The sequence below is a fragment of the Lissotriton helveticus genome, chromosome 4_1, assembly GCF_964261635.1.
Source record: "Lissotriton helveticus chromosome 4_1, aLisHel1.1, whole genome shotgun sequence".
Taxonomy (NCBI): Eukaryota; Metazoa; Chordata; class Amphibia; order Caudata; family Salamandridae; genus Lissotriton; species Lissotriton helveticus.
In genome coordinates this window covers 2047807258-2048090652 of record NC_136063.1, presented here as the reverse complement: position 1 = coordinate 2048090652, position 283395 = coordinate 2047807258, and the positions used below count along the sequence as shown (strand labels likewise).

Genomic DNA, 283395 nt, shown 5'->3' with positions numbered 1-283395 from the left:
TTGGCAGATGCTTCTTTTACCTTTATGCTGCTCATCGCTTAGTTATTGTATGTTTGTGCCTTCTTACCACTGGCCTTAACTTGGTGAGAACATTATATGGGCATCGTGGTTGGTGAGTACAAAAATGAAAATTCTTTACAAATAAATTACTTTCAGTTAGCTGACAATTATAGCAACTCTCCGGCCAGAAATGGCTACAATGTACTGAATAGGAGAAATTAAGAGAGCCTGCTTGAAACACAGGAGAGATTAAAATAATAGTGCCAAACTCTGCTACTTTTGTGAATGTGTAGTTTGGTACTTTTACTCTAGTTCTTGTGTTTTTTTAATCTTTCTAGGTGTTCTCTGTGAGAAGTTGGCCTGGTATATGATGTCCACTATTCTAGTGGGCACCTTGCACCAGTCCAAACGACCCTTCTTGATGATAAGTTATAAAGTCAACCTTATAGAAAGCTATCCTAGTGGTAGCTGTGGAGAGCATCCTTCAGGTTAAGACTTGGAGACAAGTTAAGCAAGTTGTTTTACCAATCATAATCTCTTGAATGATCAAATTAAAGCACAACACACAAGGTATATATCAAATATATATGGATTTATTCTAAACACAACCCCTCTGCACTCTTTATGAGGTCAGAGGTAAAAGTACAAAGCAAGGAACTTAACTAGCATACGATAAGTTGCACAGTATACGTTATGCCCTAGGGGCCTCACAAACCACATACTAAAATAGTGGTATAAGAACCATGAGTGAGTTAAAAGGCAGGCCTAGGGCATGGGGAATCGCTGGGGCTGCCTAGAACTACCAAAGGTTAGGATGTAGGAGGTCCACGGGAGACGCGTGCAGTGTCTAAACACAGCCGCAGGTTACCATTAATTTTCTATGGAGAACGAACAAGTTACAAAGTTACAGTTTAAGGGTACTTCTAGGTGAACTATGATGGAACCCTTTTAGACTAGGACACTTCGAGAGTCGAGACCCCCGGGAGCACCGGAGTACTCGTGTTAACTCACCCAGGGAAGCCGGGTGCATAGGTGCCTTTTGGTGTCGGGTTTCGTCGTCAATTCCAATGGAGAGCTGCGAAGAAGTGCTGCCGGCGACCAGAGGAAAAGTGTCCGGGTGGATCCAAGGGTAGATCGGAGATGTGAAGAACCTGAAAGCAGAGGAGACAGTCTGGGTCACTAGCCAGTGACCAGGATGGCAATAGGAAGATGCCAGCCGATGTGGGGTGATTTCAGGTGAGAAGGTGAAGCTTGTCTCTTCAGCCACGAGGACCAGGAGGCGTCAACGATGACCAGGAGCTGGATTCGAGCTGTCCCACAAAGGATCTAGTTGACTGCGGTGTTGGTATCCAAAATGGACCCAACAAGCCTTGGCAAACGCAATCCAAGATGTCGATATGGGCTTCAGTGCAGACCAGCAAGGTCTGTGGAACTCCCCCTTTAGAGAGGAGTTGGAGCAAGCCTGGAGCAACCAGGAAAGCTGGAGAAAGTGAAGATTGGTCTTTGTGGGGGCTCACTAGCCAATGGACTTGGAACCGCAAAGACGCGTCGAGCTGAAATGCACAAAGGGGGCCACGGGACACTCGTGGAGTGTGGGCCTCTGAGCTTCGGTGCAAAAGGTGCTCGGGCTGGGGCTTCAAGCACCCCAATGCACAACTACGGGATACCTTGGGAAGTAGGTGCAGGTTGCAAAATGCAGGATGTCCAGGAGTTCCGGTCCCATGTCTCTCGTTTCCGCTACGGGTCTCAGCTTTGCTGGGAGCGCAGGTCCGTGTCAGAGAAGTCTGGAAGTCCATGTTCTATGTCGCAGATTCTTCGGGATCCGGCGGGAGCCTCATAAATGCAGCCTGGCAAAGATGCAGTTGGTGCCTGTTTGGACAGGGTGGTCACTCCTTGACCACCAGGGAGATTTCTTCCGTCTTCCAGTCGATATGGAATGTTGAAGGTCCAAGATATATGTTGCAGAGTTTCGTCCAGGGTAATCTAAAGGGACTGGCGTTCTATACTTACAGTAAGTTAGGGGTTGGACCAACTCTAAGGTCCCTCCTATGGGTGGATCTGGGGAGGGGGTGGTTACACCCCTTCCCCTTTTTCCAGTTTCGCGCCAGAGCTTGTAGTGTAGTTCCTATTATCCCAATAGGCTCTGCGCATTGGAATAATACCTTCAATAGTATAGGCCTAGACCAGACGTTAACTAGGTCTACTACTGTCGATATTAGACTTAAAGTTTTGGGTTTGCCAGCTAGCTCAGAGTTCACTAGAAACTTTCTCGAATAGCCAAGGAGGGGTTGAACCTCCCTGGATAGACAAGAAGGGATTTAGTTTCTGACAACCATAGAACATGACAACTTTGCTCTCCCCTAATCAAGAGTGTATCTCGAGAGTCGTGTGAACAAAAGGCAATTTATTTTACTCAGTCAGTACGTGCATTCTTAGTCTCATCAGATTGTAGAGAAAAGGAAGAGACGGGCGTGTTCAATAAAAGATGTTATTTATTGATCAGTCTCTTTTCTCATACAAGAGAAATGGATCGATATTATTGCAATACTTATGGTTAAGTAAAGTGCATACATTAAAAGCAGAAGTATAAAATAATACTGTAAAAACATTGATATGGTTTCTAAGCCATATGAAGGTTTAAAATGAATAAGATATATTACATACACATATACATTTGACTAATCGTACTCAACTGGTGTTTCTAACTACGCCTACCCCGTGTACCTGACCTAAGTCTAATGCGTGGGCGGGAATAGAAAGTTACAGTTTAAGTTAAGTTTGTTTTGCCAAGTGACTGACTAAAGAATTCTCTGTTAGGGGTTATTCAGTTCTGTACCTGGAATCTAGGATGGATGAGGGATGGTATCTCTCGTCTCTGGCCTCGATATTCCAGGCTGCCTGCGAGGGCTACCCGGAAGCGCCGGAGCTGGATTTCTCGGCAGGAGAATAGACAGCTTCTCGTTCTCAGCGCGTCAGGAAGGCGGGGCGGGGCTGCGCCAGCGGGGTCTGCTCTGCTCTGGGCTTCGGCAAGTCTGGCTGCTCCGATCTCGTCACCACCGCGTGTGTTTGCATAGGGCAATATCGGTAATATTTATACCTTTAAGGTGCCGAGATTGACGTAAGGATGGACATAGATATGTCAATAAGGATGTCATACGACCAGGTCGTTAGCACATTCTTTTGCTGAAGTTCTCGGTGAAATCAAAACAATGGCCGCAGGGTTTTTCCCAGGTTGTCATAGGTTTGATTTGTTTTGAGAACTCCGTATGCCTTATCAGGGGCTGGAGGAATATCGCTTGTCTAATTAGATGGCAAGCGTTATGACCTAATCAGATAACACGTTCCTGTGCCGTAGTGTGGCTTTATCAGATAACGGTTCCTGCATCATGGGGGTTTTCTGCCTCATGGGATGGCTGCTAGTTAACTTGTTAGTTTGTTAACCAGAATAGGGTCAGAAATAGGGGGATCGATACAGAACCTATAGGAATACATCACACCCACTCCACGCTAACTATGGACATATTTACTAATCTATGCCTAGTAAAACATACTGTAGAGTATCGTGTATACCTTACCACCCCAAAATACATAAATGCATATTGAAATTATCAAATATACGGAAAAAAAGCATTTACATGTATTGTATGCACTCAAGCTGTGAAATAATGCTAAAGTAATCACGCATTTGTATACAATATTGCTAAATGGTATATGAGAATTTACACATGAAACGGCTCTTAATACAGAAAAAAGGTCGAGACCATTCCATCACAGAATAAAATAATTATGAACATACCAGCGGGCAGCTAATGTCTATAAGCTATCTAAAAGTAGAAATCTTAGTTCTCTAAGAATAGTTCTTACTTTAAGCAGAAGATAGTGTCCCGAAAAGTATGCAAAAATATTTTGGGGCTGCTGAAAAAATTGCTGTCCGTGAACTGGAGGGAAAAATGTTCATGGTATTTTGCTTTTCTAGTTGACGGCCAAATTCAGGGAACGCCGTGTACGAGCTTGCTCAAAAGTCTCTATTTCTGCTCTGGTGAGAACATCATATCATTTAGACTCTCGAAAAAGTTGTCAACAGCTTCCTGGGAGAGTTCCACTAACTCGGAAATAGGTGTAACCATGCATTCGTGCGCATGATTGTCTCCATTGACATTCCGATTTGGATTGCTGACAGAAGGTCGTACCTGATCGATGCTGCTTTCATCTTGAACTTCACTACCCCTTAATCGTAGTGGTGAAGCTTCCACGAATGCCGTCATCAGGATTGGTAGCCGTTGAGGGCAGCACAAAGCATGAGCCTTTGTTGGACTCAACAATGTTTCTGCATCCATTGGCGCATCCGATTGTAGCGTCAGACAGGTGTCTAACACGCATTCTTCTCCGCATAGCAGGCACCTTAATACAGGTAAAACACATCGATGCCACATTGGTCGAAATGAAAGAAACCAAGTCATGTTCAGGTCTCTAAGCCGGGATAGTCCCAGGATTTTTGATATCCGGTCCCGGTATCCAATGGCTAGGATTGTTTCTTCCCTTGTCGCAGGTGTTTTGTCTGTGACATGGTTTGCCATAACGAAATATAAGGACTAAGAATAGGATTCCTGCAATTAGTCATAGAATGAGGGGAAGTCCGCCAAAAATCGAATGGACGAAATCTGGAAAAATACCCAGTATGGCTTTGAATGGTGTTAATGCCATCGAAAATACTGTCTTAAATACTTTTGAGACTCCACTGGTATCAGAAATATTTAAGATTTCATTCAGGATTTCTGCGAAATGTATGGGGGAATTAGTCGATAACAATGAATGTATCTCTGCAGTCGTCCTTGCGACTAGGAGATCATACGTTTCTTTTGATGACGTGAGCCTTGTCGGCGTCTGAAGAAGCACTGTTTTCTTTCTGCTTAAAGTATCTATTCGAATAGAAGTAATTTTCAAGTTGGGCCATGCCCTTGCCTCCCTGTCTGGAAAGGAGCTGGGGAACAATAAGCGTCCACAGCACTTGACCTTCGCAGTCGTAGTTACGAGATAAGGAGTCCCGGGCATAAGACTACAGCATCTGCGGTCCACAATTAGAATGTAACTCCCATTATAGAGTCTTTGAAAGAATGGTTCTATCTCTGTAGCAGGTGTGCCTAGCTGGTGACATGAAGGGTTATTTGAGTTCCCTTCACAGGCTCCATGCAAACTAATTCCGTTACACAGAAGTGTACCGCTTAGTGACATCGCACAATTATTGCCACTAAGAAACACTTTCTGTCCTTTATTACTGACACATGCATGTGAATAGGGCAGGTTCCATGTTGTTTTAATGTACCCTTTTCCCAATTTTTCGTACATGCCAGCCTGTATATATCTTTGGCAGTATTGAAACCTGAAGGTTGATATTGGAATATTAATTATCCCATGTATTATCCATTCACTGACAGGTCGTTCTGACATTGTCACTGGTAATCTTTCGAGTTTCTCAATGCTCAGGATTGTATAATCAGCACCCTTCTGGGCCATACTGATTTGTTTATCAGTAAGGTTAAAGATATTGAAAAGTGACGTTGTGTTGATTAAACGCCAAGGCACATAGCCTGAACGCAGATTTTGTAACGTCCAGCCAAGCTGTACAATAGAACGCAATTGATACTGACCGTGTTGTAACAACAGTAAGTCTTGCGATATTGTGTCGATTGCTGAAGACACAATGCTGTCCAAAGAAAAAATTCTGGAGGACAGAGTCATTAACCCATTGTCCACTACAGAAAGTGATATTTCCAAATTAATACGGTCAATTTCCCGTATTATTTCTGCTGTCTCAATTTGAGTCACCTTCCAGGCCTCGTTGTATGCTGCATATACAGAGGCTGCTATGAAACGTTTCTGACGCTGTTTGCGCGGTCCCATAATGAAATCACGCAAGTCAGCACCATCAGTAAGTAAAGTTAGGTGTTGCTTAATTTCTGCCAGTGTGGAAGTCTGTAGCCATTGAAGGCATAATTTGCCCACACTGTAGGTGGTTATTATCCCTGGGTGATGTCTTTGGGGATATCTAGGGTCTGGCCTGGTCATTTTGAACCCCTGTGTTTTGTTCAGGAATCTGTCTTGACAGTTATTAGTATCTGTGGGCCAGATCAACCACTGTTTCCAATCAGGATGTGTTCTGTTTTGGTTTAATACATAGTTTATGTCTATCTCCTCATCTGTAGAGCTATTGCTGTTCATTGTTGGTTTTGGAATAGACGGTTTATTTAAGTCTTTGATTTTGGCTAAGCCAAGACAGGTAGTTTGTTGAACAGTGTCATTTAAAAATATAATTTGTTCTGGGATCATGCAGGCTCTAAACAAAGATTCTATACCCTGTACTTGCCATTCTTTTGTGCCCCAAACACTTTTCAATTCAACATTTTTGTCCCAATAATCAAAACCAAAAGTATTCATTAGTTCAAAGAATGAGTCTGAATATATAAATTTTGTGTTGGTTATCATGGTCTTTGTCCCTGTCTTATTTGACAATTTGAAATAAAATGTTTCAGCATTACTTATGTTAAAACCTGAAAAGTATGAATATTTGTCATAAACGGTTCTTGAGCTTCCTTTTGGAGGGGTTGCACAATGTTCCCATTGATTATAATTTAAAACATTTCTAGGTTGTGCAGATCTATGTACAAAATGGTTACCATAGTGGTTGTAGCAATACATACTATCATAATTTGTAGAACCCTGCAAATAATCATGTTTGGTAAATTTAGCAGACATCACTAAGTCAGACATCATAGTGTTTATACTTTCAAAGTCCCAATCATCAGCAAATGTGCTTGGTTTTACGAAGTCACTCAATGAGATTTTAATTTGGTGTGGATATTTCAGGATTTCAACCGGACCATAGATTTCGTAGTCAGTGTTGTCCCATGCTACCCCACCCGGTATAGGATTGGCTGTGAAGTTGACTGAAGAAAGTTCTCTTTTCTCGACGTGTGAAGATGTGTGTGGTTTGAGGATCAAGTTGATTTTCTGACTTGCTGTGTCCATTTTAGCATATTTTCCCTCAATGAAGCGTCCCAAAGTTAGTATCATGATGAGCCAAAGTATGAGGATAAATGCACCAAAACCCACCCAAAATTCAATCCATGGAGAAATCAGATATGTTTCTTTCAGTTGTTTCAAAAGTTCTTTAGCTTTATCTTTAAAGGTTTTTGATGATGGCTGTGTTTTTGATTCATTGAAGCCTTCGGAGGAATCATCGATGTTTATGAAGTAGCCGGATGCAGTTCTGTCAATTGTTCCAATTGCTTCAGGATTACTGTTTCTTGCATAGTCGTTTGTTACTTCATTATAGGTTGGTGTGTCTCTGCTAAATGTTTTTATTTGGGTGTTCAGAGGTCTAAGTTCCATTGCATTGTTGCATAGTCCTTGTCGTTCTTCTGTAGGCGTTTCGAATGTGATTAGCCTCTTTGTTAGGACCTCTGTACTGGTTGCGAACCTTGGTGTTCTGCTACTTATGGGGAGTCCACTTGGCCTACTATTTGTTATCGGCCACATGATTGTGGTTTTACCAGGTCGATGGATACAACTCGGTTCTCCTTTTTACCAGCAAGCGGCGGTAGTACTTCTGATCTTGTCCCGTTGACAGACAAGACAGGAACTGCTTTTCTGTAAGAAGGCCCAAATTCCTTCTTTACCGCGATCTTTTCTCTGACTAGATCCCCGACTTTTGGAATCCAGACAGGTCTTGCTGGGACAGGTGGTGGTTCTTCAGTGGTTGTTGGCTGCTGTTTCAACTTTATGTTGCTCAGGTCTTTTCTTGTTTCGTTTAAGTCCTGTAAAATAGCCAAACGATCTTTGATATCAAAGCTTTTTTCCTTTACCACTGAAGTCTGACTGTCAAGGTCAGAGATTAACATCCTAGTTCCAAATAATAATTCGTACGGACTGAATCCCTTCAGAGAATTTCTTGGCAGGTTATTTAGACTACGTTGGACACTTATTAGATGTTTGACCCACCCAGCTCCCGAACCTAATATCCTTTCCGTTATAGATTGCTTTATGCCTTGGTTTTTTCTTTACACCATCCCGTATCCCTCAGGAAGGAAGTGAGAAGATTCCCGCTGTGCTATGCTCATTTGGCCATGTTTCCCCTCAGGCTGGAGGGCTAGAGTGAAAACAATGGTCAAACGTAGCATGCTCTTAGCGTATATGCCATTTAGACTCGCAAATCTTTGTATAACAGTCCAGACGTCAGCCGAGTGCTGGTGATCTACATTATAAGTGGAAACTAGCCTGTATATGTTAATCGCAAGCCTTGCTTTTTACTGTTGATTTTTTCTGGAGTGAAACGACACGGTATTACACCGTTTCTCTCACCACTGCGATTCCTGTTGCAGTTGGGGCACTTTTTTACAAACATGGTGTGATGCAGGCTCATGCCTGGCCACCAGTACCTTGATTGTAATTCTTCCAGAGAATCTTTTAGTTTGAGGTGTCTGAGACCCTCGCCCATATGTGCGTCTGCGATTAACAAGTTTCTCCTGTCCATGTTTGGAATCACTCTATCCCCCACTCCAGGGATTCGAGCAAAAGGGACGGAGTTTGCATCGATTATGTATGTATAATTGAGTGGATAGTTGATCGGTAGCGCTGAGCAGTCGCCTTTTGATGACGTTTTCACCGCCAGCACTGTTTCACCGTCAATATACTTCACTGTACGCTTTTTTCGAACTACGGAAGCCGATTTAGTTGCTACCGCTGTGGCTGTCTCAGCCAATGAATTCCCTGCAACGTGAACGCCATCACGCTGATGACTCAGTGAGTGTGTCACGTGAGTCTTTGGTAGTTCTTTCTGTAAAAGAACTATTTGTTCCCAAAGCAGTTTTTGCTTTATTGTTGCACCTGTGTCATCTTTGTAACCGTTTTTAATCCATGTCTGCAAATCGTTGTTATATGATTTGACGCAGTAATATGAATCGGACACTATAAGTGTCGGGAATTCGCGATCCGCATTATCTAGCGCCATTTTCAATGCTATTATTTCAGTCTGTTGTTCTGAATTAGTTTCTACTGAGTGTGTGTTTGTTAATAGAGGTCTTAGTTTACCTCCGCGCCACACTTCTTTTGTAATCTCACATGTTGGGTTGTATGCTTGTTCTCCCCAAACGGAGGGTTGAGCATGTCCGTCTGTATAGATTACACAAGCGTATTGTCGTAAGGGCAGAATGTCGATTGGCAGAGGGAATGTTCTTTCATATTCTAGATTTTTTAGTTCCTCTAGTTCTGGATCAAAGTAGTAGTATACTTTGTCCGTTGTAATGGAATTCACCCATTGTATCCATTCCGGATTCAATGTTGTTGTTGGTAAATTACCCGGGGTTGTTAATGCCTCAAAGGCTGATTCTGCTGTTCTGACTGTGATACGTCCACCGTCAGCTTGATCTTTTTCTCTAGCTATTGCGGTTTGAACTGCATGAACAATTTTTTCTTTAATGCTGAATTTCTGTTCAGCTTCTGTGTACAAGTGTTATTTGAATGCAATTGGTACCTTTTCTCCCTCATTAGAGGTCAGGTATGTGAATCCGCATCTTCCTGGGATGACTCGAATCACAAGATTGCGTGTGTTATCACGTGTTTCTAATTTTGTTTTAATTAGCATGTCTGTTTGTAAGGATCTCAGAATTTCTGTGTGTATTTGAGTCCAATTGGTTCTTTTAAAATCTGGTTTTATTAGATCATAAAGGGGTTTGACCCTTTCTGCGTAATTTGCAATGTATGTTCTTCCGAAATTTAGGAAGCCTAGAATTGACTGTAGGTTTTTTAGTGTTCTAGGTGCTTGGAGTACGGCACATTTCTCTAGAAAATTGTCAGCCAGGCTTTTGCCTTCACTTGATAATTCATATCCTAAGAACAGGACTGTCAGATGGGCAATTCTGGATTTTTTAAAGTTGAATTTGTAACCCTCTGCTGCGAACCCAAGTATTATGGTGTTCACTCTCTTCAAGTGAGTCTCCAAGTCATCATCTGTTAAGTATATGTCGTCGACATACGATAATGCTTCGTCGTCATATGTTTGTAGTAATTCTGTTACTCTCGCTGAGAATACTCCCGGGCTGTTCTTGTACCCCTGGGCTAACCGACAGAATTGTTTTTGAGTGCCATTTATTGAGAATGCAGACAAATATCTGCTCTCTGGTGCTATGTTTTGACAAAAGAATCCATTAGAGATGTCTAATGTTGTTTTGTATTTTTTGCGCACTATGTTATTCATTAGTACAGCACTATGCGAGTTTTGCACTGCAAAAGTTTTGCAACATGAGTTAAGGTGTCGGTAATCCAAAACTAGACGATATGAATTGTCTGGTTTGGAGACCGGAAACAAAGGGTTGTTCATTTGTGAGGTGCAAGTTTCAATCACCCCCTGGTATTCTAGCTGATCTAGGATTTCTTTTACCTGTTTTTTAGCTTCTTGCTTAATTGGGTTCTGCCTCTGTGCAGTAGGTTGTGATTTCAACTGGATTTTGTGAGGAGGAGAGTCCTCATCCCATCCTACGTGATTTTTATATAAAGCAGGAGCTAGGGCTACTGCCCACTTTCTAGCAAGTGTGTATTTTTTATGAATTGGGATGTGATTTGAGAAGGCAGGCATAATTATTTCTTCGCCATGAGGGCAATCCCTGACAAACTCTGGTGGCCAGTCTTTTTCAGCTAGAAGGATGTCATAGCCCTTGGAGAGATTATCCCAAAATAGTCCCCTTATTTTTCTAGTCTTATCCCCCTCTATACGTAAAGTTATTTCATATATTTTGTGAGGTTTGCTAACTCTGGTGTCTGCAGTTTCCACTTGAAGATATTCATTCGTGTCCACTGTCTCCAGATGATTCATAAGGACTTTGCGAGCTATGCTCACTTCTGCTGCGCTGTCTAGCATTTGTCTGAGCCCATTCTCCGTTTTTCAGTTGTGTCCTCAGTATTCTCGGCATTGTTAACTACCTTGATACTGGCTACCTTCTTTTTTGGAAATTGTAATTTCTTTTTTAGCTGAGCAGGTTCCTTGTCTTTGGACTTGGCGTGCTCTTCTCTTTGTTCTGATCGTCCTCTTCTTTCCGATTTCTGCGAGGAAGTCTGAAAAGATTGAGAGGGACGTGTATCAATGTCTTGATATCTATCGGGCTTCTTTATATTATCCCTATTTCTAAGGTTATATCTTTTCCCAGAGGGGTCACTCTGGGGTGACCTGTGTCTTTGGTTCGGAGATTTTTCTCTTCGCCTAGGAGACCTTCCTCTGGACTGGAATTTCTTTTCTTTAGGATTGGATTGTTTGTTTCCATCCCAGCTCTTTTTTTGTGATGTTGAGTTATTATTAAAAAATATTTTTTCAGGACTTTCAATCAGTTGTGGTTTTACTGGTATGCCACCTAAACTATCTCTACCTAGTTCCTCATAGGATTTTTCTATGATTCTGGCAATTTCAGCTGGTTGGTCTGCTATATCTGTCTCTTTTAGCCTCTGGCGGATCGCCACGTTTGCTGCTTCTCCCTTTATGTTGGCTAATAATATAGCCGAGACCTGCTTGAAGTCTTTTAGTAATTTCATACCAAGAGTTAAAGCGGGTTCTGGACCGTATTCGTCTTGAATTTGTTTTAGCACATCTGGTATTACCGAAATGGATGGAACACAGTGCGTTTTTGTGTAGATGGAAGCAAAGACTGTACCCCAAGTGTCACAGTCCTCAATGTGTGGTGCGATTCCCATTGGAAGACAGATAGTCAGAATCCTGTGTTTTTCTAACGGGGTGGTGTCTGGAAACACAGCCTCTATTTGGGTGATTTTTTGTGCTAACCAGAATGGTATTTGTTCCCGTTTAGCTGGTACTTTACCTAGGCAGGATTGTATGTTCTGTGGTGTAATTTTATTTGTTTTCCCCTGGTGAGGGGTCAGCTGTGGAATTTTAATTGCTGGCTGAATTGTTGAAGTCCGCATCACATATTGGACTAATTGTCTATGTATCTTTATTAATTGTTTTAGTTGTACTAAAAGATCTGCTGCAGGCATTCTTTCGAACTCTGGATGTGGTGTGTATCCGGCTAGGACCGGCCACGTTGCTCCTGGTCTACCTAAAGGACCGAGCCTGGTGATGTGATTATTGTGTTTTAGGGCGCCATTAAATAAGAGCAGGTGCTCTTGAAATTTAAGTGGTACTTCCACCTCCTCGAAAGGAGTATACTCTCCAGGAGGTTCCTCTGTTTTGTAATAGTGGAAGTACTTTGTTACAGCATTTGCTGCTGGAAAATGTATCCATGAGTAGTATACCTCTGTCTGCCGATATTCGTGTGCCTCAATTACGAATATGACTGTACCACCTCTAGGTGTCAGTCCATTTTCTATAAGTTTTAAGGTTATAGATTTCCTTTTGATGACCGGGATGAGTATTATATCCTGGTCTGCTTCTTGCAGTGCAGTATCAGCTGCTGCGAGTTCAGTTGCTAATCTAACTGCCTCTCTTTCATCATCACTGTCTACCATTTTACCGACAGGATGGTTACTTTGTTTGTTTGCAGATCAGGTTTCTTATGGAAACAAAGATTAGATGCACAATATTTTGGAACGGTTTATCCTTCAACGTTGACTAAACCAAGTACCATACATAGGAGTTTCCTCCTGCTAGGTTTGGCGGATATTACCTTTCACCCACTCCAGTAACTCAGTCGTGCTTTCTCACTCAGACCCCCTTTCCCATAATACTCCAGAGTGAGAAAGCACGACTGAGTTACTCTAAATGTCTTACGTTAGTTTTATCGCCCTTCCAAACGCGTTGGGCGCCATGTAGTGTAGTTCCTATTATCCCAATAGGCTCTGCGCATTGGAATAATACCTTCAATAGTATAGGCCTAGACCAGACGTTAACTAGGTCTACTACTGTCGATATTAGACTTAAAGTTTTGGGTTTGCCAGCTAGCTCAGAGTTCACTAGAAACTTTCTCGAATAGCCAAGGAGGAGTTGAACCTCCCTGGATAGACAAGAAGGGATTTAGTTTCTGACAACCATAGAACATGACAACTTTGCTCTCCCCTAATCAAGAGTGTATCTCGAGAGTCGTGTGAACAAAAGGCAATTTATTTTACTCAGTCAGTACGTGCATTCTTAGTCTCATCAGATTGTAGAGAAAAGGAAGAGACGGGCGTGTTCAATAAAAGATGTTATTTATTGATCAGTCTCTTTTCTCATACAAGAGAAATGGATCGATATTATTGCAATACTTATGGTTAAGTAAAGTGCATACATTAAAAGCAGAAGTATAAAATAATACTGTAAAAACATTGATATGGTTTCTAAGCCATATGAAGGTTTAAAATGAATAAGATATATTACATACACATATACATTTGACTAATCGTACTCAACTGGTGTTTCTAACTACGCCTACCCCGTGTACCTGACCTAAGTCTAATGCGTGGGCGGGAATAGAAAGTTACAGTTTAAGTTAAGTTTGTTTTGCCAAGTGACTGACTAAAGAATTCTCTGTGAGGGGTTATTCAGTTCTGTACCTGGAATCTAGGATGGATGAGGGATGGTATCTCTCGTCTCTGGCCTCGATATTCCAGGCTGCCTGCGAGGGCTACCCGGAAGCGCCGGAGCTGGATTTCTCGGCAGGAGAATAGACAGCTTCTCGTTCTCAGCGCGTCAGGAAGGCGGGGCTGCGCCAGCGGGGTCTGCTCTGCTCTGGGCTTCGGCAAGTCTGGCTGCTCCGATCTCGTCACCACCGCGTGTGTTTGCATAGGGCAATATCGGTAATATTGATACCTTTAAGGTGCCGAGATTGACGTAAGGATGGACATAGATACGTCAATAAGGATGTCATACGACCAGGTCGTTAGCACATTCTTTTGCTGAAGTTCTCGGTGAAATCAAAACAATGGCCGCAGGGTTTTTCCCAGGTTGTCATAGGTTTGATTTGTTTTGAGAACTCCGTATGCCTTATCAGGGGCTGGAGGAATATCGCTTGTCTAATTAGATGGCAAGCGTTATGACCTAATCAGATAACACGTTCCTGTGCCGTAGTGTGGCTTTATCAGATAACGGTTGCTGCATCATGGGGGTTTTCTGCCTCATGGGATGGCTGCTAGTTAACTTGTTAGTTTGTTAACCAGAATAGGGTCAGGAATAGGGGGATCGATACAGAACCTATAGGAATACATCACAAGCTGGGGCTAAGTGCACCAGCAACCGGTTTGAACTGGGAAATGCATGTAGCACCTTGTGTGCCCCAGGCAGTGTCTGAAAAGCATTCACTGAATTCAACCCTCCCTGCCCCAATACACTAAAGCCTGTCTGGAGAGGTGCTAGTACCTCCCTGGACAGGAAACCTATTGTCCAGGCCTCCCTTGCCAGAGTTTCGTCCAGCAGCAGGAGGGCAGACTTGTGTCTGTGGCAGCAGCATCCATTTTGTGATGCTGGGGCTCTGTTTAACTTTAACGGGGTTTAACATTAACTACATATCTTCTCCCTCTAGAAGGGTGGAATGCTACCCCCACCACCAGAATTGGCGGGGGGTTATAATGCACTTAAGAGTAAATGGTATGGCTATATCACAGAACAGCTATAAGGAGATGGTTCCAAAAGCTGCAGAGGGGCTCAGCTTATGCTAGGGCACCCTCTCACACAAACCAAGCACTCTGCCTCCAGGATTGTCAAGGCCTGCCATAGGAGTGACTTATAGGTTACTATGTGTCTATATGTAAATGTAAATGTAGGTATACTTGTAAAGCGCACTGCCGCCCCATCTCGGGGCATCCTGGCGCTGTATACCGCTGTGGAACCCTTCCTGGCTTTCCCTGTGAGATGCTCCCTACTGGGCACCCCCAAGGTGAAGCCAGGCATCACAGCGCTAATGGGGCCGTTGTGGAGATTAAGCAAGCTATTGCCCAGAGTTGCAGAGTGGGACCCATGATTAGAGTAGGCATCGAGGCGAGAATTATCGAGTCCGCGGATATTGAGCCCAAGACCCTGCCGCGTCGGGAATTGAACCCTGGTCCCGGGCCAGACCTCTGCATCAGGGACTGCTGCTTCTAACTAGTGAGCCACACTTCTCCATATATATATATATATATAAGTTAGATATAGATATACTATATCTAAGTAAGGGGTGATGACACCACCTTACCCAGGCTGTAAGTACAGACTTGTGGTGTCAGTTTGGAAGGCTAAGCAGGGGTGGCACAATACATGCTGCAGCCCCTGGTAGGACTAGGGTGCACCTATGCCCTGGGTACCTAATGTACCAAATACAGGGGCTCACAAGGGCGACCCAGTAACCAATCTGGTATGTACCTAAAGTACATGGTATCAAGTTAGAGTACAGCTAGGCTGTGGGCCTGATTAGCAGGGCCACAGCCATACTAAAGTCGAAAAACCAGTGAAACACAGCAAAAAAGTGGGGGACCCTACTCTCCTACACCCCCTCCCCCCCAACGCTGGGACATTAAACTAACCTTGACCAGTTGAGTCTTCATGTTCTAAGGGGAAATATCTGGAGAGTCCATCTGCATTGGCATGGTTACTCCCAGGTCTATGTTCCACTGTATAGTCCATCCCCTGTAGGGAAATGGACCACCTGAACAGTTTGGGATTTTCACCCTTCATCTGTTTTAGCCACAAGAGGGGCTTATGGTCTGTCTGAACTGTTAAGTGAGTACCAAACAAGTATGGCCTCAGATTCTTCAGGGCCCAAACCACAGCAAAGGCCTCTCTCTCAATAGCTGACCAACGTTTCTCTCTAGGGGTCAGTCTTCTGCTAATAAAAGCTACTGGTTGATCCTGACCTTCATTCAATTGTGATAGCACAGCCCCTACCCCCATATCAGAAGCATCTGTTTGAACAATGAATTCTTTGGAGTAAATAGGACTTTGCAGAATTGGTGCAGTGCACATGGCCTGCTTCAGGTCATCAAATGCCTTTTGACAGCTGACTGTCCACTGAACTTTTTTAGCCATTCTTTCAGAAGTTGTCATTCAGGGGTGTCACTGTGGAACAATACCCCTTCACAAATCTCCTATAGAATCCAGTCCGGCCCAAGAAAGCTCTGACCTGAGTCTGGGTGGTTGGAGCAACCCAGTCCATTATGGTCTGGATTTTGCTCTGCAATGGTTGAACCTGGCCTCCACTTACAAGGTGGCCCAGGTATACAACCTGACTCTGCCCTATCTGGCACTTAGTAGCCTTGATGGTTAGGCCTGCTTTTTGCAGGACCTTCAACACATTTTTCAGGTGGATCAGGTGATCTTCCCAAGTGGAAATAAATACAACAATATCAATAAGATAAGCTGCACAGTAGTCATCCAGGCCTGAGAGGACTTTGTTCACCAACCTTTGAAATGTGGCAGGTGAATTTTTCAGACCAAAGGGCATCACCACACACTGATGATGCCCACTAGGGGTTGAAAATGATGTCTTGGGCTTGGCATCATCAGCTAGCCTGATTTGCCAGTAGCCAGCTGTCAGATCAAATGTGCTCAGAAATTTGTGAGAGGCCAACTTATCTATGAGCTCATCTGTTTGGGTATTGGATGGGCATCTGTCTTAGTGACAGCATTGAGACCAGACCCCTGTAGTCTACACACAACCTCATCTCTCTCTTACCACCCTGGGTGTGGGGTTTTGGCACAAGGACTACTGGACTGGCACAAGGGCTCTCTGAAGGCTCAATCACTCCCAATTCCAACATTTTCTGGACTTCTGTCTTGATACAGTCCCTGACATGATCAGGTTGCCTGTAAATCTTATTTTTAACACGCAGACTGTCCCCAGTGTCCACTTCATGAGTGCACCAGGTAGTCTGGCTTGGAGTCAGTGAAAACATATGTCTGAATTGATGCAGAACTTGTCTGCAGTCACTTTGCTGCTGGTCAGTGAGGCTACCTGCCAAGGTTACACCATCAACTGACCCATCATCAGGGTTCTGAGAGAGTAGGGCTGGGAGAGGGTTACTCTCTTCCTCCTATCCTTCATCAGTAGCCACGAGCAAGCCCATGTCTGCCCTGTCAACATATGGTTTCAGTCTGTTGACATGGAGCACCCTATGGGGGCTCCTGGGAGTTCCAAGATCTACCAAATAGGTGACCTCTCCCTTCTGTTCAACAACAGTGTTGGGTCCACTCCACGTGTCTTGGAGAGCTGCTGGGGCCACAGGCTCCAACAACCACACTTTCTGTCCTGGCTGGTAAACAGTCAGCACAGCCTTTTGGTCATGCCAGGGTTTCTGTAATTCCTGACTGGCCTCTATGTTTTTGGTTGTCTTTTTCATGTACTCAGCCATCCGGAGCGGAGACCGAGTACATAGTCCACAATGTCATGTTTGGGGGGGTTTGAGAGGTAACTTTCATCCCTCCTTCACTAGACACAATGGTCCTCTGACAGGGTGCCCAAACAGAAGGTCAAATGGGCTGTAGCCAACCCCCTTCTGAGGAACCTCCCTGTATGCAAACAAAAGCAGGGTAGCAGGATATCCCATCTCTGCCTGAGCTTTTCTGGGAGACATTTAATCATACCCTTTAAAGTCTTGTTGAATCTTTCAACCAGACTATTGCACTGTGGGTGATAGGGTGTGATGAACGTATAGTTCACTCCACACTAATTCCACATTGCAGTCAAGTAACTAGACATAAAGTTTGCACCTCTGTCTGATACAACCTCCTTAGGGAAACCCACTCTTGAAAAAACTCCCATGAGGGCTCTTGCCACGCCAGGTGCTGGAGTGCTCCTAAGTGGTATAGCTTCTGGGTATCTGGTGGCATGATCCACTACCACCAGAATAAACCTGTGCCAAGAGGCTGTTTGGGGATACATTGGTCCAACAATGTCAAGCCCTACTCTTTCAAAAGGAACCCCCACCACAGGTAGTGGTATAAGGGGGGCCTTTGTAGTGCCACCTGCTTTGCCACTGGCTTGTCAGGCTACACAAGAGCGACACAACTCCTTGGTGTCTTATTCCAGAATCTAGTGCCTGTTCGGTGTTGCAATTTTTTACCTGTGACCTAGTCACTGCAAGAACATGTGCTGAGATACCTACCAGTTCTGCATGTGTCCTAAACTCCACTTCAGACCAAGCTGAAGTCTCTAGGTCATTGGAAAGGAAACATTCTACAGGGAGGTCTGAACTAACAACAACCTTCGTAAGGCCAGTTACCCCTCCCCAGGAGAAATTAACAACTGCCATACTATGTGTGGTAGTGACATTGCTAGCATTGGTCAATTGGTAGGTTTCAGCACGTATAATCTGTCCAGGGTCCACGAGTCCGATATCACCATTGTGACACTGGCACCTCTGTCCCTGTAGGCCTGAGCCTTTTTTTCATAGACTAAAGGAGTTTGTCTGTACTTGCCCAGATTACTGGGACTCAGAGGAGGACATATCCATGCCTCCATCACAGATCAAGTCTTGAGTTGGTGTTCTGACTAAGCCAGAACCCATCTCAGTTCCCAGGTTAACCCTACTACACCCTTCTGTTGAGAACCACCACTTGGAGCTGAACTAGGGGGAACAGTAGCCTTAGGGGCAATGGTGGCTGGAGGGGTTTCCTTTTTGGTGCAATCACTAGTCCAGTGACTATTACTTTTACAAACGTTGCACCAGGGTTTCTTTGGACCTTCTTTCTTTTTGGATTGTTGGGAACCCCCACCATTAGAAGCTTTTTGGGGACCTTGTGAAGACTTCTGGTCTTTAGCTTTCTCCCCACCCTTTTGGTCTTGCTTCTTCTGGTCACCACCTTGGTTCTGTACATTCGGCTTCACCCTGGTTCTGACCCCTTTGTCTGCCTTCTTACCCAATTCTTGGGGAGAGGTCAAATCAGAGTCAACCAAGTGCTGATGCAACAACTGGTTCTGACAATTATTAAGAATCTGTTCTCTCTCATGATTATATTATACAATCCTGTATAGTCACACACTTTACTGCTCAGTAACCAGCCTTCCAGAGCCTTAGTAGCACAATCTACAAAGTCAGTCCAGTCCTGAGTCTGTGCCTTCTGGGTATTTCTGAACTGCAACCTATAGTGTTCAGTGGTTAGGCCAAACCCATCTATTAGAGCACTCTTCAGGACTTTGTAATCATCAGCATCCTCTTCTCTTACAGTGAGGAGCTTATCGCTACCTTTGTCTGCAAAGGAGAGCCACAAGATTGCTGCCCATTGCTCATGGGCTACCTTCTGTACTTTGCAGACCCTTTCCAGTGCAGTGATACATTTGTGGATGTCATCTCCAGTCTGATAGGGAGGGACAATCTTGTTTAGGTTTCTATGGTCATAAGACCTATCCCTAACACTAGGCATAATGCTTCCATCAGGGGACGCTAGTCCCCTCTTTTGTCTCTCTCTTTCAACAGCCAGGGTCTCCTTCTCAAGGGCAATTTATTGCCTCTTGATCCTAAGCTGGACTTCCTTCATCCTAGCTTCATGTTCCCTCCTCTCAGGTGAACTTCTTCTCCTATGAGATGAGGCAGAGGACCCTATTGATGAACCAGAATGGTTAGATTCCACTGAAGGTGATCTTGCCCTTCTAGGTCCAACAGTAGACCTACTTGGGGGAATAGAGGGAGCCTTGGCTGGCCCTATCCATCTCCAGGTAGCCCTGTGTCTGCCAGGTTGGGTTCTTTAACCACTTCCTGTTCTGCATCCTCATCATCTTCAGAGTCCTGGTGGGGGGCCCCACTAGGCTCCTCTGATGATGGATGGCCCCCTCCCTACTACCTTGGGTATCTGGCTCTGATGCTTTGGCTAAGTCAACTGCCACTAAGGTATCTATTAGGCGTTAGGCGGTGAGACTCTGTCCTTACTTTAGTTCCTTATGGCACACAAACCTCTTAACGCTTGGAAAGAGAATGTGTCATACTTAGAAGACAGCACTGGGCTGTCTTCTTGTAGAGACACACTAGACCCTGCCTTTAAAGCCATGACTAGTGAGGTGTGGTGTGTGCACCTACCTGCACTACTTGGTTTCCTACTAGAACCTCTCTAGGAGTTGTAGTCAGGGTGTGCTAGGCCCTTACCACCTACAACTTCTAAGTTCAGTAGAACTTATGTATTATGAGCTTAATTTATATGTACCTACTGGTACCTTGATGTGTTTTTTCAAATGATATTCTCAAGATTATTTGGTAAAACAATGCAAGCTCTTATCCCATCCGCTGCCCACCAATGTGAGAAGTTGGCCTGGTATATGATGTCCACTATTCTAGTGGACATCTTGCACCAGTCCAAACGACCAGTATTGATGGTAGGTTATAAAGTCAACCTTATAGTAAGCTATCCTAGTGGTAGCTGTGGAGAGCAGCCTCCAGGCTAAGACTTGGAGACAAGTTAAGCAAGTTGTTTTAGTAATTATAATCTCTTGAATGATCGAATGAAAGCACAACACACAAGGTATATATCAAATATATATGTATTTATTCTAAACACAACCCCTCTGCACTGTTTATGAGGTCCGAGGTAAAAGTACAATACAACGAACTTAATTAGCATACGATAAGTTGCACAGTATACGTTATGCCCTAGGGGCCTCACAAACCATATACTAAAATAGTGGTATAAGAACCACGAGTGAGTTAGAAAGCAGGTCTAGGGCCTGTGGAATCGCTGGGGCTGCCTAGAACCACCAAAGGTTATGATGTAGGAGGCCCACGTGAGACGCGTGCAGTGTCTAAACACAGCCACGGGTTACCGTTGACTTTCCATGGAGTACGAACAAGTTACAAAGTTACAGTTTAAGGGTACTTCTAGGTGAATTACGATGGAACCCTTTTAGACTAGGACACTTCGAGAGTCAAGATCCACGGGAGCACCAGAGTACTCGTGTTACCTCACCCAGGGAAACTGTCTGTCAACCAGGAAAGCTGAAGAAAGTGAAGATTGGTCTTCGTGGGGGCTCACTAGCCAACGGCATAGGAACCGCAAAGACGCGTCAAGCTAAAATGCACAAAGCGGGCCCACGGGACACTGTTGGACTGTGGGCCTCTGAGCTTCGGTGCAAAAGGTGCTCGGGCTGGGGCATCAAGCACCCCAATGCACAACTTCGGAATACCTCGGGAAGTAGGTGCAGGTTGCAAAATGAAGGATGTCCAGGAGTTCAGGAGTTCCGGTCCCACGTCTCTCGTGTCCTCTACGGGTCTCAGCTTTCTCTGAGACTACGCCTGACTGGGTGAGTTGGTTCTCTCGCTTTGCTTGCTGCCCCGCTAGCTTGTTCTCATCCTCGCCCCTCTACAACCGGGTCTTCAACCTTTTATTTTTAGATCGAAGGCCCAAGGAGTACCTTTATTAAAACGATCGGCTCCTCAACTACTATTGTTCGGGTTTACCGACCAGGCACCCGACTCTCTGCGAACCTCATGTAACTGACCTACGAGATTGACTCCTCCAACTCGGCCCCACTGGGCCCTACATTCGGTGAGTCTTCCGCTCTCGTTCATGCCTTAACTCTTGCGGCCTTTGTCCTCATCCCTCCCCTTTCTCCCCCCCGCCAATCCACCCCCGCGGTCATTTACCCTGATGCTTGCCCTCTCTCCCCTTACAGCACTGCGACCAACCCCCCCAGTCCTGATGATGATCCTAATTGCCATGGATCGAAACGCCGTCGACTTATCAGTAAGACCCTAGGCGCCCTTCACACAGTGGTTCTCATCAAGAATGTCAAATGAAAAAAAATTCCTTTGAAATTATGTACAAGCCACTCTGTGTCTTTTAAAACTCACTGTATATATTTATGCACCAACACCTTGCGCCGCACACGCTGATCACTCTGTCACTTGTGTCGCCGTAGTGTTATTCACTTGTTTCACTCGTGCACCTTGTACAACTTCGGGTTGTTTATCCTTCAATTTGAAATTGCAGTGCTGATATTAACTGTAAATTATACTTGGCTATCCCTTATAAATATGTTTATTAAAATGATGCCTTGAGCACATGTGCAAATCACCTTGAGTCTCCTTGTTCTTTCCTGGATAATGTTGTATTCATGTCCCCACTAACTGTCCTTAAATTATACCAGTTGGGATACTGTTTTGTTTATATAGTTCTCTACCCCAATCCCAACAAGGTTGACGGGTTATCACTCCTGTGTAATTGTACAAGATTGTGAGCAGCTGCTGAGCTGCGAGAGTTTGCCCTCTTGGGCATTACCTCTGGATTAACTGTGTAATCCCATACTCTGTTTGATACCTTCTTGATCACTCAGAATGTCCAAGGAGTCTCTATCGTACTCAGAAGAATATATTCAGATCCTTATGGGTGGTCCCTCCCTTCTGTCAGGTCCACCCATCACCCCTGCCTCCACTAATCCACCTAGCAATTCCCGCACTCTCCTGGAGAAACTAGAAAAACTCAGCAAAAAACAAATCAGATCTGATTTACTTGCTCGAATGTTAGCAGACTACCTCCGCTCCGGTGTGATCCCAGTGGGACTCCAGATCAGGAATACTCCAGCTATCTTCACCCAGGATCCCAAGTTCCGGGCTAGCTTCAGCCATCTATCCACCACCTGCTCACGCCATTGGAAGGTGTTGGGTATCGATGCGGCAATCGAACACAGCCGGAAAGAGCTCAAAGAGATTGAGGAACTTGAACAACTAATCCTAGCCGACCCAACTATCCCTGACGCTAAGAGTCTTCTAGAGAAAGTTAATACCATCATTTCTACTTTCAGTACATTTGAACTCAATAAAAAAGCAACTAAAATCCAAAAGGATATTAAATTCTATAAAGTCGAAAACACCTATCCGTATCTGAACGAGGAGTTTTACAACACACCATACCTCCCCCCAAGAACCAAGAACTGGGGCAGATACAGGAACAATCAATGAATCACCTTTTCAGACTCCTCAAACACTTCGGCGGAAGAGTCAGACCCAGGAGAGGGTTTCAGCTCTACCAGACAGAACACTAGACCACCACCCTTACTCTCCCAGCATTTTTTAGAGCGAGGCCGCGGATGCGGCCAGACTCCGACACGACAACCCAGGAATCGCCAGTACCAACCTCAACAGCCAGGAGACAGGCAGACACGCAATCGCTACTACCAATGGGGCCCTCCACAATAATCACACCAGTAGCAGAATCCACTGTATTATTTGCTCTACAGCAAACTACTAACTCTGAAGAAATTTTACCTATCTTCAATCTATCGAATCATGTCATGACTAACGAAGAAACACGTATTCTATCCCGAGGCCTGAGCTTCGTCCCAACCGAACGAACTAATTACCTGGAACTACAGTCAAGCCTTCTCCAGTTATTTCGTAGGATACGACTAAGACAATTCTTCATTAGTGACACTGAACTTGACGAACCAATGATCCAACGCTTCCACCCTGCCTCGTCTTTCAATCCACCTTCTGCCACTATGCCCCCGAAAGTTTGGCATTTGAACGACAGGTGCTCCGGGACATTGCTGAACTAAAATCTCAACCACAATTTGTGCCCTACAATATTCCCCTCTCCAAAAAACAGGCATTACTATCCTTAAAGGAGAACAAACAAATCATCATTAAACCTGCGGACAAGGGTGGGGGTATTGTCCTGATGCAAGCCGATAACTATGACTTGGAAATTAAACGACAACTCAACAACGCGGAACACTATCGCCCTCTAACCAAAGATCCACTTCATGAGATCAGGAACAACATACGTGACGTGACTGAACAAGCCAAATTGATGGAAATAATTACACACACAGAATTTCTTTTTCTCAACAATCCTCACCCACGGACCCCCGTCCTCTATGTCCTACCCAAAATCCACAAGAACCATCATAATCCACCTGGACGCCCCATCGTCTCTGGATGCGGATCCATTCTAGAACCCATCGGAAAATAGATCAACGCCATCATCAAGGAATTTGTCCCCATAACCGACACATTTATTAGGGACACCACCGACCTTATAAACAACACCATCAAAGACCTTGATTACAACACTGAATATAATCTCATGGCGGGTCTAGATATCGAAACCCTATACACGAACATTCCCCACATAGAGGGACTACAAGTGATTGAAGCTCTCCTTGAAACCAGACCCCGACCCAACAAAATTCCCACCCACTTCATCATGGATCTACTGCGCATCGCTCTCCAGAATAACTATTTCCTTTACAGAGACACTTTTTATTTACAGATCAAGGTAGTGTCCATGGGTGCTTGTTTTGCCCCTAACTTTGCGATACTATATGTACACCAAATGGAAAAGACCATAATTTTACACACTACCAATCCTTTCAGGGACAACATAAATTTATGGCGTCGATATATAGACGATGTTCTGCTACTTTGGAATGGCACAAAGGAAGCCCTCCTTTCCTTTATTGATTGGCTGAATCAATCCCAGGAGCATCTCCGCTTCACATGCGAATGCACACATAATGACTTACCCTTCTTAGATGTCACCATCCACGCTGAGGAGGGCAAATTAGGGACCCGCTTGTTCCGTAAACCAACAGAACGAAATACGCTACTTCATTACACCAGCTACCACCCTAGAGGACTCAGGGATGGTTTGCCCTCTGGGCAATTCCTCCATATCAGGAGGAACTGCAAGTGGCGACATGACTACTTTCGAGAGGCTGATACGCTAACTAAGAAACTTATCGCTCGAGGATACCCCAAACGCCTGGTGTCAAGAGCCCGCAAAAGAGCGTGGTATTCTCACAGAGAATATTTGCTCACCAGCCAACCAAAAAAACCTCTCAAAAGAATCCCGTTTGTTTCTAAATTCAGCCCCAGCAGCAACAAAGTGGCCAAAATAACCAAGAAGAACTGGTCGATTCTCCGTCCCTTCGCCCCCTTCAAAGAGGAACCTCTTTTCTCATACCAACGCAGAGATAACCTGTCGAATAACTTGATACACGCCATTACTTGGCCTGAAAAAACCACGGACCGCCACACCATCACTGCAGCATGGGGTCTACCTCCAGTCCTGGGCCACTACAAATGCCAGAATTGTTCAGTATGTGAACTTACGGTTAATATCAAAGTGTTCAAATACAAGAACAGAAGCTATACCTTAAGAAATCACACGAACTGCAGATCTACCAATGTGATCTATGCCATTGAATGCCCGTGTGAATTAATCTACATTGGCCAGACCACCCAAAATGTCAAGAACCGCATTATTCAACATAAAATCCGGATCAACTGCAAAGTTAGCCACCTTGGTATCTCACTACCTTGAGAAAAATCACAAGGATACTAACGTCACTTGGCAAGTTATCGAACAAATGACACTCCCCACAAGGGGTGGAGATATTAGATCCCTCTTGAACAGAAGTGAATGTAAGTGGATGACACTGTGATTCTGTTAATAGTGGTTTGAACACTCTTGATGAGTGGAGTGGTACCATCCTCATCTGAAAATCGCCACCTTCACCTGCTTCTCTGCCCCAATGTTCTGCTCCCATTACCTGAGTCCTACCACCACTCCAGAATCCTTCCCACTAGATGTTGTTTAATTGATCATTATGTATAACTATTGCTAGATTCTGTCGAATTATTATGACAACTGAACGTGTAGCTGTTACCTATGATATCTCATCACCCCCTGAACCTGTCCTCTCCACATGATATGCTACTGTTGTGATTGATGATTCTGTTTAATGACTGTAAGAATCTGTCATATCAAGCCAACTGTATGTGTAGCTGCTAATCTTACTACACCTTACATTAGAGTGTACTAAGTATACTGCCATTCAGCCCGAGTTACGAGTCTCCCAATGACCGCCTTTCCAGTCTCCAGCCGTCATTCCACTACCCTGTCGTCAACTGCCCCGGAGCGTACCTTAGCAACCAAAGCACTTCCTTGTTCTGTCTCCCCTCCCACCACCCCGCCCCTTTCCCACTGCCCTACCACCAGCCAGTTCACGCTCGTCCTCTGACTGACGTCACTGAGGACGCTCAACCAACCAATAGCTAATTAGCTCTGTCTCATCCACTCGGGCGCCATAGCAACGCCCGAACAGCGATCTATTCATGATTCATTTACCTCGAGGATAGGTATGTTGCACGCCTCCCTCTGCTTCCGACTACCCTTCACCGCTCACCGAGTCCTCAGCGCCCATTACTTATTACTCTGCCCTTTTTTTCAGATTGATTCCCCTTGTCCCCCCGATCACGCTCGGATGGGCATACTTCTCCCCCGGACCACCTGCCTTCTCTGAGACTACACCTGACTGGGTGAGTTGGTTCTCTCGCCTTGCTTGCTGCACCGCTAGCTTGTTTCCATCCTCGCCTCTCTACAACTGGGTCTTCAACTTTTTATTTTTAGATCGAAGGCCCAAGGAGCACCTTTATTAAAACGATCGGCTCCTTAGCAACTACTGCTCGGGTTGACCGACCAGGCACCCGACTCTTTGTGAACCTCATGTAACAGACCTACGAGATTGACTCCTCCAACCCGGCCCCACTGGGCCCTTCATTCGGTGAGTTTTCCGCTCTCGTTCATGCCTTAACTCTTGCGGCCTTTGTCCTCATCCCTCCTCCCCATTAAGCACCCATTACCTATTACTCTGCCCTTTTTTTTCAGATTGATTCCCCTCGCAACCCCCGATCACGCTCGGATCGGCTTATTTCTCCCCCGGACTACCCGCCTTCTCTGAGACTACGCCTGACTGGGTGAGTTAGTTCTCTCGCAGTGCTTGCTGCCCCGCTAGCTTGTTCCCATCCTCGCCCCTCTACAACCGGGTCTTCAACCTTTTATTTTTAGATCAAAGGCCCAAGGAGCACCTTTATTAAAACGATTGGCTCCTTAACTACTACTGTTCGGGTTTAGCGACCAGGCACCCGACTCTCTGCGAACCTCATGTAACGGACCTACGAGATTAACTCCTCCAACTCAGCCCCACTAGGCCCTACATTCGGTGAGTCTTCCGCTCTCGTTCATGCCTTAACTCTTACGGCCTTTGTCCTCATCTCTCCCCTTTCTTTCACCCCCTCCCCCTCACCAATCCACCCCGCGGTCATTTACCCTGATGCTTGCCCTCTCTCCCCTTACAGCACTGCGACCAACCCCCCCAGTCCTGATGATGATCCTAATTGCCACGGATCGAAACGCCGTCGACTTATCAGCAAGACCCTAGGCGCCCTTCACACAGTGGTTCTCATCAAGAATGTCAAATGAAAACATTTTCCTTTGAAATTATCTACAAACCACTCTGTGTCTTTTAAGACTCACTGTATATATTTATGCACCAACACCTTGTGCCGCCCACGCTGATCACTCTGTCACTTGTGTTGCCGTAGTGTTATTCACTTGTTTCACTCGTGCACCTTGTACAACTTCGGGTTGTTTATCCTTCAATTTGAAATTGCAGTGCTGATATTAACTGTAAATTATACTTGGCTATCCCTTATAAATATGTTTAGTAAAATGATGCCTTGAGCACATGTGCAAATCACCTGGAGTCTCCTTGTTCCTTCCTGGATAATGTTGTATTCATGTCCCCACTAACTGTCCTTAAATTATACCAGTTGGGATACTGTTTTGTTTATATAGTTCTCTACCCCAATCCCAACAAGGTTGACGGGTTATCACTCCTGTGTAATTGTACGGGAGCACAGGTCATCGTCAGATATCTGGAAGTCCATGTCCTGTGTCACAGATTCTTCGGTATCCGGCGGGAGCCTCGAAAATGCAGACCGGCAAGGATGCAGTTGGTGCCTGTTTGAACAGGGTGGTCACTCCTTGACCACAAGGGAGATTTCTTCCGTCTTCCAGTCGATATGGAATGTCGAAGGTCCAAGATTTTTTTTGCAGAGTTTCATCCAGGGTAATCTAAAGTCCTAGGGACTGGGGTTCTATACTTATAGTAAGTTTAGGGGTTGGACTAACTCTAAGGTCCCTCCTATGGGTGGACCTGAGGAGGGGGTGGTTACACCCCTTTCCCTTTGTCTAGTTTCGCGCCAGAGCTGGGGCTGAGTGCCCCAGCAACCGGTTTGAACTGGGAAATGCATGGAGCACCTTGTGTGCCCCAGGAAGTGTCTGAAAAGCATTCCCTGAATGCAACCTTCCCTGCCCCAATACGCTAAAGCCTGTCTGGGGAGGTGCTAGCACCTCCCTGGACAGGAAACCTATTCTCCAGGCGTCCCCTGCCGGAGTTTCGTCCAGCAGCAGGAGGGCAGACTCGTATCTGTGGCAGCAGCATCCATTTTGTGATGCTGGGGCTCTGTTTAACTTTAACCGGGTTTAACATTAACTAGATGTCTTCTCCCTCTAGAAGTGTGGAATGCTACCCACGCCACCAGATTTGGTGGGGGAGTGGGGGGTAGTATTCCAAAGTGTTTGACACCTTACACGACATGTTTTGATAAAGCCAAACCAAAGTTCGCATTAAGCGCGAGGATTATAATGCACTTAAGAGTATATGGTATGGCTAGATCATAGAACAGCTATAAGGAGATTGTTCCAAAGGCTGCAGAGAGCCTCAGTTCATGCTAGGGCACTCTCTCACACAAAACCAAGCACTCAGCCTCCAGGATTGTCAAGGCCTGCCATAGGAGTGACTTGTAGGTTACTATGTGTCTATATATAAGGTAGATATAGATATACTATATCTAAGTAATGGGTGATTACACCACCTTACCCAGGCTGTAAGTACAGACCTGTGGTGTCAGTTTGGAAGGCTAAGCAGGGGTGGCACAATACATGCTGCAGCCCCTGGTAGGCCTAGGGTGCACCTATGCCCTGTGTACCTAAGGTACCCAGGGAATACAGGGGCTCACAAGGTTGACCCAGTAACCAATCTGATATGCACCTAAAGTACATTGTATCAAGTTAGAGAGTACAGCTAGGCTGTGGGCCAGGTTAACAGGGCCACAGCCATACTAAAGTCGAAAAACCAGTGAAACACAGCAAAAAAGGGGGGGGGGGGGTAACCATAGGAAGCAGAACCTACTCTCCTACATTCTCAAAATCAGAGAGATTAAAAAGAACGGACACTTACGTGAATGTTTGAAAGTTGTACTGCCCCTTAGATAGTTGTTTGCCCCTTCTACTTTTTCATACTCCATGGACAGCTTGTTATTCATTTACATTGTCATTTTTTAAAAAACATTTTATTGCATGTTCCTGGTTAGTAGATTACAAGGCTTACACGGAAACGTCATCAGATTCGCAGATATATCATAGTATACATGCGATCAGCAAATGCTTTTGGCAGGTACCAAACTAGATATTGGGACAAATTGAGAAGTCAAAGCATTAGCCGGAACCAGCACCACTGTTTACAACATGGCAGAAGGGTCCGAGAAGGTAAACAGATAACAAAATCAGAGGTTAAGAGGAATGCAGAAGAAAAGGAAACCATAAAAAAAATGGTGACAAGTCTGGTAAAAGTCTACATGGAGACTAACAATGAGAAGATAGATGATCATTCAAATCAGTACGCCAAGTTTCCAAACTCCCCATCACCAAGCCATTCTGCTGGCAAGGTCACTGCATATGCATGCAAGGCTGTAAATAACTGTAAGGAGAGGGAAGAGGAAGTGAACCGGGCGGAGTCATGAATGTTGTGGTTGTGGTGGTAAGGCATGAGAGGCTAAGAAATTGCAAGATGAACTCCAGCTCAACCATTTAAGGGGGTCCGACGTCGTCCTGGACGTACTTCTGGAACCAAAAGATCAGCTCGTCCCACAGCGCCACAATGGGCCACTACCGGAGTCACCTGGCCTCCACCCTGTGTGGATCCCACGACTCCGCCTCCTCCCACTGAAGTATGATTTTGCACTAGTGGAAAATCACTGGAGAAGATTATTTCTATTTCATGGTGATCAAGTGTCTGGCTAATAAGAGGGTGAGATCTATAAACCTACTAACAACATTGCCTGTTTTGGGGAAGTTAAATTAGACTAGGAGACTTTTCTTCAGAGCAGTCTATTGCAACCGGTTAGGTAGGTCAATATGGTGCACAATTTACACCACTAGGAGAATACTACAGGGCGGGTCCAAATCATGTCATTTCTGCATTAGGAGCAAGGTAGCGGGGGCCATTGGCACTGGCAGAGGCATATATTTTTGGGATGTATAGAGGCGTTGGCTATGCCCGATGTAGCAGGGTGAACTGGATGTATTGGAACCTGCCGTTCCGTGAAACGTTGTGCGACATGGAGAGAGAGGGCTTTGCCCCATTGTTTCAGCCTGAGAGTACTCCCAATGCCAGTGTCCGTTTGACAGAGGATCTGCAGTGTCTCCCAGGATAGCTTTAACAAGCCATGAGAGCAGTCTATGGATGGGTCCAATGGTGAAGGGTTTGAGGCAATGGGTGAAAGATGGCTCCGTGTCCATAATATTCTATGTGGGAGTGAATCTAGCCAGTAATTGGAGATGTGTCAAGAATTATCCCACAAGTAACCGTGTTGCTCGGTCAGTGTGTTAAATGGTATCGGAGCCCCATTATGAAAGAGGTTGCCTAAGCATCTAATCCCGGCTTTCTCCCACTGTTCAACAGGTCCAGATTCCAAGCACCCTCCAAAACAGCGACGCATTTCAGGGGAATCTCGAGTGCATATGGCACTATGTTGGATGAGCATCATCACTTACAATGTTAAATGTGATGTGGGGTGGGTTCAATGGTATGCGAAATGCGCCTGGGCTCAGAGATAGTAGAGATAAACATGGGGGGAATCAAACCCTACCTGTTCGTAAGGTAGGGAGAGAGCACTCCACTTAAGTCTAGATTGTTTCCCTCCCCTGATTAAGGTGATCATGTGCGATCTGAGAGTCCTAAAAAACTGTTGGGTCAATGTAATTGTTATGTTGATAAATAGATACAAAAATCTAGAGAGTACAATCATTGGCCAATGACAGGGGCAATCGTATCCACTTCGCCACTTGGTCCTCAAGTTTCGAGTTAGCTTTGCCATAGTTATATCTGATTACTAGCTCCGGGTCCCTGTGTACCCATACCCCTAAATATTTAACCAGATCTGTGCTTCACGCGAATGAAAATTCCAATTGGTATGGTAAGGTGATTTGAGTGAGGGTGAAAATAGTAGATTTTGCCCAATTAATACTTAAACCAGAGTAATGCTCATATCGAACGTATTCCCTTTGACCAGTGCTAGGTGGGTATACGAATCACAAACATGGAGCACCACCCTATTTGCCATGTATTACCAGACACCTGTTTAGCTATTCCCTATAACAATGTCGTATCGTATGCACTCTGTAGTATGACAATGCTGGCCGAAGTTTCACATACTGTATCCTTGTCTGTATGGCACTATATGTGGTACTGTGTTGTCAACCCGTTACCTTTGTTTAAAATTCAATAAAATAGATTCAAACAAAAAAATATAGGGGTAATGTCTTGTTTGACCAGCCAAGCCAGTAACTTCCCAGCTGTGTTTCCTTCAGCCTGCACTTTCATGTATATTGTTATAATAGCTGAGTGAACATACACTAAAACCAATGGCAGGAATCAAGTTGAGGTAAGAAGTACTCTATGCTGGTCGTATTTGGTGTACGTTCATTGAGCCCTTTTTAAGTTGTTGATGGCTTAATCTTCCTATTGAAATGTATGTGTTAAATGAGGAAAAAACTTGTTTTGTTACTATCTTCATCATTTTGCCCACCTTTGACTAATCATCATTAAGGGAGGAAAGACTAAATTTAGTCCTAAGATTTGGTGCACATTGGTCAAGGTAGGGAAACACTTTTAACAATGCAAAAAATAGGCCTCAACCTTAATACAGTTGTGCAAATGCTTTGGTTGAGCTGTCCAACTGAAGACAACATTTCTGGAAAGTCACTTGCACTACCCTTCAAAAATAAAAAAGAAATCCTTGGTTTCCTTCCCATGTGAGATGCTTCACTTTTTTTTAGTGGTCTAACAAGACTCTGCTGGTAGTAAAAGTAAACCACATGTGACGGTGAATCTACATTTCCAATTGATGCTTGCACCATCCATGCGAAGATCCCTGTGAAGGTCCTGATGCCCCTCATTGGCACCAAGATAGGTCTGGACCTTATCCTTGCCCTACTTTTGCAGTGCTTTGTTGACCTTGTACTGACTTCATTCATGAAATCTGGGGTTGCACAGTTTTTGTAGGGTTAGACCAAAGTTAATTTCCTTTGCTATAATGCCACGAATCCATCCATCTGTCCAGTGCCTTAACTTTTTGAATTCATTATTTCTGTTACCTCTTTCTCTGTCATGTAAAATTATGTTGTATATGTATACTTCATTCAATATTACTACTTGGTGTCTGTAGTCCTTTCTTAGTGTCCCTACCTTCTCTACCTCCCATACTACCTAAGAGTGTTCTATCTTGTGTGTGAAGATTCCAGCCTTGGCAGTTGATGGTCTGGTCAGCTGTGAGGTTTACTGCTCTGCTATCTTTTTCTATGTAACTTAATAAATCCATCTTAATAACCTGAAGAAGTGTCCTGCTGCTTACTTAAATTATCTACAACAAATATGTTGGAAGGCATGGAAAGGTCTGTGAATAAACAACATTATTGGTAATGGGTTTCTTCGCAGGAACTGCTGATGCGTGCAGCTTTTAGTAGCATTAGAGGACGAGTGCATGTGTGGGAATGATATCCTCCTCTTTGTCATTGCTACGATATGCTTTCTGCTTTATAATTTGTACCTATAGCCTCACAGCTTTTTTACAGTGTACATAACATTGAGCTCCGGTCAGTCTGTGGAAAGGCTGCCCACCTTGCATGAAAGGAATGCACTGGCCCTTCTGTTATGGTAACAGGGTCATGGTTACTAACTTGATCCACGGCATATAGGCGTCCTGCTGAGTCGTGGTTGCCAAAGTCAAGCTAACAATGCAGAATGCTTAAAACAGTACAGCAGTAAGAAATAGCCAGAGAGATTTGAACATTATAGAACATATGACCTAACCTATAATGAAAAATTGAAAAAATACAAAAATTGAAAGTGTCATTGAATAAAGAGACTAACCACTTTGTACTGACAAAGGGTAGTCACATATTTTTACAAATGTTTTCTAAAATTTAAGGTGTATATTTATATAGAATTCACTAAGACAAGCATACCTAAAAAGTATCTTTCACTAAGACAAGCATACCTAAAAAGTATCTTTCACTGTCGCTGTCTCCACAAGTGCGTTCAGGAGTGCGTTCTTTGGTTGTGCTGACTTTCCTGCCGATTTCGGGCTACTTTGGAGAAGCACAGGGGTCGTGTGTGAGGACCCGCTGTGCGTGGACTCATCTGCGGGCTGTTTGTTAGTGTCCCCGTGTCAGGCTCCACCTTCTTGTTCCTTCGGGATTGTGCTGAAGTGCCTATAACTTCCCCCTCACGACATCCCCAGAGTCTGGAGAAAATACACAGACTACTAGGATAGTCAAGCGAGGGAAGGAAAGGAAGGGGACGGCAGGGAGGGAGACCTGAAATGACAAGAGCATACACTTAGAACTTACGCTCTACGAAATACTAGTATAACACCATCAATTTACACTGTACTTCGGAACCCAGTACTATCCTATTCCCTACCTGTAAAGAAAAAATAATGAGGCTGTAAATCAGGGGGTGAAGAATGAGGTGAGACCAGAGACTCATCAACTGAAACAGAAGAACAGATAGCTGGTGTTGGAACTCTCATAACATCAGTACAAAAACCAGTCCTGTCAATGTATTCACAACATACCTATATCTACATGAGTTCATGGCTTGTAGTTAGATAAATCCCTCTGTATCTCCCCCAGTTCGTCACTCCTGTGCTAGGAAATAAAGATGTACATCAAGTGATGATAAAGAAAGTAACACAGCGGGCATAGGTTAATCACTTCTTAACATTGCCAGCTGTAGGTGAATAATCCTGAAATGATTCGTATTAGAACACTCCAGATCGTATTCCAAAGTTAGGCTGCATGCAGGATAAATGAGTATGACCGGAATCCCAACCGAACGGTCTACTCACTCACAATCTGCACGTGTCCCCTTCTATGTTCCCCGCAAAGAAACAGCAGGATGACTGTTTCAGCCAACGGGGAACCGTTGTACTCACACTCTCTCAGCCGAGAGAGCCCCGAATAGTACGGTATCTCACACGAGGCAGCTCTACCTCATATAACCAACAGTACGTGAACCCAATGCGATACGAGGTTCCCAGATCTCTGCACAAAGTACTCGGTTTCAATCTTACCGGCAATCCTGTTCATACTAACCGCAGCCCCAAACTTCGCAAAGAATTATCGGCCCCGCCGTGTTCTCGGGAGCTGTATTTACTTCCTGGATTGTGCGTGCATCACGTCAAGCACGCGACGCTCATCCTGAGCATGCCGGGAACTGTAGTTCATGACATTGCCGATGCCGGTCAGTGACCCCTTCGTCCAGTTCCTGACACCCCGTATGCCCTGCTCTACTAGCTGGACTCCATCACCCAGAAGGCTCTGGGGCTGGCCGCACCTGGGCCGGGGCTTGTCACTGCCCCCAGCACCCGTCTATAAACTCCTCTGACCATTCCGCTACGCAGGAGCATGCGGGAGAAGCCCAGGAGAAGCCCAGGACAAGGGCGGGACCGTCTGGGGCTGTTCAGGCTGGGCTGGGCCACCCCCCTTTGGCCCGCACTCCAATTAGGTTCAAGATACAAGACTTCGTATTTGTAAGGTTTTATTTGTTTTAAATTTCCTTGCTTATACGTGCTAAAAACAAAATACATATTATGAGTAACATGCTGAATTTAGGTCGGAGCTCGTTAACAGGAGGTTCTGTCCAAGGGACTCTGGATGCATTCATTTCAAGGGCTACCTCAGTATTAGAAAAATAAATCCTGCTAACTGAGCGGTGTATATCCCTAGAATGGCAGAGAAAACGCTCTTCCCTAGGGACTATTCAATTAGTAAAGACCCCCACGCATCCTAGCATTACCTCTGACCTAACTAGTGTGATAGGCATCCCCCTCCCCAACTACAAGATCTTCCAGCATCCTCACCGATTCAACAGGATCCCCCCAGCACCAACACTAGTCTGGGCTCCAAATCCCCTTCTTCGACTGAAGATTCATTACTAATAATCCCTAGTAACCAAGCCCAAGAAAAGCCGGGAAGCGTTAAAAAATCAGGGCGGCTATTCCTACGAAAAGAAAGAGGGGTGGGGTAAGGCAAAAAGGAAGCCGAGCCAAAGCCTGTCGGGCTGACAGAACTCCAATTAAATACAAAAGCTCAGAAATCAATGAGGCTGCTCAGGGTCCTTTAACAACATGCCCGGAGCAAGCACTAATGACCAATGTTGAGCATTTAATTAAATCACTGCTCCTGCCTTTAATTGAGAGGGTTAAACGTATGGCTGAGCAACTAGGGGCTATCTCAGACATGGGGATTGCCAACTCAAATTTACTTAAAGAGTTGGCAAATAAAAGATCCACCCCGACCGTAATCGAGCCGAGGACAGGGCCTAAGGCCCCCAATAACGCAACCAATAATAACCTACAGCGTAAAGCTCATGATAATCTCACTATGGCCAAAGATACTATCAAAACAGCCCCTGAGCTCTCTAATCCCAGGGAAATATTAGACAAAGGGCGAGCCTACACGAAAGGTCAGGAGACATTAGCCAACTCACAGAGGGCCACCCACAAAGATAAACAGATTATAGGGCCTGCCCACCACATAGACATGCCACCGGAGGCTGAACCTTTTGTCATCGTTCTAATTGGGGTCCCAGAGTTGACAGCAGGAACATTTGAAAGTCACCAGACCCTTAAAAACAAGGTCACGCACTGGCTAAAAGTAAATAGACCATTACCTCCCAACTTAAACGGCGAAATTTTGCATGTCAGAAGGCTAGATTGGGTGGGAAGAAGACCGAAGGATGTATCTGGGGACACAATCATCATAAACTTTAGGGACCGCAGGGTGACAAATCATATTCAAGACTGGTTCCCAGGGGGTTATGAGGAAGGTATATCCACCAGAGATCTAAGCTATTTTTACCCAAAAGCTCTGGTGGGTAACTCCCGGAGAACGGGAAATCAAAGTACCTGCATCGAAGTGCCACGCATGTTTAACATCGCCACCTCAAATCGCTTTTCTGCACTCATGGGGATGGAGGGGGTCGACTGACTGCCACCCGGAAGTAATATGATTGAGAGGGATCGCGATTTTCTCCCAGCCTTAGGTTGTAAGAAAATAAGCAAGACAAAAAATCACACTGACATAATTAGCACTACAGGAAAGGCAGATTCTTTGGAAATAAGCATATACAAAGGCCAACCCGTCATTTCCTGGAATATCGCAGGTCTAAGGAACAAAATGGTCGATCCCGAATGGCTAGAGATAATATTTAAATATAATATTTTATGTTTCCAAGAAACATGGCTGGCCCACGAGTTACATTTGAAGGGCTTTCGAACCTTTCATACACCAGCCATTCCAAGTAAAAATTGTAAACATGGTAGAAATAAAGGTGGGTTATCCACTTATATTTCAAACACATCTGATAACAAAGTTTTAAAATTTATTTCAACAGAGTATTATCAAGTCTTATTAGCTAGCGGGCCGGGATAAAAAAAGTTAGCCATTATAAACTTTTATAATAATGCCCATGCTTCGTCATGGGAAGGCATTATTTTTAATTTGCGAAGACATATAAAATCCCTAGAGCAATTAGGCGGTGGAGACTTGATTCTCATATAGGTAAGCGATTTTAATTGTTTTATCTGCACTGGCAACAACACGGGTATATGTCCTCTGAAGGAAAATGGGGAAGAAGTGCAGACCCACTTTATTCACTCAGGGATAGGGGATTTGTTAAACACCCTGATTTTTGAGTTTGATATGGGCTTCATTAATGAAATTTGTACCCCAATGGTAGGCTTCAAACCGACCTTTAATGGAAGAGGGTTGAACTCCATAATAGATTTCACTCTTCTGTCACGTAGGCATAGGCTATTAGTCGGGTCTAGGGAGACATTGGATCATGCTTTTAGTGATCATTATCCAATAGTGGTCTCTTTGAAATCATAAGCATTGATACAACCCAATGAGCTGATCTACCAAACGCCTATAAGTTTAGGTAGTACAAACGGTTACTAAATAAAATGGGAGAGAGTAGACCCAAAAATCTTTTTGAAGAAACTGGCAACTAAAGTTCTTGATCACTTACTAATTTGCTTGTCTGAAACTGAAAGCCATCAACAAGTCCTTGATTCCTTTGGTGAGATTACGGGTGAGATAAAGAATCTGTTGACTATTGCCCATAAAAAATACCATGGTAAATTGAAAGGCTGGTTCAACAAAGACTGCTCAAAGGCACACAAAAAATGAATATCCTCCCTACATGAATCTCCAAGATCATTGGAAATGGTTAGACAGGCACGTAAATCGTACCGAGATGCTATAGCCAACAGAAAGTTGGAATTAAAACATGAACTTTGGCAGAACCTTCATGAAGCGTGTTTACAAAATGATAACAGTATGTTCTGGAGGGTAAACAGTCAAAATATCGAGTAAAAAATATCGAATGGACATAATATCGAGTTTAAAATATAGAATGGACAAAATATCGAATGGACAGAATATAGACATCAAAAATATGGTGTCCCGATTGACATATACAAATCCGATCCAGATCTGTGGTCACCTCTTTTAACAAATGTTTTAAATAGTGTTAATGCCACAGGCTTTATTCCAACTTGGCCAGAGGCTATAGTGGTGCCTATTTTTGAAAAGGGGGACAGAAACGATCGTTCTTAACAGGCTGCAGGAATGGGCAGATGAAAATCAGATCATCGCCACCCTACAATACTATTTCCGCTCAGGTAAGGGGACGATAGAACAGGGCATCAATTTAGCATTGCTAACCGCGAAATACACCCAAGCAAAAAATTAATCCCTTTTTATAACGTTCGTGGATCTAAGCTCCGCGTTCGACTGTGTAGATCACTCCATGCTATGGGAGACATTAGCTGACATAGGCATGGAGCAGCAGATCATAATATTTATTAAAGAACTATACAGGGACGCAGGAGCAAGGGTAAGGTATGGGAGAGAGGGGGCATGTTCCGATAAATTTGTCATCAAAAGAGGAGTAAGGCAAGGGTGCATTCTGGCACCCTTTCTTTGTATCCTATATATAAATAGTGTGGGACAGCACCTTAAGTCCTTTCAATGCGATTATCCGGCGGTAGGGGGAAGTTCAATTCCCATCCTCTTATACGCGGATGACGCTGCAATCATATCACGCACGGTTAATGGTCTGCAAAGGGCGGTAGTCAACTTTTCGGATTTCATGAGTGCGCGGGGACTAGAGATCAATGTCTCGAAAACATACTCTATGAGATGTGGTTCCTCCTTAAAAACAAACAAGGCAATCTTCTTAAACAAGAAAAAAATCGAAAACACTACCAGTTTTACTTATTTGGGGGTAAACTTCGATAGCAGGGGAACTGGTCCAAGGCAGTACAAGCCAGAAACCTTGCAATTGGTAGAGCAAAGGTTGCCCTGATAAATTTTTCAAGGAAGTTAGGAGGCCGTCCAGTAAAAGAACTTTTGCAAATATATAAAGCCAAATGCATTCCCACTGGCATCTACGGTGCGGGCATCTGGGGTTTTGTTAAAACCGACCAGATACAACGCACGGAAAATGATTTTATTCGCTATTTATTGGCGACACCGAAATCCATGTCTATGTTTTTTAGCCATAGAGAACTGGGGATTGCATATATAGAGGATACGATTAAATCCTCCCCGCTTCTCTTGTGGCACAAGATCTGGGTCACCCCAGAGACATCGCTTAATAGAGATGTTATTCGGGATTGCTTACAGTCAGATGGAGTGAGAAACATTAAATGGCTGAAACATATAAAAATGAATATGAATGAAGAAGGGTTCTGCACTCTTATATTTATGCGTTTTTTATATATTTGATCGATAGGTGTGCTGTATTAGATTAGTGCCTGCCCACTAGTGAAATATGTATAAGGCCCAGTGTGGTGAGACAAAGGGACTCTAGTACGCACACAGCAAGCAGTATACCATTAAACCGTTTTAATTATTTTTTCATTTCTTGATGCCAACAAATTTTTTGAATTCGTTATGATATTCATCAAACATATCATTAATAAACTAATACAATATTTTTTCGCAATAACATAAATTCAATATTATGACAACACAGGATTATGAACATAAAAGTTTAAGGAAAAACAACCCAATGCATTTCGGGGCGTAGTCGCCCCTTCGTCAGGGGTCTAAGGAAAAAATGAAAATAAACAAGGAGAATATTATTCATGGATGTAGGAATTATATGAAAATCTAAATCGTCACAGATGTAAGTTGGTGGTTCTTACCTAAATAATAAGGGACAATGCTTATCCTGCAGTCTATTTGCTTATGTCATTTGAACAATTTGTCTAAGGGAAAAACCAAATAACAGTGTGTAAACAAGGCGGATGTTGTGCTTAGTTATAACCTAATGAATATCAAAATCAGTTTGTAGGTGTGCACGAGGCATTACCTGTAGATGCGTATTCTAATCGCAATTCTGCAAAAATGAATAAACAACCGGTCGACGGAATTAAGCCACCATTCAAAAAAACATGCTTATTTCTTAGAGTGCGAGAAACAAGGGACAAATGGCTCACCTGGTTAAAATGCGAGTCTTTGTATCATGGGAAATTAACCTGTACCGAACAGAAGTTAGATGTCAGTACTCGATAGACTATGTTTGCTTCCTGCTTAGTAATCAAAAAATGGAGGCTTGTTTACCTGCGAGTCTACCGAATTGACTTCGATCTCGCTGGCGTTTTCCCGTAGCGGTGCTAAAAAACGAAAGAAATTAAAGGCTTTTCAATTCCTTTTCGCGTTTCACCAGAAATCGAAAGAATGTATTGCATGCAAATGTCAGGCTAAGGCTTACCGTTTTAACAAAGTATGGGGTTCTAATCCACTGTTCCTTCCGTCGCCTAGCTTACAAGCTAAAAAACCTCCGGCGGGCGTCCGAGTCCTACCTCGCTTTTTCAAACACTCCAAATGATAGAGAGTGAAGATAGACAAAGGCTTGCGTTTGCTAACCGAAGCAAACCATAAACTCAAAACTTGTAATTACTAACGTAACCGAGTTATTTATTATGGCATCCAGTACTAAGATTAATATATTGGATAAATAAACGCGAGAATCACAAAAGTGATTTTTTTAGACATGCCTACTCAATCGGCGGTGTTTCCCTCGATAACGCATTGCTTTAAACAAAGCGAACAGCAACAAGAAACCCTTGTTGAATTGTAGGTTGTGCATTGTGTGACAAAAATATAATAAAACAGCCTAAACCTACATCATTATAAACATATGTATAAAAAAAATTTTTTAAACTGCAGCATAGTGCGAAAAGTAAATTTCCTGCTTATTTACAATCTATGTCTCAGTGGTCTTATGAACTTATTTATCAACCATAAATACACAGCATATCTACACATTCCCATAAATACACAGCATATCTACACATTCCCATGATGGCTGTTATTTACATGTGGTGTGTAAAAATATCTTAAATGGCTGTGAGACTTATTGTGTGCATGCGGATGTTTTACATTTAGTAATCTTTATAGGAAACACGACATCTCAATTTTGTCATTTAATCCTAGGGGGACCATTGTTTGTAGTTTCCGAATCCAAAAGGTTTCTCTTTGTAGGAGTATCTTTGCATTATCCATACCAAGTCTCTGGGGTAGTATTTCAATGATTTGGAAACGTAGTTGTGCAATGTTGTGATTGTTCTCAATCCAATGTTGTGTGAGAGGTGACGTTAGATTTTTATTGCGGATCCGGCTTTTGTGCTCACTGAGCCTCGTTTTCATTTTTCGGTCAGTTTTACCGATGTATAGCAGCCCGCATGGGCACTTGATGGAATACACAACATGTTCAGAGTCGCAACTGGATGTGTGTCTAAGTGAAATCTTTTCGCCAGTCCTGGGGTGAAGTAAGATGTTGCCCGTAATCACGTTATTGCAATTTTTGCAATTATAACATCTAGATGTTCCTTTGTATACTGATTCATGTTGTGATAAAGTCGATGTATTGAGAAGTTCTTTGAGGTTTTGCGCTCTCCTGTAAGCGAATAGTGGTCGTTCTTCAAATAACGTTCCGAAATCTTTTTCAGCCAACAAAATTTCCCATCGCTTTGAGATTGTTCTTTTAATGTCTCTAGATGCAGTGGAATATTTTGAAACAAAAACCATTTTAGTATTGGCGGTTTTCTTTTTCCTTTGTAGAAGTTCAATCCTAGGTGTAGTTTTGAGTTTTTCTAAGTGTGCTTCCAATAGTTTTTTTGGATAACCCCTGTCAAGGTATTTTTGCTTTTGTTCTTGTAGACTCTTTTCACATTGTTCTGGATTAGATGAAATCCGTTTAATCCGCATAAATTGCGACACAGGCAGGTTGTTTAATAAACAACCTGCCTGTGTCGCAATTTATGCGTTTATTTATCCAATATATTAATCTTAGTACTGGATGCCATAATAAATAACTCGGTTACGTTAGTAATTACAAGTTTTGAGTTTATGGTTTGCTTCGGTTAGCAAACGCAAGCCTTTGTCTATCTTCACTCTCTATCATTTGGAGTGTTTGAAAAAGCGAGGTAGGACTCGGACGCCCGCCGGAGGTTTTTTAGCTTGTAAGCTAGGCGACGGAAGGAACAGTGGATTAGAACCCCATACTTTGTTAAAACGGTAAGCATTTTAACCAGGTGAGCCATTTGTCCCTTGTTTCTCGCACTCTAAGAAATAAGCATGTTTTTTTGAATGGTGGCTTAATTCCGTCGACCGGTTGTTTATTCATTTTTGCAGAATTGCGATTAGAATACGCATCTACAGGTAATGCCTCGTGCACACCTACAAACTGATTTTGATATTCATTAGGTTATAACTAAGCACAACATCCGCCTTGTTTACACACTGTTATTTGGTTTTTCCCTTAGACAAATTGTTCAAATGACATAAGCAAATAGACTGCAGGATAAGCATTGTCCCTTATTATTTAGGTAAGAACCACCAACTTACATCTGTGACGATTTAGATTTTCATATAATTCCTACATCCATGAATAATATTCTCCTTGTTTATTTTCATTTTTTCCTTAGACCCCTGACGAAGGGGCGACTACGCCCCGAAATGCATTGGGTTGTTTTTCCTTAAACTTTTATGTTCATAATCCTGTGTTGTCATAATATTGAATTTATGTTATTGCGAAAAAATATTGTATTAGTTTATTAATGATATGTTTGATGAATATTATAACGAATTCAAAAAATTTGTTGGCATCAAGAAATGAAAAAATAATTAAAACGGTTTAATGGTATACTGCTTGCTGTGTGCGTACTAGAGTCCCTTTGTCTCACCACACTGGGCCTTATACATATGAAACATATAAAAACCTTGGCAATAGACATTGGCCACTTAGAATATTTTGAGAACCCAACGTGCTTGGAATCTGTTCCAAGGCGCATGCTTAAAAAGTTGATCATGGACTTTTTAGATAACAAAAGATGGCTCAAAATACAAGATACATTTACTATCAAGATGGGCCAGGCTTCCATCTTTCATACTGGCATACAGCCATATTTATTACTGGTCCCTAGCCCTTTTTCAAGAATGTTATTGTTTAGATTTCGGACGGACACTTTTTTCCGCCTGGTAACATTCCCCAACAGTAACGATTGGTCAAAATATTTGGTGAAATGCCCTTGTGACGGCTTATCAGACCAATCGAACATTCATTCGATTCTTTTTTGTACATTTTTTGAGGCACCCAGGAAATTATTTTTAAAACCAATTTTTATCAAATGGGGAATTAGAGGATGTAGGGCAGCGTACTGTAAATTAAAGCGGTTGGAAACAGTTTTGGAGGTTAATGCAGTGGCCTCTTATTTGAGAACTTTAATTGCTTTAAGGAAAACCATGTAACCTATGGGAACTACTCGTAGTACCCGCAAATTGACGCCCGGGAATTGACCCCTTTTAAACTTTTAACTTTATTCCTTACATTAAAAGGATTTTATGAATTGTAATGGATTTTCTTTGTTTATACTATGTATTTATGGAATCATTTTATTGGTGTACCACCTGATCTGTCAATTTTCTAAATATAGCCTGTTATTTATAATATAATGCCATTTTAATATTCCTTATATGCTCGCATTACACTTCATTAACTCTGCTGTTTAAATGATTTTATCAATGTATTGTATATTTGTGCTTTTATGATTTTGCTTAAAAATCGAATAAAGCTTAATAAACTGAAACTGAAACTGATCTTTCACTAAGACAAGCATACCTAAAAAGTATCTTTCACTAAGGCAAGCATACCTAAGCCGTATCTTTCAACAGGATAAGTATACCTAGAGGTATCTTTCACTAAGACAAGCTTACCTAAACCGTATCTTTGAAAAAGATAAGTATACCTAGACGTATCTTTCACTAAGACAAGCATACCTAAACCGTATCTTTCAACAAGATAAGTATACCTAGACAGTATCTTTCACTAAAACAAACATACCTAAAAAGTATCTTTCACTAAGACAAGCATACCTATACGTTATCTTGCACTAAGACAAGCATACCTATATGTTATCTTTCATTAAGACAAGCATACCTAAACCGTATCTTTCAACAAGATGAGTATTTTTATTTTAGGAGTTTTATATAGCGCTAGCTGGACCCGCGGGCATCAGAGCACTTCACAACAAGTGACTTATATGCAATCAAGCAGCGCAGAGATCATAGTAGAACATAGTGATTCGTGAAGAGTAGAGTTCAGACATAAGGAGTAAATAAATTGTACGGAAAGAAACATGAGTGCAGGTCACACAGAACGAGTAGCCGATAAGTTGTCTTATATGGGGCGGAGGGAAGGGGTAGGGTTCCGGTAGGGGTCCGGGCGGTAGCAGATGTTAATGTCACAGGACACAGAGTTAAAGTCAGGTGGAGTGCCAGCTAAGCCACTTCCGTGGATCCTATTGGTTCGCAAATGAGCGATCAAGAAAGAGGACTTTGAGCAGGCATTTGAATTTTGCAAAGTAGGGGATCGTTCTGATGTGGAGGGGAATGGAGTTCCAGATTTTGGGCGTGTTACCAGCAAACGACCTGGCCGCATTTTTTTTTGTTTGCATGTTTTCAGGGGGTTGAGTAGCAGAGTATTAGAGCTCCATAGGTTCCTGGTCTGGCCGGTCTTTTTGAGTTTGGAAGCCAAGTATTCCGGTTTGCCTGTGTGAAGGGCTTTGTGCGTGAGGCAGGCTGTTCTGAAGCTGGCCCACATTTCAATTGGGAGCCATTTTAGTTCTCTGAGTGCAGGCGAGATGTGATCGAATTTCTTAGTTCCGGTGACCAATCTGGCTGCTGCATTGAAGGTTGTTTTGAGGGGGGCGAGGTGGGATTTTGCTGTACAAGCCAGGGCTGCAATCCCGTAGTCTAGTCTGGACAGCACCAGTGCTTGAGTGGCTTGTTGAAAGTCCTTGTGCGGCAGGAGGAGTTTTAGTTTGTGCAGTAGCTTCAAGTTGAGAAAGGCGCTTTTTGCAGAACTTTTAATGTGTTTGTTTATGTCCAGTTTCGGGTCTAAGGTGATACCTAGAGATTTTACCGAGTCCGCCAGGCTGAGGTTGCCATTGAGAGCATAAATAGCTTTGAGTCATTCTGTAATTTGGGGGTCCTCTTCTTTGTTGGCGATGAGAAGTATTTCCGTTTTCTCTTGATTGAGTTGTAGATGATTACTTAAGAGCCAATGTTGTACCTCTCTGAGCGTGACATCGAGTCTCTGGATGTCAGCAATGGAGGTGGTTTCCAGATAGATCTGTGTGTCATCAGCATATAGGTGGAAAGGGATATTGGATTTTTTGAGTAAGGTAGTGAGGGGTACAATGTAGATGTTGAAAAGCTGAGGGGAGAACACTGACCCTTGTGGAACACCCCTGTTTACGGGGAGAAGGTTGGACTCGAAGTTTTTGATTTTTATTCTTTGGGAGCGTTTGTGGAGGATGGAGGAGAACCAGTGTAAGACCGCCTCTTCAAGACCTGCCCTTTCTTGTAGAACCTTGATGAGAAGTTTGAGGTCGACCGTATCGAAAGCTGCCGATAGATCCAGGATAATGAGAAGGCAACATTGTTCCGAGTCAAGTGACTTGTGTATATCATCTATGACATTAAGGACGCAGTTTCAGTGCTGCAGCCTTTTCTGAAACCAATTGGTGGGGATCTAGAAGGTTGATGTTGTCCAAGTGTTGGGTCAGTTGTGGAAGTACGCATCTGTCCAGGATTTTGGATTGAAGAGGTAGGTTCGAGACAGGTATCTAGACGTATCTTTCACTAAGGCAAACATACCTAAACCGTATCTTTTACTAAGACAAGCATACCTAAACCGTATCTTTCACTAAGACGAGCATACCTATATGTTATCTTTCACTAAGACAGGCATACCAATGTTATCTTCTACTAAGACAAGCATACCTAGACATTATCTTTCACTAAGACGGGCATACCTAGATAGTATCTTTATCCAACAAGCAGTGACGAATTCGCTCACTGAAAAATCAACTTTAGGTAGCGTGTTTGAAAATGAGGTGAAATATCTTCTAGATACTTTGTAAGTGATGTGGTTCACCTGGGGTGGCTGACACTTAGGTGCTGGCAATACCTTTGACATGAGCACTGGAATTAACTCACAATCTGAATCAAGCTTGATACACACCACGTGACACCTGATCACCCTCGGGAATCTGCGTACACAGACAGTAAAACACGAGGGGGATTTGCTAGGAAAATATTTCATTGAAATACACTTCTTGGAGTGAATCGAATATGGAGTCTCAATGTAACTGCTTAATCAGTATCAATTATTTTTATATACAACAAATTATTCATCAAGACTCGCATGGTGCAAAAATTCTTTTTAATCCGTATTTCATTCAATGAAGAGATTGCCTAGCAATCTGATTTGGAATGACAGTTCATTTGGAAAGCAAAGTGGTACAAATTGCAAGTACACAAATCGTTATTAACAGAGGAAATCAAACCAAACAGTAACTTTTACATAGATATGTTTGAAAGAGAAAGTTTCTGACACAATGGGGCATATGTGCAATAGAAGTGGTGGAGCATTGAGTTAGCATCCTTGGCTTAACGCCACACTCCTACACTTCTGAAATGCAGGGCTGTACCATATTTTCAACCATATGGTGCAGCTCTGCGTTTCCTCCTGCACCCTTGCACGATAGTGTAAGGGTGTCTGCGTTGCAAGGGAATATTGTTTAAGTGCAGGAAGGCCTCCCCTCCTGCACATAAACAATCTTTAAATGGTGTTTGGTAACTTCTATTTGTGCTGCTTAATGCAGCACACATAGAAGTTGCAAAACGTACATTTTTTTTAATGATTGTTTTTGCAGGAAGGGACACGTTTCTGCACATAAACAATCAATGGCATTTTGCTGTTTCCATGTGTGCTGCACAACGCAGCACCCATGGAAACAAAAACGAACAGCAATTAACCATTTCTCCTCATTGCGACAGGGTAAGACTACGTTTTTCCTGGTCTTAATTTTGGCTCTGCCCCAGATTTATACCGCCCCTGTAAATATGGGGTAGCGTCAAAATCAATGGGTGTTGAGGTGGAACCCCCACCACAACACCAATTGCCCTCCCTTTTCATGCTAAGTATAGCGTGAACGGGTGCCTTATTTACAAGGTAAAATTAAGCCATGTTAAGTGGCTTAACGCTGCCTTGTAAAAAAGGCATAGCCCCCATCGCCACCACAACATCAGGAAAAGTTACATTGTGGTGGCGATAGGGGCTTCTAAATATGCCTCTATAGGTGGTCTTTTGGTCATACAGCCATCACCTGGAATTTAACATATTTAACTTGAAATTTGTACATAGCTCTAGTACTCAATAGGTACAACAGATCAAGGGGACAAGTTCTAGATCTTACTTCAATGTCTACAGCTAAGCAGTTATAATCATTCACCCATGATGGAAGTATGAGTCAGTCAGAGAGCAGTCCCATATTGCCCATCAATTAAACTATGAAACTATGAAAATTAAAGAAGATAGCTGTCCAGAAAGGTTTCAACACAGTGACAAATGACGCAATACACAACACCACAAATGAGTGAAGCGATCCAACTGCAAGATACACTACGTGCCCATCGTGATCCCCACTATGTTTCCCCCCCCCCTCTGATGGCTATGGCTCGAAGTATGAAGCAAATAGCAATGGGGACGTAGGGCACCCCTGCGTATCTCCATCCATATCTGTATGGGTGTGGTAAGCGGGATATTCACATTTAGATGGACCCTTGAACACTGATACCCACTAAAGAGCCATGCGGTGAATTTGTCCCTTGTCTCCATTTCCACTAGTACCGCCTGAGGGAAGGGCCAATGACAGCAATAAAAAGCCTTTTCGCCATCTGTGGAAATGAGGATTGCCCCCCTTCCCACTCTCCCTGCTTTGCCAATGAGATGTAGTATTCTTAGTGTTATCTGCACAGGAGCGGACCGGTATAAATCCCGATTTATCCGGCTCCACAAGATATTGCCTAGGCTCCCCAGGTGCTGCGCTAGGATCCCAGCCAAGAGCCTAGTATCTACATTTAGCAAAGACTTTGGGCGGTAGGAGGAGCAGAATGCAGGGACCTTTGGCAAGAGGGTGATGACAGTTTCTTGTATCGTGGGCAACATGCTCCCTTGCTCCCTATTGCATTAAATAGTCTCACAAGCAGGGGGCCAGTTCTCTGCAAGATGTTTTGTAAAGCAGCGCTGAAAAGCCAACAGACCCTGGGACATTTGCAACCTCATTGGGAGATCGCAGCGATGACCTCTTCTACCATTATGGGCTTCCTGAGAGCCTGTGTCTGTGCATCTGGCAGCTGTGAAAGGGATATGAGGTCCAGGAAAGCTCCTAATTCTGGTCCCTCGTGCTAGTCCTCCGTGTAGAGTAGAAAGTGGTGAATGCTTTTTTGCTTGGTGCTGTTGTGGTATGTTTTCCCCCTGCCCCTCAAAATATGATTGACCTCTACAATCTCAAAGGAGTTATGCTCCTTATCGAGGTTCTTGAATAGTTACACCTTCCTCTTTAATGTTGCTTGTGTTTGTGTAGACTTTTTCACATTTCTTGATCTTGAAGTTGTAATATCTGCAATTGTTTCTTCTGAAAGGCCATGCTAGGAGTATCCACACGGTTTCCTCCTGTATAATGTTCTGAACTTTTACTTACATTTGACTCCTTAGAACCTTCTATGCAATCTATTCCGGAATAACCTTTTCTCAGCTGTAATGCTCTTTGTAGGGCCCTCTTATTCTGAAATTATAATGCCCGATATTCTTATTTGGAAATTCTTGGCTCCATATACCTCTTGTTCAAGTATACGATTCCTCAATGTGCTTATCAAAATCCCCCCTATTATTGCTTGTGAAGCAGAGTTAGAATTCTATACAAATAAGTAATTTGTTGTTTTCTCGACTAGTAGCTGACAATTAGAATACCACAGTCATTTCTTATCAAACTCCCAAATTCACCTCGCCTCCTTTAATTCCATTGAGTATAAAAAAAAGAATGAACTCTCCACCTCACCCGGCAGGGTGGATTGCCGGGTGAGGTGGAGAGTTCATTCCCCAAACAATGGGTGAGTGGGTACAGTGTTACCCTGCCTTTCTATTCATATTTGCTCTGTAGCAATTAAGTTGACCTTTTAGCAACTATTGATCAATATTCCTTGACTTAATTTTTTTACACAAATGTGTATTTTTCTTTGAAGCTATCGATATTAACTGTATATGTGTATCTGTGTGCATTTGTTTCACATGTTCACATGACCAACCGGATCATCTCCATGGGCGATCTCAGGTGATATGAATTTTATTTATATATTGTTGTTTAATATATAAGCAGTAGCATTTATTAATAAGGTCCTGAAGAAGCAGACGGGGATCATTTGACCCTATTACACTGCAGAAACATGTCGACCTCTTAACATCTAAGTAGTTATTTGTTACACTACTTTGCACTGTTTTTATTTCTTTGGGTGTGGGTAGGATCCCATTAAAAGTTTTTTTCCATTCCCACAACCCAATATTAATTTACATTACATAGTCACTTTTTCTTTGCACTGCTAGTCATTTACCACCTGTTACCATTTTCCAACCATCATACCTTAGTATCCTCAACAAGGATTGGGCTACAATCTACCTAATCTACAGTGGACAAGTTTCCACTTCCTTCGGGTGAAGGATCCCAAATGATGTAGGGCGGAACAGGATGGGTATCTGATGGGAATACACTTTTTTCACTACGAAAACCATGGATTCCTAGATTGTATCCCAATTATTGTACAGTTTACGAGTTAGCTTCCAGTAACCCTGACCCATTGTCTGTGTAAAGTTTTTGTATTACATGTAGGGATCACAGCTATGCTAGGTCATTAAATATTCCCCTAATATTACCCTCCTTTGTGTATAGAAGACAAGAATAAGACTAGCTCCCGCATTCTATACAACCAGCAGATATTAAACTTATTGGCTCAAGTGCTAATACTATTCTTTTGAATATTGTAATGTTATTTTTACAATGTGTTTCTGAGTGTAGAGCAAACTGTTGCGTAGTTTGCATATTTCAGTGGATATAGATTAACACAGTCTGAGTGTTTTGTATATTTCTACTGATGATACCCTCAAAATCATCTCTAACAACGAAATTCTGATACTTCTATTTTCTGCGCACTTCGTCAGTCATAAATTGACTTAAATATCGTGCGTCACACACTAATTTTCGAAATCAAAACCACTCGGGCATAAGCTTTTTAAATATAATTGCACTCTACGGTGAAACTAATGGGGCATTCCATAGTAAATAAAGTAGATTTAACTTTTATGACTAGTTTTTCCTGGAGGGCTGTGTATCAATTAAAATAGACTCAAGACTGTAAGGCAGGGTACAAACCCTTTTGTTTGTTCATGAGGCCCTCACCCACCAATCTGGTTGGTGGCATGGTTCATCATCGGGCCCACCCAGTGACACCAAGTGTGTCCCGGGTGTGCTTAGATGCCTGAATACAGCGGAGCAGGTATGTTTCTGAGTGTGCAGTGTAGTGACGTGAAGGTGAAAGTTTAAAAGATATACAGGGATCCCAGTACCCAAGGGTAAATTATATTTTAATAACGGGGTCACTGTTAGCATTAAAAAAAGGCTTATGGATGTTATAGGAGTGTTTAATTAGGGTCTACTACATCCAGGTGTGGTCTACATGTTTCAGCCAGGCCTTTATGATTAAAACTGGCTTTCCTCAGGACCAACAAGGGACTCTGCGCACTACCACCTACTAAAAACCCACAGCTAGGAACTCGCTGTTGCGGTTTGATAACTTCCCCCCCAGACCCTTAGGAGAGAACCTACCTTTTGGGCAATTCCTGCAGATACGCAAAAACTGCAGCCACCTAGCAGACTACAAAAGACAATCCAGCACCTTATCACACAAACTACAGGAGCGTGGATACCCCAACACCATTATTGCCAAAACCAGCAAAAGGACCCACAATATAAACAGAGAATCGCTACTGGAAACGGTGACAAAAGACCAGGAACTACCACCCATGACCTGTGTCACCACCTATAATACAGCGTCAAATCAAGTCTCTAGTATCATCCGCAAACATTGGAAGATAATCAATTCAGGCACCAGAGAATGGGAGACCCTGCACTTTGCATTTAAACGTGCTAACAACCTTAAAGATAAACTAGTGTCAACACGACCACGTTCCAGTCCTAAATCAATGTCCAATTCAGTCCTCAAGTGTTGGGGCCTCCCCAAAGTCACTGGCCATTACCCATGTAACAACTGCAGTGTGTGCCATCTCACTAAACCAACGAAAACTCTCAACCTTGAACCTGGCAAAACCTGGACACAATGCCAACACACAAACTGCAACTTCAGCAACCTTGTATACCTCATAACATGCCCTTGCGGGCTCCATTATGTGGGCATGACGACCAGCAAAATCAGGTCTAGAGTGGTTGAACACCGAAGCACAATCAGGTGTGACAAAAACATCAGCAGACTGACGGAGCACTACCTCACGGCACACCACACCCCCAATGACATGTCCTGGACTGTCATTGAACAATTTGACGTTAACCAAACAGACAATGACCGGATCCTTCATACAAAAGAACAGAGATGGATCTATCGCCTCTCCACCCAGCAACTGGGTTTGGGCTTGAATGACTCCATACCTTGGAGCTCGCTGAAGACATGACTTTTTTCTCCCCACATGAAACACACTCTTGATTCCTCTCCGTGCTAAATGTCCCTCTGTTGTATTAGCCAGTTATAATTCACCTGGCCGCACAACTTAACCCTACAGCGCTTTTTAAGTCCTTTTTCACCGTTAGCGCTCTTTATTTCTCAACTGTTCATGTTACTATACCTGCGCACTAATCTGTGTACACTGGGTACAGCTTACAGAGCCACACCCAATGCGCAGGCGTCAAAAATCGGTACTGCGCATGCTCATAGCAGAATACACTACTCTCCCGCACATGGGCATGCTCACAGCAGGATACACTACTCTCCCGCACATGCTCAGCATCGCCATGACTCGGCGTGTCCCCGCACATGGGCATGCTCACAGCAGGATACACTACTCTCCCGCACATGTGCAGCATAGCCATGACTCAGCATGTCCTCGCACAGTCTGTTTTCTCTGTCCTTCCCCGCACAGGTGTTCTGAATGATGCAGACTGCATTTAAGGCACAAACACGGCCCAGGACAGTCTTACGTAGGCCGCAGAGACAACAAGAGGTTCAACGCAGACACTGACCGAAAGTTTTGTGAGTAAACCGAGCGCTTCAGCTATGAGGCGGCTAATCTCTCTCCACAGGTCCCTAACCCCCTGAGGCCCCTCTTTTTCTTTCCAGGGTGCACTCCTCTGCCGGACTACTCCATGGGGCTAGTTTGGCAACAAGCCAACGTGAGGTTAATCTTCCTTTCATGGACCTACCACCGTTTTTTGTGTTGATGCGCTTACGATGTTTAGCCCACCACAAAACTTCATGTATATATGATAACTTTCACCTTACTCATACCACCAATATGGCTACACGATTTGCCGCTTATTTATCGTCTACACAGCACAATAGATATTGGCAATTAAACTATTTTGTGAATATGTTACCATACTAAGACTCTCCCCTGTATGTGTGTTTTGTCATACTTGTTGCATGTCCAGTACTGCTCTAAGAGGGAATCCCCCTCACACATGTAAAGCACCTTAGCGAGTGCTACACATTTTCAAAATTACACAATCACTTAAAATTAAGTAATCTGCACCTACACACTTTGGTCCTGAGGAAAGCCAGTTTTAATCATAAAGGCCTGGCTGAAACATGTAGACCACACCTGGATGTATGAGACCCTAATTAAACACTCCTATAACATCCATCAGCCTTTTTTTAATGCTAACAGTGACCCAGTTATTAAAATATAATTTACCCTCGGGTACTGGGATCCCTGTATAGCTTTTAAACTTTCACCTTCACGTCAATACACTGCACACTCAGAAACATACCTGCTCCGCTGTATTCAGGCGTCGAAGCACACCCAGGACACACTCGGTGCCACTGGGTGGGCCCGATGATGAAGCATGCCACCAACCAGGTTGGTGGCTGAGGGCTTCATGAACAAACAAAAGGGTTTGTACCCTGTCTTACAGTCTTGAGTCTGTGCAAATTCACAAAGAGGCTAGTCCTTATTGATTTCACATATAAACCCTGGGGATACGGACTAGCTACCTAGTCCTCTCTCTCTCCTTTGATAGTGATATCAATTAAAATAAACATTTTCTCAATGGGTGGCATGTTTCTGCTAAATGTTTAGCTTATTGAATAATTTGGAATTTGCAAAACGGACAAAAGCCATAATGTCATGTTCCTCTTTAAAATGCATTCGTCAAATTAGTACATCAGTGCTAATGGAAATATGAAATTGTTCAACAACACTGGCTTCTCCTACACGATGAGTCATTTAATTGGTGATGCTTGAGACTGTCTATTTATTAAATATCCCCAAATGTCCCAAGCAAGGCGATCTGTACTTTTTTCCATTTTGTCCGTTAAAAGTAATATATGCTTTCCACTAGCAAGCATTTAACCAAACTTGATTACACCAATTTTATGTTAGGATTTTAACAGTATCCAACTTGTAAATAAATGTAGAACTCTGAAAAATGTACATAACTGCTGCAACTTAAATAACGTTTTCAAAAAGCATCCCCTGTGTAAAATGAATCATAGTTGTGTTTGAAGGCAACAGCAGTCTAATGATGGATCAGTCCATTGTGCCTTAAAATTATGTAAAATACCCTTCTAAAGCTCTAAAACTGACTCGTATTTGATTTTGAGATGGCATTTTTAGATTTTTTTTAAATGTTTCCCGTTTGAGTGAGATTGTATTTTAAATTTTCTAGATATGGCCTTCCATTTTGGGAGTTGTGTTAACTTTAATCCTGAGGATTCCATTAGTAGTCTTTCTGCTATAGTCAACTTTAATTGCCATGAAAAAGTCTGAGGAATAATTCAGGCAGGGTGGAGGTCCCCTTTCCTATCTCTTCAGTTAGTTGAGAAAAATACCATATTATTCAATCTTCTCGCTGACCTAATTTTAGCAAAACATAGAGGCTTGCAAAATGGCTTTTAATGCTATATGATTCCACAAGAACTTAACAGAAAGTGATTATTTTACCTTTATTCAGTCTCTAGTGTCTTTAAAGACTGATAGAGCCTCAGAAGCCTGCCATGAATGGCTATACACCATAATGAACTGGGGTAGCAGAAGTGATATCTCCCACCACTGAACCCTGATGACATCACATGGTTGACATCTTGTTCCACCCATAACCTCCTATTCGTCTCCTCTTTCCTTCAAGAGGCTAAGGAAAAGCAAGCAATAAGGTAAAGATCCTTAGAGCCAGCTGTAGATGGCTCTACTGCCCATTAATGGTCCACATTCAGTGTTAAAGGACCAAGCCACTACCATAATCTAGCCTTGTCAATACTAGAGGTTGAGCCACCGATTTGAAGCAATGGCCGGTAGAGCCCACTGCTACGGAGGACTCTAAGGCTATTAGAACATTCCGCCCCTAGAGTTCTCATCTGTAAAACAAAATCCTCACGGAGCCCGAGGAGGTTGAAATCCCATCGGGCTCCGTGAGGCCTTTGTTCAAAGCAATAGCTGTGAACAAACATTGGAATGTTGATACTCCAGGTTTCTACCAGCCATTAGAAATCTGCAGCACTTCCTCAATGGAGTGCGCACATTCCAATGTTCTAATTGGAGTTAATGTTGTAGAATTGTTGTAGTTTGAGAGTAGAAGTAGTATATCCAAAACTATGCGGCCTAGGCACCAAAGCACAATGAGCTGGTGCTGCCCCTGACTGATATCCTTGAAGCCTGATCACCTGAAAGCAAAGTTTCATGGGCATAGGGGCAGAAAATGCCACACCTGGTGACCCTGATTTAACACTCAGGTCTTTCTTTTTTCATTCGAATAATTATTTCACTTTCTTTATCTAACATTCCCCACACCATTGTTTTTTAATTGAATAGTTTATTAGACACATGAAAGTCCATACAAGCTCATCATCATTAAAATGCAAATATTATTATGTTAATAATTTTTTTAAATGTGCCATTGCCTAAAACAAGTTACAAATCTCTAAACGATGTTAACGATGTTATTAAAAACAGTGCATCATTTCTTAACCTAATAATGTAATTCCCTAGTACTTGTAGAACATAAAATACTGGAAACTAATGTTCAGAAACTGTGGCAAGGAGCTAAACCTGGCCTTGCATCATTAATAATCTACACATATTTCTGGGATGTAAACATTACAACTAGTTAAATACAGCCAAGAACAATAAAATAACGGTAATATCACATGGTCTTTTTGATTACTCATGCCTTCAAGCTCTTTCATACATGGGTAAATCTCAGATGCATGTCTGTCCGGCACAAGTCTCTTGATGTGATGGATGATCATTGGTAATACTCTATCAGTTAAGGCGATGAACACATGCCTTTTTCTTAGAGATAGAATCACTCATTCAAAACCTCTCTCAGGCCGTATTTATAGTTTGATGGACGGAATACTCCATCACACCCGTGTCGGATGTCCTGCCCACAGTATTACAAGTGCATTATAGTTTATGGTGGATGGGATATCCATCACGTTTTGACAGAGTATCCCGTTCACCAAAGGGTAAATAAGGCCCTAAGATACTTTTCAGCAAGGCACACCCATGCCATCTGACTTGCAGCGAAGGCTACGTAAACCCAACTCAATTCAAACGCCTTCCCTGCTGGCTCTGGATGGTAAAACAAGTACAATAGCAGTCGAGGGGTTTGATCTAAAATTAAAGGAAAACTTCCCATGAGGTACAACTGGAGAAATCTTCTGTCGATAGACTTTAATCAACGACTCCAAATTGTGCCCAGCAAGTGAACAGCTAAAATGAAATAGTCTGCACTGAAGTGCCAGCTTAACTAAACCTCCCTATATGTGCCTTCCAACACATGCGACTTGTGAAGTAAATACCTACACAAATTTATTTATAAAGTTTTGTATAGCGCAAACATGACTCGGGTGGTTTTTAGAGCACTTCACAATTAGAGTAGGCAGGAAACAATAGTGGGCAAAGAACATTCGTTACAAATTAGTACGAGGTGTGAGCATGATCCCAACGCAATTCAAAACGCTTAATATTTGAGATCGGACCGATCTAGTAATGGGAGAAGAGCAATCAATATATACAATATCGATATGTGCATAGCCTGCCAACACTGTTAAACCCCAGAGTACATGCATGTAATAGACAAACACAGCATACATCCCAATCAAGTAATGGGAGAAGAACAAATCATATATAATACAAATATGAGCAATGGCCTGCTAACACTGTTATTCCCAGGTGTACAAACATGTAATCAATAATCGGAGCAACAGAAAAGAGGGCAGTAATGAAGGAGCAGAGCCAAGGCCTTTAGGGCAAGAACTTGATCATTAAGATTTTTTTCCCTTCCTTTTTGAAAGAAGCGGTGGATGGGATTCGACAGACTTCTGGTGGAAGAGAGTTCCAAATCTTCGGGGCAATGCCAGAGAAAGCTCTGTTACTCAATCTCTTTTTATGGAAAAGCTGTGGTTTCTGGAGCAGTGAGCTAGCACTTCAGGACAGACAGCCACCCCCTGATAATTCTATTTTGTGGGCCAGATAGATGGGGGTCTTGAAGCGCAGGGTCTCGTAAATCATGCACGCAATCTTTAACTGCATTCTAGCTTCGTTAGGTGGCCGGTTTAAAGACTTTAAGGCTCGCTATATGTGAGCATTTCTTTTGTACCAGTAATCAATCTGGCTGCTGCATTAATGGAAGCCCTAAGTGAGGCCAGGTTTTATTTGGGAAGACCACAGAGCGTGGAACTACAATAGTCGAGCCTTGGCAATACTAGAGCTTGAACTGCCAATTTAAAGTCTTCATGTGGAAGGAATGGTTTGAGATTCCTTAGTATCCTCATCTGGTGTTTAGCACCCTTGGTTGTCTTGCTGATATGATTCTGCATGTTCAGGTGCCTGTCTAGGTGATTCCTAGAGCTTTAGCAGACTCAATAAAGTGGGGGGAGCAGCTGAAGGCTGTAAGCTGATTCATACAGAGGTCAATCTTGGGAGAATGGTTAGGGAGAGCGATGAGAAGGAGTTCTGTTTTGGAGGTGTTGAACATGAGGTAGTTTTCAGTGAGAACAACAGACAAAGAACCAGGGGTCTAATACAGAAGAGCTAGGTACAATAGATCCTACTCTAAATAACAGACACTGTTAGTTCGGTTGTAAATACCAAATCACTATACAATCTGTGAGTGTCGAGGGTACATACTTGTGCAGCTAAATCAAGACCACAGGTGACTGTCAGTGAGACTCAGAGAATTCTTGCGATGATCTATATTCTCATTTGGTCATCCAGAAAGAATGGGGTGGTCTGTCCCTCGATCATTGGGACCATGTCCACACCCAATAGCTAGAAAAATCTCAGTGAGTCAAACCCACAAACACTGCATTAACAAATATCGACTGCAAAGGTGAATCAGAAAAAGGATTTAGTTGGACATATTAGTCCAAAAACTGCTTGCGCCGGGTCAACAACTGGAGTGGTCTCACATCCAGAAGGACCGGGGAATGTGCCTCACCTCTCCTGGACCCTGCTCAGGAAGACGGAGGCCCCGCTCTCACAGATTGTATAGTGATTTGGTATTTACAACCGAACTAACAGTGTCTGTTATTTAGAGTAGGATCTATTGTACCTAGCTCTTCTGTATTAGACCCCGGGTTCTCTGTCTGTTGCTCTACTTGACTTTGGGGGATGTGAACCATGGCAGGTCTCTAAATATTCCTCGGACCCTTTCTCTCCCTGTGGTGTTATGTAGCTTTCAGTGAGCGAGTTTTTTTATTTTTTTTTATTTAACATTTTATTGAGCTTTTCTTCAAATTACACAACACCAATTACATTGAAGTACAGTTCGTATAGGTATACATTCGTGCGTTCATGAACTTCTCATTGCATTTAACGTATCACAATCTTGTTTATCAAAGTCTTCACGGATACAGTTGGTTCCCCAATTATCTCGCAGAGGAGATGTCTGTTCCCCCGCAGATGTTCAGTGTTCAACAAGATGTAGTTGAGTGAAAAAAGGCTTCCGGGGAAGAGACTTTCAGAAAAAGTTGAGTGTCATCTGCATACATCTGAAAAAGAGTGCTCGCCACATTCAGGGTATTAGCTAATGGTTCCAAGAATAAGTTGAAGAGTATGGGTGAAAGGGTAGACCTGTGTGGAAGCCCCTATAGATACTGTAGAAGTCTGATATAGGGAGTGATTCACCTTGACTCTTTGAGATCTGTTGAGGAGGAAGGAAGTAAACCATTGCAATGCCAATGCAGTTAGTCCCATCCTGTGTTCTAGAATGGATAGTAGTTTGCTGTGGCTGACAGTGTCTAAGGCAGGAGCCAGGTCAAGGAGAATCAGGAGGCAGGATTAATTTTGGTCTAGCAACTTCAAAATGTCATCCATGATGTGAGTGAGTGCAGATTCTGTGCTGTGACCTCTCTGTAACCCAACTGATGTTGATCCAACAGTTGGAATTTCTCAATATGGGCGCAGAGTTGAGATTGCACACACTTTTCTAGACGTTTCGCCAGTGTAGGGATGTTGGAAATAGGACAGAAATTATTCAGGCCAGAACTGTCTGCATTCGTTTTTTTTAGAATGGGATACTTGTGCTTCTTTTAGGCAGACAGGTAACATGCCTTGCAATAGTGATGTATTTACAATCTCATCCCAGATGGGGTGGATGGCAGACTTAATTTCTATGAAAATGGGAGGTGGGAGAGGGTCGCTGAAGTGGTTAGATGGTTTGATCACAAGCAGAGTGTTGTTGATGTCACTTTCACTGAGGGGTGTAAAGGTGTGCCAAGAGGCATTGTTCTGTGGGCTAGAGCTAGGGGGACAAGAAACTCCTGGATGGAAGTTGGAGCAGTGCACCCAGAAATTGGAAGAAGAGCCGTCTTTGATTCTAGGTCGGTATTGATGCTTTATGTTTTCTCTGCAAAGAAGGCGGCCAATTCATCGCAGGTAGGAGAGCCTTAACCAGGGTCATTGCGTATGGGAGCCTTGACCGAACAATTTTGAAACGTTTCTTGGGGCGGTTTTTGGCTTGATTAGGTTGGGAACTGGAGAATTTGGCTTTAGCACTCTTGATTTTTTTTTGTAAGAGCTCCTGACTGCTCTGCGGTGGTTTAGGTGTTCGGTAGATGGTATGGATTTCCAGGATATTTCCGCTGCCATTAGATAACGGTGTTTCGAGTTTAGGGTGTGGTTGTCTCACGGTTTGCAGATTTTGGAGGAGCCGTTTTTTTTGTTGTAAAGGGGCTATAGTGTCCATGATACCGGAGATCGAGGAATTATAAAAGTCTGTGAGGATATGAACATCAGTCATATCTGATTGGGAAGTCCAGGCCTTTGTGCAACAGGCTGCTAGCTCTTCGTGTTGACATTTCTGAGGTTCCTTTTCCATTGCTTCATTTTCTTGAATTGGTCGCCCTCCGCGACTACCTCCGTGTTAATGAAGAAGATGCGGTAGTGGGCGGATCAGTCGCATGGGATAATGGAGTCCAGTGTGATGGTGCTATCTCTGGAAATGATGAGGTCCAGAATTTCTCCCTTGTTCTGAGTAGAGGTGTCACAGAATTGTCAGTTTATGATCCAATAGGAAGGATTTAAGACAATTCACTGCTTGATCGTTGAGGTTAGACCAGTGGAGGTTGAAGTCTCCCAAGAAGATTTGGGACACTAGAGGGTCATCATTGGATGAGATGATTTCCATTAAATGCTCAATGAAGGAAAGATTGTCTCCGGGGAGGGGGGGGGGGTTAGTTGGGAGGGGGATGTACCAGAATGAGTGTAGTTTGCAGGCAGAGAGTTTTTTTTTAACTGGAAATGTTGATGCAAAGTTATTCACTAGAGAATGGAGTAGTTATTTTTGATTGTGTAACTGAGTGTATTTAGGTTAATACAGGCTATTCCTCCACCCTGTTTCATAGATCTGTATATACGAATGTCATGGCTAGGTGGGACTAGAAGGTCAAAGAAGGGGGTAGAGGAGCAGTTTAGCCAGGTTTCAGTGAGGATAATGATGTCAAGATCGTTGGTTAGGATGGGATCATAGATGTCAGGGCATGTTTACTCGCTGATCTGCAGTTGAGAAAAAGTGTGCATTTCAATTAATCAGTCAACTGAGAAGTGGGAGTCTGAAGAATGTTGATGCGCTTGAGGTTGTCATTATTTATGCCTCTCAGGTTGCGGGAGGATTCTCTGTAAGGGTTAGCATGAATGGCTTGGATTTGCCTAGGTCAGGACTTATCAGTGCCTAAGGGTTGGGAATAGTAGAGGAGTAGATCCCGGATATCACTGATCGAAAGATCAGCCTTCGGTCTTCTAGGGCGGTAGGGGACATTTGGGAGGAGTAAAGTTTCAAAGTATGGAGAAAGGTGTGCGTGCCAGGGGCAGGAGCTGCGCCAGTAAGGACGCTGGGTCGATTCCCTATAGTACTAAGGGTTCTAAGTAGAGGGAGATGTTCGATAGTGATGGCTTTCAAATCCTGGAGTTCCATCGTGAGAAGGTGCAGGTGGCTTGAGATCTCATCCAGACGAGCGGCCCAGTCTCAGTGTTGGTTGTTGGATAAGGGTTGAGTGGGGATTTCCGGAAGGAGTTGTGGGGTCTTGATGGATAGCTGAGGGGCCGGAGTGGCCATGGGATAGTCGGCGGAGCGGGTGAGTCAGTGCAGCCTAGTGGATTACCCATTAGAGAGGAGAGGGGGGACGTGGGTATAATGCGGATGATAGGGCTTAGGTGTGGCGGATGGCATGTGGACATGGAGTGGTAGCATGGGTTGGGTGGAATAGGTTCCCAGGAGGGCAGGAGACTGGACACAAACTGGGCTGAGGGCAAGTTAGGGGGAGATCAACCAAGGAAGTTCACAAGGAGAGAGATGAAGCGGTGGAGCGAGATAGAATCCTCCAGCAAGGGTCTCATAATGTAACCATGTGGAGATCGGGGAAGTGAATGACGCTGTGGGTCGAAAATCTGATTAATTCTCTGATATTGTGGATTTCGTAGGCTCTGGAGATATGAGTGAGTGGACTGAATAGCACAGTGATCGCCTAAGGTGTGAGGAGGGATATGTGTGGTTGGTGTCACAATGCTTATTCAGTCGCAAAGATTTGGTGAGTTACATTAACAGACTGTATCATCATGCCTTAATAAAGATGAGCTGACCATGTCAATCTCCGCACCAGAATAGACATCTGATATTTCTTTATCAAGTCATTTATTCCTAGGTCTATGGCAAATGCAGAAGCAATGTGTATGCAAATTATCTCTTGGTAAAGCAAATCATATGCATTTAAATTGCAATCAATTTTCAATTTAGGTGAGACTACTTGAAGTTGTGACTGCTGAGGCGCTAACCTTGCAGCAGGCCTTTGTTTCAGAAGAAAACACTGCGAATTGCCCAGAACAGTCGATCCATCATAGTGTCTGACCCGGAAGTGCATGCGAGTACATCTGGGTCAGGCAGAGATGGGACATCTTAGCAGCTGGTGACCTCTGCTGCAGCTTGTTCACACAGAAGGACACAACACAAAATCATGACACTAAATATATCCCGGTAATCAATAATATACTATAATTACCATTTTGAACACTCTGACATTGAGAATACAACTGTCATTAGACAGTGTAACGTGACTGGTTAGTGAGTGGAGAGGTGGACAGCTTACCCCGTAAGTCTCTACTCTTCACAGAATGTCTCCTGATGCATACATTTTACATAGAGAAATGGGTTAGTACTTTTATCTGCGAAATTGTTAAGGTTACATTATTCAAACATTTCTAATGTTTATTTATTTTTGTTACTAAACATAACCATGAGGAAAAAAATCTTGTGAATAAACATACTGACAGGCCTGGGGAGTAGGCCTGTGCTCACAAACATATACATTTGTGGGTATTCACAGCTCCTTGCAACCTCTTACCTCATGAAAACGGTTGGAAATCTACTCCTAACAAGGGCAGCAGTAAATGTTTTCCATCTTTTGAAGGTAAATCAGAAGACCTCATAAATTTGTTAGGATGTAAAATGAGGGTCTTCCAAACATGAAAAAGTTTCCATGTAGAGATTTTTACCGTTTACCCTTTACTTAAAAATGTGATGCCAACCACTCTTTATATTGTGCACAATGTTCAAGGGTGCAGCGAAGGGAAACCAGTCTTTGTGCAGCAAAAGATGGCCTGCATTGTCGAAACTGAAAAGCCACAAGGATTTTTTGTGGAGAATGTCTGGATATCTGCGACTTCTGCCATCTGGAAACTTGCGACTGCTGGAGGTTTCCAAGCACAACATGGGGATTGTTGGTGAATTCAAAAAGGAGTAATTCTACATCAAGCAAAGTCTTAACGAAACAGATTTACTCATTTGAGAATTCATCTCCATATATTTTTACCTTCTTCAAATATCCCTTTTACTGCAGTAGTGTCATAGAGATAATATCTTCAGTTTCATCCTTCAGATCACCTTCACGCATATGGGGTTTCTGTTTAAACTCACTGATAGGTTTCATACACTGAATATATTTTCCAGGCAGGTTGGCCATGCAGACTTCCGGCCATCTAAAAAAGTCTGACATTTAACACAACAAGAACAGGCAGTATATTTTCTGGTAAAAGTTCATGTCTCCTAAATTCCTATTTCCAATGTGAAGATGATTCTGCCAAGGAAACGGTCGTTGTTGTTGTCGTTTATAATGTCCTTGCCGTTTAGCTTACACTGGACTGTTATTTGACGATTGTTCCTCACTTCCGTAAAGTGCAGCGCCACCAAAGGAGATGTGTAATTAACCTTAAAGGAAAGGAAAGAAGAAAATACATCTGATCAACTAATAGCACATTATACAATGGCCTCCGTTCATACTTTAATTTTAATATTATTCTCATACTTTAATTGTAATATTATTCTTAGTAATAAGATTTCCCTACACAGTGCTTCTCGTTAACTCTGCAGAGGGACATCTTGGTCGGAATTAATGGTTCCGGCAGGTAGCTCACAGTGACTTAATCTGGATTACGTCATTATCCGTTGTTCTCATAGGATGGAAAGCAACTTGAACCCAGGGGTGGTGGGCCAGAGGAGGAAGAAAAATAAATAAAATACACTTACCTTTGGCCGCCACCACCTCTCCTTTGTCCTCACTCAGGCATGCAGCAGGAACGGAAGCACCTAGGCTCCCGGACTCTCCCAGCCAATTACAACGCTGCATGGGCAGTGTCGAGATTGGTTTGAGTGGCCTGTTTGACTGCTCAGTCAGTGCCTGGGAATGTTCTCCACCTGGCTGTGCAACACATCCTGCTGGAGAACATGCTAAGTGCGCATGACTCAGCCAAACAGTCATGCGCACTTAGGGAGCACAAACCACTCCTCACTCTGACGAGGTCAGCCCTGCCCTATCCGACCTGACTCCGAATACCGCAAGGACAAATCGAAATGATAATAGCATCTTGCTATTATCATTATTTTTTTTTGCATTGCTCGAGGAGCAGTGGGCCAACGATCCTCCGCATTAGCGGAGGAGCCGCCACTGCGATGACGAACCTGGCAATACTGGGTCCAATAACAATAATGCATGTTTTTCCCTCTTCCCGGGGCATTAGCGGGCCTAAATCTGCAAGCATTTACCATCTGCTTGAAATAGGTGTTAAATGGTACAGGGGCCTTTTTGTTGTTGTGCCTTGGGTTGAAAGCGGGGCAGGGAGCGTTGGAAGGAAAGGATTCTTTCGTTCTTGTTCCGCTGGGGGAGTTTCTTCTGCTCGCCTCATTCTGTAGGATGAAGGTGGCCAGTCGCCTGCCGCTCCTCGGGTAGCTCCAGATTCGTTGTCTCGGGGCCCATGGTTATTTGTACCGGAGTTTGAGGACCTTTGTACAGAAACACAGGTTAAATACTCTGCCCGGAGCTGTTTGCCCAGTATGTTTGTTTAAGCTAATAATGCATTTGATTATTTGCGCTGCTGTCATTTAAATCTGTTATTGAATTGAACATTTTATATTGCTCACTAGAACCCTGCGCAGCGGCTGCCTGAGCCGGCTACCGGCGCAGGTGTTTTCATGACGCAGCATTTTATTTATTTACTGCTTCCGTTTTTTGTCTCTCACAGCTCCTCTTGCTCCCAGTGCCTTCCTTTACCCCGCTGGGGCCGACCTCGCTCAATGTTATTCTGCTCTCAGGGCCGGCCTAAGGCATGTGCAAGCTGTGCACCTGCACAGGAGGGATTTGGCGGTCTCGGGCCCCCTACCTACACTCCCTGCTCAGGGCCTCCGTGAGCCTAGAGCCGGCCCTGCCTGGGTTTTCTTAGTAGTGCCGTCACACCATTAAAAGACTGTATCGCCAGGAGCATGTGACCTATTTCATTATTAACACAGGCTTTTACTTGTTCTCTTAACAATTAATAGGTAGCCAGTGCATTACTTTTGCATCCACAGGCCTTGCCTTCCCTGGGGCTCTGGCAGACTTGTAATATTTTTTGTCGCATTACATGCCCGAAGCTCCACTTAAAAGGCCGCGGCTGGTGCAATTTAATGTCGCGCACAGAATGCCAAGGCTGTGTAGATACACCTAAATCAACCTCTGGCCTCTTTAATCCCCTCACCCTTCCAGGCACCTCCTCACCCTTCACCTCACTCTGGCACAACATAAGATCCACCGACAACCACCTTATCTTCAGAAAACTACTCAAGATCTGGCTCTTCCCCACATAAGCACCATACAGAAATAGAAATTTACAGCATATGCCTCTGTATATAAGCATTTGTTTTCACTATAGATATGTACCTATCCTTGTGTATTACTTTATAAAACATGTAAAACAAATATGTTGTTAAGAGAAGAAAAAAAAAAATAATCATCAATAAATAAAAATCATTTTTGGTCTACATGTACATACTTTCATTGTACATCTATGTACCTTCCATGTACTTGGATCTGTGTGTCTGTTACTATTCTCCTGCAATAGCATATCCAATGCACTACCCTATCTCTCATCCTGTGCCTCTATCAATATATTTAATCTAAATATACTTACTTTTTATGTATCTATATACTTTTAATGTACTTATGGATCTATATACTTATCTCTTTCTTCTAATTTAGCATTTCCAATGCACTAGCCTATTTCTCAGCCTATACTTCACTCAATATATCTTCTAGCCCAACCTTCTGACTCCTCTCAAACTTCATTCTACTACTCCTTCTAATGCACTACCCTATCTCTCATTCTATAGATCTATCAATATATCCTCTACATCCACTCTCTCATTTATCCCAAACCCCATACCACTACTATGATTGCCAAAATAACCTTTTCTACACTCTCTCCTGCTCTACCCCTCCTTGCATCATCTGACACCTCTTTACTACACCGATCCCCTTAAACAAACATTTCTAAACTCTCCCCTCTGACTCCTTCCCTCCAAAACTCCTTTTTACTCATCCAAAAGCCTCTTCCTACTGCTAAGACTTTAAAAAATAAAAATAAAAAAATCCTTCAATCTTCTATGCCTCCACTATCCTTTTTCAATAAAAATTAACAGACTAACATGTTTCACTTCTCAAATTCCATATTCCATATTCAACTATACTAATATACTGCCCAAATAACCGAATAACATATCTACTACTCAAATGACTTCATATTTATACTATACTAATTTTCAACACTAATCCTTTATGGGTTCCGGAGTGGCGTGCTACTCGCCAGAAAAGCGCTTCAACACCCATCAGGGGTAACAAGTGCTATATGAAAGCAAATCTTTCTTCCCCTTTTATCCATCCGCTATCCTTCTCACTCCAAGTAACAGACTAATATCCACCACTGAAATTACCTCATATTTCACCATATTAATTCACCACTAATCCTCTATAGGCTCCCTGAATAGCATGCGTCAACAAGCGAGCGATAAATAAATACAAACCTTTGTCCTACTCTATTCTTCTGCTATCATTCCAAATCCAAATAACTGATTAACCTATCCACCACTTAAAATGTACTTGCATGTTTAACTATACTAATTCAACACTAATCCTCTGTGGGTCCCGGAGTAGCGTGCTACTTGCTGAAACAGCGCTTCGATGCCTCGTCAGGGGTAGTAAGCGCTATATAAATGCAATTACAATACAATACAATACAATGTTCCTACTTTCTTGCTTTGTGATGGTTTTTTCAATCAGTCTCTTCCCCCGTCATTCTAATTTTGTGTGTTTTTCCCTTTCTTGCTCTCCTAAGTACCAGAAGGACCGTCATTTGTAAATTGTATTTTGCACTTTGTCACTGAAAAACCTGCACGTTGCACATTCTTGGGCTTATTGGGGAAATAGAACTTTATATCTGTTTATCTGCTCTTTTTCAAAATTGCTCTACTTGTGATGTGTTCAATGCTCTTTTCCAGATATCATTCATTCCTTTTGTCCCGCCTGCAATACGACGGTTACTCTCGGGATGCTGAAAGGGTTGGACCATCATCAGTAACTGTAGCATCTAGTAAAAGATTTTCTCGGACTCGAGGGCTAGCTGTGTGCTGATAAACGCTAGGTCATTGGTCAAGCAACATTTAGAATTTTCTGAATTACTAGATGTATACCAAAATGATTTGGTTCTTGTCACTGAAACCTGGGTGGATTAGTCATCAGGCCCAGAGATGACAATTGTGGTACCCTCTGATTATGTAATTTTCAGATTGGACAGACCTCACAAGAAGGGTGGATGAATAGTGGTTATTTATCACAACTCCTTCCCTGCTGTCTTCTCTCCAGCCTGGTTCGAGCTCGAAGCCCTCCTGTTCAATGTCGAACTAACCAATACGCAGTGATTTAAATGAAGTCATTTAATACCGTCTGCCGGGATGAAGAACCCCCTTTATTCATGCAATTGAGTTACTTTTGGAATCCTCTCCGACCAAGTCAGATTTTACCATGTTAGGTGACTACAACTTCCATTTATAGAATCAATCGGAGCCGGATACTGACCTTTTGGTCAACACTCTGTCCTCATTTGGATTCACCCAGTTGATTGGTGGTTCCACGTACGAGGCGGGCCATACACTTGATGGCATTTTTACCAACTATCATACCCTCACTACCCCTACTACACATCCCCTAACTTGTTCTGACCATGAGGCAATATCTTGAAATATCAATCTGGCCGGTAAATTTCCCGCTGCCACAACTACTGGAAAATCCTTTGTTTCTCATACATGGCATTAAGATTCAAGCCTCGGAGCCCAGCACTTTTCTGGCTGATTCTCATCCGGAAAAGACCAGGGACATTGATCGAATGTCAGCACATTTTTCGGTTGGGCTGAAAGTTGCAGCTAATGAATTAGCCCCTTCAAACATCAAATTATCCAGGAGAAGCAAGCCCTTAGCATTATGGTTTAATAATACTTTAAAGGCTGCTAAACAAGAGTGGCGTAGGCAGGAGTGAAATTGGAGGAGAGCTTAAGACCCGATAGAAAAAGAAAAATACAAGCAAAGTATATCACAATATAAAAAACCTCTGATCAGCGGGAAAATCTGCATTTTTCTCTAAGCAGATTAAATCTGCTAGTAATTCAAGTAAGGCACTGTTCGAAACGGTTTCTAAACTTTCTACGCTAGCCACTAGGAAATCAACATGTAGTAGCCAGACTTTCAGTAATGAGCTAGCGTTTTTTTTTTTAAACAGAAAGTGGAGGTAATCTTTAATACATTTTCTACCAGTTTTATTAAAGAACAGGGCAGTAGCGATATCAGACCAATGGTCCTTGGTAGGATCTTCTTTAGGGATTTTGCCCATCTGACTCAGGATCAAGCCAAGTTGGCCATCCCTAGTATAAAATCTGGGTCTCCCTCCGACCCATGTCTGCCCGAGATCATGCACCTAGTACCTGACTCAGTGGCCCCCTACCTGGCCATGATCTTTAATGCCATGTTTAGTTCTAGAGTATTCGGGAGGTTCTTCCACTGCTGAAAAACCCAACTTAAACATGCTGGACCCAAATAGTTATAGGCCCATCTATAGGCTCCCCTTCCCAGCTAAGCTGGTAGAGAAGGCCACGAATGCACAGTTGCCCATGATCTTGGAAGCTAATCATTTGCTAGATGATGCACAGTTTGGCTTCCGAAGTGGTCACAGCACGGAGTGGATGATGATTGTGGCCACAGAGGAAATCAAGGCCACAGTGGATAGGGGTGGCAATACCTCCCTTAGCCTACTTGATTTGAATGCAGCATTTGATACGGTCAATCATGATCTCCTGATTGACCGGTTACGGAGCTTACGGAGTGAGGGCATAACCTTGGCCCAGCTGCGTTCTGTTTTTTACAGAGCATTATCAACCTGTTTCCTTGGAAGAGTGTACATCTAAACCCTTTTTGTTACAACGCCGGGTCCCACAGGGGTCCTCGCTGAGTCCGACTCTGTTCAACTTGTTTGTTACACCGCTGGCAACCTTGATCAAGGCCTTTGGGTGGGTTGTCGTTAGTTTCTTACGCTGATGACAGGCAGATATAGGTATCGCTGTCCAAAAAGGACCCAGATATTAGTAATACCTTTCGGTATTATATGAGCGCAGTCTGCTCATGGATGGGCAAAACTGTCATATATTGAATTCTTCTAAGACAGAAGTCCTCCTATTTGGCAACAACATCTCTTTCTGACCACTTTGTGGTGGCCAGAGGAGTGCAGCTGTCTTCCGACATCAGCCTAGAAGGTCCGAAACCCCTGTGTTTTGATCAATGATAGATTAACATTCAAAGAACAGTTGTTACCGCAAAACAAGCCCAATTTCATGCAGAAAGAGAACTAATGAATGGGAAAAAGCTCTATTTCCTGCAGAAAAAGAACTGATTGTTGGTGTGACGTCGTCGGCGGACATCTTGAGTGTGAAATTTTCAGCTCGGGTAAACTAACAGATTAAACAATGAAAGAGAACTTATGCTTCGCGTAATGTCTGCTGGACATTTTAAAGAAGGAAGTCTCTCTGGAACCTTATAGTTTGTGAGGAGAATTCAGTCACAGTCACAGGCACAAAAACATTGGAGTCAAAGTTTTTGGAACAGCTGATGAGTGCTTGCTGTCACGGTGACAAAATAAAGATAATGTTCACTGCAAGAGTAATAAAGATGAAAATAAGACAAATAAGTTACAAGTTGAAAAGAAGAATATTGTGACATTTCAAGGTAATTGTTTTCGGTGTGGTAGGTTTGGGCATATGGCCAATGCAAAGGATTGCCCTGCTCTCAAGGTGATCTGCAGTGTATGTGGGAGAAGAGGACATTATGGGAAAAATTGTCGTTTCTGGTACAGGAGAGACAACAGGAATGAGATAAAAGAAGTTACTTTCCAAGTAAATGAGTGTGGTGTGGAACATCCCTCAGAGTGGGTTAAGGTGGGTGATGTAAAGATCAAGATGAAATTTGATTCATTTTCTCACCTCACCTTTATCTCCAAGCAAGTATTTCAAAGAAAATTTTCAATTAAAATTAAATTAATGAAATCAGATGTCAGACCCACAGGCTACGGTGGAACACCCATTAAAATGTTAGGTTATTTTATGGATTGTATTGAATGCAATGGGAGATTTATTGATGCCAAAATTTATGTGGCAGGGAAAGGAGACAACTTGTTGAGTTGGACTCATCAAGCTCGTTTAGGAATTATTCTAAATCCTAATGCCAAGCCTTCTGTACAAGTACAATCTTTAGAAAGTCTGGGAAAAAAGTTTGTGATGGAATTTGAAGAATTGTTGAGTGACACATTAGGTTGTCTAAAAGGTTATAAACACCAGATCAAACTGAAGCTTTGTGCAAAGCCAGTTGCTGCAAACGTGAGACGGATTCCCATCAGTGTTCAGGAGGCAGTACAAAATGAAATTGATAAATTACTAGCCTCTGGGGTTAATGAGCCAGTAGAAGCAACTGAATGGTTTGCTCCCATAGTTGTAGCGCATATGGCCAACAATGAAATTAGTTTATTTGTGGATCTTTGCGCTCTAAACAAAGAGGTGGTAGTCGATAAATTCCCACTTCCTAATATAGAGGAGTTGGTCTCAACGTTATATGGAGCGTTTTATTTTACTACATTAGATATGGCATCGGCATATCACCAGGAGTACCTCAGTAAAGACTCACACGAGCTGATTGCTTTTATAACACCCATGGGAGCGTTTACGTTTTTGAGGATGCCCTTCAGGTTAGTGTCTGCTGCCTCTGTATTTCAGAGAATCATGCATGATCTATTTAAGGGCATACCAGGTGTCATATGCTATCAAGATGACGTTTTGATCTGTGGTAATAACATTGAGTAGCATGATGACAGAGTAACATAAGTACTAAGGAAAATGCTTAAAGCAGGTTTATCCCTACGATGTGAAAAATGTAAGTTTGGTGTTACTGAACTTGATTATCTGGGGCATCACATCTCCAAAGATGGTGTAAGACCTAGAAAAGAGCTCGTAGTGACCATAGAGATGTTGAAGGAACCATGTTCAAAAGAAGAACTTTCTTCTTTTTTGGGCATGGCTAAATGTTATAGTAAATACAATAAGAATTTTGCTGACAAGACTGTTCATCTCAGAAGTTTAATGTGTAAGAATTTTGAATTTGTGTGGAGTGTGGAGAGGAGTTTACAGATTAAGAAAGATCTTAAAAATGCATCAAATTTACAGGCCTTTAAACCGGGTGATCCCACGTATATAGTAACTGATGCTAGTAAAAAAGGTCTAGGTGCTCTACTTTTTCAGTTGTGTAATGGTCATGAGGAGTTGATTGCATGTGCTTCAAGCACTGACAATTTTTTGGGCAATCAACAAATGTAAGAATTTTGTGTGGGGTACCCCTTTTGTAGTCAGATCAGATCATAAGGACATTTTTGGAAAAAAAGGCCTAGATTCCATCTCTTCCAGGATTAGAAGGTGGGTCATTTCTTTACAGGAGTACAACTTTAAGTTTGAATATATTCCTGGAAGTACAAATGTGTCCGCAGACTGTCTGTCACGTTTAGTGGATAATGTAGAAACAACGGATCTTTCTGGAGAGGATGGGCAGTATGAAGAAGAATTTGAAGTAAAGGTGTGTGACATAACTTTAGGTGCTATAAAAGAGGATGAATGCAAGGAAGAATTAAATAAAGACAATGAGTTGTTGGCAGTGATGAATTTGTTATCACAGAATAAGACTAACAGTCTTAGTAAACCATGGTCATTAGTGTCTCATGAATTAGCTATTGTTGATGGGGTTCTAACTAGAGGCACAAGATTAATTCCACCTGAAAGTTTAAGGAGCAACATTGTAAAAATGGGACACGAAAGACATATGGACATTTCTAAAACAAAAGAAGGCATCAGACAACATTTTTGGTGGCCTGGTCTGGATTTAATGGTGGAACGTGCTGTTCGTGATTGTGTCTCTTGTCAATTGAGTGATAAAGTACCCAAGCCAAGACATCCACCAATGGTTTGCAGGAAATTGTCAATATGTCCTTGGGATGAAGTAGCCATTGACATTGTGGGTCCTTTACATGGTGAACAACAAACTCCTTATTTAATTGTTTTGACAGATTTATACTCTCAATGGGTTGAAGTCAGTTCTGTGAGGGAGAAAACAACTCGATGTATTATTACATTTTTAGAATCTATTTTTAAACGTGAGAGTTTTCCTAATTCATTTCTCTCGCGCAATGGACCTCAATTCTGTTCTGGTGAGATGGAAGAATATCTACTTAAGTGTGGTATATTACATAAAATAATTTAATTATATCATCCTGAATCTAAAGGTGCCCTGTGAGACCCAACAAAACTTTGAAGGAGAGCATTCGATTGGCAAGAGTTAACTGTCTTGATTGGAGGAAGGAGTTACAAAATCGCATTTCAGCTTACAGATTTACTCCACATTCTACTCCTTTTGAATTATTCAGAGGAAGGTCTTCTAATACTAGTTTGGGTCCAGGTTGAATGATCTTGGATAAAGGTATAAAGAACAATGACATTGGTAAGTGGAGAGACAAAGAGTTATCTCTTCAGAGGAAAAGGAAAATCTATGTTGATGCTCGAAGGTCAAGTAAAGTTACCCATTTCAAGGTTGGTGACAGAGTCAAAATTAAGGCTCCTGTAGGGTGCCAGAATTGGTCCAAATCTTCAAGTGTGAAAACTGTTATTAAACTTTTCAAAAATGCAGTAAAAATGGATGATGGGCGTATTTGGAACCACAGTCGTGTTGTTCATGTGGGTTTGGATGAAACATTTGACCCTGAACCTAAAGTGTCTGTCGGGGTTTCATCTGATGCTTGTTCAAAATCTGAGTCTACTCGCAGGGGTAATAGGGTTCACAAAATCCCTAATTATCTGCGAGATTATGTGAGATGTTAACTTTTCTTTTAGTTTATCTAATATGTTAATTTACAATTTACAGTTTTGTATTTCAAATGTAAGAAGGAAGAAGTGTGATGTGACCTAGTTCCACGCTCTGTGTTCCAGCATGGAACTAGGTCCACTGTGGGGTTCGACAGCTTGACAGTTGGTGACTGCAGGCTGATGGATGAGGTTGTTTAATAAATACCTCTTAACAACTTTACGTTTTTTATGCTGCTTACTTTGTCACAGAAGGTCCCTAGATTCCATTTGGCCTCACAAGCCATTAGGGGGCTACATTGGCTTCCAGTAAAGAAGAGGATATTTTTCAAGGGTCTTTGCATTTCTTTCAAGGCTCTCTTTGGTGTAGGGCCACCATATTTGAAGGAAAGGTTTAATTGGTAAGGGCCTGGCAGGGCTCTTCGCTCAAGCTTTGCAAGATATCCGGTCGTCCCCCCATGAAGCTGTCCTCCTGGGGAGACAGAAGTTTTGTCATCTGTACTGCTTATAACTAAAACCGTCTCCCTCAGGACCTGAGAGTAGCCACCCTCTATCAAGTTTCAGGAAATCTCTGAAAACCTAGCTGTTTAGTCATGATTCGTTTATTAGTTGTTTTAGTTACTGGTCACTGGTAAGCGCCAAGAGGCCTCTGGGTGATAGCTGCGCTCTATACATTTTAAATCAAATCAAATATCTAAGTCGGGAAAATTGCCAGTCCGAAAAAATATGTGCTGGTGGCCCCACTGGCAACCACCTGCTCAAATTAACTATTGATCTCTGGTGCTTCAGTAATATAGGCTATCCTTTTCTTAGCAATGTGGTCCCACCTGCGGTTTTTATCGGTATTCACCATTTTATGTGTAATTTAGTTATTTTTATTTTAGTAGTAAAACATTTTCAGGACCTAGGAGTTTTGTATCTCAAAATGAGGGTGGACACGTTTTCAGGAATAATCCTTATAACTTTACTAATATACAGTCTTTAGTGGTGTATTCAGTCAAATGTGACACCTTATCCTGTACTAAAAATATTTCAAAGGAAATTGAAGATTCCTTATTACAAGCCTTCTAAAAGTCTCCCCCGCTCCCTTCTGTGGGAGAAAAAAGAAAACACTGACCATGTTCTGAATCAGCACAAAATTGAACAACAAATAAACATACTGTTGGTGTTTAGGACCCTGTTTGCTCTTAGCTAACAGATGTTGGGAGGACCGAAAAGAAATTGACGAGTTAAACATTTAACCATCAACATGGCTACCTCTTCTGCAGAGTCTTCAACGGGTGAAGGAGATTCCCTAATGACTAGTGTCCACCTAGACCCTAAGGTCAAGAAGTGCAGGCTTCAACACAACTATTCAATTTCCAATTAACATAATTCATATCACTGATACTGACGATGGTAATTGAAATGGTATCAGAAATACTTGTAATGACTTGTTGGATAATGATGATCACCCTTGGTTTTATTCTGCTGATGTTTTTAAAACAGCTTTGGCTTGTCACTTCTGTTCCTCAAATGTATTTATTTAACATAAATTTGTGGTTCCCTGATTTAGTTGCAGCGTTGCCTTACCCTCCATTTTAATAATGCAGAAAGATTGCAATATAGTGTGTAAATAGTTTGATGGAGAGAGGTGAAGGGCCCACCTACTTCCACAGCCTGGACCTGCCAGAGAAAAACATGAATTCTGTTGAATTTTGGAGATGGGGTTTTATCAATGGCAATCCTTCTCTAGCGGAGCGCGACTCCCTTCTCCACAAGGGCAAAGAGGAGTCCTGATATCTTATGTCAATAGAGGACACCGAGACCTCAACAAATGTGCATAGTGAAAATATTAGGGACACCCATTAAAGTGTTGATCTACACAGGGGCATCTGTCAACTTGATGGACATTTAACAGTACAAAGCAATATGCTCCTGTCCCAAGCTAAGGCCTTCATGTACGGAGATATAAGTCTAAAGTGGGCAAGCAGGAACTTTGAGGTCCAAGTGCCACACAAAGCCGATTAAAAAGACACTATATTCCAAGTTTTGTAGAGGGAGTGGGACACTACTGAGTTGTCACACTGCTCAGGGCCAGGGTCTAGTTTTCTTTGCCAAAGAAGTCTACACATGCCACATTGAAAACAGCTTCAAGTACCCGACCCACATATTCTGAGGCCTAGGCTGGCTTAAAGATACAATCATCAAACTGCATAAATACATAATAATACAGTTAGTAGACCTGCAGCACAAGAGAGTGCCCTTTCACCTAGATCTGCTGGTGAAGAAAGAGCTGAAGAGCCTCCAGGAAACATACATAGGTATGAGGTGCCCGAGTCAGGCCGTCAGAAGGAAGTGTCACATAACCCTCTCAATGGGTGACATCGCTGACCTCAATAGGCGCAATGGCTTTCCAAACTAGACCTGAAATCAGACACCTCCAGCTACTGTTACACCCCGAGAGTAGGTACATCACAGCATTTAATACACCTGAAACTCAGCGGGAACACAAGTTTGAACTCTGGCCTCTACTCTGCCGCAGAGGGGTTTCAGAATGCCTTGAGAGATCCTGTTGAAGCTAAAATGGGTTCTCAATATAAGTGATGATAGCCTAGCATTCTCCAAAACTGTTGAAGAACATTATCAACAAGCCTTCAAGGGATATTAAACGGTGTCTTGACCTTACAAATGCAATTGTGTACCACATCAAATTCTTTGAATATGTATTTTCAAATGAAGAAAGAATGTTTGTAGCTCTGAAAGTCTAATGGCATCAGGAATGCCCCCCTCAACAATAGAGTTGCAAAGCTTCCTTGGCATGGCCAACTATTGTGGACGAGTCTTACCCAATTTGGCAATGATGGCTCTACCAGTGAGAGCTCTTACAAATGTGAGAGCTCAATGGGAATGGGGGCCTGTGCACAAAGAGTCATTTCGCAAAGTCAAGAAAGCATTCCTGCACAGCGCCATGGTGTAGTGTATTTTGACACCTAATATTACACAGAAATAGTCATAGATGCAAGCATCATGGGACTAGAGGTGGTCACAGTCCAAGTGCAAGAAAAGGGGAAGTAGGCAGTGGTACTGTTTGCAACTCGAGCACTCATGAACACAGAGGCTCAATACAGCCAAACAAAACGTTGAATGCTGGCCATTAAGTACAAGATGTGCTCATTTCCCCTTTTATTTGTACGAAAGATTATTCAAGTTGGCCACTGATCACAAGCCTCTCATGAACTTTTTTGCAGACACATCCTAACACCCCTCCCCAGAACTGAATAGTGGGTCATCCAATTACAAAAGTATAGATTCTCTGTCTACCACCTTGACATCAACAGACCTGCTTACTATGTATCAATACACCCAAAGGAGTTGACAGCAGCGGCTCACAGCTAATTGGAAGAGACGGAGGAATACATACAGACAATATCCCAAGCTGCATGCCCCATAGCCAAGAACCTGGAAAAAATAGCCATTGACTTGTTTCAGGACGAATATCTCTAAAGTGTGAAGCAAGCCTTGCAACAACACCCCTGGAAAAAACTTTCTAGAAAACACTCCAGAGCACACCAGGCAAGCCTGTGACACCCTTTTGAGATTATAGTGAGCTGGGACCAAGAGGAGTGCTACAAAAGAAGGACTAATCCTCAAGAGGCGGAAGATAGTAGTTAATGAGCATTGCAAGCAAAATTAAAGGCTCTAGCACATCAAGGGTACCGAGGCCCACTAAGTAAAATCAAGGCTATGGGAGAAACTATGGTTCCAGTGAATGGAGGAGGCCACCGAGGAGATAGTGAAAAAGTATCAGGTCTGCCAACTCAACAAGGGCGCAGAAAGACCTGCTTTGAACATCAAAGAACTGCACATGACACCATTGACCAATGTCAGCATGGACTTTGGCTGCTTCCCTGAATGGGGACAGACAGTTGTGATGGACACTCACACAAAGTTTCAGCTGGTGGAATTGATGTCCACAGCGTTCAACCACCTCAAGCCCAAAATCAAACACTTCATTGCCATCTTCGGTTTACCACATAAAATAAGAACTGATAATTGGCCTCCTTTTCAAGGAGGTTAATCCAAGACTCCCATGATCAATTAGGCATCCACTATTGAAGCATCACCCCAATCTAATAGCTATGTAGAGCACTTCATGCACCACCTCAATAAATTCCTTTGGATTGGGGGTGGACAGGGGTAAGGACTACCCCAAACTCTCTGAGAATATGTAGAAACAGCCTTCATTACACTGCTAAATGTTTGTCTGCAAATATCATATTTGGCTCAGCAACAATGGACACTACCCCAGCAACCTTTCAGTGGTGACCCTGCCAGCCTGAACAGGCAAGAAAGGCAAGAGGAGAATAACTAAGAAGAAAGACAACGGAGACTAGTTATGCTGACGCCATTATATCACATCCTTATAATAGACCTCTATCTAGGTTGGAAATTCTAGTGCACCCTATGAAAATGGGTGCTGGACTGTCACCTTGTTAATGGCCCACTGGAGGGGATGCGGGGTTGTGGAGACAGGGCCTCAAAATATCTTGTGGTTTTAGAGACTATCAGGGGTCAGGAAAAAGACAACTCTTTAGCCCACAAACACATCTATCCGTGTGGAGGGCTCTTGCAGATGTGGAGTGTGGGACTGGCCTGATATTGCACAAGGCTTTCCGCACATGGACCCCAGCTCCTAAGGACGTGAAGAACACATGACAAACCAGGGCATTTCCAACAAGGCGGTGACCCTGTCAGGTGTAAGAAAAGAGCCTCGACAAAGGAGCCAAAATGATGACTTACAACTTAACCTAACACTCAGCTAAAGACTAAGAGACTCAAGGGTGTAGCTTCAGGGGAGTATTTGGGGTGTAACCTCCCCTCCACCCCCAAATAAAAGCATTCTTGGCTTGGGGGTTGGGTCTGGGGCACTCAAATGGGCCTGCTGTGTCTGTGTCGGTTTCTCGTATGGGTCAACAATAAAAGACAAAACTGTGACTTTAGATGTAAAACAGGAGAGAGAGAAGAGATATACATCTGGTGGCTGACTTTCAAAATGTGAAAACAGATAACATGAAATTAATACCGGCTTCAGTGATTGTCCAAATTGTGTGATCATAGGCAAACATTTTATTTCACAGAGCCTTCTTTTTCTTTATTACCACTTATGAGAGCAAAATGAATACTTGAGTTTAGGATGTACGAGGTACAAGCACCTCTTATGTTTGATTTATTAGACTATAGTGTTTTCCATCTATAATAAGAATCTAGGCTATATTTGGGGTTTACAGGACTACTGACTTGCCTCTTAGTTCTCTAATGACGTTAACAAATCTCCTCGAGCGCTCACTTATAAAAATTATTGTATATACAGGTATAATCTTCTCAAAAAGTCCAAATATCAGTTGACACAGTCACAGAAGTACAAACGTCCACCTAACAAATTTAATAGGTCAATCGAACTATGGGTATGGTAATTTATTGTTTTTATTATTATTTGGTTTGCAGCCCTGATGAAGTCAGTGTGCTACACTTAAGCACGACGAAACACGTGTTGGCTGCTGTATGAACATAATTGCTCAGGCTGCATCAATTTGGAATTTCTTTGACCAATAAATTGGTCTTGGAAACACGAAAAAGGCTGCTGTATGGATATAATTGCTCAGGCTGCATGAATTTGGAATCTCTTTGAGAAATGTACTGGTTATGGAAGACGAAGATCCGACACAGTGGACTTATATATGGACGTTTGTACTTCTGTGACTGTGTCAACTGGTATTTGGACTTTTTGAGAAGATTATACCTGTATATACAATAATTTTTAATAGTGAGTGCTCGAGGAGATTTGTTCATGTTTTAGGACCCACTTTGTGGATCTAGTGGGTGTGTATGGTAACCACACCCTCTCTTCTGGTAGCACCTTGATTATTTTTTATATTGGTATTTACTGGTTCACCTTGCTGAGCGCCCATATCGCTTGTTGGTTACCAACTTATACAATTTTCTCTAATGACGTTATTTGGCCGGGGTGAGGGACAAGCTAATAATGTTTCCAAGTTCATGTTTAAGTACAAGGGCCATCAGCCACTTGATAATATGATTTGTGAAAGGTGAGGATTGGAAACATGAAGCCCTGCTGCATGCACCGATTGGACAACTGTACCATTAAGGCTTCTCGTAGCAGAGACAAGGAAAACGTGTGTGCAGTGAAAACATATTTAAAATAAGTGAGCCCTGGGCAGGGACTCCACACCATTTTGTTGTACATGACTGTAGTCATGAGTTCCCAGGCAATAATACCAGGCCCAGCTGGGGTAGCTTGGGGGGGGGGGGTGTTCATGAATGACACCAATCTCCCTACCCCCCCTGAATGCTTTCTTAGTTGGTATCTGTGTTTTGAGGCACCAAGTCTGTCTGTGTCGGGTTTTCTCGTAGTTCTCATTTCACTAAAGGCTTTTAAATTTTTCATTTTTGGGAGCGGAAACTTTTTGAATGGGTGCAAATTTACCATTTTTTAGTATTCACAAACATTGGTAGAAGTTGGCTTGGAAAGCTGCACCAGACCCAGGATTCCAGGCTTGCTACTCGCAAACTGTCACCGAAAAGATGATAGGATGAATGCTTGCAAATAGCTCAACTAGTTGGAAACGCTCAGGGTAGTATTCCAACCCATCGTTTTTCGGCTGTGTCGCTGTAGACAGCGATCCACCTAATGCAAATCTGTACTGACCTAGGTCCTCATGGAAACAGTCCATCCCAAACCTTGGTCATCTCACCATTCCATTCTGCACTCACTGGTTTGTTATCTGAGAAGTTTGAGATTCACACCCCCTAGTCTCACTGACTAAGCTATGTACCTGAAGAGACTATGGGGCAGATTTACTAAGATTTTACGCCCTGTTTGTGTCACATAAGTGATGCAAATTGGTGCAAAATCTTTTTGTCCGATTTTCTTTCCAGCACTAAACTTGTTCAGCAATGGAAATAAAGCAAAAGTAATGCGAAAGCACCTAGGGGGCATACCAGGGGTGGTGCATGGGCGTTCCATGAAACCACCCAAGGTTTCTGACAGTAAACTCAATTTACTAAATAAAGTAGACAAGTTTAGTGTCAGAAAATGTCACACCCTTCAACCAGGTGCTATGAAGGAGAAAAGATTTTTTTCTCCTTTATTTTCCGACTTCGCATGTATGCTGCACTGTACATCACACTTACAAAGTACGAAAAGGTTTAAAATTATTCTACGCATAACAGTACAAATCAGCGGCTTAACTCATGGAGACACCCTTGCACTATGGCACAAAGGTGTCTCCGTGGTGCACGGCAACTAATTTCAGCGCTAGGGAGAGGGGAGGAGAGTGCCATATTTCAGTAAATTTGGGGCTCTCCAGCTCTCTCCTTCTAAAGCAGTGCAGCATTTGCGGCTGCTGCACTGCTCTGTGTGATAAATTGGTAAATCTGGACCGAAGTGTGTTACTTTATATGGTGGGAGCATTTATTTATGAGTTCAGTTTACATTCCAAAGAAGGGAAGGGATGTAGTGAACCACCCAGAAGCCGTGGTGGGATTGCCACTTCACCCGCACCCTACTGCTGGGGCGTGGCAAAAAGGGTCTTCTTACAGGCCTCCCCAAATCCCACCTGTCCCCCCTTAAATCTGTTCTCCATTCAGCAGCTCGTTCCATATTTGGGGCCAAAAGAAGCAACCACATCACACCCATTTTAACCACCCTCCGTTGGCTTCCCATCGAGGCAAGATCTATCTACGAGACTGCCTGTATCACCCACAAAGCCTTGCACTCCTCCTCTCCTCGCTACCTGGCGAATAAACTGAAACTCTCTGGAGGCTCTAGACCATCACGTAATGCGGAAAATCTATTGCTTGAACCTCCCACTTTCAAGAAGGAAAGGTCGATGGCCCAATCCTTTTCAGGCAATGCGGTGAGAATCTGGAACTCACTTCTGCCTCAGCTCCGGACCACCATCTCTTCCCAGGCCTTCAAAACTGACCTCAAAGCTCTCCTCCTTCAAAGACACTTCCAAATTTAATTCACACCCTCTCTATTATCTGAAGGAAGTCCTTCCATTATAGGAAATTCTGTTCTACATGACTATAGAAGTGCCTTCACAATGTGTTCTTGTGGTTTGAGAGTCTGCCATTTATTGCAGTATTATACTTCTACTTGTATTGTGTACTCCTTTGTAACATGCACACGTCACTTTCCCTCTTGTAATGTATCGTTTGCTACCTCTTGTATTTTGTTTGCTTTTGATACATGCACAGTTGACACCATTGCTTCATGTAACGTAATGTTTGTTCGTGTGTTTTGAGTATCATCCATTTAGTTCAGTAATATACCTCTATTTGTACTTTGTGCGCTTTTGTAACATACACACATGTCACTTTTTTTAGGTCGAGTTTACTCGAACCTATTGTTGTCAATCCAAAAAATTCCTTTCCTAACAGGCGGATTCGGCGGATTTTGGACAGTGCACGAGAGAGTCACGTGACTCCTCGTGGACGAGCATGCCCAGCCCAGCCTTCCCACTGCCAGCAGCATTTCTCCACGGCCGCCAGGCCACATCAAAGGCTTCCCCAGCACTGCCCCGCCCATCAATCACCCTCCCACTGCCACCCCCCTCCCTCTCCATATGGTGCGCTCTGCCTCAGGCCTCTGAGCCGTCCCTACGCTCCCCGCCCACCCCCATCCTTCACACCCTTTGTCATTACTTCGGCCCCGAGCCTGAGCCATTCCTACGCTCCCCGCCCACCCCCATCCTTCACACCCTTCGGCACCACTCCGGCCCCTATCCTGAGCCGTCCCTACGCTATTTCACTTGTTTTTCAGCCTGGCTACCTCAAAGGGTTTCATTTCCTGGTTACTTCAAAGGGTTTCATATCGCGGCCGATTTTCGTTTCTAATGCTGTCGCTAATGCTTGTTAATCCATGCTGCTTTTTCGCCACGATGTGTAATCCTGGGCAATCACTGCATGTAAAAGTCAAATACATACCAATAAACTCAAAGCGCCTAAACACGTTATTGCTATCGTGAAGCGCGCATGAAGCATACGAATTGCTGCACGCAGGCCAGATGTCAACAAACGATTCAGAAAAGGGGGTGGTGATGAACAGAGTGTCTGAATTAAGCAGACCACTCTTACCCAGTCCAAAGATCAGGGCTTGATCCATCACCGTTATTTAGCTCACTGCCCCATCCCAGCTCAGAACCTGGCTATATGCAAATTAGTCTGTCCCTGGCCCAGTGCATCATGGGAACAGGGCAGACCAAACTACCAAGCCAATTCTTCACCAGAAAGGAGACAAGCTACCGGGGACCGACCCACGTCTTCACTGTGGCAACATACTTCATTTTTAGTGCACTTTCTATCTAGTGGCTTTCCTACGGTGGCAGTAGGAGACATGCTTTTTAATCCACCCTTCTTTTTCGCCACGATGTGTAATCCTGGGCAATCACTGGATGTAAAAGTCAAATACATACCAATAAATTCGAAGCGCCTGCATGAAGCATCCAAATTGCTGCACGCAGGCCCGATGTCGACAAAGCCAGGGATTTCTCCAAAGCCCTTTTGCGTGCGACGAGTTGCATAGGCCTCGGCAGCGGCGCGCATTTAGTATCTGACTGTTATCGCTTGTTTTGTTTTGTTTTCTGGGCGATTTCATATAGCGCGAACTCCCACCCAAAACAGTGGCACCTTTTACATGAGAGCTAGTTGCATAGTACAAGAACACATTGCCTTCTCAAAGCCGCAGGAACATTAACTAATTCTCCCACAGTCACAGTATAGTGAGCTGGCATTCTACCTTGTACCTGGCTTTCTAGCTTTTCGCTTGCAGCTCTGGGCATTACGCACACATTCTTGTGCTTCGAGTACATTGCCTACTATCATGTCACTAATAGGGAGCTTTATTTATATAGCACACACAGCTCAGACGGAATCACAGGGGCTCATGCCACATCCAGCGCATTTGACATGTCCTGTTTTTACAAAATACCACTTTTTACCATTTCTTAATCTTACAGAAAAAGCTACACTCTACGCTAATATAAAGCTTACTTGGGCTCCCGCCTCCCAGGGTTGCACGCAGACATGCTCTATATTTGGCTGAAACTCCTACACTACACTATGATAGAATTGTAATTTTAAATTTGGTTTCACTTTTGTGTGCGCAGCTACCACTTTCCAGAGCACATTTTTTTCTCGTCTCCCCATTATAATACAATATTATTTAATACAATATTTCTCACATGTTATATTAAATGGTGCACGTGTTCCTTTTATATCGATTAACATGCAGGGAGTGCTCCAAAACCAAAATGCTATTTTGCTTCATTAGCAGTAACTCTATGCAGCGCCTCTAACGTTTCTTTCCTGCTCTTATAAACAGCTGAAACCAAACTTACAGCAACAGCGCACGGAGGGCTCAGAGAAATTGCCACACAGCGCTCCGGGGAAGGGGAGGTTGGGGGGGAGTATTTGGGAATAGACTTTTTTGCCCATTGTTAAATATCACAAACAAGGCTGCATTTTATGCTAATAGGGAGCGTTATTATTAGCACAGAGGGCCCTGGATGCCACATCCAGCGCACTTTACACGTTTTCTTTTTACAAAATACCGCTTTTTGACCATGTCTTAATTTAACGGAAATAGCTACACTCTACGCTAATATGAAGCTCTGTTGCGCTCCCTTCCTTCCAGGAGTGATATTATACTAAAGGGGCATGCGTCCCTTTTATTTGAATAAACATGCAGGGAGTGCTCCAAAACCAAAATGCTAATTTGCTTCCATAGCAATAACTCCATGCATCGGCGCAAACCCTTCCTTCGAGGGCCCTAGGGAAATTGCCACAAAGAGCTCCAGAGGAAGTCCCAGGGGCTTATGCCACTTCCAGCAGGTGATATTTTCGTGCAGAAACGTTACATATATTTAAATGATCACTTTTGACTTATTTCTAAATATTGCGAACAAATTTGTACCCTACCCTACTACACAGCTCCGTTATTAGCACACAATGCTCCAAATAAAGTCACAAGTGCTCACGCCACATTCAACACAGTTTACACATATTCTTTTTAGACAATACCACTTTTAACAGCTTTTTAAAATTAGGGATAAAACATCAGGGACGCTAATAAGGTGCTCAAATGCATCCAGCTGGAGTCACAAAAGATCACGTCACATCCATCGCACCAGACTTCATTGGAATGCGCTCCACTCGTTCGCTGCCCCCCCCCCCCCCAGGCTCTTGAAGTGCGACGCTTCGCCAGCGCTTCCCTCCCACTCGTTTACTACTGCCTCCCCACGACCTCAAAGCAATGCGCTTTCAGCCCTATCACTACCCCTCCCACCTCCCAAACAGCATTGAGCCGTGAAGACTTGTTTCACTTAACAGCTCTCTGCTGTCGGTATTTTACCCCCTCGAGCGTTTTCCGTGCGGCACTGAGCTGCACAGACACACGCTAATATGAGTGGCCACATTTTTAGATGATGTGAACACCGCTTTACTTTCTTATCAACCATCTCCAACCACCCCCACCCACGGACAACACCGAAGGGTTCACATGCTAACAAACACACTGAAAAAAAACGCAGCCATACTGGAATAAACACACTAATGTCTAATCGCCTTACAGATCAAAGATGACTTGAAGGTCTGGGTGTAAGAGCTGTTGGTTAACTTCTCATAATAACCTCCTGAACTCCTTTTCCCCTGTTGGCTCGATCTCAACGCCACAAGATCACTCAAGGCCACAGCACCAATTAACGCCACAGCACCACGCAACACCACAGCACCACGCAACACCACAGCACCACTCAATACCACAGCACCACTCAACCACTCAATGCCACAGCACCACTCAACGCCACAGCACCACTCAACGCCACAGCACCACTCAACGCCACAGCACCACTCAACGCCACAGCATCACTCAGCACCACAGAATCACTCAGCACCCCTCAATGCCACAACACAACTCAACGCCACAGCGTCACTGAACGCCACAGCATCACTCAATGCCACAGCATCACTCAACGCCACAGCATCACTCAACGCCACAGCATCACTCAACGCCACAGCACCACTCAACGCCACAGCACCACTCAACACCACAGCACCACTCAACACCACAACACCACTCAATACCACAGCACCACTCAACACCACAGCACCACTCAACACCACAGCACCACTCAACACCACAGCACCACTCAATGCCACAGCACCATTCAACGCCACAGCATCACTCAACGCCACAGCATCACTCAGCACAAAAGCATCATTCAGCACCACAGAATCACTCAGTGCCACAGAATGCCACAGCACCCCTCAATGCCACAACACCACTCAACGCCACAGCATCACTCAACGCCAGTGAACCAATCAACGCCACAGCACCACGCAACACCACAGCACCACTCAACACCACAGCACCACTCAACACCACAGCACCACTCAACGCCACAGCACCACTCAACGCCACAGCACCACTCAACGCCACAGCATCACTCAGCACCACAGAATCACTCAGCCCCCCTCAATGCCACAACACAACTCAACGCCACAGCGTCACTCAAAGCCACAGCATCACTCAACACCACAGCACCACTCAACGCCACAGCACCACTCAACGCCACAGCACCACTCAACGCCACAGCACCACTCAACGCCACAGCACCACTCAACGCCACAGCACCACTCAACACCACAACACCACTCAACGCCACAGCACCATTCAATGCCACAGCATCACTCAATGCCACAGCATCACTCAGCACAACAGCATCATTCAGCACCACAGAATCACTCAACGCCACAGCATCACTCAACACCACAGCACCACTCAACGCCACAGCACCACTCAACGCCACAGCACCACTCAACGCCACAGCACCACTCAACGCCACAGCACCACTCAACGCCACAGCACCACTCAACGCCACAGCGTCACTCAATGCCACAGCGTCACTCAATGCCACAGCATCACTCAACACCACAGCACCACTCAACGCCACAGCACCACTCAACGCCACAGCACCACTCAACGCCACAGCACCACTCAACGCCACAGCACCACTCAACGCCCCAGCACCACTCAACACCACAACACCACTCAACACCACAGCACCACTCAACGCCAAAGCATCACTCAGCACCACAGAATCACTCAGCCCCCCTTAATGCCACAACACAACTCAATGCCACAGCGTCACTCAACGCCACAGCATCACTCAACACCACAGCACCACTCAACGCCACAGCACCACTCAACGCCACAGCACCACTCAACACCACAGCACCACTCAACACCACAGCACCACTCAACACCACAGCACCACTCAATGCCACAGCACCATTCAACGCCACAGCATCACTCAACGCCACAGCATCACTCAGCACAAAAGCATCATTCAGCACCACAGAATCACTCAGTGCCACAGAATGCCACAGCACCCCTCAATGCCACAACACCACTCAACGCCACAGCATCACTCAACGCCAGAGCACCAATCAACGCCACAGCACCACGCAACACCACAGCACCACTCAACACCACAGCACCACTCAACACCACAGCACCACTCAACACCACAGCACCACTCAACGCCACAGCACCACTCAACGCCACAGCACCACTCAACGCCACAGCATCACTCAGCACCACAGAATCACTCAGCCCCCCTCAATGCCACAACACAACTCAACGCCAAAGCGTCACTCAACGCCACAGCATCACTCAACACCACAGCACCACTCAACGCCACAGCACCACTCAACGCCACAGCACCACTCAACGCCACAGCACCACTCAACGCCACAGCACCACTCAACACCACAACACCACTCAACGCCACAGCACCATTCAATGCCACAGCATCACTCAACGCCACAGCATCACTCAGCACAACAGCATCATTCAGCACCACAGAATCACTCAGTGCCACAGAATGCCACAGCACCCCTCAATGCCACAACACCACTCAACGCCCCACCACCACTCAACACCACAGCACCACTCAACACCACAGCACCACTCAACGCACAGCATCCCTCAACACCACAGCATCACTCAACGCCACAGCATCACTCAACGTCACATCATCACTCAACGTCACAGCATCACTCAACATCACAGCATCACTCAATACCACCGCATCACTCAATGCCACAGCATCACTCAATGCCACAGTATCACTCAACGCCACAGCATCACTCAACACCACAGCATCACTCAGCACCACTGAATGCCACAGCACCACTGAATGCCACAGCATCACTCAGCACCACTCAATGCCACAGCATCACTCAGCACCACTGAAGGCCACAGCATCACTCAGCACCACTGAAGGCCACAGCATCACTCAGCACCACTGAACGCCACAGCATCACTCAGCACCACTGAACGCCACAGCATCACTCTGTGCAATCATTCAACAACAGCTGGTTCTAATATGTTCTCTCAATGTTTCAAGCTTTATTACAAATGTCACAAAAAGATGTTAATATTTCACTTCTGTTCTTGGATTTTCATCACAATAAAATACACTGAACATAATCTTCCCAAAAGTTATTTACAAAAGTTTAAGCTATTGCCATTATAAATTACAATAACTTTTATTTAAGTATTAATTATTTCAAATTTCAAAAGTGCTTTATTCGAGTGTTACTCATAAAAGCAGACATACAAACACATAATATAAAAAACAATTAAATTACGGAAGTCAAGTATGACATAAGCACATATCACAGTAAAAAGAATCAATTATATTTCAACAGAGTTCAGATAATCACAGCTGTAAAGTTCATATAGTAAGAATTAGATTTAAAACCAGTTCTAATATCAATGCTAAAAAACAGTAAAAATTTTCATCCGAGAGACACATAACATGGGACGATACAGAGAATAGATAAACTAGCAATCTCTGATCAACTAGGCAGAGAGTAGTTACCCTACTAGCAATCTCTGCCTAATTACCCACGCCCACCCCAAGTATTTTGCAGTCGCAATTATAATCCAGGTCAAGGAGGTAGATTTAACAATACGCAAAGCTACCATACTGCTTTTAGTGCCCAGGTTTCTGCACATAGGTGCCAACCAAACACGTCTTGGGGCAGTATATACATGGCAGGCGAACAAGAAATGACCAAGCGTTTCGTTTCCTTCCCCACATACTGGGCAAGTAGCTGGTCCTCCGTCTCTCCACTTTGATGTTAAGTTGCGGAGAGGAAGAGAACCAGCCCTTAACTGGAAAAACAGTTTCCTATCCATGGGTTTCGATAAATAATCCCAATACAATTCATACATAGGGAACAGTTTAACCTCAAGGAAAGTGGTAGTCATGGACCCGTTATTAATGCTGAGCAAACTCCTATTTTCCACCCATTCCCAAAATAAATTTTTTAGGGTTGACTTAGAGGGGAATGCTGATCCAGCTGGATCGGACCATAATGCATTTAGTCCCAATTCACATAATGCTAGTTTTAGTGATTTGAACCATCTAATTTTGTTAAATCGGTCCGCTTTAATAACATCAGCAAACCCCTCTGCATAATGTGAGAGCTCAGGTGTAGTCCAAATCCTACGCCAATATAATATCGGTCGTAGTTTGCCCATATCCGAGATTTCTCTCCTGCCAAGCTCGTATCTCAGAGGCAAAAGCGGACTGCTCTGTGGGGTGCCAGTAAGTTTCCTTAGGAAATTATTCTCCGATGTTTGAAGCTCCTGCAGGTTTTCTTGCCCCCATAACTCAGCCCCATACAATGCTGACCCTATTGCCTTTGCCTCATATATGATCAGGGGTGGTTTGATCGGTTTGGTCAACGATTTCCTATGTTCCTTAATGATGGTGCCAGCTAATTGCTTATGTCTTAATACTGCAATATTTAAATGTTGGTTCTATCTATTATCATTAGAAATATGAATCCCAAGGTAAGTAAAGGAATTTACTACTTCAAGGTAGCGCCCACTCATGGTTATTTTGGATTTAAAATGTTTATGAGGATTAAAAACCATGAGTTTTGTTTTAGAAGCGTTCACCTCCAGACCGTGGTCACCACAAAACTTATCAAAAATTGCCAGTGCTTTTTGCAGACCACTTGGGGATTTAGATAAAATTAAAGTGTCGTCGGCAAACATTAAAATAGGAACTTTTACAGCTGCGAGAGAGGGAGCATCCACAGCCTGTGATTGCATTCGGGGAACAATGCCATTAATAAAAAGGGTAAACAATGTTGGTGCCATTGAGCATCCTTGTCGAACCCCGCGCTCAACAGGAAATTCGACAGTGTCATTACCATAGCCACCCCATTGGATTTTAGCGTAAGTGCCTTCGTGCAGTCTCATGATCAAAGTCAACAGGGTCCCTGGGACCCCCAGAGCTGCCAGCACATCCCACAGTTTTGCCCGTGGCACCAGGTCGAATGCAGCCCTCAGGTCAACGAATGCCGCATAAAGACTACCTCCACCTAGTACCACAGTCCTCCACTGGATTAATTGAAAACGGAAGACCTGATCCACAGTGCTGGTTGCTCTGCGGAACCCAGCCTGAAAAGGGGATAAAATGTTATGGTCCTCCGCCCAGTCAAGCAAATTGTTAATGATCACTCGCCCCACAACTTTTTGAACAGTGTCAATTAAGCTGATTGGGCGGTAATTACAAGGTTGGGCACGGTCTCCCTTTTTATATACAGGGATGATTACCGCACCCCGCCATGATACCGGGATTTCAGCACCCTTGGCAATATGGTTTAATAGTAAGCAAATGTATTTGCTCCACCTGCCGGTGTCATCTAAAAAAACATCCGCAGGTACCCCATCATTGCCTGGAGCTTGGCCACTGTGTACGGATTTTAGGGCAGACAGAACTTCACTCTGAGCAAAGATGTTGTCATCTGCAAACAAATAAGTAGGGCAAATACTATTTACGAACTGATCCCTTGTAGAATATTGTTCGCTGAAAAATTTAACCCATGCATCATGAGGGACATTGTTATTACTAGCTTCTGCAGGCCTTTCATGACCCCATTTGACAATGTGCCAAAATAGTCTAGAGTGTTTGCGATCGCTTGCACATTGCAACTTCTGCCAGTGGGCTTCGTCCCATTCTCTTTTCGCCTTAGCAATACAATTTTTATAATGCTTCCTAGCAGATCGAGTCTCAGCCAAGTTATTATTCTTAATAGCAACTCCTAGGTTGGATCTTGCCACCTTACAATCGTGATTATACCACTTTGCACCTCTATAGTGACATACCCTCTTTTTATTTACAGGTTTTAAAAAATAACTTTTAATTTCGTTGAAGAGAGTCACGCGTGCTTTGGTAATATCGTCATGACCCAGAGGGGTCCCAGCAACGCACTCCAGGGCCGCAATAGCCTTGTCAGTCGCTGCTCCTATGTTTTCTAGGACCTGCTGGTCTGTCCTGACGCCTGACCACCTTAGCCTACGCATATCATTAGTTGGTACAATCAACGGAGGCAAGAGTTGGTCATGGGGGATCGATACAATGGCTTCAGACAGCCACCAATTGTGAGAGACGCATAAAGGGTCATGGTCGCTTTCAGGCCTTACTGTTACCACCATGTCACTAACAAATGACCACATAGATATGCTACAGATGACATAATCAATGCGGCTTTTGTTTCGTCCATTATTAAAAGTCATGGCTGGAACCCGATCTGACTTGGTTCGACCATTCAAGGCTCTAAGCCCATGTTCCAGGCACATCGCATTTAGTCCCAATATATCCACCGTCCAACGAGTTACCGGAGAAGTATCTAATGTGGGAATATCCCATAGCTTATCTTCCTCTTCCCCTAGTGAGGCCTCACCAGTGATAAGAGGTTCAAACGTGCGATTTAAATCGCCTGCAATTATATTTTTCCCTGCCGAATGTGTCTCTAAGAGATTAAACAGGCTCAGGAGAACCTCCGATTTACCTATATTTCCACCTCTAGCATAGATATTATAAATGTCAATAGAGATGGGTAAATCACTAGTGAGTCTAATAAACTGAATATCTTTTTGGTCAAGCTCTACACATTTTACTACAATCTTTAAAGACTGCCTAACCCATATGGTAAGGCCCCCCATCGGACGCCCTTTAGGGCCCTTGGTGGCAGGAACATGAAAATGTAAGTACCCCAAGGCAAAAACAGGGTCACAGGCCCAAGTCTCTTGGAAGATACAAAGATCGTACTTATTTATAAATCCAAACCAGTCTGCACAATCCATCTTTGCACATAACCCAGCCACATTCCAAGACAAAAGATTCCCCGTATTAGTTCCCATGACAGAACTGGGGCTTGAAACAATCTCATTCGACAACTTGTCAACAATAACGTTGGAATTAACATACTCATTAAATGGTCCAACAGGAGCCTCTAAGGTGGACCCCTTAGTTCGATCTTCAGTTAAATAACTGGTCTCACCAGTAGTGCTTACATCACAGGCAATTTGCGGCATAGAGTTGCAGTTAAATGGTTGTCAATCACAAGCATCCAAGTTTGAAAAAGCAGAAAATCTATTTTCCAACCCCAATCCCCACTCTGTAGAGCCAACGTCCTTCCTCCCCCTCTTAGTCACAACATTCCATTTTGTTCTTAAAATACTTGAATTTGGTCCACTTCCCTTCCTAGGGTAGAAAAAATCCAAAGTCAGTGGAACAATTGAGGTTGCTCTTCGCTGTGGGGTAAGATGTTGGGCAAGATATTTGGCAAAACCCCAGGGTCTGAAAAGTGAAGGACAGCACACTCCCCCTTAAACTTTTTGACCCTATCCCCAATCCACTGAACCCTTCTCGCGTTTACAAGCTCTTCCGAGAGTTGCTGCTTCCCCCAGGGAGAAATTACCATGTTGTTGGTCAGCCATGATAAAGATTTATTTATTAAGGAGGATGTTGATTCATGTTCTCCTTGAGCCAAGGGAGGAACATTGGCAAGGACAAGAACCAATGGGGATGCTTCAACTACAAGCTCAAAAGTCCCTTTCCCAGCGTTAGAATCAGCAGCGATGGGAGCTGGTATCGTAGCACCCGAAGAACCACCTGGGAAGTTAATCTGAGCTGCTATTGGAGGATTTAGTGCAGGATTAGGGATAGATCCACTTTTTTCTGCCATGGCTGATTTGCTCAAAATTGGCTCTATCCTAGATAGAACAACTTCCGGGAGTTTGCCTACCTCCCCCATAGTTTTTTCTAATAGACCTTCTAATCGACTAACCTCAGAGGTTAGCTTGTCTATTTTACTGACCAGAGGTTTAACTATACCTTTGATGTTTGTATCCATCATGATCAATAATTAATTAAATTGAGCATTTGAAAGAGTAACGTAGGCCTCGCTAGTCAAATCGTCCTCCTCATCCTCTATTAATTTCCTTGGTGAGGTTACAACTTTATTCTTTGCTGACCTTAAACCCTCCCGTTTGCACATAGCCTTAGGGTTGTCCGCTGTAGTCCTCGGGGCTAGGACAGGTGCTGCAAAGGGGATTGGGGACTCTTTACTAGTGGATATCTCTATCACAGCTTCATTAACACTAGTATCTTCAATGCCAGCGACAATACCACTAGGCTGGATGATGATAGTATCATGAAGAGAATCATGTATTTCACCAGTTAAACTGCTGTTTTGTAGTTGCGCAAAGGGATCCTCTGACAATATATCAACAAAGGGAGATTGGTTAGGTGAATCTAGTCCCAATGAGGACCTCCTGTCACTGTTAATTCTTGCCACAACTTGTACGAGATAGTTATCAATAGTATTATTAGGAATAATTTGCTTTTTCGCAGGCATAATTCAAATAGGCAAATTACTCAAGGCACTCAAGGCAAGGTAATTTCTCACAAGGCACAACAGTTATGATGGATACGCTGGATAATGATATCCAAAATAAACAAAGTACTACAGCTGAATGTGTATAAAATCAGAGTTCCTGGCCCAACCCAACCTAGTCCGACCTCGGACGGCCTCAGACGGCCCGCCCTTTGTCCGGGCTATTTGTAATATTAATACATCTAAGTCATGTAAATACAACACATATTGCATTGCAAATGCTATAGGTGTCACGTTTGCAAAAGTTAAAACTATTGGCATTGTAAATGACAAAGCTATTAATATCGCTAGTTTCAAAACCAACACATAAATAAAATATTTGTCATTTACAATACCAATAGCTCAAACTTTCATAATGCGAGACCTATTGCATTGCAAATGCTTGTTCCCTCTTGTAACGTATCGTTTGCTACCTCTTGTATTTTGTTAGCTCGATACATGCACAGGACACTCAAGAGTAACAGTGCGCGCTACAGATTCACTATAACATAACATGCACAATTGTCACTATTGCCTCATGTAACGTAACGTTTGCTTTTGTAACATGCTCACTTGTAATTTTTCGTCATGTTTCACTACTGTTCCTATTGTTAAGCGCTCTGACACCTTCGGGTTAAGTCCGCGCTATATAAAAACGCATTAAATAAATAAAAAAATAAAGGGTTAATACGGGGAATTCGTACTTGCTGGTGGTCCAGTCCAGATAGTGACGCAATGTAGGTGCCTCTGTGTCAGCGCGGCACGAGCCGTAGTTAGGGTCTGCTCCACCGCACTTACAGGCAGTAGTGTGTTTTAAGAAGCAGGCTTACCAATGTTTGTTTCAAGGAAAAACTCAATTAGTAGCATTTAGTAGAAAAAAGAAAGATCCCTCTGTTTTATCTGTGCGTTACCTATGCCTTTCCTACCAGTAGATACGACTGTAGATATTTTGTTTGTCATGCACAGTAAGAGAACTGTGGTGTGGAGGCCGTAAATATAAGCCGCAATATTGCAGATCCTTTGGGAAGAGGAAAGAATCCAGTACAACACTGCCCTCTACTGACAAACGAACATTATTCCGCATAATTGTACAAATGCTAACTTGCCTGAAATATATATATTTCACTGCCAAGAAATAGCTGATCGCAATCCAGTTAAAACACTGTCCCCTCATTCATTATGGTATTTCATTTCTATAGACACTTTTTATGCGCTTTGTACCATTTCATATCGGTGAAATATCGTTTTGGAATTAATTTTCTAAATAATTGTACCCAATTGGATTGCTCGCAGTTGTCTTGCTTTTGTGAATCTCATCCGACTCCTAGTGACACGCATTAATATGCTTTTCCCCCTTCTTGGAAAAGGGTTTAAGAAATCTGATTACGTTTTTGCATCGACGGGCGATGACTCGATCACGCAAACCCCCCCTGACAGGAAAAGCGAAGCAGCAGCAGTACTTACGTGAGTGAGTTTCCCGTAGTAAGGATAGTACATGAGGTCAAATGTTCCATTTCCGGGATAGAGTTTAACAGAGTTTAGATCTCCTTCCTCACCACGCTAGGAAAACAAAGTATATTGTTAAAAGCAGTTCATCATTTACCCAACCCAACAAAGCTAAACCTATCCCCTAGGAACCCAGTCATTATCCATTTCTGTCTTCAAACCCTTCAATTTCATTCATTTTCTAGAATGACGTCTTGAATTCAGCATTAACATTTTTGATTTATCGAAGGCCATGTGCACGACACCCTAAGTGCGCAACAATGCCACCTGTAAAGTTTGACCCTGAGACACAGAATCGTGATCTCCCCACAGCCATTGCACAGATTATAAATACTACGGGAGAAAATTCACACAAGTATGGTGAATTTTTCACCATCATAAGTAGGAGTAAGATGAGAAACTGGGTTGTAGGGATTGAACATTTATAACGTCATGACCGTGGACATTTACAAACCTTCCTAATGGATTTTCATGCCCAGTTTGCATTTATATTCTGAGGCGTGATCCAGCGGGCTATAGAAAATATATCATAAACAACGCTACCCAACTTCATAAACTATAAACAAAATTCTAAACTAAATATGGACCCATTTATAAACCTGATATATTTTGGGCCTACTGAATCAGGTGGTCAGAATAAATCTATATACACATTATCTACAAACTATATACATATTTATACATTTGCAGAAAGAATATTGTCATTAGAATAAAACCCAACCATTTAAACGACCACCATAGGCGACGTGATCTAGCTAATAGTAACCTACACTTCTGAATAACCAAGACCAGCTTGTTTGTCAAAAGTAAGATTTTATTTACTAATTTATGGTATATAAGTTGAAAGTTTTATGAATGAAATTTATTAGCAATAATGCAAGCATGATTATAATGAAATATGAGAAAATTACTATTTAAGCAAATGAAACAATTTTAAAGAAAATATATAAAGTTTAGCATTTCTAAAACCTAATTCCCTAACTGAGCTAAATAGATAGAAGTTAAAGTAAAGTTCTTTGAGGATTCTTACGTGCTCCACGCAAAGTCCAGCAGCACATCACCCTCATCGGAAAGTCAGAAAGCAGCAGCCAGCCCAACTCTAAGGGTATGACTTTTTATACCTTTCTACGCTAACTAAACTAGCAAAGGAAAATTTTCAGAAATCCTCGACGTCCCATTGGCTGAGAGTGACAAGTGACATGTCACCCGTTTCTCAAAAAGTTCCATTAAATCATGTCTCATAAAGACCATTGTCTCTTCCACGTGAAGCCAGAAGCTTCCTGAGATTGCAACAAATGTATTAAGTCATTCTCGCAGCGTCCATAGACTTTCAATACAACTTCCGCGGATGCCAAGTTAAGGACTGACAAATGTTCACTTTCGACCTTGGCCATGTCCGACAGAATGATGTCAGCTCATCAGTTTTTGCTTTGTGAATGCAGCTTCAATAAACGTTTTAATTCAGAATGGGCGTCTCGTGACTTTCTGCAGAATTATATGTCAGCTCTTTTTCTGCGGTTCAAATGACTAGGCCCAAAAGCAGGCAACTTATGTTTTCTAGTATAAAACAAACACAAGAAAAGTATTAATGTAAGAAATAAAGTAGATTCTGTATCCACCCCATGGTTTACTAATTAATTAACCCACCCGATTAATCGAAATGTTACCTAGCCATTGCAAACAAATAAAGCAGCGTTTATATCTACCAGTCTCCGTTTTTCCAAGAGACCCATATGCACCTAGAATAGTAGAAATGACATCACACAGACAAGGAAAAGCAAAACAAGCACATGCTTCTTTTAAGTTTGCAGCAATTAGTAATGACAAAAACGAAAACAATAAATTATTTTATTATTTTGCACGAACAAAAAGATGCAACATTTATGCACGTTTATGAGCACACATGTTAGTCCCCCCACGTGTAAAGTTTAATCTAAGTTGTATTAGCATAACATATCACAAATCATTAATATTATTATTCATGTTATGGAAATGTGACTTTGCGAGTTTAAACAAAATTTTGTTTTCTATCTCGCTCCATCAACTCCCTCATCTGGTGATTAACAAATCACCACACCAGCACTCAAAATTTTGGTAAATTAAATTTTTAAGAAATCGATTCAAATTCATTTGTATCAGTAAACCTAAAAGTCTGTTTCTGCATAATCTTTGCAATTAACATGACGCTCTCTATGTAACTCCTGTAATTCGATCTCCCTTTCTTCTTCTTTTCTGAGTTTATAGATTCTTTTCTTTTCTTTCAACTGTTTCTTTCTTTTATGTAACAAACAACCTAATTTGGTCAAAATAAAAATGAATACTATTATAATCAAAGGTGCCAGAATCTTGCCAAGAATTGAACTTCCGATATTATGAAACCAGTTTTTAATTGCTTGAAACCTTTTTGAAAGTTTCCCTGTAAAATCTTCTTCTTCTAAAGGAATTATCTCTGAATGCATTTGAGTAATATTCTTAATATACATTTCAATATTCTTACTTTCATCAGGTATATATGTACAGCAATGTTGGACATGTAAAATGCCACAGACTCCTCCCTCTTTTGCTAGGAGTATGTCTAAAGCAAGTCGGTCTTGAATTACCATAGATCTAATTGCAATAACTTCAACATTCACTAATTGAAACCCATCAGCTGTGTCAGTTGATAATCTATCAACTATAGTGGACAATTTTCTAATTCTCCCAGCATTTAGGGTTATACCAACAAAAGGTATTACAGCTTGAAAAATATCTCCCAGAACTTCGGTAAAAGTTTCTCTTTTAGCTCTATTTACATAATTATGAATTTTAAACAATCCTTCTGAATCTCTGTCAACATGAAACACTTTAGGAAAAACAATTCCCACATAACAAGTTCCATACCAATGGTCTGGAAGGTTGTAGTAGGCTTTGTCACCACAAACAAAATAAATCCCAGGAAAGATAGGATCTTTTCCACCTTTAAATCCCCAACCTCCCATAATCTGATAAGTATCTTCACAGTTACTTGCACCTACAAAATAATTATCAAAAAGTGTATTATCTCTTCTAATGCAAAGCTTTCCACTAACTGGTTTGTCTATGTGAATTGCAATATTTTCAAGCATTTTGCCATTTAATTTCTCATCCTCTTTTTGCCAGAAGGCTGACTTAGTCTGCTTGACTAATTCATTTCTCTTATAAATTGCTCTTCTCTCCTCAACCATATTCAAAAATTTCTTTCCTTCAGCACTTAATTTACATGTTAGATTATTCTTGTAAGCATACTCATATGTGAGTTCGTTAGTAACAAGGAAATATTCTCTCATTTGTTTTGCTTTCTTATGCTTATTTAAAGCATTATCAATCTTAACATTAGCAAAAATTTCATCATAATTTGAATAGTAATATTCTAAACGACCAGTTTGATAAAATAAACTAGTTAATACACTACATGTTACAGCATAAGTGAGAGGAAGCATATTATATGTTACTCCCTCAGAAACAGAAGCAGGTAACTTAACACAGACATAGCAGTCTTTTGCATCCATTACCTTTACATATTCACTCAATAGCTTTGTGAATGTATTACTTGAAAAATCACCTATTGATTTATCTTGATGAATGTTAGGCTGATGATCAATAACTTTTGCAGATGTACTATGTTTAGTTTGGCTAACCAGAGCTTTGCTTGTTATGTTAACTTTGTGTAATTCTCTATTCATTTCTAAAGGGATAATCACAGCTAGTACCAACCAGAGCAGAACTAAAATGAGCAGACATACCAGAGTCATCTTACAGCATCTTTTAAAAACAGAACACTTTGAAGTGCTCTCCTTAACATAAGGCATTTTTAGGTTAGTTTTAGCCTCAAAAATAAAAATAAATTTTAAAATTTATATACACCCCCCTTTTAAAATATATTTTTCTTTTATAACCCTAAACAAGATTTCTTCGACCTTATGTCATATATAAGTTTTCTTCAACTAAACAGTTTTTCTTCGACCTTGTGTCATCTAACAAATTTTCTTCAGCCTTTTGCCAATTTAATAATTCTGTACTTCAATCATTGTCACTAATTTCTTGGATTTCGTTTTCTTCTTCACTACTATCATATATGTCAATAACAGGTGGAATTACTAAGTAAGTCCACTCAGGAGACTTGTATTTCTGGTTTGGTCTTATTATTCTCTTCCCTTTTCTCGATATCACTTCAATTTTTCTTCCAACTCCAACTTCTTTTCCTGGACTCTTTTGACTACTTATTTCCTCTACTTGTTCTATTGGCTTTTTGATCAATCTGACTCTCAATCTTCCACCTGGCCAGTAGTCTGCTTTTCTCACGTACTTCTTCTTTGGTTCAGAATTATTTGATTCTGACTTCCAAGTCCTTTTCTTTCCGTTTTCACTTCCACCTTCCACGTCACTTTCTTCAGTTTCGTAGTCTGAAATTTCAATTGACTCAGGAACTTCTCTATTCGGCAATTTCACTCCTTCAGGAACTTCACTTTGTCTTCCATCACTGGTACTCGGTAATTCCTTCTCCTCCTCTTCCTCAATTACCTCTAACTTCCCAGATTTCGGATTTTTGTTCCTTACTTCAGAGTTTGTTCTCTGCCTTTCGATACTCTCCTGGTCTGAAACTTCTTTTTGTTCAGCTTCTTTGTCTTCAAAAGAGACAACCGAATCCTCAGTTATCTTTCCTTTTAACAGATTCTCTTCACCTTCAGAATCTATTTCAATTATTTCTAAGTCTTTTCTTGTCAGATTTCCATTCACTGGTACAGTTTCCAGATGTCGACTTTCTTGTCGATCTTCAGAATCTGGAATTACTTCACCTTCTGTTCTGTCTTCTGCTTCAGAATCAGAATCATCTGTGGTATCACTTTCAACATCAGAACTCTCAGGAGTTGGTACTGGAATAGTATGACTAGGATGTATCCAACGTTTCAATCCTCTGCACTTTACAGCATTAGTAGTGATCAAGATTATCTGCCTAGGTTTCTGCCATCTAGGAGCTAGACAATTCCTTCTCCGATGTACTTTCGTTCTGACCCAATCGCCAGGTCTCAGATCATGAGTCAAAACTTTTTCATTTGATTGAGCTTCAGTTCCCACCTGATTAGACACAGAAGTTACCATATCAGATAACCTTTTACAGTAATCCAAAATTGCACTGTCATTTATGCTCAACAGTTTACCTACAGGTACAAAAGCTTGCCTCATAACTCTTCCCATTAAAATTTCATGAGGACTCAAACCTGTCTTTTTATCTGGTGTACTTCTTAATGACATCAAAACAAGTGGAAGAGCATCTGTCCACTTAATACCTGTCTCAAGACACATTTTTCCAATTCTGTTTTTGATTGTTCCATTTATTTGTTCAACTACACCTGATGCCTCTGGTCTGTATGCACAGTGTATTTTCTGCTCAATGCTCAAAGCTTCACAAATTAACTTCATCAGTTTGTTATCAAAATGGCTTCCTCCATCACTCTCAATAGTGACTGGAAAACCGTACCTTGGGATGATTTCTCTGAGCAATAGTTTTGCTACTGTAATTGAATCACAATGTCGTGTAGGGAAAGCCTCTACCCATCTTGAGAATAAGCATACAATTACAAGCACATATTTCAAACAATTGTGTAAAGGCATTTCAATGAAATCCATTTGTAACCGGGTAAAGGGACCACCCTCTCGACCAATTATTCCTGTCCCCACCACTGATTTTCTGTTTGGATTCATTTGTTGGCATGACAAACACCTTTGACAAAAAGATTCAGCAATGGTTCTAAATTTGGTATTGAACCATGTTTCTCTAAAAAGTCTGACCATAGAATCTCTTCCTAGATGTGCAGGACCATGATATAATCTGGCCATGTCAGCAATCAAACAATTTGGTAAGACTACTCTGCCATCTTTGTAAACCCACACTCCATCTTCTTCACGTGGTCTACAATCTGATCTTAACCATAGGTCTTTTTCATCATCTTCTGCTTCGTTTTGTAAATCTCTAATCTCATGCCATGTTTCTACAACAGTTGTTAGCATTAATGAATTTGAATCAGTTTCTTTACTCCTCTCCCGATTGTATGAATAATTTTTCCTTGCGCAGTACTTTGCTGTTTCGTCTGCGAAGGCATTTCCCTTGGAAATATAATCAGTTCCTCTAGTGTGCGCTGCACATTTGACAATGGCAATTTCTTTTGGCAATTGTATTGCTTCAATTAATCTTCTAATGAAAACTGCATTTTTAATTGGTGATCCTGTTGATGTCATGTATCCTCTCTGTGACCAGAGTTGTCCATAATCATGTACAACTCCGTACCCATACTGACTATCAGTAATGATGGTAACTCTTATATCCTTTGATATTTCACATGCACGAATTAAAGCAATCAATTCAGCCACTTGTGCTGAACGAACTCCTTCAAGACATGATGCTTCTTCAACATCTACAACTGTACAAACTGAGTATGAAGCTTTCAAGACACCTCCTTCGGATCTTAAGCATGAGCCATCTACAAAGTAGACAAAATCCGATTCAGACAAAGGTCTGTCTTTGATGTCTTTTCTTGGTTTAGTGCAGAATTCCATGACATCTAAACATTCATGTTCAGTTTCAATGTCATCAACAATTTCAGAATCAGGCAGTAATGTAGAAGGATTCAGATTCAAACATCTTGAAATCGAAACATTATCTGCTCCCAGTATGATTTTCTCATACTTTGTCAATCTGCTACTTGTTAAATGTTGAGTCTTACCTCTTGTCAGTAATATTTCAACTGAATGAGGCACAAAAACTTTTACATGAAATCCCATAATGATTCCTTCACTTTGTTCGAGGCTGATACTTGTAGCTGCAACTGCTTTCAAACAACCTGGTAATGCTTTTGCAATTGGATCAAGAACTGCAGAGAAGTATGCAAGAGGTTTCTTTAAATTTCCATGTCTCTGTATTAACACAGATAATGCACATCCTTCTCTCTCACTGCAATACAGTTCAAAATCTTTCTCATAATTTGGCATACCTAAAGCAGGAGCTTGACATAAGCTCTTTTTCAGGTTCTCAAAAGATTCCATCTCAGCATCATTGAGAATAATTGGATCTTTTACATCTGACTTTGTCAGTCTTTGTAGTGGTTTTGCAATTACTGAAAATCCACTTATCCATTGTCGACAGTAACCTACCATTCCCAAGAACATTCTGACCTGTCTTTGTGTTCTTGGTGGTAACATTGCCTGAATCATTTTTATTCTCTCTATTGTTACTTGTCTTTTTCCTTTTGCAATTCTGTGACCAAGATATTTTACTTCTTGTTTGCAAAACTGTAGTTTTGCTGGGGACACTTTATGTCCTTCTTCTGCAAGGCGATTTAACAGAATTATTGTGTCTGTTACACAATTTTCTCTTGTCTTTGCAGCTATTAATAAATCATCAATATACTGCACCAACGTAGACCTACCTGGTAAGTCTAAATCTTCTAATGATCTTTTTAACAATTCATTAAAGATTGAAGGACTTTCTGTATAGCCCTGAGGGATTCTTGTCCATCCAAGGGTCTTACCTTGGAATCTGAAAGCGAAGATTTCATAACTGTCTGGATGTAAGGGAACAGTAAAGAATGCATTGCAAAGGTCAATGACTGTGTACCATTCAGCATCATGTGGAATCTGAAATAGAATTACTGCTGGATTTGGAACCACAGGACAACATGGAATGACAATTTGATTAACCTTTCTCAAATCTTGTACGATCCTAAATGTTCCGTTAGACTTTTTAACTCCCATAATTGGTGAATTACAAGAGCTACTCTTCATTTCCTTTAATACACCTTGCTTGATTAATTTTTCAATTATAGGTGTAATACCTTCAATTGTTTCTGTTTTCATTTTATATTGTGGAGTGTTTGGAAATTCTATTCCCTGTTTCAATGCAATTTTTACAGGATCTACGTTTTTCATTAGACCCATCTCATTCCCAGTAAAATCCCATATTTCAGATTTCACTGCTTCTTTTAGCTCTTCAGGTAAATCCTTTTCTTCAAATGCAGGAAACAATTTTGTTTCTTCTGCTTCCATCATCATCATTGTCATCCTGTATAAACCATCTTCCTCCATTGTTTGTAACTCAACTCCATCAGGAGAACAATATATTCTGCAATTCATTTTACATAGGATGTCTCTGCCTAATAGATTTACTGGACTACTATTACAAACCACAAATCTGTGTTTGTCTCTGTAGTTTCCAATTTCAACTGGTACTGGATCAGTTAAGTCTGTTTTAATTTGCTGATTACTTACTCCGACAACTTGGATGGTATCCCCAGAGAGAGGTAGGTTTTCAATTTCCACTGATCTAACAGTAGAACGGGTAGCACCAGTGTCCACTAGAAAAGTGATGTCTACATCATTAACTTTCCCGTTTACATAAGGACCAGACTGGTCAACCTCAAGAGTGGCTCCAACAACACACTCTTCCTCCTCTCTCGGGCACCGTCAGCAATAATCATCAGAATCACTGTCTTGACTTTCTGCTAATAAAAATTGTTGTGAAACATTTTGCATTTGAACCCTTTGCTGCTTTTGCTGTTTTTGTGGTTTTATTACCTGTTCACTTCCCTGAAATCCCACGTTTGGATTATATTTTTGAACTCCCCCACAATTCGGAAAAGGTGGTTGTGGCAATTGGTCTTGACGATTATTCACCTGTTGTTGTTGCTGTTGCTGTAACTGTCGCTGAATATTAAATTCGTTTAACCCCTGTTGCATCTGTAGCTGTTGCTGCAGGTCAACACCATTCTGCATCTGTGGATTCAATAAGGGATTCTTTAAGTTTTTAGGAGGATGAGGACACTCGTCCCTCCAATGTCCAATTTCGCCACAATTAAAACAAGGTAATCTTTGTTTCAGCTCTTCTATCTTTGGGCTAAATTTCTTTGGGAAATTATTACCTTTAAACTTTCCTTGTATCTGGTTTGTATTTCCAGTTTGAACAAAATTAGTGTTCTTATTTCCCATGCTGGCAATCTGTTGCTCAGCCACCTTTACCTGAGCCCACATGGCTTTCTCCTTCAGCTTCTTCTGTTTTACTTCTATTTCATCGCTACAATATTTTGCTTTTCTTAGAATATCATCTACAGATAGTGATTGCCATCCGACAATACTAGTTCTGATCATTTCTCCAATTTCAGGTTTTAGTCCATAAACAAATCTATAGACAAAATGACTCATGTCTTTTTCATCTAATTTTTCATAACCACTGTATTGTTTAAAGATTAACAATAGTCTTTCATAAAAAGAATGAACTGATTCTTTTGTTTCCTGTTCTGTTCTTTCTATTTTAACCCAATCAACTTCTTTGGGTGGAATTTTGTTTTTCATCCAAACAATTACTTTTTCATAGAAATCCATTACAAGTGGATTTGGAGCGCCTGTTTCTTTGATTCGTTCAGGTTCTGCTTTTGGCCAACTAATAGATATTTTACACTCTGTCCAAAGATCAGATGGAACTACAATGTCAAAAAATCCATCTAAATCAATCCACAGAACTTTTGACACTTTGATAAATCTATCAACTTGCCTGTACCACTCGACTGGTCTTTCCCTCAATTTTGGAAAGTCATTTGTAAATAACAGAATGTCCTGTCTCGACCACGGGATATGAACATATCCTCCACCTGCAACTTCTCTCATTGGAAATTGTTTTGACAATTTATCCAATCTTTCATCTTCCTTCTTTTTCGTCCATTTTACTCTCCATTTATTCAGTTCTCCTAGCCTTTTGATATAGACAATCAAATCTTTAATGTGAACTATTCTTCCCATTGAGTTCAAACTTTCAATGTCACTTTCTGAAAAGTCTAATCTGTAATGCTTTGCAAAATTCTTTTGTTTACTCACATCGATTTCAAGTTCTGCTGCTAGATCCTCTAATTGATCATATTTATTTTTCGTTTTCCACTGAATGCTTTTGCAAATGAATAGTAGTTCATCATCCCGATAGTAATTTAAACTATCTGGGCCAATTGTTCCAATTATTAATTCTTCGATATTCGCTTTTAATTTGGCCACATCAAGTTTTGGTGTGGTTACCCTGATTTCAGGACTCCCTATATCTGACATAGCACCCATTGGTGTTTTTGGAGATAAATCCTCATTAAAAGTTAAATCAGGCATTCTTGATTTAGAAGTGTTTAATTCCGTTAAATCTGAATAAAATTTTTCAGCAGCCTTTTGAATTTCTGTATTTAAAGGAATAGTTAATCCATTTTTGTTTGTATTCTTTTGATCAAATACAGGTTGAACAGGACCAATTGTTACTGGAACTGTGACAGCTTCCATGCCTTTTGTCATTCTTTTAATTAATTCTTCTTTAGATCTTAAATATTCATTATAATCAACATCTTCAACATTTCTTGTCTCTCTTGCATAATCTTTTGGAGGTTCCCTTGCTCTTGGAGTCATTGTAAAATGTCTACCTTCATTTCGAGCATTCTCGAATTCTGATCTTCTAGGAGTTTCAGTGATTTCACAATTATTTGGATAAAGTTTAGGAGCTTCACTAATTGGAGGTGCACTCGGTGAAGTTTCAGTAGAAACCACCGGAGTAGACCATGATCTAGGAGGTCTCAAAGGCTGATTAGGCTGATTCTTTCTAGTAGTTGTATATATTTCTTCCATAACTGCATCCTCAGATTCACTTTCCATAGATTTCCCTGTAGGAGAACCCATTACCATTTCATGAATTAAATACAATCCTTCACTCATGTTTCCCTGTCTCCACATTCGCAATCTATCTTCATGAGTTTCTCTTTTCCAAGATGGATTTTTAGAAGGTCTTTTAATTCCACTAGCTTCTCTTTGTAACTGATACATCTCGTCTTCCCACTCAACTAAAGCTTCAAATTGAGTTGGTCTCGGTTTTGGAACAAGAGCATTCATTTTCTCTCGTAAATTTCTTAAAACTCTTACATTAAATGAACCATCATCAGGCCAAGCTAAAACACCGTCGTTTTTAGTATAGCGTTTCCAACTGTCGAACCATAAGACAGTATGATATCCGTATTCACCTTCCATATACGCTGCAGGTGTTTTATACTTATGAAGTAGTTTACCACCTCGCGTTTCGATTTTCTTGTCAGGTGAAAATAAATTTTTGAATTTCTGAAATAATGTTGTCTTTTTCTCAACATGTTTAAAATGATAACTCATTTTTAAAAGTTAAATTTAATTCACAAAATCGTTCGTAAAATATTTCCGGGATGTTCCGCAAAACAACCAATCCGTGCGCGAAACACACCAACAAACCAATGACAGTTGAGCTACGTCACTTTTCTGCTCAACCAATAAATTTAGAGTTTTTTTTCGAACGACCAATCAGCTCACAGGCCGTCAGAGACTTAAGAGCCAATCAGAATACAGCTTGTGACGTAGGTCACCCAATCCCAGCGCGGCTCTGTGACGTACACAGCAGCTGCGGTTTCTCGCTTCTCACTCCTGGCGCTTACCCCTCCTTCACAAAATCTTTTCACAGCGCCATTTTAAGGACACTTTTCAGTGTAAATTAATTCTTAACAATGACTATAAAGACAACATCTGTTCGTTTCACTATTTAGGATAGTTTACATACATTCAAGTATCCACACTTCGGAATAGGCGGCGCTATTCACACTAAGGATAATATTCAATTGTCAGTAGAGTAACCTTACCCCACCCTTCTAACACGTATAATTATGAACTCGCTTTGCTCTGAACCCACCGCGAAGTGAAAGTTCTAAGAGTTCCACTTGAACATAAAATACAATTCAAACTCGCACTTTTACACGGAAAATTCCCTAATTTCAAACACACATGAAATCCGTACAGGACTCTCACCTGTTTATAGATATCATGCACCGTTAGCAAAATAACGACGTTATCCGTACAGGACTCTCACCTGTTTATAGATATGAAACATGTACCCGTACAGGACTCTAACCTGTTTATAGATAATCATGCACCGACGTTAATTTTACCCTTCACTCAAGCTCGGATATAACTAATACTCTCATCACAGTGAGTTTTATGGAAGGCGCTTTGTCCCTATTCTCATGCTGCTCTAATTTCTTAGAAAACCCTCACTATACAAGATTCACACCTAGCCCTAAAAATGTGCTGCTCGGCGACAACACTATGGTACTCGGCGATACCTCTTGTGATACTCGGCGATATCACTACAAACAGAACAGATGGCTTGTGTGACTAATTTCTCGCCACACAATCTATACCGGTATAGCTTACAGATAGCACGAAAAACGAACTCAACAAGTGTTAAAACATCGATCCTATTTCCATACCATAACGCAACCCTTAGCAACCAACATATTACCTTGGTTACTCCTTAGCAACCATCAATTTCTGCTACCAGAGAATTGATCCAGCGGGCTATAGAAAATATATCATAAACAACGCTACCCAACTTCATAAACTATAAACAAAATTCTAAACTAAATATGGACCCATTTATAAACCTGATATATTTTGGGCCTACTGAATCAGGTGGTCAGAATAAATCTATATACACATTATCTACAAACTATATACATATTTATACATTTGCAGAAAGAATATTGTCATTAGAATAAAACCCAACCATTTAAACGACCACCATAGGCGACGTGATCTAGCTAATAGTAACCTACACTTCTGAATAACCAAGACCAGCTTGTTTGTCAAAAGTAAGATTTTATTTACTAATTTATGGTATATAAGTTGAAAGTTTTATGAATGAAATTTATTAGCAATAATGCAAGCATGATTATAATGAAATATGAGAAAATTACTATTTAAGCAAATGAAACAATTTTAAAGAAAATATATAAAGTTTAGCATTTCTAAAACCTAATTCCCTAACTGAGCTAAATAGATAGAAGTTAAAGTAAAGTTCTTTGAGGATTCTTACGTGCTCCACGCAAAGTCCAGCAGCACATCACCCTCATCGGAAAGTCAGAAAGCAGCAGCCAGCCCAACTCTAAGGGTATGACTTTTTATACCTTTCTACGCTAACTAAACTAGCAAAGGAAAATTTTCAGAAATCCTCGACGTCCCATTGGCTGAGAGTGACAAGTGACATGTCACCCGTTTCTCAAAAAGTTCCATTAAATCATGTCTCATAAAGACCATTGTCTCTTCCACGTGAAGCCAGAAGCTTCCTGAGATTGCAACAAATGTATTAAGTCATTCTCGCAGCGTCCATAGACTTTCAATACAACTTCCGCGGATGCCAAGTTAAGGACTGACAAAATGTTCACTTTCGACCTTGGCCATGTCCGACAGAATGATGTCAGCTCATCAGTTTTTGCTTTGTGAATGCAGCTTCAATAAACGTTTTAATTCAGAATGGGCGTCTCGTGACTTTCTGCAGAATTATATGTCAGCTCTTTTTCTGCGGTTCAAATGACTAGGCCCAAAAGCAGGCAACTTATGTTTTCTAGTATAAAACAAACACAAGAAAAGTATTAATGTAAGAAATAAAGTAGATTCTGTATCCACCCCATGGTTTACTAATTAATTAACCCACCCGATTAATCGAAATGTTACCTAGCCATTGCAAACAAATAAAGCAGCGTTTATATCTACCAGTCTCCGTTTTTCCAAGAGACCCATATGCACCTAGAATAGTAGAAATGACATCACACAGACAAGGAAAAGCAAAACAAGCACATGCTTCTTTTAAGTTTGCAGCAATTAGTAATGACAAAAACGAAAACAATAAATTATTTTATTATTTTGCACGAACAAAAAGATGCAACATTTATGCACGTTTATGAGCACACATGTTAGTCCCCCCACGTGTAAAGTTTAATCTAAGTTGTATTAGCATAACATATCACAAATCATTAATATTATTATTCATGTTATGGAAATGTGACTGCGAGTTTAAACAAAATTTTGTTTTCTATCTCGCTCCATCAGGCGCTCCTCAAGACCTTTATATCTGTACATCTACGCCAACCCCCCAACCCCATCCCTATCTATACTTTGTTTTGCATTGGAAAGTCACAGTTTTTTAGCACAACAATGTTGTGCTGCTTAATGCAAGCACCTATGTTTGTTGACACTCGAGCCTAACTACTTGAGGGCAGATTTTATCGTTTGTATCGCAAGAACATCACAGCAACCAACCAATGTGAGAAAGCAGTACATTAGTCTCCTCTTCTGTGTTAGTGCACAAACACGCTGCCTAGACTATACCACCATAGTGCAAAGGTATCTGCGTAATGTCTAATATTGGTTGTGTACTGGAAAGGTACCCTTCTAGTAGAAAATACTTTGCCTAGATAAACTTAAAAACTTTTCCCACATACAGTACAGCACACATGCAAAGTCGTAAAAAAAAGGAGAAATAAAAAAACGTTTCTCCTTTTTACGCCTGCTTCAAAGAGATATTCTTTTTGGTGCAAAACTGTCTGCTATTATTAGTAAGTAGGGTTTTGTGTCAAAAACCATTGGTGCCAGATACAGCTGGAACTGAAGAGGTGGAAACTGCTGTTTATTTCCTGGCTGGGGAGGATAAACGCAGGCAAAAGACCATACTGCCTAAACTGCTGTACATGTTTCAAGCGCTCCCTGTAGAATTGGAGAAGAACTTTTTACCGGGGTGTGTGCTCCATGAGCCTAAGGTATATCTGGAAGGGTGGGCGAGCTCGACTACCCTTCCAGGTGCTGAGGAAGTCAAGGTCTGAAGGGGGCGTGGTTCTACCAGACTTTGGGCTCTACTATAGTGGGAAGTACAATATGGAACGTCCTTTGGCAGCCCAAAAAAAGATAGACTCCGCAATTCTTACTTAAGTACCCCCACTCGAACCCCACTCAGGATCTGGGATGAGGTGACTCGTGGCCAGGGGTGGACCTCTTTTCCATCCCTATATACCCCATAGATTTTAACCCATAGTTCCCTCCGGCGTTGGAGACAGGCCCGTTTGATGCTTGGAGGGAGGGAGGGTGCCTGGTCCTTTCTGACCTGTTCCATAATGAGGACGTTCTCACCTTCGGAAACTGCCAATGGGATTTTGATGTTTTACTGGCTGAACACTTCCACAACCTTCAGCTTAAACACTGGGCACTACATCCATCAGAAAGAGAGGCGGCAACCCAGGAGCGAACCCCTATAGAATCCTTTCTGAGGAAGGCAAGCACCACAAGAGGGGTCATTTCATATCTATATGGCATTCGGGTCTCTACTAAGAATACACCGAGTCCGCGATACACACACTTTTGGGATAAGACCCTGGGGAGAGAGGTGATGGAAGGGGAATGGAGACATTTATGGGCCGATATCGCTAAACATAACCACTCGCTAGAGTTACGGGAAGCTCACTATAAGACATTATTTGATTGGTATCTATACCCTATCAAACTCAAAAAGCTCTTCCCCCACACCTGAGACCTTTGCTGGAGGGGATGTGGCCTGTTGGGGGACTTCCGCCACATCTGGTGGGACTGCCCTTCCATCAAACCATTTTGGGAGGAGATTTTGGCTCAGATGAAAGAGGTTCTGGGGTATCCCTTACTGGCACGATAGAGGCGAACCTTCTAGGACTCAGAGACGACACTCTAGAACACCAAACCAGGGCAGATAAGGCGATCATGTGGGCATTCATCGGGGCGGCCAAAAAGGCCATAGCAGCAAACTAGAAAAAGAAGGAGGCGCCGGTGCTGGCACAATGGCACTCTCGGCTATGGAGAATCAGTATGATGGAACAGCTGGCTGACATCGTCAGGGATGACTTTAAAAATGTTGAATATAAATGGGGTCCAGTAGTAACATACCTCACAAAGGGCCTCCCGCTCGCGGTCTGCCCTCCGACACTGAGAGGCTTGCACCTATTCCAGTTTAAGGGCGACTATGGGGGAATCCCAGTGGTACTCCTGGCAACGCTGACAAAGGAGGCGTTTTCAGGGGACACAGGGAGGGATGTCACTCCACGCATGAGGTCTCAGTAGGGAGCAAGGATAGGCTAAGATACAGCTTCTCCATCACAGGGGAGAGGGGAGGGAGGGGGGTTGTTCTTAAAGTTATGCAATGTAATTTTGGCACACCTAAGGCCTGCATAAAACAAAACACAACTTTTCTTTTTTAGGCCTGCACTTTCAGAGACTGTTTACATGTTAGTGGGGGGGGGGATAACATTCGAGGCCATTTGCTTGATGGTATGAAGATGTAAAAACATTTTTTTCAATAAACACCCTTTTGATACAAAGTAGTACTTTCAAACAACTAGCTATAAATTGGGGACACGCCTGTGGTTAATTGTTTGCCTACTTGGCTGCCTGTTGCCTTGCGTTTCTATTGAGGGGTGTTTCTGGGGATTCATATGTTTCTTTTCCTTATTACTTTCTTTCTTTGTTTTCTATCTCTGTCTCCTGTTTACTTTGTGTCAGTAGGAGAAAACAAGCAAAAGGGAACAGTAATGTATTGTATAACCATTGCTGTGAATTACAACTATGAAAACAATTATGTCTCTCTCTTATTATGGATTGTATTGTGATCTGCTGTCCTCTTAATAATAAAAAATATTTAAAAAATGCCATTATGACTTCACTTCGAGTCATGACTTCTTTAGTTCCTTTAACCAACATAGAACTGATTCTTTTAATTGCAGTTGGTTGCAGAATGTGGTGCATTTTAAAGAATATTTCTAAATCGACATTTTTTTTTCTTTTAATAGTTGCAATTATCTTTGTTTTCTTTAGGTGCAGCATGCCACATCAAGCCACACATTGCTTCTAAACATTCTTCACTACCCTTTGAATTTAAAGAGGCTTTATTTTTATTCAATGAGTCTCATTGTCCTTTGATATCTCCTGGGTCAAGCACCACACATCCAAGTAGAACACAACATTCCACATACAGGATCTTACCGGAACTTCACAGGTCACATAGATTGGAGTTCCTTCACCAGCCTCATAGCCTACAATCTGCAAACAAAAAATAACCCGGGTTACATCAGAAATGTCAATACACAGTGGTTCATACGGGGGGTGTGAAAGCGCAATGGTGAAGAACACCTTGTCTATCCGTGTAAATGTTATTTCTAGGGACAAATATGAGTCCTTTGCATACTTATGGTAACATCACCATATGTTTCAACGGTGGGGCAAGGGTCTCCTAAGTGACATTGTCCAGGACACACTTATTAAATGCAGTGACTAAAGATATGCAGTGAAATAACACATTAATGCCAATATGCTGTTCTCGTGGGAGATGTGCAGAACGTCGAAGGAATAGATACAGTGGCTTTGAATATTTTCTTTATAGGCTTGCAAATAATTTGTTTGCGCAAGCAACCACTGTCATTGCTTCATAATTTAAAATAAAAATGAATCATTTTTATGTTTGTCTTTTCTTTCGTGTGCAGCACAGAGCTACCCAAAATGGAGTAACCCAATATCCCATACATCACAATACCTGCAAGAAAAGCTCCACACTTCAGGGGTCAAAAGGTAACAAGAGGTAAAAACAGATTGAATCAGGAGATTCCCATAATGGAAAAGATATTCCATGACCCTCAACCATTGTCCAATTTTCAAAACCACATCCTTCACACCATGCCTTGCATTATCACCACCCTTGTAAAACTGCTGAGACTAAAAAATGTTCCTCCTGACTTCCTCAGGCCACCACTCCTACACCTGCCTTACATCTAGCCTAAGTTATCCTTTAATAATGGAACATTTAGCATGCTTCTTCTCATATCTGGCTGCCGTAAATTGGAATAAACTTCCTTTAGACCTTCGCCTCACTGACAACCATATGAGGTTTAGGAAGAAGCTGAAAACGTGGCTATTTAGGACTTAAATGCTGATGCCTTTGCTGATGGCTGTTTAGGACTTAATTACTGAAGCCTTTTGCAACTAAATATCTTTTTAAAAAAATGGGTTTTAGGTATTCTCGGCACCGTGATATCCACTGGGATGAATGTTGGACTCTACAAGTACAATAAAATAAAAAATAAAATAAAGGGAAGACAACCTATCACTCCACTGGGCTCAATTCTATATGACCACATCATATTCTTTACCTCAATCTCCCAAATTATTCTACTATTTCTAACTAACTGTATCACTCCCTTGAGAACTCTATTAAAGCTCTCTACCGCTCCGTTCCCTTCTGGATGATACAAAGACGTAGTTATATGTCACCCTGTTCCTTCTTAAAAACCCTTGACATAATCAGACATGAATTGTGGATCATTGTCACTAACAATAATCTCTAGTAGACTTTCGTCCAAGAAAAAAACCCAAATCAAGAACTTGGTGACTGTTTCAGCATCAGCTCCTTTTTTTTTTCTTTAGAATCTATACTTTCGGACAAATATCTTGGGTCACTATTTTCTTCTTACATGGGACTCATAATACCAATTCCCACTCTTTCTATGGTACACTGGTACAATTGGTAGGGCTTAATTAAGGGCGTTCTGAAAATGATTTGGGACTCGTCTGAATTTTCGCATTCAATACAATTTCTCACCCACACCACCACCTCTTTGTCCACACCTGGCCACCAATATTAATTGTTTTATGGTAAATATGTTTATTTTTAAACAAGATGAAGTCTCGGACAAACACAACAAATGCAGCGCTTCTTGCAACTTTCCTCCTCCATGGTCTGCCCTCCCCCTCTCACTATCATCACACGGCTATATATACTACGTTCATTAGCGTGACTCCAGTTCCTCCTCTCAGTTCAAATGTCTATGAGCAGGCTCTTGCGTCTTGTATCCTTCTGAGTTTTTGAATTTTGTCTTCGCCTCCCTCCTAGACCTTGACCGTCTTTTCTCCTCCTACTTTGTGTGTCTCTCTACATTATGTGCCATCCCCCCATATTTTCTCAAATTTAAGATAGCATGCTCTCCCTTCATACACCGTCTTCTCCCTCGTTCTACACAATTCCATTCCAAGCATCCAGTCTTGCAATTTCAGGCCTGCTTTGCTGCCATATTTTTGTGAGATTTCTTTTTTTGGCACTAAATATCCTAGATTAATCATGAATCTGTTATAGGCTGTAACATCTAACTTACTAAATATTCCCAGTAGAGTTAGGGTGGTGTTCGTCCCTATAGGCAATATGAATTTGTAACTCTCCTCTTGGCCATAACTACACAAAGCAGCCCCTCATACACAGTTCTGTAATCCTGCTTCTCACACCTAGTACATGTTCTCCGCTCATCAACAACTCACTCTGTATAGATAACTCATCCTTTATTTCCTAAAATATTACCTACTTTTATCAATGCCTCCCTTCAATGGCTGTCTTTTCGTCACAAGCTCCATTACACTTGTCAAACACAAATCTTTCTCCAAACCTTCCTTCCCCTCTTCACTTTCAAGACCGTTCACTAATTTGTCTCAAATTCCAGGCAGTTGTCACTCACTACAGTCATTCGCCTGTGCTCCCTCGTTGGCAATGGCATGTGGCCCAGTTAGTTTGCAACTTTGTTCTTCATACCTGAGATATATCTTACATTGTATTTGGAATCCACACATGCATGTAATGTGTCGAGTAGCGTGGAATAACCTCTCAGTTGTTATAACCTTGATGAGAGGTTTGTGATCACTCTGAAATACCATCAGGGAACCCCATATGAATTAATAAAAGTTCTCAGGCCCGAGACACAAGCAGTCACAGAGTACTTTTCCTTTACAGGGTTCAAGGAGTGAGGTTTGAGATGTGAATGAATGGACAACCTATTTACTTCTCCCCACTACCAAGGAGAAAACAGCCCCTAATCCCTTTCAGATTGACTGTGTGGTGACAATATTCCTTCCGGCAGGATCAAAACCATGCAGAAGTGCTGCTCTACAAATAACATTTTGATATTCTTGCATACTTTCTGTACAATTATGTTAGCCCGAAGAAGGTTGTCACCACATCCTTATTCTTCGTGCAGGTGTTTCTCTAATGGCCGCTAAATGTTCCTTCCTGGGATGTATTCCTTCACCACTGATCTAGAGCAAGAAAAACATTGGCATGGGAATTGACACTTAAAGACCTCCTCTTTCAAACCCTCTTTTCGAAAATTTTCATTGCTTACTCAGCTTTTCATGATGTACAAATGTGGTTTTCCCCGGTAGTAAGTCCTTTAAAGATACCTAGTTTTAACATTTGGAAAATGTCTGCAATCAAAGTCAGGACAAAAGGTATCCTACAGACCTGAAAGCACCCTATCGGAATAATTAAAGTTGGTAGTCCCCTACTATGCCGTGGGACTTGGTGATATGCAGTGGTCAGGTCTATAGTGGAAAGCCACTCAGTACCTCTTATCAAGGCCAACATTTCATTAATTCTTGGCATAGGAAACTTATACACCAGAATATGTGCATTCAAATCCATTAAGTCCGTACTCAAACATACCAGCAATTCACTGGTCTTGTCACCAACAGGGGAGTCTTCAATCAGGTAATTCCACAGGCTCAATAATTCCAGCAACCCGCTGTTTGTACAATTCCTGATTCACCGCTTCCATCCGGACATGGAAACAGTCCTCCCTTTGTGGATCTAAGGTACAGCATCAGCTTTTAAAACTATACTAAGCATATATCCATGAAACTGTTCAATTTTCCCAGAAAATTCTGAAGGACATTTTTTCCACAATTCTCTTATTCATATACACGCTTCTTCTCACAACTCGAACAGCTTCCGGACTATTAGGATCCAAGACTATATCGGGCTCTCCTCGATTTATGCACCCAAGCACCTAAGGTCCCATTGCTGCCCCATACAGCCTTCCACCCATCTTTCTGTCTTTAAATTCAAGCAGTAACCTTCTGTAAACCAAGACTTCTATAGGCTCTCCCAAGAACCTCCCTGGTTTCACTCTAATTTCCTTCCCACAAAGTATTTCAACCATATCTCCTTGTTAATGATAGTAAAAGGGGATCAAACATCTGCAACTTTGTTTATTCTAACACGCCCAATTGCCATCTAACACACACATTTCTTCCTCACTACATCGTCTACTACCAACAGAACAGCATATTGGAATTAATGTATTATTTCACTGCATACCTTTAGCCACTGAATTTAATAAGTTTGTCTTGGAAAATGTCACTTAGGAGACCCTTGCCCTACCGTTGAAATATATAGTGATGCTACTCCCATTCTTCACCAATTAGATTGAATACACTCCTTCCTTGTGTCTCTCTCAATGGCTTTATCCATTTTTCTCTTTAATCACCCATATATCCCTAGATTGATCACTCCTCTTTCCACGTGCCCTGACAAAATGCCTGGTAAGTCTATACTCGAGCACTTTTGCTCAATTGCAATACATCTTTTACTGTAGGCCAAAGGTTCTAAGCTTTCACACCTGTAACAACTAATGCGAAGATTCTTGGCCCTATTCTCATACTCTCATCTTTGTCTCGATTCTTATTGGCAAAATTGACTTTTGGATATAGTGACTGTGGTTTCGTCCTTCCCTGCATTTCATCTTCCCAATGCCTTCTCTATCATCCCCTTCCTTTACAACTGTTTTCGTACACCTTCCTCTTATTTCTTCTGCCTGTGCTGCGGTTATTGCATATTTCATTAATATTTCACCATTGTCCCTTAATCTGTCCTGAATACTAGAATTGTTAGCATGCATGATGCTTTGATCTCTAATCAAATCATCTCTGAGAACCCCAAAGCAACACTATAAAGCCAGCTTCTCGAGGACAGAGATGTGGTCATCAATAGTTTCGCATTTTCCTGTGGTAAAATTTGAGACAACCTATTCCCACACATACAGTAGGGAAAAAACATAAGTATCTAAGGGGCATATTATCAAGGACCGGTGTTAAAAGTATCTCCATTTTATCGGCAGGAAACTGGTGATATGGGCTTGATAATACGCCCTTGTTAATTCCCATAGAAGCCCATGTTCTGATGTTAACATGGGCTTCTATGGGAATTAACAAGGGCATATTATCAAGCCCATTATCGCCGTTTTATTGGCAGTTTCCTGCCGATAAAACGCGATAATTTTAACACTGGTCCTTGATAATATGCCCCTGCGTTTTCTAATGCATGTGAGAACACATCTCTTGACCTTAGGAGTGGCCCGTGCATGCAAGAATGGTGGGAGACGGGGTGGGACGGGAGTCAATAGATGACGATGAGGGAAAATGAAAAACAAAACTGTTACCTAGCACCCGCAGACCGCAAGTGTTTTTCTTTTTTTTAAATTTTTCCTCATTGTCTATCGACTCCCCTCCCACCCGCCTCACCATTTGTACATGCACGAGCCGCTCCTGTTTGACCTGTTGACTTTGTGGTCTTTCCTCCATAGGGTTCTAAATCTTTAAACCACCAGGAGCCAGATAATGTAACAAAATTTTTTCCTGGAGTTAAGTCTTCGTCATCAAAAGTTGATATGTAATTAATGAAAAACTATTTGCATTACTCCCACTTCATGCTGAGATCCTCACTAGTGGGAAAGAATGCGGGTGGGGCAGTATAAATCAAGGACTGAGCTTTGCACATTTTATTTATGGTTACTGGCAGAGTTAGGTCTCCAAGATAAGGAACAAATTGTACACAAGACGCGCAGTAAATATTTCCAACTTTCTTTTAGTGAGTTCAAACGCAATTGTGTGATTACTGGTTCCACAGTACGATATGGTTAAGAGTTAATAGCTCAAATGCTAAAAGTAACAAAATCAATTTAGTCACTAACCAATCTGCCTGCCTGCTGTTTCTGTGAAGCATTTCCGAAATATAAACCTCAATGCACCCATATAAACATACTCATTCTCCTCCCTGAATTCCTTGCACACTGATGTACTGAAAGACAGCGACACGCTAGGGCATGCAAGTATGAACTTATGCAATCACTGAATACCATGTGCAGCACAGCCATCTTCAGCTATGCTTGCGTTCCATGTTGCGTACCGCACAGTGCGGGCGGAGATGGTGTTGCACAGTGGGGGTGCCTAGGGTTCCAACAGGAACGTTGGAGGTAAGGCTTTAAAGAACAAAAATTGTGTTCTACTTTTCAAATTTGCAGTACCTACAATACTGTGGCAGGTTTCTGGGGAGCAGTGTTGAGAACTCTGAAGTCATAAATTTCCCCACACAAGCCTGGTAGCAAGACATATCCAAACTTTATGCATGGACTAATCTGATTATTCCTTCAGGATACAACCAACTTGTTGCCAATTTGTAAAGTGCAGGACTTGAAGGACCTGAAGTAGTTTACTTGCAACTCTGGAGTCGCGTGTATCTCCCAGACCAGCTACAGCTCCAACTGTCACAAACCACAGCCCATGAGATCTATTCCACACAACAGAACTCAGAATCCAAGTATTTATAACCACAATCACTCTGTTCCATCCTCCAGTCTCTGCCTTTCTCTTGGCGCTTGCCATACCCACTCCTCTGTTAGCGTGGTTCCCTCTACTTCTCTTCTTGCTTCAGAGCTTACAATCCAGCCATTTTTTATTGACCCACCCTTACCTTACCTAGTCCTTTCCACGCTTCCCTGCTATTTCAACCCTGATCTTTTCCAGCACAATCCCTTTTCTCCCCCTCTTTTCTATGTCTTTTAATATTCCTCATGGTTTTATTAAGCCCTTAAGTCAGAAACTCGCTCCTCCTCTACTTGTCTTTTGAAAAACCTTAGGTTTTTACTTCACCTCTCTATTGGTGCTAATGTAATCTTACTTACGCTTATTACTTCCTGACATGCCTATGATTCCTTGTATGACTTTGGATATTGGGCTAACTTTGATTCTTTTTGGTTCTTGAACTGGAACCTGGAAAACCATAGCTTTTTGAAAGAGATCTCATCCCTTTTATCTCAATAGAGTTGTCCTACATACAGCGTGCTGACACTTTACATGGGAGTACTGCTTTTGAAAATTTAGAATAAATATAAATGAAAATAATATAAATGGCTTGTATGTAATCTGCATCATTGGAATTTGCTTTGGAACTAGCATTTTAACTCAACTGCCACTTTCTGGGTGAGACCAAATTGAATTGTGTTGGCTGGTCCTTTTCTGTAATGCAACATGATAAAAAGCAGAACAGGTCGGTTCAAACAATACCCAAAGCAATGCTATTGGTTATGATGGTTGTGAGAAATTGGGTTGTTGGTTGAGGGGGGTAAAATCCTACTCAAGCAACAGTTGCAATGCTTGATAGAGTGAACCACAAAAATACACTAAATTAACCTATGCTTAACCCTCTGGTAGCTTGGTACAAAAGAAGTCATGCTTAACTTAGAGGCAATGTATAAAGTATATATGCAGCACTTAAACAGTAATGACGTGAAAACCCACCGCAAGATAAATCCCTCACCAATTTAGAACAATAGAGTAAATATAAATACATTATTTGACACCAAAACAACAAAAATTCAATCAGTAGAACTGAAGTTATGAATTCTTAAAATTTAAAGTGAAAAAAAGAGCCTAAACGATCAGGTCAAAAGTTATGGCTGACCACAATGGAGTTCGGTTCAGATACACAAAGTGGATTGGACACAGCCTCTACCTTCAGACTTAAAATCATTTTAAGGCAAAATGTCTGAGAAGGTAAAGTTTAGTGGGGCAAGGCAGCTGGTGGTGTCCGAGGTGTCACCGGGGAGCAGCTGGACGAAGTTGTGATGAAGGTTTCTACACTTGAACTGAGGGTCTGCTTTAGATTTCAGCGGATGGGTTACACCATCACAACAGTGATGCATTTCCCATCCGCCAAAATATAAATCTCATAATATTGTATTGTATTTATATTTAGGTGGACCGGATATCCGTCACCATTGAGATTGAGTAACCCATCTGCCAAAATCTGAATCAGGCCCTTAGTCTGTTTTTTGGAAGTCAAAACTCTCCAGCAAGACATGCCATTGGGACTCGTGCCGGACTTTACTGAAGAGGGCCAAAAAGGTCTGAACGAGTCCGTGGTTGCTTGTAATCTGATTCAGAGTGGAACAGACAAGACTTTATAGATAGGAAGCAAGGCTAATTTGCATATGGATGTTCTCTCTCTGTAATGGATTTGTGAGCTCAAAAATAGAACAATGTATTAAAATGATAACTAGAGCAATACCTCTAGTTACAATTAATTCATGCACTTCATCAATTTCCATCAATCAATCAACATTATGCTCTTCTGAATTCTTTTAATATTGCATTTTGACATCACGTTCATCCATATTTCTCAATTGCCCTTCAACAGCCACATGCAAGTGTGGAAGATTCACCTAGATGTAATTTTAACCCCTTCGCTGCGGGGCTTAATTTTCCGCTGTGCTGGGGTGGAGGGGGCGCGCACGGCGCTCCTGTGCTCATGACGAGCTCAGCTCGTCACAGGTGCATTACCTGCCGTGGAACGCTCAGCACAGAAGGGGAATTATCCCCGCATGCGAGCGGTCCACGGCTCATGACATGAGCACCGGAGCGCCGTGGCTCATGACGAGCTCAGCTCGTCATGAGCATGGAAGAGGTTAATAATATTGCTCAACACTAGTCACTTGTACTGAATTTGAATTAAAGATTAACTTATTCTATCTACTAATATTTGACTGTTAGTCAATATACATTGTCTTATATACCAATCCTGCACACCACACACTTTTTCCAACTCCCACCCAGTCAGCTGAAGAAGAATCTTTCAGCGAATCAATTCTTCTGTTTCAAAATATTTTGATTTCCAAACAAAATTTCACACAGCCCTCCCAAAAACTTTCTGCAAAGACACAGAACCACGGATTTCCTGTCCGCAAATCGAAAAGGGCTGCAAAAATGCATTGTTATGCACCTGCTTAAACAGAAAACACAGATGACTACAGAGGCTAAATGTGTTTGTGTTACCACTGTTCCTCCTCTGAGTCATTAAGGTACGCTCCTCATCAACAGGAATCTTCTCATTTCTATTGGTGGCAACAATGGCTAAGTCATATTTTGTTTTAAAAAATGACATCAGTCTCCATCATCATCTTTTTATTCATTAAGTGGTTTATCCCTGAGGCAACTAAATACTTAGGGGTATATTTACAAGGGGAGTGGGGGAGCGCGGCGTTAGCCTTCTTGGCTTAACGCCGTATTCCACCACTTTGGAAAAGCAAGGCTGTACCATATTCAGTCGCGGCTGGTGACATTTGAAATAGGCGGGGCGTAATTCCCGATCTCAGCACACCTTACTGCACCAGCGTGAAGGAGGCCCTCTGGAGCCGGGTTATATTTTTATTGGACTAGAAACACCTAATTTGCACTGAGTTGCATAAAACGCCTTTTTCTATTAAGATCGGAGCCCTGTTTTAATAAAAGCATTGGACAGAAACACCTAATTTGCACTGAGTTGCATAAAACGCCTTTTTCTATTAAGATCGGAGCCCTGTTTTAATAAAAGCATTGGACAGAAATAACAGTGTGGATATCTGAGGAAGAATCTACATACATCATGACGTATGTTAATAAATGGCGGGCTCGTGCTGTTTTCCACACTACCCCTGTCTTCTTAGACAGCCAGCACTGTTTGTCGCACTCATCACCGCCAGCCAGTGATGCATGCAGCAGGTTAATGAACCATCCAGGCACTAAAACAGCGTATCCCAGAACTCAGCACTGGTGGAAATAGCGCGAGCTGGCACACCGCCCATTCCACCAATATCTATGATGTAATACGCTGTTAATCATTTGAAAATCGTTTTAAACTGAAACGTCCCGGGGTATAATTCTGCCACGGGTGTCACGATTAAATATGTCTCCCACAGATTGCTTGCACACTGTACTCAAGATGTTATGACCGACTCTGATTTGACCATAATACCATGATGGATATACGGAGGGCACCGAGTGATTTAAAACGCCACATTGCATCAAGAGCGCATCCCCAAAAAGTAAACAAGGAGACGAGGAGGCTCTTGAGACCCGGAGCGATAATCCCTTGCCTCATAATAATAAAAATAAAAGTAAAAAAACTTACCTTGGCTTGGCTTCCCGCTCTGGCTCGAGTCCTGTCCCGAGGGCCGAGACTGCAGACTGCCGCGCGCCATCCTGGATATTTTTGAAATGCCTCGTCACCAGAGTCGTCAGACTCGTCACTGAAGGCTGCCCTCCCCTCCATGGCAGCCGGCGCTGATTGGTTCGGCCGGCTGCCCTAAATACGTCATACCTCTTGGTCTGCATGCTGAAGAACGGAGAGTGGGAGGAGGCTTGGGGGAGCGGCTTGCCCACTGTTGCTATTACTGTCTGTTTGGACAGCCTCTCAGGCTGTCCAAACAGTCCGTATTCACAACAGTGGGCAAGCCACTCCCCCAAGCCACTCCCCCCTGCCCTGAGGCTCGAGTGAACAGGAAGTTTGTTGCTGACTGTTTTCTCGCCGTGCGAGAAGGGCAGGCAGAAACAAATGGTAGTTATAAATAAATAACTACCATTTGTTTCTGCCTTCTTCTCGCACGGCGAGAAAACAGGGGGGCGGCGCCCAAACGCCCCCATGGTAAAACCGCCACTGACCATATTTATAACAATACGGTGCAGCACTGCGTTTCCCCCTGCACTGGCACTAATTACAGCTGCCTAGTGCCAACACAGACACCCTTGCACCATAGTGCAATGGTTCCTGCGCTGAGGAAATGATTGCTATTGTGCAGGAAGGTGTCCCTTCCTGCACATAAACAACCTTAAATGGCGATTTGTAACTTCAATGTGTGCTGCTTTGTGCAGCACACATAGAAGATGCAAATCGCAATCTTTTAATGATTGTTTATGTGCAAGAAGGGACACCTTCCGGCACATGAACAATCATACATGGCATTTTGATGTTTCTATGTGAGCTGCACAATGCAGCACACATAAAAACAGCAAAAACGAGGAGAAGTAAAGCATTTCTCCAAGTTGCACCATGTGAAGACCAAGTTTTTTTGGTCTTCATTTTGGAACTGCCCCATATTTACACTACCCTTGTAAATAGGGGGCAGTATAAAAATCAATTGGTGTTGCGGTGGAACACCCACCGCAACACCCATTGCCCAACCCCTTTCATGCTAAGTATAGCATGAAAGGGGTTCTTATTTACAAAGGAGCGTTAAGCTACGTTAAGTGTCTTAACACTGCCTTGAAAATGAGGCGAAGCCCCTATCGCCACAGGAACGTAAAAAAAATGACGTTCCTGTGCCGATAAGGGCTTGTAAATATGCCCTACGCCGTTTTACAAATATCACTTAAAATAACATAATCTCTACCTCTTGCAACACCACAGGGGCATGTAAGTATGCCCCCAGGTTTATTTGGGTCTTAATTTTGGCACTGTCCCATATTTACGGCACCCTTGTAATTAGGGGGCAGCATCAAAATCAATAAAGAGGGCATTATTTACAAGGCAGCGTTAAGCTAAGTGGCTTAACACTGCCTTCTAAATAAGGCAAAGGCCCTATCGCCACAGGAACGTCTTTATAAGTGATGTTCCTGTGGTGATAGGGGCTTGTAAATATGCCCCACGATGTTTAACAAATATCACTTAAAACAAAAGAATCTCTACCTCTTGAAACACCACTAAGAATGGCCTCAGATCAGATGGTTGGACCCTCAGGGAGCACACCATAGTCACTTGGAATGTGAACGAGCTCAATGATAAAATTAAACAGGGGACTGTCCTCTCTTATGCTTAACAACATCGCCCTGCGGTTCTTATGTTACCAGAGATACGCTTGCTAGGCACAGAATGTTCCTTCTTAGGAAGGCACGACTTCTTGAGGGTTTATCACTTGGATACACTAGGGGCTCTAGCGAAGTGGACGTGCCCCTTTGGTGTTACACGTAGTCCACACAGATCCCCTTAGAGAGTTTGTGATGATTTGTGGGACTATGGAATGGTTGGCCTTGTAACTAGGTAAAGTATACACTCACCTACACATACTATACTCGATACTGGAGGCGCTGTTACAACTGCTCACCACAGCTACACTAGGCTTTACCCTGAAGGGACGACTTTAACGTGATAATGGATCCACTGCAGGACATGAACTCTGTTCATGAGCTCCACGTGCCTTCCGCCATGGGCAGATGCGATGTGGCTTATGCATGTCTGGTAACTACACCACCAAGCAGACAGAAAAATGATATTCCCCTCTCCATAGTACCTCTTGTCGAATAGACTACTTCCTGATCCCTTCCTCAAATCTTGGACGTGCCACACAGGAGCGTATTCTCCCAAGGGGCCTTTCGGATCACTCACCAGTGTTACTGACAGTATGTAGTGGGCCGATGGGGATAGGCGACTTGGGTGGCTAAATTCCTGGTGGTTCTTAGATAGTGACTTTAGGGAACAGTTCCGAACTACAATTGCTGAGTACTTTCAGCCTAATAAGTACTTTCAGCCTAATAAGGGTACTGCCTCATCACCAACCATGCTTCAAGTGTGTTCAAAACAGTTCTTAAAGACAGCACGTTCGCATGCGTATGCAGGGCAACTAAATGCTGGGAAGGTGAACTACTCTGACTGGAGAATGAGATCACACAGCTAGACAGTGCGATGCTGGTCCCTTCCACATCGGACTTGCACTACTATCTCAATCAGGCCCCACTTCACATTACGGCAGAAGCTTTTAGATACAGTTTGACTGGGTTGGCTCCACTCCCAGGGGAAGATATATAAGATGAATGAATGAAAGACATTTGTAAAGCGCGTGGTTACCCGAGGGCATCCCAGCGCTAAAGCAGATGGGAGGTAAAGCAGGAAAACTGCTTTATTGGCTTGCAACTGCAGACCTCCTTGGTGCCTAAGCTGCGGACCACGGACGGGATGACACTTAGAGGGGCAGACCACCTGGCAAGGGAGTTTGACTCACACCCTAAAACATTGTACAATAGGCAGGAGCCTCCTCCTGCCAAGGGAGATAATTGCATCATTTGGGATCTGTCCCTGCAATTTCATTTGGTGGCAGAGAGCAAGGATTTGGATCTTCTAATTACCATGGTGGAGACCCAGCAAGTGATCTCGTCTATGCCATCCGGGAAGACTCTAGGCCCAAACGGGTTCCCCCTCAAGCTCTTCAAACATTACTCCTCCCTATTGATACCACATCTCCTGGTGTTCTATCCAGATGTGTTTGAATGGGGAAGGCTAACCCAGGACCTTCGGGGGGCAACAAATGTAGTGATCATTAAGCCGGACAATCCCCTAGAGGATTGCGTTTTTTTGCCCCATCTCCCTTATCAATTTAGAAATCAAAATCCTCAGTAGGGGTTAGGTGACCTACCTTGGCTAGGTGATGCACTCTATGATCCATGCCTACCAAAATGGCTTCATGCCCAACAGGAGCATGTTGGACCTGGCCCTTTTTGGCAGGTTCACCCCGAAACTTTTAGCTTTTTCCTAGCCTGTTTCTGGAACCTGGTGTTGGTGATTTTAGGTCTTTGCGCACTTTTTCACTGTGGTACAGTGTAAAGTGCGTGAGCTCTCTGTGTATGTGTGGTGAGTGACCTGCCCTCCCATAGGAAGGCATGGGGAATATGTGTGACCATGGTAGTTCCTGATGTGTGGGGAGTGCAGGGTCGAGTTTGGTATGTGCGAACTCGTGAGATTGAATGCTGCGTAATGATGTATGTGGCATGAATGTGTCTAGTGCGGAAGTGCCACTTCTAGACATGTGTGTGCATGTGTAGTGAGTCTGCTGGCACGTGATTGGCTGGAGCCTGGCCCCAGGAGTGCATGGGCCTGCTTGTGGATTGACTGTCTGGTTTGAGGATGACAGGGGCTGGGGAGCCCCCAGGAGGTTGTCTGAGTCAGCCCTTGGTTGAATGACTGCATCTGCAACTAGAGTGGTGGGAGGAGATAGCACCTGGGAGTGAATAGGGCTGTGCCTGCCTGCCACAATGCTGGCTCCACCTCCTGCTGTGCGGCTGTCGCCTCTGCCCCTCACACTGAAAGGAGTTCCCTATAACCAGTTGTAGCTGGTTCTCACACTGCCTGCACCCTTGAGACAAAGGATTTTGGGTATTAAAAGGGTGCTGTGACACTCTAAAAATTTTCTTGTTTCTGACTTGAATTCTGCCAGGGGTGTGCTGCTGCTTTGGCCCAGGGGAAGGCTTGCCTCCCTGGGCCCTGCCCAGCCCCTGGATACCTGATGGTCCTGGAAGCTGGATGGACTTTGTTTTAGGGACCCCTCTGCTTTGCTTGGGGGCTGAAGGACTTCCTTTTGACCCTCCTGCCCTCTGCTCCTAGGAGGGCCTTGTTGCTGGGTCCCTGGTTTCAGAAGGGGGGCCATTCCTGAGGAGCCTCGTGCTGTCTGTGCCCCTCAGTGCTTAGAAGCACTGTAATTTGTGCTTTAGCGCTGAAGAGCGCTTTATTCTTGCTTCAAGCGCTGCAATTAGCTGCTAAGCGCCTGGGAGCGCTTTTAACTTCCACAAAGCGCTGGGGAGCGCTTTCCGTTCACTGCGGCTGCCCATGCCGCCTACGTGCCCTTTGTTTATATTATTTTATTCATGGGAGCCCACCCCGTATCGTGGAGAGACTTCACCGCCGCATCCCAGGAGTGTGTGCAGCACCCGCTGGGCCGCCGCGCTGCCTGCGACGACCCGGAAGAGGTTGGCCGGCCGGCCAATCCCAACGTGGCCTGGCCGGAAGTCCCGCCCCCACCGCAGCCGCGAGACGAGGGAAGGAAGCTGCCTGCCGGGTCCCCCTGGGCTCCCGAGTGTAGGGAGAGCCCCGGAGGTTTTGCTGGAAGGAGAACGGCTGAGAGTGCAGGCGGGGCTCCGGTGTTGAAGAGGAGCCCCGCGCTGCCTGACGGAAGAGACCGGCAGTGTTTCCCGCCCCCCGCAGCACCAGCGAGGACCCGGTGAGTGCGGGCACAGTTTCTTTTTTCTTTTGAGAGCGACCCCGGTTCCCTCAGGGGCGCTCCCACGCGTGGGGCATTGGTTGCGAGCCCTGAGAGGCTCAGGGCCCAGATTGTGTGTAGAGCCCCGAGGGCTCTGGGGGCCATTATCTCTTGAGTCCCCCGAGCGGGACTCCAACGATTGGGCATGATTGTTTAAGAGCCAGAGAGGCTCAGGGGCATTATTTGTTTTGAGCCCTGCAAGGCTCCAACGGCGGGCCATTTTGTGTTTAGAGCCACGGAGGCTCTAGGGGGCACATTGTTGATTTGGAGCCCAGAGAGGCTCATGGGCGCAATTACTTAGTTTTAGAGCCCAGCGAGGCTCGTGGCCGCATGTACTATATTTGGAGCCCAGTGAGGCTCTTGAGGGCATTTTATATTTAGAGTCCAGAGGGGCTCACCGCCCACATGATGTTTGGAGCCCAGTAAGGCTCTCAGGGGACCCGAGTGTTTTGTTCAGAGCCTGGAAGGCTCCATCGTTGGCCCCATCACTGTCTTCACATCTGTCCAGCACTTCGTGGGCAGCTGCCACGTTTAGGCCCCTGACATTGGGACACAGGGCGTCCTAGCCCCATCAAGGCCAGTTGGCCTAGGGACTGCCACAGGTGGTGGCTTATGTAAGTTTTTGCGCAATTGTGTGGTTTTTCCTTGCACCTCTGAATGTTTTTAGGCATCATGTGTTTTTGCGCTATTGAGGTGTGGTCTGGCACCTCTGAATGTTTTTATGCATCATGTGTTTTCCTTGTTCTTACACCGCTGAATGTATTTTTATGCATCATGTGTTTTCTTTCCCTACACCTCTGAATGTTTTGGATGCATCATGTGTAATGTGTTCTTGCTGATACCCCTAAATGTATTTTATTCTTAGGTGGTTGTTCTTTCCAGTACAGGTGGTCCTAGTGAGGTCCTGGTTCCTGCGTGACATTCTCCTAAGGTGGTTAGGGTTGCGTAGGTGGTACTTACCTGTTACCAGTAGTTACTGGTTGTGTGCTATACTTGCTAATTTGTGCTACACTTATTCTATGATCTACAAAGTGCTATTTCGGACAGTATTTCTATTTCTAAAGTGTTGATTCTGACAGTGGCCCATGTGGCCCTGTCCTGTACATAATCCCTTGTGAATATTGCCCGTGCCAGTTGGCACAATGTATATTGTGTGATTACTATCTGGTGTGTTTTGACAATACAAAAGTTATTTTTATATAACCTTGTGTGGAGTTCCTTTTGTGGTGTGCCTAGGATGTTGTTGCTGTTGTGTGCTTGCGCAAATGCTTTACACATTGCCTCTGGGATAAGCCTGTCTGCTCGTGCCAAGCTACCAAGGGGGTGAGCAGGGGTTATCTTGGCATGTGACTCCCTTGCCCTGACTAGAATGGTGGTTTCTGCCTGGCTTTGGCGTCAGCCTTAACCTACCAGAAATAGCCAGTTCTAACAGAGCACCAGACAATTCCTCCGCTACCTGCATCTAGCTTTAGCCCACTCGGACGAACTATCAAGGGATGCTGCATTTCTCCTAGTGGACATAGAAAGGGTGTTTACCGTACACTGGCCCTTCCTACAAGCATAAGTCCACAAAATGCATTTTGAACCTCTTTTTTGGTGTTGGTCTCTCTCTCGTGCTTGAGGACCTCTGGGCCCAAGTTTGTGCAAACAGAACCTTATTGCTTATGTTCCCTGTAGAACGGAGCACTCTGCAGGGTTTGCTGCTCTCTCCATTATTATTTGCACTTGTGCTGGAAACCCTCACGGAGCTCATCTGGATGGATGCTAGACTCAGTGGATTCAGGTGGGAGGGAGGTGCTGAAGACTGTGTCTCTTGGTACGTGGACGATATGCTTCTCTTAATTCAGAGACTGCTGGGCACTATCCTGTGGATAATGGAAATCCTGGCAATTTATGGAGATGCATCAGGACTCAGAGTTACTTGGGGAAAGTTGACTATTGTACCCCTTTGGGTGGCGTCCAGCTGGTAGATGGTTGATTCCAGGTGGAGGGTGGCGGGCGACAGCTTTTGCTATCTGGGCATGTCTGTAGCTCTCACACAACAAAGATATTTGGATCTCAACATCACCCTATTACTGACTAAGGCGAGACATGTCATGAAAGAATGGGCTAAACTACCGCTATTGTTGGCTTGAAGGGGGTGGGGGTGATATTTAATATAGTATCCTGCCCTTGTTTCCTCTATGTTTTACAGCACTACACCCACCCGATTCCACCAACCTTTTTCATAGATCTCCTGACGCAAATTAGCAGTTTTCTCTGGGCTGGGAAGTGAGCCAGGGTCTGCATTGAAAAATGTTGTCGCTCTCTATAGGTGTTTATACTGGGTTGCGCGGGCGTTAAGCTGTACTATTAGGCCTGACAACTAGGGAATATTCATGAATGGAATTGGACGGACAGGTGCGACCATGCATATAGACTTGAGTTGGACTTTCCCCATTCACATGGTTTACGCACACTGCTATGTAGCAAGTCTCCCCATCATATTTACTGAACCCCAAGTAGCTCCAACAAAGGGGGACACATTTGTCCTGAGGGCCAGTGAGAGCCCATGCCGCATTTTAGCTTTCACAGCTGCCCAGCAAGTAGTGAGCAGCTGCACCGTTTAGGTTCTTCTTTATTTCAGGGGACATGTCTTTTTACTCCAGGAGTGAGATGCACTCCTTTGCCCCATCCCTACCTTGGCCTGCACAGCTGCGCAGCACTTAGTGCCAGCTGCAACGTTTAGGCCTTTCATTGATGCTTCCCAGTTGCCCAGCAAGTAGTGGGCAGCTGCCACGTTTAGGTTTGCGCCAAGTGCGCCCCCGTGAATGCCGCTGCATTGGCAGCGCGCCCTGACTTTTTGGACAGAGGGCATTTGAGCCCTTTTTAGATGGCCAGTTGGCCCAGGGGACTATTAGGTTTGTAGGGCACAAGGCTCTAGTGTACTTTTTATAGGTGCTAGGAAATGGAATGTTTGTAGTGTGATTTATGCACCTTGATTTATGCTTATAGATGTGCTTTTATGCTAACTAGGTTTTTTTACCTACTGTCTTATTTTCTACTGTGTTCTAGGTTTGATTTATTCCCTACTGCAGGTTATGTTACTACGTTTATTTCCTAATGCAAGTAAGGTTTAGGAGTTGTGGTCTACTAGATTTAGGCTTATGAGGTTGGCGCAGAATAGAGTTCTCGCCTTGTGTGCTACTGTGCCTGTTCTTTGATGGAATTATGTACGCGAGGAGCTGGTATGCTCGATGGGGCTGCAGAACGGGAGGGCTCCCTGATTATTGCAGAATTACTCTGGAGACGCCACGCCAGACCTGCCACTCACCCCCTCTGAAGACATCCGGACACTGGCCCTGTCCTCCTGCCGCTTCATGGCATAGATTACACCCCCTATGCTTTGTGAATTTTGGGGACTGACTGAACTTAACACCCAGGTCTCAACCCCCCTGCCTGACCTCAAGTTAGCAGCCTCAGTTGGTCTCTCCACGATGCTCTAAAGCTCCCGGACAATAGAACTGGTCAGCGTCCTGAGCTTAACCACATCCCTCACCTGACCTTGATCCTGCTCTCCCTCCTGGACATGTACTCTGAACCCTCCCTCGATCGTAGAGACCCTGCTATTTGACCGTTGTCCGGTGGAGCTACCTGTTAGCTGAAGAACAGATGGGTTGTGGATTCCCCCTCGGCCCTCACCTACCCAGCCGGATTTTGGGCAGACTTTCCTTCGTCTCTCTGTTGTTTCCCCCTCCTACCCTTTCACCCCACTCCCTTCCCCCTCTACGCTCCCTTCTTCTCGCCCTCTTCCCCTTTAATGTTTTTGTGTTGAGACCTAGTCATTTGACCGATGCCCGGTGGAGCTACCTGATAGCTGAAGAGGAGATGGGCCGAGGATTCCCCCTCGGCCGTCACCTACCCAGCCGGACCTTGGACAAACTTTCTCTTTGTCTCTCCGCTGTATCTACACTACCCCTTTTGCCCTCACCCCCTTTCCATTGCTCACCCCATTTTCCTTTTCTTCTATGCTCCTAAAAAGTTTTTCCTGGTATCTTTTGTAACTTTTTTCCCCTCGTCTCTACGTCCTGTCTTCCTCCTACCCCTTTACCCTATCTCCTTACCCTTCCTGCTCCATTACCTTGTCCCCTATGTTCTGTAAATGCTTTTCTTGATACTTATGTAACTTTTAACTGATGTAACTTGCAACATTATTGTCCCTCATGTAAAGCGCTCTGATTCCATCGGGTCTAGCCAGCGCTATAGAATAACTCATTAATTACATTTGTTCCCATTTAGTACTCTTTCTCCCTTTGTCTTTCTCCCTAGATCCTAGCTCCTATCCACTCTCCCCTGAATCTCTCACCTTGCCTGCTAGTCTGCCTAGCCCCCTGTCCTTTGTGCCCTTTGACTAAGCACTCCTTCTCCCCTTGTTGGGGAAAGATCCAATATTTATACTCTGGAGTCTCAGCGAACCCGCTCAGAGAGTCCACTGCGCCAAGGGAGCCACTCACATAGGAGGTATGGTATGGCACCCCTTGCCAAAGCACTCCCTCTCTCCTTTTTGGGGAAGGATCCAGTATGTAGGCCTTGGAGTCTCAGAGACCCCTCTGAGAGAGTCCACTGCGTAAAGGGTGCCTCCCGCAACAGAGATAGGGAAGTGATACCACTTCCCCTGGGATCACAGCTTACTGGACTCTGGACGTTGCTTTGACTCGTCTACCGGTTTGTATCCCCGTCGCCCTTCCCCTCCTCTTTCCATGCGATGTCCTTCACACTCACCTCCTCTTTCCCGCCTTCATTACCTGTCTACTTCCCCAGCTCCTTCCCCCTCCCCTGAATCTTCGCCCTTGCTTGCTTTTCCCCTTTCGTATTTGTGCTTATTGTTTATCTTGACCTTACAAGTAATTATGTTGCCATGCTCTAATAACTGTGTAACCTTTGTAACGATGTAACCTGTAACTATGATCTGATGCTCATGTAAAGCGCTCTGATACCTCCGGGTCTAGCCAGTGCTATATAAAACCTTTAAAATAAAATAAATAAATAAATAAATCATTCGCTTTCCCATATGATGCTGGTATGCGGCTCTCCGCAATATGAAATGGTTTGGCACCATTACCGGGGCAACCCCCCTTATGGCAAAGAGATGTGGCTATCAGAGATAGCAGGCCAGGAGAGGTTTCACAGATGGAACCTGGAAGGTATATCCACAATGGGAGATGTCCTGGTTGCAGGCCATCTGACATTGTCCTGGGAATTAGTGACTGAATTCCACCTACACTCTTAGATTTACCAGTATCTACAGTGTGCCCTGGAAGGTTACGAACAAAAACTGGGAGCGCTCTCTGAGTTCAGTCCCGCACAACTGGGGAAAAGTTGGTATCTCCAGACTATACATATCCTTACTCACCAACACCCCAGCCCCCCAGGTTACCCGAGATCCTTCGGTGTTGCCTGTCTTCAGACTCATTCTACCATGCAATTTGGGAATGCCCCGAAGTGCAAATATATTGGAAGAGGGTCAACAATATTGTGGGGTGTGTTATAGGGCGGGAATTTACCCTCCATCCCAAAATTATACTGTTGGGAATTATGGACGCATTGGGGGAGGGGCGTGCCTCATGCTCATTCATCGCTATGGTGGAAAGAGAGACAGGAACAGGCACTGGAAGGAGAGGCCCCCCTTGCATGCATGGATTAGGGGCACGAACAAATGTGCAGTAATGGAAAAACTTGTGTATAAGGCTCAAGGTGTGCCCAAGAAACATTAAAAGATATGGGCTCCCTGGAATCAATTTGCTGAGAGCCTATACTAACTACGAATCTGTTGCGAGAGGAGGGATGACCCTCATTATTCCTGTGTCACTGGAAGGGGTGGATTATGTAACCATTAATGTGATCATATTGACTGTACTGATTAACTGGCACACAAATGCTCTGGCATGGGTTATTTTTGCATCGAAAACTAATAAAATGTGTTATAAAATAAAAAAATTAAATCTTAGCTGCCCTCTGAAAATGAATGAGTTGATTGGTGACATGCACATGATGAGTTAGCAGATTCCAAAGGGTGCTTGCATGATCAGGAATGTACACAATTGATGTTAGACACCTCAATTGATTGTCTACAGCGGCACTAGAAGAACTACCCATGTTCTGTATGTAATCAGGGATTTTCCACAAATTATCTCATGAGTGATGCTAAGGATTTTACATTTCGTGCTGGACTGAATAGACAGGCGGTGCGTATCGTATCAGGCTTATGAGGAAAGATGTAGATGAGGTAGGATTTTACTGCTCCAGCAGCTGAACTTAAGACAACTTGCAGCTTAGATATGTTTTTCGGTGGTTCCTGCGAACATTACATCGGAGCAGTCTAGTGCTACTACAATAACGCATGCAGGGCTGACTCTTTCTCTCCATCCAAGAAAGACCAGATACAGCTAAGTATTTTTGCGAGGTAATGAGACACTGCGACTGTAGTGCTGATTTAGCCATCCATTGACAAGCATGAGCCAAAGATCATGAGAGGGAAGCTTCCCTAAACACGGGTCTGGAGTAGATACAGGAGAGGGGACTGCACTGTAGGATTGTTTGCTGTAGGGCAACCAGGGACTGCTGTAACAGTGGGTGAAGTAATCTGTGGGAACTTTTCCCCATTGGTCAGGAAAAGAGCCTGGAGTCACCCCCACCCACTGGCTAGTGCAACCCATAAATGTGGTACCTCAAGAAATCCTCTTCAGAACACTTGCTGGACCTGCAGAAGATCAGAAGATCAGAAGAGAACAATACCTTGCATCCTCTAAGCTAGGAGAACTCTAAAGGACTACATCTGGTTTCTCTTGTACCCAGGGCAAATAAGTTATAGGGATACAAAAAGCTGAAGAACCACCTTTTCCTGGATTCCCAGTTGCCCAGTTCCAACTGGACTTGCGCTGAACCCTGTTCAAAGCCTTTGCTAGATCCAGCCTTCCCTGAAAACTGAGAGCTGTGGGTGAAGAGCTGAGCAAAAAGTGACTTAGCCCTGCCAAGTTTTGGGACTTACAAATATTCTAAATTTCAGAAGACCGGAACTAACCACCTGACTTGATCGGGCAAAGGCGAGACTTTGTTGGACTGAACAAGGAAGTTCAACCTGCTTGGAGCTTCTCTGCACCAGCAAATTTGTTTCAACTCAGCAAGAAGGTATTCAAATCGCAAAGCGCTTGTCAGCTACAGACTGCGGCCTTGCCACACTGGAAGAAAAGGATCTCCATTTCAGAGATTAAGTCACAACGAGAAAATCCTAACTGGCCGAATGTACAAAAAGTATCCAGACGATGGATGCACCTTTGGTGGGTGGGAAAGTTAAATTGATCCCGATCTGTGCTTTTCCCACCTGAATTAGCAGCTTCAGCTGGACCTCGGATCTCTTTGTGTTCACCTGAAGAGCAGTTCAAGAACCAAAACAATACAACACAATACCATGCCTTCAACCGAGCTACTTTTCCTTCTGTTATCAGAAGTTGTGGACTTGTTCATAATCATTTTTTGTGAAAAGGAATGCATAGATCTGTTCATGTTTAAAAAACAGGATCCGTTTTGATACACCACTGAAATTTTGGAAATGTGCTTAAAGTATGAGCTTGAATAAACAATCCCCTGCAAAGTGCATAGAGGGGCCCCCTTCCGGACTTAATCAGGAGCTCTCAGGCAAGGGTACTGCGCTGAGGAGGCCCCCTGGAGCTTGGGCTCCCCACGCACTGCAGGGGCAGCGGGCCTATGTTACACCACAGCTTTTAATATGGGAAGAAGTGACGTGCAGGTGGCGCAAGCAGCTTGTAAATAAGCCCTTGATTGTTTTATAGATGGTGAATATGGAATTCACGAGAGAACTACAATGGATAATACAAAAAACCCTAATGTGTTTGGACCCTAGAAACCAACTTGTATCAGAAAGTTGTGTTATAGTCTCTTGTTATCAGGCAATGCAAGAGATTTCCCAGTTCAGACCTCGTAAATACACTACCAATATTATCTCAGCTTACACCAAATTGCATGGATGGACACTTACCGGGATTGTTCAATGGCTGGTCATTAACCCCTCCCCTGCTGGTGACGGAACCACTCCATCATCAGCTGCGGTCGCGCTGTGCTGATGACGGAGCGGTTCCGTCACGGCCCGCTCGGCACGCCTGCGCGGCGCGGATTCCGCGCCTGCGCTGAGCGTTCCATTGAGCGGGCGGGGCCGTGACGGAACCGCTCCGTCATGAGCACAGCGCAACCGCGGCTGGTGATGGAGCGGTTCCGTCACCAGCATGCGCCCGCCGCGCGGCCGCCCCGCCCCTTAGCACTGCGGCGGAATAGTGAAGGGGTTAAGATGGGGTAGGTGCCTTCTCTTAAGCCAGTGGGAATGGTGTGAGGATCATTGGTACCACAGGTTTAGTTACTACTCCCAGATTAGTGACTTCTCAGGATGAAGTACTGATGCTTCTACTCCTCATCGAGACGGAAGCCAAAACAGTGCGTAGGGGAAGGCGGGATATTTTGTCCCACACAGAAATGGTGGCCAGCTCCATCTCTTTCTGGTCTCAATACTATCCTGTACCCCCAACCCTTCTTAACCAAACCCCAGCTCTCAAACACACCAACTTAGTCCACATCTCGCTCACCTCTCCAAACCTGCTATTTTGTGGAGAGCTTAGAGACTGACCAACAATATCCTCCTTGCCAGACAAACAAAAACAAACATCTTACACCAAGATGGGGGGCACAGGATGAGACCCGTTAAGACAAGAAAGGCTATGAACTCCAGAACTCAGGGGTTATTGAGGATAACATAAACTGTGGAAAATGTGAATCCCAAGTACGCGTTCACGCACACTTCAGTGCAGGCAATGGGAACACCTTTCAGTATGCGATGGTTAATATCTTTATCATATAGCCTTATTATTGGTGCCCTCCCACAGCAAAGCAAGAACAATTACACATTTTTGTAAACAGATTTACTCTGGATTTTTTGGAGAAGTATTCTTCTCTAATTGGTCAAGAATAAGCTGCTGTGCTGGGCAGGGGCTGTTGTTACTACATCTATGTCCACAGTTGTACTACATATCTGTGGTGCAATCTGTGGAATCTCGTGAAAAATGAATCCAGCAAATGATGTATTCTTAGACATGACTTTACCAGCCAGTGCATACTGAAGCTTTAGTTCCCAAGTGAGAGGCTCTGCACAAGTTATAAAGGAAATTGGAAAAACTTGAATCTGGTTCCCTGACTAGACAGCGGGTTCTCCATGACAACCCACCTGGTGCTGACTAAGCTTTTCCCTTTCAATCTGAGCAAAAAAGGTGAACATTCTTTATGAGTAATTCTTGGAACCAGGCAGTCACTTCTCTGGCAACCCACCGCCCCTCACACATTTGACATGGCTATTTTACCCGATTCATCTTCAGAAAGAGGCAGGGTTGTCCCACAGAATAGCCAAAGGTGGGATCCTCTATCCCAGAACAATTCTGGAGCATTGAGCGCCTGAACTGACAGGCTCTCCTCGGTTCATCATCGTTTCCAGGTTGCCTGAAGTACTTTCCAGGGGTACATTCTATGTTCTTTGTTGATTGCAGGCTATCATTATAAGCTGAAGGACAATAAAATACAAAGTCACTAACAGCCTGTGTCAAACCATCACCAACTTGAAAAAAACTGAATACATAAGGGGTAATTTAAAGATTGGGGCTTGATGGATGTATATTACAATTATTAGTGCAACAGGGTGTTGTTTTGCATTACCAAAATTGTACAGGTTTGTTTGGACATGTTTTTTGATGTTACCAAACTAAAGGGCATATTATCAAACCCATTATCGCCACTTTAGCGGCAATTTTCTGCCAATAAAAGCGGTGATAGTGTATCGCCCTTTCTTGATAATATGGCCCTAAATGTGCACTATAACCAAACAGTTCATAGAATACAATAGAAAACATCCTAAAAATAGAAAGCTCTCTCAAACAAGCACCTTTTGATGAATAACTAGTCCCTTTTAAGAGTAAAGAGGTACACAGTTGCTTTTCACAGATAACTTGTGAGGCCTTTCTCATCCAAGAACGGCAATATTGGTGTCAAACTACCATTCAAAACTGGATTATCAAGTTTAGAGTAAATTGAATCCTCCTGGATGTAACTTCAGAAAAGGCTAAATGAGGTGGGGGCGAGAAAGCAGACTTGACTAACTCTGAGGGGTAGATTTAGTAATGTTGGCAGGTAGTAGCGCAGACGCGGGGTGGTCCACAGGGGCGGGTGCCCCAGGCTCCTAATTCTTATGGGGCGCACAATTTTAAAAGAAATTATTACGCCCCCTAACCCATGGACCGTTAGCACTTCCTGAGCTAACGGTCCACATGTTAGGTGGGCGATACTTTCTTTTAACATTTTGAACCGGGCACTGGTAACCCACGCTACGCTGCTGGTGGCAGGTACGGTTCCAATTTTGAATGGTGCTTGCAGACCTTATAGCAAATAGGAGCTTCGATTTGTGTCATGCGACATGAGTGCCCGTGCAAACTTTAGTAAATCTATCCCTAATAGACATCTCTTGCACTGACCTAAGATAGTGGATGGTAGTGGAAGTGTTAATGTACGAAATTGTTGCAAAATGTTTATCAGGATAGAGCTATTTTCTTCTTGTCTAAGGAAAGATAAAAGCAGGGGGGCCTTTTTATTACTATATAGTCTGTTTCACTGTCAAAGCCCTTACAGAAAGCAATTTGGGCCTCTATTGAGTCTTTCTATCACCAACCTTATTCCAAGATTAGTTTAATTATAAGCAGCCTAAAAAAGTACAAATATTTCCAGATAAATCCAGGATGAAAATTGGACGATAACTAGCAAAGTCAGGATTTAACACCACTTCTTCATGCTACATGAAGAAAAACAGTTTTAAGGATACCATTCATTATTTGGAATAAAATGGTACCCAACTTGCCTCATCCAGGACAAACATATGCTGGGATGTAGTTTAAACCAGGAGCCACGCGAGGCTTCCTTACCAATAGTGCTGCTCTAATCTCAGTTAGGGTAAATGGTGGTTAAGGACCTTGTGTGGTGTTGTCGATTTAGGCATTTAGAGAAAACCCAAAGGTTTTCCAGGTTATGCTCACACCTCTGCTCATTTTGCTGGTTTTCTGTTTCCATTGCTACCCTGGAAATTGAGTTATTTCTGTTTTTAACAGGAGTGAATCACTGACCATTACCAAAGTGGTAGTGTGTCGGAAAAGAGTTTGTGACTATGCCCAACTTCTGTTCCTGATATTTCCAAGCATCTCACCCTAGAACACTCACTCCCAACGCCTTGAGGGTGTGTTTTTTCATGCGTGTTTTGAAATGTACAGAAGGGTTCAAGGATTCACGTGTCTAAAATCACATTTTGTGTATACCTTCCACTCATAAAACGAGCCATCTGCACACTAAATTGAACTTGTACACGAAACTAGTCAAACTGTATGTCACGGGCAATACAAATCTGGAAAATGCAGCACCCAGGTATCTATTAACACTACTCCCTGGACCTTGCATCCCCAGACACTCATTTCCCAAAATGTATTTATAATTTATTCTCACGTTCAAATGTTGTGCCAATCTGCCCGTGGATGCCTACCTGGTATACAGACCTATCTACAGGCAAGGCCTGCTCTGTTGTTGTGGGAGTGGTTATGGTGTCCTCCATGCTGGAGGCTTCCATTTTGATGTCTTGTAGAATTGATGCTCACAGACCTTAAAGCAGGCCACTGGCCAGTCGGGCGCAGTGCTGGTGAGCTGACAGGAATAATTTTTCTCAGGACTTGCTTTATTATACTCATAATGGGGGACTGAACGTAGATATTGAGGAGTAAATATGCTATGCTATAAAAATGTCGTAGCCAGACTATTGATTACCAAAATATTGCGGAAGACATTTTTATGACTAAGCATAGAGTTACTATTTCTAACTGCACTTATCTGTCCCTTTTTTTTTTGCGTCCTCATCTCCCCATAGACTCAGCAGTTCTGACAAGCCGCTTTATACTAACTGTGCTCCCTCCGACTCGCTGCTTCCGTCTAGCCATCCATGGGCTTCCTCTTTATCCCGAGGACTGGGCGTAATCATTGGACTTATATGCCGCTCTCCAGACTTTAACCGTTAATCATATGCAGGCGTCCTCCCAACGATGTCAAAGGGGACCAGATATATGTAGGTGATTCTTCATACTCTAGACTCACCATACGCAGAGCGGATTTAATCCAACCTTCTCTAGTTGGAGGGGTAGAATTCTTCCATCTTATGCAGATCTCTCTTCTGGCCAAGACCACCAAATTAAGAAGTAAACCCATCTGAGGCTGTAAAGATGTTATATTTTCCTGCTTATTTAGGCCAAAAAAGACCAGAGACAGATTTGCCACTATGTGCATTTGTAGAATGTCCGCTAGGGATTCTCCCACCTCTTTCCAAAATCTTCCCAGTTCTGCACAATCAAAGAACATGTGTATATCATCTACCTTATTAATACGGCACCTCGGGCATGTTGGTACTGAAGCGGAGGGAGCTGCAAATTTGGCGATCTTAGCAGGGGTATAGTATAGCCTGTTTAAAACATAGAAATGATTTTTCTTTAGTGTTGCAGGCTTAATGTATTTATACATTAACTTTACAGAAAGGTCAAAGAGGTTTTCGGAATCTTGGAGAAGTGGAGTAGTGTTCCAGACAGCTGCCTGCTGGGGAACCTCATGGTCTACTGCATCTAAGCGGCTGTTATACCAAAATGATACCTCTTTTTTCCTCGGTGAAACACTCTGAAATAACTGCTCTAGCTCCCAATTGCCTACTGTCTCTCCTGCCTCTGCCTCGAACCATGATCTTGACTGAAAATACTTAAATCGTGAAAATGTGGACCAAATCTTGTCTAAAAGTACTTCCCAAGGGAGAACCCCATCCGAATCTACCAGATCCGACCACTTCTCTAACTCTGCTCTTCTTATCGGGATCGTCAAAGAATCTCCCAAACAGGCCGGGGTACCCGGTGAATCCCAGATTGGTGCAAATGGGGAAAAATAGCCAACACCCCAGATACATCTTAGTTTATGTTATATCTGAAGTGCCGCTTTTAACACCTTAAGGCATACCTTCTTGAAGAATCTTGGAGCCCCAAACTTATATAGAAACACCCGCCTGCCCACTGCCACCCTCCGCTAACACACGTTCTCCTAGTAATCTACCCCAGGAGGTTTCTGACGGAGTAGATAGAAGCATCCTTATCCCCTTAAATTGAAAGGCCAATAGGTATAGATTTATATCAGGGAGTGCCAAACCACCTTTCAACAATTTTCTTCGTAATTTTTTCCAAGATAACCTGGCACTTTTCTGCCCCCAGATGAAGCTGCCTATCTTTCCTTGAATTTTATTAATACTGTCCTGCGGGAAAATAAGAGAGAGTGCACTGAAAAGAAAAGTTAATTTAGGTAACACTGACATCTGTCCCTTGCCAATACATAGATATCTAAAATGTACTTAAGCTGTGGAGTTAACAAAGCAAGTCTATACTGACGTATTGCATACTTATCTTCAAGAATTGTTGGTAGTTCACATGCTGGATACAATTTGTTTGCAGAAAAGTATGTGTGCGCCGGATATTCTGACATACAACCAGTGACACACTGTTGCTCCTACCATAGATAAAGGCGAGGCCAGTGAACTCATTCATGGCTCTCAGTGTAACAATGTTTGCCCAAACTGTCTTTTTTCAGGCTAGAAACAATGCAGGAGCATATAAGGAGTAGCTCTGTTTTTGGGGGCGGCAGAGTCGTCTGTTGTCTACCACCATCCCCGCCCCCAAGAACAAGTTGCCCGACAGCCGCCACCCCCGCTCTTACCTGCACCGGTCGGCAAACTTAAGGTCCAATCCAGGTGACAAAAACTCTGTCCCCTACACCAGTTAGGACCGGAGGCTGGGAAGTGGCATACCATTCTCTTAATGGTGCCTTTTGAATGTATATAGTGACCTACTATTGAAACAGATTGTTCCTGATTCTATTGTGAGCTGCAGATCAGATCAAATTAAGAAACTACCTATTAAAACTCCGAATTCCAGACTGGTTACTAAGTACAGAAAAAGGTTCGCTACTCTCCATATTCGAAGTAGAGTTGGCATTAACACCAACAGAAAACACACAATGGTAGAATGATGTCCCAATTACTCTTTCCTACTTCCTCTCTCCCTCACAATTTGGTTCTAGAATTTGCTCTCTTGGTCCCACTACACACAACACTGATCCATGGACAACAACTGATATTGAGGTAGTACGTTCTGGAATCTGATTAAGCGCCGAAAACAAGATGGAAGCTCAGTCTTTGGGCTCCCACAAGAAAGGGCTTCAGTCCCTAAACAACCTGCTGCAAATAAGCGCCCGCCTAAAAAACACGAAGCCATGACAACATTCGGGTAACCACTGCCTGAATTATACACAATGTTTAGCGGAGGAGGGAGGGAGCTTGGCGAAGTGTGACTGCTGGAAACTCTCCGTCACCAGGGCCTGTGGTGGATGCGGCAGCCGCCTGCAGCATAGTGCACAGTAGGCTTGAAGATGAGCCTCTCGCCGCTGGTTCTGGAAGCCGAGGCAGCGCCCTATCACGAGTGGCGTGATCCTGGGGGTGAGGGACCGGGGCTGAGGTAGCCGTGCTCCGCAGGTGAGGTAGCGTCAGGGAGACTTGAGTGGTGGTCATGGTCCAGAAAAAGGCGGGTGGGAGGTGGTGGCATGCCTCATGGAAAAAGAAACCTGGGGCACGAAGAAACTAGGCCTAGAGACCTCTACATGACTGTGGAACTGTAAATTGGGCATTTGTGAATTCCAGGCAGAACTTATACTTGGCCTATCAGTGCAGAGGACATAGCGGCTTATCGACCGCCTCATGAAATGTGGAACTGTTACCAACTGAGAATATACAATTAGTGCTACCCAACCTACAAAATGTAATAAGACCTATATCATGTTGGAATCCTTGTGTAGAGGTAGGCTTGGACCAGATAGAGAGAGAATGGGGGCTGGAAAATAGGAGCGGGGAGAAGAGAACCCCAACTGGCACAAGAGTGACCAGAAAAAGCGGGTCAGAAGAAACCGACCATTGACAATACCACCCCATAGATAGACCCTGCAACAAGAAGCACGCTGATTAAGAGTCTGCCAGCAGAACCAGGCAAAAGTTAACAGGCCGCAGGAGAAAAGATGACCTGCTAACTGAAATGTCCTGTGCACGACTCCCCAGGAGGGCGGCAATGAGTGGCCTGTGAGACAGCTGAGAGCTGAATTGGGGTTGGTACTACCCCTTTAGGTCCATCTATGTGCGATGACTAAATGACGATAACAATCTGGAGCTCCTGGATTGCTCAGCCGAGGAGTGTAAGAATGTAATATAGGATGGGGTTGTAGCAGCAGAATAGCGCAAGAAGACAAAATGAACAAATACACTTTTTTGACAAATAACCCAAAACTGAAGCCATCCAAGATAAGGTGCCAGGGTGCCTGTGTTGCCGGGATGATTGTATTAGTGGAAGAATGAACACCGCCCCTGCACAAAAACAATAATTAATAGCATTTTGCTCCTTCTTTGTGTGATGCGCAATGTAGCATACAAAGAAAGCGCAAAAAACAAGCAAAAATAAAAGTATTTCTCCTCGTTGCGCCTCCTTTTCAAAGGCCTCCTTTTCAAAGGCGTTAGATTTTTGGCGCTGCCTCAGATTTACAGATCCTTGTAAATCTGGAGCAGAGTCAGAAAGTAATGGTTGTTGCATGGGTACGCCCACAGCAACACCCAATGTACGCCCCTTTGCCGCAGAAAACTGCGGCAAGAAAGTCCATATTTACAATGCGGCATTAAGACACGCAAAGTGGCTGAACACCGCCTTGTAAATATGGAGCTGGGCATTGCACTACTGGAGCATTGGGCAAAGTGAATATTTGAAGTCTGCCCACTAGGGCTTGATTGTACCGTGCTCTATTAATTTAATTTAATTGGTTCAATTTCCCTTTTCTTTATCAATTAGAAAGAGCATCATAATGTTCTGTGATTGCTTCGAGGGGTATGCCCACGTCACGCTGTGTAAACATAGTTGTAAAATGGAACCTCACTTTTGGTGAACAAGGCTGATGGAACCTCACTTTTGGTGAACAAGGCTGATGGAACCTCACTTTTGGTGAACAAGGCTGCAGGACAGTCGAAACGCGTATGATGGATTTTCGGTAGCAGGCTAATAAATGTGAAATCCACGCTTAAGTATACATATTCCTGGCTCCTTTACCACATGGAGGGGAGGATAGGCGTATAAATATATATATCTGTCTCACCGATCGCATATTCCAACTAGTCAATACATGGAAGCAACTCTCCGACCAGTCACAAGGCCTGTTCAGAGGGATTTTTGACTTAAAGCACACCTTTAACCACTTGCAACCAGGTTTTGGTTATATATCGATTTTACGAAGTTGTATACAAGAAAAAAAATGCCATGACATAAACCTTATATGCAAATGTGCAGAATGTAATATGCAATTTATTACCATTGCTGTGGGTGAGGAGTAGCATCATGATCCATTCTAGCTTTGCCTCTTGTAAGTAATGGCCCTTCCCGACACTCAACAATGGAAATAAATAGAGGATTTCAATTTGAACATGCGCATAAATAATATACATGTCTGTATTTATATATACCATAAAAACTATGTCAAAGTTCAGCTTTAAATACAATACGCTTTCCAGGATCAACCTTTTTAGCTTTAGATTGAGACTTTTTTTTTCAATGTAATGAAAAAATAAAAACATACCTTCCAGAAATCTGTGCATGTGTTCTACATATGGTGACCATGTGGAAATTTCTGACGCGTTGAAGACCACGTGAAACCCACTCGTGTGGGGACTAATCATTACTCCTTGAAGGAAAGACATTCAGAGTTAAGCATTCCGTTTACAGTCAATTCAGTCAGAACTTAGGCATTACATTTACTAATATAGCAAATGTGCATTTATGGCCGCTAGTGGAAGACAGAGAGACACTTCAATCTCAGGAGAACCAGAACTAAGCAGATCACACAACACTTCTACCTCAAATATCTAAACCAACCGCGGTGACACCACCAACATTGTGTCTACCTGAGACACATTACCTACCTCAGTCACCGCGGTCATGGGCAGAACACCAGCAACATTACCTGGGCTACCATCTCAGTATTTTACACCCTCAGGAACCAGAACTATATGCAGATCTCTATGCACAACGTGACGGCAGATATATCCTTTAACACACGTGAACTAGTCGAAGGAAAGGGGCAACAAGGACTCGGGGGGCGGAGGGCGGGTAGTAATGTTGCTGTCGCACGTTTACAGTACTTTGGCAGGGGGGAGGGAGGGCCGGGGGAAGGCTCGGAGGGGGGGACGAACAGCACGAACATTTGCAACTCCGTGGAGATACTCTTTTTCCTTTTTCCTTCTATCCTATCACCATTCCCACATACCCACTAGGGCCCTAAGGGGGGGTCAAGCCAGCATGCCAATTAGGAGACAAGGCTGCACGACGTACTCAAAACAAGGTAGAGACCACATAATAAGCGCGGACACAAGCGAGGGACTCACCACACCATGACTACACAGCCAACACCCGCGCAGCCACAACTACCATCTGACATTAAGATAGTCTCCATGAACGTCAAAGGCCTTAACCACCCCATAAAATGCCGCAAGACACTAGATCACCTAAACAAACTCAAAGGAGACATTTTTGTCCTCCAAGAGACCAGGGTAAACGAAGAGGACGCAAAGCGACTCAAGGCACGGTGGATAAGCAAAGTGGTCTGCTCTCCAGCAGTAAACAAAAAGGGAGGGGTCATCACAATCATTAGCAAAAAAGCGAAACTTAAAATACAGAACTGCCGGGCAGACACAGAAGGTAGGAGACTAATCACAAGCATTAAGAAAGGCGAGGACACCATACATGTGGCCAATATCTATGGCCTGACCTCAGCAAACAAACAGTTCTGGGAGGAGGTAGAAGACGAACTCAGGGACATACCACTTGGAGAGATGCTGATAGTTGCGGGAGACATGAACCTAGCGATGGACAACGCCACAGACAGACACCCGCACAGAGCCAGCCACACGTCACTAGAACAAACCACCCTGAAAAATCTTTGCGCCAAACTAGCGCTATCAGACCCATGGAGACTACAACATCCGAGCACAAGGGAATATACCTTCTATTCACACCCGCACAACTCATATAGCAGAATCGACTACATACTCATGTCCTCCACACACACACACCTCACACAGGAAACGGAGATTGGACCAATAACAATATCGGACCATGCACATATCACCCTCTCACTAAGCGGGAAACACAACGAGGAACCAACCCGCAATTGGCGCCTAAACAGCGACATCTTAGAGAGCCCCACAAACATAGCTGAAATAGAAGAGGCAATTAGGGAATACCTATCGTTCAACGACACCCCAGACACCGACACCACTGCCCTATGGGAGGCACTAAAAGCCACGGTAAGAGGGAAACTCCTCTACATCAAAGGCAGGATGAACCAGAAGAGGAACAAGAGAATACAGGAGCTAGAGGATCAAATCAAAGAGCTAGAAAGCAACCATGTCGCAAATTTAACAGATAGGAACACGCTCACCACACTCACAAAGAAAAAATACGAACTAAACAGGATACTCAGCGAAAGAGCAGGCAACTGGATTAGCAAATACAAGTCAATCAACCTCTGCTCGGCAAACAAAGCAGGCAAGGCACTGGCAGGGTACCTCAAAGCCAAACAGAGGCAACACTCAGTCTTAGCAATTACGGACAATAGCGGCAGGACACACACGAACAACAGGGCAATTCTAGCAACCTTCAGGGTTTTCTATAAGGAACTCTACACAGCAGACAACTCGCTAGCAGGTGACGGAGGCACCAGCATGCTAGACAAACTAGACCTGCCCAAGCTAACGGAAGAACAGAAAACAGCACTAGAACAGGACATATCAGGTGCAGAGGTGGAGATGGCAATAAAATCCTTAAAATAGAACAGGCGCCAGGGCCAGATGGCTTCACGGCGACCTTCTACAAAAAGTTCCACCCCCTCCTAAAAGACACCATGGTCAGGGTCTTCCAAGCATGCGCCACCAGAGGACGCATGACTGATTCGATGGCAGAGGCAAACATCATCGTCATCCCTAAGGAGGGGAAAGATCCACAATATGCAAAGAACTACAGGCCTATCTCCCTAATCAACGTGGACTGTAAGATATATGCCAAAGTAATGGCATCAAGGCTAAACACTTACCTCCCCCACCTAATACACAGATCACAAGTAGGATACCTTAGAAACAGACTCTCACAAGACAATACTAGACTCCTCTGTCATCTCATAAACCGCACAGCCAACAGCACGGAAAAAGCAGTAATGATTGCACTGGACGCCGAAAAGGCTTTTGACAGAGTCTCATGGCCATTCCTCAATGAATGCATGCGCAAGTTCGGCCTAGGGGACAAATATAGGGGGATGATCATGTCACTCTACCAAAACCCCCGTGCACGAGTGGTAGTCAACGCATCCACATCAGCAACGTTCACCCTAGAAAGAGGTACGAGGCAGGGATGCCCCCTCTCACCCGGACTATTCCTACTAGCCCTAGAACCACTCCTCCACATGATCAGGACTAACCCGCTAATAACTGGAGTTCGCGTAGGAGAGCAGGCGTTCAAGCTAGCAGCATACGCAGACGACATCCTTATTACCACCCACAACCCCAAACCGTCAATAGAAGCCTTAATGTCCACCATTGAGGAGTATGCCCACGTTTCGGGCTACAAACTGAACCGCGACAAATCGGAATGTAAACCGATGAACTGCCACACCACCAGGGAGGTGTTGGGCGAGTCAGGCCTGACATGGCAGATAAAACCTCTGAAATACCTAGGCCTCCTCTTCGGAAGAGACCTAAGGAGAACGCTAGACAACAACGAGGAAGCAATGCTAAAAAAATTGAAAGGCAAACTGGAGGAGTGGAGTCCGAGATACATAAGCTGGTGGGGTCGCGTCGAGACGATAAAAATGATGGTCACGCCTATGTTAAACTACCTACTGAGCATGCTGCCGCTTACACTAACTGCGGTTTTCCACTGCAAATTAGACAAAGCACTCAACACATTCCTATGGGGGGGAAAAAGAGCCAGAATCAGCCTCTCAAAACTAAGACTGAAGAAAGAACTGGAAGGGCTCAACCTAACCAATTATAAGGCATTCCAAATGGCTTGCCTTGCGAAACAAGGCATACACTGGATCTCCCCCACGCCAGACTACTCGCCAGTATGGATGGATGTGGAGAGGAGCATCCTAGGGGGGGCAAACCCACTGATGGCGCTTACAGCCAGCAGACACCCAGAAGCAAAAAACGCCATCATCAGGAACACCAAGACTGCCCTTCTCAGGGTGGACAAAGAACTGGAGGTCAGCATCAAAAACTCCAAGTGGGAGTCCTTGTGGCACAACCCCAGAATAACATACAAAGGGGCCGTACTAACGAATGAGGGGTGGTGTAGCAAAGGGATCACAACACCGGCACAACTAGAACTTAACAACAACCCACTCACTTTTGAGACGCTACAGGAGACACACAAACTGCACAACAGAGACTTCTACACCTTTCTTAGCACCAAAGCAGCTATCACCAGAGCCAACCTATCGAAACAAAAACCCTCAATACTACAGTACACACAGAACCTAAACAAAGTGGGACACCAGACAGCGCACATCTACAAACTAATCACCCCGCGCACCACAACGCTCAACAACAAGACGCTAGCATTTTGGGAGGGGGCATACAGTAACCCACTTACCGACGCAGCAAAAGCCAGGCTATGGTCATCGGCCTCAAAAAACAAAGTAACGCCCCAGCTTGCCCAAACGAAATACTGGCTGCTGCACAGGCTACATTGGACACCAGCCAAACTAGAGACAGTGGGAGCTAGGGACAACGACACCTGCTGGAACTGCCAGAAAGCAAGGGGAGACCTAGCACACATTCTATACGACTGCCCCAGGTCAAGGCATTCTGGGGCAAGGTCCATGACTTTATAGACGCACTCACAGGCAGCCAATCCACACGCGGCCTACCAGGCATTACCATGGCCTTCCTGGATACAACACTCGACTCAAAATGAAACAGTGACCTAGTAGATGTTCTGCTCACTGCCGCTGCCAAAACAGTCCTAGGCAACTGGAAGGACACGGGGAAAGCCTCCTTCAAACGCTGGTTCAACTGGGTAACCTTCCTGAGAGGGGCGGACAATATAGCAGCAAACTATCAACCAGCCAACCACACAGCAAGAAGGGAGATGTGGTCAGCCCTAGATGCTCACCTGGAACAATAACCCCCCCCCTCTCTTCTTCTTTCTTTTGTCTCCACTGTCACTAAAGCCAAGTAAATGGGTCGAACTACATTATATTGTATATGCAAATTATATTTTCAATAAAAATTCTTTGAATTAAAAGAAAATGTGCATTTCAAATATGCAAAGAGCATTGTGGTGCTGTGGGAACATTCTCCAGGCAGTAGCAGATATCGCAGAGTCTGCACTAACTTATATGGCATAAGGAAGCGTGGAGGCACTTAATTTGATTTTACAATTTTAGAGAATTTAACAGCTGTTGAGTGATTTTGGAGCTTTGATTATTTTCTACTTTTTTTGTATTGTGTTGGGGCGAGGCTAGCACACTGGGTTTGTTTTCTTATTTCTGGATGGATTTGTAAACGAGTTGAGTGTCACACTGAGATATACTGTAGACAGGTGCAGGCAGTAGTGCTGCTGTTGCACTGTTTCTGTGTACCTGGTGCAGTCAGTGGTGCTGCTGTTGTACTGTTTCTGTTTGCCTGGTGCAGTCAGTAGTGCTGCTGTTGCACTGTTTCTCTACCCCTCTGGCGGGCAGCACTGCTACTGTTGTACTGTTTCTGTACTTCAGAAGCAGGCAGTACCGCTGCTGTTGCACTGTTTCTGTACTCCAGAAGCAGGTAGTACTGCTGCTGTTACGCTTTTTCTGTACTCCTCTGGCAGGCTGCACTGCTGCTGTTGTGCTTTTTCTGGGTTCCATATCGAAATATCGCGGGACAAAATATCGACTTATCAACATATCGACGCCAAAATATCGAGGGACAGAATATAGAATGCCTATCTACAAACAGGTAAGTACTAAAATATCGATTCCAAAATATAGAATGTTAAAATATAGTTAACTAAAATATCGAATTTTTTAAATGTAATAAAAATACTAGAAATGTAATTAAATAATTAACATAATTAAATAAAACATAATGTAAAAAAGCTTAAAATGTAAAAAATAATAAATTAAATGTAAAAAAATGTTTTAATACATATTTACTCACTAATATTATAACATAATTATTAATCTTAATTATAAAATATTTAGAACATTAATAAAAATATATTGACATAAATATATAAATAAACATATTATTTAAATATAAAAATAAATAAAATATAATAATTAAAATAATAATTTGTATGTTAATTAATAATGAGTGCAACAGTAGTGAACGCGTTCGATAGCGTAGGGGTTAAAATTACTATTCCTTTTCCAGAATGTGCAACAGTAGAGAAAGGGTTGGATAGCATAGGGGTATTACTATACGCACTCCAAAGAGTGCAACAGTAGGGAAAGCGTTGGATAGCGTAGGGGTAAAAATTACTATTCCCACTCCAGAGAGTGCAACAGTAGGGAAAGCGTTGGATAGTGGAAGGGTAAAAATTACTATTACCACTCCAAAGAGTGCAACAGTAGGGAAAGCGTTGGATAGCGGAAGGGTAAAAATTACTATTCCCACTCCAGTCAGTGCAACAGTAGGGAAAGCGTTGGATAGCGTAGGGGTAAAAAATTACTATTCCCACTCCAGAGAGTGCAACAGTAGGGAAAGCGTTGGATAGCAGGGGGGGGGGTATAAATTACTATTCCCACTTCATAGAGTGCAACAGTAGGGAAAGCGTTGGATAGCGGAAGGGTAAAAATTACTATTGCCACTCCAAAGAGTGCAACAGTAGGGAAAGCGTTGGATAGCGTAGGGGTAAAAATTACTATTCCCACTCCAGAGAGTGCAACAGTAGGGAAAGCGTTGGATAGCGGGAGGGTACAAATTACTATTCCTATTACTATTAATAGTAATAGGGAATAGTAATTACTATTACTATTCCCATTACCTGACAGACCACTAACCTAGCGTAAGGTCCCTGAGGCGGAAAGCCGGGGACGCCGTCATTTTGAGTTGTATAATCGTATTTTAAAACCTTACTCGCTGTAGCGCTATTTTACTTTGAAAATTGTATTACTTGTGATTGCTGTGATTTTAAGACTTCAATCCCTTACGAGGCACTCCTTACCTCCTGCCCACGCTAACGCTCTCATTCGAGGCTTCAGCAGCCGATTAGGTGCTGCTCCTCCTACTCCCACCGCCATCTTGGGTGAGTCAGAGGGCGAGCAGAACAATTGCTCGGCCCTCCCACCCTGACCAGTGCAAAAGCGCCGTGCGCCCTGTCATTTCTCATTACCTGACAGACCACTAACCTAGCGTAAGGTCCCTGAGGCGGAAAGCCGGGGACACCGTCATTTTAATTGTATAATCGTATTTTAAAACCTTACTCGCTGTAGCGCTATTTTACTTTGAAAATTGTATTACTTGTGATTGCTGTGATTTTAAGACTTCAATCCCTTACGAGGCACTCCTTACCTCCTGCCCACGCTAACGCTCTCATTCGAGGCTTCAGCAGCCGATTAGGTGCTGCTCCTCCTACTCCCACCGCCATCTTGGGTGAGTCAGAGGGCGAGCAGAACAATTGCTCGGCCCTCCCACCCTGACCAGTACAAATGTTTCCACCTCCCCGGAAGCGCAGCGGACGAAGGTGCGCCTAAGGTAAGCCCGTCTGCGCCCGTCCGCGCCAGACCGGGCCTAGGGGCTAACCATGCTGAGCAATTTATCTCCTATTCGGACAAATTCCTCAGGGAGCTACAGCACCCCTATCCCCCACCATCCCCTGCAACCATCAGGCGCATAAATACAGCTGGTCTCGCGCGGTCAGCCCCATACTCACCCAGAAGCGGCATACTTCCACTCAAACAAGCCAAGAGCGTCACCCCCGTCACGGTGATGTATTTGAACACTCGCTCCTTGGTTAAACATCAAGACGATATTTTCATCTTGCTATCATCCAATAAACCTGATATACTCCTGCTCACAGAAACTTGGCTAAGTGCAGACTCCCTCCCTGACATACTGGCGGCCCTCCCCCCGATTACTACATTCTTCACGCCGACCGCCCTGGGGATCGGCCGGGGGTGGGGTAGCGGCCATTATATCAAAGCACCTTGATGTTATTTCCTCGTCTTCCCTCATCCTCCCCGAGGCTGACAACTTGCTCTTTAGTCTAAAAACTGATGCTGGCGCCCTCACGCTCTTACTCCTCTACCGGCCCCCATACCCTATGCCATCTTTCTCTACCATCATGAGCGAACAGTTGTTCAATCTGCTCACACTGCACTCTAGATTCGCCCTCTTTGGCGATCCTAATTATTGGTTTAATGATGCCAATGCCGGCCCACACGCTGCAGAACTCTTTGAAGTCCTTAACAGTCTGAACCTGTCCCAACAAGTCTCCTCGCCAACCCACATTAAAGGTCACATTCTTGATCAGATATGGACCTATAATCTAGCTCTATCTCAACCATCTATTTCCCCTTGTCTTTGGTCTGACCATTATCTTGTAGACACCACCATCACCGTCGCTGGCAGGATTTCTGCCCCCTTGATGGCTGGTGGCCTATCACGCAAATGGAGCTCATATGACTTCCAAGGCTTTCTTATCACTCTGGCCAATAGCCGCCTAATCACCACCATCCCTGCCAACATTGACGCAATGGAAGATGACATTAGTACCTGGCTAGAGTCGGCCAGCGACCAATTTGCCCCCCTCACTAAATTTCCTTGTACCAGACATAACAACTCTCATAGAGGGTTTTCTGACAACCTTAAGCAGCATAAGCTGAAAGTGCGTCAGCAAGAACGGTCCTGGAGACACGATTACTCTGACCCAGCCAGTCTGCTATATATTGCTGCACGCAGAGAATATAAAGCTGCTATCACCTTAGCTAAGTCGGAGCATTTCTCCCATAGACTGTCGTCAGCGGACAATAAATCTAAGGAGGTTTTTATAATTATGAATGAATTGACCACAGACGACAGAACACTTCCAGCTCAGACCCCCACTCAAGCGACCTGTGACGCTCTCAATCTCTTCTTCATTGAAAAAATTACGAAAATCAAGGACTCGATACCCCCAACCCCCCAGACTCAACCCCTGGACATCTCCCCTAACAATCCACTATCCTTTAATCAATTCCCCACTCTCAATTCCAACACGCTAGCGGAACTCGCGACCCGGGTTAAATCAGGCTCCCCGAGAGATTGTTGCCCCCCTTCGGTCTTGCGGAACATTTGTCTCAATCTACCCGATTGCATCCTACCCCTGCTGAATGGTTCCCTCAGCAGCGGTATTGTCCCTAGATCCTTTAAGGAGGCTATCCTATTGCCCCTCCTCAAGAAACCTGGCGCGGACCCCCTGGTACTTTCCAACTATCGTCCCATCTCCCTTTTACCCTACTTTTCAAAGCTAATAGAAGCCCATGTCACCCGATGTCTCTAAAACTTCATCGAGACCTCCTGCCATCTCGAGCCCAATCAGGCCGGCTTCCGGCCGGGTCATTCTACCGAGGCCGTCATCTTAGCTGTTTTAGATACACTGAGGAGGAACGCCGATGCGGGGATCCCTCAAGCCCTTGTACTGCTGGATTTGTTGGCCGCGTTCAACACGGTGGACCATAACATCTTGCTCCACCGTGTCGAACAGGTGGAGAAGAACACAAGCCGTCAGCCTTGGCCCATATACTGCAGACAAAACCCCCACGTCCTGCGGAGTCCCCAAGAGTTCCTCCCTTTCGCCCCTACTGTTCAACCTTTATCTCCGACCCTTGATCCACTCTCTTCAGCCATGGAACATCACAGTGTACAATTACGCTGACGACTTGCAGATTGTCTTTCCACTCAACTCCCCAAATGCCGTCAGCAACGTTCACACCGTCATGATTCACATCCAACAGTGGATGAACCACAACCAACTTAAATTAAATCCTGGGAAAACAGAGCTTCTTCTCCCTGCATTTAGCCCTACCCACTGGGGCCCGCAATTTTGGCCTGCGGAGCTAGGTTCTCCCCCAGTCCCGGACAAATCTGTAAAAAGCTTGGGTGTGATCATCGGTGGCGAGCTCTCCCTCAAAGCCCAAGTAAGTGCTGTGACCTCCTCTTGTATGTACCAACTTCGAAAAATTCGTAAAGTCAGCCACTTACTGCCTCACGCCGCACTGGTCCAGGTCATCCTCTCCCTGGTACTATCCAGATTGGATTTCTCCAACTCCCTGTACTATGGACTTCCGCAATCTCTGTTTTGCCGCCTTCAGGTAGTACAGAACCAGGCGGCCAGCCTCATTTACAAAATCCCCAAGTGGCAATCGGCCAAACCCATGCTCCACAGACTCCACTGGCTGCCTATGGAACAAAGGGCGGCCTTCAAACTGGGTTGTCTCACGTTCAAAGCCCTCCACTGCACCAGTCCCGTTTTCCTGAACACACTTATCACTCCACACCGACCTACGCGCAACCTTTGATCTGCCCATCTTCATCTGCTAGCCGCCCCTAAAATCAAAACCAAGAAATTCGGCGGTCGTCGCTTTGCCCATCTAGCCCCCGCTTACTGGAACTCTCTTCCTCTCACCATCAAGTCCAGCCTGACTTTTTTTCAATTCAGGAAACTGCTCAAAACTCACCTTTTCCCCTCTTTTGGCTAATTCCACCTCCTCCGACCTTACACTCACTTACTTATTCTGTCATTCAGCGCCAGGAAACCTCCGGTGTCAGCGCGCTTTATAAGTGTCACTTAATATAACATAATATAACTCCAGTGAGTGCAACAGTAGGGAAATCCCAAAGTGTGTTTCGCCCCCTCGTTGGCCAGCAGGCCAAGGGGCTTCCTCAGGGCGTGAAATAGGAGTAGCGTAAGCGAGTCCTGCTTAGTATAGCGGGTCCAAAAAGTTTTGCATGTGGGAAGTCCAGTCATTGACGTCTAATTCAGGTCAATCGGCAAGAGCCAACTGACCCGAGTACGAGGGGGCTAAACACGTGTTGGCTGTTCTTTTTCTTACCTGCCCTATGATCTATTCTTGCTGTAATTGACTCTGCCTACATGCAAGAGTCAAAGACCAAATAGATCCTCTAACGAAGAAATACATTGTAATTATTCCAGATAAAAGAGTGACGACTTCTACTTGTTCTGGTAATTCATTAAACTAATCACCCACAATGGGGAAGGGGTCTCCCATTGCAGAGAACAAGTGAACCCTGAAATTACCAGCTCTATTCTTACAGGCCGACTTCGGCCCGGGACCCATCACCCCTCTTACCATGACCAAGTACTGGTGCTGCTTGTCAGTGTCAGTACCCCCTAGTACAGGTAGTACCAGGGCCGGACTGGCCATAGCGGGCACCGGGCGTTTCCCCGGTGGGCCGCTAGGGTGGGGGCCGATTTTGGGCCCCTGGGGCCGTTTTTGTTACAGGGCCGTTTTTGCAGCTTAGCTGCAAACTCGGACCCTGTAACATAATCACCCGAAAGCGGCCCTGGCAAACTGCTTGGCCGCTCCCAGTGGGGCTGGCCGAGCTCTTTGCCAGGGCCAGTTTTGGTTCTCAGTCCGGCCCTGGGTAGTACTGGTTTTGTTGCTCAGCATCAGACCCCTGGTGCACGTAGTACTAGTTGTGTTGCTCACAGTAGCGGTCAGCAGTAGGTGTTTCTGTAGGGCGGTGATGTGGGCAGGGGGAGGGGCAGGGTGGGGGGTAGTAATGTATGGATTACAGAGTTTTACAGGTAAGTAAACATTTAAATAAATAAAACGAATTTCGTTGCGCGCACTGCATCACCAAATGTAATGCAGTGTGCGCAACGAAATTCGTTTTATTTATTTAAATGTTTACTTACCTGTAAAACTCCGTAATCCATACATTACTACCCCCCACCCTGCCCCTCCCCCTGCCCACATCACCGCCCTACAGAAACACCTACTGCCGACCACTACTGGTTGCTCAGCATCAGACCCCTGGTGCATGTAGTACTGGTGCTGTCGCTCAGTGTCTGTACCTTTGCTCCAGGCAGTACTCACAGCCCATGTGTTTTTTAATTCTCTCTCTAGCTGCCTGGTACCAGTGCTGACACAGTTTTCCTTCACATGTTTATTATTAGGTGAAAGGGGTGAACAATGCTTTTTACGCCCCACTACTTCTAGATTTCACCAGCCACCACTGAGTACGAATGAACTCACGTTACCTCTGTGCTGCTGGCGCATCGGTGGAGGGATAAAGTGTGCTCTAATATTGAGCTAATACTCCCCCTGGCCAGACCTCAGAAGACTTTTAGCCCCAGACTCAAGGTCAGGTTGAAGCTGCCTTGGAATGCATCGGCCAAGGCACACTTGATCTGGAGAGGAAACACAGCAGGGTGAGCGAGTCGTAAATTTCGAGGGAGGCGCGCGCTTTGAGCTTCTTCCGCTGAAGGACATACCATTCTAATAAAACAACATATTTTTTCTTGCCCATTACTTCCGATCGAATCCATATATTAATTTTATTTTTTCCTGAACGTAAAAAAACATAGTCTGGAAGGACGTCAAAGGAAAGGGAAGTAATTGTAAAATGTCCAGTGGCAGCTTTTGCCCTGTACAGCGGGGTAGAGGTGCGTGGGGCGCATGCACCGCTGAGGTCAAGGGGGGGCAGAGGCCTAAGCTTCACAGCAGAAGCGATCCTACGTCGGCAACACTGAGGGTTCTAATCCAAGTTTATATGTTATAATTGACTTGTGTTTTTTTTCCCTGGCTGGGATTTCCCTGTTGCTCAGATAGTGTGAATGGTAGAATGCTTGGTGACATCATGGAATGCTGGGTGCCTGGCCTGTGTGTGGAGTAGCAGTTGATGGCAGGAAGGCTGAGCGACAGGGAGGTCGCTCCTGGTGGGGTTTACATTTCCATCTGTCTTATCTTGAAGAATTTAGCTTGGAACTAACTTAAATAAACCTATCCTGCTTATGCACCTGGCTCAAGGACTTCTATTTATAACATTTTGGCGACGTTTGGAGAACTTACAGCCTACAGAAAAGAGCCTATGTACAAAAGAACCTACTGCGTGCAGAAAAGAGAAAGAATTAAGGAACCTACAAAAGAAAAGTCTCTATTTAAACAACATACTGAATAATATTGAAATTACGGAAATTACAGAAGCATCAAAGAAAGGAAAGCACCCTGGTTAGCCCCACCTTTGTCCTTTGCCATCTGGACAGCCTACACTTTTAGACAGGGCACGAGTGAGGTGAACGCTGTCCCGGTTTAATTTCCAAACACCAGGACACTTTCAGCAGTGCCTGCACGTTGTCTGCTTTACATCTGCAACAAGCAACAAGTTCAGGCGGGGAGGGGGCTTTCTTATTTAAGACTCCTGCATGGCCTACAAAGGCCGAATTTGAGGGGTCATCAGGCCTCCTTTTGTTCCAGTCTCTTGGCTTGGAGCAGTCAGGGGACTCACACCTGATGCAAATGAAGAGGAGGGGAAACAAAGGCCCACACCTTGTTAGCACTTCACACATACTTAAGCGAGGCCGCTTTTCACTTTGTTCAGTCCCTGTTTAGGAGATATGCATGCACTGTAAAAATGCAGATGTGTTGGTCTTTCCCAGTATTTACACAAAGCAAATTGCATTTATATAGTGCTTACTACACCTGAGGAGGCGTTGAAATAATTTAAGTAATACTATTTTATCTTGTATAGCTGCACTTATCCCAATGCAGGGTGTCAGAGCGCTTTACATAAACACGTGCATTTTACATGTACAATAGATTATATATATTTTTAAAGGAATGTACAGGATGTGTTACATAAAACTGGGAGACTGTAAGGTGTAGAAGTCACATATCACCTTCCATAGCTCACTGTGCTGTTATCCTCGCAATGCGCTCAAACCTACACATGATAGATCTGCTAAACATATATGTGAGGGCTTTAGATTTGATGTCACTTCTTATAATGCCACTTCCTGTAAAGTTGTGGGTTGTCATGCCACTTTCTATGATGTCATTTCTTGTGATGCCATGTGCGATGTCATGAACCGTGATGTCGTCCGCCGTGAGGTCACTAAACTAGGTTACTCTCCCCACTTCTTTTTTTTAGGGCTTGTGCCCCTGCTTCTAGATATTTTAAACGCCAGAGCCACCCTGTCTGATCACTCTAGGGATGGTATTCCATATTCTGGGTTCAAGTTAGTCCCGGAAAGGAATCTGTTAAAGTGGAGTTTTTGGCATCCGGTCTTCCTAGGATGTGCGTGGCGCGGTCCCAACTTACATAACTAGACTTATTATCTGGCAGCTTGCTGCAGCTTTCTTCATTTCTCTTAAAATCCTTGGTGTTCAATGCCAGGGGCGTAGCTTGGTCAGTGAGATGGAAGTGGTGCAAGAGGTGAGCTTTAGATTACCCAACAATCCTGCTGGGTAAGTGGTACTTCGAACTCAATATTTTGAAAAAAAAACCATTTTAAGACCTTTAACCCCTTCCCTGCTGCCATCGGCTGTTGGCCGTCGCGAGCACTACCTCGCTGGTGCTGCGAACGTCCAACGTGGCTCCGCCCACTCTGCGGAACCGCCGCACTGCCGTGAAATAACGGCCGCGGCTAAGGTGTTAAAACAGAGACAAGAGTGGGCGTTTGGGTGTGTGGGTGTTTTTGTTTGCATGTTTATGTAAAAATCCCAAGTGAAGCCCAACAAACACCTCACAATTCCCGACTTAAAGCACCTGTACCCAACTATTTACAATAGAATACATTTATTAGGGGGGTGTAATGCCCCAAACACCTCCAACCCTGAAGCTACGCCCCTGTTCAATGCTTTTAACGGTGCAGCTGCAATTGCTTCCTTGGTCCACCCTTTGTTTATCGTTCTAATGCTTGGAGGTACCAGGCTGTCATTAGCTTCATCTAACGCGTCATAGGACAGTACTATCTGGGCATTACGTAAGCAGAACCTTAATTTGCGTATCATGGGCCTTACCATCTCGGCACAACTCTTCTCTGAAATACTCGTGGTCTTATTCTAAATTTCTGCACCTGGGATAACTGACAGAGCAGGGGTCTTCCTAGTTCATTTTTCATTCTGAGAACGTCATCTTAGAATGTGGCTAGCCAGGGCCCTTTGCGGGAGACTACAGAAGCTTGCACCGCCCATTAACCGGCCAGTGCTGCCAGTGACAGTACCAAGAAAACAAATAGCCACTTCGCTCCTACAGGTGTGGCAATTTAGTCTATTTCACGCCACCCAAAACTACGAGAAAGGTGTGGGTGGCAAGAATCATTCATTTCTAATGTATATTGAATCATTAAACACTGTTGTTGTGTTCATCTTAAAATTAGACAGACAGAGCCACCATGTGGTGCACTGTCATTAATGCGGGTGTTGGGAATTAAGTGCCGGTGCTGTGCACCAGAAACCACCAGCTCAAATTAAGCACTAGAGTCAGCATGTTAATACTGCATGGTTTCCCCCATGATGCATTTAGAAACTATGAATATTTGCAGTTTTCCTCCATAAATTCAGCTATGTTTTATGTTGCGAAAACCAAGTGCAGGAAATATTTGCAGATGCAGGAGTTATTGCTGCAAAACTCGAAATCCGTATTCGGGTGCAAAGTCAAGGGAGAATTAGGAATGTTGCAGAGAAGGAATGAAGCACTTAGGACCCCATTTACCAAAGGAAGAACTGCTCCGGAATGGGCCTGTGCTCCCGCTAGATGAGTTAACTGTATTACACGTCATATATTGCATGACAAAAATATTGCATCCTCTATATCGACATTGCTATAGCTGTTTTGCTGAATTGTAATGCTTTTCAGTAATAAAAACTCATATTCTAGCTAACGGAGGCAAACTGGACCACAGACTCCATCTTTACTGTGGCGTTTTGTTGTATCATGCGAATAGATTTGTATTTTCATGTCTCAGTGGGATATAAATAAAATGTGTTCCACATAGAAGGACAAAGACTTTCAGAGACTGTTCTGAATACAGTATACACCCTCGAGGTTAAACCAAGCTGTCCCAGCGAGAATCACGTACCATGTGACTTTACTGTTCCATGTGCAGATGCTGCTTGTGAAAGTTTGATGTAGCAGAATTCTGAGACTCTTGCTGAACGTATTGAGTTGTAAATGTTTCTCTTTTGCTTTATTTTGATTGATTTAGAGCATGTGAACTGTGCCCCACTGTGATTTCTTGGTGTAGGAGAGATTGACCTTTTCCCTTCCTTTAGTAGGTGAATCTATGCAAAATTTCTTCCCCATTTTAAAATCTATATTTTCCCAATCTGAACTTAATTGAGTGCTTAATTAATTATGTACCTTAACTGAGCTTTGCACTCTAATTTAGTGACTAGGGGCCATATTCATCATACCGTTTAGCGATTCCTAAATAGCGATTTTTAAGGAATCGCTATTTAGAAATCTCAAAACGGTATGTATGTAGGAAATCGCTTCTTTTTAGCGATTCCTTAACATTCCTAAATTGCGATTAGCAAATTGCTAATCGCAATTTTCCTATTTATTTATATGGGCCAGGAGGCCCATAGGAATGAAGGGAATATTTGCGATTAGCAATTTGGTAATCGCAAATTGCGAATATTTTCAAGGGTGCAGGGGTGTCACAAGAACACCCTGCTGCACCCCTGAAAATGACATGTGTGGGCATATGGCGCACATACATGCCCTAAGGGCATGTATGAGCGTCATATGGCACCTTTGGAATTTAAATAAATTGCTTTTTTAAAAGAATTCGCAACTTACCACCAACTTGAAGTTGGTGGTAATCTGCGAATCCTTATGGGCATTTTTGCATAAATATTTCTTTGATACATTGCATTTAAGGAATCGCAGAATTTGCGATTCCTTAAGTGCAATCGCAAAATAAGGAATGGCAAAATTTGCGATTCCTTATTTTGCTGAGAAAATGTTTCATACACACCATTTAGCTAATTAGCATTCGCAAAGGCCGAAATTCTGAGAATTTCGGCCTTTACGAATGCTAATTTGCTTGATACATATCCATATCCATATCCAAGGTCCAGATGTATGACCATTTGCTTTTGAGACTCGCAAATTGCAAAAAATTGTGAGTCGCAAAAGCCAATGGTCAACAGTGTCAGAGGGGTAACATCCTTTACGATGCAACTTTTACCACGCAGTGCCTTTACAACGCAGGTTTTTCAACGCAAGTCATTACAACGAATTGCGCTGGGGGGGGCGCTCTAAGATAGGTAATATTTTAATGTACTATCCAACACCTTCCCTACTGTCCACGGGGACTGGAGTAGGAATAGTAAATTAAACTATTCACTATCCAGCACCCCCAACGCAAGTCGTTGTAACAACTTGCGTTGAAAAACCTGTGTTGTAAAAGCATGCGTGGTAAAAGCATGCGTTGTAACAACGTACATCCGTGTCAGAGACACTGTTAGCGATTCCCAATGGGGTCGCAAAATGCAAGGCTTATGAATATTTTTGAGCCACTCGCATTTTGCGACCCCATTGTGAATGGCTGGCCCTCCCAGGGATGGTGGCCTGCTTGGCCTGTCTGGGACTGCTTTTAAATTAAGCAGCTTTTTTTTTAATGGAGCCTGTTTTCCTTAAAGAAAAACAGGAGGTATTTAAAAAAAAATGAAACGATTTTGTTTAATTTTTTAAGAGCAGGCAGTGGTCCCTGAGACCACTGCCTGCCCTTAACAAATATTTTCCCATGCATTCCCAAAGGGGAAAGGGTCCCCTTGGTACCCCTTCTTGAATACTTACCACCTACTTGAAGTAGGTGGTAAATTGCGACTGTTTTGCAAACGCAATTGCGGTCGCAAATCAATCATACATAGGGCTCAGACTCAGTAGTAGGAAGGGACGCCCTTGAAACGCCCCTTCCTAATAGCAAGTCGCAGATCCTAATTAGCAAGTCACAAATAAATTGCGACTCGCTAATTAGAGTCGCAAAACAGTCATACGTAGGGCTTAGACTCGGTATTAGGAAGGGACGCCCTTGAAACGCCCTTTCCTAATAGCGAGTCACAAATCCTAATTAGCGAGTTGCAAATAAATTGCGACTCGCTAATTAGGGTTTGTAAATGGCCCCTATGTATTTTTGCATGCGCAAACGGGTTGCAAACCTATTTGCGCATGCAAAAATACTTCATACATCTGGCCCAAAATAACCTTGACTACAGTGAACTAATTCCTGTATCGCTAAGCTTCTCAAAATGAAACCTTTAAGGCTGAGACAACATTGTCTACCATTCTTGTAGGAACAAATGTGTTCTACATTCCTGCCATATGAAATTGACACCTTTGCCTTCTTAAATTGACCCAGGTCCAGTGGGGAGCACCATAGTCTGTCTAGGGACTACATCGGGTTTGTGCGCTATCAACATTATCAAAAAAAGTGGCCATTGAGCTAAGAATAGTAAAAACATAGTTACCTTGATGATTTTGAAGTAGGCAGTGTAGTGGATGTGCTAATTTTGTAGGTCAGGACTGGTGGCTAGGTGGACTAACGCATACCCTCCAGGGATCTGCATTTGATCTCCTGGTCATAGGTTCAAACCCAGGTAGGTTCACTGAGCCTTTTATCTTTTCCTGGTCAGTAAAATAAGCACCATTGAGTTGGGTAAAAACAAACACATGCTATTCAGCAGCGAAATACCCTTGTTGGTGAAGATGCACTTTACAAATACAACTTATGTTAGGATGAAATTGTTGACCTCCAAATAGTGACCTACAGCCATTTCAGCAGGGCCACATGTGACAAGGCTCAGGCTGCAATCAATGCTGCCATCAGTAAACCAAAGTAAGATGTCTTGCAGATTGTTTCACAAGAATTGACAATAAAATGCAAATGTAAATGATAAAATGTGTAAGAGCATGATTGTAGGTACGTACCTGGTGGAAACACTCTTTCACGGTAGGTCGGCACATAGGGGCTTATGGTAAGCAGCAATACATACATACACAAGGAGAACATTCCAGCAAGAAATGCATAGAAGATGAGGTAGAACAATAATATATAGGCTGTAAATAATAGAAAATCATATTGTTAGAGTTGAAACACCTCTCCAAAAATAGCATGCACAGATATAGCAGTGTACACAATTGCAATAAGATACGCTGAGGGTCCACCTTGGCCATATTATTACCTGCATGTGCTGTTGTTCTCTTTAGCTTCAACTACAAACATCCACAATGTCCACCTTTCTGCCATTGTCATGTTATGTCAAGTCATTATCCCTTTCATTGTATCATACTCACAGGTTATAGTCAGAAAAAGAAGCTTTACAGATGTGAGATATCTCCTTCAACAACAAATGTTGGACAGACTCATCTCAGTGAATTGTTGTCCTATGCCATATTTGGGCAACTCTATGTCCCATTAGTCCAAATCAAAATATCTAAGACAGTAATAGTAAACTGTTGTTAGGTTTATTTGCCATCATACTTCTTTCCATTGACGATTTATGGTACCAGAGAGTCGTGCAGAAGCAGGACAAGTGCTTTAGAGGGCCTCTTTATCGTCACTAGCATCAAAACTATTAATTTACCTGAATTTGTGGTACTATGCTTCCTTCTACTCTCTCAATTCCCATGTCCCACGTGGCATCTTTAAAAACCCTGTATTATGAGCTCTCACCCCCAAAGGTCTGGAGTTATGTTCACCCAGCAAATGTCTGGTACCATCCATCTTCACTTGTTTTCTGGTTTCTGGCCCCAAATAATGCGCTAACCTGTAATTTATTTGCTACAGTGGTCCTTGCCTATCCTAGCCAACTGCTCCAAAATCCCAGGTTTTGTAGTTTTTCACAACACCTACACCCTGAACACCTGTTTGTATTATTCTACGTTCCCAATTGACAGATACAACCTGCAGTGAGAACTTGGAATGTGTCCTGCCAACTGTTCTTTCCATATCACAGCCTAGAAAACATGTACCACTATCCCTCCAGTGGCCACTGAAATACATGCCTGCCTCTGTTTAGTATTTTGCCTGTAAGAAAATGGAGGAAGCAATTAGGACAAGCACTTTTTAACAAGGCTCTGACGTTTTCAAGGCACTTGAATGGGTGAGTATTACAAATGTTTGTGACAGTGCACTGTTTTGTGATGAATACCCACAGCAGATAGTGTAAATGTTTCACAGGAATGCAGCGCTGTTTCCCACACATCGAATGTTGATCTCTCAGGAAGATTTGGACCTGTGGAGCATCATGACAGATATGGGAGTCGAGTAGTATATTGTTAATTTTCTTAGGGAGCTTCACAACAACGTCACTGACACTGCCAGCGTGAGATATGGCCTGGGGAAAGGGGATAGAGAACAACAGCCTTTAGCGTGGCGAGGTGGGTACGCCAGGGCCCCATTCCTCTTCCCTCTGTAGGCAAATGGCCAGGACGAACAGCTATTAGAGCTTAGGGTAGACTGTCCTCATATATGTGATCACAGCATTCCCACGTTAAGCTACGCTGATGATGCTGTACTAATAGCCAAGACAGCAATCGGTCTACAACGCTTGCTGGACCGTTTCTGTCAGTTCATGACCAGCCTAGACCTAAGGGTCAACCAGGCCAAAACGCACATAATGGTCTTTGGTGCAAGGGAAAAAGATAGCACAACCTGTGTAGTCAACATCAATAAGGTCAGTACTGTCCCCTTGTTTTCATATCTAGGAATTTCTTTCGACACACGTCTAACGTAGGGTCCTCTGAAGTCCAGTAGGGCCGTTGCCATAAGAGCCTGTAGTGGCTGTCCTCATCTTTGCCTGTAGACTAGGTCAGGGGCCCATTAAGGAACTCATGGGCATTTATAAAGCCAAATGCTGTTGCCTCCTATGGGGCTGGGGTTTGGGGAATAAGCGATCAGGAAGGTTTGGAAACAATTGAGAAGGGTTTTACTAAAAGGCTAGTATCTGTCTCTAAAAGTACTAGCTCCTTTATATGCCTTCCGCAGGGCCTGGGCAACCCAAAACACTGAAGGAGCATGTCCACTGTGTGACTACAAATGTGAATCATGGCCACACCTCCTGTGCTGTTGCCAGGCCTTACCTACAGAAAGGAGGATCCTTCTCAGAGAACTATGCCTGAGAGAAAAAGTTAATCACTTGCCTTGAGGCCTCTGCAGTATGTTTTGCACAAAAAGAACCTCAGATCCTAGCCCGCTGCGGAAGATTTGTACAATCTATCAGGGGTGCTATGTACCCCGGAACTGCCCCCCACCCCAGCCCTCATAAGGTCCAAACGCTGATACTAGACTATTTAAAAAAACATTGGACTGTGAAAGAACACTCTCCAACACAGTCGAAAAGCACAAGCACTCTATAAGAGAAAGAGTATCATCGTGCAGACTGGTAACAAAATAAGTCCTGGAGACTTGAGTAGCCAGACGGCTGTTACTTTCACAGGGGACCGGACAAAGAGCAACGGCCAACAGCAAACATGTGAAGAAGCACCGAGTCAAATGTTAGGACTCAACTATGTCAACTTACCAGAGTTTTTAGCTTCTATGAATTGTGTTGTCTTTTTCCTTTAATGTTTTTATTGTAATGTAATGGTTTTAATTAACTTATGCAAATAAATTCATATGCCATTCAGATTTTGGGATTGGGTATATTAATGATTGTATAAAGATGCAACCACTCCTCCTGTGGCTTAGAATGTGGTCAACATCTTTCAATAGGGCTGTCCTTGCTGACTGCCTGAACTTGCCCAATGTCTAACTATCCCCTGGGTAAGATACATTTATAACACCTGCCTAAGACTGAGGCGGGAAGATTTGTTTACTTCCCCCGGCAGTGTAACAGCTAGCTCCCTAACTTCTTTGAAGAACACTTTTCTAGCTGGCTGCCTGGAAGAGAGAACGTCGTGGATAGTAGACAAGCCAACTGTCCAAGTGCACCTGAGGCTCTATACGAACACCGGCATTGAACCAGCACTGAACCATATTTACTATGGGTGTGTAACCAGCATCACAGATTGCTGCTCATTAGTTTAGGACTATGCCCTGTGCACATTCTGGATCATTTCCACCACCACCTACCAGTTTGTCCCTGTGATAATCACTCAGCACAAAGCACGTTACACTTAATTTCATTAATTACTGAGAAAATGCTACTTGTTACCTGTTGGAAATGGGATCCCTGGCTGGCCAGGGCTTTCGCCAAAGTCAGTCAGAGACCACCACCCCCAAGTCAGGGCAAGGGAGTTACATGCCAAGATAACCCCTACTCACCCTCTAGGTAACGTGGCGCGAGCAGCAAGGCTAAACTTGGAGGCGATGTAGGCTAAGTATTTGCGCACGCACCCCAGCAACAACAACCAAAGGCCCACCACAAAGGAAACTCCACACAAGGTTATATAAAAATAGCCTTTGTATTACACCAAAACACATTAGATAAAACACACACTTTACAATGTGCCAGAGGCACGGGCAGAATTTACAGGGGGATATTTACAAGACAGGGCCACCTGGACCACTGTCAGGAATCAGAAGTAGCACTTTCAGAAATAGCACTTAGTACATAGAATATAAATTTACTTTAGCACAAAATAGCACACAACCAGTAACTACTGGTAACAGGACCTCACTAGCACCACCTGCACTAGGGAGAAAACAACCACCTATGTATCACAATACCTGTAGGGGTGTAAGAACATACACATGATGCAATGCATGACATTCATTCAGAGGTGTAAAGGCACATGACGCATAAACAATACATTCAGAGGTGCAAGGAACAGCAACACAATAGCGCAAAATCCACATTTGCCACCACCTGTGGCAGTCCCTGTGTCCCAATGTCAGGGCCTAAACGTGGCAGCTGCCCACGAAGTGCTGGGCAGCTGTGTAACAGAGTTGGGCCACCGCTGGAGCCTCGCAGGCTCTGGCCAAAACAATGTGGGCAAGGAGGGAGCCTCTCAGGGCTCTGAAATGAAGATGTGCCCCTTGAGCCTCGCTGGGCTCTTAAACACGAACGTGGCACCTTTGAGCCTCTCTCAGGGCTCTAGAACCAACAATGCCCTTGGGTGCTGTGGAGCCTCGCAGGCTCTGTAGAACAAATGCCCCAAGAGCCCCTTGGACTCTGTAAAAATGCAGCCACTGGTGGAGCCTTCAGGGCTCAAAACAAACTATGCCCCCTTCTGGAGCCCTCGTGGCTCAAAGAAAGACTGCCCCTCTTTGTTGGAGTCCCACTCGGGGGACTCGAAGCAATTATGGCCCTCCCAGAGCCTCTCAGGGCTCTGCAGCAAGAATTGCCCCCACGACGTTGGAGCCTCTCAGGGCTCGTGACAAAAGGGGCCCATGGAGCCTCTCAGGGCTCAGGACATCCAGCAATGCCCCAGTACGTTGGAGTCCCTCCGCGAGGACTTGAAAAACAGAGGACGGCCCCCCAGCACCGGAGACACAGCGCAGCACTCACCAGGACTCTGGGTGGCAGGGGCTCCTTCTCGGCTCCTTTGCTGGATCTCCCGGGGCTCCGTCTGCTGGCGGCGTGCTGGGCGCTCTCGGCGGAGACTCCGGCTCTCCCTCCTTCGGACCGGTCACCACGGGGCTCTCCCTGGGGCGGAGGCAGTAAAGGAAGCCTCTTCTCCACACGCAGGAGCGCGGAGTAGGCTCCCGCGGCTCCTGCTTCCTGGTCTGCGTCACGTTGTCCCTCCACAGCTTGCCTGACTTCCGGGTCAGACCTCGGGGGCCGCCAATGGCAGCGCGGCCCTGGAGGTGTGGAGGCGGGACTTCCGGGTCGCACTTGGCAGCGGCCCGGCAACGTTTTCAAAACACTCCGGGCTGCGGCGGCGACCCTCTAATTTAAATATAAGGCGAGGTGGGCTCTCGCTATCGGCGGCAATGTCCCTGGCAGGGTGGGCACCTGCCAGAGGACTCGAAAATCGGCACGGAGCGGGGCAAAACGCCGGGTGGGCTCCGGCTTCCACAAGTAAAGCGCTCCTAGCGCTGAAAGGCAATTTAGAGCGCTCCCTGCGCTAAATGCAAAATAAAGCGCTCTTAAGCGCTAGAAGGGGAAAGAAAAGCGCTCCCAGCGCTATCAATCCAATGCAGCACCCCCAGGCGCTATAGGACAACAAAGTCCAGCAAAAGTCCTTGTAGGCAGGCAGGGGGGCCAGGCTGGGCCCAGAGCCAGCTCACTGGGTCTCCAGGTAGGGAGACACTCCAAGTGGCGGTCCTCTGGCCTAGCGACAGCAGCAGCAGCCCCCCTCAGGATCCTGGAAAAGAACAACATCTGTGGGGACACAGCCCCATTTTTATACACCATTTCCCTTTGTCTGAGGGTGCAGAGTGGGGGCGGAACCAGTCGCAGCTGGTTCTTGAGTACTCTGTTTACCTCAACCACCCTCTCTATTCACTGGCAGGGCCTGGGTCATTAGACTCTCCACAGGGGGGCGGAGCCAGCATTGTGTGGGGAAAACCCAGCCCATCCAGGACACAGGTACACTCCTCCCACACATTACTCATGCAGATCTCCCACTCACCACCGGGCAGACCCATACAGACTTCCTGGAGCCTGGCATGCCAGCCAGCTCCAGCCAATCACACGCCAGCACCCTCACAGCACACGTACAGCCATGTCTAGAAGTAGCACTTCCCTTCTAGACACATACATGCTGCATACACCATCTCGCAGCATTCACTCTCACGAGTTCACACATACCAGACTCAAGCCTGTACACCCCACGCATCAGGAACTACCAGGGACACATACATTCCCCATGCATTCCTATGGGCGGGCAGGCCTAGCTCAGCACATGCACTCAGAGTGCGCACGCACTTTCCACTGGGACACAGTGAAAGTGCGCAGAATCCCAAAAATCATCATTGCCAGGTCACCATTTCACGCAAAAAGTCTAGGGGTGAACCTGCCCTAAGGGCCAAAGTCCAACATAACCCCCTTCCAGCCAAAACGCAGGGGAGACCAATCACCACCGTGATGGACTTCCCTGCTTGGGGCGATAGAACACGGACGCGGGCCCACAACTGCAGGGACACCCTCCTGTTCTACGCCATGGTGAACCCAGAGGATTCCTTCTAAACACACTGTCTGGACCAACTGGGCTACCCCACTGGTACTCCCAAGTTGTCCGCGGCCAGGACCAGGCCCTGGGCCACCCAGGTGCCACTGGTCCATGCCAATTCGCAGAGCGGGGGGTAGTAACCTCTGGCCCATAGGAGCCATTCTCCACTCTTCCTGTCTGCAAGACAGGACAAGACTGCCACTGGTTCTCCAGCCTAGGGCCTACAACCTCAGGCGGACCAGGAGTCTCAGGGAAGGCTCTCCTCCCCTTACCTCTTCTCCTAGGGTTCCTCCTCCTCCGGCGAGGGGTACACCTAGAACGCCATTCCAACCCAGGGCTTATCCACTCAGGTTGTACCGGGGTCAGAGGTGGGCTCTCCCACCCTCTGCACCCCCTTCCAGAGGTCTGCCCTTTCCCACCTGGAGAAGTTCCTCTGGAAGAAGAACCGGTCAGGACACTGGTTACAGTCATCCTACCCTTCAGGTCAGGCTGATCCTGAACCTGGCCTTCCAACCTCTGGTCTAAAACCTTCGGTGGAACAATTGCCTGGCACTCCAGGACTTCTGGGGACTTACACTCCATCCCCCTGAGGCTAACAAATGAGACATATGTTGTGTGACTGTCTGTCTGGCGCAGATCTCCCGCCCTCTGTCCACCTGACAGTGCGTGACGATCCCCCAGACCAGAAGTGGCGCCACCCGGGTCCCCCCAAGAAGATCTAGCCCAACTGGCTAGTCCCTGGTCCACTGGTGCATCCACTGGGAAACTCATCCCCCAATCACTCCTCACGCTGGACTCCTGTACCCTCCCTACCGGAGCGGTACTGCCAGTCTCTAGAACCACAGGAGGTCTGGTTACAGACGCTCCAGGTCCTATACTCACTAGGAGATCTTCCTCAAATGGACTAACAGGACAGCCTAGGTCCCCAACCTGGTGTTCCATACAGAAACCATCCAAGTCCTGAGGCAGGGCTTCGGGCGTCCGGGGAACCTCGGTCTCCCCCTCACTCCTGCTCCACTGAGCCAGGCAGTGAGCCCCTACACCCTCCTCGCTATCCTGGGACCTAGCTGGGCTACACTGAGCCTCTTCCACCACGCTGGGCGGGAAGATCCCTGAACCACTACTTTTGGAATCACTCCCTAATGACCCTAGAGAACCTTTATCACTCTCCCAGCGCTCTGCTTCCTCAGCAAGCGCCCAAGGACTAAGGGATTCAGACTTCAACAGGTGCTGGCGCAACTCTGGACAAACAACACTGAGCAACTGCTCCTTGAGAAACATATTCAGTACTCCGTCTTTCTCATCATCCGAGCTAGCCGCCAGCCAATCCCACATTGCATCAGAACAGTCATCCACAAAAAAAACCCACTTCTGTTGAGGCGGTTTCCTACTGCCCCTGAACTTCAACCTTAACTCCTCCTCTTGGGAACAAGGGACCATACGTTGGGCACGGGGTAGGGGACTTTCTGCACTGAAGTCTAAATAGCTGCCACCACTGGACTCAGCCCTCCCCGGGGAATCCAGAAAATTAAAACTGCGCGCAGGGGATAGTCTATCCTCCAGAGCTACTTTGCCCCTGGTAGAGGCCCTCTCAGCCTCCTCTATCCTTTCCTGCGCTAAGGCCATCTCGGTCTCTAGCTGTTGCTTCCTAAGCTCCAGCTGCGCCATAGCCTGGGCATGCTCCAACCTGAGCTTTTCTAAAGCCAGCTGGTGCTCCCTTTCTCTCCTTCTATCTTCCAGCTCCTCTGGGGACAGGGAAAGGGACGAGGCGCTGCCTCCTATACTGGACCCAGCAAGGGACTCCCTATCTATGGGGTCCTCACTCTCTACTGGCATCCAGGTGCTGTCATCTTCTTCCTCCTCTTCTGAATCTTCAGGGCTCCCCATAGACCCACCACCCTCCTGGTGTGGGGCCCAGACCCTTTCCTCACTGCGCTCACGATCCCAGTGACCCTCCTGCCATCTGACCAGGCGGTCCCTAAGGTCGTACCAGTTTGACTCACCCCTCCCTAGGTCTCTCTCGTCACAGAACCTTACCAGCTCCCACGTACTGTAGGTATCTAGATCACTGAAATCAAAGACAAGCTCCATCTTGGCAGACGTTCTAGAGACAAGATCACACAGGGAACCTAGGGGTCTGAGCTAACACAGGAGTACACAATTCACAAAGGTATCAGCAAGCTCTCTACCCCAGAGAACTCACACTCACTTGCCTAGTGCCACACACCATTCATCCACACACAACCCTCCCCTCGGACTGGTAAGGCAGTTTCTACCACCCCTGATTCCTCAACCTGACCACAAGTGACACAGGTACCGACTCTGGGCGCAGGGTAGGGGACAAATGTACTGACACAATTGCACAATGATACCTTCAGGAGAAGAAAATATGAAACTTCCAAAAAAAACAATCCCCTAAAATGTGGTCATCTAAAATGCAGAGTTTTGTGGTATGGCCAGTTACTACTAAGGTACAAGGCAAACACAAATCCTTATCCCACCGCTTGCCGCCAATGTTGGAAATGGGATCCCTGGCTGGCCAGGGCTTTCGCCAAAGTCAGTCAGAGACCACCACCCCCAAGTCAGGGCAAGGGAGTTACACGCCAAGATAACCCCTACTCACCCTCTAGGTAACGTGGCGCGAGCAGCAAGGCTAAACTTGGAGGCGATGTAGGCTAAGTATTTGCGCACGCACCCCAGCAACAACAACCAAAGGCCCACCACAAAGGAAACTCCACACAAGGTTATATAAAAATAGCCTTTGTATTACACCAAAACACATTAGATAAAACACACACTTTACAATGTGCCAGAGGCACGGGCAGAATTTACAGGGGGATATTTACAAGACAGGGCCACCTGGACCACTGTCAGGAATCAGAAGTAGCACTTTCAGAAATAGCACTTAGTACATAGAATATAAATTTACTTTAGCACAAAATAGCACACAACCAGTAACTACTGGTAACAGGACCTCACTAGCACCACCTGCACTAGGGAGAAAACAACCACCTATGTATCACAATACCTGTAGGGGTGTAAGAACATACACATGATGCAATGCATGACATTCATTCAGAGGTGTAAAGGCACATGACGCATAAACAATACATTCAGAGGTGCAAGGAACAGCAACACAATAGCGCAAAATCCACATTTGCCACCACCTGTGGCAGTCCCTGTGTCCCAATGTCAGGGCCTAAACGTGGCAGCTGCCCACGAAGTGCTGGGCAGCTGTGTAACAGAGTTGGGCCACCGCTGGAGCCTCGCAGGCTCTGGCCAAAACAATGTGGGCAAGGAGGGAGCCTCTCAGGGCTCTGAAATGAAGATGTGCCCCTTGAGCCTCGCTGGGCTCTTAAACACGAACGTGGCACCTTTGAGCCTCTCTCAGGGCTCTAGAACCAACAATGCCCTTGGGTGCTGTGGAGCCTCGCAGGCTCTGTAGAACAAATGCCCCAAGAGCCCCTTGGACTCTGTAAAAATGCGGCCACTGGTGGAGCCTTCAGGGCTCAAAACAAACTATGCCCCCTTCTGGAGCCCTCGTGGCTCAAAGAAAGACTGCCCCTCTTTGTTGGAGTCCCACTCGGGGGACTCGAAGCAATTATGGCCCTCCCAGAGCCTCTCAGGGCTCTGCAGCAAGAATTGCCCCCACGACGTTGGAGCCTCTCAGGGCTCGTGACAAAAGGGGCCCGTGGAGCCTCTCAGGGCTCAGGACATCCAGCAATGCCCCAGTACGTTGGAGTCCCTCCGCGAGGACTTGAAAAACAGAGGACGGCCCCCCAGCACCGGAGACACAGCGCAGCACTCACCAGGACTCTGGGTGGCAGGGGCTCCTTCTCGGCTCCTTTGCTGGATCTCCCGGGGCTCCGTCTGCTGGCGGCGTGCTGGGCGCTCTCGGCGGAGACTCCGGCTCTCCCTCCTTCGGACCGGTCACCACGGGGCTCTCCCTGGGGCGGAGGCAGTAAAGGAAGCCTCTTCTCCACACGCAGGAGCGCGGAGTAGGCTCCCGTGGCTCCTGCTTCCTGGTCTGCGTCACGTTGTCCCTCCACAGCTTGCCTGACTTCCGGGTCAGACCTCGGGGCCGCCAATGGCAGCGCGGCCCTGGAGGTGTGGAGGCGGGACTTCTGGGTCGCACTTGGCAGCGGCCCGGCAACGTTTTCAAAACACTCCGGGCTGCGGCGGTGACCCTCTAATTTAAATATAAGGCGAGGTGGGCTCTCGCTATCGGCGGCAATGTCCCTGGCAGGGTGGGCACCTGCCAGAGGACTCGAAAATCGGCACGGAGCGGGGCAAAACGCCGGGTGGGCTCCGGCTTCCACAAGTAAAGCGCTCCTAGCGCTGAAAGGCAATTTAGAGCGCTCCCTGCGCTAAATGCAAAATAAAGCGCTCTTAAGCGCTAGAAGGGGAAAGAAAAGCGCTCCCAGCGCTATCAATCCAATGCAGCACCCCCAGGCGCTATAGGACAACAAAGTCCAGCAAAAGTCCTTGTAGGCAGGCAGGGGGGCCAGGCTGGGCCTAGAGCCAGCTCACTGGGTCTCCAGGCAGGGAGACACTCCAAGTGGCGGTCCTCTGGCCTAGCGACAGCAGCAGCAGCCCCCCTCAGGATCCTGGAAAAGAACAACATCTGTGGGGACACAGCCCCATTTTTATACACCATTTCCCTTTGTCTGAGGGTGCAGAGTGGGGGCGGAACCAGTCGCAGCTGGTTCTTGAGTACTCTGTTTACCTCAACCACCCTCTCTATTCACTGGCAGGGCCTGGGTCATTAGACTCTCCACAGGGGGGCGGAGCCAGCATTGTGTGGGGAAAACCCAGCCCATCCAGGACACAGGTACACTCCTCCCACACATTACTCATGCAGATCTCCCACTCACCACCGGGCAGACCCATCCAGACTTCCTGGAGCCTGGCATGCCAGCCAGCTCCAGCCAATCACACGCCAGCACCCTCACAGCACACGTACAGCCATGTCTAGAAGTAGCACTTCCCTTCTAGACACATACATGCTGCATACACCATCTCGCAGCATTCACTCTCACGAGTTCACACATACCAGACTCAAGCCTGTACACCCCACGCATCAGGAACTACCAGGGACACATACATTCCCCATGCATTCCTATGGGCGGGCAGGCCTAGCTCAGCACATGCACTCAGAGTGCGCACGCACTTTCCACTGGGACACAGTGAAAGTGCGCAGAATCCCAAAAATCACCATTGCCAGGTCACCATTTCACGCAAAAAGTCTAGGGGTGAACCTGCCCTAAGGGCCAAAGTCCAACATTACCTTTCTTAAAAGAGGCGAATATTCGATATGTGAAGAGCTGCTTTTATTTACTTACAATCTCTCCCTACTGTGAAGATCTGATTTTTAACTGCTGTTTATATCCAATGCACCTAAAGCTCTGGGCTACTGTGATCATGTATTATATGATGCACATCTATTCTTGTTTGTCTGTATGGGTTTTTATGTGTTTAACAACTATTTATCTAACTTTTTTAATGCTTTTAAGATTATGGTATGAAGAATATGGCTTGATTGATGTATTCATTATTGTTCTTTTATACTTTATGGTATAGCTAGACTGAATAAAGTTATTCTGACTGACTGACTGACTGAAGTTGTCCTGTAATTACTGTCGAGCACTTCCTGACCGACATTTGTATATGCAGCATAACATTTTAGAATTAACTGGCCTTCACCTGGAGCCAGCGAAGCTTGCAGCATGCCTCGGTCACGTGACCTTTACAGGAAGAATGATCCACTGCCAATTAGACTATTATATATATATTGTTACTGAACAGAACAAATGGTGGGAATCCACCACCCTCCAAAAATACATCGAAGTGAACAGGGTGCCTAGAGGATTGCGAATTTACACAACACGGACATTTGCAGATCCTGACCCAGACATGGTTGAAGAATGGGCTGAAAACAGCCTGATAAGAATGTTGAAAATTCTTGTTAAACATGCAAAAAAACATTGTGAAAAACTGGCGGAAGAAATGGAAACCGTGACTAATCAACTGAACGCTCTCTATGAAAATGAAAAAGACTTTGATAGCGAAATGGCCAAGTATGATGCCAAACTGGATAAATTGGAAAAAGAAATTCGAGAGAAAAAGGAAAGCAAATTCACTAGAGACCGCAATGATTACGAGCGCGGCCAAGTGTTGACATTTGCCAAGAGATATGACCATTTGCGCAACATCACTATAACATCTGGATTAGTGACACCTCAAACCATGAGCAACGCGCAAGTGACTCCATCAACTTCAAGCGATTCCAGAGAGAAAGCTGCCTCAACTGTGGGGACCAGTGCCCAGAGCATACCTAATCCGGAGCTCATGAGCCCAAAAGACAAAATTTTATTGGAATTTGCGATGGTGGCCCAAGGGAGACTAACAGGGCAAAACAAATCCAACGCAGGAGGGCCAAAAGGACGAGGTCAAGGAGGGAGAGGCGCCGGAAAATCCAGCTCACTAAACCTCAGCAGCATTTCAAGCCCAGTGGGATCCAGAACAAGGGGCCAAAAGAGAGGGAAGTAATGGATACCCGGACCATCATTAATCTATCCACAAGGGAATTGAGTGAAGCAGAGAAAGAGGTATTGTCTCTTGGATTATCTTTTTGTCCTACTTCATCTTTTGATTATACCCAAAGTCGAATTTACCTCTTTTACTTTACCAGAAAATTACGCTTAAAAAAGTGGTATGCAACCAAACTTAACACTGAAACTCGAGAAGCTGTACATGAACCCACCAGCATCACAGGGGGAGATGTCGAAACCCTACATCTACTTCATCAGCTGAGGGGTGACTTGAATACAATTGACAACCCTATGCTTAATTTAATCAATGATGATTTGCGAATTGACCTTAAATATCAGAGCGGCTTTAGGCCGAAATCTGTCTTCCTGCCACAGATTGTGAATGAACCCATTGACATTTTTGAGAGGGCCATGGTTAAAGAGTTTGACAAATTGTCTAAACACAAGAATTTTGTGAAATGTAATTTAACTGATGCACAGTTTAAAGCTATTAAGACCCTTAGTGATGTTAGGAGTATCATCATTAAGAAAGCGGATAAAGGGGGGAACATGGTGGTGTTACCGCGCAGCATGTACATTAATGAAGGATTGTCACAGCTAGGGGACAACACTAAATATGAGAAGAGCAATAGAACCAGCTATAATATGAGTATCACATTATACTCAGAACAACTTAATGAGTGGAGGGAGAAAGGTCTCATTAGCCGGGAAGAATTTAATTTTTTGCATAACAGATACCCCAAGATACCCGCCCTCTATCTATTGCCTAAAGTACACAAGAGTATGACTGAACCCCCAAGGAGACCGATTGTCTCCTCTAGAGGTAGCTGCTGGGAGAACACTTCCAGATATGTGGATTTCTCCCTGCAGCCCTTAGAACAAGAACTGCCCTCCTATCTGAGGGACTCAGGTGATTTTTTATAAAAAATCAGTGATGTCACTTGGAACCCCACCTGGCTGCTTATGACTCTTGACGTCAACAGTCTTTACACATGTATCCCGCACCAACAAGGAATTGAGGCATGCAGGCATTTACCTAAAGCACGTTCCATCTCTTACTTACTCCACACTGAAATGCTGCTTGACATGGCATTTTTGTGTCTCACTAAGAACTATTTTCTCTTTAACGGCAACATCTACCACCAATTGTTGGGGACTGCGATGGGCACTTGCTTTGCCCCCAGCTTCGCTGGCCTTTACCTGGGCAGGTGGGAGGAGCGGGTGGTCTACCAGTCCCCAATATATCAGAACAAAGTTGTCAGATGGCTCCGCTATATCGCTGATATTTTTATTATATGGTGCGGGAGTCAAGATGAGGCAGCAAACTTCGTTGAAACCCTCAATACGAATGACTTTAACCTTTCCTTCACCAGTCACATTAGCCAAGTGTCCATTGATTTTTTGGATCTGAAAGTTGAAAAATAAAAATAACGTTCTGAGCACCACCTTGTTTAGGAAGGACACGGCGGGCAATAGCATGCTACATACCCGTAGCTGTCATCCCTTTAATCTCATTAATTCCATTCCCATTGGGGAATTCCTTAGAGCTAAACGGAATTGCTCTAATGAGGTCGACTATACCAAAGAGACACTCATTATGTCAGAACGATTCAGACAGAGAGGCTACAATAACAAATGTATATCTAAAGCCTTGGACACAGTGAATAAAAGGGAGCGATCAAGCTTACTAGAACACATAGAGAAGGATTGTGAGTCAGGATCCAATATGACCAGTAGATTCATAACGGATTTTCATTCCCAATCCAGGGAAGTGAGAAAAGCTCTGGGTAAGTTTTGGAATGTGCTGAAACTGGACAAAGATCTGGCACCGGAAATCTCTGAATACCCCCAAATGACCTTCAGGAGACCCAGGTCACTTAAGGACCTCCTATGTTCCACACTGATACCACAGGACACCAGTCAAAGGAATCCGGTGCAAGGATTTTACATTTGTGGGAGATGTAAAGCCTGCCGCAACAGTAAAAACCTCAAAGAAGTCCAGTTATCAAAAGAAACTGACAAATTCAAAATCATTAAACATGTCACATGTCTAACTGACTATGCGATATATGCACTTAAATGTCCATGTCAGCTTTACTATATTGGGAGCACAAAGCACCCAGCTAAAAAGAGAGTCCTAGAACACATGCAGGCCATCACCCATGGGGACAAGCAATACCCGATAGCAAGGCATTTCGCTTTACACCACAAAGGAAATGCTAATCTACTGTCATTTTGTGTTTTCGAAAGTGTTCCTAGTAGGGAAAGAGGAGGAGACAGAATGAAGGAAATAGTTTGCGCTTTAATCGTTTAGCCCACATGGCTCACTGTATTGTTTTCCTTGAGACGGACAATGAGGATGGACACTGGTTATCCCGATGTTTGCCGTTTGGAATGAATAAACTTTTATTTTATTTTTTCACTGAGCACGGTGTTTTGACACGCAATGTTTATTACTTAGAAAAGCATCAAATATGTTCCGAACTTTAGCTAAAACAAAATGTTGTTCATTATTGAAAAGTAATCCCTGAACACAGCCCGCTTGTACATCAGCAAGTCTGTTGTTTATTGCTATTGGTATGACACGAATACCAGGTGACTTTGTATATATTGCACGGAAGTCAGTTCACTCGTTCTCGTGAGAAAGCAGGTTTCACCTGCGAAACGCGTCGAGGAAAAGCCGTTTTTGAATTAAAACACGCTTTGCATACTCTAAAAGTGGCCCGGATTTCTTTCTTGCACGAAAGGAGAGTGTTTGGCTGGAAATATTGGGATTCGCTACCCCGTCCGAGGCCCGCCACTGAAAGCGGCAGGGATCCGAAGCGACTTTGTTTGGCTTGATATATATATATATATATATATATATATATATATATATATATATATATATATTAGCTGTATGCAGTTTTCCCACTTTTCCCAGGTGCTTTGCCTATGCCAAGATTAATCTTCTTGCATTGTCAATGAGTTTACAACTAACCCAGAGAAGACTGGTCACAGATCAATATGTACTATTAACCCCTTCGATGCTGATGACGGAGCGGTTCCGTCATCAGCATCGGTTGGGCTGTGCTGATGACGGAACCGCTCCGTCATCAGTACAGCCCTGGGGGAGAGCACTGGCGCTCCCCCCCCTGTGCGGCGATCTTTTCTTTTTTTGCAGGGGTGGCATCGGAAGACTTTCCGCTGCCACCCCCTGGCCCCCCCACGCTTCCTGGTGACGTCAGCGCGCACAGCGCACACCGACGTCATCAGGAAGCGCTGGACGCGCTGGAAGCCATTTGTTTCCAGCGCGTCCAGGAACAAGGTCGGTGTTTGGTGCTCCGGTGGGGCGGGGGGGCCATTTCTCGGTGCCTTGAGGCATCGGGGGGGAGGAAACACTGTTTCCTCTCCCCTGATGTCCCAATGCAGGGCATTACTGGTTCAGGATCGCGCACAGCGTCGCGATCCTGCACCAGTAATGCCCCCACTGGACACCAGGGATGTTTTTGGTTGGAAAGGAAGCGACCCCTTGGGCAAGGGTCGCTTCCAGGGGCAATATTATTATAATTCAGACTTTTCTGCCCCCCCTGGGCCGACATCGCTCGTTTTAGCGAGCGATCTCGACCCAGGGGGGGCAGAAAAGCCCACTAGACACCAGGGATTTATGTATAAATGTAAAGGAAGCGACCCCTTGGGCAAGGGCCGCTTCCAGGGGCAATATTATTATAATTCAGACTTTTCTGCCCCCCCTGGGCCGACATCGCTCGTTTTAGCGAGTGATCTCGACCCAGGGGGGGCAGAAAAGCCCACTAGACACCAGGGATTGTTTATGTTTGAAAAGGAAGCGACCCCTTGGGCAAGGGTCGCTTCCAGGGGTAATTATTGTATAAATCAGACTTTTCTGCCCCCCCTGGGTCGACATCGCTCATTTTAGCGAGCGATCTCGACCCAGGGGGGGCAGAAAAGCCCACTAGACACCAGGGATTTATGTATAATTGTAAAGGAAGCGACCCCTTGGGGAAGGGTCGCTTCCTAGGGCCATAATTTTTCAATGCAGACTTTTCTGCCCCCCCTGGGGGCAGATCGCCCATGTTAGCGCGTGATCTGGACCCAGGGGGGGGGCAGAAAAGCCCACTAGACACCAGGGATTTATTTCTAATTGTAAAGGAAGCGGCCCCTTGGGGAAGGGTCGCTTCCTAGTGGCCCATAATTTTTTTTAGACTTGTCTGCCCCCCCTGGGGGCAGATCACCCATTTTTTGGGCCACATCTGGACCCAGGGGGGGTAGAAAAGCCCACTAGACACCAGGGATTTTAGTATATTTATAAAGGAAGCGACCCCTTGGGCAAGGGTCGCTTCCAGGGGGCATTATAAATATTGTAGACTATTCTGCCCCCCCCCCCTGGGGGCGGAGTGGCTGTTTTTTTTACAGTTTCTGGTCCCAGGGGGTGGGGGGTAGAAAAGCCCACTGTACTCCAGGTTTTTGTTTTTTATAGGGAGCGACCCCTTGGCCAAGGGTTGCTTCCTTGGGCCCATTTGTTTTCAGTATGTTCTGCCGTGTCTTTATTTGGCCTCTCTGCCCTCCGTAGGGTTGCTTCCAGGGGGCCCACGTTTATAATGATTTATAATCTTCCCCCCTTGGGGACAGACACCCCATTTGTGACATACCCTGTGACATAGCCTGTTGTAATGTGTGTTGTTTTTGTTTCTTCTAATGTGTATTGTTTCTTTTTCTCTTTAGATTGTTGCAGTGTGCGGTTCTGTTGCTGGTGGTTCTGTTGTTCTGCTGTTTCTGTAGTTGCATGTGTTTGGTAAGAGACTTTTTTTTGTTCAATTGTAATGTAATTGTTTATTTTGCAAAGTGTGTAGTAATACGAGTATGTGTTGTTGCTGTTTGTTGTGATTGTAAAACATGTTTTGCATTTGTTTTTGATGTGTCCTTCTGTAGATGTAAGTTTTTTTTTTCTTCTTTCTAGTGGGATATCGTTGCCTATTTGCTGTGTCTTTGCAGAGTAGGTGCTGGTGAGTGTAGTTGTGTCTTGTAAGTGAATTGTATATTTTTTCTAAATCTATTTTTTGGTGAAAAAGTCTTAAATTTTTATCTTACTTTGCGCAGTGTTAGGGTTGTTGAGTTGTTTGTGCAGACTCCTTTATTTGTAAGGATAATGGCTAGCCGCCGGATTACTGCTCAGCAAGTTGTTGGAATGCTTTTTGATTCTTCCTCTGACCATGGTCCAGAGTCTGACTCTGATTCTGAGCCAGAGGTGGGGGGTGAAGATTCAGGTAGTGAGTTTTCTCTACGCATGGCTTCATCTGATGATGAAGACACTTTGAGTGCTGATGAAGCTACTTTTGGTGTGGATGATGTGCCTGTGGTTGGGGAGGACATTGCTGTGTTTACGGTTTTGGAGGACATGCTTGTGCCTGTGGTTGCGGAGGACAGTGATGTGCCAATTGTGCGGCAAGAGACATCTGGGCTGCAGCCTGGGGCTGCTAGACTTCCAGTTGGTGATGTGAGACAAGGGTTAGCTGGGCGGCGGCCTGCGGCTGCAAGACTTGACGATGAAAGTTCTGACCTCTGGGTTGCACCAGGCATGGTGCAGCCGGCATTGCCTGAATTTACTGGTGTTCCAGGGTGTAGGGTGAACACTGAAAACTTTTTGCCTATTGATTTTTTCAAGTTGTTTATGGATGATGTGTTTTTGGCAGAGATTGTAGAGCAGACTAATTTGTATGCTGAAAATTTTTTGAGGGTGAACAGTGCCAGCCTTAAGCCCCACGCTAGAGCTAACCGGTGGACTCCCACAAATTTGGAGGAGATGAAAAAGTTTTTGGGTTTAACTTTTTTGATGGGCTTGCTTAGAAAACCATCAATGGCTTCATATTGGTCTACTAGTCCCTTGATGGCAACAGCTATATTTCCGGCAGTCATGAGTCGTGATAGGTATTTGCTTCTGCTGCGGATGATGCATTTTGTTGACAATAGTCTTGCTTTGCCACGAGATCACCCTGATTGTGACCGTCTTTTCAAGATTCGGCCTGTCCTTGATCATTTGGTTGATCGATTTTCTGAGATCTTTTATCCTGGGAAAGAAATTGCAGTGGATGAGTCTTTGCTGTTGTTCAAGGGCCGCTTGGTATTTCGGCAATACATTCCTAGTAAGAGGGCACGCTATGGAATCAAACTGTATATGCTGTGTGACAGTGAGACTGGATATGTCTCTAATTTCAGGGTGTACACTGGTAAGGAATCCAGGATTAACCCCCCTAGTTCTCCGTCGACTTTTGGAGTGACTGAGAAAATTGTGTGGGAACTTGGTCGTGGATTTTTTAACAAAGGCCATCATTTGTATGTCGATAACTTCTACACTGGTGTGCGGTTGTTTAGGGAATTGGCCAAAGTGGACACTGTTGCTTGTGGCACAATCCGCTCAAACCGTAAAGGTTTCCCAAAAGAACTTGTTTGTCGAAAGCTTGCTCGGGGACAGTGCAGTGCTTTGCGTTGTGAGGAGCTTCTAGCTGTGAAGTTTACAGACAGGAGAGATGTCTACATGTTGACTACAATACATGATGAAAGCACTGAACCGCGGAATGTTTGGGGTCAGGTTGCAGAAGTGCGCAAACCTGTGTGCATACTGGACTACAATAAGTACATGGGTGGTGTTGACAGAGTTGATCAGAGGTTGGAACCGTATGCTGCTCTTCGTAAGGCTTACATTTGGTACAAGAAGTTGGCTATCCATCTTTTCCACTTGGCAACCTTTAATGCTTTTATTGTGTTCCAGAAATCTTGTCCCCAGTAAAAGTTGACTTTTGTAAAGTTTCAGGAGTCTGTAATAGGCAGCCTTGTTTTAGTGGAACAGGCAAGTGTTCCTAGAGTTGGAGTGGTGGAGGATGTTGCCAGATTGAAAGATCGCCACTTTGCTGATACAATTCCTCCTACAACCTCAAAAGACTTTCCCAGTCGGAGATGTAGAGTCTGTTGGCGAAGAGGTTTGCGGAAGGAGGTTCGCATGTACTGCCCCGACTGCCCTTCAAACCCCGGGCTGTGTGTACCTGCTTGTTTTAGATTGTACCACACGCAAAAGAATTTTTGGGAGTATCAATGAGTGGTAAAGTGAACTGGTTGGTCTTTATTCTGTAATAGTTATTGTTCAGTTTCAAAGTTTATATTTGTGTAGTCTTTTTAGATTTAGTTGTCGAGTTAGTAGATTTGTATCAATTTGCAATTTGTTTTTGTTTCTCTTTTATTTTCAAAAAAAACTAATGTATGATGTTGGTTTGCGTGTAGTGTCCATTGTCTGACTGTGTGCATGGTTTGGCGCTTGACTGCCGGTGTCTGTGGACTGATGCTTGTCTGGCGGTGTCTGCGGACTGGTGCTTGACTGGCGGTGTGCGTGGTCTGGTGTTTGGTTGGCGGTGTGCGTGCTCTTGCGCTTGCCTGGTGTTGTGTTTGGATTTGTCTTTGGCTGGTGGTGTTCGTGGAGTGGTGCTTGACTGGTGGTGTGTGTGGAGGGGCGCTTGGCTGGTGGTGTGCATGGAGTGGTACTTGGCTGTCTGTGCAAAGAGTGGTGCTTGGCTGGCGGTGTGTGTGGAGTGGTGCTTGGCTGGGGGTGTGTGTGGAGTGGCGCTTGGCTGGACGGTGTGCGTGGAGTGGTACTTGGCTGTCTGTGCACGGAGTGGTGCTTGGCTGGTGTTGTGTTTGTGGAGTGGCGCTTGGCTGGTGGTGTGTGTGGAGGGGCGCTTGGCTGGTGGTGTGCATGGAGTGGTACTTGGCTGTCTGTGCACGGAGTGGTGCTTGGCTGGCGGTGTGTGTGGAGTGGTGCTTGGCTGGGGGGGTGTGTGGAGTGGCGCTTGGCTGGACGGTGTGCGTGGAGTGGTACTTGCCTGTCTGTGCACGGAGTGGTGCTTGGCTGGTGTTGTGGTTGTGGAGTGGCGCTTGGCTGGTGGTGTGTGTGGAGGGGCGCTTGGCTGGTGGTGTGCATGGAGTGGTACTTGGCTGTCTGTGCACAGAGTGGTGCTTGGCTGGCGGTGTGCATGGTCTGGTGCTTGGATGGTGGTGTGGGTGGACTGGCGCTCGGCAGGCGGTGTGTGAGTAGTTACTTTCTGTTGGTCACTACACACACTGCTAGTTGAGTGACACTCCACACAGTCCATCATTTTGTGTAGTTGCAGTGTCCGAAATGTCGGCGTGTGAAAGTGATGGGCCCTTGAATGGCGCTGTTTGCTGGTGTGAGTGTTGGAATGTGATGGGTCCGCGGCTGGCGGTGTGAATGTTTTGTATGTGTCACGCGTACGAAAGGTGTATGAATGGCCTGTAAAGAGGTTGGTGCCTTGACGTGGCTTTACAGCTCACGAGCTGTGAGTCAGTGGTTCAGTTTATCATACTTTCAATTATACACAGTGTATTTAATTTTTGTGAAATTACTTGCGTATACAATTGTATGTACTGAATCATCACTCACCCTCATGCCAAATCCAACCAGTATGTGTGTGTGCTTGCGGATTAGATGGGCGTGCAGTAATAATTGTTTTTTTTCTCTTTCTGCAGTAGGGTGTACCTTGCCCTTTATTGTGATTGTTGTTATGTGTTGCTTTTCCATTCGGATGGTGTCAATGGTCTGGTTTGTATCAGGTATGAAAGGTGCGTGAATGGCCTGTAAAACGGTTGGTGCCTTGTCGTGGCTTTACAGCTCACGAGTTGCGAGTCACTGGTTCAGTTTTTATGCATTTATTTATTGACAGAGCATTTCATTTTTTTGAAATATCTTGTTAATAAAATTTTATGTACTGAACCATCACTCGCCCTCGTGCCAAATCCAACCTGTATGTGTGTGTCTTTGAGGAATAGATAGCCGTGCTTGAATGTTTGACTTTTGAGTAACTCTGTTAAGGTGTGGTATCCTTTTACTCGGGAGAACAAGGGGAACGCAGGGTGGTAGGACTTTTTTGCCGGCACGGCGATCCCACGCCAAAATGTTTGGAAAAGTGCTATTTTTACCTATTTTTAAGGTTTGCAAGGAGTTCTGGGTAGGAAAACATTGGTGGACCCACACATGCCATACCTCCCTGGACTCTCCCGGGTGTCTAGTTTTCAGAACTGTTTGGGTTTGCTACTTTCCAAAGAATACCACCCACCCCGGGCCAAAAACTCAGGTGCCTCCCCCCAAAAAATCAAAGTTATATTGCTTCAGGGTATTTTATATTCACCACTGTTAGATTTGGACCTTTTCCTGTTGCAGCCACTATGGCTACCCACGCAAGTGAGGTACCGTTTTTATCGGGAGACCTGGGGGAACGCTGGGTGGGAGGTAATTTGTGTGAGCCCAGTGATGCCACGCTTTCCCAGACTACAACGTGTGAAAAAATTGATTTTTTTCTGCTAAAATTGAGGTTTGCAAGGGATTCTGGGTAAAGGAACGTTGGCGGATCCACGCAAGCCATACCTCCTTGGAAGCCCCCGGGTGTCTACTTTTCAGAAATGTGTGGGTTTGGTAGGTTTCCATAGATGGCTGTCTCGCACGGGGCCAGAAACCCAGGTAACCCCTCTTGCAAAAGCTGGTGAATGTAACAATGGTGAAAATCTTAAGTCCACCAGCTTTTGCAAGAGGGGTTACCTGGGTTTTTGGCCCCGTGCGAGACAGCCATCTAGGGAAACCTACCAATCCCACACATTTCTGAAAAGTAGACACCCGGGGGCTTCCAAGGAGGTATGGCTTGCGTGGATCCTCCAACGTTCCTTTACCCAGAATCCCTTGCAAACCTCATTTTTTGCATGGAAAAAAATCAGTTTTTTCACACGTTTTAGTGTGGGAAAGCGTGGCATCACTGGGCACACACAAATTACCTCCCACCCAGCGTTCCCCAAGGTCTCCCGATAAAAATGGTACCTCACTTGCGTGGGTAGGCATAGCGGCTGCTTTAGGAAAAGGCCCAATTCATACTGTGGAGACGAAAACATTACCTTTAGCCAAATAATCTTATTTTTTGAGGGGGTCACCTGAGCTTTTGGCCCGGGGCTTGGCAGGCATCTTTGGAAACTACCAAACCCAAACAGTTCTGAGAACTAGACACCCGGGGGAGTCCAGGGTGGTATGGCATGCGTGGGTCCCCCAATGTTTTCCTACCCAGAAACCCCTGCAAACCTGAAATTTTGGTCAAAAACCCCACTTTTCCATACTTTTTTGGGTGGGATCTCGCTGCCGGAACAAATGTCCTACCACCCAGTGTTTCCCTTGTTCTCCCGAGTAAAATGATACCTCACTTGTGTGGGTGGGCCAAAGGCATGTGACTTAGGCTGGGGTGCTTAATTTGTAAAACGTAAATATGAGTAAAACTACTTTTTTCAAAATTCATTTTTGGCGTGTTCTGCTTTGGGGCACCCACACAAGTGAGGTATCCTTTTACTCGGGAGAACAAGGGGAACGCAGGGTGGTATGACTTTTTTGCCGGCACGGCGATCCCACGCCAAACAGTTTGGAAAAGTGCAATTTTTACCTAATTTTAAGGTTTGCAGAGAGTTCTGGGTAGGAAAACATTGGGGGACCCATGCATGCCATACCTCCCTGGACTCCCCCGGGTGTCTAGTTTTCAGAACTGTTTGGGTTTGCTACTTTGCAAAGAATACCACCGAGCCCCGGGCCACAAACTCAGATGCCCCCTCCCAAAATCAAGGTTGTTTTGCAATAAGGTATTGTAAATTCACCACCGTACGATTTGAACCGTTTCCTGTTGCAGCCACTATGTCTACCCACGCAAGTGAGGTACCGTTTTTATCGGGAGACCTGGGGGAACGCTGGGTGGGAGGTAATTTGTGTGAGCCCAGTGATGCCACGCTTTCCCAGACTACAACGTGTGAAAAAATTGATTTTTTTCTGCTAAAATTGAGGTTTGCAAGGGATTCTGGGTAAAGGAACGTTGGCGGATCCACGCAAGCCATACCTCCTTGGAAGCCCCCGGGTGTCTACTTTTCAGAAATGTGTGGGTTTGGTAGGTTTGCATAGATGGCTGTCTCGCACGGGGCCAGAAACCCAGGTAACCCCTCTTGCAAAAGCTGGTGAATGTAACAATGGTGAAAATCTTAAGTCCACCAGCTTTTGCAAGAGGGGTTACCTGGGTTTTTGGCCCCGTGCGAGACAGCCATCTAGGGAAACCTACCAATCCCACACATTTCTGAAAAGTAGACACCCGGGGGCTTCCAAGGAGGTATGGCTTGCGTGGATCCTCCAACGTTCCTTTACCCAGAATCCCTTGCAAACCTCATTTTTTGCATGGAAAAAATCAGTTTTTTCACACGTTTTAGTGTGGGAAAGCGTGGCATCACTGGGCACACACAAATTACCTCCCACCCAGCGTTCCCCAAGGTCTCCCGATAAAAATGGTACCTCACTTGCGTGGGTAGGCATAGCGGCTGCTTTAGGAAAAGGCCCAATTCATACTGTGGAGACGAAAACATTACCTTTAGCCAAATAATCTTATTTTTTGAGGGGGTCACCTGAGCTTTTGGCCCGGGGCTTGGCAGGCATCTTTGGAAACTACCAAACCCAAACAGTTCTGAGAACTAGACACCCGGGGGAGTCCAGGGTGGTATGGCATGCGTGGGTCCCCCAATGTTTTCCTACCCAGAAACCCCTGCAAACCTGAAATTTTGGTCAAAAAACCCACTTTTCCATACTTTTTTGGGTGGGATCTCGCTGCCGGAACAAATGTCCTACCACCCAGTGTTTCCCTTGTTCTCCCGAGTAAAATGATACCTCACTTGTGTGGGTGGGCCAAAGGCATGTGACTTAGGCTGGGGTGCTTAATTTGTAAAACGTAAATATGAGTAAAAACTACTTTTTTCAAAATTCCTTTTTGGCGTGTTCTGCTTTGGGGCACCCACACAAGTGAGGTATCCTTTTACTTGGGAGAACAAGGGGAACGCAGGGTGGTATGACTTTTTTGCCGGCACGGCGATCCCACGCCAAAAAGTTTGGAAAAGTGCAATTTTTACCTAATTTTAAGGTTTGCAGAGAGTTCTGGGTAGGAAAACATTGGGGGACCCATGCATGCCATACCTCCCTGGACTCCCCCGGGTGTCTAGTTTTCAGAACTGTTTGGGTTTGCTACTTTGCAAAGAATACCACCGAGCCCCGGGCCACAAACTCAGATGCCCCCCCCCAAAATCAAGGTAGTTTTGCAATAAGGTAATGTAAATTCACCACCGTACGATTTGAACCGTTTCCTGTTGCAGCCACTATGTCTACCCACGCAAGTGAGGTACCGTTTTTATCGGGAGACCTGGGGGAACGCTGGGTGGGTGGAAATTTGTTGATCCACGCAGATTCCAGAACTTTCCACCACAGAAATGTGAGGAAAATGTGTTTTTTTGGTCAAATTTGTATGTTTTCAAGGGATTCTGGGTAACAAAACCTGGGGGTAGGCAGACGAGTCACCCCATCCTGAATTTCCCTGGGTGTCTAGGTTTCAAAAAAATATAGGTTTGCTAGGTTTCCCTAGGTGCTGGCAGAGCTACGGCGCAAAAACAAAAGGTAGTCTTTTTGTCCGAATCGTGCTAAATTTCACTGGGAAATTGAGGTGCGACCATGCTACGTTTTGCGCTGTTTCATGTCGCAGCCACTATGCCTACCCACGCAAGTGAGGTACCATTTTTTTCGGGAGACCTGGGGGCAGGCTGGGTGAGTGGAAATTTGTTGATCCACGCAGATTCCAGAACTTTCCACCACAGAAATGTGAGGAAAATGTGTTTTTTTTGGTCAAATTTTTATGTTTACAAGGGATTCTGGGTAACAAAACCTGGGGGTAGGCAGACGAGTCACCCCATCCTGAATTGCCCTGGGTGTCTAGTTTTCAAAAATGTATAGGTTTGCTAGGTTTCCCTAGGTGCTGGCAGAGCTACGGCGCAAAAACAAAAGGTAGTCTTTTTGTCCGAATCGTGCTAAATTTCACTGGGAAATTGAGGTGCGACCATGCTGCGTTTTGCGCTGTTTCATGTCGCAGCCACTATGCCTACCCACGCAAGTGAGGTACCATTTTTTTCGGGAGACCTGGGGGCAGGCTGGGTGAGTGGAAATTTGTTGATCCACGCAGATTCCAGAACTTTCCACCCCAGAAATGTGAGGAAAATGTGTTTTTTTGGTCAAATGTTTATGTTTTCAAGGGATTCTGGGTAACAAAAACTGGGGGTAGGCAGACGAGTCACCCGATCCTGAATTGCCCTGGGTGTCTAGTTTTCAAAAATGTATAGGTTTGCTAGGTTTCCCTAGGTGCTGGCAGAGCTACGGCGCAAAAACAAAAGGTAGTCTTTTTGTCCGAATCGTGCTGAATTTCACTGGGAAATTGAGGTGCGACCATGCTGCGTTTTGCGCTGTTTCATGTCGCAGCCACTATGCCTACCCACGCAAGTGAGGTACCATTTTTTTCGGGAGACCTGGGGGCACGCTGGGTGACTGGAAATTTGTTGATCCACGCAGATTCCAGAACTTTCCACCACAGAAATGTGAGAAAATGTGTTTTTTTGGTCAAATTTTTATGTCTTCAAGGGATTCTGGGTAACAAAACCTGGGGGTAGGCAGACGAGTCACCCCATCCTTAATTGCCCTGGGTGTCTAGTTTTCAAAAATGTATAGGTTTGCTAGGTTTCCCTAGGTGCTGGCTGAGTTACGGCGCAAAAACAAAAGGTAGTCTTTTTGTCCGAATCGTGCTGAATTTCACTGGGAAATTGAGGTGCGACCATGCTGCGTTTTGCGCTGTTTCATGTCGCAGCCACTATGCCTACCCACGCAAGTGAGGTACCATTTTTTTCGGGAGACCTAGGGGCACGCTGGGTGAGTGGAAATTTGTTGATCCACGCAGATTCCAGAACTTTCCACCACAGAAATGTGAGGAAAATGTGTTTTGTTGGTCAAATTTTTATGTTTTCAAGGGATTCTGGGTAACAAAACCTGGGGGTAGGCAGACGAGTCACCCCATCCTGAATTGCCCTGGGTGTCTAGTTTTCAAAAATGTATAGGTTTGCTAGGTTTCCCTAGGTGCTGGCAGAGCTACGGCGCAAAAACAAAAGGTAGTCTTTTTGTCCGAATCGTGCTGAATTTCACTGGGAAATTGAGGTGCGACCATGCTGCGTTTTGCGCTGTTTCATGTCGCAGCCACTATGCCTACCCATGCAAGTGAGGTACCATTTTTTTCGGGAGACCTGGGGGCACGCTGGGTGAGTGGAAATTTGTTGATCCACGCAGATTCCAGAACTTTCCACCACAGAAATGTGAGAAAATGTGTTTTTTTGGTCAAATTTTTATGTTTTCAAGGGATTCTGGGTAACAAAACCTGGGGGTAGGCAGACGAGTCACCCCATCCTGAATTGCCCTGGGTGTCTAGTTTTCAAAAATGTATAGGTTTGCTAGGTTTCCCTAGGTGCTGGCAGAGCTACGGCGCAAAAACAAAAGGTAGTCTTTTTGTCCGAATCGTGCTGAATTTCACTGGGAAATTGAGGTGCGACCATGCAGCGTTTTGCGCTGTTTCATGTCGCAGCCACTATGCCTACCCACGCAAGTGAGGTACCATTTTTTTCAGGAGACCTGGGGGCAGGCTGGGTGAGTGGAAATTTGTTGATCCACGCAGATTCCAGAACTTTCCACCACAGAAATGTGAGGAAAATGTGTTTTTTTGGTCAAATTTTTATGTTTTCAAGGGATTCTGGGTAACAAAACCTGGGGGTAGGCAGACGAGTCACCCCATCCTGAATTGCCCTGGGTGTCTAGTTTTCAAAAATGTATAGGTTTGCTAGGTTTCCCTAGGTGCTGGCAGAGCTACGGCGCAAAAACAAAAGGTAGTCTTTTTGTCCGAATCGTGCTGAATTTCACTGGGAAATTGAGGTGCGACCATGCTGCGTTTTGCGCTGTTTCATGTCGCAGCCACTATGCCTACCCATGCAAGTGAGGTACCATTTTTTTCGGGAGACCTGGGGGCACGCTGGGTGAGTGGAAATTTGTTGATCCACGCAGATTCCAGAACTTTCCACCACAGAAATGTGAGAAAATGTGTTTTTTTGGTCAAATTTGTATGTTTTCAAGGGATTCTGGGTAACAAAACCTGGGGGTAGGCAGACGAGTCACCCCATCCTGAATTGCCCTGGGTGTCTAGTTTTCAAAAATGTATAGGTTTGCTAGGTTTCCCTAGGTGCTGGCAGAGCTACGGCGCAAAAACAAAAGGTAGTCTTTTTGTCCGAATCGTGCTGAATTTCACTGGGAAATTGAGGTGCGACCATGCAGCGTTTTGCGCTGTTTCATGTCGCAGCCACTATGCCTACCCACGCAAGTGAGGTACCATTTTTTTCGGGAGACCTGGGGGCAGGCTGGGTGAGTGGAAATTTGTTGATCCACGCAGATTCCAGAACTTTCCACCACAGAAATGTGAGGAAAATGTGTTTTTTTGGTCAAATTTTTATGTTTTCAAGGGATTCTGGGTAACAAAACCTGGGGGTAGGCAGACGAGTCACCCCATCCTGAATTACCCTGGGTGTCTAGTTTTCAAAAATGTATAGGTTTGCTAGGTTTCCCTAGGTGCTGGCAGAGCTACGGCGCAAAAACAAAAGGTAGTCTTTTTGTCCGAATCGTGCTGAATTTCACTGGGAAATTGAGGTGCGACCATGCTGCGTTTTGCGCTGTTTCATGTCGCAGCCACTATGCCTACCCATGCAAGTGAGGTACCATTTTTTTCGGGAGACCTGGGGGCACGCTGGGTGAGTGGAAATTTGTTGATCCACGCAGATTCCAGAACTTTCCACCACAGAAATGTGAGAAAATGTGTTTTTTTGGTCAAATTTTTATGTTTTCAAGGGATTCTGGGTAACAAAACCTGGGGGTAGGCAGACGAGTCACGCCATCCTTAATTGCCCTGGGTGTCTAGTTTTCAAAAATGTATAGGTTTGCTAGGTTTCCTTAGGTGCTGGCTGAGTTACGGCGCAAAAACAAAAGGTAGTCTTTTTGTCCGAATCGTGCTGAATTTCACTGGGAAATTGAGGTGCGACCATGCTGCGTTTTGGGCTGTTTCATGTCGCAGCCACTATGCCTACCCACGCAAGTGAGGTACCATTTTTTTCGGGAGACCTGGGGGCACGCTGGGTGAGTGGAAATTTGTTGATCCACGCAGATTCCAGAACTTTCCACCACAGAAATGTGAGGAAAATGTGTTTTGTTGGTCAAATTTTTATGTTTTCAAGGGATTCTGGGTAACAAAACCTGGGGGTAGGCAGACGAGTCACCCCATCCTGAATTGCCCTGGGTGTCTAGTTTTCAAAAATGTATAGGTTTGCTACGTTTCCCTAGGTGCTGGCAGAGCTACGGCGCAAAAACAAAAGGTAGTCTTTTTGTCCGAATCGTGCTAAATTTCACTGGGAAATTGAGGTGCGACCATGCTGCGTTTTGCGCTGTTTCAGGTCGCAGCCACTATGCCTACCCACGCAAGTGAGGTACCATTTGTTTTGGGAGACCTGGGGGCACGCTGGGTGGGTGGATATTTGTTGATCCATGCAGATTCCAGAACTTTCCACCACAGAAATGTGAGGAAAATGTGTTTTTTTGGTCAAATGTTTATGTTTTCAAGGGATTCTGGGTAACAAAACCTGGGGGTAGGCAGACGAGTCACCCCATCCTGAATTGCCCTGGGTGTCTAGTTTTCAAAAATGTATAGGTTTGCTAGGTTTCCCTAGGTGCTGGCAGAGTTACGGCGCAAAAACAAAAGGTAGTCTTTTTGTCCGAATCGTGCTGAATTTCACTGGGAAATTGAGGTGCGACCATGCTGCGTTTTGCGCTGTTTCATGTCGCAGCCACTATGCCTACCCACGCAAGTGAGGTACCATTTTTTTGGGGAGACCTGGGGGCACGCTGGGTGAGTGGAAATTAGTTGATCCACGCAGATTCCAGAACTTTCCACCACAGAAATGTGAGGAAAATGTGTTTTTTTGGTCAAATGTTTATGTTTTCAAGGGATTCTGGGTAACAAAACCTGGAGGTAGGCAGACGAGTCACCCCATCCTGAATTGCCCTGGGTGTCTAGTTTTCAAAAATGTATAGGTTTGCTAGGTTTCCCTAGGTGCCGGCAGAGCTAGGGTGCAAAAACTACAGGTAGGCACTTTGCCAAAAAAGGGTCAATTTGTAACTGCTAAATTTAGGTGTGACCACGTTGCATTTTGCGCCGTTTCCTGTCGCAGGCACAAGGCCGACCCACACAAGTGAGGTACCGTTTTTATCGGGACACTTAGGGTAATTCAGATTTGTAAATCAACTGTTATTACCAATTGAGCTTTCATGCATTTCTCCCTTTCAATGAAAGACATTGTGTAAAAAAAAAATCTTTATGAAAAATGACCAATAATTCTCATGCTAGTATGAGTATTCCCAACTTTGAAAATGTGCAATTATATACTGTTTCTGAACTCTATAATTTGTACCCAATTCAGAAATACATAGGTGTCTTTCATACAGATTATTCCATGTATACATTTTCCAAGACAAAGTGCACTATACCCAGTAAATGAAAAAATACCATTGCAAGTTGCTGCTCAGTTTTTGGATCTGGGTTCGTCGGGTTCTTGGTGAAACTACAAGTCCTATATATCCCCACAACCAGGAAGGTCTATCAAATGTAACGGTATATTGCTTTCCAAGAGCTGTCAAAATTAGAAAAAGTTATAGGTGAAAACGTTGAGACAAAAGGCTGTTTTTTTCAACAAAATTTCAAATATTCCAATATCTAACTGTTAGTTTCTATAACGAAACCTTCATGGATTTAGACAAATGACCCCTTTCTGAATTCAGGATTTTGTCTACTTTTCGAAAATGTAAAGCTTTCCAGGATCCATTATTGCTTTCAAACTCATTTCTACCATTAACTGGAAGGAGGTGGAAAGCTCTAAAAATAGCAAAAATAGGCTATGTCCCAGAAAAATGCCACAACTGAGTGAAAAATTTCGGTTCTCTGACAAAAGTCTGTCATTTCCTGAAAGCTGAGAAAATGGAGATTTCAGCCCCACAAACCCTTTTGTGATACCATTTTCAGGGAAAAGCCCAGAGGCTTTCATTTGCAGCCCGTTTTTCCCATTTTTCTGAAAAAAACAAAAAAATCACTATATTTTGGTTAATTTCTGGGACCCCTCCAAGGGAATCCACAAACCCTGGGCGCCTTTAGAATCCCCATGATGTTGGAAGAAAAGGACGCAAATTTGGCACGGATCCCTTATGTGGTCAAAAAGTTACAAGGGCCTAAGCGCGCACTACTCCAAAACGCAAAAAAAAGGCTTAGCACAGGAGGGGAAAAGGCCTAGCAGCGAAGGGGTTAATAGGCACTATTAATATGTACCATCTCTATGACACACATTGGTTAAAAAGTTTTTGTGGTTATAGTTTATATTGGGGTCCTCCCTTCAAAATGTACCCCCACTGCTTTGACTTGGTCACCCGATGTTATTTCCATATAGACTAACTGAGGAAACTTGCTTTTTCGCACATTATAGATATGATGTCTTGAAAAATATGACATCGGTGAAGCAATTTTGAAGGATGTACGACATTACAACGCATGCTTTTACATCGCATGCTTTTACAACGCGAGTTTTACAACGCATACCATTACAACGCATAGTGCTTTGGGGCGCTGGATAGTGAATTATTTAATTTACTATTCCAACTCCAGTCCCCGTGGATAGTAGGGAAGGTTATTGGATAGTAAATTAACCTATTCCCTATCCTAGAGCGCCCCCCAGCGCAATGCGTTGTAAAGGTTTGCGTTGTAAAAGCTGCGATGTAAAAGCACTGCGTGGTAAAAGTTGCGTTGTAAGTGATGTTCCCCATTTTGAAACTTGTTTTCTGTTATCTGTCTAGCAACACTTCAACGACAATGCTATTGTAGAGATAGTGCATCATTTCCCACTCATTTAACCATATAAAATAATCTGTTTTTTGAATGTGAGTCAAGACTTTTAAGAGACTCCCATTGAGCATGTCTTTCTGACAGGCTGTACCTTTTTGCTTTGCTCTTAAATATTTTACGGACTTTCTCTTGACTTTAAGCGAGCAGGTAACATTTTTGTCTTTTGCTAATGCGTTATTATGCTTTGTGCTAGACCTGAGCTCTATGCTAATTCCCTTTTATTTGCATTTTGATATTTATTGTCATTCTGATTTGAACTAACTATTATTGCCTTCAGTAATAATTCTTTCATTTTAAATAAAGGTTCATGGTTTTTGACTTTGAACTCTGCCTGTTGTAAGTTTGATTTGACCTCGTTTATCTCTATTCTAGCGATCTATACACAAGTCCCCCAATCCCAACATTGAGCACTTAAAATAATGGTTTAGTAACAATAATTGTCGGTAGAGCAAATTAGTGCCACTATTTCGGGATAGAGATAACATGTATAATATTAATAGTAAGCGCACAGCGTGACATTCCCTCCTCCCCAAATTCTGTCACCTTAGCCCCACTACGCCAAAGAACTCTCAGAATCAAGGTAGGTTGTCCACGGCGTAGCCTTTTATTCACATCAAGCCAAGGAATTAACCACAGACCATTACCAAGTTAAGTATCCTTCTTGGATATATAAGAATTATTCATAGCATCACACTTTAGCTGCATCAACATGTTAATGGCAGTAAGGAAATTAAGTACCACATTACATTTTAACTTTCACTCGGCCATACACTAGAATAACATGGCCGTATATTTGAACTTTACACTTTAACTTTTTAACTTGGCCGTACACTAGAACTTGGCCGTACATTTGACTTGGCCGTCTCGGCCACCAATGTGTTTTGAGTTGAAGTATGTGAGTATCAGTAGAGAGATTTGCATTCTGCGCAGTTATCATGAGATGTGTTGCATTATGCTGTGTTGCATTGCATTGAATCAGTGTATTGTAGTACCTGAGGTCTCGGGTTCGTGTGGTGTTGAAGTGCTATAAAATATACTGTGCAGGTGATTTTTAGTGATTGGACTTGATTTACAATCTGTTGAAAGGTTTGGGTATTGTGATTTTGTTGATTTTATTTTGTTTTGAGACATAATATTGGTGTTTCGTATTGAGCACCGTGGAATGAGATGTTTTATATTATTTTGAGATCTAAAAAAGAGTTTGGCTTTTTATGTGATTTTTTCAACATTGTTATGTTCTAGGGTGATGTGGAAAAGGTTAGCAGGCTCAAAGAAATTCAAGATATCAAGATATTATTGATATTATAGCAACTGTTTGCTAAGTAGAAGTTTAAGTTGTGAGGCAACACATCACACTAAGGGGCATAAGTATGAGAAAGTGGCAGAGTGAGGCGATAGCCATCATGGCTTAACCCCGAACTCCACTTCTGAAATGCAAGGCTGCACCATATTTACGAGGATATGGTGCAGCCTTGTGTTTCCCCCTGCGCTGGCGCTACACTAGTGTAGCACCAACGCAGGCATCCTTGCATCAAAGTGCAAGGGTGTCTGCGTGCAGAGGAGGATTGTTTATACGTAGGAAGGTCCCCCTTCCTGCACATAAATAATCCTAGAATGCCATTATGTCACTTTTATGTGTGCTGCTTCATGCAGCACAGGGAGGCTTTCAAAGGATCCCCCGGTGCTTGCAGCTGAGGATTCCTTTTTTTCTCTAAGGCGGGGACACTGCAGAGTCACACCAGCTCCAACCCTCCCTCTCGCCCATCTGTGATGTCAGTGACCCTCGCTTCCCCACCAGCTTGGCCAGGAGTAGCAGTTCAGTACTCTCTCCTACTCTGGTGGGGAATATTGGTCGAAAATATCCTCTCCAGGTTTCAGGGAGGCATTTGTTGAAAGCTGAGAGTCTCCCCTTTCCAAAAATTGCTTCCCGGCTGTGGATCGTGGTCGTGCTGCAATCCAGAACTAGGTAACTAGGCCACCAGGGACTTGTGTTTGAGGGGTCAGCCTGTTACCCCAACACACGGGAATATAAAAAAAAAATGGTTAAAGAATTTTTCCCCTGGTGTACGCAATTGCGCAAATGTTTATGTTTTCAAGGGATTCTGGGTAACAAAACCTGGGGGTAGGCAGACGAGTCACCCCATCCTGAATTGCCCTGGGTGTCTAGTTTTCAAAAATGTATAGGTTTGCTAGGTTTCCCTAGGTGCTGGCAGAGCTACGGCGCAAAAACAAAAGGTAGTCTTTTTGTCCGAATCGTGCTGAATTTCACTGGGAAATTGAGGTGCGACCATGCTGCGTTTTGCGCTGTTTCATGTTGCAGCCACTATGCCTACCCACGCAAGTGAGGTACCATTTTTTTCGGGAGACCTGGGGGCACGCTGGGTGAGTGGAAATTTGTTGATCCACGCAGATTCCAGAACTTTCCACCACAGAAATGTGAGGAAAATGTGTTTTTTTGGTCACATTTTTATGTTTTCAAGGGATTCTGGGTAACAAAACCTGGGGGTAGGCAGACGAGTCACCCCATCCTGAATTGCCCTGGGTGTCTAGTTTTCAAAAATGTATAGGTTTGCTAGGTTTCCCTAGGTGCTGGCAGAGTTACGGCGCAAAAACAAAAGGTAGTCTTTTTGTCCGAATCGTGCTGAATTTCACTGGGAAATTGAGGTGCGACCATGCTGCGTTTTGCGCTGTTTCATGTCGCAGCCACTATGCCTACCCACGCAAGTGAGGTACCATTTTTTTTGGGAGACCTGGGGGCATGCTGGGTGAGTGGAAATTTGTTGATCCACGCAGATTCCAGAACTTTCCACCACAGAAATGTGAGGAAAATGTGTTTTTTTGGTCAAATATTTATGTTTTCAAGGGATTCTGGGTAACAAAACCTGGGGGTAGGCAGACGAGTCACCCCATCCTGAATTGCCCTGGTTGTCTAGTTTTTAAAAATGTATAGGTTTGCTAGGTTCCCCTAGGTGCTGGCAGAGCTACGGTGCAAAAACAAAAGGTAGTCTTTTTGTCCAAAACGTGCTAAATTTCACTGGGAAATTGAGGTGCGACCATGCTGCGTTTTGCGCTGTTTCATGTCGCAGCCACTATGCCTACCCACGCAAGTGAGGTACCATTTGTTTCGGGAGACCTGGGGGCACGCTGGGTGGGTGGAAATTTGTTGATCCACGCAGATTCCAGAACTTTCCACCACAGAAATGTGAGGAAAATGTGTTTTTGTGGTCAAATTTTTATGTTTTCAAGGGATTCTGGGTAACAAAACCTGGGGGTAGGCAGACGAGTCACCCCATCCTGAATTGCCCTGGGTGTCTAGTTTTCAAAAATGTATAGGTTTGCTAGGTTTCCCTAGGTGCTGGCAGAGCTACGGCGCAAAAACAAAAGGTAGTCTTTTTGTCCGAATCGTGCTAAATTTCACTGGGAAATTGAGGTGCGACCATGCTGCGTTTTGCGCTGTTTCATGTCGCAGCCACTATGCCTACCCACGCAAGTGAGGTACCATTTTTTTCGGGAGACCTGGGGGCATGCTGGGTGGGTGGAAATTTGTTGATCCACGCAGATTCCAGAACTTTCCACCACAGAAATGTGAGGAAAATGTGTTTTTTTGGTCAAATGTTTATGTTTGCAAGGGATTCTGGGTAACAAAACCTGGGGGTAGGCAGACGAGTCACCCCATCCTGAATTGCCCTGGGTGTCTAGTTTTCAAAAATGTATAGGTTTGCTAGGTTTCCCTAGGTGCTGGCAGAGCTACGGCTCAAAAACCAAAGGTAGTCTCTTTGTCCAAAGAACGTAAAATTTCACTGGGAAATTGAGGTGCGACCACGTTGCATTTTGTGCCGTTTCCTGTCGTAGGCACAAGGCCGACCCACACAAGTGAGGTACTGTTTTTATCGGAAGACCTGGGGGAACGCTGGGTGGGTGGAAATTTGTTGATCCACGCAGATTCCAGAACTTTCCACCACAGAAATGTGAGGAAAATGTGTTTATTTTGTCAAAATCTTAGCTTTGCAAGGGATTCTGGGTAACAAAACCTGGTGGTAGGCAGTCGAGTCACCCCATCCTGAATTCCCCTGGGTGTCTACTTTTCAAAAATGTATAGGTTTGCTAGGTTTCCCTAGGTGCCGGCAGAGCTAGGGTGCAAAACCTACAGGTAGGCACTTTGCCAAAAAAGGGTCAATTTGTAACTGCTAAATTTAGGTGTGACCACGTTGCATTTTGCGCCGTTTCCTGTCGCAGGCACAAGGCCGACCCACACAAGTGAGGTACCATTTTTATCGGGACACTTGGGGTAATTCAGATTTGTAAATCAACTGTTATTACCAATTGAGCTTTCATGCATTTCTCCCTTTCAATTAAAGACATTGTGTAAAAAAAAAATCTTTATGAAAAATGACCAATAATTCTCATGCTAGTATGAGTATTCCCAACTTTGAAAATGTGCAAATATATACTGTTTCTGAACTCTATAATTTGTACCCAATTCAGAAATACATAGGTGTCTTTCATACAGAATATTCCATGTATACATTTTCCAAGACAAAGTGCACTATACCCAGTAAATGAAAAAATACCATTGCAAGTTGCTGCTCAGTTTTTGGATCTGGGTTCGTCGGGTTCTTGGTGAAACTACAAGTCCTATATATCCCCACAACCAGGAAGGTCTAACAAATGTAACGGTATATTGCTTTCCAAGAGCTGTCAAAATTAGAAAAAGTTATAGGTGATAACGTTGAGACAAAAGGCTGTTTTTTTCAACAAAATTTCAAATATTCCAATATCTAACTGTTAGTTTCTATAATGAAACCTTCATGGATTTAGACAAATGACCCCTTTCTGAATTTAGAATTTTGTCTACTTTTCGAAAATGTAAAGCTTTCCAGGATCCATTATTGCTTTCAAACTAATTTCTACCATTAACTGGAAGAAGGTGGAAAGCTCTAAAAATAGCAAAAATAGGCTATGTCCCAGAAAAATGCCAAAACTGAGTGAAAAAGTTCGGTTCTCTGACAAAAGTCTGTCATTTCCTGAAAGCTGAGAAAATGGAGATTTCAGCCCCACAAACCCTTTTGTGATACCATTTTCAGGGAAAAACCCAGAGGCTTTCATTTGCAGCCCGTTTTTCCCATTTTTCTGAAAAAAACAAAAAAATCACTATATTTTGGTTAATTTCTGGGACCCCTCCAAGGGAATCCACAAACCCTGGGCGCCTTTAGAATCCCCATGATGTTGGAAGAAAAGGACGCAAATTTGGCGCGGATCCCTTATTTGGTCAAAAAGTTACAAGGGCCTAAGCGCGCACTACTCCAAAACGCCAAAAAAAGGCTTAGCACAGGAGGGGAAAAGGCCTAGCAGCGAAGGGGTTAATAGGCACTATTAATATGTACCATCTCTATGACACACATTGGTTAAAACGTTTTTGTGGTTATAGTTTATATTGGGGTCCTCCCTTCAAAATGTACCCCCACTGCTTTGACTTGGTCACCCGATGTTATTTCCATATAGACTAACTGAGGAAACTTGCTTTTTCGCACATTATAGATATGATGTCTTGAAAAATATGACATCGGTGAAGCAATTTTGAAGGATGTACGACATTACAACGCATGCTTTTACATCGCATGCTTTTACAACGCGAGTTTTACAACGCATACCATTACAACGCATAGTGCTTTGGGGCGCTGGATAGTGAATTATTTAATTTACTATTCCAACTCCAGTCCCCGTGGATAGTAGGGAAGGTTATTGGATAGTAAATTAACCTATTCCCTATCCTAGAGCGCCCCCCAGCGCAATGCGTTGTAAAGGTTTGCGTTGTAAAAGCTGCAATGTAAAAGCACTGCGTGGTAAAAGTTGCGTTGTAAGTGATGTTCCCCATTTTGAAACTTGTTTTCTGTTATCTGTCTAGCAACACTTCAACGACAATGCTATTGTAGAGATAGTGCATCATTTCCCACTCATTTAACCATATAAAATAATCTGTTTTTTGAATGTGAGTCAAGACTTTTAAGAGACTCCCATTGAGCATGTCTTTCTGACAGGCTGTACCTTTTTGCTTTGCTCTTAAATATTTTACGGACTTTCTCTTGACTTTAAGCGAGCAGGTAACATTTTTGTCTTTTGCTAATGCGTTATTATGCTTTGTGCTAGACCTGAGCTCTATGCTAATTCCCTTTTATTTGCATTTTGATATTTATTGTCATTCTGATTTGAACTAACTATTATTGCCTTCAGTAATAATTCTTTCATTTTAAATAAGGGTTCATGGTTTTTGACTTTGAACTCTGCCTGTTGTAAGTTTGATTTGACCTCGTTTATCTCTATTCTAGCGATCTATACACAAGTCCCCCAATCCCAACATTGAGCACTTAAAATAATGGTTTAGTAACAATAATTGTCGGTAGAGCAAATTAGTGCCACTATTTCGGGATAGAGATAACATGTATAATATTAATAGTAAGCGCACAGCGTGACATTCCCTCCTCCCCAAATTCTGTCACCTTAGCCCCACTACGCCAAAGAACTCTCAGAATCAAGGTAGGTTGTCCACGGCGTAGCCTTTTATTCACATCAAGCCAAGGAATTAACCATAGACCATTACCAAGTTAAGTATCCTTCTTGAATATATAAGAATTATTCATAGCATCACACTTTACCTGCATCAACATGTTAATGGCAGTAAGGAAATTAAGTACCACATTACATTTTAACTTTCACTTGGCCATACACTAGAATAACATGGCCGTATATTTGAACTTTACACTTTAACTTTTTAACTTGGCCGTACACTAGAACTTGGCCGTACATTTGACTTGGCCGTCTCGGCCACCAATGTGTTTTGAGTTGAAGTATGTGAGTATCAGTAGAGAGATTTGCATTCTGCGCAGTTATCATGAGATGTGTTGCATTATGCTGTGTTGCATTGCATTGAATCAGTGTATTGTAGTACCTGAGGTCTCGGGTTCGTGTGGTGTTGAAGTGCTATAAAATATACTGTGCAGGTGATTTTTAGTGATTGGACTTGATTTACGATCTGTTGAAAGGTTTGGGTATTGTGATTTTGTTGATTTTATTTTGTTTTGAGACATAATATTGGTGTTTCGTATTGAGCACCGTGGAATGAGATGTTTTATATTATTTTGAGATCTAAAAAAGAGTTTGGCTTTTTATGTGATTTTTTCAACATTGTTATGTTCTAGGGTGATGTGGAAAAGGTTAGCAGGCTCAAAGAAATTCAAGATATCAAGATATTATTGATATTATAGCAACTGTTTGCTAAGTAGAAGTTTAAGTTGTGAGGCAACACATCACACTAAGGGGCATAAGTATGAGAAAGTGGCAGAGTGAGGCGATAGCCATCATGGCTTAACCCCGAACTCCACTTCTGAAATGCAAGGCTGCACCATATTTACGAGGATATGGTGCAGCCTTGTGTTTCCCCCTGCGCTGGCGCTACACTAGTGTAGCACCAACGCAGGCATCCTTGCATCAAAGTGCAAGGGTGTCTGCGTGCAGAGGAGGATTGTTTATACGTAGGAAGGTCCCCCTTCCTGCACATAAATAATCCTAGAATGCCATTATGTCACTTTTATGTGTGCTGCTTCATGCAGCACAGGGAGGCTTTCAAAGGATCCCCCGGTGCTTGCAGCTGAGGATTCCTTTTTTTCTCTAAGGCGGGGACACTGCAGAGTCACACCAGCTCCAACCCTCCCTCTCGCCCATCTGTGATGTCAGTGACCCTCGCTTCCCCACCAGCTTGGCCAGGAGTAGCAGTTGAGTACTCTCTCCTACTCTGGTGGGGAATATTGGTCGAAAATATCCTCTCCAGGTTTCAGGGAGGCATTTGTTGAAAGCTGAGAGTCTCCCCTTTCCAAAAATTGCTTCCCGGCTGTGGATCGTGGTCGTGCTGCAATCCAGAACTAGGTAACTAGGCCACCAGGGACTTGTGTTTGAGGGGTCAGCCTGTTACCCCAACACACGGGAATATAAAAAAAAAATGGTTAAAGAATTTTTCCCCTGGTGTACGCAATTGCGCAAATTGTTATGTTTTCAATGGATTCTGGGTAACAAAACCTGGGGGTAGGCAGACGAGTCACCCCATCCTGAATTGCCCTGGGTGTCTAGTTTTCAAAAATGTATAGGTTTGCTAGGTTTCCCTAGGTGCTGGCAGAGCTACGGCGCAAAAACAAAAGGTAGTCTTTTTGTCCGAATCGTGCTGAATTTCACTGGGAAATTGAGGTGCGACCATGCTGCGTTTTGCGCTGTTTCATGTCGCAGCCACTATGCCTACCCACGCAAGTGAGGTACCATTTTTTTCGGGAGACCTGGGGGCACGCTGGGTGAGTGGAAATTTGTTGATCCACGCAGATTCCAGAACTTTCCACCACAGAAATGTGAGGAAAATGTGTTTTTTTGGTCACATTTTTATGTTTTCAAGGGATTCTGGGTAACAAAACCTGGGGGTAGGCAGACGAGTCACCCCATCCTGAATTGCCCTGGGTGTCTAGTTTTCAAAAATGTATAGGTTTGCTAGGTTTCCCTAGGTGCTGGCAGAGTTACGGCGCAAAAACAAAAGGTAGTCTTTTTGTCCGAATCGTGCTGAATTTCACTGGGAAATTGAGGTGCGACCATGCTGCGTTTTGCGCTGTTTCATGTCGCAGCCACTATGCCTACCCACGCAAGTGAGGTACCATTTTTTTTGGGAGACCTGGGGGCATGCTGGGTGAGTGGAAATTTGTTGATCCACGCAGATTCCAGAACTTTCCACCACAGAAATGTGAGGAAAATGTGTTTTTTTGGTCAAATATTTATGTTTTCAAGGGATTCTGGGTAACAAAACCTGGGGGTAGGCAGACGAGTCACCCCATCCTGAATTGCCCTGGGTGTCTAGTTTTCAAAAATGTATAGGTTTGCTAGGTTCCCCTAGGTGCTGGCAGAGCTACGGCGCAAAAACAAAAGGTAGTCTTTTTGTCCGAAACATGCTAAATTTCACTGGGAAATTGAGGTGCGACCATGCTGCGTTTTGCGCTGTTTCATGTCGCAGCCACTATGCCTACCCACGCAAGTGAGGTACCATTTGTTTCGGGAGACCTGGGGGCACGCTGGGTGGGTGGAAATTTGTTGATCCACGCAGATTCCAGAACTTTCCACCACAGAAATGTGAGGAAAATGTGTTTTTTTGGTCAAATTGTTATGTTTTCAAGGGATTCTGGGTAACAAAACCTGGGGGTAGGCAGACGAGTCACCCCATCCTGAATTGCCCTGGGTGTCTAGTTTTCAAAAATGTATAGGTTTGCTAGGTTTCCCTAGGTGCTGGCAGAGCTACGGCGCAAAAACAAAAGGTAGTCTTTTTGTCCGAATCGTGCTAAATTTCACTGGGAAATTGAGGTGCGACCATGCTGCGTTTTGCGCTGTTTCATGTCGCAGCCACTATGCCTACCCACGCAAGTGAGGTACCATTTTTTTCGGGAGACCTGGGGGCACGCTGGGTGGGTGGAAATTTGTTGATCCACGCAGGTTCCAGAACTTTCCACCACAGAAATGTGAGGAAAATGTGTTTTTTTGGTCAAATGTTTATGTTTGCAAGGGATTCTGGGTAACAAAACCTGGGGGTAGGCAGACGAGTCACCCCATCCTGAATTGCCCTGGGAGTCTAGTTTTCAAAAATGTATAGGTTTGCTAGGTTTCCCTAGGTGCTGGCAGAGCTAAGGCTCAAAAACCAAAGGTAGTCTCTTTGTCCAAAGAACGTAAAATTTCACTGGGAAATTGAGGTGCGACCACGTTGCATTTTGTGCCGTTTCCTGTCGTAGGCACAAGGCCGACCCACACAAGTGAGGTACTGTTTTTATCGGGAGACCTGGGGGAACGCTGGGTGGGTGGAAATTTGTTGATCCACGCAGGTTCCAGAACTTTCCACCACAGAAATGTGAGGAAAATGTGTTTATTTTGTCAAAATCTTAGCTTTGCAAGGGATTCTGGGTAACAAAACCTGGTGTTAGGCAGTCGAGTCACCCCATCCTGAATTCCCCTGGGTGTCTACTTTTCAAAAATGTATAGGTTTGCTAGGTTTCCCTAGGTGCCGGCAGAGCTAGGGTGCAAAACCTACAGGTAGGCACTTTGCCAAAAAAGGGTCAATTTGTAACTGCTAAATTTAGGTGTGACCACGTTGCATTTTGCGCCGTTTCCTGTCGCAGGCACAAGGCCGACCCACACAAGTGAGGTACCGTTTTTATCGGGACACTTGGGGTAATTCAGATTTGTAAATCAACTGTTATTACCAATTGAGCTTTCATGCATTTCTCCCTTTCAATGAAAGACATTGTGTAAAAAAAAAATCTTTATGAAAAATGACCAATAATTCTCATGCTAGTATGAGTATTCCCAACTTTGAAAATGTGCAAATATATTCTGTTTCTGAACTCTATAATTTGTACCCAATTCAGAAATACATAGGTGTCTTTCATACAGAATATTCCATGTATGCATTTTCCAAGACAAAGTGCACTATACCCAGTAAATGAAAAAATACCATTGCAAGTTGCTGCTCAGTTTTTGGATCTGGGTTCGTCGGGTTCTTGGTGAAACTACAAGTCCTATATATCCCCACAACCAGGAAGGTCTAACAAATGTAACGGTATATTGCTTTCCAAGAGCTGTCAAAATTAGAAAAAGTTATAGGTGAAAACGTTGAGACAAAAGGCTGTTTTTTTCAACAAAATTTCAAATATTCCAATATCTAACTGTTAGTTTCTATAATGAAACCTTCATGGATTTAGACAAATGACCCCTTTCTGAATTTAGAATTTTGTCTACTTTTCGTAAATGTAAAGCTTTCCAGGATCCATTATTGCTTTCAAACTCATTTCTACCATTAACTGGAAGGAGGTGGAAAGCTCTAAAAATAGCAAAAATAGGCTATGTCCCAGAAAAATGCCAAAACTGAGTGAAAAAGTTCGGTTCTCTGACAAAAGTCTGTCATTTCCTGAAAGCTGAGAAAATGGAGATTTCAGCCCCACAAACCCTTTTGTGATACCATTTTCAGGGAAAAACCCAGAGGCTTTTATTTTCAGCCCGTTTTTCCCATTTTTCTGAAAAAAACAAAAAAATCACTATATTTTGGTTAATTTCTGGGACCCCTCCAAGGGAATCCACAAACCCTCGCGCCTTTAGAATCCCCATGATGTTGGAAGAAAAGGACGCAAATTTGGCGCGGATCCCTTATGTGGTCAAAAAGTTACAAGGGCCTAAGCGCGCACTACTCCAAAACGCCAAAAAAAGGCTTAGCACAGGAGGGGAAAAGGCCTAGCAGCGAAGGGGTTAATAGGCACTATTAATATGTACCATCTCTATGACACACATTGGTTAAAACGTTTTTGTGGTTATAGTTTATATTGGGGTCCTCCCTTCAAAATGTACCCCCACTGCTTTGACTTGGTCACCCGATGTTATTTCCATATAGACTAACTGAGGAAACTTGCTTTTTCGCACATTATAGATATGATGTCTTGAAAAATATGACATCGGTGAAGCAATTTTGAAGGATGTACGACATTACAACGCATGCTTTTACATCGCATGCTTTTACAACGCGAGTTTTACAACGCATACCATTACAACGCATAGTGCTTTGGGGCGCTGGATAGTGAATTATTTAATTTACTATTCCAACTCCAGTCCCCGTGGATAGTAGGGAAGGTTATTGGATAGTAAATTAACCTATTCCCTATCCTAGAGCGCCCCCCAGCGCAATGCGTTGTAATGGTTTGCGTTGTAAAAGCTGCGATGTAAAAGCACTGCGTGGTAAAAGTTGCGTTGTAAGTGATGTTCGCCATTTTGAAACTTGTTTTCTGTTATCTGTCTAGCAACACTTCAACAACAATGCTATTGTAGAGATAGTGCATCATTTCCCACTCATTTAACCATATAAAATAATCTGTTTTTTGAATGTGAGTCAAGACTTTTAAGAGACTCCCATTGAGCATGTCTTTCTGACAGGCTGTACCTTTTTGCTTTGCTCTTAAATATTTTACGGACTTTCTCTTGACTTTAAGCAAGCAGGTAACATTTTTGTCTTTTGCTAATGCGTTATTATGCTTTGTGCTAGACCTGAGCTCTATGCTAATTCCCTTTTATTTGCATTTTGATATTTATTGTCATTCTGATTTGAACTAACTATTATTGCCTTCAGTAATAATTCTTTCATTTTAAATAAAGGTTCATGGTTTTTGACTTTGAACTCTGCCTGTTGTAAGTTTGATTTGACCTCGTTTATCTCTATTCTAGCGATCTATACACAAGTCCCCCAATCCCAACATTGAGCACTTAAAATAATGGTTTAGTAACAATAATTGTCGGTAGAGCAAATTAGTGCCACTATTTCGGGATAGAGATAACATGTATAATATTAATAGTAAGCGCACAGCGTGACATTCCCTCCTCCCCAAATTCTGTCACCTTAGCCCCACTACGCCAAAGAACTCTCAGAATCAAGGTAGGTTGTCCACGGCGTAGCCTTTTATTCACATCAAGCCAAGGAATTAACCACAGACCATTACCAAGTTAAGTATCCTTCTTGGATATATAAGAATTATTCATAGCATCACACTTTAGCTGCATCAACATGTTAATGGCAGTAAGGAAATTAAGTACCACATTACATTTTAACTTTCACTCGGCCATACACTAGAATAACATGGCCGTATATTTGAACTTTACACTTTAACTTTTTAACTTGGCCGTACACTAGAACTTGGCCGTACATTTGACTTGGCCGTCTCGGCCACCAATGTGTTTTGAGTTGAAGTATGTGAGTATCAATAGAGAGATTTGCATTCTGCGCAGTTATCATGAGATGTGTTGCATTATGCTGTGTTGCATTGCATTGAATCAGTATATTGTAGTACCTGAGGTCTCGGGTTCGTGTGGTGTTGAAGTGCTATAAAATATACTGTGCAGGTGATTTTTAGTGATTGGACTTGATTTACAATCTGTTGAAAGGTTTGGGTATTGTGATTTTGTTGATTTTATTTTGTTTTGAGACATAATATTGGTGTTTCGTATTGAGCACCGTGGAATGAGATGTTTTATATTATTTTGAGATCTAAAAAAGAGTTTGGCTTTTTATGTGATTTTTTCAACATTGTTATGTTCTAGGGTGATGTGGAAAAGGTTAGCAGGCTCAAAGAAATTCAAGATATCGAGATATTATTGATATTATAGCAACTGTTTGCTAAGTAGAAGTTTAAGTTGTGAAGCAACACATCACACTAAGGGGCATAAGTATGAGAAAGTGGCAGAGTGAGGCGATAGCCATCATGGCTTAACCCCGAACTCCACTTCTGAAATGCAAGGCTGCACCATATTTATGAGGATATGGTGCAGCCTTGTGTTTCCCCCTGCGCTGGCGCTACACTTAGCTGTGTAGCACCAACGCAGGCATCCTTGCATCAAAGTGCAAGGGTGTCTGCGTGCAGAGGAGGATTGTTTATACGTAGGAAGGTCCCCCTTCCTGCACATAAATAATCCTAGAATGCCATTATGTCACTTTTATGTGTGCTGCTTCATGCAGCACAGGGAGGCTTTCAAAGGATCCCCCGGTGCTTGCAGCTGAGGATTCCTTTTTTCACTAAGGCGGGGACACTGCAGAGTCACACCAGCTCCAACCCTCCCTCTCGCCCATCTGTGATGTCAGTGACCCTCGCTTCCCCACCAGCTTGGCCAGGAGTAGCAGTTGAGTACTCTCTCCTACTCTGGTGGGGAATATTGGTCGAAAATATCCTCTCCAGGTTTCAGGGAGGCATTTGTTGAAAGCTGAGAGTCTCCCCTTTCCAAAAATTGCTTCCCGGCTGTGGATCGTGGTCGTGCTGCAATCCAGAACTAGGTAACTAGGCCACCAGGGACTTGTGTTTGAGGGGTCAGCCTGTTACCCCAACACACGGGAATATTAAAAAAAAATGGTTAAAGAATTTTTCCCCTGGTGTACGCAATTGCGCACCCAGGGCAAGTTTAAACTAAAAATAAATCTTTTTTTAAATGATGATGAAATTGTCAGGGGGTCACCCCCTTCTGGTATACGGGACAATGCCCTTGTTGGCCCCAATTGTTTTCAAAATTAGTTTTTTTCGCATGGGAGAATGGATATAGTCACCAGGGGAAAGCATATATTTCCACAAAAAAAGAAATGTATGTAGGGGGTTGGCCTTTAGGACATGGGTCAACCTCCTTTAGCAACTTCAGACCATTTTGAGGTATATTTTTTATACATATCTGTAGATTATGCAAGAAAGATTGATTATGAGGTGTTTGTTTTTATTTTTAAAAGAGGGTTTTCCCCTGGGGGTGGAGGGGTGCATTGCATTTAAAGGGAAAACACACATTTATAAAAAATAAAATGCCACATACTCTATTCTGCAGATTTATATAAAAAATAGTTTGTAGATCATACGTATCTAAAGTGTCTGAAAATGTGGTGATGTGTTAGCACACAGTGGAAGGTTGACTGGTCATCTTTCAGTTGCTTATTTCTGTATTTGGTTGCTATGCTGGTGCTAACGAGCTGAACTCTTTGCCCAGGCTGTATTATCATGTCTTCATATCACAAAATAATGAAGTAATACTCTCAAAAAAGTATAGTATTGTGCCACAAAATGCCTTTGCTTGCTGCATAATTTAGTCAACCCTCTTGCATAATTCAGCGCTCTGCTGTCACATAATTCCAGTGACCTTGGTGATAGCACTGTGAGTTTTCACAAGCAGCATGCCTGCACAAAAAGTTGCAGGGGCTACTATGCGAATGTGTGCTTCTTGAGATCAAATGTAGATTTGGGCTTTAGGAACAGGAAGGCATATTTACTAGAAAAGTGCTGGAGCGTGGAGTTAGACTTCTTGGCTGCACCTACTTTACAACAATACAGTGCAGTCCTGAGTTTCTCCCTGCGCTGGTGCTAATTCCAGCTGCCAAGGGCCAACGCAGGCACGCTTACACCATAGTGCAAGCATGCCTGCATTGTGGGAAAGATTGTTTATGTGCAGGAAAGTGTCCCTTCAAGGATATAAACAATCTTAAATGGCGGTTTGTAACATATACATGTGCTGCTTTGTACAGCACACGTAGAAGTTGCAACTCATCAATTTTAAAATGATTGTTTATGTGCAGGAAGGAACACCTTCCTGCATATAAACAATCATGCTTGGCGTTTTGCTGTTTCTTTGTATGCTGTTCAATGCAGCACACATAGAAACAGCAAAAACAAGGAGAAATAAAGCATTTCTCGTTTCACCATGTTAAGAACAGGTTCTTTTTTTTGGGGGCGTGGTTTGCAGCCGGGAGGAATGGCCGCGTTCCAAGCCGGCTCCTCGGCCCTCGCCTGCAAAATTAGGCTCCTGATCCGCACAGCGCCAGACTGACCCCCTAAAATCCTCGGGGATCGGCCCCTACCCAACCTGTTCCTGAGTGTCCCTCCTCCGGCACCCTGCCTGGCTGCGGCGGTGAACCATGGCGGATTGGAGAGCGCGATCACGCTCCATAAGATGGTGTCCGCGGCTGGCAGAAACTAACGGTGCGGCCATACTCGCTGCTAGGGAAGTTTTGGGGCTCTCACCGCGACCCATCATTCGGATCGGAGCTGCGGGGGGCGCTGGTCTGCCCCGGGGGTGAGTTCCGGCCCCCAGCGGGTGGACGCCTGAGGCCCTAGACACTCAGAAGTGAGCTGCGCCCACTGCCGGCCGGAGCTGCTATGCGAGTCCCTGGCCTCGGGCCTGGTGTCGGGACTCGTGCGATCACTGCAATGGAGGCTCTGGCCCGCCCATACCTGGCGCGGCCGCCCCTTGGTGCCATCAGAAGGCTTCACGACCTCGGCGATCGCTGGGACTGAGAGGGGGCCCGCATTCACAGCCCCAAGCCGCCACACGCTCCCTGCGGGCGGGTGTGACTGGTGTGCCTGCCCAGGCGAGAGCTGCCCAGCGCCCACTGCCTCAGAACTAGGCGAGGCCCTGGGACTTCTGGACTCTCCATATACCTACGGTGGGCCTCTCCATTTCTCCCAGGGACAATACGTGGTGGAGTAGTGACCAGACACCCCGAGGCAGGCCTCCTCGCAAATTGGCTGGACCCACGCAGTCGCGTCCACCCGGGGGGCCCCACTCTGGCCACGGAGATGGGTGCTGACCACTTGCCCCGAAGGAGGTTTTTGCTGACACAGGGAGGAAGACCTCGGACAGCATAGCTACGATCTCGTCAATGCCCCCCCTCGGGTGGTGACCTGGGACCCTGACCCACAACTTTAACCGAAAACGGGAATCAGGAACTCCACGCGACTGCTGCCACAGTGTCCGCCCGCTTGTGCCTCCATTGCTGAACTGACTTCCGGCTGACTGCTGGGGTATCGGAGGTGCCACATCTTTGGACGGGCCCACCTGGCCGACCTGCTCTGAGTGATCCGTAGGTGGTCGCAGGTCTCTGTCCCGGTCACGATTGCAAATCGAGAGCTACCTGCCTAGTGACCAACTTTTCACGTTGAGACCCTCCAAATGGCGGGCAACAGGGGCAACAAACCGGCCACCCAGAAACAAATCACTAAATTCTCCTGGACGTCTAAAGGTGACGGCAAGGACCCGGCCACTGGGTCAGACCAAAAGGAGACGCCCTCCTCGCCCGTGACGAAGGCACCGACGCTGGAGGATGTGATGGAGGCGATTGCGGGAGTGAGGTCCTCACTGGAGACTCGCATCGACTCGTCAACATAGAGGTCACCCTCTTGCGGGCAGACCTCCGCAAGATGGATACTAAAGTTAAAGATGTCGAAGTTAAGACGGCTGCCCTAATTGATGACACCTCAGCCCTCCAACAACAAGTGGCGCACCTGCAAAAACAACATCTCCTCATGGGCGAACCACTGGATGACTTCGAAGGTAGATCTAGACGTAACAACGTCCGCATCCTGGGGGTTCCGGAGCGAATGGAGGGACAGGCGACAGATCTATTAGTTGAGGACCTCATTCAAAAACACCTCAAACCCGGACGCCTCTCTGCATATTTTTCCATCGAGCGGGTGCACCGAGTCCCCGGGGGTCGTCCGAAAGTGGGGCCCCCTCGTGCCCTATTATAGCAAGAGTCTTCAACTTCCATGATAGGGACTCCATCCTTCAGGCGGCCCGCGACGGAGGGCCCCTACGATTGGACGAGGCTAACATCACATTCTTCCCGAACTTTACAGTAAAGGTGCAGGCCCGCAGGCGCAGCTTCCTCGAGGTGAAAAAGGCTCTGCGAGACAAGGACATTAAATATTCCATGCTCTTCCCTGCGAGGCTCCGGGTGGAGGCGGAGGGCAAGGCCTGGTTCTTCGACTCACCGGACGCGGCGTGGGAATGGCTCGAAGGCTGGCGCAGGGTTGAGAAACCCCGAAGCAACCGCGATGGCTCTGCAGCGGGCGAACGTCGAGACCGTCATCTGGAGCGGCGCGACAATGGGACAGCGGAAGACTCGACCGAACAATGACGTCTCCGTCCAGGACTGGGGGACTTCCGCTGGGACGGACACCCCGGGGCGCCTCTGTGGCCTGTCATGGCGGCCCTACCGGAAACGAGAACTGATGACTTCATTGTTGCAAAGCATTGCCTCACCTGTTTAGCTCGGGGGAGGGACGGTAACCCAAACCGAATGTTACGATCTTTTCTTGTTATATTTGTGCATGCAGGTTGGTTGATATTTGATCCTGTTTATTTGTTATACCATGATGCTCTAAGGCGAGGGCCTCTACGGCTTACCAGGCACCCCATCCATGAAGGGGAGGGTGACAGGCACTCTGCCTACTTGGGGAGTGGATAGTTTTAAATCCGCGGGCAGGGGGGCAGGGTGGGAAGAGGGGAGGGGGTGGGAAGGGGGGATGTTCTTGTTTTCATTGACTGCCTTTTTTCTTTGTACCAGAGTCTCTTCTTGTAACATTCCATGTCATATTTTAGATTTAGGTATTCTGGTGCCACGTGGACTACGTGGTCCGTGCTTTTCCACTGTACTGCTTGTATCGGTCCTGCTGGCTGTCGCAATTCTTGTTTGCTGCGGAGTCTCTTATTGCCACATACCACACCTCTCGCAGGGTTCGGCCTTAGCATGGCATATCCATTTGGAGTTAGTGACTCCTCACAAGGTCCTAATGCCCCTTTATCCGATGCTCCTTCTTGCCATGCCCACTCAGTTGCGCGAGCTGGTTCTCCCCTTAGCAATCCTCCATAGATCCCACAACATCCACCACTATGTCACAGTCCCTTTCTAGAACCATCACGATTATGTCGTGGAATGTTAATGGCTTGGGGCACAAAATCAAACGTGGTATAGTCCTTCAATACCTACGACGCCACTCCCCCAACATTGTATTGCTGCAGGAAACACACTTGGCGGGCAACACTTGTCAGGCACTCCAAAGAGGCGGCTATTAACTGCTGGTACACGCGGGTTTCACATCTGGCTCCCGAGGTACAGGGATCTTGGTAAAAAGGAGCTTAGCACTCACATACAATAGGACATGGACTGACCCACTAGGCCGCTTTGCCCTTGTTGAGGCCACCTGGGAGGGACGTCCTTTGAATATCATATCCGCATATCTCCCACCGACTCTAGCTCGTGATTCCCTCAGAGACTTGGGCACCCGACTAGCAGACCTCCCCACTGGTACACTTCACATTGGGGGCGACTTTAACATGACGATGAATGATGACCTCGACCGGCATCCTAGATGCACCTCTCACAGACAGGACTCTGAACTGGCGGGTTTTGTCCAGGCAATGGGACTCGAAGACGTTTGGAGAACCCACTACCCAGATACGCCTTATTTTACCCACTATTCAAACGCACATAACAGCATGTCCCGAATTTACTATTTTTTCTGCCCCACCGCAGACGTGGGATACTTCGTGCGTCCGAAGGGCCTCCCCCGAGGCATCTCTGACCACTCCCCTCTCACTGTGGACTTAACTTACCACCACCAATACACCCGAGGCCCTATATTCATCAATCCCTGTTTGATGCATATCCCAGACATCAAGGACTGTCTGATAGAACACTCTGACTTCAATTTCTCTGAAAACGTCGGTTCAGTGCGCTCGGCGGTCACGATCTGGGAAGGGTACCTGACTGTCATTAAAGGCAAGGCACTGGCGCTCAAACTTGGTTATATTCGGAGGCATACCGACCAGATCCATTGGGCCGAATCTAACTTGTCACGTCTAGAATTAACCCATAATACCGCCCCCCTCGGACGAAACGGCCCGTCGCCTCCGAGCCCAGCAAATTGACTACAAAGCACTGGCGAGGGAACAGACACAGGCTTGATTACTCCACACACGCCATCGCGTCTATGAGCTCGGGGACCGCGCAAGGAGGATGCTTGCATGGTTGGAACGGCGGAAGCAGGGAGCTAGATGGGTGTCATCCATAGTGCGGCAGGATGGAACGTCAACCGTGGACCCACAGGAAATAGCAGACGCCTTCGCCGACCACCTGACACATGTCTACACAGCTAGGGCGCATTACAACTCGGAGGAGTCCAGGGAACTCCTGGAAGAGATGCATCTACCCACCCTTTCGGAGACTGAAAAAGAAACGCTGGACGCCGATATCACGGCGGACGAGCTCACAACTGCGCTCTTTGCCGTCAATTCTGGCAAAGCAATGGGCCCCAACGGAGTTCCCATTGAATTCCTGAAGGGCATGCTTCCCAGAATTGTCCCACACCTCAAAAATATGTTTGAGGACAGTCTAGACAAAGGCATCCTGCCATTGGACCAAAGATTGGCCTCCATAGTGGTCATCCTTAAACCGAATAAATCACCCACTGATTGCACCTCCTATAGACCGATATCCCTGATTAGCGCGGAGGCCAAGATCCTCGCCAAGCTCCTGGCCAATAGGCTCCTCGGAGTGCTTCCCTCCCTCATCCACGACGACCAATCAGGCTTCCTCCTGGGACGAAACACGGCCCTAAATTTGAGAAGAGTCAATAATGTCTTGAGTCGACAACCCATTTTACAGCAAGACGCCGCCATTCTGTCCCTCGACGCCACGATGGCGTTCGACTCGATTGAATGGTCCTACCTCTTTGAGGTAGGTTCGGCTTTGGGCCCAAATTCATCCAATGGGTGCGGCTCCTCTACACAGGCCTATTGGGCCAAGTGCGAGTAAACAATCATATGTCTCGCCGGTTCGAACGTCACAGGGGGACCCGGCAGGGCTGCCCCCTATCGCCATTACTCTTTGCTCTCACCCTGGAACCCCTGGCCCACTGGATCCACACAGACGCTTCCATCAGAGGCCTCCAATGGAATGCAGAGACAACTGATAACATTTCCCTTTACGCCGATGATATCCTGGTATACGTCACCTCCCTTCGCTCCTCAATTAATAGCCTATTCCATGTCCTCACCAACTTCGGGAAATATTCGGGCTACTCGATAAACTGGTCTAAATTGACACTGTATATGCTACACGGCCCCCCACCTCGTCTACCCCGAGTATTTACTATTACCATAGCCCAGGATGGCTTTAAATACCTTGGTATATTTGTCACCCCAGACTCCCCATTATTTTATGACCGGAATTTATTGAGCCCCCTGCGTCGGCTACATAGTGATGTAGCCCACTGGCGGTCCCTCCCGCTCTCTCTCCCGGTCAGGGCAGCCTTATTTAAGATGTTGGCACTCCCGCGTTTCTTGTATGCCCTGCAGAACTGTCCCTTCCCGATCCCTGACTCCTATTTCAACGCTGTGGAAAGTGACATACGACTTTTATTGTGGGATGGCGGGTCGGCCCGCATAGCCCTCCAAAAGCTTACCCAGAGTTGGTATGATTTTTTGTTTGTATATATTTTATTAGCATTTCTTAAACATTGCAATTATATTTAATACATGTAACGACAGTCATCAGAGGATGAAGGAAGAGGTAAATGATAAACGCATATCTTCCGCAATTTTCACAATATCACGACAGGTACATTTTACAATAGCGATGCAAAAGAAGACTGCGTATGCATAACAACGTTCCAACAAACAAATCGTTAATTTTGGATACACTGTAACTTATACTTCAACATGGGAGTTGAGGTCCAGCGTTGGTGACAGCTCTAGGGAACACATAATGATGCATCGCCGTTTGGGGTCGTATGTTTCCCCCGGATTTTTGTGTTTCCTGTCCATTCCTTGCAGGCAGTGTACAATGTGTCATGTACCATTGGTGCTTGTGAAAAGATCTGGGTGTCATTTATAGTGTAATAACTGATAATTTGTATGCCAATTCATCTGTATCGTATTAGCGGGGAAGTATCCTGGTTACATGTCGTAACCGTTATGGAAACTGGAAAACAAAATAGAACAGGGAATAAGAGACGGTAAAAATGTGAGGCATAGTAGGAAAGAAGGAACTACCTCATATATACAAGTAGGAAAGGGGAGGCTGTAAGAAAATGAGTGCTTGTGATGGAATTAGAGGGAGGTAAGAGCGCCAATGCGGTGTGTGAGGCGTCAATATGCGATCGTAGGGGCAGGTCCACTAGGTCTTAGCATGGTCTCTAGTTATGTCCAGTGTGCGGGGTGAGTCCCCTCTCTGAAGGGGGAGTTGGGGGGCAGCGAGTGATTGCATAGCGTCCAAGAGGTCGGTAATATCAGGGGGCAAGTGGGTTTCTGATACGTTGTGCAAAATGTTCTCGCGGTGTTGCTGCGTTGCTGTGTTATGCGACGTGTCTTGTACCCTGTCGTCAATAGGGGAGTAGGTGGCGGGCACGTGGGGTCACCGCCCCGGCCCATGCTTATGGTCAGTTCCGAGAATGGATCTCTTCTCTAGTGATTCCTTGTTCCAGACCTGCTCGCTGGAAGGAGTTCAGGGTGTCATCCCAGTGCTGTGCAATGGGGAACTTCCTTAGCCCCGCTATCTCTTCTCGGCGCAGCACCGTGCCCTCCGCCCTCACCCAATTAGTGAAAGAGGCGTGTCATTTCCGGATATGTAGGGGCTCATTGCTCTTCCAGTGCCTGGTAAGCAAACGCTTAGCCGTAACAAGGCCCAGGTCCCAGAACCTCGCCGGTACCTTATTTAGCTTGGTTCTTTTATAGAGCCCTAGGATGCAGGCTTCCCATGTGTGCGGTATGTTCTCTGCAGTGCACCGTGTCAGTAGTGTTGTGATCATTTCCCAGTATGACTGTATATTGGGGCACAGCCAAAGCATGTGCAAGAGATCTGCTCCCACCAGTGAGCATCTCTGACATGCCGTATTGGTAACTGAAAAATATCTGTTGATATTGTCTGGTGTTAGGTATGCCCTGTGCAAGATGTAAAATTGTATGGTCTTGAAGCGGGAGTTACGTGGGACGTTGACTGGGCTATTCAGCACCATCGTCCATTCTTTGTCCGTCCAGTCTCTCCCCCTATCCGCCGCCCATTTGTCTCTCAGTGGTTGAGTAGTGTGCTGTGTATGCACCAGCAGGGCCTGTGCTAGCCAGTGCACCACGTGTGTGCCGTTCCCCATGACATGTAGGTTTTGCATGAAGTGGTGCATTGGCGGCTCCTCAGACATGTCACCCCAGGCATCCGTCAGCGCATGTACTAGGGACGCATGTAAAAGAAACTGTCCGGCCGGCAGACCTGTGCCCGCAGTGAGCTCTGCAAAAGGGAGCAGAGCTCCATTCTCGTACAGGTCTCCCAGTGTTGCCACTCCTGCCTGCGTCCATCTGTCCAGTGTGGTTTCCGTGGCTACTTCGCCTTCTCTGGGGGTGCCCAGCAGGGGGAGCACTGGGGCGTACAGTCTCGCCATTCTGGTCAGCCTTAAGCTGCGCAGAAAGTACCTGCGCGCCACCGCTAGGTGTAGTTGTGTAGGGCAGGGAGTCTTAGTCAGAGGGTGGAACAATGTGCACATTTGCGCATGGGTCCAGGTAGTGGTGTCTGTGGCAGTATCCGCCAAGTTCCTGCCGTCCAGCCATCCCGACACCCACTGCATTTGTGCCGCCAAGTAGTACAGTTCCAAGTTGGGGACTGCGAGGCCCCCAGCGTCAGTGGGTGAATATAGCTTCGCCAGAGCCACACGGGGTCGCCCTGTGTTCCAAATAAGGTCGCGGAGTAAGGTTTCCAGCTCGCGAAACAGTTTGGCACGGACGTAGTTCGGGATATTGGCATAGTAATACAGTAGTCGTGGTAGGACTATCATTTTCAGCAGCGCCACGCGGCTTGGCACATTCAAGGGCAGGGTTTTCCAGAAGGATACTTGCGCTCGCAGAGAGGAGATCGCTCTCATCAGGTTTCCCTCCAGTATGTCCGTCGGGTTCCTGTATATGTGTATTCCCAGGTACCTGAAAGTAGTGGGATACCAGTTAAGCCTTTCGCCTCCTATTCGTACTTCGCACTCAGGCGTATCCGGGCCAAATGAGTATGCGCCCGATTTGGCCCAGTTGACTTGTAAGCCTGACACGTCCTCAAAGGTCTGAAATATGTCAGTTAGAGCCCTCGGAGTGCAGGTTAAATCCCTGACGTATAAAAGTAGGTAATCCGCGTAAAGCGAGACCACATGCATTCCATCTGCCATCGGGATTCCCCATTCCTCCCCTCGTGCCCGCAGTATCGTAGCTCGGGGATCCATAGCCATAGAAAACAGCAGAGGGGACAGGGGGCAGCCCTGTCTGGTGCCCCTTTGCACCCTGATGGCGTCTGAGAGGAGTCTGCCCGTGCGCACGCGGACGGTGGGGCGCTGGTATAACAAGCCTACCATATCGGTGTAACCGTCCCCAACCCAGAGTTGGTATGATTGGGGAATCGCCTTGCCTAACCTGCGCCTTTATTACTGGTCAGCACAGCTGGTGGCCACCAACCACTGGATCCATGGGTCCCCATAAATCCAGCCTTCCACTTGGATAGATGTCAAACGGGACGTGAAGGCTACCTAGGGGCGCTCTACAGTCAACCAGTCAGGAACAGGTATGTGGGACCAATGGCACAAACAGTCACAATCTGGCATAGGGCCAACAGATGCCTGGGTTGGTCGGACAAAATCACCAAGGCAACGCCACTGTGGTCATCGCAACAGTTAGGCTCCCTTTGCTTCCACCTGGGATTCGACTGCTGGGACACGATAGGTTTATCGACGGTGGGAGACCTCATACACAAAGGCAAACTACTGACATTTGAGGACTTACGCACCAAGTATTCTCTCGCACAAACAGAATTATTTCCCTACCTCCAAATCAGGCACGCTATCCTCACTGCTATACCCGATCTCTCCTCCATACCTGAGACATCCCCCTTAGAGGACAGACTGCTTTCGGAACCTCTCCACTCAAAGGCTATCTCCTACACCTACCGAAAATTATGTAACAATCTCCCTAACACTTTTCAGTCCCTACGAGACAAATGGCAGGCAGACCTAGGTCCCCTGGAGGAAGAGGACTGGCCGTCGGCTCTAATGTCCCCTAGCGAGACAGCGATCAACCATAGGTTCAGACTTATTCAATTGAAGGTGTTACATAGGGCCTACATGTCTGCTACACTCTTGGCCAGGATCGGCAGACGTCCAGATGATCTCTGTTTAAGGGGCTGCGGCTTACCTGGCACCTTTTATCATGTCTCATGGGACTGTCCGGTAATACAACAATTCTGGGGGGGGGACGATAATCAAGATGGGTGACTCCCTGGGAAAGCAGGTTCCGCTCTCACCGAAGGAATGTATCCTTAATATATGGGAGGCCACGGACCTAAATGAGCTTGAACTACGGTGGGCGGCGCTGGGTTTCCTACTTGTCAAGCGCTCAATAGCCATGAAATGGGGCTCTGCTGAAAGATCACTGGTGGTTGGTTGGATGGCGGAGATGGATCGCTGTATGCTCGCCAAAAAAACTGTATTTTGTGGAGAAGTGTGGCTCAAATGGTAGAGTGGCAGACCCTGATGCAGAGGTCTGGTCCGGGACCAGGGTTCAATACCCCGCCTCGGCGGGACTTGGGCTTAAAATTCCACGGACCTGATAATTCTCGCCTCGGTGCCTATTCCAATCATGGAGTCCCACTCTGCAACTCTGGGCAATAGCTTGCTTAATCTCCACAACGGCCCTCACAACGCTAAGGATGCCTGGCCTCCACCTTGGGGGTGCCCAGGAGTGGACGCCTCACAGGGAAAGCTAGGATGGGTTCCACAGCGGTATTCGTACAAGCGCCTTGAGACCCTTGCGGGTGAGTAGTGCGCTATACAAGTATCAATTTACTTTACTATTTAAACTTAGAGGTTGCCCGACAAAGTGGGACAATAAATGGGGACACTGGAACAAATACAGGGGTGAATTATGTGACTCTCTGACGTTGGAATTGGCCATGAATAGGGATGGGCCCGTAGCTCGAATTGTGCACTGATGTACCGATATACTTGTTTTATATCTTGCTTTTATTGTGTCATTCTAAATGAGACTGATGTATTGACTCTGTTTTCTTTTCAATAAACTTTTATGTTAAAAAAAAAAAGAACAGGTTCTTTTTGGTTCTAATTTTGGCGCTGCTCCATATTTACTCACCGCTTGTGAATACGGGTCAGCGTCAAAATCAATGGGTGTTGCTGTGGAATGCCCACCGCAACACCCATTTCCCACTCCTTCCACGCTATGCTTAGCGTGAAAGGGTTCCTTACTTACAAAGCACCGTTAAGCTACGTTAAGTGGCTTAACACTGCCTTGTAAATAAGGTGAAGCCCCTATCGCCACAGGAACATCGAAAAAAAGTGACGGTGTGATGGCGTTAGGGGTTTGTACATATGTCCCATAGTTCTATACTGGCAAATGCCCAGCAGCTCCCCCAACAATAAAGTTTTGCACAGGCCATGACAAAAGTATGCTGTGGTACTGAGTATGTGGCAGGGTGAAGTAATACTGTGTCTTTTTTTATCTTTTTTAAGAGTCTTTGGATAACCTGAAGCTTCAGCTAAAAAGATAAGCAATTTTGGGCCTCATTTCTGAGGTCCTACTGGCACTATTAAGCCACTGTAACGTCCCTTTTTTGACGTTCCAGTGGCGCAATGTGCCACTGGCATATTTAGAAGGTCACGTAAAGCCATGTTACGTGGCTTTTCATGGCCTTCTAAATATGTGCCCGTGTCACCAGAAAACTGTGTGAAAGGGGCATTCCATGGGTGTTGCGGGGGGGAGGGGCATTCCCAGCAACATTCATGGCTTTTTTACACTGCCCAGATTTACGAGTAATTGTACATCTGAGGTAGAGGCAAAAACCTATGCCTCCCCACGGGAGCCGTAAGGTAGGCACAATGAGAAGAAATATCTTTATTACTCCTTGTTTTTCTTCTTTCTGTGTGTGCTGCGCTCTGTATTCATACTAGGAAATTGATTGAGGTGAAGATGCCGTAACATATACCTCTCTATGGCTGTGCATGGATACCTAACTTCAATAGTACACTACTTCAGTAGCCAAGCAGCCCTGGGAAGTATTTTCCTCTACTTGAGGAAATCATAGACTTACTTATTGCCTGCTCGTAACCTTTATCTACCGTCAGAAAGTGGTAGGTGTTCTGTTCGCCAAATGACAAGAAAATGATTGTCTCCACACTGCAGATAACAGTGAACGGAACATAAGTCACATTGTTACAGAGTCCCTGTGTGACAAAAACGTAAAGGCTTGACTAGTTTTTGAAGTGCTCTTTTGGGAAATTAGGCAGTCTTTCCCAGGTCCTTTGCATTAGTTTCAAAGGAAGATATGCTCAGTTTGAGGACTGTCTGCCATGCACAGCAGTCTCAGGCACCACCAACTTACATCCACAAACTGAAAGGAGTTGAATTTAGCACAGTAAGTGCTATATATCTGCATAAAAGACACATTTTCTTGAGCTTCAAGTAGCCAGGAACATAAGGCATTAGTAAAGGTTCACTTGGCAAGTGTACAGGATTAGTCAGGACTCTGAAGGGGACAGAAACATGAATGGGTAGGAAAAGCTAGGTGTGCTTTCGCAGGGATATTGCGTACTAATGCAGATAGTTAAGGTAGTACAGATACTCATGCCAGCATTTCATCTTCACCAATTGACTCAACCCCATCGGCACCGCACTCACCCCGATATTGAATTACTCCCTCACTCAACTAAGCAGATGGCCTCAAAACCATACAGAACGCAACAGGGTGCCTCCTCCCTCAACTTCCCACCACAGATCACACCCTGCACCTCAAACAGCTTCATTGACTCCCCAACCACAGCTCCTTTCAAACTCCTGATACGCACATTCAAAGCCTTACACAGCACTGGCCCAACATACCTCAGAGCGCTTTATCATTGTGGATTTGTGTTAAGCATGTTTTTCCATTCCTGTGTATGAGGATAGCCAGTTTCCCTTTACATTCAGATTTTTTTTAAATCTAGAATCCCATAAGGGTATTCGGAATGTCAATCAATTTTCTCTCAAATTGTGAAGACAGTCTTAGAAACTTCCCAACTGCCCTGTAATTCATTGCTAGTGCAATAAATAGACAACCTCGTGGTTGCAGCAAAAACAAAGCCTGTAAGATATATAAAATTGCATTGCTGAACCACTTAGCTGAAAATAGTCATAAGATGTCCAGAACAAAACTGCAATATTACCAAAAAAGTGGTTATTTATTTGAGTCATAAAATTGGAAAAGGAGGAAGAAAGTGCCCAAAGAATGCATTCTGAAAATAAACCCAGTAACAACTCAGAAACGGTGAAGATATTTTTGGGATTGGTTGGCTCCTGTCGTCAGTGGAATCCAAAATTTACCCTGATTGTTAAGCCTTTACAGAGGTCTACTCACAGTAATGTGAGTGATAGGGTACTGTGGAACAGCCAATGAATGAATGCCTTTCTGGAGCTCAGACATATCCTTTATACTGCACCCACTCTTGGAATGCCTCATTGTGAGGAAGATGTGTACTTATTCTGGTATGAGAGAGGAGTGTACTTACTTTGGTACCTACTCAGCAACACAGAGGAGCTAGACGGCCAATAGCATATTTTCTAGCTACATTAAAGCAAATAGCCACAGCACTTCTGGGTTGCCTGAGGAGCATTGATGCAACCTGTCTTGCCATTCAGCAAAGTGAAGGGATTGTGATGGATTCTAAACTTATTCTACACTTATTGTTTTAGTCCCTCAATCATTTAAGATTTTGCTGACTCGTACTATAACTCACCATCTGACAAGCAGCTGCCTGACAAAGTATGAGCAAGTTATTCTTGCGGCTGAGAACATGTCAATCAAACATTGCAATATCTTCAATCCTGACACACTTTTGCCAATGCCTGATGTAGACAGGAACAATGATGACACAATAACTGTGGTCATGACTGCATTGATGTGACAGTGTACCAAACCAAGACCAGACATTCAAAATGTACTACTAAAATTGGCTGATTTCATTTAATTTCTGTATGGTTTTTGTCTGAGAGACCATCAAGAAACACTGAGAGCAGCATATGCGATTTGTACAATAGCATACATTGTTGACACATCATACTTGTGTAATGTCACCTCAGCACAATTAGCAGAATTAATAGTTCTCACAAGAGCATGCTGCCAGGACAATGGATATAGTGTTACCAACTACACTGATAGTCCAGTATGGTTTTGGAGTGGTCAATGATTATGGACAGCTGTGGTCACAAAGGGGATTCTTGACATCGTTTGGCATGAAGAATGGGCCAATAATTTTGGCTTTCTTAAATTCATTATAATTACAAAGAGACACTGTTGTTGTAAAATGTGCTACACACAAGAGTGGAAATGACATGGTTACACTTGGCAACTAATAAGTGGATGACATTGAAAAATACTGTACTCTGTGTCTGGTCCATTGGAGTCAAATGAAGATTGTAATTCTGAAAAAATAAAAGTATAAATTGTTTCTTGTCAGCGTCAATACAAACTGCAGAGGAATCAAAAAATCTCCAAAGCCTGAGGATGAAAATTAAAAACGAGTTACAACAAGTTGTAGCAAAGATGATAATGATTTGTGGAGGCCCCCCTCAAACAGACGGTGGCACAGGGCTTCCTTATAAACGCAAGGTCTATTATTAAAAACAAGATCGCCTTTAGAGATCTTGTCCAGTGACTGGTGGCCTGACACGCTTGGTGTTTGTCCCTGTCCAGTATCTCATGGGAAGAACTTAGGGGTCATTGTCAACAATGCCCTTTCTCTTGACCTTCAGAACAATAGGACTGTCTCCACCTGTTTCGGGATCATTAGGATCCTCAAAAAAATCTCTCACTACCTTCCTTTCGAAGCTAGCAAGCAGGCCGACATTGCTCTAGTAACGTCCAGATTGGACTATTGCAATGCCCTTTATCTGGGCATTAACAAAGACCTTATCCATCGGTTGCAGATGGTGCAGAATGCTGCGGCCAGGCTGGTATCGAATCTTCCTGACATCATTCAGTCATGGCCTCGATCAAGTTATTGCACTGGCTCCCGATGGACCGTAGGATTCTTTTTAAGACCCTCTGCCCAGTCCTTGGTCACGGATGCCGCCAAAGTGATGTTTCGGGAGCAACAGGGACGTCTGTATGATGTGGGTGACAAAGCGGGTAAATTGCTGGCGTGGCTGGATAAGAAGGAGAGAGCTAATCGTGTGGTACCCGTGATTCAGTCTGCATGTGGTGTGAGTGTAACGGACCCGATTGGGATAGTTGACCGGTTTGCCGAATACTTCCGTGTGGTGTATTCCCCTGTGTCTGTGAGGGATGTGGTTGACTCTCGCCTTCTGTTGCGTGATATAGCCCTGCCCATTGTTTCTGATTTAGACCGTGTGGCGTTGGACTCCCCCTTTACGGTTGATGAGATAGCTACTGCCATCCGTTCCCTCCGTTCGGGCAAAGCATTGGGCCCGAACGGGTTGCCCATCGAATTGTACAAGTTGCGTCCCGATAGGGTGGCTCCGTATCTCCGCGCCATGTTTCTGGAGTCCCGGGAACGGGGTATTCTCCCTTATGATCAGAGACTAGCCACGATAGTTGTCATCCCCAAGGAGGGTAAACCACGTGATCTTTGTTCCTCCTATAGGCCCATATCCCTACTGAATGTTGAACCCAAGGTATTGGCGAAACTCCTGGCATCCCGTCTCTTGACGGTCATTAGTGACTTGGTCCATCCGGATCAATCTGGATTTATCCCACATCGCAACACGGCTCTGAACCTACGTCGTCTTCACGGCGCGATCGCGAGGGCGGGGCTTCTGACGGAGCCGGCCATTTTGGCATCGTTGGATGCATCCATGGCCTTCGACACGGTGGAGTGGCCTTATCTCTGGGCGGCTCTAGAGAAATTTGGTTTTGGACCTGAGTTTATTGGTTGGGTCCAGTTACTGTACGCGGCACCTCTGGTGCAAGTAGTTGTGAATGGTAGGGTCTCGGCTCCTTTCACCCTTGGCAGGGGTACCCGTCAGGGATGCCCCTTGTCTCCGTTACTGTTTGCTCTCGCCTTGGAACCATTGGCTGCCTGGCTTCGGTGGGAACCGTCTCTCAAGGGGATTCGCTGGTCTCCGGACTTTGAGGACCGCGTTTCGCTTTACGCGGACGATATCCTTTTATATCTCACTTCCCCGCGTAAATCTCTGTCTGTTCTGTTTGACGTTCTTGCTTCTTTTGGAGCCAACTCGGGCCTCGTTATTAACTGGACCAAGTCCTGTGTATATGTTCTTTCGGGGGTTTTGCCCCCCTTGCCGAGCAGACTTCCTATCCAGGTGGTCCAATCGGGTTTCAAGTATTTAGGGATTTTTATTACGTTGGACCCGACGCTCCGCTTTGAGCGTAATCTCCTCCCACCGTTGCTTAGACTGCGCTTGGATGTGGCCCGTTGGCGCAAGCTTCCTTTGTCTCCTCTGGGCAGGGTGGCCCTGTTTAAAATGATGTCCTTGCCGCGATTCCTTTACGCGCTTCACAACTCCTATGACGCTATTCCTAAGACCTATTTCCAAGAGATTGAGAGTCTTCAACGGCAATTGATATGGGATGGGCGACCGCGTATCGCACTCGCAAAGCTCACCATCCCCTGGTATGACGGGGGCATGGCGCTCCCCGATATCAAGCGATATTACTGGGCTTCCCAGTTGTCTGCCATTAATCACGTGATGTTTTCCCCGGGTCGTAATCCTGCATTCGAGATGGATAGACTCCAGCTTCCGGGTGGGGACTTTAATAGAGCGCTTTATTCCCGATCGGCCGGGCGCCATCTTGTGGGCCCATCCAAGATTGCAGTAACTGTATGGCGAGCTGCGAATGTGAGTTTGGGGTGGGAGGATCGATTGACTTTGGCGACGCCGCTTTATGCCTCGGAACGTTTGGGCGGACTCTGGTCTACCAAGGGTTTCGACCGCTGGGATGTGATTGGGATTTGTAAGGTGGGTGACGTGTACTCGAACGGTTGTGTGAAGTCGTTCCAGGCCCTCCAGGCGGAATATGGTTTGAGTGGTAGGGAATTTTTTCGCTACCTGCAGGTCCGGCACGCCCTCGCCTCAGTCTTGGTTCCTGATGAGGCCCTGCCTGAATCTTCCCCCCTCGAGGACCGTCTCCTTGATGGGCATCTTCCCGATAGCACTATTTCTCTGATTTACAAGAAATTGATTAATAATCGGGCGGACTTACTGGTCCGACTTCGGGAGGCTTGGGTTGGCGATGGGTTGGAACTGGACGACGAGGATTGGCAGTCGGCACTCTCTTCTCCCAAGGAGGTGGCCATTCCTGCCCGTCTCCGTTTGGTTCAACTTAAGATTCTTCATCGAGTCTATGTCACTGGTCCGCGTCTGGTTACGATGGGCTTTTCTTTGGATGGGCTATGTAAGCGTGGATGTGGTTTGAGTGCGACCTTTTTACATATCCTTTGGGAGTGCCCGGTTGTAGCTGCTTACTGGACTGCGGTGCTTGAGGTGATGACTGCTGTCACGGATGTGGCCCTGCGGCCGGAGCCTCGACGATGTCTGTTGAATGTGTGGGAGCCCACTGACTACTCTGTGGCCCAGACCAGATGGGCTACCCTTGGTTACATGATTGCGAAGCGGGATGTCGCGCAACTCTGGGGCGCTTCCAGGCCCCCTGAGGTCTCGAAGTGGGAAGACAACATGGACTGGTCCATGTTTCGTGAAAAGACGGTTTATGTGGCCAGGGGCAGACCCAGGGCGTGGAAGAAGGTTTGGGGCCAGTGGAATGATTATCGTGGAGGTATTTGCACCCCTCCCCTTGTAGACACTGCTGAGATTGTCCTTTCTCCCTAGACTAGCGTTCCCGGAACCTTTCCAAATGGTTTTTATACTTCCGGTTCTCCCCGCTGCTCCCCTCCCCCCCTCCCGACTTGATTGGAGCCTCCGGGCTCTGGGTGTGTTCTCCTGATCGTGGACCGTCCCCTCCGTTCTTTGGGCTGACCTTAATTCTCGTACATTCGCCTTTTTAGTGTTTGTTTTTCTTTTTGTAAAAATAAAAATACGAATTGTTCTGTGATAGCTGTAGAGTAATGCTTTGTACTCGAGCTGTGCCTAACCACGGGTGTACATTTTTATTTCATGCATTGTGCCTTGTTATTAGCGGCCAGCCCGTGAGGTTGTAGGCCCATTCTTGTACTTTTCAATGCTTACTCCAATAAAGGTTTTTGAAAAAAAAAAAAAAAAAAAAGACCCTCTGCCTGACTCATGAAGCCTATTATGACTCTGGCTCAGAGGGTATCAAGTCGATTGTCCATCATTATGCTCTGAGCAGATCGCTCCGGTCCTCGGATAAAAACGTACTCACAGTTCCCAGGTTTAAGAAGGCTAAATGGGTAGGAGGTCCTTCTCTACGGCTGCGCCCAAACTGTGGCATTCCCTACCAGAAGAACATTCTAGTCAGGTGTCCCTCATGCCTTAAAGACTTGGGTTTTTCTAGATACTTCAGTCTGAGCATGTTCCCTTTCTCACCGCTTCCTTGATGCTTTGCATTCAGTGCCTTGACGCCCTTGGGCTAAGTTCGCGCTTTACAAAATCAATATTCATTCAATTGTTGAAATAGATGTTTTTGCCAAATTATATTTTGAATCAAATGGCAAGATATACATATGGACCTACACATGTTGGAAATGAAGGGGTGTTGATGCTTTTTAAGCAATTTTGGTTTAATCCTAATTTTAGTTGCAGCTTGATAGCTTGTGCCTGCGTTGGGTTACTTGTCAGCAATTAGTTATGTTGGCAAATAGACACCTGTGGCTTTATTCATATTGGGCATTCTGAATGTGCTTTTACAAGCTTACAGATCGATTTTGTGGTGATGAATCCATGTAGCGAGATACAATATATTTTTTATAACAGTTTGTCTTTTTTTACAAATGGGTAGTAGCCTATCCAACTGGAAGGTGTGATAGATAATCTGTAGATAAGCTCTTGCTGAGGGAGTTGATCCCTAGATTCAGTTTCTCTTGATAAGAGTGCTCACTTTAAAGGTGAATTAATGAAACCTTTACTAATTGAACTCAAGCTGGATCACAATTTTCACTGTAGCTATAGACCACAAGCATCATGTATAGTTGAAAGAGTCAGTGGTATTCCTAAATCAGAGTTATCCAAGGTGGGTAACTTAACATCACTGAAATAGCTAGATGCTCTACCACTGGTACTGATGAGTTTAAGAAGCATGCCTAGTAAGTGACTGGACTGTTGCCTCTTGTATTGATCATGGGCAGACCAATGCAGATACCTGGTATTCCTTCAGCTGCACTTGTGAACATTTCTGATGATCTTGTTCTGGGCTATTGCTGATGTGGTATGGTCTATCTTTCACCAGGTGAAGTTGAAAACATCTTCAGCAAGGGAAGAACTATGCAACAACTTGTAACTTAGTGATTGCATCGTGGTGAAGAAGCGCGTTTGAAATAGCTAGCTGGATCTGAATTGGAGGTAGACCCAATCAAATCGTACTTGTGATGAATACTGCTGTGAAATGTGCAGGCTTGCTAGAGCGGATCCATGTGTCTCACACAAAAAAGAGTGAAGACTGCACATTAAGTGGTGACACAAACCACTTACTCACAGAATCAAACTTAAGATTTCTACCTACATTTAGAAGAGGTGGAGCAAGGCAAATAGATCAAACTGTGCAACAAGAAGCACAAAAACAGACTCAAACTCAAGAAAATGAGAAAGTAAAAGTTAAAATTTTAAAAACCTCCAGAGCAAATCTATTCGACAACTGCGCAAATCAAGTGACAAGTGAAAATGAAGATGCAGAAGTTGTCATAAGTGAGTCTGATGATGAAAGCTGGTTCCAAAATGGAGGGAATGTGAGTGTGACAGGGAGGAAAAAATGGCAAAGCAAGATAACAGACTAGAAACAATTGGAGAAGAGACAGAAGAAGAGTCAGAACAAACAGGAATGGATCGGATTCTGAGAGAATCAGAGCAGCCAGAAGATCTACCAGAAAAAAAGTTCCAAATTAAAATTATGTAGTACGTCAATGTGCATATCTAACAAAGACTGAACCAGTACAAAGAGATGTAAACTTGAAGGATTATCAGTTTGTTTGGTTGAACCTCTTGTGGTGAAATGAAACTAGAGAAAACCAGTGAATACTTTTTGATGAAATGCTGAAATTGAACTTAGATTTTTTTAATTTTTAAAAGTGCCTACATTATGTATTTATTTAGAATCTGGTTCCTTATATTCAAAGTAGATTAATTTGTTGCCTTAGGTATGAAGTCAAAGAGAGCAGGTTTGTTATTAACTATCCTCTTGAACTGAACATGTTATTAGTGACATATTATAATTTGTAGACTTTTAAGTTTTTGATTGTTTTACCATATCTAGAAATTCGGATTTTTGTTTTTAATAAAGTTTTTATAGAAGGAATATGCCAACATTAAATAGAACCTTTGCTGAGCATCAAGAATATTTTCTACACGTTTCATAATAATATTAATTTTAATAGATATCTCAGTGAGCCTTCACATCTCAGTTCGATATGCTTCTAAATCTGAACTTGAATTGTATATTAATAATAATGCTTCTTGTGGTAACAGGTTAGATCATAGAGATTCGAAGAGTGATTTTATCTAGAACATCAATGCTAGTTTGTTAAATGACTATCTTTTCATATGAAATGTAAGACACAGTTATGTATGTACAAACTTGTCAACTTCTGTTTAGGAGGGGGTGACCTACAATAATCTTCCACTTTCCTATGGATTTCAAGAGCTGGTCTTTTGGGCAATGCTTGAAGAGTCTACTACTTCATGCAAAGATAAGGTTGTTTACTTCCAGAGGCAGTACCGGATGCCAGATGTAGGTCCCTTGCTCACTTTGCTACCTGATTCAAGCTAGCATGGCTGATGAGGGATGTTACCCTGAAACCGGTCCCAGGATCTTGTTTCCAGTTCAGGGAAGACCTGACTTGGACTGTTCCCATGAGGCACAGGGTGAAGACTGATTTGCATATAGCTGGGTCTGAACTTAGGTGACGAAGTGAGCTAAATAACAATGATGGATCAACCCAGATCTGTGACTGGGGGTGAGTGTCTGAAAAGTTTCAGCACTTCATCAATCATCTCCTTGTGTCTGCTCCAGAAAATAACCTAGCAGGAAGGAGAAAAACTGGAAATGAGAAAAACCTTCCTGCTGACCAAACCAAGCCCCAAAAAGACGAGCATGAATAATAACAGGAACTGGAGAGGCATGGAGTCCAGTGGAATCCAGAGATTGGGTAATTATACAGGAACAACTGCAATGCAACTAGACTACACTATGAAACTCCTTTTATACAGAAAACAACAGGAAGTGACCTATTCAAATGATGGTGTCGACTACCTCTGTTTGGAAAGAAAAAAGAACGAAATTAAAAATATTTAACATAAAAATAATTCCTTTTGTGAAAAATATGCATGAAAAACAACATACGTTCATGATGCTAGATTAAATATACGTTTTTCCTGCATTAGGCGTATGCGAGGAGCCAACATGCAGGAAGTCGCCCCACAATTCACGGCGCTTTCGGGAAACCCGACACATGCAGGAAAATGAAGATCGCGCTGGGAAGGACCAGATGAAAGGATCCTGTGATGTGAGACCACACTGAGAATCTGCTGCAGCATAGCCCATAAGCAAAAAAAAAGGTAAGGAAAAACTCCTTACACCCTACCTTCTCTTAAGAGTTCCAGGTTTATGGGCATCTTTAAGAATAATTGTGTGACCAATCGGGAAACATAACCATGATCTGCAGGTTTTCAGCAATGGTTGAAGGGATTATATTCTTTTCAGTCAATCATATACTGTCGTTTTCCCCAAAAATATCAGTCACAAATGTCTTGAACTTCATTCTTCCATTGATCATCAAGTACAGTAGGAGGTCTTTCAACAGTACACCATTTACTACATAGAAAAAGTTTTAATTGGGAAATATGGAAAGAAGGATGAATCTTCCAAGAGGAAGGAAGCTTTAACTGTACTGTCACCGGATTTATTATCTTAGCTATTTAAAAGCAACCATAATGACTCAAAACATTTACACCTGCTAAACCTTGCCAGTCCTCTGGTTGTAAACTATATATCGCCGCCTGACCCCCGGGTTGTGGGCCTACAGGCTGTGTACAGTGGAGACTGCAGAAGGTAGGATAGAGGATCTGGGTTGTAATGTGTAAGTGGCGATAATATTGTGCTATATGTCTTGCAATAAAAATTATATATAAAAAAAAAAATAATAATGACTCAAAACATTGTGACCAACAGTTAGACAGTGGTAAAGTTTTAGAAGATAACCAGACCTTATCACCTACTTTGTAGATTTGATCTGGTAATCTGTCGGTTGGCCTGAGATCTCTGGCTGTTTATAGCAATATGTACATTTTGAAGTAGTTTCCTTGAACCCTTTTTAGTCTTTCTAAACAATCTTGGACTACAGAAATAGAATCTTCTGTTTCGGTTAGGATGGGATAAGTTCTTAGGTGGAATCCCCTTAAAGCAAAAACAGGGGAGAATCTGGTAGAGTTATAAATCAAATTATTATATGCAAACTCCTGTGCTGACAAGTGTAACATTTTAAAAGCTCTTCAAGAATTGTATTCAGCCCTACCATTTGATCATTAGATGGAGGATGAAAACCAGAAGTTAAGGTTTTTTGAAACACTAGTTTCTTACTCAGAGACCTCCAAAACTCAGAGATATATTGAGGTCCTTGATTATATCTTCTTTAAATTAGTCTTTTAATTCCTTTCAAAAAAGGGTACAGTCAATCCAGCCAGTTTCTCAGGCCAAGCCCTTGAACTTAGAAATATATACGAATGGAGGTCCATAGAACCTTGAGAAAGGTGCAAAATTTCTTCTTGAGCAGACACTTTGTGATCTTAATGATGAAATACCTTTTTAAATTCAGCAAGGAAGGTCGAAAATGATCCAGGAGGGAATCAGCAGCCGAAACCAGAAGCATAGCACAGGCCAGTTTATTTCCCACCGTGTTACTTACAATAAACCCCACTTTGGACCTGTCTGAAGCATAAATGTGACGAATAAAGGTGAAGTGAACCAGGGAAGTATCTAGAAAGGCCTTTAATTTCTTTGGATTACCATTGAATTTCATCTCCGCTAGTCAAGCCAGGGGAAGATCAAAAGAACCATGTTGCTAGAGGCTGGTGAAGTGAAACATTCTCCAAGGTCAGGTCCTAGACCTAAAGTGTAAGGTTGTATCCAGCAACCAATAATTCTTGTACATGGGGCATTTCAAGAGCTTTCAGTGTTTGTCATCATAAGTGTTTAGGAAAATCAGTTGCCAATCTTTTTTTAAATATTAGAGACTTTGGAGGCACGTTCTGTGGCTTTGATTATCTTCTCCTTGCTCCCATCACAAAGTTAGGAGCATTAACTGCTATTTGTAGTTACCCACTCACCATTTGGTACGTCATCATCTTAATTGCAGACGATAGTTACAGGGTGCTGTATAGGAAGCTGACACACTGGTTGACATGATTTTATTAAATCGGATTCCTCCTCAGCCATAACCCCCTTAAGGATTCAAACCACATTGACATTCACCTTAACCTTAACTTGGGGAATGCTCTTATTTGGGTTGGTGGTGATACGTAGAGTTTGGACTGAGTTTTTATTTCAACAGGTAATGCAGAGCTGGCTACTTGGCACCCTGAATTCCTACATTGTAGATTTACTGCATTTCAAGGATGGAGGGCCCGATGACTTAAAGTGTGTGCTTAATTTGGAGAAGAATATGTGTTGTGGTACAGTTTATTCTCAGATGTCCAGTGTGGTCGTTGCCGAACCTCAGGATTGCCTGCAAACCAAGTGTGAGTAGTCTGTGTGTATCACATCATTCCCTTTTGAGTCACCAACATACTCTCCTTGCCCAATTATCTCACTGTTTAAAGTTCTTTTCCTCCCTGCCTTTTCCATTTGTTACTGTTTTTCTGTCTACCTTCCTCCTTCTTTCCCCCATCTTCATGTAGGCCAGGCAGGCCTTTTATTCCACCAGGCATTTACCTGGTGGTGTGGAGCCCTAGTACTCTGATTTTGAAAGCCCAGGGCTTCTCCTGGTGCCTCTGTCACTTTCCCCAGCTCCCTGGAGTTAACTGCAGCAGGCCTAGGAAAGCTTTGAGAGAGAGAGAAAGAGAGTAGTAGTGGAAAGACGGTAGAGAGAAAGTGATCAGCGATTAAGAGAGAGAGGAGCAAAAGAGAGTATGGAAAGATGGAAAGTGAGACATTGCACAAGGAGACGAAGGTAGAAGGGATGGTTTGAGCATTTTTGCCAGGGCTGCTTTGGTTCCTTAGTCCATCCCTGGCAATCATTATCCTCCTTTCAACCTCCCTAGACTCACAATCTCTGTTCAGATCGATGCAAGCTCCCTGGAGTGTCTTTTCAAGTTTTTCAGTGTCTTTATGGCCATTTACAATCGACTATCTTGTTGTTTCTGCGTCCCCACGTGTTCATTCCCCCTAATGTACTTCATACTTCCCTGCTCCCAGGCATATGACAGTCTCTTCAACCGATGAAAGTGTGCGATGGTGTGTCCGTCAAGGTACTAGACACTGGTAACGCAAGATTGTTCTGTATGCGTTTTCCCACAGTGCCTCGCGTTAGACGATTTATTAAGATAAAAATTGGAAAACTACAACATTCCCTTTAACCCCTTGGCTGCGGCGGTAATTCCGCCGCAGCACTAGGGGTGAAGGGGGCAGCGCGACGCTCCCTTGCTCGTGACGGAACCGCTCCGTCACGAGCCTCGGGCGCGCTGTGCTGATGACGGAGCGATTCCGTCACGGCCTCGCCCGCTCAATAGAACTCGCAGCGCAGGTGCGAAATCAGCGCCGCGCAGGAGCGCCGAGCGGGCCGTGACAGAACCGCTCCATCATCAGCACAGCGCAACCGAGGCTGGTGACGGAGCGGTTCCGTCACCAGCATGGGAGGGGTTAAATAGCATAATCATGCAGCAAAATTCAAAAACAACTTACCTAGTAATGTGTTGTTCTGAAGATGTGCCAAAGCTGCTCTGTTTTGGTAAAATGTTACTAACTTGAAAATACCTCATATTTATATCTAGGCAACTCAGCATGTAGTCCTCTAGAGGAAACAGATTCCTTGCCCATGGGGCCACTAATGCACAGCATGGCATTTCCAAAAAGGTTTTCACCACCTTCAATTTGCAACTCGATGTTCCTTTGCCACATCATTCATGATATTGTAGATTCCCCTAATTGGCTATAATTATTACAATTTAATAATGCATTGCTCATTCCTCACTACTGCATTTGTGGTGAAAACTCTGTTGGCCCTGAAATGAAATGAACATTTGTAGAGCGCATCGCATACCTGGAGGTGTGTAGATGCTGATCTCGGAGGAGGTTAAACTGCTGGTAGAGGATGAAAGAGGGTAGGAATTATTGACAGAAAAAGCCAGGTTTTGTTGGCTTTTCTGAAAGCTAACAGATTAGTTTTCCTTTTCAATTCTAAGGGGAGAGAGTTCCAGAATCTGATTGTGCCCACAATTAATCTTCTTTCGCCCCAGCAAGTTTTTTTTAATTTAGGCACTAAGAGATTGTGGGGCATATTATCAAGGAGGTTTATCTCCGCTTTTTTGGCTTTAAAAGCCAAGAAAGCGGAGATAAAATTATCTCCCTATTACCTAGCTGTCGCTAACACCAGTTAGCGACAGCTAGTAGGAGATAGCGACCATCTTGGGCCCTACTTTGCATGTCAGTGATATTAATCACTAATGACATGCAAAGTGGGCGTGCCAAGATGTTAGCGACTGGAAACAGTCGCTAACATCGCTATCTCCTATTACCAACTTTTGGAGATATTCACGCTAAGCGCGAATATCTCCAAAAGCTAACACCTGCCCTGAGCAGTTCTTAGCCATGTTATCCAATGGGAGGTGGATAACATGGCTAAGAGCATTAGCTCGGTAATGCATGAATATCGCTGACTTTTCAGCGATATTCATGCATTGCGGTCGTTTTTTATCGCATTTGCGATAAACCTTGGTAATACCAAGGTTTATCTGCGATAAAAATCGCCGCAGCTCAGCGGTAAATTTTTGTCTCTAACCAAGCAATAGCGATAATTATCGCTATTGCTTGGTAATATGCCCCTGTATTCTGTGGCAGACGGGAGTGGTCTGGATGGAATACACCAATTGGAAGCTTTGCTTGAGGTAATCCGGGCCAATGCCGTAGAGTGACTTAAAGGCGATGACCAAGGCTTTGAAATCCACATGCTTCTTGACTGGAAGCCAGTGAAGGAGACTGACCACTGAAGAAACAGATTCATATTTCGGAACGCCTAAAAGCAAGTGGGCAGCTGCGTTCTGTAGAGTCTAGATTTTGGTAGGGCTCTTTTTCCTGGTGTTGACGGATAAGGCATTACAAAAGTCAACCTTAGATAGTATGAGGGCTGAAGTCACAGTTTTTTGTACGTTGGGAGGGAGGAAGGGAAAGATCTTTCTGAAGAGGTTTAAGGTGTAGAAGGTGGCAGATGTAATAGTATTATGGTGGCCCTCGAAAGAGTGTTTACTGTCAAAAACTGTACCAGGTTTTTTACCTTATTACCGGTAGTAGGAAGAGAGCCAAGTTGCTGCGGCCACCAGGTTGGAGACCAGAAGGAGAACTTTTTTCCAAGGAGTAGAACCTCTGTTTTAATGGAGTTGTGCTTCAAGCAGTTTAGAGACATCCATTTTTCAACATCAACAAGACAGTTGTGAAAGTGCGTAGCTGTGTTGGTTGGATCACTGGCCGCAGAAAGGACAATTTGGGTGTCATTGGCGTAGGACACTACAGAGAAACCGAAGGATTGGATCATATTTATTAAAAAAGGGTTGGGCTCAGTGAACACTAGGGAACACCTCAAGGTAATGTGAAAGTAGGAGAGTTAAAATCTTCCAGAGCCACAGACTGTTCTTGATCAGTTCAGTAGTATGAGTGCTTGCCCCTTAACCCCTTTGCCGTGGCCGCGATTTCGCGGCAGTGTGGCACTTCTGCAAAATGGGCGGGGCTGCGTCGGCCGTTAGCCGATGGCAGCACTAGCGAGGTAGTGCTGCTGTCGGTCAACGGCCGACGGCAGGATGCACGGAGTTAATCCCAATAGAGATGAGATGATCTAAAAGAATGTTATGATTGACCTTGTCGAAAGATGCAGAGAGGTCTAATAGGACTAGGGCAGCAGTACCTCCTTGGTCGACTGTCTGTCTAATTTGCTCTGATGCTGTGATTATAGTAAGTTTGGTACTGTGATGGCTTCTGAAGCCGAACTGGATGGGGTCACGGTGTTCGTGAATCTAAATGAAGGATATGATTTTTGCATTCCTGGATTTCTAAATGATCTTTGGATGAATTTTCTGAGGCTTCAATTATGTTGGTGTGAAAGTGGGTTTTCTCTCTGAGGATGAATTTCTTGTATATTGCTAGAGACTGCTTATAAGATCCCCTATCAGTGGACCCATAGCTGAGCCTTAATGTTCTTTACAGCCTGCAGTAGGTCTGCTTCTGGAGTTTAAGACTATCTGAGAACCACAGTTCAGGGGGCATGCTTCTGTGGTTCTTGTGATTTTTGACTGGAGCTATAAGATTGAGCGATGAATGAATCCAGTGCTCAAAAGAGTTAGTGGCCTCATCAAGGTCCTTATAAGGTAGAGGGAGGTTTTCTGCTAAAGATGATTTTGAAAATTCTGATCGAATGGTATGCCAAGGGCGAGATGGGTTTAGATGTCGTTGGCTGAGAAGGGGCGGGTGTGTCCACTTGGGATTTAAGGATGAACATGACAGCGAAGTGGTCAGACCACACTAGAGGAAGGGAAGGGAGTGTTTGAAAGAAAATGTTATTGGAAAGAATTCCGTCCAGCAGGTTGCCTGCCTTGTGGGTAGATCCGTTGGTGAGTTGCATAAGGCCCATGCCATCCATCACATCTATAAGTTGGGTGTTGTCATTATTTTGGTTATTTTCTAAGTGAAGATTGAAATCGCCCAGGATGGTGTAGTCGGAAGATTAATCTATATTGTCTAAGAGTTGACCCAGGATGTGGATGGAGGCTGGCTATGGGCTGGGGGGTCGATAGACAAGAAGACCGTTGAAATGTTTGGTAAGCTGGATTTTGTATGACAATGCTTCTAGAGCCCTAGAACTGCTGTAGCCTATAAAAATGCTTTTAAGCGGGCTGCTGTAAAGTGTGGCTAAGCCTCTGCCTCTTTTATCCAAGCAGTCTTGCCTAAAAATGGAGTACCATGCAGGAACTACAGTGGACTGTTCTGGGCTTGAGGCCGCGTCTGCCCACAACTCTGTAATAATGTAATAAAAGCAATGTCTATGGATTGAGTTTGAAGAAAATCTGCAAACACTAGTGTGTACTTAATAAGAGAGTGTTGCTCAAGTTACAATTAAAGAGCTCCATGAGTAAGATGGCTTAGGTGTGGTTGCATCCATGGAGGTAGGCACTCTGATTTTTGGGTTGAAGAGAGTGAGCCTGCAGTTTGGTCATGTGCGATTATCAGGGCCGGTGCTAGGCATGGGCAGTGTGGGCAGCTGCCTAGGGCCTCGCGCTCAGTTCAAAACAAGGGGCCTGCTTCTGTCTGAAAGGCTACACTTTCTTTGTCAGCCCACCTGCTCCTTCAGAGCCCCCCCACAACCCGATCACATTGCCAATGTTTAGCAAGGTGTATTGACCTCGCTGGTCAGGCATGTTGGCACTTCTGGGGCTGCACTTGTGGGGGGAGGGGAAAGACTAGGTAGTGACGTGACGACAGCCAAGCCAGCAATTATATCTGCTCTCAGGGACAAGGGCGGGGCAGCACCTCTGTTAAAAACCTGTGGAGAAGTCTTGTCTGCCCTTTGTGTATTCCATTTACAGGCAACAGAAGGCTCTTTTGCAGTGTGTCTCCCTACTGCGAGGCACAGGGGAGGTGGTACTTGGGCCGTTAACCAGTTCTGCGAATTCCAAGGGAGGTGGGCCTCACAGCTCTCCATCATGCTGCAAGGTCTAGATGAAGGCCCTTTTCTGAGAGCTTTGTAGCCTTTATGTAGTGCTAGGAGGCCCAGGGCAGGGGGGCTCTGTCCTTGGCCTCGCAGCGCTATACTGTTGAATCACTACATTGTATTCCCCAGAGGGACTAACATGTCTGCTTCCCAGCCCAGGTCACCAGTGTTAAACTTAGAGGGCCGTCTAGTAAATGCAGCTAAGTGCGGATAACCTGTTAGTTAAGTTTTTTTATTTTGCCAAGTCTTTGATTACTTTGCACTCAAGTTTTCTTTTGTTTTTCCTTGTAGGCACTGTTCTCAAAAGATGAGGATTATTTTATTGCAACACTACATTGTTTCTTCCTTATATGTGTTTTCTGAAATGAGGTTTTAACACATAATTGTGTAGTACACCCCATTGCACACCACTCCAATCCGCACTACTCCAATCCACCTCACCTCACAACACACAAATCCGCCCCACTTAATCCAATCCACCCCAGACCAATCCAAACACCTCCACACCACCACACTCTAATCCCCCCACCCCAGTCCAGTCTGCTTACTCCAATTTAACCCACTCCGATCCAAAATAATTTGTCCTACTCCAATCTGCCCCACTCCATCTAAAACAATCTGCTCCGCTCTATTCAGCCACACTCCTATGTGCCCCACTCCAATCTGCCCCATTCCATTCTCCTCACCCTAGTCCACCCACTTCATCCTAATTCACCCCACTCCAGTCCACCTGAATCCAATCCAATCCACCCCACACCAATCCAATCCACCCCAATCCAATCTATCCCACTCCAATCCACCTCACCTCACCTCAACCAAATCCAATCCACCCCTCCCCAATCCCAAATAATCTGCCCCACTACAATGTGCCCCACCCCAATCCAAAACAATCTTCTCCATTCAATCCCAAACAATTTGCCACACTCCAATCCAAAACACTCTGCCCAACTTCAACCCAAAGCAATCTGCCCCATCCAATCCAAAACAATCTGCCCCACTTCAACCCAAAGCAATTTGCCCCATCTAATCCAAAACAATCTGCACCACTCCAATCTGCCCTACTCCACCCAAAATAATCTACCCCACTCCAATCCACCCCACTCCAATCTGCCCCACTCCAATCTTCCCCACTCCATTCTGCCTCACCCTATTCTGCCTCACTCTATTCTTCCTCACTCCAGTCCACCCAATCCCTCCTTATTCACTTCACTCCAGTGCACCACAATCCACCCCACTTGAATCCAATTAACCCCACACCAATCCAACCCACCCCTATCCAATTTACCCCACTCCAATTCAATCCACCTCACCTTACCTTACCTCACCTCAACCCAATCCAATCCACCCCTTCCCAATCCATCCCACTGAAATCCAATCCACCCCACTCTAATCCCAAAACATCTTCCCCACAACAATCTGCCCCACTCAATCCAAAACAATTTGCCCCACTCCAATCCAAAACAATCTGCCCCACTTCAACCCAAAGCAATCTACCCCACGCCAGTCCAAAACAATATGCCCCACTCCAATCAGTTCCACTCCAATCTGCCCAATTACAATCAGTTACAATCCAAAACAATCTCCCCCACTCCAATCTGCACCACTCTATTCTGCCCCCACTCCAATCCAAAACAATTCACCCCACTCCAAAACACCCCAATCCAATCCAACCCACCCCAATCCAATCCACCCCGAACCAATCTAATACATCCTTCTTTAATTCACCCTCCTCCAATCTACCTCAATCCAATCCATCTCACTCCATTAAAATCAACCCCACTCCAATCAAATTAATCCACATCACTCCACCCCAATCTACTCCAATCCAATTCACCCACTACCTCATTCCACTCCAACCCATTCCACCTGATTCCACCCCATTCCACTCTACGGCGCCCCACTTTACTACTCTGCACTCTATAACCCTCTCTGCCACTGAACCACTGAACTCTACTCCCCTCTACTCAACTGTATGACACTCTACTTCCCCAACTCCACTGAACAACACTCTACTCCAACAAATCCAGTCTATGACACTCTACTCCTACCACTCCCCTTAAGGCCACTCCATGCCACTAACTTTTAACCATGCTGAAGAGTAGCCACACTGGTGTACAACACAGAAAATATACATTGCCAAAACCAATAGTTCTTATAGGCGATACCTATTGACTTTGCCAATGCTTGGTAACGGTGATGTTATTCTGAGCCTTTGCCTAGAATATTTAGCATGTCAAGATGAACATAACTCATGGATATTAACGCAGTGGTGAAACAAACCATACCTATGTGGTGGTGTGTCAAAGGTATTTTTAGCTGTCTTTTGAATTATCACTTACATAGAATAGGGTTTAATTCCACTTTTTCTAAGTAGTTACTATTATACTATGTAATAACGCTCATATAATGGACCCAGGAGGGACGATTGTGCCTTGCATAGATTCAAACTCCTGATTTGCACTTGTACAGCCAGGATGCAACTCCCAAAACTATTCTGCTATCAACCGTGAACAAACTGAGGCCTTTGCTTGCCTCCTCCCCAGGCTTTGTTTATTTAAAGATTTGCTATCCAATCCTAGGCCCCAATTATAAGTGACCACACCACACGTAAAGGCTATAGGCCTTGCATGTATTTGGCCTTGTGTGTTGCATGTACTGAGCACAAACCCACTTTACAGAGAGATCAGAAGTACGATGGATATTGTGCAAGGGCTTCCCATTAGCCTCACGTGTAAAGGTGCAGCCATAGGGAGGAAATTATGCTCACTAACTCATTCCTTAAACCCCATCTACAGACTTTCGTTTTGGTACATTGGCAAGATGGCAGCCATTTGGAGCTTTCATTTTCAAGGGGTTATCCCTGATAAAAGTGATTTGTAGTGTTGTGAAAAGTAGACATTAATGTTACCCAGATTAAGGATACGTTAATCTTAGGTTGGACAGCATGTTAATATGCCAGGCAGCAATGGCTTTCAATGAGTAAAAAGATGCCACAATTGCAAGATTGGTAATTGGTGACATAAGTTGCAGCTATGCACTATTTATTTATTTAGAAGCAGAGATAACTCCTAATGCTCAAACAATTCACCTGATGAAGAAGGAAGGAAGTCGAAGAGAAATCAAGGCTGGCAACCTCAGCAGAAACAAAAAAACTTTAAAGCATCCAAATTCCATGTACTTCTACTGGCACAAAGGAAGCCAAAATTTTGAGCAGGAGTTCACACAACAAGCCTCTCTCAAACTGTAGAAGGCTATCAAAAGCAGGCAATCACCAGTCGGACTGGCCTTTTTCGGTTTGTGGTTCAGACCCCAGACACACTGGCACCCTGCACATGGAAGGGTCGATGACAAAGCGCTTGGTATGTTCTGCCCTGACAGCAGAGGAGATAATTGGGCTGCCTTGTGTTGCCTTGCTGACATCACCCCTCTATGCAAGCCCAATATTTTACTTGGATCCCCGGGACCCTTGTTGGTTCTAGCTAATACGAGGAAACATCCTCATGACCTTCAAGAATTTTCTCCCAGAAATGTTTCCCTTCATTATAAGTATTGAATGACATTTCAGGATAAAAAAGACACAATGTGAAGAAATGGGACCCAGCTTCTATTTTTTTTGTCTATGAGAGCATCGTGGCCCAGAAGTGTAGTTCTCACTTTTTTCAATCTTGGCACTGGTCTCCTCTGATCCAACAAGAGTATGCAGTTCCTTTTAAAAATTGTAGAATAAGTGTGTATTGACACAGTTTATCAATGGGGTAATATGGTCCAATAGGAGCAAGTACCGACACACACCCTTATGGGTGTCATGCTTCATTATCAGGCAAGCTACTTGTCGGGCCGGCACTGCAGTGCCCAACGGGCACTCCCAAGTGGGCACTTTACGGGAGAGCTTTTTATAGAACTGTTGGATCATTATATATAGTAAGGAGCTTATATGCTGGACCTAACAAATCCTGGTCCCCCCCTATTTGATATAACTGCTCTTAAACCTGAGAGCCTTGTGAAAAACACTTTTTGTGTGTCTTCACAAGTTAACTTTATTTTTGCTCTTCTGTGTTTTGAGGAATATCCTGATCAGCTCAGAAGATCACCACCTCCTAATCATTGAAGGCGAAGGTAAATATTACACAAATAATGGTGCCTTGTATTATTTCCCTGTTTGTTATGAGTGAGCTTTCTGATGACCCGTTATATGTATATTTTTGTAATAGGATGTAGGCGAAACAGGGCAAATTCTACCAATAACTTCCAGATGTGTACAGCCATGATATTAAGATGGCAATTTCTTTGTTTTCATATTCATAGCCCTACCCCCATTTTTCTTAAGTTGGATGACCACATAAAGTTGGAAATATATACAACAATAGAACTATCTTTTTGGGGCGATTGAGGGATTTTCATCCACATCCTGCCATTCTGCCACTACCACTTCCAACAGTTCTCACACCAGATGGAAAACCTTAGCATGAAAAAACCCTCAAATCTGCAGCATACCTTTACTTTAAACACACAGGACCAAACTTTACGTAATGAATCAATACCAGGGAGCCACCCAACGAGAATAATCTAGAACTTGGAAGTTACTCTATTTATGTCTCATTGGAATTGCATTTTTATGTACTTATCAATTTACTTATCTCCTTATTATCAGATTGCAATGTTTGCTTTTATCTGCTTTTTATAAGAAATGTATATTACCTCACTTGGCTTCCATCGCCTGTGAAGAGAATATATTCATTCTATATCCTAAATCTGAAACCTATTTCACTACAGAACTCTTCTGCCCTGTTTTTTTTGTTCTGTTCTGTGATTTATGAAGCTCTCAAATAAGAATGCAAAAAGTCTATGTATCTTAATTCAACTTCATCTTGAGATACCCTGTTGCATAATTTTTACCAGTGATGCCATTCAATTTATTTTCTGCAATGCTCTCAAATTATTACGATGCACTAATATGGCAACAATCAGTTAACTTGGAGTAAGAATAGCCATCTTTGTGAGATCTGCGTCTAGCTTTTCAATCCAATGTGACCAATGTAAGCCACTTAATACAGTTTTAAAATAGATGGACGTGTTTCATTTGGATAATCTTTTAATCCATGTTACTGATATCAACACTAGGGGGCATATGTACAAGCCTCTATCGTCTCCACAACGTCACTTTCAGTGACGTTCTGATGGCAATAGGGGCCTCGCCTTATTTACAAGGCAGCGTTAAGCCACTTAATGTGGTTTAACACTGCCTTGTAAATAAGAAACCCTTTCATGCAGTATTTAGTGTGAAAGGGGAAGGCAATGGGTGTTGCTGTGGGCATTCCACCACAACACCCATTGATTTTGACACCGCCCCCATTGACAAGGGCAGCTTAAATAAGAGGCAGCGTCAAAATTAAGACCAGGGAAAACCTGGTCTTAAACAGGCGAAACAAGGAGAAATGCTATATTTCTCCTCGTTTTTGCTGTTTCCATGTGTGTTGCCTTGTTTGTTGCACATAGAAACAGCAAATTGCCTATGATAGTTTATGTGCAGGAAGGTCGCCCTTCCTGCACATAAATAATCATTTAAAGAAAAATTTGGTTTTGCAACTTTAATGTTTGCTGCATTAAACAGCACACATAGAAGTTACAAAATGGCATTTCAAGATTCCCTTCAATGGTGCAAGGGTACCTGCATTGGCGTTAGGCAGCTTAATTTAGAGCCAGCGCAGGGGGAAACGCGCAGGGCTGCACCATATTGTTGTAAATATGGTGCAGCCCTGCTTTTTCAGAATGGAGAAGCGTGCCGTTAGCAAGGTTTGCTTAACGCCACGCTTCTCCATTCTGTTGTACATATGCCCCTAGGTCTCTTCAGCAATGACAAAGATGATCAACAGTCCTGTGATGTTGGTTTCCTATGATGTCAATTCTTGTGATGTCACATTCAAATTAGAGCCAGGGCCCCATCAGTCCTAGGACCGGCCCTGGAGATTATCAATGATGCTTGCAGAACAGGGTGTGGGGCCGAGGCAGCGTTTACCTCAGGAGTTCAGACTTGACAACTGACGAACGCACTGCGGCAGTCAATTTCAAGGCCAGCATCAGTGGAGGGATGTGCTTGGGGCATGGTGACAGAGCACTTACGGCGCTGCTAAAAACAGTGAAGGTAAATTCAAAACAAACCTTGCATACAGACACTTACCGGCAAAATAAATCAAACTAATCATGTTAAAATAGTAAAGCATAAACATAAAATAAGCAACAATGGAATCAAAAACCCTTCAAAATGGTGCTGCTAACAGGAAAGTGGAGCCAGGCAACCCCAGAACTGCACTGTAATGTGTGTACAAGGGAAATAAAAGAGCCCTTTGCAGTTACCTACAGCGAGGCACTTTTATTAGCTGAATACAATTTTGCCTCCTGCAAATTATCAGAGATCTGTGAACTTGAACATGAGAACAGATTTGCAGCAAATAGATGCACCAGTGATAGGGAATGCAGAAACCGTGCCTAATTGGCATCTAGGACAGGCTTACCCCAACTACGAGCCGTCCGCCCCATGAATTCTCTCGTTTCGGGGTTCCATATGAAGTGTTTTGCTTCTAACATCCACTCTCCCCATGTTTTCTTGGATTCCTTCTTCTGATGGTCACCCTTGCCGTCAACAGACTGCTGGCTGCCTCCAACCTTGTTTTCCTGGAAGGGTTGGAAAAGAAGTCATTTTCTATAGCTCTTACTTGGCACCAGTAGCATTCAACCTGTTGTTATCACCGGTTGTAATGAAAATCTTTTAAAAAGACCACTGATCTGTAATTCAATTAGGGATTTCTAGTTTTGTGGTCACTGATAAATCTACTTCATACTGCACGAGCTAAACAATTTATAGATGTCAGTAAGAAAGTATTGGCAAAGCAAATAGGTCTGCAGTTGGCCACAGGTCTTTTGCCTTTGTTAATGCTTGTTTTGTTTTGTCATGATTTTTGCAATTCTTGATTGTTAAGGCAGCTGCCTGCCCTTCAGCAATCTAAAAAAAAACATAAGAACAACAATATCAATATTAAAATAGCACAATATGTACCCCCACAAAGTTCCAGCACAGCATGTTGGTTATCCATGTCCATGCCGTACTGGAACTTTTTTGCTGTTCCATTGCGGTGCCTGGAAAACAGGCACCGCCATCGGAACAGCAAAGAACCACGGGGAACATCCTTTACAACAAATCTTTTACAACACGGTACTGTTACCACGCAACTATTACAACGAAAGTCGTTACAACGACTTGCGCTGGGGGGCGCTCCAGGATAGTAAATAATTTAATTTACTATCCAACTCCTTCCCTTCTATCCACGGGGACTGGAGTTGGAATAGTAAATTAAAAAATGTACTATCCAGCGCCCCCCAACGCAAGTCGTTGTAACGACTTGCGTTGTAAAAGTTGCGTGGTAACGGTACGCGTTGAAAAAGTACGCGTTGTACCGTCATACATCCAAGAACCACCGACTGTATTATGTGCATTTCCAACTCGTAATACGGTCAGCAGTCTTTGGGCTCCACTGCGCCAAACTCGTAATCAGGCCCTTAGTTACTAACACATTTCACAAACAAGCCTTGAAAAAGTCTCAGGCCTGTGCACCAAGTAAGTGGCAAAACAAGTATTGGCTGTCAAACTTGAAGAATAACATTTCGAACATCAAAATAAAGCTTTTTCAACAAGAAAAGTCCTCATACTTTAATTATTTGTGACTGCAATAATGAATCATATTACAGCCACTGGTTTATGAATTCCAGGTGTTTGCATCCTGCGTGTGTATGTTCATGAATCACTGAGATAGAGTGCCCTACCCATGTATCAATAGCAATGCATAATACACCAACTGGACAATCCTATTTGTGGGTGCACAGGACATTGGGGCCCTTCATTTATATATGTATAGGTTTATATAGCACTAGCTAAACCCGAGGGTATCAGAGCGCTTTACATATAATGTGAGCATCACGTTTTCTGTTTAAAACAAGGTCCTGGTTGACCTGCTCATTCCACATACAATACATGTGTTCTGATAAAAATCTATCCTCGACACCTTAACAACCTGATGACATAATCCAAATAACTACATAAAGTTTGGGACCCCCTCTGTGAATTCTTCTATGACCAGGGAAAAGGGAGGACTTTTTTATGAGCAAATATAACACGATCAATAGGTTGGATGAAACTGGTAATATTACCATATGTGGGGTTGGGATCTGGAAGAGATCAAGATATAAAATCCGAAAGTCGATCAATAACACTCGCTAAATATTTTTCTGACCCTGTTCCAACATGGCGCCGAATATTTTACCGGAAACTAAGATAATCACTTCCGGAGCATGTAGACAACGGATATGCCTTGGCGGGAAGCTGTAGACATTACTCAACATTATTTAAGTCCTAACCACAACTAGTAACAAGAGCGCAGGCCTTGTGAGGGGAGAGCGAGCCGGCGTAGCATATATACAAGACATCGCACTAGAATCGGGTAAGTGCGGCGAGCTTGAATGTCAGTCGAAAATCAATGCCACGTAATACTCGGTAAACCTTGAGCCGTTCTTTTAAAATTAGGGGTTGGCAGTCTCAATGCCTTGTAAAGTGGAAGGGTTATTGCACTGTTATACTACTATGTGAAGCGCCGTATTTGAAACATGCCATGTGAGGCGCCGTGGTTGACACACACTATATTTTGGTATGTCTATAATTAAGTCAAACGAGGCAAAGCTATCACATTAAGGTCTCGAAAAACATTGACTGTATATACCGATTAGAAACCCTCGACATGCCTGTAATTTTATAATACCGCACGTACTGACATCTGTGTTGCTAATGTTGGCTAGATATAAAGAGGACTAAAATACAAAGCTTATAAGTCTTTTTTTATAAAAGGGGAAGAATGATCATAATGCTTATGCGTAATATCCTAAAAGAGCAACATAGGAAAAAAACACGAGAACGGCGAAAAAATAATCTTGGTTTCTTAATCTCAGATATTGCAAGACACCAGAGAGCGATGCAGAGAGAAGAAAGTCTGATCGGACGATAGACATAGTATACGAAAAACCGAGGCCAACCTCGCTAGAAAGTTCTTTAAGGTTGGTCATCTGTATTGATCAAATTTAGTATCCTCTACAAACCCCAGGAAAAAAGGAAACAAAGAAACCGAATGTTTATTATTGCTTTGCAGGACAAATATAAAAATAAAAGACATCCTAACCTGCATCTCCCCGCACAAAGGAAAGAACAGCCCCCCCCTTTACAACATAAAAGACAGGAGTGTTGCGGTAAGACTCTACCTATACTGTCCCTTACACCTAAAAACGTCTAAGAAGGAGGGATATAATTGTATAATCTTCCTCTTTGTAGAATAACTGCTAGAAGAATCTGCAAGAAATACAATTGAACGAGAAGTAATCCCACAAAGGTTTACCAATGAAAGATTAATGGTAAGAAATATCCACCTCCTCCATACACAGAATGTATACGGACGAGGAATTAAGGAACAGGCTCGTGATATGTATACTTCTTGTTTAGGTGGGATAGATGGATTCCTAATTAAGACTGCCGCCATAAATACGAAAAAACCATATATTGATCTACTTTCACGTTGTCGAAGGTGAGAATATGTTATATAGATATATGAAAAACGCATAGTTTAGAAACTAGTATAAATATGTGCAATAGTTAATATTAAAAGAACTAGGATCGTAGCAAACATGATCAGCCAGCACTCCATGAGGGCTCCGTGAGATTTAACAGGAGGTGACAGTGATATAGGATCAATTCTCGTTTTCTGTCTGGGCAAATTTTTGGCTCAAACTTTAAACAAACAGAGATGTATTTGTGTGGTACAATTCTCTTGTGGTGCAGTTTGAGGTCTCTAAGCTAATGTCTAAATGTCCGATACTATCAATAATAAAGAATATGAGATAAGAGATATATCCTTTAATGTTCATTTAGTTACAGGTAAATTACAATGTATATATTTTCTTAATTTTCAGATAAGCTGCTCATATGTGAGGATGAAAGAATAAAGCCATTTCTAAGCTGGTCCTGAGGAAGGTGGTCCAAATCCACCGAAACGCGCGTAGACCTGGCGTTAGAAAACATATGAGATCTGTGTTACCTCCAACTTAGAGATTGTTTTTCTTGTTAGAATGTGGAATGGTATGTATGTGAGTTGGTTAGTATGTGCAATAGGGTAAATGTTGTTTTTCTTCACTCACTTCTTAGAACAAATATCATATTGTGAAAAAATTATATGTATTATGATATTTCATTCCTGTACCTTCAGAAATTGCTTGGATCACTATAAATGTTAATGAATTTATGATTAATATGAAAAAAGATTTAAAATCAGAAAAAATTGTTTTAAATAATTTTGATAAAAACTCACTCTATATTTAAAAAAAGGAATAAAAGATACTTAATGAAAAGAAATACATTGTTGTCCCTGTACTAAATGAAAGGTTTATTGTGAAATTTTGAGAGCAAAGCCAAAATAAGAAATTATGATCTGACCATGGGGGAATTTTGCTATATTTGCTCATAAAAAAGTCCTCTCTTTTCCCTGGTCATAGAAGCATTCACAGAGGGGGTCCCAAACTTTATGTTATTACATTCACAGTTATTTAACTGTGGGATATTCTATTACAACCAAGATTGAAATTAGTTTCCTTCCTGGGTATTATTGACATCGCTGTGGGACATCATTGCGCCGGGGGAGTGATACCACAGAAATTGAGCCTCTCAATTAGAAATTGATCTAGATTTGCTGATCTGAATAAGAGAACATATTTGTACTATCATGGATAAACTCAAAACTTTTGGGTTTACAGATGAAGAATTTAATTCCCTATTGGGATTAGTCACCGATGAAAACAATCCTGTGTCCACCACATTAGGAGACAACAGTGAATGGCAAAATCTCTTAAATTTAAAAAAGAAAATGAAACGTATGGAATCGCATGCATTTTACATGCTTGCCTACCTGAAAGAGGGAGTAATTCCATCTGGCCTGAGGGTCCGTAATGCCCCAGCTTTGTTTGTCGAAGTTCGTAAATTTCTGGAGCGGTGGTCACTGATTTCAAACCGCTGCTCCAGAGATTGGATGATGTTAATCATCGAAACTGTGAGAGATCTTTTGACATCCCTTAGTAAAGAAATAGAGGAGCTGGAAGAAAAGTTAAAGACAACGAGTGCAGTCGATGATGCAAAAAACAAATTGGAAAAGATCCAATCAGATATGAAAGATTTTGACACCTATCTAACTAATAAGAAATCTGAAAAACTGAAAAAGGATGTTCGTTGGCTTACGAAAGAAAAGATCTACCCATACTTAAATCCCAATTACTATCAGGGAGGGCATCAGGCCAGCTACAATTCAAACTATGACAATACCTATAAGAGAAATTATACCAACTTCTCAGACACGGGCTCCTCTGATTCAGATCCAGATAATTATCAGGATCCAGGGCGAGGACGGTACAACTCCAGGTCCTCATACAGGGGAAGGCAAGGATACCAAAACACTCAAACTCGTTTTTTCTTATCAAGAGGCAACTACAGGGGAAGGAATGTGCATTGGCAACAGGACAGGGGAGGTCATCAAACGATGAGCCCTCAACCTCAGCAAAGATATGTGAAGACGAGAAACCAACAATACTGGTGGTAGACTCAAGAGAAAATAACAACACAGACAGTATAGGAGATGTAATGCCAATTTATAACTTATCATCATCTAATTTGAATAACGACGAAATGTCTGTCTTGAGTCGAGGTCTATCATTTGTTCCTTGTGCCCCACTAAACAAATTTAAACTTCATGAGGATTTGTTTGCTTTCTTCAGGAAAGTTAGGCTTAAAAAGTTTTTTGATGGCAGAATCAGAGAGGACGAAAACATTAACTTATCGGGCTGTAAACCGCCATCTAACTTCACACCAACTTTAGATGAAGTAGGGCCAGAGGTCCAAATTTTTGAACGTAGGGTTCTGAAAGACATCACACGTCTTCTTTCAGGAACGAATAGACCTAACTTTAACTTTAATCTAACAAAACAAGAAAATTTAGCCCTAAAAAACATCGAAAAAAATAATGCCTTGATAATAAAACCATGTGATAAAGGTGGGGGTATCACCGTCTTTGATAAAAGCGAATATGACAGTAAGATGTTGAAAATGCTGAGTGTAGAAGAACATTACAGGCCAGCCCATCCAAGAGAACTGCAACGGCTTAATATAACTATAAAAGAACTTATAAATAACGCATTTGAAGAAGGATTCATTTGTGAAGATGAATTAATCTTTCTAAATAAAACCTGCCCAGTGACTCCAGCCTTGTATGGCCTGCCCAAAACGCATAAAAATTAAGCAAGCCCCCCCATGCGACCAATCATTTCTACGATCGGGTCGAGCACAGAACCCCTATCTAAATATGTAGATAAGTTTCTGTGCCCTCTCACGCAGAAGTATGAATCATTTGTCCGAGATACGGGAGACATGATTGTCAGGGTAGAGGGAATGGCGTTTGATGCAAGGACGGACATACTTGTGACGCTTGACATTGAGGCGTTGTACACCAACATACCTCAATGTCAGGCGTTACAATCGGTAGCATCGCTATTGCAAAGACACCCTGATAATCGACCGGATAGGTTTATCCTTCAATGCCTGGAGGTTGTTCTGTTAAACAACTATTTTGACTATGATGGTGCCCTCTACAAACAAGTGAAGGGCACCAGCATGGGAGCATCATGCGCGCCCAGTGTAGCGAATGCCTACATGGGCGAATGGGAACTACGACATGTATACAACGAAGTTGCCCCGTTTTTTGAAAATGTTTTTTTATGGCGTCGATTTATAGATGACATTTTTTTTGTTTGGCATGGCACAGAACCTCAATTAAATGATTATATATCCTGGCTAAATTCAAGTGATTCTAATCTAAAGTTTACCTCTAACTACAACACTGAGAAGGTAGAGTTCTTAGATATAGAGATAAATGGCAGTAGTGGAAATTTGGAAGTAAGTCTATACAGGAAACCCACAGCCAAAAATACCATCTTACAATTTGGGAGTTTCCATCCTCACTGCCAAAAGGACTCCATTCCCTTTGGCGAATTCCTCAGGATACGCCGTAATTGCACCAACCTGATGGAATATCAACGCCATGGGGATGAATTGAAAGTTAGACTACTCAAAAGAGGTTATCCTCATCGCTTAATTCGGCAAGCCTTCAAAAGAGCCAAGTACTTTGACCGGGACTCCTTATTAAGTGGTCCAAAAAGGAAACCTGCAGATCGTATTACCTGTGTTATCAACCACTCCCTATTGAACTACAAAATCAAAAATATAATTAACAAAAATTGGAATATACTGGAAACAGAAGACAGTGAGAACTTTAAAGCAAAACCCCTAGTAGCTTATGGGAGGAATAAAAACCTAAGAGACCGGCTGGTCCATACTAGGAACAAACAGAAAACAGGTAACATTCAGACATCAATAACAGGACAAATTCCGGTACTAGGTAATCACAGATGTGGGTCCTGTCATGCCTGTGAAGCAGCAATCACAACGAAATCGATCAATTATAACAACTTTGAAGTAACCCTGAGATCATTAACAAACTGCAGGAGTAGTAATGTTGTATATATTATCTTATGTCCCTGTGGCCTTGCATATATTGGGGAAACAGGCAGAGAATTTCATACCAGATTTAGCGAACATAAATCTGCGGTTAGAATGAAGAAAACATCAGCACCATTGGTACAGCATTGCATAGACCTGAATCACAATGAAAGCGAACTTCGTTGGTGTATATTAGAGAAAGTCCCACTCAAATTAGGTCAAACTATGGAACACACTCGCAAAAAACGCGAGAGTTTCTGGATTTTCCAGTTTGATAGTATCCGCAAAGGGTTAAACGAAAATATTGCCTGGTTTGTTACCAAGCACACCTAAATGAATAGACTCTATCCATGTTAGTAAACAAGTGTGGGAATCTTGATCATAGTACTAAATGGAGAGTCTCTAAAGAAAGTACAAATCTGACTCTATAATTATGTCTGGCTGACAATACGACGATCTAAATAAAGTGGAACAACTAAAATGAGGTAATGTTGAGCAGAATTATGTCATCTAAAAATATACTTTCGTAGTGATGGAATCATATAATAATAAGGCAATGTCCAGATATAATTGTGTAATTCTTACTGGAACTCTCGTAATCTCACAGCACTGACAAATATGTGAATTATAAATAAAATATTTACTAACAGATCCTTTTACCACTAAAATTCTAGACATCTCCATCCTGGTGCCATGTAAAGATGGCGCTTAAGATAAAATTGCGAGGGAAGAGAGAAATGACTCTTTGATATTAAAACTACACGATCAATAGTTTGGATGAAACTGGTAATATTACCATATGTGGGGTTGGGATCTGGAAGAGATCAAGATATAAAATCCGAAAGTCGATCAATATCACTCGCTAAATATTTTTCTGACCCTGTTCCAACATGGCGCCGAATATTTTACCGGAAACTAAGATAATCACTTCCGGAGCATGTAGACAACGGATATGCCTTGGCGGGAAGCTGTAGACATTACTCAACATTATTTAAGTCCTAACCACAACTAGTAACAAGAGCGCAGGCCTTGTGAGGGGAGAGCGAGCCGGCGTAGCATATATACAAGACATCGCACTAGAATCGGGTAAGTGCCGCGAGCTTGAATGTCAATGCCACGTAATACTCGGTAAACCTTGAGCCGTTCTTTTAAAATTAGGGGTTGGCAGTCTCAATGCCTTGTAAAGTGGAAGGGTTATTGCACTGTTATACTACTATGTGAAGCTCCGTATTTGAAACATGCCATGTGAGGCGCCGCGGTTGACACACACTATATTTTGGTATGTCTATAATTAAGTCAAACGAGGCAAAGCTATCTCGAAAAACATTGACTGTATATACCGATTAGAAACCCTCGACATGCCTGTAATTTTATAATACCGCACGTACTGACATCTGTGTTGCTAATGTTGGCTAGATATAAAGAGGACTAAAATACAAAGCTTATAAGTCTTTTTTTATAAAAGGGGAAGAAGGATCATAATGCTTATGCGTAATATCATAAAAGAGCAACATAGGAAGAAAACACGAGAACGGCGAAAAAATAATCTTGGTTTCTTAATCTCAGATATTGCAAGACACCAGAGAGCGATGCAGAGAGAAGAAAGTCTGATCGGACGATAGACATAGTATACGAAAAACCGAGGCCAACCTCGCTAGAAAGTTCTTTAAGGTTGGTCATCTGTATTGATCAAATTTAGTATCCTCTACAAACCCCAGGAAAAAAGGAAACAAAGAAACCGAATGTTTATTATTGCTTTGCAGGACAAATATAAAAATAAAAGACATCCTAACCTGCATCTCCCCGCACAAAGGAAAGAACAGGCCCCCCCTTTACAACATAAAAGACAGGAGTGTTGCGGTAAGAATCTACCTATACTGTCCCTTACACCTAAAAACGTCTAAGAAGGAGGGATATAATTGTATAATCTTCCTCTTTGTAGAATAACTGCTAGAAGAATCTACAAGAAATAAAATTGAACGAGAAGTAATCCCACAAAGGTTTACCAATGAAAGATTAATGGTAAGAAATATCCACCTCCTCCATACACAGAATGTATACGGACGAGAAATTAAGGAACAGGCTCGTGGTATGTATACTTCTTGTTTAGGTGGGATAGATGGATTCCTAATTAAGACTGCCGCCATAAATACGAAAAAACCATATATTGATCTACTTTCACGTTGTCGAAGGTGAGAATATGTTATATAGATATATGAAAAACGCATAGTTTAGAAACTAGTATAAATATGTGCAATAGTTAATATTAAAAGAACTAGGATCGTAGCAAACATGATCAGCCAGCACTCCATGAGGGCTCCGTGAGATTTAACAGGAGGTGACAGTGATATAGGATCAATTCTCGTTTTCTGTCTGGGCAAATTTTTGGCTCAAACTTTAAACAAACAGAGATGTATTTGTGTGGTACAATTCTCTTGTGGTGCAGTTTGAGGTCTCTAAGCTAATGTCTAAATGTCCGATACTATCAATAATAAAGAATATGAGATAAGAGATATATCCTTTAATGTTCATTTAGTTACAGGTAAATTACAATGTATATATTTTCTTAATTTTCAGATAAGCTGCACATATGTGAGGATGAAAGAATAAAGCCATTTCTAAGCTGGTCCTGAGGAAGGTGGTCCAAATCCACCGAAACGCGCGTAGACCTGGCGTTAGAAAACATATGAGATCTGTGTTACCTCCAACTTAGAGATTGTTTTTCTTGTTAGAATGTGGAATGGTATGTATGTGAGTTGGTTAGTATGTGCAATAGGGTAAATGTTGTTTTTCTTAACTTACTTCTTAGAACAAATATCATATTGTGAAAAAATTATATGTATTATGATATTTCATTCCTGTACCTTCAGAAATTGCTTGGATCACTATAAATGTTAATGAATTTATGATTAATATGAAAAAAGATTTAAAATCAGAATTTTTAAAAAAATAATTTTGATAAAAACTCACTCTATATTTAAAAAAAAGGAATAAAAGATACTTAATGAAAAGAAATACATTGTTGTCCCTGTACTAAATGAAAGGTTTATTGTGAAATTTTGAGAGCAAAGACAAAATAAGAAATTATGATCTGACCATGGGGGAATTTTGCTATATTTGCTCATAATCCAAATAACTGACAGCTCTTGAGATGGAGTGGGTGTCAGAGCCTTCGTCCCTTATTTAGAAGATGGGGATAAAGACATAAGATATGGGACTAAGTTTCATTATGAACCCCACATAATTAATGTTCCCCTGACAGAGCTTCACGGAAAGGCCAACAATGCTTGAACTGTTATATAGATAGTAACATAAATTGAAATTGCAAAGACTCAAGATCTGGCTCTACGATTGATACCTGCAGCACAGTGCCTGGTTACTCGCTCGGCTAACAAGCTGCGCTATAGAAATACTGCTTGATTGATTAGGTTGTAAGTACTCAACAGAAGATAAACATGTGGCTCAAGTTTAGTGTGGCTGTCAACAACAAAATATGAAAATGGTGATAACTGAAACTGATCAATGTCCATCCTAAAAGTGTGAATACTAAGGGCCGATTACGATACGGTTCTGAAATCATTCAGACTGAATCCGTTTGGGAATGGTTTCCGACCAACTCGGATCGGGAGAGTCCGACCGACCGATTACAATGCATTCCAGATACGATTCGGTTGGACTCCCATTGACCTCAATGGGAGCCTATGTTCCGACTGAGGGCCCGGTTCTGATGCGGGTTAGAAAGCTTCCCGACCAAATCAGTTTGGAAATGGTTTCCAACCCACTCGGATGGAGAGAGGCAACTCAGAGGCTTATACTTTATGTTATGCGTGTTACATGTAAAAATGTTGAAATTTGAATTGATATCTTAAAATATCAAATATTCTTGGAACTTATATTTACTGCCAAACTTGCCTCCATTCAGGGGGGCGTGGCCGACTGCGCAGCAGAATGGCCTGTTTTCTGAGCGCCCTCTGCCCGGGTTCAAATACTTCATAAATCCTGCACTTTGGGTGTGTGCTGGCCTGCCAAAGCCCACTGCATGCATCACTGAACACGCTGGGGCTCTGCTGTGATTAACCCGATGAGTTACCTGACCACTGCGCCTGAGTCGGGCGGAATGAAATCCGGAGGACGGAACACTGCGTACCCCTGTGGAGCGACTGGCGGGGTATGCCAAAATCTAGCCCGTTGTAGTGATAGGAGCAGAGGCCCAGTGCTGAATGGCTGAGCCCCGGAGATTCCTCAGCGGCTGTGCAGGTACCCGTGGCGAGGCTCATTGGAGGCAGAACATGGGGGCTTATTTGCGGCTTGAGTGCCCATGCGTCATAGCGGAAATTGAATAGGACACAGCGTCTGTGACTGTCTGCCCCGTAGGATCGGGCGGGTCTAATATCGAGCTCGCGGCTCTCAATGGGCCTTGTGCGGCTGTCGGCTGTTACGCTGATGAGGGTGACTTTGCTGTGATTACCCGGCCCGAGGTAGTACTGGTTGCGGAAAAGGTCAGAGAAGACGGACGCTGCCCTCACACCCCAGTGCTGCAAATAGAGGCTGGGTTATGGGCTGAGGCCCGGTGTTTGGCTCCCTGGCTGCCATTTTCAGACTCTCGCCTGCATTACATCTGAGTTCCACCTGGCCTGCAGACCTGATGTGTGTAACACCCTGGCTGTTACAGGGGTGAGATAAAGCGGCTGGGTGACGGCGATTGCTGGAACTGTGGTGGCCCCTGAAAGAGGCTATTGATGCGGTCCTCACTGCGGAGGATAGTCGTGGCATCTTGAGCGGGGGCCCCCTGCGCGCACTCTCCTTCACCGAGATCCCTGGTCGCTGCTGCACTTGTGCTACTAGACAGTGAGGGCCCCGGTGTGTGTGGTGGCTGGAGGCCCGGGCTGCGGGGTGACCTGGAGAGGATTAGAGGCAGAAGTGGCCCTGCTGTGGGTTACAGGTGGCACCACAAGAACTAAGGTGCGTGCCGGGGAGGAGGTGGTGTAGCTCGCCTGGATAGGAGACTAGACCCGGGCGGTGTGGTTAACTTGGAGTGAAGAGTGAGATCACAGATGCCCACGGTGTGATATTGGGAAGGAGCCGTAAGCTGGCAACACATGGGACGAGACACCGAGATCTCCTGCTACATTGTCGTGTGAAGCCAGTACTGAATTCCACTATCGCGGCTGCAGTGCCTCCGCCGCCATGGGAAAGCAAGATGAAAAATAACCAAAACTAAACTTCGAAACTAAGCGCTCCACCCGACATGCCAAGCCAGAGCAGGATGCCCAGGCGGAGGGTCAACAAGATTCACAGGCGGAAGATCAAGGGGAGGACCTGAAATCACTTATGCTAGAACTGCGCTCAAGCTTCCGAAACATAGACACTAAACTTGACACTTTAACTGCGCAGTTGGACTCAGTCAGGTCGCAGGTGTCGGCGCATGAAACGCGGCTTGATGTCTTGGAAAATCGCCACATGGAGTATCACGAGTTCCAGGTGGAGACGAAGGAGCAACTGCTCCATATGGAGAAATTGCTAGGAGTCATCAGAGCCAAAAATGACGATTTGGAAGCAAGATCGAGGCGTAATCATCTCCGCATTACCGGAATTCCTGAGACGGCGGCCATATCTAAAATGGAGATATACGTAATGGAATTGTTGCATGATCTGTTTGACCCCCACTTATCCAGGCTTTTGTGGTGGAGAGAGCCCATAGATCACTGGGACAGAAGCCTCCTGTTGGTGCACCGCCCAGGCCCATCATAGCGAAGCTACTAAATTATCAAGATAGGGACCTTGTTCTCCAAATGGCTAGGGAGAAAGGAAAGATCATGCATAAAGGGAACAACATCTCGTTCTATCCTGATTTTACCCCGGAGGTGCAGGCGGCGCAACAAGAGTTTCTCCAGGCCAAACAAATCCTATTACAGGTGGAAATCCCATACTTCCTGCTGTTCCCGGCCAAGCTAAAGGTGACATTTGACGGGACCTCACATTTCTTCACGGACGCGAAATCTGCACTGAAATTTGCAAAGCATGTAAGAGGGAGGAAGACTAACGGAACTCATGAGGTTGCTGGGTCATCAGGAGATCGTCTAAGTGACAATGACTAACCTGGGTATCGTATGGTCTATCTACTGACTGCTGCCGCTACTAGGGTGTGGGGCCTGAGCATGGTTGATTACGCCTTTATCAGATGTTTTGCTGTTTTCCCTTCAAGCTGCTGACTATAGATTTGTTGAATGTGGGTGTGGGCTGGTAGCATCACCTGCAGAACTCCCAGCCACCTTGTACGAAGCAAGGTAGTTTGCCAGTGCCGCTACGCCCCCGTGGGAGATATCCCGGTTTCGATATACCTACATATGTGTTTTCTTTTTCTTAGGGTTGGTATACTACAACCTTTTTGGGGGGTTGGAGTGGGCGTTGGGAGGGAGGTTGGGGTTGTTCCATTGTTTACTGCCAGTATAAAGTGCAATTTGGTGACAAAATGCTGTCATACACGGTTGGAGTACCAGAATTTTGGCTGCACACACGGGGGCTGTGAGTAAACGCTTTATCTATGTCTGCTGATACGATAACTTGCCTTACTTGTAATGTTCGAGGGTTAAATGATTGTAGGAAATCAAGACTGGATCACGCTTACTTGTCCCGCCATAATATTGATATAAGCATACTGCAGGAGACTCACTTGAATGTTACGCCATCACAGAGTCTCCACCATATTCGCTGGGGACATGTGTATTCCTCAATATATTCCAATTATGCAAGGGGGGTCGCTGTTCTGCTCAAGTGGGGGTTGGACTGGAAGGAGGGATAGAGACACGGGGACCCTGAGGGTAGGTTTCTCCTGGTACAGGGGCTCTTATGTGGTGTCTCTATGGCCATTGTGGCTATCTATGGCGCTAACGTTGACTCCCCAGAATTTTTTAACACTGTCTGGACCGAGATTAGGACGACGGGCTTCACTACTATATTATGGGGAGGAGATTTTAATGCCCTCATGGATGATGACCTAAATAGGAAGGGGACAGCCCGCACTTTGCATCCAGTAGCTAGTATTATCCTTAGGGCAATATTGGCCGATGGAGATTTGCTGGATATATGGCTCGCTAGACATCCCTCACATAGGGAGGGTACATGCATATCTGGTCATCACAATGCCTGGTCCCGTCTGGACTACTGGTTTGTGTCTTGGGATGTTGCCACTTGGACCACAAGGGTGGAACACATGCTGAGATTTCTATACGACCATTCTCCATGTCTTTTGACGTTATCAATTTCACATTTACCAAGGCGCGCATTTGCCTGGCACCTTCCACCACATGCCCTCCTAGACGACGCCTTTAAAGAAGAGATCTGATATGATATAAACGACTACTTTGACTTAAATACAGGCTCGGTAGATACGTAGCTACACTCTGGGAGGCTTTTAAAGTTGTTAGTAGGGGCCAATGTATAGTCAGGCAGGCAGGAGTGCTAAAGGAAATAAGAGGCACGCTCGCCTCAATAGAGGCTAGTATAAAGGCACTGGAGGAGAAATGTTATGACTCTGGCGACCTGGAAACCACTGGCCTACTGAAGGCCAAATTGTTGGATTACTCTGAGGAAGCACAGCGGGAGGTAAAATTCTTGGGCAAATATGCCGAGGCAAGGAGATACGGGGAGGGAGACAGACCGGGCGGTACGCTGGCTGGTATGATAAAGCCACCCAGATCCACGACATACATTCATGAAATACACACCACACCAGACACTATGATCAGGGGACAGGAGGACATTTTAGCTGCTTTCTTCGGTTTCTATTCCCATCTCTATACTGCCACACAGAAGACTTGCCCCGAGGGCTTGCAGTCGTTCATGGACTTGATTGCCCTAGCTTGGTTTAACAACACTCACAGGAAATATATGGACCTCCCGTTTACTGTTGACGATGTCACCCAGGTTATAAAAAGCATGCCCCTTAATAAGGCCCCTGGCCCTGATGGCCTGACCACAGCTTTTTACAAAACTTATGCGGAGGAATTGGCGTCCCGGTTGCTGGCGGCGTATGAGGAAGCTTTAGAAGAGGGAATCCTACCCGCTACCATGAGGAAAGCTGTAATTATCACTTTGTTAAAACCTGGAAAGCCAGAAATGGAGATGGACTCTTATTGGCCACTCTCCCTAATAAATGTCGATATTAAAATATTAGCGAAACTATTTGCCAATCGACTGCAGCCTCTGTTGCCCATGGTTGCACTACCTGACCAATCGGTGTTCATCCCGGGGAGATTGATGTCGCATAATTTGCGCACTATTTTCTCAGTCCTTCATTATCTGCACCCTGACGTCCATGCCACAGTCGTGTTTTTAGACGCTACGAAAGCGTTCGACACACTAGAGTGGCCCTATCTGTTCGCCATTTTGGGTCGCATGCCCTTCAGTCTGCTTTTTATAAATAGAATACGGTTGCTCTATGCCTCCCCAGCGCCCGGATCAGAGTGAATGGCTTACTTTCTGATCCCTTCCCCGTATCACGAGGAACAAGGCAGGGCTGTCCCCTTTCCCTGCTATTGTTTGCAATAGCAACGGAACCACTTTGCGCCCGTGTCAGACAACATCACACAGCATGGAGTATGGGCTTCAGTTCCAGAAGCCTCCTTATTTCTTTATATGCCGATGGTGTGACTCTGTACCTTGTTATCCTGGAAGATAATATGGATCCAATTTTGCGAGAATTCATTCGGTTTGGGGGCCTGCTGGAGTCTCCGTGAATTGGTCAAAATCGGTGATATTCCCCCTAACAGAGAGTACACCGCGGGTTGATTCCGAGTACCCCCTGAAGTGGGAGGCGGAAGCAGTTAAGTACCTGGGCATATGGATAAGCCGCAATACACAGGAAATCTGGAATCTAAATTATGGGAAGACTGTTATGTGGCTGGAGGAGAAGGTCAAGATATGGGAAAGAATGCCGCTGTCCCTCACCGGCAGGCTAGCTCTAGCCAAGATGGTCGTTCTGCCCAAATTTCTGTACTTATTTGTAAATATTCCGATTCCTCTTATGTCGCATTTTTTTAACACTCTCAGGTCGCACCTGTTTACTTTGGCATGGGCCGGTGGACAGGCCAGTGTATATTGGGATATGCTGACACTTCCACTGCGTCAGGGGGGCATGGGCGCCCCGGACATGCGTTTATATGCACTTTGTGCTCAGGCCCAATATTTGCACTTCTGGGTGCACCCAACGCCCTTCCAGCTCCTCGTAGCGGTGGAACGGCACATGGTCGCACCTGTCCCTTTACAGGTGGCTTTCTGTCGACCATCGGGCCGCCCCAGAGAGGACATAGAAACTGCGGGCATGTTGGGATGGGCATGGGAGGAGCTGCGTAAAAGGGCAGGAGTCCCAATATTATATGCCCCTTAACTAACATTAGCTCACAACCCGCTGTTGCCCTGCATCGCGGACGGAATTAGTAAAACCCTGGCACAAAAACTACAGCTGCATACATTTGCTGATCTATTTCCCGATAATGAGTTCAGGCCCCCCCAAACCGGCGGACGATGAACAGAGTGTGCCCTTCTCTGAGCTTTTTGTAAGGCTCTTAGTAGCGATTTCCCGTCGGCTCCCCCAGTGCTGCCTGCATTGGAAAACCTGGTAGGCTCCCCATCCCCTTGCAAATTAGTCACAAGACTTTATAAGCAAATGCAAGACTCAGCACCACTGGTTCATCCCAAATCCATGCAATACTGGAATGATGACTTGCCCACCCCATTAACCGAAGCGCAATGGGAGTTCTGTTGTGGGCAACTCGCAGAACTTTCTCCCAACTATAGGCTGAGTCTGATCCATTTTAAATACCTAAACAAATTCTACAGAACTCCTATTAGCCTGCATAGGATGGGGCTTAGAGATGATGAGGGCTGCTGGCGCTGTGCGTGGGGCTGTCCGGCGCTTACTGAGTACTGGTCAACAATTTTTACTTCAGTAAACCAAATTGTTGGATGGTCCGAAGTTCCATCACCCACAATAGGCTTATTAGGATATGTCAAAGACACTCCGCCAAAAACACGTAAATTTCATGCGCTGCTGTTATTATTTGCCAAAAGACAGGTGCCGGTATGTTGGGGAGCTGGCTAGTAGACGTAACATATGGACACACTCAGTTGACCACATTCTGGGAGCTCATGCCACCCACCTTCAGGCCCGCGACATCTGGGAACCTTTCCTACAATGGGCACAGACACAGAAGGAGGCTAATGGTCTGGAGCAGACGGCCCATCCTTAAACCTAACTTTAGATAGTGAGATTATTGAGCACCACGTAAGCTGTGATTATCCTGTTTAGCTAGTCATGGGTGCTACACTGGAGGTATGTATATGGTTGCCTGGATAACATGTCTCCTGTAGGAAAAACAGAACGTCTTGGTTCCGAACAAATGTATATATAGCCTGCATTGTCAATAGCACTCGATGTAATTTCTATCATGGACATCAAGGTGTTGTTGTATACACGAGGTACCCAACAAATGTACATTGTAATGCTGTATATTTTCTGACAGCACCAATGTTGAGATTGACGCAACATAAAACTGGCTAGTTTTGTTGTTGGACTGTTTTGTAATTTAACAAAATGCTAATAAAAAAAATAATAATAAAAAAAACATGCCTCTATTCTTCTCCATTCTCTATTCTGTTTGAATTTCACAAAATGATTAATGGCAGGCATAAATGGGTACAATTGTGTAGATTTCTCTGCCATGAGTGTGAAGAAATGTGCAATAGTAAATCCGCTACAAGGGGTGCAGAGTGGGAATTGAAAGGCGTGGTTAGTGGTAAATTGTAAAGAATTTTCATTAATCCACGTCTCAGTTTACACTTGACTACTGATATCTGTGCTTCCAGAAATGGAGGCTTGCATGGGAGAGTAGAACTCTTTGACTGAACTCTTTGTCATTATGTGACTGCCTTAGAACACCCAGCTCATATAAAATCTGGCTTCCACAATCAGTTAATCTGCTGTTTTTCTGCTTCAAATGAGCTGATTGGTATGCTATAGCTCCAAGAACTCCACAGTTCTTATCAACTCCACAGTTCTTATCAAACCCTTCAGATTGTATGCTGTCAATAGCATACAAGCTTTCAGGATTGGGGCTGGGTAGGTCACGGAGACAAGCTGCATGGAGGACCAAGTTCTAAGCCACCATCCGCATGCATCCTAACCTGATATAAGAGTCAGTCGATAATGGACAGCTGATTTGCGGCTTCAGACTGCCGATTTTGTGGTCTTTTTTGGTTGTAATGCCTAAATGACCGACTATTGTGGAGGCTAAATTCCACCGGGGATGCATATGTGTATGTGTGCTTTGATGTAAATCCATCAAGAGCTGTCAAAACTAGTTGCGGTCACTGGACTGCCAAGGTAGACCCTAGTGCTATCTACATGGACTCTCTAGTGTGTGCCCAATAAGTTGCATTGGTGATTCCTTTGCGCGTGTGTACTTTTTTGTGGGCCAATCAAGCCCTATCAGTAATGGCTGTGAGCTCTGATGAATAACAAGCCCTAACATTAGTGCCTGTGTACTTGGGAGCTCTAGTGTGGGATAATCCTGTCCCACAAGTGGTGTCTCTACTCATTGGTGCTTTAGTGAAGGCTAATCAAATCTTCTCAGTATTTGTTCTGTGTACCAGAACTCTACCAGAAGCCTATTACATTCTATCCCTTATGGCTATTTCAGTAGGTGCTTACATGGGCATCCGCTGAAATTTTTCCAGGGTGGGGCTAACCTGGCAAATGAAGGGGTGTGACTAATGTTAATCAACAGGGGCGGGGCTAAAATGGCAGACAATCAGGATCGGGTAATGCTCAGGCCAAGCTGAGAAAAGCAAGCATTGACATAGCCAAAAGGTCTTGCCTTTGGGACTTTATAAGTATTTAGTTATGCAGCAGGTCCCGAAGGCGAGACCTATTGTCTATTGCAATGCTTGTTGTTGTTTGCATTAGTTCTTAGGGGACCAGGAGTGGTTCCACAAAAAACCATCTCTCCTTTTGTTTACTTATAATGAGCACCCTTAGCCATGGAGGAGATATGGTTCTGGAGGATCAGACATCTGTCAAGGGTGAATCCCAGACATGTGCCATTCTGAATGATGGAAGGGTGACTTTAAATGTCTGGGAGGAGATCCACCCACAGCAAGCAAAGAGTATTGTACAGAGTTCCCCAGTGAGAGCTAGTGATATAGCTCAGTCAATTTTCTCTCTCAGTAATGGTGGCGGGACAAGTGCATGGTGTAGACCCTTTTCAGAATTTTAGGATACCTCACACAGGTCACCGACAGGCCAACACCTGTTGTCCCAATCGGTGGCCGTCCAGCATCATCATTGGTATCCTGCTCCTGCGGCAGGCTGGCGGTGCAATGCCCGTCGGGCAGCCCGAGGGGCCGCACTTTGATGGAGATCTTTTATTCCGAGCCAGCAGGTGTATGTGTGTGAGGGACCTAGGGGGTGCAATAGTGAGCAAGGGGGTGTGTGTGTAGAATTAAAAGAAGTCAGTCGAGTCCATTAAGAATAACTTTAATGGTCAGGCTCGCTGCTTTGTTAAAATTAAGGGGTATTAAGGAGTGATAGGCAATGAGACCAATCCTTATTCAACCCTTCATGTGAAAATGGTCGACATGTTTCTTGCCGTAAGGGCAATTCGTCAGGACCTTAGTGCTCATATAATTGCTGGGTGTCTGCTAGATTGAGAAGACCCCCATATACGACCTGAATAGTATCGTACTGGAATGGTTCCAGGCGGGAGACCTACTGGAAACCGCTATTGTTGATCCGGGAACCTCACGAGCTGTCCATGTGGGGCCAACAGCGAGTGAGGGGTTCCTCAAGCGTCGCTGGAGGCAGGCATCTCAGCACCTACCCGTCCCACGGTCGCACGTAGCAGGGACAGCCGGTCTTGGATCAGCAAGTTAGCTTTCTCTGGAGAGATGAGATGAAATGCAGTTATTGCTGGGTTTAGTTTGAGGTGGCTGTTTCCCATCCAAGTTTGAATTCTATTCAGGAAGTTAGATAAGTGAGTGCAGTCTTCTGGGCTGAGACCATGGAAAATTATTTGAGTTGTCAGATGATGGGCTCTTAAACATCAGTAAGTTCAAGGAACGATTGAGACTGGATTTATGATGGCCTGCGATAGATTTACAGGTGGATAGAGTTGTGAGAGCTTAAATGGGATGTTGAATAATGAAAAGATATTGAACACCAGGAACTTCCCATGGTCTGCCAAAGTCTTCCAGGTGATCCTTGGGAGGAGGTTGCAATGGATATTGTGACCATTACCTGGGGGTAGGCACTCACTGTATTTCACATTTACCAGAGGTGAAAGCAGTTGGTGATATAAGTTTGGGGCTGTCTTGAAGTCCATATGGAGATATTTTTAGAGGAGGATTCCCGACCTCGGTTCTGATTGGTAACAGAGTTCCGTTCTGTTCTAAGCAGATGGAAGAGTTTTAAAGTTAAAAGGCATAGTGCACTAGAAGTGTGCCTTGTATCACCCTGAATACAACAGAGTTGTAGAGAGATTTAACAAAACATTCAAAGAGAGTAAACAACTGGCAAGAGCTAATGGTTATTTTAGAAGGATGAGTTAAGAAAACGACTGATAGCTGACAGGCTGTCATGCATCAGTATGAGCTGTTTAGAAAGAAGAGGTTGAATACTATTACGCCTGCTAAAAGACTTGATTACAGTGGGAGACTCTCCAATTTCTAAGCCAAAAATTGCTTTATTTTAGCTGTCTCTCTGTAAACTTGCCTCTGCTGTAATAAAAGTAAGTGGGGGAAATAGGTTCCCCGATTTTATTTTTTTAAATCTCCTACTTTATTGATTTGAAATGTTGCCATGTATGTACTATGTTTGTTCTAGGGTGGATAAAGTGAAATAAAGATTGGGTGGATGTGACAGTTGATAGTGACTGGAGGATGAAAGAGTGGGCATAGCAAGAGAAAAGGAAAGAACATTATCATGAGAGGAATAGGACAAGTACTCTGGATGTTAAAAAAGGGGAATAAGTTAAGATGAAGACATCAAGAGTAGTAAAAATTCACTAAACCCATGAAAGCGGTGAAAACCGTTCGGAATGCAGTGAAACTTGATGATGGAGAGTATAGAATTTGGGAAGCGTAACTGTGGAAAAAAAGGACTGTGATGTAGGCAACACCATACAGTAGTCTGCGTTCTGAGTCAAACATGCCTGTCAACACTGATGGAGGAGATAAGAAACAGTATGTGTATGGGCCTGGTGGGGTGGTGCAGAGGAGGGTTTCTCGAACTCCATCCTGTTTCCAAGATTCCGCAAAGACTCTGCAACTTCGTCAGCCTTCCTCACGACCACTTCTAATCTACCCAATCACCTGATCGGAGGAATGTACCGCGATCGTTAACCTGCTCCTTGACAAAGAGCCAATGGGCTCGAAATGCATCGGAGCTCGTACATTTAATATGAATGTCACCATTGAAAGTGGAAAATTAATATGATTACCGAATTACTGAGAACATATCAGTTTGAATTATATGATGAATAAACTGTGGATTTCTTGAACTCATACAATTATCCTTCGGAATTGAATGTCTCTTGACAAACGAACCATTATAGTGTGCCCAAATGCAGGGATGCATTTACACTTGAGGTAATGCACTCACCCCTTCATTGACTACTTGGCGTACCTGGACAGTTACGTTACCTGCTGGTGCACCATAAAACTTCTCGAATTGCAAAGCCTTCCACCTATAATCTCCCTTATTAGCCAGGTTGTGCTCCGTGCCAACACCTTTCTTTAGTTGTAATTACACCTTCCCCTACCCGCCATTTTATGCTACACCGCGTTTCTTCCCTATGACCATCCATTGACTCATGTCACAATAGATTTTAAAACCCTCACTGAAGTCATCAGACAAACCAACATTCTAGAATCCCTATTGTTGTTAACTGTTACAGATACAGGACTGGGTAAAGAGAACTGTTTTGGCCCTTGTGTGGTTGACATGTACAAATAGATGTGCATGCATCCATACAAACCACACATAAACTTTGTTGGCACGTGATTTAGCCAGCATGCTTTTTCAAATGTGTAGCATACATTAACTTACCACAACTATGTTTCATGCTTGACCTATAAAACCTAGGACTTGTGCCTATTTTTAACCCAAGTATGAAATGTGCTTGTATAACGCATAAATCATTCTGCAATGTGCTATTAATAAATCAAGTATTTAAATAGCCAAGACATTTATGATATTTTGACATTCTGAAATGTGATAGGATCTGCTTTCGAGTTTGTTTAGGGAAACTGCATACACATGAAAACGTTCCACAGTATCATTTTTCGCATATTTACTTCCTGTTGTAGCTGTTTCCTAATCAAGGAGGCATCTGGGATTTGTCTGGTTCTAGCAAGCTTGCCAAAAGAGGAACCTGAGCCCAGGGATTCAACAGGTTCAGAGGTGAACTAGCACAGATCAAAACAGCACACTCAGAAGGTGAGATGCCTGTGTGATATTTTTAAAGCACCTCAGCTAAGGTTTTCTTCATAGAACTGAGGCAACCCTTACAATCATCTTTGACATATGTCTGGATGGTGGGGGGGCACAGGAGCCATACGATTCAGAAAAGATCACTTTAGGGAAGTTGTCCACACACAAACCTTTGCTGCTGCAACTACTGAGCCCAACCATCTGTCACAGAATTCACCCTGCAGCCACAATATTTCTACTTTGTGACCCACACACCTCTACCCACATCCATACTTACACCCACTCAACTCCCTAACCCTATATTCACATCCATATTTGACACTACTGACACACGCCACAATCGCAGCTAACAAAACATTAACACAACTAACGTATGATCACATCACAGTTCAAACCTCGACCCCTTGGGTTTAGGGCGGTGCGACCCGTGCCTCTGCACTGGACGCTGACCTGGAGGGGGCAGAGGTGCACCGACCTCAGGGGGGGGGGGCGCTGTGTTTAGCAGTAACTTAAGATTTAGAAGTACCTGCTGCAGAGTTCCTTGTGCCTCCAACTTTCAGGCAACAATAACAATGTCATGATAACTCTTGTGATTAAGGTTTCTGCTAGAGAGAGACTGGAGTTTTGTCAAGAGGAAGCTTTGACTCGCCATAAAGTAGCAGAGAAGGTTAATATGCCTGCTGCAAAGAACTTATGTGTATTTTATGTTGATAGGGGATTGGATTAGTAAAGCCAGCCTTTACCAGCGCTTTAAAACAAATGAAATGTGTCAGAGAGGGGCTATGGAGAGATGAGGGGCACTTTTGCTGGGTTGTAGTGAGGGAATCTGAGGAGGAGGCCATTGGGTTGCACCAATAAAACATTCCAATGTTTGTTCACAGCAACAGCTGTGAACAAAGGCCTCTCTGAGCCTAAGGGCATTTCAGCTCCCTCGGGCTCTGTGAAGCCTTTGTTTTACAAATGAGAACATTCTGCCCTCTAGGGGCGGAATGTTGTAATATCCTTAGAGCCCTCCATAGCGGGCTCTATAGGCCATTAAAGGCCCGCCATTAATGGCCGGTAGAGCCCGCTACAGCAGTCTTTGAGACTATATTAGTCCAACGCCTGCCAGTGGAATCTGATACCAAATTACATCATGTTCTTGTGGATTGTGTCTTCGAGGTGCCTTGGGCTCTACTGGTTTCAAGATGTTCTTACATTCATATTCCAAAAACGGAAGCCTGGTTCTAAATTATGATCACCAGCAAAGGTCTCCCTTGTCCTCTGTAATTTTTTCCATTCATGTTGCCCCATTTCTGCTTCTAATTGTGTTGGCAAGTGACGAGTCATAGGTGGACAATGGATAGGTCTTCGTAATGGTTCCATCTGGCCCTGGTTCAGAGCTTTACATAACGCAACACAATACAACACATATAATATATTATTAATAAATAGCATAACAATCAATTACATATTTTAAACCTGTTTCCCAGTAAAACAAAATGTTAAAAGCAGAAGTGTCTTGCCTTAAGTAGAACATATATACCCTTCGTCACCATTGTTAAAAAGAACATTTTGTTAGATTAGCCTGTGTGTGACTCTCAAGGAAGTGCACGCCTTTTATTTAAAAAACTGTGACCATTTTAATGAAAAACAGCAATTAAAAAATGGGGTGGATTGTGCTACGAGTTGGTGTTAAAAAAAAGGGTTGCTGGAACTGCAAGGTTTTTGGAATTGCGCAAGCTTTATTTATTTTTATTTTTTTAAGTGACCCATCTCTCTGAAGCATGCAGAAGGAAGGCTAAATTAGCTTCATGTTAATAAGAAATCAACCTGTGAACGTTTTTTTATCAAAGTGGAATGCTGCAGCAGCAGTAGGCGCCACATTATCTGACTAACCCGGCAGCTTCAGAAGTAAACAAGGCGCCTGGGTTCTCGACGGGCCCGATTCACAGACCTAACTTAAGACAAAATCCTAAACTTACTACTTTTGGTATTCACAGAAGGCATTTAGCAGTAGCAAAGTTAGGATTTTGTCTTAAATTTGACTCAAGACAAACTTAAGACAGATTTAAGACAGACTAAAGACCGACTTAAGTTAGGAGTTTGTCTTAAGTCTGTCTTAAGTATGTCTTAAGTTTGTCTTAAGTTAGTCTTAAGTCTGTCTGATATCTGTCTTAAGTAAAACTTAAGACAAAATCCTAACTTTACTACTACTAAATGCCTTCTGTGAATACCAAAAGTAGCAAGTTTAGGATTTTGTCTTAAGTCAGTTCTGTGAATCGGCCCCGACTTCACCCTAAGTACCAGATATAATGTAGAGTAGCGCGTCCGCTTTGACAATAGCAAGCGGTGTTTCTCGTTGAAATCTGACGCAAGAAAGCCCTAAAAGGGCCCTAAAACCACTTCTACGATTCCACGCACAGTCAGATTCCACGCACAGTCAGATTAAGCTAGTGTAACCTGAATTCACGTGAAATCCTATTGAGGAGCATCTCATGAAATTCTAGTGCTGAGCATATCATGAAATCCTAGTGCTGAGCTTCTCATGAAATCCTAATGCTGAGTTTCTCATGAAATCCTAGTGCTGAGCATCTCATGAAATCCTAGTGCTGAGCATCTCATGAAATCCTAGTGCTGAGCATCTCATGAAATCCTAGTGCTGAGCATCTCATGAAATCCTAGTGATGAATATCTCATGCTATTCCCATGCGCAACATGTAATTTCCATGAAATTACGGACTAGGTCCCAGATACATTTTGAAGTTGAGCAACGCAGGGCAGCAAGTAATATTGCTGCATTGCGTTGCATGAAAGGGAGAGAGCAGAACAGCGCCATACCTACTAAGATGTGGCCCTGTTCTGCTCTCTCGCAGCACTGGTGCATGTCTCGATGCCACACACCAGTTTATTGCAACAATAGTGGAAGGATGTCTGTGATGTGGGGAGCATAGGTATTTTGTTGGAAGAGGTCACGTCTAGTACAAAAATTATGCTATAAGGTGTTTGCCCCCTTTGTATGTGTGCTGTACAATACAGCACACATGCAACTATGAAAAAACAAGGACAAAGTGAAACGTTTCTCCTCATTATGCATCCCAGGAGGAGGCAAAGAATTCTGGCACAAATCCCGGTCTACAGTTCTATGCTGATCTATTCTATTCATCTGTTTTATAAAGTGCATGGCTATCCGACAATGGGCTTCCAGCGCTGTCAGATCTTGCTAGAGTGAGGAAAGTTTTAGGGGAAAAGATTATTTTTCAATTTCTTTCTAAAACTGCCACCCATTCTCAGGCTTGTAGGAAGAGAGTTCCAGAGTTTAGGTGCAAGAAATGTGAAGAACCGACCTCCACTCTAGCTTTCTTGACCCAGGGACAACAAGAAGATAAAGATGGCTGAACTTAAGAGCCCTGTTGGTACGGTGGGTAGTAGTTCAGCTGGTGGAGAACGTGTGGGTCCCCTTTGTGTTGTGCCCGATGTGTGATACAGAGTGCCTTGAATTGTACTCTGCAGCTTATGGGCAGTTCTTTGAGGAACGCCAATACTCCCCCTATGGGACACACCCTTGATGCAAAGTAACATAATGCAGCGAATTGTGCAGCTTTCCATTTATTTGGAATACTATGTAACACAAATTACGATTTGCGTCGTATTGTAAATCTCACCACAACACTTTGCGTTGGGTTTGCTTTATAAAAGTAACGCAAATCTGATGCAAAGCGTTTGTAAATATGGGCCTGTATGTGGCTTACCCGTGGTTTGTTGTTATCACAAACAAGTTTGTAGTAGAAGGGGTTCTATGAGTATAAATATCACACAAGACACCACTCATTCTGTTGTCGCACAGCATAATATTTTTCACGTTAGTTCAACAAAGCACTGCAGGTTTTCATGCAGAGCTGTGAAGCCCGACTTTTAGTTACATGTGGGTAAATTACCCTTCCCTTTTTTCTGAAAAAAAGTATACGTGGTAAATTTTTCAAAATAAACGGAAGTAAACCTCGGTAGGTGTAGATAGTAGATTTAAGAATAGAGAGCTATTTGTCAAGGTTCAAGAGATATCTGAAGAAGAATTGTCTACCATACAAGTAATCTTGTCCACACATTAATATTTATGGGACCGCCCGCCATAAGGACGGGGTCCCGTGGCCATTATTAGGTTGAGCAAAAGTCCGCCCGTCATCCTACCGGTGAAAGGGACCGCCCGCCATAAGGCGGGGTCCCGTGGCCAGCATTAGGATGTGCCCACCACTGTGGCGGGCGCATCCAGCATTCCTGCTATTGTGGCGGGTGGTGCACTCAGCACCGCACGCCACAATGGCAGGAAGGCATGCTGTGCACTTCCATGCAACGGGCCCCCAAAGCAGACTCCGCATGCCTTTCCGCGGCGGCATTGCCGCCACGGAAAGGCATCTGCCAAAGCCCATTGTATTATGGCTGGCGGTGTCTGATAGACACCGCCACCGTATGAACCCTTTTCTGCCCCGGTCGCAAGGCGACCGGGGCGGAAAAGCAGCGGACGGTCTTTCCGTCCGCCGCGGACCCCCCAGCCATACTAATATCGCGGGGGTTATTCCGGCACGGAAGGCGGGCAGATCGCCCCTGCCACCCCCGGCTTGGCGGGGGCGATCCGCCCGCCATCCTAATGGGCCCCTATGTTCTGTTTCATGCTGTGTTTTTATTTGATTTATTTATGGTACCTTCATGCATTTTGCAAGGTACCATAGGACATGAAAAATTCTAAACTATTACTAATTTATTTCAGAAAGATGGGAAATATGTGAAGGGAACTCCCTCGTGTGCATAGTAAGCCCAGCGTCAGGCAGTGATGGAAATGTGTATGGCATAAGTGCCCATGGCTAGCTATTGTCAGCTGCTATCAGTAGAAGTGACTTGGTCTGGCATTGGCTTCCACCAAAACAACAGGCACTGCCCCCCCGGCAGCGCACAGTGCTAATTACGTGGTGGTAATATTATTTTTCTGATGTAGGAGGAAGCAATATAAGTCCAGGTGTTTTATGTGACCCCAGCTATGGAAAGGAGTGTTGTGGTGCAATGCAGCAGCAGAACCCGATGGGGTCCTCTCAAGGTGTGATGAAGTACCTCCTGATCATCTAAATAAACACAAGATTGAACTGAGAGTTGTCTTCCTGTTAACAGTGAACCAACTCTTTTTTTGGGGGCTGGGGGGGGAGAACAAAGATTTCCTATTGACGAGGCCAGGCGCACTACCTGGTAGCAGTTTCTTACCTGATGTTATTGCTGTTGTTCTGCATTGAACGACCAGGTGGTGAAGATTCATGAAAGGTTCATTAGATAAATACTTTCACTTGGCGAAAAGCAACTTATGAACAATAAGGCCATCGCGGTTTACTTTTGAATAATAAACTGGATAAAGTTGCCATTATATAATTACAGACCTTTTGAGTAGCCAGCACTTTGGTGATTGTTAACAAGGGGACAGACGTAGTACAATTAGGGCATAACTATGAGTCTGGTGGTCCAAGGCCCACAGACTCGTGGTGGCACGGCAGTCGAGCTACCGCTGCACCGGCAGTCAGACTGCACTGGGTCTGCCAGGGAAACACCATTCCCTGGCCGTGGCACGAAGGTCAGGGCCACTGTAAGATGCAGGTGGTGCCGCTGCGGCACCGCAATGCATTTTACTAGTTTCAGGACCACCAGTGTTTTCATGGAGGTCTTTCCTCCATGAAAAGGCTGTTGGTGCTGAAGCAAAGGGGGTCCTACAGGGCCCCCGGTGCCCCCTCAGCCTGGGGATGCATGCAGGGGGGCACAACATGTTCCCCCCTGTGTGCATGAGCCCAGGTTCCTGATCAACATGGACTTGACAGTCCATGCCACGCGGGAACCTGTGCAGGGTTCTCATTGCTTTGAAAGAGGCAACACCAATAGAACCACCACGCCGCCTGCCCCCCCAGATCAACACATTTTCTTGCAATCTAGAGGGCGGGTGGCAGCGACTCTTGGCAGTGCGGACATGGCGGTGGCTGGCCACCCGCCTCCGCACCACCAAAAGTCATAATCGGACCAATAGCATCAAACTAGGATATGATGAACGAAAGAGTTAAACCTTCCTTGATCACCTGACCTTTCAGTCTTGTTTGACACCCTTCATCACTCTCTTTTCTTATGTAGGGACACAGAGCTGGGTGGTATATTAGCTTACAAACAGTTCATTTACTCCCCTCTACAGTGGTAGACCGTACAGGATTAGTTATGTTCCCCTCCAGCCCTAGTAACCTGGAGCTTCCCCACCGCCCCGGGTTTGTGTATACCTCTAACCCTGTTCAATATTTGAGTACAACTGCTACATCTGTTATTAAATATTTGGTAGGCTACTTTCTATAGTTTCTCAGTACCACTCAAGTAGGGTTTAGAACTATCTGAAACAAGAACTCCTCTGAATACAGTAAGTATGTATTACAGGAAATTCTGGCACGAATGAATGTAAACTGGTTTAGTTGTAACAAGAGTGAGCCAAAATTACCTCTGCTCACAAATCCACAGCAAGCAAAGTCAAGGCTGAATTCCAAAACTTCTATGGTGGCAAACACAACATCACACTGGCTAAGAAGGTTAAGACTTTCAGTGGCAGATTCACAAATATTTTATGCCGTGTTTGCGTCACATAAGTGGCACAAATCGTGGGAAAATAACGTGAAAGTAACGCAAAGCAGTGCATAGTGCTGATTTGCATTATCTAGCGCCAAGGGGGCATACTTTCGGTGGTGCATGGGGTTTCCCATGCACCACTCAAGGTTTCTAATACTAAACCCAATTTATTAAAAAGACTTTACAAGGTTTAGCATCAGAAAATAGCGCACACTTGAACCAGGCGCTATGAAGCAGAAATGCTTTTTTTCTCCTTTATTTTCCGACTTTGCATGTGTGCTGCACTGTACATCACATATCAAAAGTGGGAAAAATTTTAAAGTCAGTCTAAGTATAGTATTTTGTACTGGAAGGGTTACCCTCCAGTAAAAAACCTATGCTAGACTCACACAGACACCCTTGCACTATGGTGAAAAGATGTGTCCCTGGCGCACAGCAGCTGATTTCAGCGCCGACGCTAGGGAAAGGCGAGGAGGGTGCTATATTTCTGTAAATATGGCGCTATACTGCTCTCTCCTTCTCATGCGGCTGCTGCAGTGCACTGCGCTGCATGAGCTACCGGTAATTCTGACCCTCAGAGTTCTTTTTTCACTTGATATATCTATGAATAAGCACATGGCTTCGTTTGAGGCCTCCATCACTATGTCACATTGTTGAGATCTAGTTATATGTCAGTGTCAGAGTTTCATAAAGCTACTATTGCAAAAGCAGTTAGAGTCCCCATTGACATTGGAAATGTGTCCCTGGTTGAATATCAAACGCTAAACATTCTGTGATATCAGGGGCCGTAAACCAATAAGTGCCCCGTGGCCGCAACAGGCATTTGCGCCCACTTTGCGTGCCCCTGGGGCACTTTGGAATTATAGAAGGGGGCACAGAAGCTTGTGCGTCCCCTTCTATAATACCGATAATGCTGGCGCACTTAAAGCACCAGCACTATCAACAGAGGGTGTTCCCTCATTTGCATAGGGGCGTGCCCTGTGCAAATGAGGGAATTCCCTTGACGCTGCGCCCGCGCCATATTACAGACATGAGTGCAGTCAAAGAAGCCCTCAGAAGGCGCACTGACAGTGCACCATTAAAAAGCTGGCGCACTGTCAGAGCACCCCCTGAAAACAGCCCTCTGCAAAGGGTAAAGGGGGTCCCATGGACCACTCAGACATCCCCGGGTGCAGTCACTGACTGTACCCACCCGCAAGGGGACCTTCAATCCCCTTTGAAAGTGCAGGCGGGTGCCGCCTGCATTGTGAAAACACGGAGCACCTGCTCCGTGGTTTCACATGAATGCGCTACCCTGGTGGCAGCGCAAGTTCGAGGCTGCCCTGGGGGCAGCGCATACAACATAAAAGTGCGCATTGTGATTGTTTGCGCCCGGCACACCTTTTAAAAGGTGCGCCGGGCGCATACAATCACGATGCAAAATTTGGCCCTAGGTAGTACACAATGGAATGTCTAATTTACCTAAAGGAGAACTTATTAAAATCCTACCGTAGAAGCCTGTATTGGTCCTGTATTGGCTTCTAAGGAAGGCAAGGTTACCATTGATAATTAGAACAATTTAAGACAAAGTTCTAAAATACCTAAAGGCCTGAGTCAAACTCTATATGCAAAATAGAACACAAGCTTCAGGTTGAAAATGATTCTTCAAAGTATCTGGAGTAAAGTGTGGGCGCAGGCTCTCAACGTAACAACCTCCCCACCCCAAAATAGCTTTCTTCTCTTGATTAGGAGGAAAAATACCTATTCTGGATACCTCTGTGTCTCAGTCGGAGACGGGAGGGGTGGGAAGGTCCTGGGTGGATGGAGTTAAATCAACAGGCGATACTGTAAGGTGATTGCAAAAGACTATTGCTTTATTAGAATGATACACCTGAGATTACGAGGCAGAAGAAAAGAGAATACTTGTTAAATTGCCGACAGTTACAGTTAAGGAAATGTGAAAAGACTGACAGATGATAAAATGTTCATATGTAACATGTGATATTTGATACAGTCATGAATAAAGAGTTTAAAAAAAAACTCTGTGTCTCAGTGTATGTAGAGCTATCAGATACCCTTTTGGTTAGTTTTACATTATGCAAAAGCCCAAATGATAATGCCGATACCACCATTAAAATTCAGGTGGCCAACCAAAACCTGCTTTTCAGTTGGAAAGCATCAGTTTCAATCAATCAATCAATCAGTACATTTATAGAGCGCACTACTCACCCGTAGGGTCTCAAGGCGCTGAAAGCCATTGACAGTACATCCCACGGCTCCATGCATTAATCCCTATTACATCTATTACAGTGCCATGAAATTAATGATATACCATAATCTCCTCTGCACTTGATTTGAGAATTAACTTTTCCAAAATCACAGCTCACCGGTACATGAAAGGCACGTGGAGTTAAAGGACTTCAGAAAGCTTAAAAAAGTGGGGAGCGAACATATCTTAAGACAAAACAATCACCATTTGACATATCAGAACATTTTGAACGTATCAATTTATGCTCACTCCACAACATGTAATAACAGTTTATCATTGATCTATTGTCCTCTTTCAATTAGTTTGTGAGACCATGAAGTCAGCTCGCAAAATCTGTCATCCATCATCAGAAAAGTTTGTATTATTCCATTTGAGTCAGAAACATTATGATTTATTAATTTTAATAAGCATCTGCATGGAACTAAAGGTGTATTTGCTTATTGGATGATAAGTAGAAGTAAAAAAAAACTTTGCCACATGACAATTCCACCTCATCCGACATAGTAAAAAAGTTGATATAGGCAAACCTTTAATAAATGGTTAATTGTCCCACCAGTGGCATAAGCGGTACACACAGTTTACACACTGTTCCAATTGGCTTGACGATCCATGAGACATAAATGAGTTGAATTACTGCTGGAAGGGAGGGCTGACTAGTACTATTTGTTAGTAACCTTTATTCATTACATAATGGTCACCAAACCAAAGAGGTATTATCCACCCACAAGTATTATCGTGTATGGCGGCTTCCAGTTGCAGCCTGCTGTTTTGTGGGGAGAGAATCACACATTATGCATATAATTGAATCAAGAGGTTAGGAGTGTCATCCAGTGGCATAATTATGTGTATTAAGGGCTGGTACATCTCTTAACAAACATTCTTATTGTGGTCTCATAGGATATTCCCTAAAAATAAATAAAAAAAACGAATTCTGGAAGGAAACCTGCCAGGACAAAGTGCTTAACACAAACATTTATGTCCAAATGTAGAGACACTCTGGTACTCACCGGCACATGCAGGCTGTTCCCATGGCAACCATCACTCTCACAGGCAACATAGTTCATGGCCATGGCTTTTTAGATACAAAAAAAAGTGAAAATTAGCAGATAAACAGATTTTGTTTAAAGCATTAGGGCCCGATTCACAGAACTAACTTAAGACAAAATCCTAAACTTACTCCTTTTGGTATTCACAGAAGTTAGGATTTTGTCTTAAGTTTGTCTTAAGACAGACTTAAGACAAAGTTAAGACAGACTTAAGTTAGGATTTTGTCTTAAGTCTGTCTTAAGTCTGTCTTAAGGCAGACTTAAGACAAAATCCTAACTTCTGTGAATACCAAAAAGAGTAAGTTTAGGATTTTGTCTTAAGTTAGTTCTGTGAATCGGCCCCTTAGAACTTAAATGTAGTCATATCTTAGCTGCAGAAACAATAAAACTAGCATAGATCCCACTTTACTTTTCATTATGGTTATGTAGCAGACACCTTGTCTTAATTTTTATGGTAGTCTTTGCTGTCAGTTGGAGATTTTATCCAATCTTCATCGCTGATCCCGGGGCCTCATCTAGAGATAGGCTTCAATGCCAAATCCTCAGACCTGTTAAATCCAGAGAAGAATCCACCAGCATACGTCCTCCACAACGCTAGCCCAATGGCACAAGAATGTGCCCCAGTGGCTATAGAAGTTCCTCCATAAATCGGAGGATTTTTTGTAAGCCACAGACTCTAAATACAAACGTCATTTCCTCGCTATTACGTGCCACGGTCATCTCCAACATTGGTGTTGAAGGCTCTCTCCATGGTAAATATCAGGCAATATCTGAATATATATTGTGTTTATAAGTGTCATAAAGACCAACTAAACAAAATTGTACTTAAATCCTATATAGTGTGCTATAATCGACTCTTGAACCGAACGAAAACAAGAGCCTCTGGGGCTGGATTACCAGAGCTGCTCAAGTGGCCCTATTATTCACAGATAGGAAATTTCCAGAGCTTAATTTGTCAGCACATAAGTGCTGGAGTCCAAAGTTTGCTCAGAAGTGCATGACCGGCTCTATCGAAGGCTGAGGTGCTAAATGACCAATCAAACAAACAAGATTTGTATAGTGCTGCTTATCACCCGTGAGGGTATCCAGGCACTGGGGTAGGAGTGCTGCTGCAAGGCAACATAGTCTTGATTACAAGCCATGCTTCTTTAATCCACCACCAGACCCTCCCTGCCTCAATATCTCACTCCTGCAGGCTCTTTATCCTTTCTGCTTAATCCCCATGGTGCTGTTTTGTCTCTGTATTTCAGTCTTTCTCTTCCTCTTTCATTCCCTCCTTTGTGTTGTTCTGTCTTTTGCTCTGGATCAAAGTTTATTGAGGAAAAGTAAGTGCTGTTCTCTAAAAAAAAAGGGTCTGTGGGCTGCACCTGCATCCATCGTCTCAAATTAAGCACTGCGGATATTTTCTATATTTTGATCGTGTTATTTTCCCACACCAAAAACAATGTTTATTTTCTGTCTACATAGAACGCGGACTCTCTAACTTTTGGCCAACAAGTTTACATAGATCAACCCCACCCCACCCTAATCATGGCTGAATATTTTATTTTCTGACACTTTGATGCTTCTGTGATTTAGTGCCACAGGTCATTCCAAAACAAAAAATACACACATGTGCCAGGAATCCATAATTCGCTTGCTGATCTGATAAAAGGCGTCTAATTTCTCATATTAGACACAGCTAAAAGGCTTAAATCTATGTTGCACAACAGGATCAAAAACTCTTGGAGTAACTTGTGCAGCATTGCAGAACAGTGCACAGCAGTGCACAACTCCCTTCAGGCAGTTGCACCGCCCTCTCACGTCATTCCAACATTTACAATTTCTGTTTTGACGCACAAAAAGCATTGCTAAAGTCACGTCCAGTTCACAAACATAGAAATGAAACACTTCACAATACCTCTTTTTTCAGTGTTGCTGCAGCTGCGGCAGAGAAGAGACGAACTTCAGGTGGTCAGAACACAACACAGTCACTATCTGACGTGGGAGATTCAACTGGCAGGTGTATGGTGGCTCTTGAGAACAAACTGCTCGACTTGAATGAAAAAGGCTTACTCAAACCTAAAGCAAATTCCTCCCTTTGCTTAGGACGCTCGGAGCAGGGCACCAGTCCCACAGCCTGGGGTGGTCTTGGTTCAATATGTGCTTGTCAGTCACTAAGGTCTCTTAGTGGAAGTTGGCACAATCCTCTAAGCAATTGGGCTATATTTATCTCTTAGGACCAAGCCAGGTCTGCTTGTGTGAGTTGGCCATGGCAAGTTTCCAGAGATACTTAACAACAAGGATCAGAGGGGACTGGAACTATCAGCACAAAGAGGAAATGTCTGGTCCCTTTCACATGCTCCGACTTTGATGTGGGAGCTGTGAGTCAGGTGTGAGGCCAGGCTGCCTGCACACAAACACACTTTACATATCAAAGTGGCAGTGACAACCAGAAGGCAAAAAGCAGGAACTGCTCCTTTTACACGTTTGCCTGTAATACGAATACGGTTCAGCTGCCACAATGTATGGACTTATATTGACACATGATTTCATTCTTAAGAAATACTTAGCAAGAGAAAAAAACAAGCATGGCAAAGCTAATAGGTCTTGCCTTTTAAAGGTGAGGGACGAGGTATTGGCGTTGCCAGTACTTTTTCGGCGGTCTATCTATCTATCTATCTATCTATCTATCTATCTATCTATCTATCTATCTATCTATCTATCTATCTATCTATCTATCTATCTATCTATCTATCTATCTATCTATCTATCTATCTATCTATCTATCTATCTATCTATCTATCTATCTGTCTATCTTTCTGTCTGTCTGTCTGTCTGTCTGTCTATCTATCTATCTATCTATCTATCTATCTATCTATCTATCTATCTATCTATCTATCTATCTATCTCTATCTACCTGTCTATCTATCTACTGTGTGCTTACATGGTTACATGGTTGTGCATATGCAGTGACACACTTGAGGCCATTTTGACTTTTTTAATGCACCCTTCCAACATGGTTTTAGGGAATATGTGTGTCTGTGTATGTGTATACATATTCACACAAATACACAAACACACACAAATTATTATGGAAAGATTTACACCAAATCACAAACAACATGCTTTCTGTATCAAGATCAAGTTTTAGTTTATCGTACACAATTAATTAAAATCATTGCATAAAAAAAGATAGTGCAAAGCAACGGTGCATAATACAATGCAGTTAAGTCATGATCAGTTGGGTTAGAACAAGCAAGGATTGCTTTCCAGCATGTAGGATGTTCCCTGGCTAAAACGCCGCCCTCAGGAGGTCTCTTATCATGCTTAAGGGCAGTAAATATGCAAACCAAGAGAACCATATCCTCCTTGCAATTTCCACATAGAGGTGAGCAGGTTTGTTCACAGGTCCTTAGCCAAGGAGGTCTGTGCAATAAAGCTAGTAATTGGCCATGGTGAAAAAGAATACACTTCTATTTTAGGAACAGTGAGTAACCAGAATCGAGGTAGGACTGACATGTTAGGAGTTTGTTGTTCTGTAACACTATCCAGCCATCAGATTGCTTGGACAGTGTTGCCTTATCTGCCACTACCAACAGCTTCCCAGTCAGACTGTTTATCAGTTTTTTAGCGCAGTGAATGGTTTACCCAAGTCCCAAAAAGAGTCCAGAATAAAAGTGTTTATAGTAGAGTCCGGATACAGCCTGGTGGGGATTGAGGGACAGTTAGCTAAAGTAGAACATAATATTGTGTTCACTGAATATCTCTCTGTACATTTTAGCTGATAACAAGTCTTAATATAGGCTCCTTGATTGGCTAGAGATTGTTTGGTAATTTCGAATTTCAAACAAATTTGTGCTGGTGAAATATTTTTGGGCAATTTAAAGATGCGCCCATAAAGCCTTGAGATTAAGGTGTCGAGCTGTGCAGCGCCACAGCCGCGAAGTGCCTCTCTACTGTAGGTCAATGTTGGAAATAGTTTGGCATTAATGCTGATACTTCAGGCCAACAATGTAATAAACAGGCGAAGTTTTTTAGCACCAAAATTCAAAATATTCTTAAATCGCTGCCCCAAGTTGACGACGAATATGACCACTCAAATGATCATGTAGGTCAGGGTCCTACTCATGCCAGACACCTGTTGGAGTCTATTCCTCCTCTCCCCCAGGAGACTCTTATGACTTTGATTTACTCGGTGAAAAGTGGCTTGCCCAGGGACCCTGCACCTATGAATGCCCTGAAAAAGGTAGCACCCATAATTGCCCCCACCATCGCGGACGTGATTAATGCCTCACTTACCACAGGAGTAGCCCCCCCCTAACTGGAAAAGGGCAATGGTAAAGACACTTCTGAAGAAACCTAACCTGGACCCGGCGGCTCTAGGCAACTACCGCCCATCTCCCTTCTTCCTGGGATTGCCAAAATCGCGGGAAAAAATGTCAACTATACTCTCTCAAACTTTTTGGAATCCCTTAGTTTGCTACACCCCTCCCAGACAGGATTTCACCCACGTCAAAGAACGGACACTGCTCTGCTAGCGGTGGTAGAAGAAAGCAGAAAGGTCCTGGACTCAGGAGGGGCAGCAGCCATCATCCTCCTTGACCTGAGTGCAGCATTCGATACGGTGAACCATCACATCCTGATTCACCGTCTCAGAAACATAGGATTAGCTGCTACTGGACTGCAATGGCTGTTCTCCTTTCTGAAGGGATGTTTCTTCCAGATTTTTTAAGGCAATATGAGTTCTAATCCCCTGCCTTTGCTATGTGGTGTCCCTAAGGGCTCATCGCTGATCCCAACTCTTTTTAATGTATATATGACACCTTTGGCGGCAATCGTGGCCTCTTTCGGAATCTATATGGTGACCTACGCCGACGACACCCAATTGGTTGTAGCACTCAACCAAGCTATGCAACAGACGAATGCCCTTCATGCATGCCTAACGGAAGTCTCCAAGTGAATGGGGGTGTCCCACCTGAAGCTCAACGGTGAAAAGACCGAGATTATGGTCCTGGGCAACCCCTCAAATGTGACACTAGGGACCATGTGGCCAGCATGCATGGGCCCAGCCCGGTCCCCAAAACCGAAATAAAGAGTCTGGGCATCTGGTTAGACCAGAACCTGACATTAAAGATGCAGGCAAGGAAGACGGTTGCCATCGATTTTGGCCTTACTTAGAATGGCCAGAAAAGTGCTTCATCTCCTTCCTCCCCAAGCTAAGAAAGTCCTAGTTCAATCTCTGATACTCTCAAGGATTGCCTACAGAAATGCACTTCACTTGGGGGCCCGATTTCAGTAACCACCAAACTGCAAATGGTCCAAATCTGCGCGGAACTACCAAATCGCGTCTCAGCCAAACTCCCTTCACTGGCTGCCAGTGAAAGAAAGAGTTAGCTTTAAAGCCCTCTGTGTCGTCCACAAGTCCCTGCAGGGGAACGAGCCACCATTAATTTCCACCATGATCCACCCCTACAAAGCGAGTAGGGCAGGGCCGGACTGGGAACCAAAACCGCCCTAGCAAAGTGCTTGGCCTGCCCCCCCGGGGGCTAGGGGGTGCGGCCGAGCTGTTTGCCAGGGCTGATTTCGCCCGATTGTATTACAAGGCCGAATTTGCAGCTATGCTGCAAAAACAGCCCTGTAACAAAAAACGGCCCCTCAGCGGCCCAAAACCGCCCCCCCACCCTTGCGGCCCACCGGGGGAATGCCCGGTGCCTGCTACGGCCAGTCCGGCCTTGGCGTAGGAATCTCAGCTCAGACAAACTCCACCTAGTTGAAGTCCCTAGAATTAGGAGGGCCAAAAGCGGTGGACGTCTTTTTTCCCTCAACCAGCCAAACTCTGGAACGTACTGCCGCTACATCTCCACAGGGAACCCAGCCATCTTATTTTTCGAAAACAACTGAAAACACTTTTTTTCCCCTAAATCTCCCCGTCTCTGATTACTAGTCATGCTCAGCGCTGGGAGGCCTCCGGGTAGCCATGCGCTATATAAGTGTCCTTTTCATTTTATTAATGATCTTTACGATGGAGCTTAAGAGATAGGCCCTTCAACACGCTTGCAGACAGCAAAATGCCCGAGCAAGGGTAAGAAAAAGCCTTCCCAATGTCCCTAAAATGTCACTTTCCAAATGAAGCATTTCAGATCAAACCTCATTTGTTTGTAACACCGTCCTGAACATCTCACCCGTATCTCATGAACAAAAGCGCACTGATTCCGTTAAGTGGGAGCTCTTCTTCTGCAGCACAGGGGTGACATAATGCTAGGGTTCATATTTGGATACAAATTTTTCACCAAGTGCCTAGTATTGCCAAGTGGCACAAGCAGAGAAGCTCAAATGTAATTTATTAATTAGATCCTATTAAAGGTAAAGTTACCATTGATGATTTTCACGTCAAAAATATTTCCCCACCTAGTCACCTCAGCTTCCTTCTTGTTGTAGAATGTTTCCATGTTGAGTTGGAGACCAGGCAAGGGCCTTGGGATTAGAAAGTTGGAGCGCCCCAATGTAAGAATTATCAATCAATCAATCAATCAATCAATCAATCAATCAATCAATCAATCAGAGCATTTATATAGCGCACTACTCACCCGTAGGGTCTCAAGGCGCTAGGGGAGGGGGGGTCCGCTACTGCTCGAACAGCCAGGTCTTGAGCTGCTTCCTGAAGGCAAGGTGGTCCTGGGTCAGGCGGAGGTGGGTCGGGAGGGAGTTCCAAGTCTTGGCGGCCAGGTAGGAGAAGGACCTTCCTCCTGTGGTGGCTCTTCGGATGCGGGGGACGGCGGCGAGGGCGTGGCTGGTCGATCGAAGCTGGCGAGTGGGAGCGTAGAAGTTGAGGCGGCTGTTGAGGTATCCTGGGCCTTGGTTGTGTAGGGCTTTGTGTGCGTGGGTGAGGAGACGGAAGGTGATTCTCTTGTTGACCGGGAGCCAATGCAGATCTCTCAGGTGTCCGGAGATGTGGCTGCGACGGGTGATGTCTAGGATGAGTCGTGCTGAGGCGTTCTGAATCCGCTGGAGTTTGGCGGTGGTTCCGGCATAGAGGGAGTTGCCGTAGTCCAGACGGCTGGTGACGAGGGCCTGGGTGACCGTCTTCCTGGTCTCGGTGGGGATCCACCGGAAGATCTTGCGTAGCATGCGTAGGATGTTGAAGCACGACGAGGAGACGGCGTTGACTTGTCTGGTCATGGAGAGGGAGGAGTCCAGGATAAAGCCCAGGTTGCGTGCGTGGTCCGTTGGTTTGGGTGCGCTGCCTAGGGCGGGGGGCCACCAGGAGTCGTCCCAGGCGGAGGGTGAAGATCCCAGGATGAGCACTTCCGTCTTGTCCGAGTTCAGTTTCAGGCGGCTGTTCATCATCCACTTGGCTACGTCTGTCATCCCTTCGTGTAGGTTGGCTCTGGCGGTGGCGGGGTTGTTGGTGAGGGAGAGGATCAGCTGGGTGTCGTCGGCGTAGGAGATGATGTTGAGGTTGTGTTGGCGTGCGATGGCTGCGAGGGGGCTCATGTAGACGTTGAAGAGGGTTGGGCTGAGCGAGGAGCCTTGAGGAACGCCGCAGATCACATGTGTACCGCCCGCATCTACAGTACACTTCATGTGCCCCAAAAAGAGTGATAGGGATGCGCAAGCTGGAAGCCTGTTTCACAAAATGACAGCGAGCCTGACCCTTTTATTCACAGTACAAAGGCCAAGTAAAGAAAAGCTTATTTTCAACCAAGAGTTCTTATTCGTAACTTTGTATTGTGCTGTGGTACATGCAACATGTATAATAACATAATAAATAAATCAAGCCTTGTAGAAGGGCGGGTGGAATCAAATAAAAGTATTACTGTCACAGTTATAGGAGTTTGTTTTTTCACTTGTGTGATAATGTTATATTCCAAATAACAATTTGAGGTGGGTGCCTGCCTAGCTGCATTCTTAACAGACAATCAGCGCAGGAGTACAAGGAAAGAAGAAACGCAAGCAGAGAGGGAGGGCGAAGGGCTAGGTGAGGAGGAGGAGAGAGGAAGGAGAGTGAAGTGGAGAGCAGAAGCGAGAACTGATAGGCGAAGATGAAAGAACGGAGCATAAAGAAGGCAAAGAGGGCAGGGAGAAAGCAAAGGAGAGTTAAAGTGTGACAGAATGTAGAAAAGGCAGAGAGGGGAAGAAGGGTGGCAGGAGCGAAAGGAGCTGAAGAACAAAAATGTCGAGGCAAGCGGAGAGGCAGAAGGGCATAGGAAGGGAGAAGAGAGGAGACGAAGTTGAAGGGAAAAATGTGATGGGTCAAGATAAGAAAAGGACAAAGAAAAGATTATGGAAGATAATGAGTGCAGCGCTGCTGCTAATGTGCATGATACATTACAAAACAGGAACCCTGAAAAGACACAATTAAAACTAATTGTGGGGTAATAAACTTTAAGAAGCATTTGCCGTGCGGCCGTGAAAGTGACACAGCCGTATGGCCCGTGATAGTGAAAGAGATTGCGATCAAAGCCAGCTGGCGGCTGCACGCGTGCATGCTCGCGTGAACGCAAACGCTAGGCCACTAAAAGCCTGTGGCAGCACTTACAATATCCACACACTAAAGGTCTCGCTTATCAGCGCATGCGCTGTGTCAGGCGAGACCTTAAAAGATGCCCTGTTGATACGATTGACTTCTCTCTAAAGGTTTCTGGGGTTAGTTTTTTTAACTTAAAAAGTGGATTTCCGCTACTCACTCCAAAGAAGATTTCTATAGTATATCCTCAATAGGTGAGTGTGTAATGACTGTCCCCTTGCACCAGATCTAGAAGGCGATGGTATAGAATTAGTGAGCTTGTGTAGCAAGAGGTTTATGAATAGTACCCAGCTTTCAAGTGCATTAGAATTTGTTTTTCACAGGACTCTAACACTTACACCTCTGCAGCCTCCATAGAAATGATTAAATTATCAGACCATTTGATTTTCTTGAAGTTTACAGTGTACAGAGAACCAGGAATCTCGCTCACTGAACAGTATTTGAGGAAAGTGATCATTTCTAGCCTTTCTCCTATGTTGAAGGAGGCAACACAGGAAAATAGCTGGAGCTTGACTAATGTGTAGTCTAAGATGGCCTGTGAAGTGGTAGTTTGAA

General features: G+C 44.3%; 1 protein-coding gene across 1 annotated transcript; it reads right to left on the bottom strand.

The window, feature by feature from the left end:
• Window positions 1-62215: 62215 nt before the first annotated feature.
• Window positions 62216-276475, bottom strand: ATP1B4 (ATPase Na+/K+ transporting family member beta 4). The gene is made up of 9 exons (XM_078688731.1): window positions 276232-276475; window positions 274293-274357; window positions 241821-241980; window positions 160285-160413; window positions 141948-142052; window positions 134540-134736; window positions 110197-110253; window positions 93274-93369; window positions 62216-62466 (listed from the first exon to the last, which is right to left on the bottom strand). Exons 2-9 carry the CDS (start codon window positions 274353-274355, stop codon window positions 62305-62307), a joined length of 969 nt encoding a protein of 322 aa, XP_078544857.1. The 5' UTR covers window positions 274356-274357; window positions 276232-276475; the 3' UTR covers window positions 62216-62304.
• Between the last annotated feature and the right edge of the window lie 6920 nt (window positions 276476-283395).

Bases quoted from the DNA above. Each gene is read 5' to 3' on its own strand.
- ATP1B4 (XM_078688731.1), bottom strand. From the start codon at position 274,355: ATGGCCATGAACTATGTTGCCTGTGAGAGTGATGGTTGCCATGGGAAC. The intron at 142,053-160,284 runs GTACGTACCTAC...CTTTCCTTCAAG, and splicing joins TGAAAGAGTGTTTCCACCAG to GAGTAATGATTAGTCCCCAC. The intron at 110,254-134,539 runs GTAAAATAGCCA...TTTTGTTTGCAG, and splicing joins TCTTTCTGAAGATGAATCGG to ATTGTAGGCTATGAGGCTGG.